Genomic DNA, 270,398 nt, shown 5'->3' on the forward strand with positions numbered 1-270,398 from the left:
TCTGGATGGAAATATTTTATGTTGTACCAATCTCTAAATTCAGTTAAATCCCAATAAAAATCTAAAATTCATAAAGAACCCCGACAAATAAATTATTAAAATGTAAACAATGAAACAGAAAAACTTGCAAGAAATATGAATAGGAAATTTTCTAAGGATATACAAGTGGCCAATGAATGGATTAGAAAAAGCTCAAATTCATTAATAAGGTGTACCAGGATAAATTTACAAGAGGGCTCATTTGCCAAATTATTTAACATTTAAAAAATGAGAAGAAACAAGTATCTATCAATTGTGACATAGTTAAATGTATCAGAGTAAATCATACTAACAGTGGTTGAAAACAATAAGGTAAAGATATATTATTGATTCAGAAAGACTTATGATACAAATTTTAAAAAGAATCAACTTGCAAAGAATACAATATTATGAGTTTTATGTTAAAATAGCACTACAGGGAATTCCCTGGTTGTCCAGGGGTTAGAACTCCGTGCTTTACTGCAGGGGGTACGGGTTTGATCCCTGGTCGGGGATCCAAGATACCTCAAGTCATGTGGCCAAAAAAAAATTTCTAAAAAAAAAAACCAACACTACATACAGTAATGTGTACATGAATACGTGTGTGTGTGTGTGTGTGTGTGTGTATGACTCTAATGAAGATTTGGAGAGCTTTACGTCAGTCTATTAACAGGGAGCAGACAAGCTAGGAGAAGGTAGGTAACAGGCTCCTTCATTTCTTGATTAATATACTTTTGTGTAGTTTAAATGTATTAACAAGAAAGCATTCCGTATTTATCATGTAATTAGGAAAACAAACATTAGTATACATAGTATTGTAGACTCTAAATCCACCCTCTAACTCAGTTCTATTTTAAATATTTTTTCCGGTTTTATTCAATATTTCTATTTTCTTGGGTATACATTTTTTATTTTGCTATGTGTTAAAATAATTTTAATGTCTTCAATATTCCACATTCTGAATGAACAAGAACTAACTCTTCTTCTCTTGCTGAACATTATCTAATCTTATGAAGACACTCATCCATTTCACTTTTTTCACATTTTTGGATTCTTTTCTTGGGATAGAGTTCTTGAAGTTGGGTTACTGGCTTGAAGGATATGAACAGTTTGGCTTTTGGTAGCACCTCATCAATCTGCCAGCTAAGGCACAGACCCCTACAACATATGGACAATCTCTCATGCTACGCTTGCCCACGTTCGTTCCCCAAGGAGCTCTCTAACGTTAATTCTGCACACATTACACACTTTCTTGCTTGCAAGTCTTATTATACTATTTCTCTTTTTAACAACCCTTCATTTTTTCTGAAAAGCACCACCAACAAAGAACACGCAATACACATATATATTCTAAAGCATTAACCTAATGTAAGAAAGAAGATAAAACTCTACCTCTTACTCCCATATATTATTATTTTGGTAGCTGAAAATCAGAGTTAATTTACCCAGTATCGTATAACATCTAGATTTTAATAATATGTATTTCCCATTGAGGACTCAATAAATCTGTATTAATCCGAAGGCAGAAAAATGCGCCTTGTACGATTCTAGTTTTCCTGGCTTGGTCCTCATCCTGCATTGGTCCGCTTCATCGGGGAGTCGAGGTTATCTTTGGAAACTGCAATGAGCCGCTGTCACCGATAGGTGGCGGAAGAGGAGCGCGTCCAAACCCCGCGGCGCGCGAGACCGCTCCCTCTGGCCTGTTTCGGGATGTGGCCTGAGTCCTGCACGTCGCGGGCTCCGAGGTGGCTTCAGAGTTGTCAAGCTGTCACTTTCAAGAATCCTCTTCCTCTGGTGTTTGTGGGAAGAGAGGGGTTCAGCCGTCCCTCGGCAGCTCGCCCTCGTCGTCCCCGGCTCCTCCGTTGGGCACCGGGCACCTGTCGCCCGGCCTCCGCGCCACCGGCTGGCGGACTGAAGGTACGACCCCAGCGCTGGCTGAAGTAAGGGAACAGCGGAGCAGGAGGCAAAGTTGTGCGCGAAACATGGCGTCGCCCTGTGTCGTGGGAAAACACCTGAGGCACCACATCCTTACAGGAAGGCCCCTGGGCAGTGGGGGGACACAATTCCAGGCTTCTGTTTAGAGGGGAGACGGGTTAACCCCCCTGCTTCTCCAAGCATCCTTCACCCACCAGTGAGGGGACCCTCTTCCACCTCAGAAACTGACGGAGGACCACGTCTCCTGTTCCCAGGTAGTGCGTTTCCTCCGGTCTGAAATATTCACTCAGTTATTCCTCAAGGGCGTCCGAGGTGCAGTCGGCGTAGGCCTTCACTGCTGCGGGACCTGCAGACCTGCTGGCTGAGCCGAGGGGCCCTGCGGCTCAGCCCTCAAGGCCCCCCATGTCCAGGCCAGGGACTTAGCCGGTCCTCTTAGACCATGGTCCCCAACCCCCGGGCCATGGACCCATACAGGTCCCTGTCCTGTCAGGAAGGGGCTGCACAGCAGAAGGTGAGCGGTGGGCCAGGGAGGGAAGCTTCATCTGTATTTACAGCCGCTCCCCATCGCCTCCAGGTGGGACCCTCTAGTTGCAGGAAAAGAAGCTCAGGGCACCCACTTATTCTGCATTATGGTGAGTTGTGTATTTATTTCATTATATATCATAATGTAATAATAATAGAAATAATGTGCACGATAAATGTAATGCGCTTGAATCATCCCTGAAACCATCACTCCACCCCACCCCCAGCCCTAGTCTGTGGAAAAATCGTTTTCCATGAAACCAGTCCCTGGTGCCAAAAGGTTGGGGACAGCTGGTCTTAGAGATAGATTCTCCTCTGGGTAAACGTGTGGGTAACAGTTGACTCAAACCCACCGTTTATTAAGGGTTTGTTGTTGTTTAGTTGCTAAGTCGTGTCTGACTCTTTTGCCACCCCTTGGACTGTAGCCGGCCAGGCTCCTCTCTTCGTGGGATTTCCCAGGCAAGAATGCTGGAGTGGGTTGCCCTTTCCTTCTCCCAGGGATCTTCCCAACCCAGAGATCAAACCTGTGTTTTCTGCCTTGCAGGTGGATTCTTTAGCACTGAGCCGCCAGGGAAGCCCTGTTCATCAAGGGACAAATGTTTATTTTTGGAAAAAACAGTCTCAAGTTTTAAGAAGGAAGGCATAATGTCCTAACTTACCCACAGCAGAGTTCAGACTTTGCTTTATTGGTTAATACAGTGTTTCTTCTTGTCCTTTGACATCATCACCCGCCCATTCCTGTCCAGCCCTTTTCAAATTGTGCATCTTTGGGCCAAGTGGGCACAAGAAAGAACTTTGTGTCTGAGCCATTTCCTCCTTAATGAACACACACAACGGTAGATTCTTTTAACTTTGCAATCTCATTTTGTAAGGATTAGATTCTTAGTGTCCTCCTCAGCCTCAGTCTTTGGGAGGATGTTTTAATCTTCCATTTACAAAATTAAACACCAAGATGGGAGGATTGTATTGCTTTGTGTCATCACAACTATCACACAACTGAAACACTGTCCTGCAAGGGCCTCATGTGTTACTGATAATCTGACCTGCCCAATAATCCAGATAAAAGAAGAAAGAAGGGAATGTTTCCTTTCAGACCTAAACAAGCTGGACCTGTGAAGCCCTTGTATCCATTAAAACATCATTTACAGGGAATTCCCTGGAGGTCCAGTGGTTAGGACTCTGTGGTTCCACTGCAGGTGGCACGGATTTGATCCCTGCTCAGGGAGCTAAGAGCCCTGTGCGGGGGTAAAAAAAAAAAGGACCAAACCAACATTTCTGGAGCTGATCATTTGAGTAGCTATAATTGACTGAGGCGAATGGAAACTATGCAGCAGTTAAAAACTTTTGTTTATCACTTTTGCATGAAAAAATTCTAGGACCAGGGTTAATTTGCCTTCACAAAAAAATAGGTCAAGCAAAATTCTTATAAAGCCAGGAAATGAAGCAATGGTTCCAGATCCTCAGGCTGATATTTCCCTGGGAAAAAAATTAAAATACCAATGGCTTCACAGGCCAGGAACAAACATTCTATTGCCCTCTGGGTGCATACGTTCATGCTCAGTAGTGTCTGACTCTTTGCAACACTGTGGACTGTAGCCTGCCAGGCTCCTCCGTCCAAGGGGATTCTCCAGGCAAGAATACTGGAGGAGGTTGTCTACCCTCTGGGTAGACAAATATTATTAAGTACAAAGTTCAACTAGACATTTGGGACACGGTGACCACAGCATTTATTGCAACACTGGGTCCCAGCTACCCTGACCCTACCAGCTGCAGTGCCCAGGAACTCAGGTGCAATTCTGTGGCACTTATAGTGAATTCTGAAAATAACATATGTCCAATAATAATTACCATTAATATTAGGGTATTACTGTGTACTTTTTATAAAGTATTTATGAAGCCAGAGAGCTTATTATTCAACATCATCATCACCCAGGAAACGTGGCACTTGGGTTCCTGCCCCAAAAGAGGACCATTTGGAGCTTGAGTCCCATCTGGAATTTACTTTTCTCATCAAGAGGACAAAATACCACAACTCATTCTCATCTCCCATCACTGACTAGGAGAGAAAAGAGGCAAATGGGAGACAAGAGTGCTCTGATTAAGAAGTGCTGCAAAATTGGGCACATAAAGGAAGAAATCCTTCCCAGATAAAATTCAGCCTAGGCTGATAGTTTGCAAAGCTGATTAGAGAAAGCAAAAACTCTTTAGGAATATAATTGCAAAATATTCTAACTTACAATGCAATGCTAAAACAAAGAATTTTCTGTGATGAGTGACTAGATAGTTTTAACAATTACCAGAATCTAGCCCCCAGGAGAATAACTTCCGACACAGAGGAGGTAGGAACTGGAAAGCCAGAAAACCGTGAAAGCCCAAACAGTTCAATCTTATCATCACACTTAAGAGTTCATCAATTTCATCAATTGGAAATGAAGGAGTGATTCATATCAGAAATTTGCAGTGTCATCTGCAGTTTGTTGTATGCAATGTTGCTGTAGAGAAACCTATACTCGGCTGGCATCCCAGAGTATGCTGGTTCTTAGAGGCACATGATCTGAAGAACCCTTGAGTGGTAGGCAGTGGACGTGTAACTCCTGTGAGGGATCGGCCTCACCGTTGAGACTAGATTCTGGGTCTCAGCTGGGGTGGGTCAGGTGAGGGGGCAGCAGCTCCTGTTTCCTTCTGGGGTGCCACCTGCCTGTTTACGCAGGATGCCTCTCTTCCAGGCCCATTCTAGCGTCCGTTGAGCTTTTTCTTTCTCTGCATGTGTCAAGACTCCAACCATCCTCATCCTTACCTCCTAGGTATGTCCAGCCTACACCTCTTTGCACCCACCTCTCTCTTCTCTGAACCCCTGTCACACCACACAGTTGAGCACCCACTGGATGGCGAATCATTTTATGTGGCCAGTCTTTTTTTTTTTTTTTTTTAATTTATTTGGCTTTCTCAGGTCTTAGCTGCAGCACGCAGGATCCTTGTTGAATCATGTGGGATTTCTTGTCGCGGCCCACGGTCTCTGCAGTTGTCATGGGGGCTCTGAGGCGCGCAAACTTCAGTAGTTGCAGTGCTCTGTCTTCGTTGCTCTGCAGCATTGGGATCTTAGTTCCCTGACCAGGGATCAAACCCATGTTCCCTGCATTGCAAGGTGAATTCTTAACCACTGGACCACCAGGGAAGTCCCTGTGTGGTTAGTCTCGTCTCCCCTTTTGTGTGCATAAGCTGTAGAGGTCACAGTCTTTATATTTCTGTGCTCACACTTCCTAACGCAGTAATGTTTTCAGTGAATACTTAATATTAACAATAGTTAACATTTGTGAAACTCTACTAGGTGTCAGGCACTCTGCTAAGCATACAATGCTGCTGCTGCTGCTGCTAAGTCGCTTCAGTTGTGTCCGACTCTGTGCGACCCCATAGACGGCAGCCCACCAGGCTCCGCCGTCCCTGGGATTCTCCAGGCAAGAATACTGGAGTGGGTTGCCATTTCCTTCTCCAGTGCATGAAAGGGAAAAGTGAAAGTGAAGTCGCTCGGTTGTGTCCAACTCAGTGACACATTGCTTTTTCTTTGACTGAGGTATACTATCAATAACTTACAATATTATATTAGGTTCAGATGTACAACATAGTGATTTAAATACATTGTTTCTTTCAAGATATGAGGAAGGTTCTATTATCCCTATTTTACCAACTTGGAAACCAAGGCTCAAAGAGCTAGTTAACTAACTAACGGAAGATCACACCATCCGTTTGATCCAGAAACTTGAACGGGGGAGTGTTCCCATGTATGAAGCCCTGGTCCTAACACCCTAGGTGTTGCTTCTCTGGTAGGTGGACGACAGGCCGGTGGCATCTCTCAGTGGCTGAGTGTTTCTCCTGTGGCCTCTGCCTGGGCGTGACTCGGGGGTTGAAGGAGGTGGCTCAGATGATCTCATCTGACCGCAGGACCTTTGCAAGGATTGGAGACAAATATGTAAGGTTCTCCCTGGGTGCCTGTTAAACAGGTCCTTTGCAATGCTAATGGCTTTTCTGGAGACAGTGAGCAGCTCTTGGGGGCAGAATGGCCCCTGTGGCCTGATTATGCATTCCTAGCACACAAGCCTCCTTTTAGGCGGTTTGGGACAGATGATTAAACAACTATTCTCTCTCTCCCTCCCCACCCCAATCTGCTGCCTTCTGTCCACCAAGGATACTTACTTTATTTTTATTTTTTTAAATAACTGTCTGGGTTTAAGGATACGTGCGAATATTTTCTTTTCCCAGTTGCAGCAAGAAGTGCCTGGATGTTTCAGATTCTTGGGTCTCTCAGAGATGGTTTGCATCAACAATAATGTCCTCTTAGGATATGGCTGGTTAGAAATATGATCCAGATTAGTGCCTTCCAAATTACAAACGTAAGATAACAATAATACTGAATATTAAATTATCATCATGAAGGGCTAACATTTATCCAGGGCTTTCTCTTGGCATTCAATCAATATGCTAAGTTTTTAATAAGCTTTGTTTCATTTAATCACCAAGACCCCTACCAGATACATATTTATTAATTGTGTGACCTGGAGTAAGTTCTTAAGCCCCCTGAGCTTCAGTGCCTTGGTCTGCCAAATGGTGGTAGCAATAGTACCTGCCTTGTAAGTGTGTAATGATAACCGAATTAAATAATCCACATAAAGGCTTGGTGCCACCCCAAAAACAAAGAAAAGCTCAGTGTGTGCTCTTGTCTCCATTTTACAATCAGGAATCGAGCCCTCCAGAATCTTGCCTAAGCCACGTAACTGAGATCTTAACCTCAAAGTGAAATCCGTTAACCCGTCTGACATACTGCCTTGCTTAGTTAATTGCTGGTTTAATTTTAATTATTTAAACTGTGTCTTTTGTCCTCTCACTGTACTGTGTCTGGTTGGGTAGAGAACAGGGCTACAAAGATGAAGGCCAGTGGATACATCCCCCGCTGGTTATCCTGCAACCCGCAATAGAACGATGGGGGGTGCTGAGGGGCTGTGGATGAATCCATGCATATCCATCATCACTATTAGAATAAAGCCAAGCTCTACTGTTAGTAGCTCCAGTTAGGGTGACCCTGTGCCCTGGTTCTCCCAAGCCAGTCTTAATTTATTACAGTCTTCCTGGTGTAATTATTAACAGTGCCCTCTTCCTTCTAAAAGGTCCGTGTTTAGACAATCAATTATGTGTTCACTTCCTCCACTGTCATATCATCTTTAGCAAATAAAGGGGAGCGTGTTCCTCAGGGGAAGCCTATCAGTATGAATTGTGAGCTACAGTGCTGGCCACCTGCCCATTTACCTGTCAAGCTACCTGCATTTCCACTGCTCCTTTCTGTGTGGTCTTGACATTTCTCAGCCTCTAAGAGTGTACCGTTAAAATCTCAGAGCCCCTGGTTGTCCCGTGTGTCCTAAAGGAGCCCTAATGTGTACCCCACATGCCTGTCTGGTTCCCTTTACTCTAAACTTGTCTTTACAACCCCTGCAATGTCTCATCCTGTAGGGAGCTGCTCTCTGCTTGTTATTATGCTCGGAGGTATGAAAACTGATCATAACTGTGGTGGATGGTGTTGCTTTTGTCTTTGTATTACCCATGTCTTGTTCTCTTGGTAAGATCAAGTTTACTGAAGTTTACTGAACCACCCTCTCCTACTCAGAGTGGGGCTGAACTCTCTTCCCCACCCCAGCCATTGGCACATGGCTAAGGCTTATCTATCAGAGTTACAGCAGTTGGTTTTCAGGGATTACGTGACTCACTTTAAGCCAATGAGGAGCAGTCCTGAAATTTGGGCTGAGGTTGCTAAAAGAGTAGGTGGGAGCTACAGAGGCCATCTGAAAATGAAGCCAACACAGAGGAAAGCAAAGCTGACAAATAGAAAAAAAAGATTTCTGATGACATTATTTTGGCACCTGGCTCATCTGTGCTAACAAGTCTACCCTGATTGTTGTTGTTTAGTTCCTGAATCATGTTTGGCTCTTTTGAGACCTGCCAGTCTCCTCTGTCCATGGGTTTTCCCAGGCAAGAATACCAGGGTGGGTTGTCATTTCCTTCTCCAGGGGATCTTCCCGACCCAGGGATCAAACCCACATCACCTTCATTGGCAAGTGGATTCTTTACCCCTGAGCCATTAGGAAAGCCCTCTAAAGCATGGTTTAATTGGCTCTGTAATCAGGGTAGATTACTAAGTCAATTAAACCCTACTTGATGTCATTTCAAGTCAGATTTCTGTCACTTGCAACCCCCAAAGTCCTGGTAAATGCAACAGGGAAATGTGTTCTTTCTCTCAAAAGGTTTACATTTCAACCATAGACAGGCTTTCACCCAAAGAGGTGAATTTGGGCAATAGGGATTTTAATCTTCAGTGCCAAGCTGAGGTGGCCAGAATATTTTGAAGTGAGGTTAGAAAGAAGAGACAGCCCAATTCTGCCACACCAGGGACTGTCTCATCTGCCTGGCATTGAGATTGGCCCAAAGGAGTGCCTTGGTTGACTTCAAGGGCACAGCCAGTCCTGTGTGATCTCTTCATGTAAGATCACTTCTCATTGAAATCCACTTACAGTGCCTGTCCTCCTAACCAGCAGTAGCCACCCCCACAACAGGCATCAGGAGTATTGCTTTGTGAGAATCAGCTAAGGTGGCAGCTTGTCCTAGAAATGTCACCTCTTATCCTGACTTCAGTTGCTGGCCTCCCCATGTTTAGCTTTCAGGCAGGCAGCTGGACTTGGCAGGAAGAGTCTATTTTTCTGAAAGTTAAAACTGCTCTCCCAGCTGGCGAGGGAAGGGGGCCAGCAAAGAAGATCAGGTCACATACCAGACCAACATCCTTTTCTTTCCTTCTTTCTTTTTCTTTTTTTTTTAAAGAGTGGTGTGGCTGTCCTCCTTTTTTTCTTTGAAAGAAGATCATTTTCTGAAGGCAGAGCGATTGGGCTCCCCAGCAGCCTCTCTCAGAGGGTGGGACCCACTGAAGAATGCAGGGGTGAGAAACCAAACCAAACCTCAGAGGGTGGAAAGAACGCATTTCCCAAGGACACCAGTTACATCCATTAATGGCTCACAAATGAGTTCAGACTCATTTTTTGATCCATGGGATTGTTTTAAATTGAGCTCCAGAAACAGGCCCTGAGAACAGGATTCACGTGTAAGTGATTTATTAAGGAGATGTTCCCAGGGAAGCCAGGAAGCTGGGGATGACAGACAGAGAAGAGGAAGAACCCAAGAAAAGGACCATCTCAGGCCAAGTCCCCTTCTCAGCCTGACCCCCCAGGGGAGCTCTGGGGGGTGAATTACACCTCAGGGTGTGTCCCCACCCCAAGGCAAGGTGGCTGGGCTTTCAGACTCTCTCAGCAGCAGTTGACACTTCCTGTTTATGGACCACCCTGGAGGAAGGGAGAACTCCCAGGCCCTTCTGGCTCTTTACACTTGTGAGCATTTAGGAGCAAAGGCACACAGAAGCCTTGGGCGGGGTGGACAACACACAGATAATGGTGAAAGGATACCAGGTATCTGGCATGGGCTCCAGCAGTGTCTATCAAAGTCATCACAGAAGCTTACAAAATGCAGGTTTTCTAGGCTCATCCTCTGGGGAGGATTAACTGGCTCATGAAGAGACCCTTTCTTTCTTTGAGAACTATGTAGTCCACTCCATTCCCCATCCATCCACCCCTGGGTGCATGCGCGCACACACACACGCACGTGCACGCGCATGCACATGCGCACACACATACACACGCACACACGCACACACACACACACACTGCCACCTTCCACAGCTGAGTTCTGCTGTCTCCGTGACCACAGTCCAGCCAGGGAGATTCTTTCTCCTGAGACTTTGGTCTGGGGACTGATAGGCTCCTGTGACGTCTGGCTGTTGGCCTGGCAGGGGATGGAGTGGACTTAGAGGTGAGTTCCCCATGTGGGCTGCCTGAGCTTGGACACGGACCCAGTGAAGTGGAGAAAATCAATCTACAGAAAGAAAACAGAGGATGTACCAGATTAATAGCTAATAAATATGAGACGCTGGCACTGTTTTCACATGGCTGAGCTCATCTGAGCCTCACCACAACCTTGTGAGATCGGAGCTGTCGTTGTTCTCAGCCAGGGTCGAGACACTCCAGTCTCAAGTGGTTTAGTAGCTTATCCAAGGTCACATGGCTTGAAAGGGTGCAGTCGGGATTCACTCCTCTGGTTTGACCCCTGGCCCACTCGCTGCCCCTGAGGCCGGGAGGGCAGTTGAGCACTCAGAAGCCCAGGAAGAGTTCATGACTCCTGAGAGCAAGTGAAGGCCAGGCAGTGTCTGACTGACAGCTGCCCATGTTCCTGGTGGCGGTCCTCTCTTCAGACACCTGCTCGAAGCATTTGCTGTATCATCTTATTATAAATCCTCTCCCCTCACTTAAAAAAACACTGAACTCGGATTGTGTTTATAGTGGATTTCTACTGCTGGCAACTAAGACTCTGAAGGAGAACACCTGCTCTTGCGGAAATGAGAAAGAGACTGAAATTTGTCCCCCAGGCCTTTTCAACTCCAAAAATTATTTTTCTGGTCCTGTGCCCCAGGTTGGTTGTACAGGAGTTTCATCCAGGTCTGAGTCCAGGGTCAGAACAGGCAAAGGCCAGGTGATGTGATACTAGCAGCTGCACAACCTGTAACATCCCTGTTACAGCCTCATCTCTGGGTCCTCCGAGTCTAAGAGTGCAAATCTCCCTGGCAGAGAAAATTCCCCCACGAGAGAAAAGCGTTTTCAGGTGGAGGGGATACAAGGGAGAATCAAGAAGGAACCCCAAACTCTTAAGAACTGTCAGCGAAATCATGCTGTGTGTTGTGATTAGATTATGTCCAAGTGGCTTGATTAATGCTCTCTATAGACACAAGATGGGGAAAGAATGGAAACAATAACAGACTTTCTTTTCTTGGGCTCCAAAATCACTGCAGATGGTGACTGCAGCCATGAAATTAAAAGACACTTGCTCCTTGGAAGAAAAGCTATGACAAACCTAGACAGCATATTAAAAAGCAGAGACATTACTTTGCTGACAAAGGTCTGTCTTGTCAAAGCTATGGTTTCTCCAGTAGTCATGTATGGGTGTGAGAGTTGGACCATAAAGAAAGCTGAGTGCTGAAAAATTGATGCTTTTGAATTGTGGTGATGGAGAAGACTCTTGAGAGTCCCTTGGACTTCAAAGAGATCAAACCAGTCAATCCTAAAGGAAATCAGTCCTGAATATTCATTACAAGGACGGATGCTGAAGCTGAAACTCCAATACTTTGGCCACCGGATATGAAGAACTGACTCATTGGGAAAGACCTTGATGCTGAGAAATATTGAAGGCAGGAAAAGGGGACGACAGAGGATGAGATGGTTGGATGACATCACCGACCTGATGAACGTGAGTTTGGGCAGTCTCTGGGAGTTGGTGATGGAAGGGAAGCCTGGTGTGCTGCAGTCCATGGGGTCGCAAAGAGTCAGACATGACTGAGCGACTGAACTGAACTGAGTAAACACAAGAAGAGTCAGCCAGAGTGCTCGCTGTCTAACAGGAGAACAATGTCTATAGTGAAAGAGAATATAATGCAAGGCTGATAACTTCATTTATAAGTTGAAGTGAGAAGATCCAGTTTCCTTTAATAGTCATTCTATGGGCTTCCCTGGTGGCTCAGACGATAAAGAATCTGCCTGCAACGTGGGATACTTGAGTTCAATCCCTTGGAGAACGGAATGGCTACACACTCCAGTATTCTTGTGTTTTTTGTTTTTTTTTTTTGCTCCAACTAAATCATTTAGTTTCCCTTGAAAAAATGACTGAAAAAAACATAACTCTGGAAAAACAAGGCTAAACACAGCGTTCTGAGTGTTGCATGACACAACCAACCCTCTACATGACACGGTAATAATGCCCATCAGTGGATATACATATGTCTGAGGTTTAAAATTCCATGCATACAGATTTAATAACTGCAAAGAAAAACAGACACACAAAAAATTAAAAAATAAAAACAGCCAGACAAACACTGCATATACACAATGTCCCTTTTGCATTGTACTTTAGAAGGGGGGCCAGCAGCACCTGGCCCCCACCCAGTAAAGCAAGGGCAGAACTCCACTGACAATGCTGTCACCACTCTCTGCTCAACGTGGTGGTCGTGGCACCACCTCTGTGTCACCACCACCCGCAGCCGAGGTCTCCACCCCTGGCCATGCTCATAGCTGCCCCACTCCAGTATTCTTGTCTGGAGAATCCCATGGACAGAGGAGCCTGGGGGGCTCGAGTCCATGGGGTCGCAAAAGAGTTGAACTGAGCAACAAAACACTTTCACTTTTTGGCCAAGGGAACAAATACAGTTTCCTCTTTGAAGCAAGTATTACAACCTCTATACAGGATTAAGCTAAGTTTTATTGTAAACTACTGAATTGTAAAGAAAATAGTAAATAGTTATAATAAATAGAGATTTAAATTTGAGTAAGATCTTCATTCCTTCTGGTTAGCCACTCTATGATACTCCTTAAATGTAATATATACATACTGTAATATATATATATAGACCTGTATGGTGAATACATAATGCCCTCTGGAATGTAAATAGTCTTTCATCTTCTTTTTTTTTGCTGAGCAAGAGATTTTCAACAGAGCATTTACATTCATTAAGAACTTATGTCAACAAGTATTCAACCCTTGACATCAAAGACAATTGTATCTTATACTTGTAAAATTAAGGTTGAAGAAATCTGTCTAAAATTTCTAATCTCAGAGTTAAACTCACAAAATCAACACCTTAGCAGAAGATACCTTTAAAAAGATCATATGGTTGTAAAACAAAAGAAAAAAAGACCTGGTTTTGTCAATAGTCTTAACCACAGGTGACAAAACTGCAGATATTCCCCCTCTGGTATCATGACAGGGATCCCCAGTCCACCAGCCCAGCCTTGCTCACTGAGCTTCTGGCCGAGACCTCAAAATTCTTTCCAGAGCAGCATCCAGGAAACAAGTATTAAGCTGTTGGTTATGACATCTTATTTACCATCTGTATCAGTCTGTGTTTCTTTGAAAATTACAGGATCTTCTGGCTAATTTATGCTAAAGGAGAGTTATGATAGTTCATAAAATCACTAAGGGGTCTGAAGGTACACAATCTAGCCTGAACTTCTCAAAAGAACTTGGAGCTGTAGGCAGCAGGGTCCTAGAAGCACCATGCCTCTGCCATGATCAGGGAGCTTCTGAGTTTCAACCTGCCCTGCCCCCACTGATTTTAGCAGAATTAAAGCCACTGCCCTGGCCCAAAGGTCTACACTCCCTAAACAAGGCCAACAGCTTGCTTTACCCACTTGCTCCTTCAAGACTCACATTAGGGCACTGGCCTGGCTGACTGTAAGTCATGTGAGGATCTCTAGATGTGGGATACTTGTAGGTTTCCACCCTACAGGACAGGAAGGTGCCTTGCAGGAGGGAAGACAGTCTACAGTTCTGCTTCAGCATCTCATGATGAACCTGTGGCATTAGATACAGGAAGGAAGCATAGTAGAATCAGGAAGAACTCTAAGATATAACAGTTGGGATTGGGTAATGTTTATCCAGCACTGTCCAGGAGAGAAGGTGTCCCAATGAGATAGATGTCTGGTCCTTTGTAGAGGTAAACCTCTAAAGAGAGGTGAGAGAAGCTCTGGGCCATTGTCACCTGTCAGAGCATGGTCAACCATCTTGCTTTCCTCAGGACTGGAGGACTTCCCAGAATGTACAGTTTTCAGTGCTTCACCTGGAAAAGTCTCTGGCAAGCCAGAATGCTTTGGTTATCTTAACTCGGTGATACTAATCATTAGTATCAGTCAACGCACTCACTTGGTTCAGATTTTTTGCCAACAAAAGTCTGTCTAGTCAAGGCTATGGTTTTTCCAGTGGTCATGTATGGATGTGAGAGTTGGATGGTGAAGAAAGCTGAGCGCTGCAGAATTGATGCTTTTGAACTGTGATGTTGGAGAAGACTCTTGAGAGTCCCTTGGACTGAAAGGAGATCCAATCAATCCATCCTAAAGGAGATCAATCCTGGGTGTTCATTGGAAGGACTGATGTTGAAGCTGAAACTCCAATGCTTTGGCCACCTCATGAGAAGAATTGACTCATTGGAAAAGACCCTAATGCTGGGTAGGATTGAGGGCAGGAGAAGGAGACGACAGAGGATTAGATGGTTGGGTGGCATCACTGACTTGATGGACCTGGGTTTGGGTGGACTCTGGGAGTTGGTGATGGACAGGGAGGCCTGGCATGCTGCGATTCATGGGGTCGCGAAGCTGGACACGACTGAGCGACTGAACTGAACTGAACTGACTGGATAATCTACATGTTTCATTTCCATGGCAGTTTTTCTTCCTCTGTACTTGAACATGTTTCTCTCTGATTTGCATCCATCTTTCTGTTGAGGTTTTGCTTAGTTAGTGTGTGTAGTTTCTGGAGACGGGTCTTCCCCTGGGCCTCTCCGGCTCCCGACCTCAGCACCACACGCAGGAACAAGATGGGTCCACCAGAGGTGCTCCCCACTCTCTGAGGCTCTAAGTGGGCAGCTGCTGGTGTCTGGAGCATTGCCTTCCACCAACTCCCTCACATGGCAACGCCCTGTGGTCTAAGTGAGCATCTTTGCTACTTCCTCGTAGGGCCAGCTGTGGCGGAGGGAGGAAGCCTGAGAACTGAGGGCTTCCAAGGGTGAAGGCGCTGATCAGCCAGTTGTGGGGGAGGCCCTCGGAGGCCAGAACAAATTCACCTTCTTGCCAACGACAAGAAGGCTTGTCCTTCCCTGGCTGCGGCATCTCCCCTCAGCCCTGCCTTTTCAGGTCACGCTCTCCGCTCCCTCCTCCCTTCCTCCTTTCACTTCATTCACAAGGTCCCCGTCATTTCCTCCCACAGACTTTGCCCCTGTGAGTCTTTGGCCTGTGTTGCCTTTATTCTCAGTCCTCTCCACCACTTGATACAGCCCATGTTTCAAGGCATCGCTCAACTGCCGTGGATTTCCTCTTCTGCTTCCTCTTCAGATCCGGTTCTCAGACCTCCCGGTTCCCAGATGACTTGATGCTGCTGCTCTAACACTAGTCACATCAGATTTGGAATAGAATTCTTTGTGCATCCGTCTACAGTCTAGGCTGAATTTTAAGGTCTCCAGGGCAAAGCCATGTATTATGCATCTTTGTGTGCCCGGTGCCTAATACAGATTTAAAATCCAAATTAGGGACTTCCCTGGTGGTCTCCAGTGGATAACAGTTCCACTCCCAGTTCCACTCCACAGTTCACCTCCCAATGCAGGGGGTGCAGGTTTGAGCCCTGGTCGAGAAGCAAAGATCCCATGAGCCTCGCAGCCACAAAAAACAAAACATAAAACAAAAGAATATTGTAAAATCCAAATTAGATGAACCTGGTAAGGAAGAGACCCCCAGGCTCCTTGGCAGACCTCCCTCAAGCAGGCTAGATAGATTCCCACAAGTTTAGGACCCAGAAACTTTAGAGAGAGAAGATTCCCTGACCATTTTTTTTTTCTTTGTCTCCCTTTAATCTCTCCCCACTCCAGCCTAAAGATACATAAAAATACACATTACTCCAGTTAGATAAATATCCCTTTGGGAACAACATGTATGAAACTTTTCAAATCTAGTTTTGTAGCATAATTTAAAAATATTGTCCTTGTTATGGTCCTTGATCACACATAAAATACAATGTTTAAAACATTGCTGAAAACCCCAGATATCCCAAGATGTCTTTGTAATGGCTTATGAATGTGGAAAGAGCCTTGACCCATGAAGCAGAACAGCTGAGTATGAATATAGCCTCAAGAACCAAGTGGTTTTTTGCCACTGACAAGACATCTATCCCCTTTGAGTCTCTGCTTCTTCCGTGAATTGAAAGAGTGGGGCAGTGGTTACTGAGATTGCTCCAGCTCTAGGATTCTAGAAGATTCTGACTCTATGGTTTCTTAAGGTAAAAGCAGAGAAGCTGCTCTTGAATCGTGGACTCTTTCACACACACCCCCGACCCCGTCCTGTGACAAGGTTGGGAAGGGTCCACATCCAATGACATTAAGATCAAAGAAGAGTTGAATTTTCTAAAACTAAATATAATAAGGAAGTATCTGCATCTTGAGTCTCCCCAGAGGAAGCCACCACAAAGGTCACACAGATCACTGCTCTAACATTTTTCTGATGCCTAAATCTGCTTGGGCTGATGGAGTCAGAGGGGAAAATGGACCTTGTTCTTGTCCACGTAAAGGCAACTCAGCTCCACTGACGTCACTCAGGCACCACTTGCATAATAAATTATTTTCCAACTTAAAATATCTGGGCCCTTGATCACAGAAGAAAACAAGTCTCTTCCACGAGACCTCACAGTGTTTGTAAATGGCAAGGGCTCTTGGGACAGGCACTGCATAGCTCATTTAACAAGCTCACACCCAGCATCCCTCACAGTTTTTCTTGAATCTGTTTCTTCGGGCGTTGTCTGAGTCTCTGCCTTCTGAAGCTTAAACTCAGTGCACGGGTACTTTCTCTCTTGTGTGCCCAAGTGGTGAGTGCTTCAACTTGGACCCTGGATGTTATCTCCTTAACTGCTCCTTTCTTTCTCTCTTCCAGTAAATCAATCATCAACTCCATTGGTTTAACATCTTCATTACGCATCCCCTCTTCTCCATGGCTGTGGGAGTAGTTAGTGTGGAAGCAAGGTTAAGGAAAGTGGATTTTATCCCGAGAGAAAGTACATGACTAAAGGGGCTTATGTGGTGGCAGTATATGGTCAGACCTGCATTTTCAGAAGTTGATTCTGGCTTTGATGAGCATGTGGATTGGGGTGGGTGGCAAAAGTGGAATAGGAGGACACTGATGAGGGGGTGTCAAGGCAGCTCATGTGACGGGATGATGGTCTGGGCCAGGATGGTGGCTGTGAGGATGGTAAGAGGGAAGGTCTGGGAGGGGACAAGGGGGTAGACTCCCTTGGATCAGCCGTTGGTTTGAATGTGGGCAGGAGGCTTAGGGCACTAGGAGGATCACCTGCGCCTCTGACGGGGGCAATGGCTGGAAGGTGGGGCTGCTCACTGAGACAGGAAATGCTGCAGAGAAGTAGTTTGAGAGCAAGGAAGCGGGATGGGGGGGTTGGGGGGGTGCAGGGGGGAGGGCAGGGATGGGCCGTGTCTGCCAGCAAGAGAGCGGGTAGAATGCAGGCACCGCGTGCTCTTTCATTGTCCAACTCACAATTGTCTGTCTCTCCTCCACAAAAACCAACCTCCAAAAACGTCCTAGCTCTAAAAACTCCTGTGAAATCTGACCTCAGCAGCAGTGGAAAGAACACTGAATTGAGATTGGGGGTGAGGTGCGTTAAGACTTGGCCCGAATCCATCAACCTGCTGTGCAAACTTGGATGTGTCCCCAGACCTCTCTGAGCCTCGGTTTCATTGTCTCTAATGTGAGGCTTTTGAATGTGAGGTTGTCTAGGACAATTCTCTAATAGCTGTCAGATGTTCTAATTCATCATCATTCAGCAATTGCCTTTGCCAAGGCTACATGGGACATCTTTCAAACACAGAATGGTACTGCCAAATTTAAGAAGCACTGAATGTGTAGAGCATAGTGCATAGTTACACTGCAGTTTTTTTTTAATTGTTTAATTTGGTTAATAGAGCTTGTGGTTAAGCACAGAGCCAGGCCACCTGAATTCAAATCTCATCTCAGTTACCTGCTGCTGTGTGAGCCCTGCAAATTATTAAACTTCTCTCTGCCCCCTAGTTTCACCATCTGTGAAATGGGTACAGGATTATGGTGACAGTGATCTGAAATTAATAGCTGTAAAATACTGTACCGGATAATTGCTATTTGGAGTAACTACTCTTTAGCCTTCATTCATTTATCTATAACATGGGATTAGTAAAACTACTGATTAATAAGAATATAGGGGGAATTAAATAAAATAACATAGCCACTTAAAGCATGCAACCCAAAGCCTGTTTCTTGGTAAGTACTCAGTCAGTGCAGGTAGATAGACAGCTGATAGCCATAACTAGAACTCAGATCTCAATCGCTTTCCAGTTTCCAAAAAATAAACAAAACCCTATGTCCCTTTTGGGTATGTTTGTGACAGGAGAGAAATAAATCAAGTGCTGTGCTGTCATTTCCTCCTGGTGTTTAATAAGCTTTTATTTTAAAATAATACCAAGCTTTCCTTAATGGCTTTCTTTAAAAGGAGCACAATGTGCCTTGGCTTAGCAATTTCCATTCTTCACTGAGTAATTGAAGGTCTGTTTCTCCCCAGGACAGTTTTAATGTAGAACTAGAAATGCTGGTGCTCTTTCTCCTGAACATAACACTTAGCTTCCATTTATTGAAAATGAGTTGAAGGAAAAAGGTAGCAGCAAGGATCACATAATTATGCTTTTCTCCATATTCTTTTTAACATGTCGCTCCTAGCAGACTCTGATTCTGCCATGATATTCTGCAACTTATGAAAATTTAATAGCACCAAAAGCCCAGAGAAGAGTAAAAATTGATATTCTACACTTCACACAAATGCACATGTCGCTTGGGAGAATAACACTCCACAGACCATTTACTCCCAGGCATTTGTGAGTGTGTACTTGATAAAAGAACAAATAAAGCTTGAAGAGTCAGGGAAGGGAACCATATGGTGTGAGCCAGGGGTCTGCAGCATTGCCAATCTGACCAGAAAGAATGATAACAAGAGATGGAGGCGAGGCTTCTGTTTCTAGTTTCACCCCCAACTCCAAGTCTCACCATAATGGTAAAGAGTAAACTGGCAAAATTTGTATTTCAATTCACTAGAGATGAGGAAATGCAAAGTTTTCAGCTGCCTCTCATCTTAGACCTGACTGTACTTTCCGCCCTCTCTGGTCCACTGTTCCCCTCATCTGCTGTTGTAAATTACGTACATCGGAAAAGCATTGACTCATGCGGCACAAGCTTGGGAAATGTGTGGACTAATGAGGAGGAAAGAAGATCTGATCCTGATTGCAAAAAGAAAGGGTTGGGGGCGCTTCTTTTTGTATCACATTCTCCACATTCAAGTTCATTGTGGACACAGATGTGCAGGAGCGAAATGGTGAAAGAGAATGACAGAAGGGAGCGTGACCACAGCACCCTAACAGCCTCCCCGAATTTCCCCTCATCTCTAATTTGCCTAGCTGGCAGCTACCTGATTTGATTTATGGTAAGTGACATGAAGAGCAGAAAATTGTGTTGCAATGAGCAGTTGTACCAGTCAAGACCAAACAAAACGGTTAGAATAGCCATCCTAGGTCTCTTGAACAAACGGCTTTTTTGTGCTGGTTGTGTCACTCTAGGGAATTATGTCCAGTTGGCAAGAGTCAATAAAACTTCCATAGGCTTGGTCCTCATCTTGGTGTCTACCTTCCCCCTGCTTCAGAAAATGAAGCTTAGGATGTAGATCAATAGGTGAGGACTCAGGTCCAGTGGCGATTTGTCTGGACCGGCAAAGCCCAGCGTGACCCACAATTGCCAAGTCACTACATTTGGTAGAAAGGTTTAGGTCGTGGTCCCTCACACTAAGAAAGATAACCTGGAAATGGACTCAAGGAATCTTCTAGAAGCTGGACAAGGCAAAGAAACTGTCCTCTCCTAGAGCTCCAAGAAGATATGCAATCTTGTGGACACCTCAATCTTAGTCCTGTTAAAGTCCTTTCAGACTTCAACCTCGAGAACTATAAGAAAACAAATTTGTGTTGTTTTATGCCAAGAAACATGTGGTAGTTTTAGTGAGGCTTCCCAGGTGGCTCAGTGGTAAAGAATCCGCTTGCCAATGCAGGATATGTGGGTTCAATTCCTGTGTTGGGAAGATCCCCTGGAGAACGATATGGCAACCCACTCCAATATTCTTGCCTGGAGAATTCCATGGACAGTGGAGCCTGGTGGGCTACAGTCTATGGGGTCACAAAAAAGTCAAACATGACTTAGGAACTAAACAACAACAATTAGTTATAGCAGCAATAGGAAATTAAACCCAGGACTCCTGATAGAATGTATCCCAGACCACCTCCTTTTGCAGGTAAGGCAAGGGAGACCCAGGGAATTTGCTAACTTTCACAAACTTGTATGGCTAGTGACCAATAGACTGTCATGACATGGAGCAATTCCTCAAAGCTAAACGTAAAGCTCTTTGCTTGTATTAATTCACTCAATCGTCAGCATGACCCTAAGGCAGCAGTTCTTTTTGGCCCCATTTTACAGATGAAGAAACTGAGGCACAGTGAGGTTAAAGTCATGATGCTACTAAGCAGGCTACTAAGAGTCTGCGCCCAGGCAGTGTGGCTCTGGAACATATTCCCTTCACCACCAGGCATAATGCTGGTTGGACAATTAGCAGTCCCATAGTCTACCCACCCCTAGAGTTAGCTTATCTTCATCTCATTTCATCTTGACAACCCCATGGGGTGTGCAGGTTATTTCTATTTTAAGATGAAGGGAACAAGACAGAGGGACTAAAGCACACCTCTGGTTAGTAACGATCATGACCCACCCACCCCCACCCCCCAGCAGTTTTGCCCCAGTGGCACTAGGAGGGACACAAGACAGAGGGCAGAGTTTCTGACTTCAGCAGGCTTATGGATTATCTTGGCTAAATTTGGTAACTTGAATTCACTTTTTCCAGCCCTGACCTTCTAGCAAGACTATTCCTGAGGTTTTGATCAATAACTGCTGTCTGGAGCAATCTGACATCACACACTGAAGAGCTTGAACAGAGTAAGCGATCAATCATAGACACGCTTCCCCTGCCAGGCGCGGCACCCAGGGGTCACAAATTGAGGCTGTTATTATAGCTGATACAGTGCATTTCGTTAGACTGTGTGTTTATTTGGTGTGGCTTGAGGATGGCCTGGTGGAGGTCTGGGGAGGCAGGCTACAGCTGCTCCAGCCATGCCTCAGTGCCACCAATTTCCCACACAAACCACTGCAGGCCCAGGAGAGGAACACACAGCTTCTGCCACCAAGAAGCTGACTCGCTGTTTGGACATGCACCTTAAGACAAACCAGCAAACAAACAAAAGTCCTAACACATAAGGGCCTTCCAGCCATGATGAGCGGAGAGGCACAGCTGTGTGGGGGCTAGCCCCATCAGTGTGGGTGCAGGAAAGCGTCCCAGAAAAATGAGATTTTGAAGCATGAATGGGTGGGTGAGGAGGGAGTGTGGTCTCAAGTGGAGACAGAAGTGTAGGCAATGGGATGGATGAGAAAGTTCAAATGAGCATTTTGAGGATAGTGAATGTAGCAGGTAAAGGAGCATAAAGGATTCATGTGGGCACAGTAAAGTCCTGATGTTGGTTACCACTGAACCGTCATTTAGTCAACAAGTATTTATTGTTCGCAAACTGTGCCAGGCACTAGCCTAGGTGCTAGAGACCCAGGAGCAAATAGATCACGTGCCCTAAAAGGAAAGCACCACTGCCTGATTGGGCCTCCAGTCACCCTGCTCCGTGTCCTGGCAGCCAAGCTCAGATCTTCAATCCCGCCTGCAGAGAGGGATCCCCATTTCAGGCCATTCTTCCTGCAGACAGATACACCTGCCCTCCCCCAGCCTCTGACGTGAGGCAGACACAGGAGCCCTGCGATCTCAGCGCGAATAAATTACCGGCCCATCATCTTCATGCATAAAACATGGCACAGGAGGCCGGAACTGGGCAGCCCAGCGCAGCAGCTGCCTTCGGGCCAGTCGGGAGTTAAAGGAAGGAAAAAAAAAGGCAAGTTACAAGATAAAAGAAGTCAACGGAAGCTTCAGATATAAAAAAAGAAGAAGAGGGCTCAAAAAAAATTTTTTTTTTGGTACGTCTGGCCTTGACTTCCTGTATCACTGTGAGCACTTTTGTTCTCTAGCCATGAGGAGGTGTTAGACCCTCGCTTTGGGACCATGGTGTTACCATCACGACTGCACTGGATCAGAAACAGGCCATGGAGGGACCGGATCCGGAGACGACAGCTCAACCGTGAGTGTCTGGATGCTGCCCACTCCCCTCTCCTCCCTACTATCCCCCTCCACACCTTCCTCAACACACGCATTTGGGCCCCTCCTGCTAATCAGCTCCAAGCATCCCCCTGCATCTACTCCTTCATGTCCTGTGCCTCCTCTCCCAATGGTCTTTTCTTAATTTTCACCCACTCCTCTCTGTTCCTGTGTCCTTCCAATAGCTCTGTCCTAACGAGAAGTAACTAAACACGCTTTGTTTCAAGTAACAAGCGAGGGCCTCTTTTCTATATTTCTTCACCTTGATAGAAAATGCAAATATTAATACCAATCAAGGGGTTGTGTGGGTCGGAATTTTTGTTTTTTACAGTAGGGGGAAAATGCAGAGACTGAATCAAACAGGTATCAGTGGTGTAATTAGAATGCGTGGAACTCAGGGCTCAGCGAGACACTTTTCCTTTAAGGACCCAATCATATGTTTCTTAAATGATCAAACTGATACTAAGATTTCCCTTGAGTTAGAGGAACTCTAACCAAAAGCAAAATTTAATTTAATTCATTGATTTATTATTTATTAAACTATAGTTGACTTACCGTATTGTGTTAGTTTCAGTGGTACAGCTTCAGATTCTTTTCCATCATAGGTTATTACAAGATATTGAATGTAATTCCCTGTGCTATACAGTAGGTCCTTGTTGTTTATTTTATATATAGTGGTATGTATCTATTAATCCCATACTCCTAATTTATCCCTCTCCTTCCCTTCTCCCCTTTAGTAATCATGAATTTGTTTTCCATATCTCTGAGTCTGTTTCTCTTTTGTAAATAAGTTGATTTGTATTATTTTCTTAGATTGCACATATAAGTGATATCATATAATATTTGTCTTTCTTTGTCTGACTTACTTCACTTAGTATGACAATCTCTTATGTCCGTCCATGGACAATGTTTCATTCTTTTTTTATGGCTGAATAATATTGTGTGTGTACCACATCTTTTCCATTCATATGTTGATGGGCATTTAGGTTGCTTCCATGTCTTAGCTGTTGTAAATAGTGCTGCTATTAACATTGGGGTACATGTGTCTTTTCAAATTAAAGTCTTTGTCTTTCTGATATATGCTCAAGAGTGGAATTGCTGGATCATATGGTAACTCTATTTTAGTTTTTTCAAGAAGTCTCTGTACTGTTTTCTGTAGTGACTGTACCAGTTTACATTCCCACCAATAGTGTGGGAGGGTTCCCTTTTCTCCTCTCCAGCATATATTGTTTGTAGACTTTTTGATGGTGGCCATTCTGACTGGTGTGAGGTAATCAAAAGGGAGAGTTTAGTATCGAAGTAATCTGAGAAAGAGAAAGCATTCTAAGGATGTATGTGTCAAAACCACTATCCATCAGTAAGTAACAAATTGGTATATGTCTGTTGCTGGAAAGTTGTATTTAACTCAGATGTCAGCAAATTCAAATGGTTAGAGGGGCCTGGTTGCTAAGGTAAATGAATGAAAGGGCTATTGTCATGGTGATGGGGAATAGCTCATTCTCTTCTTATCTCTGCCGTGGGAAAAACAACAGTGAAACCACGATGATAAATTTTAAATGCCTCTTGGCCTCAGTCTGAGGAGGCAATAGGGCACGGTGGAGATTGTGGTACATGGGAAAGCACTCATCTAGGAGGGCAACCCCATTCAGGGCCATCAGATTACTTGCATGAGGAATGGGGGGGTCTGACAGGTTGTCAGATTTCCCATTTTTTTTTTTTCAAGAAAAGCAAAAGAAAGTACTATTTTCTAAGTGAAAGCTCTCAAGTATAAACATTGGAAGTTAATTCTGTAAATTTCAAATATAGCCAATAGTGTGCTCTAATGTAAAATGTGACAGCAGTGGGCCACCAAGCCCTGGTTTAAGCAGTGGGTGTTGTTCTCATTAAAGGTCCATCACATAGTGTATTTAAGCCTAGTTATATGTTGGCGATCCTTTCTTATGTGTTAAAAGCCCCAGGAAAAGACAGTTAAATTATGATGAATGAGTGGTTTAGGAACACAAATAAAGACTGTCTACTAGCTTAGGAGGGCAAGCTAGGCTGGTTGGATTCCAGATGGCACCTGGATACAAGGAATTGCACCTGCAAAATCTTTTCTTTAATGTAATTGAAGAAGCTAATTTTTTCAGAGTCTTCACCTTATTCATGTGCTTCTTTCAGCTGCACCTACCTTGATTTTATTTATTTATTTAAATTTATTCCTTAATTAGGGGGAACACTTTACAGTGTTGTGTTGGTTTCTGCCATACAACAACGCAATTCGGCCATAATTATACATTTATCACCTCCCTCCTGAGCCTCCCTCCCTCTCGCCATATCACCCTTGCAGGTCATCACAGAGCACGAAACTGGACTCTCTATGTTATATAGCAACTTCTCACCAGCTATCTACTTTACACACGGTAGTGGATATAAGTTGATGCTACTTTCTCTATTCGTCCCACTCTCTCCTTCCCCCACTATATCTGCATCTCCTTGATTTTAAATTCCAGTTTTTGTGGTCCCTTAGATTAGGACATCTTTGCTGTGGGATGTGCCACCGAAAAAGGATGGAGTGTGATCTGCATTGTTACATACTGACCCAGGGGTCAGCCTTCCCTCTAAAAACAAAAACTTGGGAGAACGGCTTTCTTCGTTGTACCAATTTCACTTAAATTATGAAACTAACATCTGGGTACTGTGATACGATGTCTGCATGGATTTAATATGAAACAGTGATGTGTTAATAAATGTTTAATCCAAGCTTGACATTCAGTAGGCTAGTTCTGACTTCTTTGGCCTATGTGTCTGAGGAAGGAGGGATTCTGACCTGCTGTATTAGGGTCAGAGTGAGTTAGAAATAGCAGCAGGATCCAGCTCATGGAACCCTTGAGCATGTTTGAAGGCAGAGAATTAGAGGCCATGGAAAGGGAGAAAGAGTGGAGACAGTGAAGAAGGAAGGAACAATGGAGAAGTCTTCACTGCAAACACTAGCCTGCAAGGCTCATCCTAAACGTTGTTTTTCAGATGCTAGGATCTGTGTTGGATAACTTTTCAGTCCTCTTTCTCTGAGGTCTTTCTCACAAGTTACCATTCCCTCTAACTTGGTGACCCTAGGAGACCCTAGCATTGTTGCCCCTTGGGATTATTCTGTCATTGAGGGGAAAAAAACAGAAAATAACTCTTTTTTTCCTTAAATACAACAAGCGACCTTGAATGGCAATATGAGATACACATGGTACAACTCACCCCTTTCATGCCCGTGCACATTGCTAATCAACCGCAACTTTCTCTATGTCTTTTTTTTTCCCCAAGGAGGCAATGCCCAGTCTTAGAATCTTTTCCAATATAATGCTGCTATTTGTAATCAGTTTGACTTGCCACAACAGTTGAAATGTGAATTTGTTTTTTCTATTGCTTCACAACAAATTATCGCAAGCTTATTGTCTGAAAACAACATACATTTATTATCTCACAGTTTCCATGGGTCAGGAGATTGGTTATGAATTAGTTGGGTCTTTTGCTCAGGGTCTCCCAATGCTGCAGTCAGGGTGTTAGCCAAGATCACAGTCTCTTCTGAGACTCAAGGTCTTCCTCTGAGTTCAGTGGTTGTTTGCAGAATTCAGTTCCCTGTGGCTTTAGGACTGAGGGATGAACAAAGGTCATCTACTCTTCCCTAAAGGCTACCCATTATTCCCTGCCACAGGGCCCTCTCCACAACTTGGCAGTTCTGTTTCCATAAGGCCAACTAGAGAGTGTCTGTTGCTGCCTGTAATCTTGCCTTCAGAGGGATTGCCTGATTAGGCCAGGCCCACCCAGGGCAACTTCCCTTTTGTTTAGTTCAAAATCAACTGATCTGGGACCTTAATTACATGTGTAAATTTTAAAATCTTTGCCATATACCAAAACCTAATTATGGAAGTAAAACCTCATCATATTCACAAGCCTTGCCCACACTCTACATAAGGAAATTATATACAGCATGTACACCAGGGGCAGGAATCATAGGGCCATATTAGAATTCTGCTTACTACAAAACCATTTGTCACCCTTGCAATAGAACTTTGAGTTTGAGCTTCTGGAAAGCTTTGTTTTTCTTTTTTACTTTTTAATGTGAAAAATTTTCAGATGTTCAGGAAAGTAGAGAAAATAATATAATGAATCTCATATACCCATCATATAATTTAACAGTCATTAACATTTTGCCACATTTGCTTCATCTGTTTTCCTGCTGAAATAGTTTAAAATAAATTACAGGCATTGTGACATCTCAACTCTAAATATTTCAGTAAGAGCATCTCTAAAAACTAAGGGCCTTTTTCTACATAACTTCCCTGGTAGCTCAGATGGTAAAGCATCTGCCTACAATGCGGGAGACCTGGGTTCAATCCCTGGGTTGGGAAGATCCTCTGGAGAAGGAAATGGCAACCCACTCCAGTACTCTCGCTTGGAAAATCCCATGGACGGAGGAGCGTGGTACCTTACATACAGTCCATGGGGTCGCAAAGAGTCGGACACGACTGAGTGACTTCACTTTCACTTTTCTATGTAACTGCCTAATAAAATGAATGATGATTCCCTAATATGATTTAATACATAGTTAGTATTCACATCTCCCAGGTAGAATACAATTCTTAATGTGCTCCCCTAAAGCCTGTAACCCTTAGCAAAACTTCTGGCACCTAGCATACTTGAAAATGTTTGAATTCAATCAAACATATATTCATATTAAAGCAGTGACCCCCAAAGACAAATTTTCCCCTAGTCCCTCTCACTTCTTCTTTTCACTTCCAGAGTCTATAATGAGATATTTACATGATTTACAGTCTATGGTTGTGCGGGGTGGAAAATAATGAAACCAGTGTATGAGCTGTAATGTCCTTCTTAGGGATATTTGAATTTTAAAAGAAGCCATCAATTAAATCAATTGTCTAAAGAAAATAATGAAAAGATACCAGCAGAGAAAGACCCAAATATGTGATGGTGGGCAGTTATCTTGAGGAGGTGCTTGTCTGACATCTTGAAAACCTTATCGAGCTGCTTACCTGAGCCCTCCCCAGGTACAAAGGGGTCTAGACAGAGCAAAGCGGGCACCCGGCTTTCTGAATGATGACAGTGTCAGCGCAGGGTCTGGCCATGAGGGGTGGGCACAGATAAGAGTGACCCTGACTTTCCTTGAGTCTGCTCAAGTTGAGGGATGGTGAAAGGAGAGAGAACCTGGAAAGTGTATAAACATTGATAACAGGGAGATCACATCCCACTTCTGCCTCTTAGCTATTGGCCTGTGGGCAAGTCCCTCCCTCCACTTTACTGAATATCCATTTCCTTAAGCGCAAAATGGTTGTTATAATGACACCAACCTTGCAGTGTTATTGGGGAAATTAAAAGACATAAAATATGTCAAGTGCCTAGCACAGTGCTTGACACATGGCAGCGGTAGCTCTTGGGGGGCAGAGAGAGTGGTAGTGGTGACATTTGGGACAGGGTGAAGGGGCTGCCATGGCCACCACCACACTCTGGTCTGGAGGGAGATGCCATGCTGGAGAAGGCAGTCCCCCTCTTCCTCAGCTCCTAACATCATCCCACTTCACCCCCTTATCTGGCCAGCTTGCACCATATGAGGCAGGAGGCAACTCAGTCCTGCCAGGGGAAAACCACTCTGGCTCCTGGGGGTGCAACTAACTCCTGATCTGGGAAGCCAGGGTGTTTTCCACCCACGGTGCATCCCCAGGCAGTTTGTAGTACGAGTAAACGCATCCAGGTGGCACAAGCCAAGGGGAACTTACTGCTTTGCCCCGCGTCTGGGGAGAGCTTCGATGGAGGAAATTACAGGCGACACCCTCTGCGGGCCCAGGGGAAAGAATGGAGACGAGGTCTCTTGTCCCTCAAAGGACAACAGTGACACAGCTGATAGATGTTTGGAAGTCAGGAATGTTGCTGTCCCCAAGATACCACTGGTCACTTCCTTCCCAGTGTGAATGTGATGTGGCTGTCTGGTTGTCTGGTTTGGCTCTTTTCCTGACTCGGTGTGGTGGTTTTCTTGATCGCGATGGGGCATGAAGGGGACCAGTAGGCAACAGTGTGAGTTCCACAGACCTGTCTCTGGACAGTGGTTGGGAGTGCAGGTGTGAGTTTGAAGGAGGGCTTTCTGGATTGGTGGCTTTCCTACACTCGGAGGTAGGAAGAACCCAGGCGGTTATTCTTTATGCAGTGTGGCTTTGGAAGGCAGTCTGGTTCATAGGAAGGTCTTGGAGACTTTTCATCTGTGTCACCAGATGAAACAGAGGCCACAGTTGGTGCTGGGCAGGCCCCAGAGGGGCCAGTGGATGGAGCAGTATGCAGGGCACCTTTGCCAGCCACCTGCCTCCACGCAGGGCCGCCCACTTGGCAGATAACTAGTGCTTGCCAAAGACACAGCGTCGGCTTACAGAGCAGTCTGGCTGACTATCGGCTTTCCTGGCTCACCTGTTATCTGGGGAGGGTCGGCAGACATGCTGTCAGGCTGCAACGACTCTCTCATTTCTCCCCAGGGCTCCTCACCCTCAGGATTTTTCACTATCTTGGGGGAGCCATATGGCTGCAGATTGAGCTTTTCAGCCTGGGTACAGACACCCAAACATCCTAGACCAGAGAAGAAGCCATATTGTTGCCTTTCCTGATTTGCTTGCCCTTGTTCTGACGCCATTAGGCTTGCACCCAAATGTCAAATTCATTGTGGTGCTGTTGCTGATTCAAGGTGGTCTTCTTGGTTCTTTTTTTTTTAAATTTAAATATAGTTGATTTACAAAATTGGGTTAGTTTCTGGTGTCCAGCAGAGTGATTCAGTTACACATGTATGTGTGTGTGTATATATATATGTGTATGGATGTGAGAGTTGGACTATAAAGAAAGCTGAGTGCTGAAGAATTGGTGCTTTTGAACTGTGGTATTGGAGAAGACTCTTGAGAGTCCCTTGGACTGAAAGGAGATCCAACCAGTCAATCCTGAAGGAAATCAGTCCTGAATATTCATTGAAAGGACTGATGCTGAAGCTGAAACTCCAATAGTTTGGCCACCTGATGCAAAGAACTGACTCCTTGGAAAAGACCCTGTTGCTGGGAAAGATTGAAGGCAGGAGGAGAAGGGGACGACAGAGGATGAGATGGTTGGATGGCATCACCAACTTGATGGATATGAGTTTGAGCAAGCTCCAAGAGTTGGTGCTAGACAGGGAGGCCTGGTGTCCTTGACCCCCTGCAGTCCATGGGGTCACAAAGAGTTGGACATGACTGAGCGACTGAACTGAACATATATATATATATCATATTCTTTTCCATTATAGCTTATTATGAGATATTGAATATAGTTCTCTGTGTTATACAGTAGGAACTTGTTTATTTTATACATAGTTTGTATCTGCTGGTCTCAAACTCCTAGTTTATCCCCCTGTGCACCCCCTGCTTTCCCCTTTAGTAACCATAAGTTTGTTTTCTGCCTGAGTCTGTTTCAGTTTTGTACGTTCATTTGCATCATTTTTTTAGATTCCACATATAGTTATTTCATATAATATTTGTCTTTCTCTATTTGACTTACTTCACTTAGTATGTTAATCTCAAGGTCCATCCATGCTGCTGAAAATCTCATTATTTAGTTCTTTTTTGTGGCTAATATTCCATTGTATATATATATATATATATATATATGTACCACATCTCCTTTATCCATTCGTCTGTCAATATACATTTAGGTTTCTCCCATGTCTTGGCTATTGTAGATAGTGCTGCTATGAACGCTGGGGTGCATGTATCTTTTGGAATTAGAGTTTCCTCTGGATACATGTCCAGGAGTGGGATCACTGAATCATGTGGTAGCTCTGTTTTATGTTTTTAAAGGAACCGTCATACTGTTTTCCATGGTGGCTCTGTCCTGTCTTACACCCCATGGGTTCCTTTCTTGATTTCTGTTTCCTTGAAAGCCATAAGCTTAAAGACTTGGGAGGAGGTGAGCAAGGGGTCACCCCAAGTATAAAAAAAGCAAATAAAGAAGCCTTCAAGAACATTTCTATAATCCACAGATCATATCTTATCCTAGGTTTTGGTCTGTGTGCGTGCTATGTATTCAGTCGCTCAGTCGTGTCTGACTCTTTGCGACCCCATTGACTGTAGTTCCCAGCCAGGCTCCTCTGTCCATGGGATTTCCCAGGCAAGAACACTAGAGTGAGTTGCCATTTCCTCCTCCAGGGGATCTTCCCAACCCAGGGATTGAACCAAAGTCTCCTGCATTGGCAGGCAGATTCTTTACCACTGAGCCACCAGGGAAGCCCAGGTTTCAGTCTAGCCACCTCATAAAGTTGCCCATGAACAGCCTCAGCCCAGACAGCAGGTAGGCCAGCCCCCAGGTCCTGAGTTTCTCCCCACTTCCACATCCTGTTTACCAGCTGTTCTGCCAGTTACTGAGAATTTGACTGTATTTTGCTGTAGGGAGCCTAGTATTCATACGGTGTAAGAATTAGTTACATCACTTCAAACATGACATTACCTATTTTCTCATCATCCAGACGATTAGTTATTTCTGTGGGAGCCTTACCCTCGTCCTCCCTGCCTGAACAATTGAGTCTGGAGTGCCAATGCCAAATGCCCCATCCCAGCTTATACTGTCAAGGAGAAAAAAGGACTGGAAACCTGAGAACAGGAGATACTTTGAATAATTCAAGGGGGTTCTGTTGATTAAGAAAGTGCTCTCTTTGTATGTACATTGACCTGGACAGATATTTTAGCTGTCTGCAGCCAAGGATGGACAAAAGAGAGAGTGTGGAGGAAAAGAGGAAGGAGAGGAAGAAGAAACGAATTTGAATACAACTAACCAAAATTAAAAAAATGAAAACAGCAGTGGGATTAGAGGACTCAGAGCTTGGTGGTGGGTCTTAAAGCCTTTAATCATCAGATTGATTGTTGGTGGACACATCTAAAGAGCCCAAAAGTTAATCACTGGAATAACATCTTGGACTCTCGTTGGAAGCAGAAAATTACCAAAATTACAAACTTTCTCATAGCATTAAGCCAGTGTATTAGGTTGGGGTAGAGGAGGTGGGGGAAGAGTCTTAGGGGATAGAAACCATCTTAGCCTAAAAACAAGCCACTGTGTGAGTACCAGTTTTTCTATATGAAGATCCAAGACATTGTTTAACTGCGTAGGAATATGTTTGTGTGTTTGGGTACACACACAAGACCCCAGTTGTAAAGACATGACGACTGTGCACTAGCTCTAAAAAACAAACGTCTTTAGTTTGTTTTGATCTGATACAAAACTATTATGTCTTTGTTGTATAATAACCACAGAATACAAAAACAGATAAGGGGCTTCCCAGGTGGCTCAGTGGTGAAGAATCTGCCTGCCAATGCAGGAGGCGTGGATTTGATTCCTAATCCAGGAAGATTCCACATGCCTCGGGACACAGCTAATGAAGCCCAAGTACCTAGAGCTTGTGCTCTGCAACAAGAGAAACCACTACAGTGAGAAGCCCACGCGCTGCAACGAAGAGTAGCCCCCACTCACTGCAACGAGAGAAAGCCTGGGTGCAGCACCGAAGACCCAGCACAGCCATAAATAGGTAAATCTTTTAAAAAAAGGAAAAAAAAAAACAACCCACGTAAAAGAGCAGGGGAAAGTCATCTAGAATTCCCAGCTCCCTCATCGTACAGCACAGTGCTCCCATTTCTTTTTCTAAAATATGATCAATATATTATTTGCATGGGCTCCGTTCTGCAACTTGCTTGTTTCATTTAACAACATAACTTGAGTACTTTTCTGACAGTCAGTATCCATAAATAATCTTTAGACTGGATCGATACAGCCAAATTCAAATGGAGGCCTGCAGAGTTTGGGCATTTTGAATATATCTAATCTGATTCACTGAAATATACCTTAAAAATTATTATAATTATAAAAGTGGATTGAATTGGATAGGGACTGAACAGTCCACTTAATTTTCACATAACCTGGTTGTCTCTGACTTTCCAGCCCTGCCGTGCTGCCCTGTCTGTACTCAGATGATAATGTGGAGTGTTTAAAAGGTCGGGGTAATCAGGAGTGGGTTTGTGTATCTACTTTCAGAAAACCATCCCTACACACTATATGAAGGGTAAATCTTTTCATCCCCCACCACAAAGAAGGGTGATTTGAACACAAGTCCAACCATTCCTTATCCCATAGCAGGTTGGTACCTGGTTTGCAAGACACTAGGATGCCCTCATGCTTATGGCTGGGTGGATTAGCATGGATCTTCATCATAGAATGTAACGGAAAGAGGCATCTTCAACCAGAGCCTCCCACAAAAAAGAGTTAGGCAAGATCAAGAAAAACAGAGTCTGGGATATTTGCTAACCATCTAAATTGCTGCTGCCCAGAACTTTGTTCCCTGAGGTTTTTGTATGAATAGAGTCAAATTAATCCAATTCTTCAGTGTTTAAGCAAGTGACAAAAAACCATAAAGGACTTACTTGCTAATATTGTGTTAACGGGAGGATAGCAAATACATGCAAGTGAGCCTGCAAATAATCTCAAGAGATTCTCCCCTATGGACCAAGAGGAAGCTTTACTTCTGTCAGGATGGTTTCAAAGGGAGAGAAAAGATGCTTCTTTGAACTGTCAGAAACTATAAAAACAATTCTGTGGGCCTGAAAACACCCTCTAAGTGGTACAGATGATGAAGGAACGTGTTAGATGTATTTTTAAATGTTTTCCAAGATTTCATAAGCACAATTTTTACGTACAGAAAGGTTGAAAGAATTATAGTGGGACTATCCAAATAACTACCACTTAGATTCTACCAAAGAGTCGGACACAACTGAGAAACTTCACTTTCACTTTCACTAGATTCTACTACTAATATTTTACAATATTTATCTTGTACTTATCCATATATCCATCTCTCTATCAATACATCAATAAATCTTATTTCAGTGCTTTCAGGGAATTTCCTGGCTGTCCAATGGTTAGGTTTCCATGCTTTCACTGGTTTGGACCTGTGTTCAACCTGTGGTTGGGAAACTAAGATCCCACAAGCCCTGTGCCGCTGCTGCCAAGTCGCTTCAGTCGTGTCCGACTCTGTGCGACCCCACAGACAGCAACCCACCAGGCTCCTCCGTCCATGGGATTTTCCAGGCAGGAGTACTGGAGTGGGTTGCCATTGCCTTCTCCGATAAGCCCTGTAGCACAGCCAAAAATTAAAAAAAAAAGATGCTTTCAAACTTAGTTACAGACATCCACACACTTCACTCTAAACACTTCCATATATATATATATATATAAATATATATACATATGTATGTATATATATATATATATGCCATTTAATCTTTGTTAATGGTTCTTTTAAAAAAAATAATCAAGTTTTTTGAGGTTTAATTTACATCCATTTTTTAGTATATAGTCTTGGGCTTCCCATGTGGCACTAGTAGTTAAGAACCCACCTGCTAATGCAGGTTAGATGTAAGAGGTGCCAGTTTGATCCCTGGGTCAGGAAGATCCCCTGCAGGAGGGCACAGCAACCCACTCCAATATTCTTGCCTGGAGAATCCCATGGACAGAGGAGCCTGGTGGGCTGCAGTCCATGAGATAGCACAGAGTTTGACATGACTGGAGCAACTTAGCACGCACACACGTGTGAGTCTTGGTAAACATCTATAGTTGTGTAACTACCACAACAACCGAGATATGAAAAGTTCCACCACCTCAAACATTCCCTCATGCTCCTTTGTAGTCAACCCAAGCCTTCATCAACCAGTGGTCTGCTTTCTGTTCTTATAGTTTTATCTTTTTCAGAATGTTTTCTACATGGAATCTATTAGCTGTAGCCTTCTGAGTCTGGCTTCTTTCATTTAGCATAATACATTCAAGATTCATCCGTTTTGTTACATGCACATTTGTGCATCTTCACTGCAGAGTAGGACCTATTATTGGATGTATTTTTATAAGGTATGATCATGTGCAGGTGATAAAATCTCTGATCACCAAAAAGCCTGGGCAAACAGTGATTACCATAGTGGACAACCCCTGAGGTCTCCATGGTCCTTCTGGCTCTGTTCCCATCTTTGGAAGCACTAGGCAAGGTAGGGACAAGGAGCCTCTCTGGAGTCCTGATGTGCTTTGTCTGTGCCCTGGGAGCATTAGTGGGAACTACTCAGGGATACATTATTTACCTTTTAATTATCAGCAACAAATGATTCTGGTTCAGAAGGTATCAACCCTACCTTTTTTCCTGTGACACTGTATGTGATTGCAGAACCTGTACACATGTCAGCGGTTGTTTTTCCTAATGTGAGACCTAAATCCAGGCTGACATAGAGGAGCAGAGGCAAGGGGAGGTGAGAGAACCAGAACGGGAGAGAGGGAAGCCCGTTCTCTGTGGAGGCCCTACTGGTCTTGACAAGCTTGGACACAGTCGGAGAGGAGCCAGGAGTCCTGCTGGGGCTGAAGAGCTCTGACTGGCCCATTCTTTCTCCCTCCATTTTCTTTCCCTAATGCGAGTTAAAATTCTGTGTTCCGCATCTAAAATAATAACATCCCACACACAGAAAGAAAAAAGTGAAAGAACCTGTTGATTTCTTCAGGAAATCATGTAGTTTAGCTTTAGGCTTTTAGTCTAGCTTTTAACTGAGCAACCCACACACCGTTATCATTCTCTCAAAGGATAAGACATCAACTTCCTTCTATCTCCCCCGCAGTTAAAATGAAGTTGCCTGGTTTTAAGATGAGCAGCATAATCTTCAGGAAGAGGCTACATTTTTTTTTTCACCCTTACTCCTAATGTGGTCTCCATTTCTGTATCATCTTGAGAAGGTAATGTGGAGGGCCGACGTGAGTGTCCCCGCCAAGGACATGGGATTTGTTTTCAGGTGTCGCCTCTCATCATCTGGGAGACATCAGTCAGACCACTTACCCTCTCCATGCAGTCAATGTTCTTTCTTTTTCGCCTGAGCCAGAAGTTTGCACTTGATTTTTTGTGCACCCCTTCTTACAGTCTTCCGTGGTAACTGCTTCCAGGATTCTCCTGCCTCAGGTTGTGTTAGGAAATGATGGCCCCTCGGTCCCTAGACACAGCCCAAGTCTCATCTTTCCTCTTCCCACGTCAAACCAAACGTCAAACCAAACTCTCTTCTCCCCATCACTCCTCACTTATCAGCACTTCCTGGCACTGTGCCAGGCACTCTGTACGTCATTCTCTCATTTAATCCTCATCCCAACCCTTCGAGGTGGATCCTTGTATCCACTTAGCAGGTAGGGACTTTGAGGCTCAGAGAAGTTAAAGGACTGCTGAGTGGCAGAACAGAGCCAAGATTCAAAGTCATTTCTGTACAAGTCCAAAGCAGTTTTCATGGCAAGAATCTTTATCTCCAGGACTCAACCCCAAATTAGCTCTCAATCTAGTCATTTTTCCAGCTTCCTGCACTGTCTATTCAGAAAAATCCATCTTACCACGCTTCTCCAAATCTCAAAATGTGGGCCCAGTTTTAATACACACAGCTCTGGGAGTCTCCTGAAGGTGGATTGCAGGGCTGCTGATGTCTGACTGCAGTCAGAGAGGTATCTGTTGTCTGCTGGGAACACTATCTTCCCGTGCTGTGCTAAATGTAGAGGTGACTGAGAAATATACAGAGGGGAAACACCGACCAAATGTTAAAATCTATGAAATACCTACCCTGAGTCCCTGGATTCTTTTCTAGGCCCAACAGGGGTGGTAAGAACCACTTAGAAAGAAACCTGAGACCCCAGCCCCCTTGGGCTCAGAGCTAGTGCTTGTCTTGGCCAGACGGTGCCCCCTGTCTTCTCCAGAAGCACGTGAAAGCCGACCCCCCAGCCTCCCCTCCACAACCGGAAGCTCCGCTGCCTCCGGGGCCCCAGTCCTGTTTAGTGACCCCTTGACCCAGGGAACTTGCCTCTTCCCACCTGTTGAGTGAGTTTCCCATCCTGGTGGTGGCTTCTGCCCACTGTGCCTTCCCAGGTGGCTCTTTGAAGCATAGAACAGAGCAGAGCAAGACCTAAAATCGCACCAGGTTGTGGGGACCAGCACCCAAGGGCCCTTTTCCTCTCTAGCAGAAATTCGGTTCAAGGCCGTTCCCACGCTCACAGAAGAGGACCTTTTCTGTACTTAGAAGGGGCTCCGCTCCTAGTCTGCCATTTGTGACGTGGCCATGCAAGCCTCAGTCTGTTCAGTTCAGTCACTCAGTTGTGTCCAACTCTTTGCAACCCCATGGACAGCAGCACGCCAATCTTCCTTGTCCATCAGCAACTCCCAGAGCTTGCTCAGACTCATGTCCACCGAGTCGGTGATGCCGTCCAACCATCTCATCCTCTGTCATCCCCTTCTCCTCCTGCCCTCAATCTTTCCCAGCATCAGGGTCTTTTCCAATAAGTCAGTTCTTCACATCAGGTGGCCAAAGTGTTGGAGTTTCAGCTTCAGCATCAGCCCTTCCAATGAATATTCAGGACTGATTTCCTTTAGGATGAACTGGTTGGAACTCCTTGCAGTCCAAGGAACTCTCAAGAGTCTTCTCCAACACTGCAGTTCAAAAGCATCAATTCTTCGGTGCTCAGCTTTCTTTATAGTCTTTCTTTATATTCTTTATATTTCTTTATATACCTCTGTTTACTCTCTCTAAAATCGTCAGGGTCTTTCACTTAAGGCGGCTGTAATCTATACTATACCAAGGGTCACCAAGTCAAAGAAATTACTGGGGAGGGGACTTCCTGGTTGTCCAATGGCTAAGACTTCGAGATCCCATTCCTGGGGGCCCAAGTTCAAAGTTCAGTCCCTGGTCAGGGGACTTCATTCCATGTCTCAATTAAGAGTTCACATGCCACAACTGAAACATCCCACACGCCACAATGAAGAAATTGCTGGAGAATTCATCTTCTAAATTCATACAAATGATTTCTTTAAAAGTATACATTGATTTTTTTCTTTTTAAAAGTGGACAGTAAAAAGAGAAATTTACAGCGATTCAAAATAGAATAACAAAATTCATGTCTCCAGAAATTCTGAGGCTTCTTATTTTTCAGGAGAAACAAGAAGGATTTATTAGTGTTGTCATTGTTTGCATATTGATCTTCCAAAGTGCTCTAAAAGATCAATCTCTTCAATCTACCCTTCAGTCCTTTATTTTTATCTGCTAAGCAAAGGTCGACTCTAGCTTATCTTTATGTGAATTTCATAAATATGAACCTGTGAGACTTGAAATAATGGAATTCAGCTCTCCATTCAACTTGTGGTGAAATGCACACCCATACAAATATCTAATAAAAGTGCACTAACAGCCAAATACAAGCAATGGAAGCAACTTCCCTCTCTTCCGCACACAATAGCCCTCGGTTAACCATATAGCACTAGGAAATAAAAAGCCTCTTATGTAGCATTTTATACTTTTGTTTACCTTTAATTTTACCTATACATAGCATTCATTTATAAAATTGTCTTTCTGAACACAGTCCTTTCAAAAATGGCTCACCCATGACTCAGAAAAACCAAGTCTTTGTAACTCTTAATCCCAGACAATTTCTTCAGTTTCTTTCATTCATGAATATGCTTAGAATTTGGCTTCAAAATACCTTGAGATAAAGGACAAAGAAAACATCACTTAGAGTCAGAAAGAAGCTCATCAATACATCCCAGTCTTCCCATTCAAGCCCAAGTTTCAGTCTCCCATTGCTCTGATTCTTGACTTCTTGTAAAATCTACTTCTTACTCTTCTTGAATAAAAGTGACTCACTGGAGGGCCTGTGTTGGGGGAGTGATGGCTCCTTAAAGTCCAAAATCCATGTTTCCAAAGCCATGTTGAAATATTCGTATTCATCACATCATAGGGAGTATATCTTTTTAAACCTTGTGTGCGTTTTCTTTAGACAAACGTGTGGTCTTCTTAATTCCAGCAACTAAGTTTTATTTTAATTATATTCTGAAAAGAGTAAAAGGATAATTTCTTTGTCTTCAGAAATTCAGTTTAAATTCCAAAGACCTTTTACATTTCCCTCCTTTTAAGGCACAAGTATTTCTAGGGTGGAAATGAGGGGGATAGAATGAGCTTTCTTTTTGTTTTCTGTAATTTTTAGAGGCCCTATTACTAACCCTGAAAAATCTCATTGTCAGAATACCCAATGTCCTCCCCCAGCTCTGGCCTCCTAGACCACTGTTGTTCAATAGAAAGTTTCTATATAAACCCAGGGTATTATCTCCAAATAGCAGAAAATTTAAACACCATTGCGCTAGTGGTAAAGAACCTGCCTGCCAATGCAGATGTAAGAGAAGTGAGTTTGATCCCTGGGTCAGGAAGATCCCCTGGAGGAGGGCACAGCAATCCACTCCAGTATTCTTGCCTGGCGAATCTCATGGACAGAGGAGCCTCGTGGGCTATGGTCCATGGGGTCGCAAAGAGTCGGACACAATTGAAGCGACTTACCACGCACGCCATTTTTTTGAATTCTTTGTCTAGAAGAACCAAACCACTAAATAAGTAGAAGCTTTTAAATGATCCATTTCCCCTTTGGCTATATCTTCAATCAGATTCTTAGAACTCCCACCACCCATGTGAGCACCAGAACCTGTGGGTGGGGGCAAGGGACATGAGGTAGAGAGGGCCTACCATGCCAGTTCAGTGGAGAGCCAGACACACACTCCACCCTCCCTGTCCACTCCCTTCCTCCCCCGCCTGTCTTCTCTTTCTTTCTTCGTTCTTCTTCCCTCCATTATGATCACATGTCTCATCACTCACCTAATGATATTTAACTCAGAGTCACAGACTTGGTCTCCAAGGATGTTGTAAACCTAAAAAGTATAACAACTTCATTTTTCAAATATGCAGCTAGAAGCTCAGAAAATAGCTTTCCATGTCCTGGAGGGACATTTTCATGGGTCAAGCCACTCCAGGGCACAGTACTGGAGACCTTCAGTCATTCCTCCTCTCTCTGACTGCTCTGAAAATGAGTCTACTGGACAGTGACACTCACATTTCCCAAATTATACTGTACTTGGATTTTCTCTTTTTCCTGTCTTCAGGTGTCTTTGACAATGAGTGAATAGATCTCTAAAACTTATAAATCTTATTTGGGCTGATCAAAGGTACAGTATTTGTGTTATATTAAAAAGAAATCTATTGCCCTTAAATTATGGATGATTAAACAAACTGTGGTACCTCTATACATGGAGATACTACTCAGCAATAGAAAAAAGGACAGATACATACAACCACATGAATTATTCTCAAATGGATTACATGAAAGAAGTCAGACTCCAAAGGCTATACACTGTATGATTCACATGACATCCTGGGAAAAGCAAAATGATAAGGACAGAAAACAAATCTTTGGTTGCCAAGGGCTGGATAGAGAGACTGCAAAGAGGTCTGAGGGAAAACCTTTTTTATGATGGAACTCTTCTAAATCTTGATTGTGATGTGGGTTATACTATATATGCATTTGTCAAAACTTATAGAGCTATACACTAAAAAGGGTGAATTTTATTCCATGTAATTTGTACCTTAAAAAGTATCTGTGCTGTGCTGTGCCTAGTTGCTCAGTCATGTCCGACTCTTTGTGATCCCACGGACTGTAGCCCACCAGGCTCCTCTGGCCAGGGGGATTCTCTAGGCAAGAATACTGGAGTGGGTTGCCATGCCCTCCTCTAGGTAAAAAATATCTAATCTCATTAAATGTATGGGTTTATTTCTGTACAGTCATAGAGCATTTTAAAAAGTCTAATATGTAGGTTCCCTTGCCACCAACTTTCATTATAAATCATTTATTTGATTCAAAGAATTAAGGAATGCAGGGCTGTTTCATATAGTAAGATAGATTTCCGTCTGGTCCCTTACCAACTCATGCTATAGACAAACTCTCCAGCCAACTGCTGGGACCCTTCAGAGTCTTGCCATATTTGCTACAACCTTTCTCCCATAACTTTCCACCTGATCCCTCTTATCAGGCAGGACTGTGTCCCCTCAGCCTCTCTAACACCAGAGCTTATCCCTCCATCCAGGCCTTTTTCCATATAGTTGTCTGTCCAGGAATGCTTTCCTTTTCCCTCTCTTCTTCATCCTCTTCACCTTCCTTCACCATCAGTAAACACCCAGGAAATGAGCAGTACTCTAGGGACAGGGAAACAAAGGATAAACTTGAGAAGAATCTTATCCCCAAAGAGCTTACAGGTCCAGGAAATACGATTTATGCAACGTGGTTAAAATGCTTTGACAGAATGATTTGTGAATTTTATTTTCTTTTAGCTCTTCAGGGTTATCTAACTTTTCGACATTGAATACTTTCATAAGTAACTAATTTTTGGTAATAAGAAGGAAAAACAGAAATTAAGGGCTTAATAAGTGGTTTGGACCAGAGGTTGTGAGACAACTTGACATTAGGATGTCAAAAATTAGAAACTGTCAGTATGAAGAAAGGAACTGGTGGGAGGAGATGTCCTGTGGAAACCCGTTACAAATGGCAGACACATCCATCTTTATCTATGCTGATGCTTTCATTCACTTTAAGAATCAAGCCAGAATATCAGATTGATTCATTGGATAGCACAGGAGAAATTGACTTTTGGAGAAGCATAATTAATTGCAATGATCAGATCTTCAGTCAGTTCAGTTCAGTCGCTCAGTCGTGTCCAACTCTTTGTGACCCCATGGACTGCAGTACACCAGGCTTATAATACATCGCCTCTGTGTTTCGTTTCAAATTCAACTCAATTCTATTTTCATTCTTTAAGTCAGAATGAACTTTTTGCTTCAGAAAAAAAATGTTCCTTCTGTTTTGCACAATTTTTACTAACACAGAAAAAGACATTTACTTTGGAGGTTTATTACTCAAAAAATAACAAGTCAGCATTACCCACAAGCAAATTTCAATACTAGCTTTTTAATAAGATCTACTGTGATACATGGACTTCCCAGGTGCGCTAGTGGTAAAGAAGCCCCTGCCAATGCAGAAGACTCGAGTTTTATCCCTGGGTCGGGAAGATCCCCTGGAGAAGGGCATGGCAACCCACTCCAGTTTTCTTGCCTGGAGAATCCCATGGGCAGAGGAGCCTGGTGGGCTACACATCCAGGCTCAAAAAGAATTGGACACAACTGAAGAGACTTAGCATGAACATACACACTGTGATACGTATTATTGAAGATCGTTTGTGAAATAAAAAAGTGCAAAGGAGATATTAAAAATGCTGTAATCCACCATCTAGATATAACTACCATTAACAGTTTGAAGTATATCTTCCTAGACTTTTGTTTATGTACATATTTGTATAAAATAATTGGGATAATATTATGTATATAAAATTTTGGTAGTCTGCTTCTTTGAATTAATATAGGACCATAAAGATGTTCCCATGATAATAAAAATTCCTCAAAAACTAGATTTTTCACATAGTAGCTATAATATTTCATCATACAAATATATCAAAACCTACTGACATTGCTTTCTAATTGTTCACTAGAATTACTATCTTTGTATAAATATTATCAACACCCGACGATTTTCATAGAAAAGATTTCTTTAAGTGTGATACTAGGGTATATATCAAAGACTGTAAATATTTTTAAGGCTCTTGATGTTGTTGTCATTTAGTTGCTAAGTTGTGTCTGACTCTTTTTTGACTCCATGGACTGTAGCCAGCCAGGTTCCTCTGTCCAAGGAATTTCCCAGGCAAGAATACTAGAGTGGGTTGCCATTCCTACTCCAGGAGATCTTCCTAACCCAGGGATGGAACCCAAGCCTCTTGTGTCTCTTGGCAGGTGGATTCTTTACCACCAAGCCATCTGGGAAGCCCAACGCTCCTGATACATATTGCCAAATTGACCTCCTTGAAAGTGGTAAGAATTTATCCTGAGAGTGTAACAACTTAACAACTTTAATACCTATTAGAGTATTTGTGTTAAAAATAAACACATTGGTCAAAGGTGGTATAGTTTGGGCATCAAAAAGAATAATGTCTCCTATCAGTTGAAATACATTAAATATACAACAATCTTAAGTTCTTAATGAAACACACAAGCATTTACAACCTCTGAAAGTTTCTAGAACACTAATTTATTATCCTAAAAATAAGTTTGAAAGAAGTAAACTACACATTTGTACTTTCTCCTCTGTATGAACTATACTTCAGTAAGTAAATAGATGATGAGGGAATCACAGCTAATGAATGTAGAAGAAATAACAGAATTTATAATATTTTGAAATTCTCATGAAATAATGGATAGAGACAGTGATCATCAGTGACTGTGTAAACTATTAATGGGAAATTTTGGGGGGTAAATTTTATAATGGAGGAGTCCAACTGACATCACAGGAACCCACCAATTGATCTTAACATCACAGCTAGCGATTATTAGTGCCTGGGGCTTTGATGAAAATAGGATGCATACAGCATCACCTACGAGTAGTCTTACTGAAAAAAAAAAACAACCGAATTGGCATCTAATCAAGATCTCATCTAATCTAGATCTTATAAACTACTAGTTTATTAGGCTACAAGGAATAGATGAACAAATTAAACCACACCGTGAGGAAGCAATCAGCCCAAACTAGAATGTCAAAATTATAGGACAATTTTCAACCAATAGTGTTTGTTGGCTAAAATGCTGGGAGTATAATCAATGCTGGGGGCGATGAAGGAAAGTTCTGTGTAGAAGAATACTTGCTTTAAAAAAACTGAGAAAAAGTAACAGAATAAGAAATTCTTATTGTACAGTGGAAATCCAATATTGTCTAATGAATACTATGTACAAGCTTTTTTTGGGGGGGTAGATTATTCTGTATATTACTGAGTTTGCTTCAGCTAGAATTATTAACGTTTTGTTTCTGATTTTCTGGGAACATATATCAGTTTGCTATTTCAGTGTAAAGCATTAATGAGCTAGTTACATTTGAAATAACAAGGCTAATTCAAATACTTTGGGTAGTGACCACCAGGTGGTGCCACTTTATAGTTTTTCTAAATCCAATATAGAACATTCAGAAATGAATAGAAAGAAGCATGGAGAAGGAAATGTCAACCCACTCTAGTATTCTTGCCTGGGAAGTTCCATGTGCAGAGAAGTGTGGCAGCCTACAGTCCGTGGGGTCACAAAGAGTTGGACATGACTTAGTGACTCATCAACAACAACAAAATGGATCTAATACATTATCCACTCATATAATTTTTCTAGAAAAGCATAGCTCCTTGTTAAGCAATTTTGTATAATGATCAACTTTTAACTTATTGGCAAATCTAAATTTCTGTTACGGGTCCTTGTCACTAAACACAATTGTTATTCAAGGATTGTTCAACTCAATTTTTTTAAAAGAACATTTATATTTCTCTCACATTTGCAATTTTCTCAGGATTTATGTATATTTTACAGCTTTGCTTCCTATTTTACAGCAATGGAATTACATTTCTTTCTTTCCTGTTAGATTTTGAGCTCATTGAGGACAAATACGATTTTATTTCTCTTTGTAATTTTGTGCTTGGCAACTTTTGGTTCCTGGTAGGTGCTCAGCATATGTCCACAGAGAGAAATGACAGAGTCAGGAAGAGAATGAAATGCATTCTTGAGTTTACATGTTGTAAATCTGAGTTCTACCCATCATTATTGTCTTTGTTACCAATATGGGTTATTCTTTCCACTTCTACAAGTAATAGCTTTTCTGGCTAAATCAATTATAATTGCCCTCTACCACATAGTGGTCTGCAGAGAAAAAGCAATAACTAAACACCACCACACGCTTGTGTCTGCACCTTGATTTTTTTTCAGTACCAATAATTCTGTATGCATTCATTGTATTTTTTTAAGGGCAAAAAGAAAGGAGAGGGAGAGAGTTGGCATGTATTACAAAATGACAGAAGGGATAGGAAGTACCCAGTAGGGTGAAACCAGCTATTAAATAAATACCCTCCAGTAATGGAGTCAGTAATGAAGGGAAGGGGAAGGGAATGACTAGGCATGCTTTTCCATCTTCTCTCCATCCCTCTCTCACCATAAATTAAAAAATTTTGGTTTCTAGTAGTAAACATGGTTTTATGTTCATTGGACTCCTATTTTGTGGCTACTTTGACAAGTTTCTGGCACCCATATAAAAGTTCATGAATGACATATATATATATATTCATCTTTTTCTTGGTTTCCCACCCCCACTTTCTATGCCAAAAGCCCTGACAGTCTTTGTTGTTCAATCGCTAAGTCATATTCAACTCTTTGCAACCCCATGAACTGCAGCACACCAGGTTTCCCTGTCCTTCAGTATCTCCTGGAGTTTGCTCAAATTCATGTCCATTGAGTCCATGATGCCATCCAACCGTCTCGTCTTCTGTCACCCGCTTCTCCCCCTGCCCTCAATCTTTCCCAGCATCAGGGTCTTTTCCGATGTTGGCACTTCTCATCAGGTGGCCAAAGTATTAGAGCGTTGGCATCAGTCCTTCCAATGAATATTCAGGACTGATTTCTTTTAGGATTGACTGGTTTAATCTCTTGCAGTCCAAGGGAGTCTCAAGAGTCTTCTCTAGCATCACAGTTCAAAAGCATCAATTCTTTGGCACTCAGCTGTCTTTATGGTCCAACTCTCACATCCATACATGATTCCTTGAAAACCATAGCTTTGACTATACCTCTACCCTAGACTGGAGATTAAATACATTTGACCCATTCAAATATAGTAGTAGAATGTCTGTTTCATGTGAATTTTAAAGAATCAGAATTTAAAAACTGGAGTCAGTAAATACTTTTTATATTATAAGATAGAAAAGCACAACTGAAAGGATATAGTTTGACATTTTAAGGTCAGAGCTCATTTGATGAGTGTTCACAATTACAGAAAGGAAAAGAGTGATGAATCAGTTGAAGGGACTTTATTACCACTAGAAATGGAACTTTTAGTCATGTGTTGCATGCAAAGCTCACTCCATCTCTAGTCACTGAATGTTCCTGGATTCATGACTCTTTAGTCATTCAATGATCGAATGCTTTATTTTCCTTCCTTCACTTTCCTCTTAGGTGTTTCAGCAGCAATTAAGTCATGCTGTGGAATGCTTATTGCAATAGCAAATGTCCTGAAAATTGAACATACAGTTAATTTTACTTTTCATGAATAGAGCTCCTGTGGTTTCCCTTCAAGACTAATGGAGGGTATACATCCCTTCCTTATTCTCAACTTTAAATCACTAAGATTTACCTTCAGGGATCCAGCTTCCACTCAGTCTAAATTTTTCATCATTGTGAATTTATTTCATATGGTTCCATTCCATTGTTGATGCCATATGCCTCAGGAAGTACTGGAGTGAAGAGCTATTTATTATTTATTTTTAAACTGCATTTTCAAGGGAAGGCTTTCAAACTATGATTAACTTCATTTTCTGTAGGTCTATGACAGACCACTTCCTCATCTAGTTCCATCTCCTATATATAAGAGTGCCCTACAAAACCTCCATGGAAAATTAGGGAAATTTATTTCCTGGAGGAATAGGCAGAACAGACACTTCTTTCCCCCGCCCCCCCACAATTACTATAATAATGTTTGACATCAATTAGTAAGCAGGGCTTGAAAAGGAAATGGGAATTTAGTGAAAGCAACTGATTGAATTGTCCTGAAGTTAACACAGAGTAGGGAAGAGCCTATGAATTTCCCCCTGGCTTGTAAATATGACACAATCTTAGAGGGCAGCATGGCCGCTAGAGACCTTTAGAAGACAGAACATGTCTAGTTAGGCTGCACTGATGATGTCGCCCTTCACTTCCCATCCCATGTTATCGGGAAGGTTTTGTTATTTTGTGCTCATTTCAGAAGCTGTTGTGTAAATGGTGTGTATGTCTGTTGCCATGACAACCCAGCAGCAGTTGGCTCAAGCTTCTTAACAGACTACAAATGTGCTCTGGAAGAGATGCTTGTCAGAATTTGCCAGACAGTTTTCCCTCCTGGCTTCACACAAAAGGTTTAGAAGGTTCCTAACTGCATTTAGAAGAGAGACAGGCTGAAATTTAGCATGTGACTTACATGAATAATGACTTTCAAAAGCTCTGATCCCCTGCTGAAGTAACTGTGCTCCAGTCTATCATTTCAGTACATTGAGGGCAACTCTATATAATTAAAGAGAAGGACCAAGTATAAATGCAGCAAAAAATCTTGATGAATACCGGAACTGGGGCTTTTGTTGACTTTTAATGTGATTCATAACTATCTCTACATTTAATCAGAGGTCAGTGTGACTGCCTATGTTCTTATTCCTGTTTTGATTTGTCAAATATGTGTGTAGGTGCTGTACCAAGAGAGAAAAAACAAAAACAAAAGAACCCCAACCGATAACGCAAGCCAAGTGCATGATCCCACAGGCCCCTCTCCACACACTTGCTTTGCCCCATGTTTCTTTCTCCCTTTAAGTGACCAAAAGAATTCAACACAGCATTTTGTGCCAAGTTACACACAATTTTCAATTATTTAGGGATGGATTGACTAAACTTTGGGGTTCTTTGAGTCCTTCATTTTTACTCCTTGCCCTCCCCACTATCCGCCACATCTCTTTCAGAGGGCACATAAAGGAAGTTAAACACAAATTAATTCAACATTTCTCAGCAGCTTTCAAGAGAGTTTTGTTAGGAAGATGGGATCTAGTCAAAAGGCATGTGGGGATTATCTGTGCTTCATGCTCACGCAGTCTTTGGAACCATGAGTTATATCTAGTTGGCTCTGCTTAACAGGTAACTTTTGTTAGTTACCTCATTATTCCACTAAAGGTAGCTCAATTAAAAAAAAAAATAAAGGTAGCTCAGAAAGTCAAATAAATACTGGCTTTAAAAAAATCTTCATATATCTGAAAAAGTGAGTGCTGTTGACAGAGTCAGGTACCAAAGTTTACAGGAAATTTCAAAGTGATCATAGTTTTGTTTGGATCCTAGTTACAACTTGATTCATTGAAAGAAACATTAACTACACTAGGATTCAGTCACAAATATCTGACATGTCTTTAAGGAAACAGTTTAAACCTAATGGATCTTAGTTCCGTTGACTGTAAAATGAGGGAGTAGGCAAACAATAGTTCTCAGGTCCACTTCATGTCCAATGTTCTGTTTCCTTCTGGGAATTCTGGGAAACCTAAGTCCCAAAATGTACTGATTCATTTTAATAAATTAGAGTTTAAAAATATACATATATAGGCATGAAAGTTAAAGTGTTAGTCACTCAGTTGTGTCTGACTCTTTGAGACCCTATGGACTGTAGCCTGCCAGGCTTCTCTGTCTATGAGATTCTCCAGGCAAGAATACTGGAGTGGTTTGCCGTTCCCTTCTCCAGGGAGAAGGGACCTTCTCCCGACCTAGGGATCGAACCCAGGTCTCTCGCATTGCAGGCAGACTCTTTACCATCTGAGCCACCAGGGAAGAAACTATCTATCTACACACAAATATAGATAGATGTGTATATACATGTATCTGTCTATATATATACACCTCAGAGATATTGTGGGTTCAGTTCCAGACCACTACAATAAAGCAAATATCTCAGTAAAGAGTCATACCAGTGTTTTCATTTCCCGGTGCATATAGAAGTAATGTTTACACTATACCGTAATCTAGTAAATGTGCAATAACATTTTGTCTAAAACTATATGTGTACTTTACAAATACTTCATTGCTAAAAAAATGCTAATCATCATCTGAGCCTTTGTTGAGTCATAATCCTTTTGCAATAGTCATATCAAAGATCACTGATCACACATCACCATAACAAATGTAAAAATAACAATGAAAAAGTTTGAAATATTGCAAGAATTACCAAAATGTGACAGAGACACGAACTGAGCAAATCCCATTGGAAAAATGTCAGTGATAGACTTGCTTGGTACAGAGTTGCTATAAACCTTTAATTTGTTTAAAAAAAAGGCTAGTATCTACAAAGTCCAATAAAATAAAGTGTGTCTGTCTTATGATTAGCAATAAGAGAAGCATTTAAAAAATCAACATTGAGGCCCCTTCCAGCCCTCTATCTTAGGCCTGCTCCCCTCAACCCACCTCTGCCTCCATCCTTACCTAGTCCTACTCCACAGTGTTTTAAATAAGAAGCTAATGAAGAAACTGCACATTTCTGGTTTGAATTATTAACTTACTTAAATTCAGGGTGACCATCTGTTTCAAAGAAGGGATTTTAACATGAAGTGAGAGGTTAAACTAGATGAACTCCAAGCACCCTATCAACACTCACTTTCTGATTTGAAATATTGGTGCTAATTGTACAAAAGAACCAGGGCAGAGACCACCTATAGCCTAGGTCACACACTTGTAGTCTGTGGCTGGAACTTAGCCCACAAATGCTTTGTTTTGCCTGCACAAGTGATTTAATTTTTCTAAAGTTTGGTTATCAGCATTTTAAAAAATGAAAATTTTACATTTTAAAACAATCCAGTTTTCAGTTTCTATTTCCAGTGGAAAGTGGCTGCCCTTTCTGGTCAAGGCAGACGCTCCCCACCCTGTTCACCACCATTCCCACCCCACTGTGTCCTCATTCATCCTTCCTGCCCCACCCTGTCAACAAGGGAGCTATAGATGCTTGATTCACTGGTTGCTCAGGGACCACCTGCTGTCTTCAGACCACCATTGAAGAAATACTCTTCCAGGAGAAAAATCATTGAGTTTTCAGAGAATATGACCTGAGTCATATCCAATCCAAAGTTAGAGCTTCCTAGTGGGGAACTGTGCTTATTTAATGATTTTTTTCAAAAAATGAGAGAGAGAAAATGAAAAAGCAATCTGAACATAGATGACAGATATTTGGTAGGTGGGATGCTATTTTTGTATATCCTGATGAACATCTCACTCTGTGCAGAGAGCTGTCTGCCCATGCTCACCTCTGTGAACAAAAGGAGAGAAATCAATCAGAGGTTTCCAGTGACTGACAAGGCAGTGCTTCTTCATCAGACCATCCTCCCTTGATAAGAGAGTAACTGGTGGTTCTGGATCTCTCCCTCTATGGATATAGGGATATCGTGCATTCTGGATTTCTTCTAACAGCTTTATTGAGATATTACTCACATATCACAAAATTCGTCCTTTTAAAATGTGCAATCCAGCGATTCTTTAATATATTCACGAAGTTATAGAGCCATCACCACTAATGGCAGACTATTTTCGTCACCCCAAAAAGAAAGCCACTCCCCATTTCTCCCTCCTTCTTCCCCTCCCTTAGCCTTAGGAAGCCATTGATCTGCTATCTGTCTTTATGGATTTGCATATTCTGGACGTTTCATATAAATGGAATCATACAATATGTGTCTGACTTGTTTCACTTAGCATGACGTTGTCAAGTTCATCTGTGTTTTAGCATGTGTCAAGACTTCCTTTTCATGACCAAATAATATTCTGTCACATAAATAGGCTACCTCGTGTTTATCCATTTTGAAATTGATGGACATTTCAGTTGTTTGCACTTTGGCTATTTTGAAAAATTCTGCTAATGAGTATTTTTGTATAAGTCTTTGTGTGTACATTGTTTTCATTTCTCTTGAAGCAGAACTGATGAATCATATGGTATTTCTATATTTAACTTTTTAAGGAACTACCAAATTGTTTTCCCCAGTGGTTCAGCATTTACACTCCCATCAGCAAGGTAGTATGACAGTTCCAACTTCTCTACATCCTCACATACACTTGTTATTGTCTGTCTTTTTTAGTTTAACTATTCTAGTGGGCGTGAACTAGTATCTCATTGTGGGTTTGATTTGCATTTCTCTAGTGACATGTGGCTTTAAGCATATTTTTGTGTCATCTTTTCATTGGCCATTTGTATATCTTCTTTGGAGAACTATGTAATCAAATTTTTACCCCACTTTAAAAATTAGGTTGTTTATCTTGCTGTTGTCTGCAAGAGTTCTCTATTTATTCTAGAAACAACTTGCTTGTCAAATATGTGATTTGCAAATATTTTCTCCCATTCTGTAGGATCATCTTCTCATTTTCGTAAAAATGTCCTTTGAAGCACAAAAGTTTTTTACTTTGATGAAATCCAATTTAACCACTTTTTCTCTTGTCACTTTTGCTTTCAGTGTCATATCTAAGAAACCATTACCTAATCCCAGGTCACAAAGAATTACTCCTAAGTTTTCTTCTACGAGTTTTATGTTTTTCGGTTAATGTTTAGGTCTGTGGTCTCTCTTGAGTTAGTTTTTTCTATATGGTATGAGATAGGGGCATGCAATTTGGTTTTATAGTTAAGAACTTTTCTCATGTGACTTATGCTTTGACCTGTGCTTTGTTAAGGAAGGCAAAATATGAAAATGCAATGTACTTGTACATCCTATCCTAAGGAAGAAATCTCTGCTCAGATTGTCAATGTGATACAGAATAATACTGTGCAATTAACCTCATGCCTTATAGTGTAACAGAGATCAACCCAAGTTTCCTGATAACATTTTACTTTGTAGAAGAGCGGGGTAAAAATGTGGCTCGATGATTATGTGGTATTTTCTTCAAGAGTTCAGATAAAAGATCCTAAGTCATGGGACAGTGATCCACAGGGCCCTGGGCACCCTGCCTTATTCTCAGAATCACCCAAAGACTCAAAGGCTGGAAAACTGGGAAACTGTTCCTCTGTGTGAGATTCTTTTGACTCCCAAATCCATGTTAGTGCATCTGTGTGTAAACATATATGTGTGTATACATGTGTGTACATGTGCACATATATAAGTGTGGGAAGGTTGTATGTATACACATATCCATGCATGTATATGTATATGTGTGTGCCTCAGTTCCCACCATAAAATAATAAATTGTGTAATCATCATTTCTACTGGCATTTTCATCCAGCCTTGAAAAGTGAAAGACTGTGTCCTCTGAATTTCTCACTTGCTTGGAAACACTGAGTGCCTCCCCCGCCTCAGGGATTATTGCTCTTCTTTATTCTGCTTCGCTCCCAGAAAATAATCATGGAGAATTTATGGAATTCTCCTCTCTGTTAATAATCTTTGTTATCTTCTGCCTAAGATAAACTTTATGGGAGAGCTTGGGAATTTTACTACTGTTTTTAAAGATGATTTCTGCAAGGAAGTCTATTATGCATTCCAAACAATTGATTTACAAACTTTGGAATTCAACTTATGTACAACCGAGGGGCTAGTTGTATGGTTTCTTAGTCTTCTTCTGGTTTCATGGTCTTGAACGAAGGTCAGTGAAAGTTAAAACTGAGGAACGACTTCCTATTAATTCCTGGGCATTTTCATGAACCCTGGAATCGCAGAAGTGAATGTTTCTGGGGAAATGTGGCCTGCAGAGTCATAAAATGAGTTCTAAGAGTTCCCTCTCTTTTAATCAACCAAATTAACACCTCAGGCTGTAGTATCTGGGACTGAGTCACTGGAAGAGGGCAAGTGAATTCAGGGAAACCATTAATCAAGATAAAGATTGATAGGCAAAGAGGCACATGGTAAAGAATGAGGCATTTTGTCTGACCTGCTACAAGAAAGCAGATCTTCTCTTGCCTTTGACATTGACCCTAGTAAGCTGCGTTTGCCCTTGGGGTCCCTGCTGCTGATGACCTGTCTTCCCCCAGGAAGCCATCACACACTCAGCTTTCTACACTAAGCCCCAGCACATTAATCAGAAATTTGTTTTCACTGTTTGTGCTGCTTTCCCTGGGGGGAGGGCCATTCTGAATCAGTATCCTGATTCCATCCTTAACAAGCTACATGAGCTCAAGCACATTATTTAACCTCTCTCCGCTTCCACTTCCCCACAAACCAAGAGGAAGTAGTACCTGCTCCACTTGGAAAGCAGAGCTTCTCCATCCTAGCTGCCTGGTAGAATCACCAGAAGATTGTTGTTCTCAAATGTCAATGCCTGGGCCCACACCAGGTAATTACATCAATGTCTCTGGGGGTGGGGTCTGGGGAAGAATATTTTTTGGAAGCGGCCACAGTAGGGACCACTGTCCTGGAGGAGTCAATTAGACAAGCTTGTGAAAAGTGCCTTGATGCCTATAAATCACTACACAAATCAGAATTTTTATCTTTTACTTCCATTAAACTGACTCTTATGGAATGTGGGCTGTGTATCCTAGAGGACCCTGTTCTAGAGAAGACAAAGGAAACTAAAACCTGATCTTTGCCATTGGGGATTTACCAGACTAACCACTCACCAGATAGTAGAGATGTGTGTTATCTTGTAATTGTGTATTATGAAGGGTAACACAATCAGGTCATGACTGAGGGCTTATGCCTGGCCATTATCATTGTACCTCTCTGCTTATCTGCACGTAAGTAGAGCATCCAGAAGATCCTCAGGACAAAGGCCACGTCTTACCTACCTGGTACCCCAACAGCAGGCACGGTTCCCTACACTGGGAATGAATCAAGTCCTGGTGGGACCTGAAAGGGGAAGAGAGGGAGGGTCACTTCTGCTCGGGAAGATGGGCCAAGGCTTCACAGAGAGACTTGACATTTCCAGTGGGCCTTCAATGGATGGTTAGGACTTTCACAGAGAAGCAGGCATGATGGGCTAGGGGAGGCATGACTGGGGTAAAGGAAGAGCAAAGGTACTGGGGTGCATGATATGTCCAGAGAGTGGCAAGCAGGCCCAGTAACAAGAAGAGAAGGAATGTGGTGTGAGTGACAGGAAGTAGGATCACGAAAGCTCCTGAAGGCCACACAAAGCAGCCGGAACCATGTTCTCTAGTCTGGAGAGCAAGAGTTGCCTGGAAGTTCTGAGCAACTGTGACAGTGTCATCAAGAGTCATGGAGAATGGCAAAGGCCACAGTGGTGAAGGGGGACTGGAAGGCAGGGAGATGAAGGCAGGGAGACCCAGTAGCACATAACGGAGTGGTGGGTCTGAAAGCAGGTGGCAGTAGGGCCAGAGTGTGACAGGGAAGGGGGGCAGGAGGTAGGAGTGGCAGGACTCAGCCAAGAGTAGAGAAGGACATCCGAGGGTGGGACAGGTAGTGAGCAAGCACGAGTCATGGTTTGTATCAAAAAGCAAACCACGTGTCAGTGCCAAGGATGCGAAAATGGATCAGAAGGTCCTCTGGGCTTAGTCCTTCTACAGAAAGGCAAAGTCAAACCTTATGAAAAAAATGAAGTCCTCTGGGATACAGACCATGACTAGGTGCACCATATAAGGTCCAGCTGACCATGCAAACACAGAACACCCTCATCATGCATTTAATAGTTTTTTCTTCATCTTATTGAGAAGGTCAGGATACTGGCCATTTTCCCAAGCAATATTAGGAAGACATTTTAATAAAAAGAGTCCACAGGCAAATCAGAGTAGCAACTTGCATGAAGCTAATCGAATAATTGCCCCTGGACCTTGGCTCGGAGAACCCCACCCAGCGTCTGGTTGAGCAAGAGGCTCACTCGGAACGACATCCCATTCCAGGGCTGCGGGGCCTGGGCAGCAGCACCACACAGCATATGACTTCTGGTTCCTCTAGGCTTTCAGCCACCGCAAAATTTGTTTGCTTTCCCCCAAAGGAGAGTGCTGCCTGGAAGCTGAAAAAGGAGAAGGCTTCCTCTTTCTTAGCCCAGCTTCTTAGATAGCTGTGCTGTGACCACCAGTTCTATCTGACTTCCTCTTCCAAACTCCTCTCCTTCCTGTCAGTAGAATTCTCAGAACTCTCACAGCTTTGTAAGTATTATCAGAAGCTTTTGCAAGGCCAGTGATACAGTCTGTGCTCTATAGAACTGTCTCCACACTCAGTGACTCATCTGCCCTTGGAGTACATGGGGGTGAAATGTACAAGCAGGAATGGAGAGTTCCAGGGCACTCTCACTTGAATTGAGATGCAGGCTTATGAATGCACAACAGGTAGAAGGAGATTGGCATTTATGGGGGCGAGACAGTAGGAGAGGTTTGAAAGGGAGGAGAAGCTTTAAGGCCAATAGACAAATAACGATTTTGCCCTCAAAGAGAAACGAGTAATTTTTTTAGTTCTATCTTCTTTAGGCTATAAACCTCATGAGAACCATGAGGAGCTATGGCACCATCGTAGTTCATTTTTACCCCATGAAGTACCAACTAATACATAATAGGTGCTCAATAAATGTTTATTGAATGAATGAACAAATGGATTAAGGTAGAACAGAGTCATAGGAGCATTGAAAAATAAGCCATTTAAAAATATACGTTAATGTATGAAGAGAGAACTGCATTTATACATATTAACAGAGTTCCTCTCTGGGGAGAAGGATTAGAGATTATTCTAATTGTTTTCCTTTTATAATTTTTTGTGATGGTTTCTATAATTGGCTCTCATGTTTGTTTAATAGAAATGTTTTAAAGTAAAGATTCAAAATTTTAAAGATCTGGAAGGGGAGATACAAAATGTAAAGCAGTTTTGTGTTGGACATGGAATTGTAAAGTTTCCTTTGTTCACTTTCTGAAGTTCTGTTGCTTTTATCATTTGAAATATTTTAAAAAGTGTCTTAGTTCAGGCTGCTATGACAAAATGCTGTAGACTGGGTGGTTTATAAGTGTGCTAAGTTGCTTCAGTCGTGTCCAACCCTGTGCGACCCTATGGACTGTAGCCCACCAGGCTCCTGTGTCCATGGGATTCTCCAGGCAAGGATACTGGAGTGGCTTTCCCTTTCCTTCTCCAGGGGATCTTCCCGGACTGAAATTCATTTCTCACAGTTAGGATGCTGGCAGATTCAGCGCTGGTTTAGTCCACTTCCTGGTTCATAGGTATTGTGTCCTCTTGTGTTCTCAAATGGAAAAAGGGATGAGGGTCTCCCTGGGGTCTCTTTTATAAGGATACTGATCCTGTTCATGACCGAAGCACCTCCCAAAGGCCCCACCTTCTAACACCACCTCTTTGGGGAGTTAGGATTTCGACATGGGATTTTCAGGGGATACAGACATTCAGTTCACACACCAGCTTAGCGAGTCATTCTGGTAGGAGCACCACATTGTATAAGGACTGGGATCCCAGAGTTCACTAACCACAAAGAAAATATCAACTTTAAGAGGAGGAGTAGGTGAAGAACTGAGCTCTATTATGGCATATCTTTTAATTGGTTTAAAAAAAAACACATTAATAGAAATTTTCTTTTTTAAATCCCCCTTAGGGACTTCCCTGGTGGTCTGGTGGTCAAGACCTCACCTTCCAGTGCAGGGGGTGCTGGTTCGATCCCTGGTCAGACAGCTAAGATCCCACATGCCTCATGGCCAAAAAACAAAACACAGAACAGAAGCAATATTGTAACAAATTCAATAAAAACTTTAAGATGGGGAAAAATCCCCCTTGGAAATTTTTAAGTCCCGCATCACATTCACCAGAAGCTAAGTTGGTCCAGCATGCTTTCTTCATCCTCTCTTATCAGAGGCTGTGTTTTCTGACTTTCTGTTCATGGTTAAGGATTTTTTTCATTGATTAAGACGAGACATAGATTTCTTATGCTTCTTTCAAATGGAAAATAGAAGCTTGTTATTTGCGCATATTTTTCAATTGCACAGGCAGGAAAATGAGAGCACAAAATATGATTGTTGCATAAATTCTATGACGAACTATGCAGGTTGGTGACCCTGTGACACTTTACAGATGAATGAGGAGTTCTGTCTAATGGATTGATTTATAATCTGGTCCACAAACACTGTGAGCTAATACTTGCTTTGATTGAGGTGAAACTGGTGAATAGAACCATGTGAAGGAGCAGCCGCAGAAGTAGGCACTCCAGGTTCTATTAGCACCACCAAGTTGAGAAATAAACAGGGAAGTTGTCTTGGTGCAAAGCTGTCAGCAAGGGCTAAGGATGGAAGAGTTCCCAAATGAACACTGTGATATAGGATGTAATGGTATGGATGACAGCAGAGTGAGTGTGTGTGTGTGTGTGTGTGTGTATGTAGGCTGTTTGAATATATTTGGGGAATTAGCTTATTTGTGGAGTATAACAGATTTGAATGGTAATTATACCAATCCGAAGGAGGAAATTAAAATGTGAGAATACTAAAGCACCTTATGAAAGGAACCAGAAAACATTTGTCTTCTTTTTAGACAGAAGATTCTCACACATACACAAACACACACACAATGCCAAACAGAAAGTGGGTGTGGCTTCTCTCCAGAAACAGCCCAGGCAAACTTTAAAAAGGCTTTGCTTAATTTTTGGCCTCCACTGGGTAGGGCGCAGAGCAGAGTAGGCCGTGGATAGCCCCTTGCATAGTGGGAGCTTTCTGATTGGCCGGCTGAGCAGAGATGCAGGCAATTTTCCTGATGCAGATGACTGTCAAACTAATGCTATTTTGTAGACACTCATCTCCCTTCTTGGCAGGAGAAAACCTGGGGTAAGGTGGTGAGGGGAAGGTAGAGAAAAGCCCAGCATGAGTGGTGAGTGGTTAGAATAAAGGAGAAGCTATTATTCCATCCAAACAGAACTGCTATGGAAATGCTGGGCTGGGACAAGAGGCAGGTATTGTGAGATATAAAGAGACTTTTTGCTTACCACTGATTATGTGGTGTTCAGTTACATGACTTTGGTTGTCTAAAGCCTGTCTGTGCTCACGAGCTACTTCATTCTTTCTTTTTCATCTCCATCATTCAACAACCAGATCCTATCAGCCATGCCATTTTAATTCCCACCTTTCTTTTCATGGGGTCTGGATATCACCGTGGTTTTAGCTCTTTGACAGATATATTGCTTTTTTGAGATATTCAGAAACTGTCTAAAGTCACAGGAGGTTGAGACAGTGGACACATCACGACCCTGATTTCCCTTGTCTTGGTTCTACTCAGTTGCTCCTGTTCTCTGTGTGTTGCTCAGAATCCCAAGAAATGCATTACTGTCTACTTAGAATTTATAAAATACAACTGCTGCTGCTTTTATTTGTTCTCTATTCTCACAGTGACCTAGTGGATGAAAGAATAGGGGATAGACCCCTGGTGGTCCAGTGGCTAAGACTCTGTGCTCCCAATGCAGGGGGCCCAGGTTCGATCCCTGGTTAGGGAGCTAGATCCTACATGCTGCAGCTAAAGACCCTGTGTGCCACAACTAAAGACCCTGTGTTGCTGCAACTAAGAATGGTAAAGCCAAATATATATACATACATATAAAGAATAGTGGAAAGAGGCCATAATTGCTCTTAGATCAGATGTATTAGAACATTTTTAACATTAAATGTGAATTCAAAAATACAATTTGAACAAATGAGCATCAAAACTATCTTAAAAATTCTGAGAATGGAGAAAGAATGCCTTCTACTAAAGGTATAAAAAAGTTAGACTTGGAATAAAAAGTAATAGTGCCTTTAAAGGCAATGATAGTAACTATGGTATGTTGATTCTGAAAGACTCAGTTTATGTTGACTAAGAGTGGAGAGAAGAGTTCTGTAAAAATAAATATTGAGATACCTCTTACACAGTGATACGCTCAAAGTCTGAAGTCAAAATATTGATACATTCCATGAATTTTCTTTCTCAATTGTGAAGTGATCAGTATTGTGTGTTTTAGAAATGCATATTCTGGGAAAAATTATTTAGAACATTTTAAAGGTTCAGGTCTACATCAAAGGTCAAGAAGTGACTCACCAGTCTTTCCCCTCTACAGTCTTATCTGCTCAGTGAGAACAATAAATGGCAGAGTTCTGAATGTTCCTGTCTCAACCCCAGAAAAATTCACAGGAGCAGCAATCCATGTGAACTTGTCTTCAGTCCCTTTTGTACTTGAATCTTTGGTAGATTGCAAAAGGCAATGCTAGCTATAAATGCAATTAACCACACACCTCACTTCAGGACACCTGTTTCATCTTTCTTGTATGGGACAGTGCCCAGTCATTTCTTGCTGGGACCTTCGTTCACCCCATGCATACAAAGATGGTTCCTGTGACCACCATCACTACTCCATGTGGTATTCCTGATTGATACTGTGCTGGGTGAAGCTGAGGGCCTAGCTTTTATTCTGGTCAAGAGTTTGGGTGGCAAAAATTGAATGTGGTCCAGAAAGGAGTAAAATGTCATGTGTCAGGAAGATTAGGTTGTCTTTAAAGGACACTATTGCTATTGCAGGTTCTTTCAGGAATTTCAAAACATGATTTTTGTTTTCTATGGAAAATGTTTGAAATTTAAAAACATCCATTTCCTGAGAGCTTTCTGAATGGATGAGGAAATATGGATGACTCACAGAGCATTTTAAAGTAGTGATGCTGGGCAACATGATTATAATGATTAAAGATGAAAATGGAGAATATATGTGCTTTGGCTAAATCCTTTTATAACAGGGAGTTGTTTTTTCTCATAATTTTTATCGATTTAAATTCTACTAACCAGAGGACACACTTTTTGTTCTTATCCATAGAGTTTGTGCTTTGTCATAGTATTCAATATGAATATGTCTCATAAAACTACATTATACGGCTATCAAAACCTTAGGTAATTTTGTATTATATACCATTTACTAAGTTTTCCAATCACATCTCTAATCTAAGAAGAGGGTTGTGGCTAGTGGGCCTAATCCAGCCCACTAGTGTTTTTAAATAAAATTTTTCTTGGAATACAGCCAAGCTCCTATGTTTATGTACTGTCCATGACTGTTTTCACAGTACAGTGGTAGAGTTGAATCGTGGTATCAGAGGATGGTGTGGCTCACAAAGCCAATCTGACCCTTACATCAATGACTTCTGACCTAAATTATTAAAATTTTACATGACTATAAATATGTACGTGGTCTTTGTATGTATATATATAGTATATGCACATGTAGATATCTTTATGTTGTTATATATGCATATATACACATGTATGCATATACACACATAGATGCATAAATATGTATAAAGCATGTATAGATACACATATGTATATTGGGTTTACATGTATATATGTGTATACATGTACATATGCTCAAAATTTTTTCCTTCTGGTTTTACTGAGATATAATTGACATCTAGCACTGTATAAGTTTATGATGTACAGAGTAATGATTTGACTTACATACATCGTGAAATGATTACAAGTTTAGTAAACATTCATCATCTCATATAGATACAAAATTAAAGAAATTAAAAAAAAAAAACATTTTTTCCTCATGATGAGAACTTGAGATTTCCTGCCTTAACTTTCATATATAATGTACAGCAGTGTTAATTGTATTTATCATGGTGTATCTTATACCTAGAAGTTTGTACCTCTTTTTTTAAATTAATTTATTTTTTATTGAAGGATAATTGCTTTACACAATTTTGCTGTTTTCTGTCGAACCTCAGCATGAATCAGCCATAGGTATACATATATCCCCTCCCTTATGAAACTCCTTCCCATCTCCCTCCCCATCCTACCCCTCTAGGTTAATACAGAGCCCCTGTTTGAGTTTCCTGAGCCATACAGCAAATTCCCGTTGGCTATCTATTTTACATATGGTAATGTGAATTTCCGTGTTACTCTTTTCATACATCTCACCCTCCCCTCCTCTCTCCCCATGTCCATAAGTCTGTTCTGTATGTCTGTTTCTCCATTACGTTTGTACCTCTTTACCCCCTTCATCCAATTCCCTCACCCCTCTCCACCCGCACATGCTCAAAATGAATTGAATTCTAGGTGAGCCATCACTAGGGAATATCCTTAATTATATTTGAAAAAATCGAGGTCAGTAGCCCCTTTCCTGAATGTATTGTACTGGTTCTCCTCTACAAAAATGGTAAACAGTGCCCAGTGCAGGTATAGAAAGCATGTTCTTTGTCTCTTTGACTCATGGGTCTGTCTCTGGCGTAAGCACGGCTACGAGGGTGTTTGAGTGCCAGCGTTTCTTTGCTGCTGGCGCAGGAGGCATGCGGTGCCAGGACTTCAGTGCAGCAGGCTCAGCACCAGGTTCCTGGGTGATGCCTGCTGTTCCCCCGCAGAGGGACTCAGAGCACTACAAAGAACAGAGAAGAAAAGAGCACGGGAAGAAAACAAAGGTTGGCTGTATTTAAAGCAAATAATGTAGCCCAACATTTTTGCTAGGTAATTTTAATTTGAGGGGAAAAAGTGTGATATTTATTGTCTAGTCAAAGCCCCTCAAACCGGGTATTCATTCATTTAATTATTCATTTATAAATGGCTCATGGAGCATTTACTCTGTGTCAGGCACCCTGAGTATGAGGAGGCAGCCCTTCCCTTAAGGACCTGACAGTCCAATGCTGGAGAGAGATGCGTGAACATTTATACTGGGGAGCCTTGAGTGAGGCGCTTGTGGGCGGTGCAGGATGCTATGGAACCCACAGGAAGGACACCTAACTAGCCTTGCAGCCTCTGGGAGTCAGGGAAGGGTTTCTAGAGGAAGCAACCACTAATCAAATTAAAGTGAAAGTGAAAGTTAGCTCAGCAAAAAGACACTGGTAAGAACCTTCTCTGCGTGACTAGAGTGGGGAGAAACCATAGTGTTTGGGTTATACAGATGGCTGGGAGGCTGGGCCTGAAGACAGAGGGGTGTGGAGGTGAGGGGTGGTGTGGGGGGTTTCGAAATTCACTTATACTAGAAGTCTGAGCCAGGCAGCCAACCTTCTCTCCCCACCATGCAGGTCACTGTCCCCAAGGATCCCTGATCAGCCTTCATTGGGTCTCCCAGATCAAACAGGAGGGTGGGATAGTCTGATTCATGTCCATGTGCAGCCATACTGGAACCTGAAGCAAGCATGTGTGTGTATATATATGGTTGTGTGTGTACACATATATACATATATAGGTGTGTGTGTGTACTCAGTCGCTTCAGTCCTGTCCTACTCTTTGAGGCACTATGGACTGTAGCCCTCCAGGCTCCTCTGTCCATGGGAGTCTCCAGGCAAGAATACTGAAGTGGGTTGCTAAGCCCTTCTCCAGGGGATCTTCCTGACCCAGTGATTGAACCCACATCTCCTGAATCCGCCTGCAGTGTAGGAGACCCTGGTTCGATTCCTGGGTTTGAAAGATCCTCTGGAGAAGGGATGGCTATCCACTCCAGTATTCTTCAGCTTCCCTGGTGGCTCAGCTGGTAAAAAATCTGCCCACAATGTGGGAGACCTGGGTTCGATCCCTGGGTTGGGAAGATCCCCTGGAGAAGGGAATAGCTACCCATTCCAGTATTCTGGCATGGAGAATTCCATGGACAGAGGAGCCTGGCGTGCTACAGTCCATGGGGTCACAAAGAGTTAGACATGACTGAGGGGCTTTCATTCCTGCATTGCAGGCAGGTTCTTTACCGTTGAGCCACCGGGAAAGCCCATATGTGTATGTGTGTGTGTGTGTGTGTGTGTGTGTGTGTGTGTATGCACCCTTACATATTCTTACCCCAAAATGCTCTATAGGTTGAATCAAGTGGAAGAAGTAATAAAAGTTCTACAGTCAAAAAAAACATGACTACATATAAAGTTCCACAGTGCTCAGTCTGGTCATAGGCTGCTGTCAATCATCATAAACCCCCTTGCCTGGCCAAACTTGGGCTGATTAGCATTCCCATTGCACAATAATACAGATCACTAAACAAGCATCAGCAGATAGCCTGTCTCTATCTACATTTTTGATATTTGCTCATTTGGATTTTTTTTGCCCATAATTTAATCTATACATGAAACTAGAACAATAGGTAAGCTTAGGTAGTGAAAGGTAGTAAGGAGTTTGGACTTTGTCCTGAGGCCATAAAGAATTACTGAAAGATTTTAAGTAAAGGAATAAAGGGGTTGGATTTTTTTGATTTAGAAATCTCAGCCTAGCTGCAGGTTTGAAGGTAGATTTGGGATATTAGATCCACCATAGAAATCCACCAAAAGTATCAGTCAAGGAGATTGTTATTAACTTTATAAAAATAGTCCACAATACAAAATCCCTGTGACTGACAAAATCCCTATATAGTGATTTGTATAGATGTCTGAAGATAAATACTTGATTATGCACAACTTTTCAAAAACACACTCCTGTTTTTTTACAAGTGATCATTTGTTTTGTTGAGATTCTCAAAGAATTACTTGAGCGAGTTGATGAACATATCATAAGTGTATAAATTGCCCAAGAAATAGTTTTAAATACAAAATTCAAGAAAGCAAACAGATTGAGGAAGTTAAGAAAAAAATCAAAGGAGAAAATGAGGAGTTTGGCAGTTTCAGAGTAAAAGCTAATTTGAGTCTGAAAATCTTCCTCTAATGCTGTTTTCTTCACCTGTAGTACCCTCCTACCACCCCCAAATCAAGCTCTGCTCCTGAGAATTTTCTGATTGCTCCAAAGCATTCAATCTTCCATCCCTCTTTGGATCATTTAGTAGTGTACCTAAAAATGGAATGTGCATGAAGATCACCTAGCAGATTTATTAAAACAGAGTTTGAGAGTCAGTACATCTAGGGTGAAGTGAAAGTCACTCAGTCATGTCCAACTCTTTGCGACCCCATGGACTGTACAGTCCATGGAATTCTCCAGGCCAGAATACTGGAGTGGGTAGCTTTTCCCTTCTCCAGGCGATCTTCCCAACCCAGGTCTCCCACTTTGCAGGCAGATTCTTTACCAGCTGAACCACAAGGGAAGCCCGAACGAACATCTAGGATGAGGCCCAAGAATATAGATTTCCAACAAATGCCCAGGTGATGCTGCTGACTGGAGGCCACATTTGAGAACCAGTGCTCTGGGATAGTGCTTATTTCTCTTTAATGTGCATACAAGTCACTGGGGTCTTGTTCAAATGCAACGCCTAAATCAACATCAGTTGTTCTCAACAAGGCATGAGTTTAGTCCCAGAGAACATTTGGCCATGTTTGAAGACATTATTGTTTTTTAAAAATGGTGATGGAGACAGGGGTGTAGATCTAGTGAATACAGCCCCAAAGATGTTTCTAAATATCCAATGATGCAGAGGACAGCCCCCAACAACAAAGAATTATCTAACCCAAAACATCACTGTTGTGAAACCCTAATCTAAACCATACAATTTAGATACCATCTTAGACCATTTTCTATTGTCTCTTGCAATTGTAAGGAATGCAGTTTCTTCAGGGCAAATACCATGACTAATATAAAAATTCTGAGGCTACCCTTAGGGGCAAACACCAGCTCCCACAACACCCCACTGCCAGATGCCTAACACAGTACTTATACAACATGGCGGCACACAGGAAAAGCTTTTTTTAACTAACTGTTCAGGATTATTTAAACTAGTGTTCTCAGCTTGAGTCTGTCTATTAGAATCATCTGGGGGAGAGGGTGGTCCTTAAAGCACAAATGCCCACCACAAAAATTAATTGTTCTGTGCTTTTTAGGAGTTTTATAAGCTCCACAGGGGAGTCCAAAGAGTAGCCAACTTTGAAAACCATGGGAATTCAACCTTGCTAGTGATCCAGCAATTGAAACAATAAGAAGGGACATTTGTAGCCTCTTGAGCATACATATGATTGCAGCTGAAGAATACCTTTTATTCCAAAACCAGTTAGACCTGTAAAATGTCACTAATTTAGTAATCATTTTTTGTGTACCACCTGGAGTTGTGCACTATGCTGTGTGCTAGAGATACAAAGTTTGCAAGTTTGAGGGCTCTGCCTTGCAGGGACCTCACAGTACAATAGCGAAGTGAACTACCTACAATAGAGTAAATGCTAGAACAGAAGCTTGTGCCCCTGCAACGAGTCGTGGTGACACAGGGATGCTTCCCAAGGGAGGGAGTGGCTTGCTCTTCCCTGAGGCACTGAGGGAAAGACTTCCCAGAGAAGGCAACCTCCAGGCTGGATGTTGAAAGTAAGTGGCGTTGTCTGGGAACATCAAGGTATCAGCATGGTTGGACTGCTGATGTTAAAGGAAGCAGGAAAAGTGATGGGGAAGAGGGAAAAGATGTACGGAGTTGGGGGGTCCATGGGGCCACATCATGAAGGACGTCATGCTCAGGATTTGAACTGTAGGGACAAGGGGAGTAGAAGATGGTATTTTAAACAGGAAGTGGTGTTGGGAGGTGAGCCCACTGCAGTCATCCCATCCTTGTAATACCTGGGAGCTGTAACTGGACTGAGCAGAGGGTGCTTGGTGTGTTGTCATCTGTGTGAGCAGAGCCCCATGGGGTTGTGCGATGCTTTGGTCCTGCAACCGTTCCCAGGCTTGCTTAGCTCATCCTCCTTGGGCAGAGTCTAGAGGATGACAAACCGTACAAAGGCGTGGGTTAGGCTTTAGGGATTGCCAGTTGCCCAGACCAGGCCTGGCTGACCAGAGCCCTCTCTCCTCATGGTTGCTTGACTGTCCATGGGCTGCATCCCCTTTGCCCAACCCCCTTTGCCACTGCGGACATAGAGGGGTCCTGCCAAACGGTTCTTCTGAGGAACTGTTCTCCTCTGTCCTCATGGACTCATTTGGACTTCCACTTTGCCTCTTCAGCAGACTCTGCTGCTGGGGTCCCGGCCTTCTCAGCGGCCACAATCAATGCCAGAGAAGGTCTCTGTGCACGTCCAAGCTGAACATCACTTCAGAGGGAAGACCAACAGCGGAGCTGAGAGGCTGGATAAGGCTGGGATCCTGCTCTCCAGCACAGCCCTCGTAATAAAAAGAGGTGATCCAGAGAGGGTGGCCAAAAGCCTGCATATTCACAGAGAGCTTTGGCCTAATTCTCAGCTCTTTTATACAAATCACGAACTTTCTATTAAAACTGAGCTGTTAAATTTATAAAAAATAAAATAAAATAAAACTGAGCTGTTAATTAAAGCACACTTGAAGTAGCATCCTATACGTAAAAAATTCAGCCAAAAAATAATGGTAAGACCCATTGCTGATGAAATTATGGTGAAATTAATTTGCTTATATACTTGGAGGCATTGTACATTTATATAATCCTTCAGAAAAGCAATTTTGCAAAACAATTTAAGAACCATTAAGATACTCATAACCTTTAATGCATTATTGATACAAACAAAACTCTAAATGCCCAAAGATGCTTACTGAAGCATTGTTTGTAACATCAAATAGCTAAAAACAAGCTACTCAATGATAAAACATCTTCTTTTAAATTATAACATATTGACAAAATTAAATGTTATGACCTCTCGCAAAGAATAAGAAGTAAAAGCAACATGTTTTAATAACTAGAATTATATTCAGCTATAATAGACAATCTAACCACAGTGACTCAAATAGAGCTTATTTTTCTCATAAACTGAGAAATCAAGTTTCAGTGTTGGTTCAAAGCCAACATCTCTGTGAGTCCCTTGAGCTTTTCTTCTTGGTCACAAAATGGCTGTCAAAGCTCTAGCCATCATGTCTTTGACCGATATAAGAAGAAGGGGTAAGGGAATTCCGTTTTATGATGAAAGCGAGAACATTCCCAGAACTCCCAACAGGAATTTCCTACGTCTCTTTGGCCAAATTTGATTCACAGGTCACCCCCTAACTGTAAAGGAAAATGAGGAACAGGATGATCACAATTGGTTACCAAACTTGATTCATCACCTGGGACCAGGCACATTGCCATTTAGAGGCAAGATCAGGGTTTTATTAACAAGAAAGAAGGGGGAAATGAGTATTTAGGAACAAATATGAGTATTTAGTGTATGAGTATTTAGGAACAAAATCAAATAATATGAACCTTTTCATGACAGTTGTATAAAACTGTGTGTGTATCCGAGCAAGAGTTGGTCGGGAAGAAAGATGTAAAAGGAAAAGTATATTCATGTATAGGATTATGCATGTTTTTCCTAAATTTTCTGTAACACTGTCAATAAAGCACTTCTAAAAAGAAGCAGTGCTTTGGTGTAGAGTCAAAACACAAAGAAAATGACTCCAAAAATGCAGTGGCCTTGTTTATATATGCTCATCCTTCACCAAAAATTGGTTTCAGCCCTCATGATGATTCCTCATCAGGTGGATATTCTTTTCAAACTGAAAATGATATATTACATGAGTAATCACATCTGCCTTCCAGATCTTCTGTTTGCAGTTGTACTCTATTATCCTCAAACCCTCCATTTGCAAATGTCCTGTTCTCTTTGAGCAAGTAGGTGGTCAAACTCTTAGCATCTGTCTTGTTCTTGCATGTCAGAAGTATGTATGTGAGGCTGCAGATCGGATTTACTGAAGGTGAGGCAAGTTTGGGGGAGTGTTGCAGGCAGAAGCCCACCACTGGTCTCTGGCCAAGGGTTTTAAAGGGAAATTCCTGCTTTGGTTGAGGGTTTGGCTAAGTGGCCTCTAGGATTTCTTCCAACTCAGAGTCCTCATTTATCTGAGCTGAAGCTGCTGTTACTTGTCTAAATAGAAATCCCAGATGGGTAATCTCCCTCAAGTATCTAAGGATGGTTATAAAAATCAACTTGACAATTTCTAGTCTTATTAAAAATTTTGAGACATAGTTTGCCAAGTCTACAGGCAAACAGAAGCAGTTCAGGGGCTCAGGATATGACCTAATAAATATGAAATAGAACTGGGCGGAAACGCACAGTGAGGCCGTTGAGGAAGTTTGCCTCTGTGCCTGGCTCCTCACTCCTAACAGTTGCTCCGTCTTCTCTTGTGGTGGTCCCCTTGGGCTCCCCCTCCCTGCAGCCCTCCACTGGGGGGGACCCCCGCCATCTATTTTATGTGCTTTCTATTTCACATACCCAGCAAAACTTCCTACTTCCTATCCTTTCAGGATCTTTCTTCTTCACGACACCTCGTGGACATGATAACAATGAGTTCTTCATTTCAGGTGCCCTACATGTGTTCAGGTAGTGAACTATCTTCCAGAGATGTGACGGTCTCAGATTCACTCTGCCCACAGATAAAACAAAGAGGTGGGAGGAAGCATTAACAGTTCTTTCCATCTGACTTCCAAGCCTTCCTAGTCCTGAACCTCTGACAGCTATCTGCCATCCGACCTGGCTGTGTTGCAGGCTTTTAAAAATAAAGGCTGTCACCTAGAGCCATTTTGTTTCTTTGGTTCACAGAACATCTAATGTTTGAAACACCGCCTTTGTTGAAAAATTGTGAGGTTTCACATCCAAATTTCAGGCAGCTGTTGAGGAATCAGATCTTGCAACCCTGGCCAGCATTTCTCCTGGCTCAGCTCTCCATAGAGTTGAGTAGAGGCTGCCTTTCTTAGACAGGATAAAGCTCTCTAGGGCACAGTCTCCACCATTTCCCACAAAGGCCGGGGAATTTGCGGTCATGTATCGCCTATTACCTTCCTGCTTCCCTCATTTGCCTGACCTTCCTGGCTCTAGAAGTCATTTGCGTTTGTAACCCTGCTTTAAAGATTGCAGGCAGTGCTCACTTTGAATGGTTATGCAGGACCCTAAAGATGACTGCGTAAGCTGAAATCATGCAAAGTTATCTTAATAATCAATAGGAAAATGAACGTTGTTCCATAAGGTAAAAATGTTTGTCAAAACATTAAAAACTCTCTTACTGCCATTTATAAGGAGGAAAATGAAAACATTGTAAAACTAATATTTATCTAGTAGAATATAATTTAAACATTAGAAATACTGAGAATTGAAGTGTTTTTATTTCTTTGTGAAAAACATCAAAAGTAGTTTAAACTGTGCTTGACTTCTGTATAATGTACAATATGGAGCAAGTATCTTCTGTACCTTGGCAAATTGTCATATTCCTTTCTAAATATGCGTCAGCTTCCAGCATTTTGTCCTTTGTGCTTTCAATGTCATAAAATATATCTGAGAGTTTTTTAATGAGATGTTTTTGCCAGTATCACTTCTGTTAGGGCATCCTCACCCTCTCCTTCGTTTACTCAGTACGTTCTCCTGACTGCACGTCCAGTCTCTCCAGTGTTTCAGTGTCAGTATTTTCACAGTTAGTTATTAGTTCTGTAACTCCCCTTACATTCATTTGGAATTTCATTTACCACGTTATCACTTTTATTTCTCTATTTGTTGGCCAGTTCCCTCTTTCCATTATCCGTTTTAGTAAAAACGTCACATGGTTTTATCACTGAGCAATAAGGAGGCAACAAAACTACACACTTTGCTGTCCGTGCAAACTGACATGACTAGTCACAGACCCTGATGCAGATCTGTCATTTCTGTGATTTGTGGGCTGAAGGCTCTAAGTGAAGTTTGTATCTGTACCATCACTCATGGTTAATATACTGCAGGAGCTGAAATTGGAACCGTGTAGTTGAGAAACTGGTGTTACTTAACTAAATCATGGACATGGAAATTCATGCATATTGAAATCATACAAAGTGAGGACTGCCTGAAATGTCTTTTGCATTTGTGACACAAGTTATGAAAGCTTCATAAGAACTAGGATTTAGAGTGGACTTTAGAGGTTACCCAGGCCATCTGACTTCCAAAGAAAGGGTCTCCTTCTATAGTATCCTACCTTGTGACCACTTGCAGAGCCCTTGAGAGGACAAACCATTAATTCACGCTTAGTGCAACTTCCCCAGATCCCCTGGGGAAGAAAATGGCAACCCACGCCAGTATCCTTGCTTGGGAAATCCCAAGGACAGAGGAGCCTGGTGGGCTACGGTCCATGGGGTCGCAAAGCCGTTCAGGACTTAGCCACTAAATGCAAAAAAAAGTACAACCAGTTTTTGGCAAAAACTTGTTAATACAATATTCTGACCACCAGGTGGAGTGCGTGGTTCCCTGTTTTGCCACCCCTTCCCCTAACCCCCCTCCCCCACCCAGGCCTTGGTGCTAAGGACCAGAGCTTTCACCACAAAGGTGAAAGCTTTTTTTTTTTGTGATGGTGAACAAAAAAAGGAATTGGAACCCTGAGTCCATATGGTGAGCTTTCTCTGTGGAATCCTTCCTTATCTCAGAAATCAAATACAGGCAGAGGGACACGGGAAGGCCTAGAGTGAGATTAGGCTAGTTCATGTACCTCCTCTCTTGACCACTTGTCTCCAGGATGCTATTGTTTTGGTTTTTTTTTCCCTTGATCTTTTGAGCTATAATTTTGTTACGAGTTTGAGTGATGAGGATGCCACTTATTCAGTTTTGGTGAACACATAATCTAAGCAGAAGAACTTTTCATCACTCCAAGTGGCCTAAAACACTTGGATTAAGATTTTGTTATGAATTCCATGGGCCTAAATCCCCAGGTGGGATTCCATGGATAGCCCTCAGACACTGAATAGTTGTCCCATGGGAACCTAACTGGGGGACATGATTGTAACAGCTGTTAAGGTTCCAGGATCCTGGATTTCATCTGTCTTGTGGAAAATTGCGTTGATGCAGTGTGTACCTCCTAGTACACTACCAGGCAAGCTATCCCAGAGGTCACACAACAGAATGGCTCACAGATCAAATTAAAATGCTCAAATCATATGGGTTATTAAGTAAACTTAATATACACAGGGAGAAGCAAGTGGTAGTAGCACAATATATGGTGTAAATGGGGTGGAAGGACCTGAATGGAACCTGAATCCTAGGGTGTGCAAAATTCATCTGTTCTTTCTCTCAGTCTTTCTCTCTCCTACACACATCAGCCTTCACCACTGATGCTTTGGTTTGTGAAAACTGCCACTGAGGTTAGAGCAAAGGGGTCCACAGGCAAAAAATACCTAGAGCTAGTGATATATACTGTCAGAGAAACACAGGAATGGGAACAAGTATCCCCTTCTCGTTAATTAGGTCATTAATTAGCTTACTGAAGAACCGTAAGTTTCATTTGTAGTTCATGGAAAGAGAATGCATAGGCCATGATGGCTGACACCAGTGGTTGGCCAAATGAAGGCCTTATGAACATTGAGTTCGTGTATTTTGTATCCTGAGTATTTGGAAAATTTTTTTGGTAGCACTTCATATGTCTCATGTATATTTATTACTTCATGAATATTAGGATTTTCCTGGCTTATTCATTCGTTTCTATCTACATTTAACAAACTCATGTTCTTCTTACTACCTCTGTTTACTTGGCACATCTTACAAGTTTCATCCATCCTATTTGGTTTTTTTCTTCTACAGCATAGCTTTGTCTTCTCAGCAAAGCAACAGACTCACATTACAAGTCACTCTCAGAATATTCAATTCTTCCATTCTAACATATCATACAGATATGTTATAATAGTCCATCATTATTATAGTAAACAGTATGGAAATAGCATCTTTTAAACCATTCACCCGTATCAACATGAGTCTATTCAGTCCAGTCTTGTCAGAAGCTCCAGAGCTGTGACTCGCTATTGGCTTCTCCAGACCATGAAGCTGCATGAAGCTCTGTATATCCAGATGTCCCGTCTTTTCATCTGCTCTATTGTCTTTGCAGTGTCAGGGTTCCTCTTTTGGTGTTGCATTCTCATTTGTTGATTTATCTTTTGTGCTTCCTTAGCAGAAGCATTGTTTGTGATGTTTGTGTAATTATCCACCTATTAAAGTTGATTTCATCATATCCTCTGACAGGTCCAGAAGACCATTATCTTTTGAGTGCATTGAGACATAGTCTAAAAAAGAGCATAATACAGTCTGACCACAAATATCATTAATTTTTAGATAAAGCAACCCTTTCATTGTGAAAAAATATATAGCAAAAAAAAGACTGAAAATTTTATTTCTGATATAGTGTGTTTTGTGAGGTACTTGGTCTTATTTTATAAATATTTATGTAAGTACAAAAAGAGATATTGACTATTGAACCTATACAGTTAAAGTGAAAGTGAAGTCCCTCCGTCGTGTCCAACTCTATTGTGACCCCATGGACTGTAGCCTACCAGGCTCCTCAGTCCATGGAATTTTTCAGGCAAGAGTAATGGAGTTGGTTGCCATTTCCTTCTCCAGGGGATCTTCCCAACCCAGGGATTGAACCCGGGTCTCCTGCATTGCAGACAAACGCTTTACCGTCTGAGCCTTAACTATATCACAAAAATTAGTTTAAAAAACAGTAAGTATACTTTGCATAGCATTTAACTACTTTTCTAAGTAGTAAGATAAATCAATATATGACATCTTTTATGCAGAATCATTATTCTGAGTTTTCTTGACAACTTATCAGAAGAGCCTTTATAGAAAGTTTTCTGAAACCTGGGGGGTCCATTAGGACAAGTCTCCAAGTGAAAATGTGTTCAGTGTTCAGCTGAGAGATCAAGATGGCTTAAGGGGTAATTCACAATGCAACATTAAACACAATCTAGTCCAGTATTTCAGTCCTAGGTAATTAGTTCTTATTTTGTGATCTTGGGTTAAACTCTACTTCTGGCTCAGAGGTTAAAGCGTCTGCCTCCAATGCGGGAGACCTGGGTTCGATCCCTGGGTCGGGAAGATCCCCTGGAGAAGGAAATGGCAAACCACTCCAGTATTCTTGCCTGGAGAATCCCATGGACGGAGGAGCCTGGTAGGCTACAGTCCACGGGGTCGCAAAGAGTCGGACACGACTGAGCGACTTCCCTTTCCCTTTCCCTTTCCCTTTCTAACTAAAAGGATCCTGAAAATTCCAATTCTGTCCTCGGGTAGAATCTGGTAGGTGTCAGATACCATCTGTTTTTGAGATTCTTTGATGTTTCTTTTAAAACTCAATTTCAGAGTTTGTAGCAAGGGCCTTTGGATGAGTGTAAGGGAAAAACAGGAGCCATCTGTTGATGACAAGACAGTTTAGGTCTGGTTACTTTAGTATATTAATCAACATTATCAATATGGAAAAGGATAGAATGATCCATTTAGGTGTGATGCTGTGAGTAGTGAAGACATTGACATACCTCCAAGACTTTCTGATATATCCCATAATGACATGTGCTATGGGTCTTCCCTGGTGGCTCAGATGGTGAAGAATCCACCTGCAGTGTGGAAGACCTGGGTTTGATCCCTGGGTTGGGAAGATCCCCTGGAGGAGGGCATGGCAACCCATTTCAATATTCTTGCCTGGAGAATCCCCATGGACAGAGGAGCTTGGTGGGCTACAGTCTGTGGGGTCACAAAGACTCAGACACGACTGAGCAACTAATAGCCTACTAGGCTCTTCTGTCCATGGAGATTCTCCAGGCAAGAATATTGGAGTGGGTAGTCTTTCCCTTCTCCGGGGGATCTTCCCAACCCACAGATTGAACCTGGATCACCCACATTGCTGGAGGATTCTTTACCATCTGAGCCACCAGAGAAGCCATGTGTATGCTCTACTTGCCACTAAAGGACAAGGGCACTTGTCCCTGGGGACAAAGTCAGTTTGTTGGCAGTTTGGTATGTCTTTGTTTTGTGAACATTGCTCATCCCAGGCTTTACACCATATGGTCCCTCCACTCCACTTGTAACCCTATTGTTAGCATATTGATGAGACTCAGCCTTACCCCCTTTGCATCTCTTTTTGTGTTTTTAAATGATTGGATCAAATATGTGATTTGAACCTTTTAATTTGTTCTGGGAGCCTTTCTGTTCTGTGACCTCTAGGATAGTTTGTCTGATAATATGTACTTTATACTTCCATTGCATCATCAAGACAATTTCCCATATGATACCACCCATCAGTCACCCCACCTTTCAACCTCTTTCTACCCTCCCAATTTACAGAATACTATGAAGTATGTGTCATTACCTCCATTTGACTGATGGGAAACCGAGACTGGCTGGAATGTCAGTCCTGTAACTATGGTTCTCCGATCACGCTCTTTCCACCACACCACAGCTGTCTCCGTGGCCATGTCAGTCAGCCTTGGTTCCTCCTTGGCCATCCCGGAAACTTCATAAGAAGCCTGTTATAGTTTAAAAAATTCTTCACTCTGAGTGGAAAACTGCTTCTGTATTACTTTTCCCTGTTAATCCTATTTCTGTCCTTAAAGGAATACCCAGAAGCCCTTCAGATACTTAAAGAAGTTCATATCTTCCTCTCAGCCCCACTCCAGACTACAGTCCCCCAGCCACATCTGCTCTCTCTCATCTAATAGTGATGCTCAGGGACTCTTGGTCATCTTTGGTTTATGGGAAAACTTGATGCACAATTCTGAGCGGAATGTTCTAGGTGAGACTAGATAAGCACAGGACACACAGTCAAACTACATCTCTGGGAAAAAAAATTGTCCTTTTGGGCATATATTTCAGTTTGGAGGCAACTATACCGTGTTGTTGGTCTTCACTGGGGTCAACTAATCTTAGCACAAATTCCCAGCTTGTTTCAAAAAATACTAATCCACGAAATACAATTGGGGCACCTGAAAAAAAGTGTTCAGTGCTCAAAGTATCAGAGAAGGCAATGGCACCCCACTCTAGTACTCTTGCCTGGAAAATTCCATGGACGGAGGAGCCTGGTAGGCTGCTGTCCATGGGGTCGCTAGGAGTCGGACACGACTGAGCAACTTCACTTTCCCTTTTCACTTTCATGCGTTGGAAAAGGAAATGGCAACCCACTCCAGTATTCTTGCCTGGAGAATCCCAGGGATGGGGGAGCCTGGTGGGCTGCTGTCTATGGGGTCGCACAGAGTTAGACGTGACTGAAGTGACTTAGCAGCAGCAGCAGCAGCTCAAAGTATGTGGAATTTTAATTCAAAGTAAAGCCAATTTCTTTACTTATGAATCCTCGGAGAGGCATTATGACATAGCAGCTAAGAGTGGTTTAAATCCCAGTTCTGTCAGCTATGTGACCTTGATCAAGTTATTTTACTCTATCCTTCAGTTTCACCATAAAGAGACCAGGAAAATAAAAATAGTACCTACCACAGAGGATTAAATGAATGAATATACCTGAAGCCTTACAACAATGTCCAGCACATAACAAGTGTTAGGAAAGTATGAATTAATATCATGCAATGTACACTATGAATCTTCTGATAGAGAATTCCGTGGAAGAAGGTTGGATAGTGCTTCCCTGTTTTAATCATGTTGAAATATTATCAAGATTTTCCCCATTCTTTGTTCATGCAATTGAAATCTGGACTTAAATACAGGACTTCATCATCTGTTGTTTAGCCACTAAGTCATGTCTGACTCTTTTTGTGACTGCATGGACTGTAGCCCACCAGGCTCCTCTGTCCATGGGATTTCCCAGGCAAGAATACTGGAGTGGATTGCCACTTTCTTCTTCAGAGGCTCTTCCCGACCCAGGGATCGAACCACATCTCCTCCATTGGCAGGCAGATTCTTATATTTTACATGATTTTTAGTACATTATTCCAGTCTTTCTACAGCCTTTGAACATTGATTATATCATCAGTTCTATCAATATTAACTACTACTTGAAATCATGGGAAATAAAACAGAAGTTCCCAGAGTGACTTACCCTCTGCCTCAGCTCAGACGCTTCTCTTTCTAGGACCCAGGAACAGTAATTCAGTTTATGTTAAGCAGAGACCTTGTGGTCCCAGAATCTCCTACTTCTCCTTCCCTAGTCACCTCTAATGGGAAATGTGTGTGTGTGGCAGTGGTGGGGCTGGGGCGACACAAAGTCTTCTTGTCAATGGCCCTTTCATCACCAGCTGGAGAACATGTCAGGGTTGGATGTCCTGAGTAACTGCCTTCCTTTCTCAGGCTTATAATCCACTTGGGTTAGGATTTCCTGGGACAATGTGGTCTCGCTGAGCTATTCAGGGCCAGTCAACAACTTGTTATTGTCAAGAGATTTTGCTCACTTACAGCCTTCTCTTTCACTTTGGTGTTTTATTTTTAATCACTTGGTCTGTGGAGCCCCTGGGCCCACCTCCTGCTTTTCAGAATCTGGTTTACCTACAGCTGCCGTTCTTGGCCGTTTTCTGGCGGTGTCAGAAGAGAGGAAGCTCTTGGATTCCAGTTGGTAACTGACCCCTTTTCTCCCAGCAAAGTTGCCTTCTGTGCTTTTAAACCAGCCTCGCCAAGTTTACTGAAAATTAACTTGTCCATGGAATTGAAGTCCTTGTTGAAAATATTAAGAGGGTGATACCAGCTCAGATAGTGGTGTTTCCTCATGGTTTTAAGTCAATTCCCCACTCTCAGCTGGAAAAAAATTAAGGTCGCTTTGATATGGAATTGCTCACCACAAAGAAAGCTGGTGCCAGTCATGTGTGTCATGGATGGGAAGCCCTTCTAGAGGAGGAGATGCCAAGACCACTGCTTTTTCATTTCATTCAGGTTCAGTCAGTTCAGTCACTCATTCGTGTCTGACTCTTTGTGACCCCATGAACCGCAGCACGCCAGGCCTCCCTGTCCATCACCAACTCCCGGAGTCCACCCAAACCCATGTCCATCGAGTCAGTGATGCCATCCAACCATCTCATCCTCTGTCGTCCCCTTCTCCTCCTGCCCTCAATCTTTCCCAGCATCAGGGTCTTTTCAAATGAGTCAGCTCTTCGCATCGGATAGCCAAAGTATTGGAGTTTCAGCTTCAACATCAGTCCTTCCAATGAACACCCAGGACTGATCTCCTTTAGGATGGACTGGTTGGGTCTCCTTGCAGTCCAAGGGACTCTCGAGTCTTCTCCAACACCACAGTTCAAAAGCATCAGTTCTTCGGTGCTCAACTTTCTTTATAGTCCAATTCTCACATCCATACATGACCACTGGAAAAATCATAGCCTTGACTAGATGGACCTTTGTTGACAAAGTGATGTCTCTGCTTTTTAATATGCTGTCTAGGTTGGTCATAACTTTCCTTCCAAGGAGTAAGCATCTTTTAATTTCACGGCTGCAATCACCATCTGCAGTGATTTTGGAGCCCAGAAAAATAAAGTCAGCCACTGTTTCCACTGTTTCCCCATCTATTTGCCATGAAGTGATGGGACTGGATGCTGTGATTCTAGTTTTCTGAATGTTGAGCTTTAAGCCAACTTTTTGACTCTCCTCTTTCACTTTCATCAAGAGCTTAGTGTCCATTTAATTGATCAACTTAGGTGGCAGAGTGGTTGGCAGGGCTTCCCCAGGTCTCCAAGACTAGTCATAGCAGCTGCGGTGGGATATACAGGACATCAAGAAGAATTTCCGTCAAGCTGTCTCCTTGGGGCACCAGGGTACCAGGGCCAAGGGGAGAGCCAGGATGCCCTCTCTTCCTCTGTTACTACACGGAGTCTCTGAGCTAAGATCTTGGGGCTGATTTTATTTCCTAAGTCAGAGATGATTTCATGTAAATATAACAACAAGTGAAGCCTATGTTTTATTGAGCAGTTATTATGAGGTCAGATAAGTGCCAAGTGTTTAAATGTTTGTCTCATTTAGTCCTCCCAATAACTCTTTAAGATAGAAACTATTATAAAATTATTCCCAAATTTGATAGATTAGAAAGTTGTGAGAAATTTGTCCAATATATCACAGTTTGGACCAGTTGTACATGTAAGGAAACAGGGAGACTTGAACAAAAGGTAGACGTTTGTTTATTTTTTGGTGCTCCAAAATCACTGAGGATGTTGACTACAGCCATGAAATTAAAAGTTGCTTGCTCCTTGGAAGAAAATTTATGACAGACCTAGAGAGCATATTAAAAAGCAGAGACATCACTTTGCTGACAAAGTTCCATATAGTCAAAGCTATGGTTTTTCCAGTAGTCATGTACAAATGTGAGAGTTGGATCATAAAGAAGGCTGAGTGCTGAAGAACTGATACTTTCAAACTGTGTTGCTGAAGAAGATTCTTGAGAGTCCCATTGACAGCAAAGAGATCAAACCAGTCAATCCTAAAGGAAATCAATCCTGAATATCATTGGAAGGCCTGATGCTCCAATACTTTGGCCACCTGATGCAAAGTGTCGACTCGTTGGAAAAGAACATGATGCTGGGAAAGATTGAGGGCAGGAGGAGAAGTGGGTGACAGAGGATGAGATGGTTGTATGACATCATCAACTTAATGGACATGAGTTTGAGCAAACTCTGGGAGACAGTGAAGGACAGGGAAGCCTGGCATGCTGCAGGCAATGGGGTCACAAAGAGTTGGACATGACTTAGTGACTGAACAGCAGTGTAAGTCCCTTAACAGATACATGCTTTGCAAAGATTTTTCTCTCAGCCTGTGGTGTGTCTTTTTATTCTCTTAACAGTGTCTTTTAAAGGGCAGACGTTTTTAATTCTGATAAAATCCAGTTTAACAATTTGCAGAAATACAATCCCCTAAATAATTTTAAATGGAGGTATTTCACACATGTTAAGTCCTTATTATGACCATCTGACAAACTAATGTATGGCATCCATTTTATATGTAGAGAATGATAGGAACATCGACCAACTACTGTTTTTGGATTCTCCAGAAGTCACACAATAAGCAAGTCATTGAGATCAAATGTTCTTTAGTGGATGAAGAAATTTAGACACTAAGAAATTTTTTTGAAATATTTAGTGTGTATGTTATAAGCTTTCTTGATCTCAGAAATGTGTAATTAGCAAAATGCAACACCAAGCAAGAATAAATCTTACTAAGGCAATAGTAACAAGGCAAGTTGAGTCACTTAGAAATGGAACTAAAAAAAAAAAAAAAATCCTTGACTAAATGACTAAATTTGTTCACATGCACCATGTTAGTCACACTAACTACTGAATAATTCATTCTGTGTGAATTCATTCTGCAGAACTAAAAGAATTTGGATCCTGAAGTAGCAACAACTAAACAAAACTATTACTCTTTGTATTTTGTTTACTTATTTTTGAACAAAGCCAATAATTATCAACAGTCCTTTGGAAAATTGGTTTTGTGGAAGAAAACTTTTGGTTTTCATTTTCTGTGTTTTAGAATTATATGAATTTTAACCACAAGTATGTTTTTCCTTTGTTACTAAAAAGGAAAGAGAGGGAGAAAAAAATCTTTTAGAAGTCAGCAATTGTAAAGACATTATTAACCTCTGAAAGGTTGAGACTGAGGCACGTACTCTAATTAGGGTCATTTTTCATCAGTTCATTCCTTGTAAATCAAACAGGTGAAGCCCAGCCCAGGGACCATGTGCCAAGCTCTCTGTTTCACTAATGCCCCTTCTTCTCCATGCTTCTGTAGGCTTAAAGTAAGTAAGTGCCACATACAGAGCAGTTACTAGGTACTGGAAAACCTCCTAAGCATTTTACAAGTATCACCTCATCAAATCCTTGCAACAACCCTCTGAGGTAGTTACTATTGTAAACTCTGTTTTATAGATGACAAAACTGTGGCACAAGAGGTTAAGTGGTTTGCTCAACATTGCACGGCTATAAAGTGGTAGCGACAGGAATTAGACCCCAAGCAATATGGTTCCACAGCCTATGGTGGTGGTTGTTGTTCAGTTCCTCAGTCATGTGTGTCGAACTCTTGGACGGTGGCATACCTGGTTCCTCTGTCTAAGGGGTTCTGCAGGCAAGAATACTGGAGCGGGTTGCCATTTCCTTCTCCAGGGGATCTTCCCAGACTGAAGATCAAACCTGTGTCTCCAGCACTGGCACTTTACCACCGAGCCACCAAGGAAGCCAGAGTCTAGGGTATTTTCCGCTAAAGCCAAATGGACCAGGCTGCAGGTGATGCAAGGCTAAATTGGGATTTGGGGACAGGCCAGGAGACCCTGGGCCTACTCAGTATGGATTCCTTCTACCAGTTCTGCAGCCAGAGCAGGCTCAGTACAGACCCAGCATGGGGCCAAAGACACGGAAATGTTCCACAGAGATGAAGGGAGAGTCCTCCCCTCCATTGTGTTTCATACTTTGTCATTCAACCTTATCTCCTTCCTTCCTAACTTCAGAATTCCTTCTGCCTTAGAGGGGCAGAAGTATGCTGGATAAGCAAGAATTTATGCTGACAGTTTTTATTTTAGAATCCAGTGTGGCTCCATGGGGAAGGGAAACCTGGGAAAATATTTGTTTGGGTTGATAAGTGCCCTTTACTTACTCACGAGGCAACTCTGAGCTCTCAGGACACAGAAAGCAGCTATTGAAAGCTTTATCCAAAGATAAAATTCTTTATAACCCTGTTGGTCTTCATCCAAACTCTGCACCCATTTGTTCAAGTGGAGGAGAGCAAAAGCAGTGGCAAAGAGAAAAGAATTTCAACTATTTGAGACCCACCCCTGTTTTTGTATCTCATACAGAGGTGGAGAAACTATCCCACAGAGAAGCGAAGCAGAGGAATTTGAGATAGAAGCCTGGGACAATGAATGAATGTGCTCATTCAGAGAACCAGAGAAAGGATGTGTGCCCGTTCCTCACTCTGCTAGTGCCCGCCACTGTCACCCTGCTTCTCTGATCTGATACTGACTTACCTCCCTTACCTCCCCTGAGCCCAGCCTCAGCATGCCAAGGCAAGCTTCTGAGGTGCTGGGGGCAGGGAGGCAGGCTAATGGAATAGAGTGAGGCATCAATGGCCCTACCCCGCCCCCCATGAGTCCGTGACATCCTTGCCTGTATCCCTCATGCACCTGTGCACACTGCTCCTTATCCACCCTCTACCCTACAGGTGGGAGGGACCATCTGCCTCCCTAATTCATGAACCATGGTTGCACTTGTGGCTATAACAAGAGTGGGAAATGGAGGAAAACCATAGCTTAGCCATAATCTTACCTTCACACCAGGGAAGTACACAATTCATATATTTTTTTAAAAATCCTTTTTATAAATGCATACATTTGTAAAACATTATATTATTGGATCACATTTAAGATCACTAGGTGTCTGGATTTTGCTCACTCTTGGTGACATGTCAAAGGTGTATGGATGTCCAACTCTGTGACCCCCACCATGGACTGTAGCCCACCAGACTCCTCTATCCTTGGAATTTTTATGGCAAGAATACTGGAGTAGGTTGCCATTTCCTTCTCCAGAGGATGTTCCCGACCCAGGAATCAAACCTGAGTCTCCGGCATCTTCTGTTCATGAAATAGAGAAAACCATATTAAACCTTTACCCCAAAATATGTCAATCTCAATAGAGTACACTTAAGTCTCAAGCAAATGTTTCTGGCATGTGATGTAATGTCAGCTTTGTTCCACCACCATTTCCATCCTGGGGGATTTTCACATCTTGCCCTGAGATGCTCACATGGCTCTGAAATTGTCCCACCAGAAGAAATAATGACCATTTATAGGGAGTTTACATATGTCATAATTCTTATAACATAATTCTTATGATAACCCCCTGAGAAAGGTACTGATATTCACCCTATTTTATGAATGAGAACACTGAAGAATGAGTGTTTAAATAGCCTGCCCAAGGTCACACGATGAAGTAGAATTTAGGATTTGACCCCGGAGCACATGCTCCTAGCTTTCATTCACCATGCAACATTACTGACAACAAATGAATCAGACTTACTCCTAAATAATGAATCTCTGAAGGTAGACTTTCAGACACTGTGTTATGTGGTATGAGAAGATGCTTGGAAGCTGGGGAGGGAAGGGGACATGTTTTCATGGTCATTTGTTGAGCCAATAGGCTTTTATCTTCAGAGAAGATCTTTGGTATAAATGAGACTGACTCTAAATTAATTACTTAAAATGTTATGTATTTATATATTCATGTGAGGTGTGCATGTATTTGTGTGTATGTGTATGAATAAAAGTGGTGGCTTCACTGAATTACATTATTTTAAAATTTAAAAGCATCCTCTTATTGAAAACATGGAAATTCAGGCTCAGAAAAGTTAAGAGATGTGCCTAAAACCATACATACAGGTGGTGACCTTCAGCTTAACAAAAATAGTTCTGGAATTACAATATGTTGGCCTGGTGTTTTTATATATGTGTTATTTATATCTATGTATTCATCTGGAGAGTCTACAAATAGAATGTAGAAGGGAAAAGACTCATTCATACTAGATTTATATTTGGGAAATCAGTTGTTTTAAAGCATTTTTCACCTTAAAGGATTTTCTTATTTATCCTAATGAGATATCAAAACCTCTCTCTGGCTGTTGTAGGGAAGCTTTAACTCTCATAGCTTCATAGGCTGAATGCTGCTTTTTCTTCTTGAGCTCATTTCAAAATAAACAAGCAGCCCTGACTGACCATATGTCAATGGAGTTTTGACTGACATTCAAGCTGGTACCCAGAATCCACTGTTGATTATGCAGCTTTAGATTATAAACAGGGATAGGGACAGAAGATTTGTATGCAGTTGAATAAACACTTCTAACTTTTTTTGAGACGCTGATGACTTTAGTTCTCAATACACGTACATGCTGAATAATTAGGCTTTCAAAAAGGAAGATATTTCTAGAAACCACCAAAAAATCAGAGCAGCCTTTCAGCAAGAACAATAGTTAGCCTCCCACCACTCACTGTTTCCTTTCATCATTAAGATTCCCATCAAAACTAGAAAATATTTATTACATATGATTTCCCTGATTCTTCTTATATTTGAACAATAAAATGTGAATCTGTAGTGCTTTACTTTTGGAGATAAAAATTTGCTATCAATTGCCTCTAATGTTTGAGACAGACCTTGCTCTTAAGTGAGAATTAAAATGGTTTGCCTGATGGTCCAAATTTTTTAAATTAAGTACTTATCTTTATTATGATTAAAAAGAAATACAAAGGGACTTCTCTTGCGACCCAGTGATTGAGACTGAGCTTCCAGTGCAGAAGGTGTGGGTTTGATCTCTGGTGGGGGAACTAAGATCCCACATGCGATGTCGCCAAAAGAAAAGAAATACAAAAAAGGAATACATGTAGACCTTCACTGTGAATTCCTTCATGTAGGAATTCACTGTAGACCTTTTATGATAATCAGAGAAGCTTCTAGCAAAAAAAAAAGAAAACATTGGTAATCCATTCCATGCTTGGTATATTTTTTCTGTACGTGTGGCTATTTTTCCTCACAAAATTGATATCCCACTCTATTTGCAGTGGGTGTTTTTCTTACAATTGTAAGCATTTTCTAGTTAATATATTCCTCTTCAAAAACAAAATTGAAATGGTTGCATGGTATTTCAACATATGGAAGTGCCATAAGGTATGTAACTATTTTCTTATTGTCATACATTTGGTGTTTCACAATTTTTTCCATTGTAAATGATGCCATAATAGTATGTTTGTATATATCCTTTATTTCCTTATTATGTTCTAAATGTAAAATTATCAACAGGGATTAGTATTTTTGAGATTCTTTTAGCATGTTTCCAATTTGCTCTCCAAAAATACTAGACCAATAAATGCTTCCATTGGCATTTCTTTAGCTGTTAATGAGTTTGATGCATGTCTGAGTTTACTGTTCATTTATACTTCTCTTAAACACTGTCCTTATCCAGTTTTTTTACTGTGCTATTCATCTTTTCCTTTTCTAGTTTTTAATTAGAGGATGATTCATCTTTTTCTTTATATGTATTTATTTTATTTAGAAGGGTTTATTAATGGACATTTCCTATTCTTTATTATACTTGGTGTAAATATTTCTAAGTGCTTAAGGTTTAGTTGGGCTATTACAGTTAATAGTTAACAGTTAAATTCTAGTTCCATAGAATTTCAAAATGGATATATATATATATGTACACATATATATATGTACACTCACATTACATATATAATATGTATATATATATATATAACAGCTTTATTGAGATATAATTCACATGCCATACAATTCACCTAATTAAAGTGTACAATTTAATGTTTTTAGTATGTTCAGAGTTGAACAGCCGTCACCACAATCAATTTTAGAGTTATCATCCCCAAAAGAAACCCCATACTGTTAGCAGTCACTATCTATTTTTCCTTCTCCTCCAGTCCCTAGCAACTACCAGTCTACTTTTTATCTCTGTAGACTGGCTTATTCTGGATATTTCATCAATAGAATCATGCAATATATAGTCTTTTGTGATAGGCGTCTTTCACTTAGTATAAGGTTTCGAAAGTACATCCATGCTGTAGCATATTATCAGTTTTCATTCTTTTTCACTGTTGAATATTCTTGCACTACACGAATAACCTGGTGGCTCAGATGGTAAAAAATCTGCCTGCAATGCAGGAGAACCTGGGTTTTATCCCTGGGTCGGGAAGATTCCCTGGAGAAGGGAACGACTACCCACTCCAGTATGCCTGCCTAGAGAATTCCATGGACAGAGGATCCTGGTGGGCTACTGTCCATGGGGTTGCAAAGAGTTGGACACGACTGAGTGACTTTCACTTTCCCGTGAATAACCATGTTATGTTTATTCATTCATCAGTTGGTGTACATTTAAGTTGTTTTCATTTTTTGGCTATTGTTCATAATGCTACTAGGAACATTCACGTACAAGCTTTTGCGTGGACATGTGTTTTTGTTTTCTCTTGAGTATATACCTAGAAATAGAATTGCTGGCTCTTACCATAACATTTGAGGAGCTGCTGAACTGTTTTCCAAAGCTCAGCACCGTTTTACATTCCCACCAGCAATGTGTGAGTTCCAGTTTCTCCACATCCTACTCAACACTTGATATTGTTTATCTTTTTGACATAGCCATCTTAGTGGGTGTGGAGTGGTATCTTACTGTAGTTTGGCTTTTCATTTCCTGATGAATAATGATGTTGAGCATCTTTCCATGTGCTAATTGGCTATTTAAATATCTTATTTGAGGAGATGTCTATTCAGATCAAATGAATGTGTTTTGAGATATCTCCCCTTCTTCCTCCCTCTTCCTTCCCTTCCTTCCCTTCTTTCCTTCTTTTCTTGCTCCTTCTCTTTCTATTACTTATTCTCAAATTTGTGCTTTAAGACAATCAAAAGAGCTGAAAAACGCCTGTGTCCCTCAACAGTTGAGCAAGCCCACTTCCAGCCTGAGTACTGGTCCAGGCTTCATATTAACAGACGTTTCCAATAAAGAGATCCTATCCTTGTCTCCACCTGTAAGATAAAGTCATTACTCAGCATTTCAAAATTCATTAGCAAAACAGTTTTCAAGGTTGAAAGGGCTTTAAAAAAGTATCCAGTCTAACCACCCATGAGTTCCTTCTGTAATATACCAGCCAAGTCACTCACACAGCACTTGACAGGGAATTTGTTACCTCTCAGGCAATTCATTGTTTTGCTGGGCAAACATCTTTGTTCCTGGTAAGTGTTTCATTATATGGAGCTGAAATCTACCTCTCTGAAGCTTCCACCATCTAGTTCTCCCTTGGAGTCATTATTAAACCCCTGAGCCCTATTCAGATACCTGAGAGCCTCTCCCCTGTTAACCCTCCTCTGAGGTTTCTCTTCTTCAAGGTAAATATCCTAAATCCTCCAACTATCCTCAAACATTGTGATGTGTGTATAGAGACTTTACCAGCCTTCTCTGAAAAGTCCAATTCTTTTATTTCCCTGAGAGAGTGTGACTCTCAGCATGGGAGGGGTGAACTAACTAGGGGCAAGGAAGATGGAAATGTTCTAAATTCTACAGTTTATGTGCTCTTTTCCTGTTGTTCCTGTCATATTGAGCAAACTGACTTTTGGTTGACTTTTACGTTGACTTTCATTGGCAAAAAAAATACCTGTGTGTTTTTGTCCTACATGAACTTCTAATGAACTCCGTCTCTGTGTTTCTGCATATATTTGTAGGATTCAAATATAAGATTTTATTTTTACCCTGTTAAACGTCATTTTGCTGAATTTGGTTTCATCAAGTAAAGATAATTAATGATAATAATATTTAAAAGAATAGTATGTCAAAAGCTCTTATGGCCATTTTGCCACTTGAATCTCACAAATAACCCTATGAGGTAGACGCAATTACTCTCATTTTATAGTTGATGAATTTGTGACTTGGCTTGGGTAACTTGTTCAGAGTCACATCCATATTTGCTGTATCTAAAGGCCAAGCTCTTAGGCAGTTCATCATATTGTTTCCTATGCCTTGGGAACCCAGCACTCTCAGGCAGTGGAGTCACTGCTTTTCAGTGTTCTTACCTGCAAATCTGTCAAGTGTGGCTTCTGTAACTCCTTCTAGCTCAGTTTTCAAACCACAGAGCTCTAAAGCTTCCACAGCTCCTTCAGGAGATGAAGGGCACCCTCCCAATTGTCATCTGACCCTTTCATCAGAGCAACTCTCCTTTCATCTGTATTGTATCCAGGGCTTTCTCTTAACGATGCATAAGATGAAAAACAATGCTGCCAAAAATAGAGTTGCAAAATACCCATGCTAAACCATCGATTAAAATTTTGAAAGGGATAGGAGATAGCCACAGTAGGCTGCCGGGGCCCCTGCCAGGTAGGCATCAGCCAGTCAGTCATAACTGGCTCCATCATCCCCACATCCAGCATACCTCACCATCTTGTCCATGGGGATATGCTGAAAGTGTTCGTCAGTGACTTGCTGAATCCAGATGCAACAGGTCACCCTGATCCTTCTGATTTAAGTCACCTTGGCAAATCAAGCAATGATGTCAGGCTGGCTTGTTGTTAGTGAACCCATGTCATTGCTTCTGGCCAGTGTCTACTCTGAATGGAAAGAGTCTGTGCTGAAACTGTGATTAAATATGGTGAATGCTACCCTTGCTGGTGGTCTTTGCTTCTTCTAAGTCTCTATGAATCATTCCTTTAATAATTCATTTTAGTATTTTCTTCAACAACCACAACCACAGCAATGGCGGCAGTAACAACGCAAAACAACAATAATACAGTCATAGGTAGACTTGAGCATGTTCCAGACACTGTTTTAGGGGCTTTACATGGACTATCTCATCTGGTTTTCACACTAGCATGAGTAGGTACTATTATTATCTCCATTTTCTGATGGGGAAACTGGTACTTCAAGAATTTATGCTATTTGCCCAAGATCACAACAGCTCATTGATAATGATGCCAGAATTCAAACATAGGTCATCTGACTGCAGAGTGCAGGCTCCTAACCACCATACAATAACACCAGAGACTCAATTAAAATCTACCTTTTTGTCCCTCCTGACAATCAGCCCAATATTTCCCACCTTGAGAATTTCTACCTTTCTCTCCACACCACCATTCTTTAAAAAAATAGCCACACAAGCTCACCAGTCTCTCTCTGCTCTCTCTCCATACCCAGGGATGGTGTTCATGTGGGCCTTGAAGCTATACCCTGAGAGATGTGTGGTTCCCCACAGATTACTGTTATAACTTTAAGTTAAACACATTCTCAGGCTCCTCCTCAGGAGGGTCCCATTTACCTGTCATGGGAGAAAGGGCAGGGCTTTGTATCTGAGAAGTAGCCCAGTTACTAGCTCTCCTCAGTCTTTGTTCCCGCTTCCTGAAACCTGTCCCTCCATTCTTAGCCCTGTGACAATCCATATGCAGAATTCAGAATCATTTTCAGTTTCCCCTAAATAGTCCTTAGCAGCCAAACAACAACAACAACATAATAATCCTCTCCCCTCCAAAGTTATTATTGGGTGATGTAGACGCTACTGAAGACTTTGTCGGAGAGGAGGAGTAAGGGATTTCCAACACATCCCTCACAAGGTAAACATCCAGATTAGGTGTTTCTGTTTTTCATGGTTCCTTCTGCTTTCACCAACAACAGGGCCTTTTGATTATGCCCCCCTTTTCCCCTGCAGCTTCCATGCTTTGCCTGCCTCAGCTCTCTTCTTTTCCCAAACTTCCTACCTAGGAACTTCAAAGATCTCTTACCTCTCTTATAAAAGGCATTTGAACTCTGAGCCTTAAAACTATGCCCAAACTAATTTATTTTGTTTATCGCATGAATACTTACTGAGCACCTACTCTGTGAAGCAGTTCTGTCTTGCTGTGGTGGAGGAGGCAGATAATAAACATGTAATCAACAGATAATTTCACCTAGTAAGAGTAACAAGTCCTTGAAGAAGATCAGACAGGTCAGTGGGAGAGAAAGAGTGGAGCTGGGAGCTGTCTGGGATTGGTGGGAGGGGACTCTGGGGAAGTCTCTCCAGGAAGGGAAGCCTGAAGTAGGAATGTCCTGAGATGAGTGAGCTCAGAAGGGTGCAAGAACACAAATAGGGGAGGGGCAGTGGCCGGATGCCTGGCTGAGCAAGTAGGAGAGAAAGTGGTAGGAAGTGAAGTTGGAGAGCAGGGCAGGGCCAGTCACAGAGAACCTTGCCAGTGAAACCCATCCTTGCACTGGTCCTGGACCTATCCGTGCACCTTTGACTGCAGCCTGGTGGCTTAGTGGGAGCCTTGACCACTCAAATGTACACTGGGTCTCACCTCCCCCGCCCCCCCACCCCACCCCCAGTGATTCAAAACTGCCCCTCCCATGAAGAATAGTGAATAAAGGTTCTTCACTCAGTAAGTCAAAGAGCTTCCTCTGGTTGTTCTAAAGCGCAACCAGAATGCAGAACCACTGCTTCTGAGGCCAGCGCCTCAGAGTTTAATGTGCACGTGAATCACCTAGGGATCTGTTAACTTGCAAATTCAGATTTGCAAGCTCATAGCAGCTCAATGGGGGAGGGCCAAAGCATCTGCATTTCTCCCAGGTGATCTGATATTCCCAGGTCCCTGGACCACTCAGCATAGCCAGGCCCTAGAATAATGGTCCTCAAATTGTGGTCCATGGACCAGCAGTAACAGTATCACCTGGGAGCACGTGCAAAAATGACATTTCCAGGTGGCCCTACCCCAGACTTATTGAATCAGAGACATTGGGGTGGGGCTCAGAGGTCTGCGGTTCAACAAGCTCTAGGTGATTCTGATGCAAGCTAAAATTTGAGAGCTGTTGCCCTGGAACACCTAGATTCTCTCGCAAGCACTGTATACAACTTGTCTAATGATGGGAAACTGGTTGAAGAGAAAGAAAAGCAATGAGCTGATGTAACTGGCCACCTGCAGAAGCAGCCAGGAGTCAAAGGAACTGTCTCTGAAAGGTGTAGCCCTATTCAGTATTGTTGGCAGGCAACTGATACCTTGATGTAGTTCGGGTTTCTAACCCTGAGCGCTAAGGCAGGTTGGCTGGATAACTCTGTGTTGCTGGAGGCTGTCTTGTGCATCATAGGCTATTTACGGCAGGCCAGGGACTGGGGTGCAGCAAGTGGGACCTCTAGGGCACACAGTTTAAGGAGGCACTTGCTTTCAGGGACCTACAAGTATTGGTCCGTCATTTGCATGACTCTGAGAGTAAGTGCCTCCTTAAATTGTGCATCCTCCTAGGTGCTTCACTTGCCTCACCCCAGTCCTGCTTGTTTTTGCAACATCCTTATCCTCTTCTCATTAAAGGCCGGTAGCAACCTTCCATTCCCCACCTGCTATTTCTGACCATGAAAAATGTCTCCAGACACTAGGGGAGCACCATCACTCCAACTGAGAACCACTGATACAGCCGCAAGCACAAGGATTTGTTACAGACTGAGGTTCTAATCCACAGGTCATCTGGCTGGAGGCTGGGTATAAAAAGTGCTTTTGCTCAGCAAGGAGTGACCTTATCAGGAGCAGACACTGAAAATACCCCAGAGATGCTCCTCCAAGGCGAGAGAGGGCTCACCTTCCTTCTTGGCGCCAGTAGTAGCTCAGAATCCTTAGGCTACTGCTTGATCGCTGAATACAAATCCTTGATATAGGAATGGCAATTGAAGTCAACCTTGGATGCGTGCGGTCAAGGTGTGAAGTATGAAAGTTCACTGCGTGTCACAGGGCTGGAGTCTTGCAGCTGAGACGTGGGGCTTGGGGGACTCTGAGGACCTGGGTTCCAATTCAAGGGCCTGACATTTAATTTCTGAATCACGTACCTTCTCTGAATCCTCAATTATCTTCATCCATAAAAGAAAATAATGAAAATACCTACCTACAGAGCTCCCTTGAGGATTAAATTAGATCTCATATTAGCTCACAGGAAAATAACTAGTATATTCTTTAATTCATGCAGCAAAGTTTTGTCCTAATGGAAGCTTTATGCCAGTTAAAAAAGGGGCCAATTGTATGTGTTTTTAATATTTACTTATTCATTTATTTGGCTGCCTCAGGTCTTTGATGCAGCATGCAGGATCTTTTGTTGCAGTGAGGGGCCAATTAGATGTTGTAAACGAATTTGTAAGTGCAGCAAGTCACCTAGGAAACGTGTACAAGACATGTTGGGAGACCTGTGTTGTAGGGACCACTTGACTTCCTGTCAGCTGTGTGATCCTCATCACTCTCACCAGGCCCCAGTCCCTCGGCAGCAGGATGGAGGGGTTGGAGCAGATGGTCTTCAGAGTTCTCCTCCCTTGCACTGTGATTCTGTGCATGGTGGCAGTAGACAAGGTGTCTTTGTCCTTTACACTGCCCTTGGGCAATATCTTAGTCCCAGGATTCTCCCCACATCCTTCTCTCTTCTCAGTGCCTACTTCCACCCTCCCACACACAGCCTCCTTCCAAATCACTCCCCAGAACACAGTGAAAATGAGCCAATTTCCCGAGCTGCAGTACTCTTCTTTCCCAGCCAGAGTTCTGAGATTGATAATGATGAGACTGGCTTAGGCTTTGCTGGCTTTCCTCAAAGATTGACTAGCTCCCCTGATTCTGTACCACTTCCCAGTGACTCCTTTGGTCAATAACTTGAACCATCTCTAGTGCCGGGAGGGAGGAAAGCACTCACACCTCTCCAGCCAGCTTCTCCCCAGGGTGTTCAGGGTAACAGGTGGTTACAGGGGAGGGTGATGGTCTGGAGTAGCTCCACCCCTGGACTCCCCCAAAGGACTCATCACAGGAAAAGAAGCAGACCTCAGGGAGCTCCTACCATGTGCCAGATACTCTGCCCTTTAATCCTCCTTGAGAGGTAGCTGCAATATCACCTACTGAATTAGATACAAAATCTTTGCATCCCAAATCCAGAGGGAGCCAGGTACAGCACAGTGACTTTATCAAGCTGGTTACTTGAACTTATCTTTCCTGGACTGTGGGATGTGGACTCACCCAACAGTGCTGTACCCTGGATCATGCCTAGTTCTCCATCCTCCTTCCCATTTAGGCAGAAATAAACACAGGGATGAGCCTCTCGTGTAACATGACTTCATCGTACATAATTGAATGAAAACCTCCTGGTTGCATATTTGCACAATGCCAGTGATTACGGTGATTAAATCAATCAAGCCCAATTTCATAATCATCAAATGTATAATTTCCCAACTCGACAGGGCCCCAGCACATGGCATCCCAGCTGTCTGATACAGGAATCAAAAACACAGTATTAAACAAAACATTTGGGGCTAGAATTAGATAATTTGGTAAACTTAATGCCATATTAATAAGTGTGATGACACAATAAAACTCCATGCAGATTTTGTATAATGATAATGAAATATCTGGTTTGTGATTTCCCCAGTGGTGACTTATTTCCGTAGCTCAACTGTGAAAAACACACCCACTCCCCCAAGAAATTGCCCCACTGAGTGCTTTATTCCCAGAAAGAATCGTTCAGTCAAGCATGTGTATACTTTAATTATATCATTATTGTTACGATTAGGAGCTTTGTAAGATGCCTTAGCATGGGTTGTGCAGAAAGCTTGATGGCAGTCTGTCCATCTGACTTTTAAGTGCTGATTGATGCCTCAGGGGTCCCAGGCTGAGATCTTGAGCATCAAGATCTCTTTAAAGCACAGAGAACTTGAGATGGGAAGCATGACTTCACAGGCTCTCTTTCTTCTCCATAGCTAGAGAGAAGAAACTGTACCAGAGCCAAGGGAGGAAAAAGAAAGATTATACATTGCTTATTGTGCCTTTCACCTAATCCCATTCTGTTTCTCTACATGAGGCAATCATTTTGCTTCATGCTGCAGCTGATTGTGTATAAGTTTCCAAGTACTCAGTTTATTCAGTTGTGATAATCAGAGATCCTACAAATTTCTAGAGTTTGAAACTCTTGCAAGACAGAGGAAAATTAATTTATCCGGGATTGTGATGAGTAATTTTGAAGGTTACTGATTAGAGTAGGTAAGGGGCATATGCAGGAAGGGGTTTGGGCAGTGGCCATCAAAGTTTAACTTCTAGGCCTCGGTAGAAGTTACAGTGGTATTTGCCTTATACTATTTCATTAGCTATATATTTGTTTTGAATATTTTTCTTTATGTTTTATTTTACAATAAAGCAGTCTTGAAAAATCACTGACCTGCAGATAATTGGTAAAAGCATTCCCTGTCTTAATTGGACTGAATGACCTAAAGATTTCTCCCTCCAAGGTAGGCAGAATGATGGTTCCCCCCAAAGATGTTCTTGTCCTAACCCACAAAACCTTCCCGCCTCCTCTGCTGAGGTCTCCATAGCCAACCAAGGAAGGGGTTAAATGTTGGAAGACTAGATATTCCTGTCCCAGTGGAATTTGGAGCTCAAATTCTCTACCACCTGGTCTCAAACAGAACAAAGGTATTATGAACCATTCTTCCATTTCCAGACCACTGAATCCTAAAACATCAAACAAATACAGCTATTGGCTTTTCTAATATTGCTCTTGAAGATTAGCAGATATACTTCATTCTCTAAATTGTGAGGTTTTCATAGAACTAATGTGGCCAGAAGAACTGTCACCTTTTTACATCCACCCATCAATAATCTCCTGTTTTAGCTCTAGGTTACCCTTTCTCAAATGCTATTCTTTAAGTAGCCTCAAAACTTAGCACAGTAAACAAACATGAAGTCTCTTTACTCTTACCTCTCTCAGGCAGTGTATGATACCATGAAAATCAAATAAAATGATGGACTATGAAAGAAAAGTATGCATTCTTGAGATCAACTGCCTCCTTTAACAATTAACGACGTAATTAATTAGAGATTGTAGAGTCCTTTAAAAACCACAACTCTGTGTATCTGTCATAAATATTATGACAGACTAGTATATTAAGCACTGTTAAATGATGCTAATATTTTTCCTTTTAGCATCTTTCAAATAGGTCCCTTAGTTTTTATTCCCACAGCCCCTGCCCTAAATCCAGGCCTTATCATCCCTTATAATTAGTGCCCGCTACCTCCAAACTCTCTCCTCGCCAAACCACAATTTATGTCACAGAAAGAACAATCCTAAAATAATTTTTTTATTTGTCTCTCCTGCAAGACCTTCAGTGGCCACATGGAACCTCTAATTATAAGTCCAAAGCAACTTATTTAACCAGCAAAACAGTAGATGGAAAAGAATTCCAGTTGCAAGATATTCTTATTTTCTTTATCTGGTGCTCAAGGTCATTACTGCACTATGCCATCACGTATCACCCTGCCACACCCTTCGTGAACCCTCCACCTCAAAGGCCAGTTCACACAATGAGTTAAGAGCATGGGTTCTGGCACCAGACCTGCACTATGCCATCACGTATCACCCTGCCACACCCTTCGTGAACCCTCCACCTCAAAGGCCAGTTCACACAATGAGTTAAGAGCATGGGTTCTGGCACCAGACTGCCTGGGTGGGCATCCTGCCTCTGCTCCTTGTGGGCTGTAAGACCTAGAGCAAGGAGATTCACCTCTCTGGACCACACTTTCTTCATTTATAGTAGTAGTGTTAGTTGCTCAATTGTGTCCAACTCTTTGCAACTTTATGGGCTGTAACCCGCCAGACTCCACTGTCCATGGAATTCTCCAGGCAAGAAAACTGGAGTGGGTAGCCTTTCCCTTCTCCAGGGATCTTCCCGACCTAGAGATTGAACCCGGTCTCCTGCATTGCAGGCAGATTCTTTACCATATGAGCCATCAGGGAAGCCCTCTTCATTTATAAAACAAGGCTAATAAAAGCACCCACTTTCCTGGATTACTCTGTGGTTTAAATAAATTAACACATAAAGTTCTTAAAATAGCAACTCTGCCGTACAGTAAGCACAAAATATTAAATAGGACTTTTGTTACTTAGTGTTGTAACCTCAGGACCTAGCACACAGATGGGGAAACTGAAGCTTGTAGACTTTAATGACTTGCCCTAGAGCTGCCTGATGAGTCCAAGCTGGAGTTCCAGTCTACACAGTTGGCTTCAGAGCCCACTCTCTTGACAACCACATTATCCTGTATCCACCTCATCCCCTGGCTTCACAGAGCAGGGACTCCTTAAACCTTGCTCCATTTGCTTACTAAAGTATCTTGAACATTCTAACTTTTCACACACAATTCGCCTGGCCTGGAATACTCTCTTCTCCTACAAGTCTCCCCAGTTTCTTATCAGTTCAAAGTGTTCCACAGTGTTCTTCTTCCTCTGAATTTTCATGCTCTTTCACTGCCTGTAAAATTCACTGGCACTGACCACATCCTGTCTTGTTTTGTAACTTGTCTTTTTTATGTGCCTTTTTTCTCCAACAAGACTGTAAATCTATTGAGGATGGACTTTGTTTGCCTTACAGTTCTTTGTGTTCCTGGTGGGGACTAGGATGGCTCCTTGCCCAGAGCAGACTCTCCTTAAATGTTTGCTGATTGATAAATGGGCACAAAAGCAGCTAGAAATGGACAAAGCATCCTCTTATTCTCACCACTACCCCTTTCAAGGCTTTAGCACATCCTGCCCCTCACTCACGACTGTGAAAGGAGGAAGGGCTTGGGAGATGGAGGTTAATAACAGGCATCCTCCATATTCTTCCCTTATGTCTGTCACATCTGGTATCTTGGCGCAGAGGGAGTATCTGCAAATGATCTAAGTGCATCCTTTTCTGATGGTGCAAGAAACCTAGAGAGGCATCTTTTTTTTTCCCCCTCTGAATTTGGAACCATATGAAACTTAGATAGAGAAAATAGGCAGAAGAAAATCAAAATAACACCTGTATTACAGGAAATGCAGACACATTTCCAGTGTAGATAAAGACCAGGTTGGATGGTGTGGCTTATATCTCTTGGCCAAGTGATGAGTTAATCTCCATCCGCCCTCCTCCCCAGAACTGGGCAGACTTACCCGCCTGGTCATAAGCAGCACTGGACAACTGCTAGCCTCCCCCATGGGACACTGCTCTAGGACAGGTTAGTATGTGGAAGAACAGAGGACATACAGGCAGCTGGCTCTAAAGAGGAGACAAAGAGGATGGTTGGACATGCTCAGAGCCATCTTCCACATTCACCAATCATCTCAGTCCCTCCTCCTCCACTGAGAGGCTGAATGACGGAGGATGAGGACAGGGGCATTTCTCTACTGTGTGTTCTTCTATGTGGAAATACAGAATCAAGAGAAGAGAACCTCCCCTGCAATAGCCTCCATCTGTCTTCACGCATCAGGCTTAGCCATTATTTCCTTGGTCAGCCAGAAGTGAGGCCACCCTCTCAGGAAGAATAGTCAGTAGTCTATTAGAGCAATCCATCCTACTTTCATAGGACCAATCCTCCATTCATTTCAGTTCAATCACTCAGTCGTGTCCGACTCTGCGACCCCATGGACTGCAGCATGCTAGACTTCTGTGTCTATCACCAACTCCCGGAGCTTACTCAGACTTATGTCCATCGCATCGGTGAGGCCATCCAACCATCTCATCCTCTGTCGTCCCCTTCTCCTCCCACCTTCAATCTTTCCCAGCATCAGAGTCTTTTCAAATGAGTCAGTTCTTTGCATCAGGTGGCCAAAGTATTGGCATTTCAGCTTCAGCATCAGTCCTTCCAATGAATATTCAGGACTGATTTCCTTTAGGATGGACTGGTTAGATGTCCTTGCAGTCCAAGGGACTCTCAAGAGTCTTCTCCAACACCACAGTTCAAAAGCATCAATTCTTCAGCACTCAGCTTTCTTTATAGTCCAACTCTCACATCCCTACATGACCACTGGAAAAACTATAGCTTTGACTAGATGGACCTTTGTTGGTAAAGTAATGTCTCTGCTTTTTAATATGCTGTCTAGGTTGGTCATAGCTTTTCTTCCAAGGAGCAAGTGTCTTTTAATTTCATGGCTTCAATTACCATCTGCAGTGATTTTGGAGCCCCCCAAAATAAAGTCTATCACTGTTTCCATTGTTTCCACATCTATTTGCCATGAAGTGATGGGACTGGATGCCATGATCTTAGTTTTCTGAATGTTGAGTTAATCCCCCATTACCAACTAGTTTTCCTGAGTGGATACTCCTAGGACCTGTCATGAGCAGCCTAGATTTTGTTCTGAGAACATTCTGGAATGAATCAGAATAGTATATTAGTTAAATTATTTCCAGGGCCACCTGTTAAGGGTTGAATTTTGTCCTCCCTTCTGTCTTGGGTATTCCTTTGGAAAAGGTGTATGGCTTCATTATGTATTCTAATGTATTATCTATAGATTATAAGATAAAGCCAAGCATGTATCTGCTGATACTTTTTAAGTTGACCTGTCTTCATACTTAGAAATGTCTCTTGATAGTAGGCTTCCCTGGTGGCTCAGATGGTAAAGACTCTCCTGCAGGGCAGGATCCCTGCATTGGGAAGATCCCCTGGAGAAGGAAATGGCAACCCACTCTAGTAATCTTGCCTGGAAAATTCCATGGACAGAGAAGCCTGGCAGGCTACAGTCCATGGAGTTGCAAAGAGTCAGGCATGACTGAGCAACTATCACTCAGTTTGTCTTCCCCAAAAGATTGAAGTCCTAACATAGTACCTCAGATGGTAACCGTATTTGGAAATAGGGTTATTATAAGTGTGATTAGTTAAAATGAGGTTATACTGGAGTGGAGTGGGCCTGTAATCCATACCCTTTTAGAAGATACAGAGACACAGGGAGAGAGTTCCATGTGACGACAAAGGCAGAGATTGAAATGATGTGTCTGCAAGCCCGGGAGTGCCAAGGACTGACGGGAGTCCCAAGGACTGACGGGAGTCCCAAGGACTGACGGGGGTCCCCAGAAGCAGGGAAGAAGCATGGAACAGGCTCCCCTCAGAGTCCTGCCAACACCTTGACTTCAGACTTCTAGCCTCCAGAACCAGGAGAGAATCCATTTCTGTGGTTTAAGTGTTTTGCTATAGCAGCCCCAGTAAATTAGCATACCTCCCTGTATCTCCAAATGAAACCTCACTCTTTCTCACTCCAAACTCTATACAGACACATTCTTAATGTAATTCATCAACATCAAAGAAATAATGCTTCATTAAGGCATGGATTACATTTCTCAGGAATGAGAATTCTCAATATCTAAATTCTGAGAAATCTTTACTTTCTTCTTTCCAAAGGTTTATTCTTTTTTCCTAGCTATCAAAATAAGGATTTGACAAACTGGGAAATAACTAAGAAAAAGAGATCTATTTTATTTTACTTTATCTTATGCTTATAAAAGTTGCTTATTTTGGCTTTCAGAAAGAATTTTACTTCCATTTTACATTCAAGTAGCCTTTTTTCTGTGCAAAAAGATCAAATGGATTTTAATATTATATTAATTTTAAGCTTTGTCAGCATCCACCCATCCTTAGTCCATTTTCAATTAAGGTGTATGTGCAAATTCTGTTTTGCTCACTTCAGCATTATTTAGTATATGCATTAATGTGACTACCAGACCACAGTTATTATTTAGGGTTCTATTTCACTGTAGAACCTAGTTTATTTATCCCTCCTCTGCTTGTTGGACATTGAGATATTTTTCCATTTTTGATTATAGTAAATAACATATCTTTGTATGTACGTTTTCTAGTCCTAGAGTATTTCCTTAAGTTTTTTCCCAAAAGATCTCACTGAGTGAAACCATTAACAGTGTTACCTGTTACCAAGATACTTTCACCAAGACTGATACAGTTGACAACACTACCAGCAATGTCCTCTGAGGGAGTTAACCATTTTAAAGTTTCGTTTGGCAAATGTATAATACCAAACATTATGTACTTCTCCATAAACCTTGACAAGATTTTAAAATTGGCATTATAATCAAATAACTCTTGGAGCTAAACTACATTTATTTCCTACCCCAGCACAAGAGTAACTTCTCCCACGTTCTGATACATAACATCCTTAAGGAAATTATTAGCTGTTTTTAAGGAGCTTCACTTTACTTTCACGCCGAAGTTCAGTGTTGCTTAGTTCTACTCTCATAAACTCTAAAACAGTAGGACTTGAGACTGGCTGTTTTCACAGGGAGGAAAAGATAAAGGAATGAATTGATCTTATGTCAGAAAAGATCCCCAGCTAAATCCAACTCAGCTGAAATGTTTGGATCATATGCTGTTTCTATTGAGCTATTGCTTTTTCTATTAAAAGGAGGAGAATTGTGGATTTGATGTTCTTTCTTTCTGTCTTTCGGTAATTTGGGGAAAGAAAGTATAAAGAATAAAACTATGCATGCCAAGACAATTCAGATGGGGAATTTTTCAACAAATGGTGCTGAATAACCACATGCAAAAGAAAGAAGTTGGACTTTTTCCTTACACAATATGCAAAAACTAACTCAATTTGGACCTTAGCCTAAATGTAAGAGCTAAAACTACAGATTTCCCAGCAGAAATTGTAGGAACAAATTTTAATGACATTAAAGAATTTAAATCCTTTAAAGGATTAGGCAATGGTTTCTTATAAAGCACAGGTAAACAAACAAATGAACAAATTTAATTACATCTAAATTTAAAATTTTCTGTATCAAAGGACACCATCAAGAAAATATAACCCACAGAATAGGAGAAAATACTTGCAAATCACACATCTGATAAGGGGCTTGTGTCTAGAATATGTAAAGAGTGCTTACAAAGATAAATAACCCAGTTTTTAAAATAGGCCAAGAATTTGTCTAGACATTTACCCAAAGAATATCTACAAATAGCCAATGAAAAATTGCCTAACATCATTAGTTGTTAGGGAAATGCAAACCAAAACTACAGTGAGATACCACTTTACACCCACTGGGATGTGAAGACAGACAATAGCAAGTATTAAAGAAGATGCAAAGACACTGAAATTGTCACACATTGCAAGTGGGAATATAAAATGGTGTGGTAGCTTTGGAAAACACAGTTCCACACAAAAAGGTGTACAGTCAGTGTTCATGGCTGCAATCTTCTTAATAGCCAAAAGGTAGAATAAACTCAAATGCCTACTAACTAATGAATGTATAAACTAAACGTGGTATATTCATACAATGGCATGTCATTCAACCATTAAAGAGAATGAAGTACTGTTACATGTTTTAACAAGAAGGGACCTTGAAGACATTACACTAAGTGAAAGAAGCAAAGCACAAAAGACTGCATATTATATGATGGTCTTTATGTGAGATGTCCAGAATAGAAAAATCCCGCCATTTCTACAGAAAGCAGCTAAATGGTTGCCTGGGGCTGGGTGAAGTGTAAAAACTTGAATAGGGAATGACTACTTACTGGTACAGGGCTTCTTTTTGAGATATTGAATGTGCTCTAAAATTAGGTTGTGGTAATGGTTGCACAACTCTGAATATACCCAAAACCACTCAACCAAATACTCTAAATGGGTACATTTTATGGTACACAAGACATATCTCAATAAAGCTGCAATTTTTTTTTTAATTTGCCTAATCCCACCACTAGAGATAATGTACTTAACATTTGCCACATCTATAAACTTTGCAGATATCCCTCAATAAGGGTTTAGTGAATGGTGAAGGAGGATGTCAAGTTGTGATTAGACTCTAGGCAAGTTATCTTTTCTCCTCTGCATATTAAGTCTTGTTGTTATTTGTTGTTTAGTTGCTAAGTTATGTCCGACTCTTTTGCAACCCCATGTACTAGAGCCCTCCAGGCTCCTCTGACCATGGAATTTCCCAGGCAAGAATATTGGAGTGGGTTGCCATTTCCTTCACCAAGGGATCTTCTCAATCCAGGGATTGAACCTGTGTCTCCTGTATTGGCAGGCAGATTCTTTACCACTGAGCCACCAGGGAAGTCTAATCTGTTTATTATGTGCATTTGAACCAAAGCCATAGATGGTAATATGGGAGAATTACTAGGTTAAGTCAAGAGCCAGATTGTAATCACTGAATCCCCTTATTTTCACTGCTTGTTCAGTCAAACTCCTTTAGAGGAAACATCTGAATCCACCTGTTTGTTTCTCTTCATCTCATTTCTGCTGCTCTACAAGCAACATCATTTCTCACCAGATTGTTGCAAGAATCCCTTAAACAGTTGACTCTGCCCACACTCTTGCCCTCCTTGACATCCATCCTCTACCCAGCAGCTACCCTTTCTCCTGCTTAAAACCCTTCTCTGTCTCCTCTGATATTTAACTGCAGTTACATTTCCGTAAAGGGACTCACAAGATGATGTACTTCTGTTGACCCTTCCAACCCCAGGACCTTTCCCCTCCCTCCCACCCTACCCCACCCTCTGTCCCAACCACACATCATTTCTTTCTGTTTCTAGTACATAGCGGTCTCTATTGCTCTCTTTTCTAGGACTTTATACTGTGGCTCTCTCCAGCTTAACTATTTCTACCCCTACCTCCCCATCCCCACTCGCAGTTCCCATCAGGAGTCTCTGTTCAGTCTACTCCTCATTCTTTAAGAATCATTTGGGTGTCTTTCTCTGAAAGTCTTTCCTGACCCTCATGGCTCTTGCTAAGAGCTCTCACAGAACCCTGTACTTCCCCATGATAAATAACATTTATTGCATTAAATGGAAATTGACTGTTGACTTACCCCAATCCTCTACTTACCTGCTAAGAGACTTTAGGCAAGCTACTTAACTTCTTCGTGTTTTCATATGAAAACTGGAGACTAAAAAAAAGTACCTACCTTGTTGCCTTGTTATAAGGATTAGATGGGATATTTCTAAATCATTAAGAACATTGCCTGGCACATAATAAATCTAGACTTTAAGCCTCAAAAAAGATGTTTAAAATCTTATTCACTGTTGTATTCTATACATATATCATTGAATGAACAAGTATAGCAATCAATTAACCAAGTAAATATACAGAAAACTCAAAGTTAGTTCAGATTTTCAAGATCAGGGAGAGATAGCAGATACTAAATAAAACAAGCTTCCAGGGAAGGCAAGAGAAGATAGAAGCAAGAACAAAGGTAGCGGTTAAATCACTTGAGAAAGGTTACTCAATGAATAAAACTTGGAGGGCTGGTTAACCATTTGAAAGAAGCTGAATTGAGAATTTACCCACAGTATAAAAGTAATTCCACACGTAACTATGAATGGAAAATGAAAATCTTAATTAAAACAACCAGGTGTAAACAAAACTCAGTATTTGTCTGATTGTGGGGTGTGGTAGATCTCTATAAGCATGACATAGAAAGTAATACTTCTTTTTTCAAAATTTATTTATTTTTAATTGAAGGATAATTGCTTTCCAATATTGTGTTGGTTTCTGCCACACATCAAAATGAATCAGCCATAGGTATACATATGTCCCCTCCCTCTTGAACCTCCCTCCTATCTCCCACCCCATCCCACCCTTCTAGGTTGTCACAGGTTTGAGCTCTCTGGATCACACATCAAATTCCCATTGGCTATCTGTTTTACATATGGACCTTATAAAGGTCCATATGTTCCCATGCTGATATTAAAGTAATATTTATCATTAAATATTTAACAGGAGAAGATGTTCTCTATAAGCTTAGAGCTCTGTAGATGAGTTGTTAGGAATTCAGCCTCCAGAGGCAGACTGCCTCCATCCAAATCCCAATTTTATTGCTTACTGTGATGTAAATTTGGATAGTATACTTAGTTCTTAGAACCTGGGTCACCTCATCTAGAAAATGGAGATTATCGTCATAATAGCAACTATATACAATGTGTTATGAGAATTCAGTGAGATAAGATTCATATATCAAAAATGATATAATGAGATGCCTAACAGAACCTAGTTTTTCTTATAGTTTTACATATATATATATTTAATTGAAGTATAGTTGACTTACAATATATATTAATTTCAGGTGTACAACATAGTGATTCAATATTTTTATAGATTATACTCCATTTAAAGTTATAAAATATTGGCTATATTCTCTGTGCTGTACAATATATCCTTGTAGTGACTGAACGTATTTTAATAAAATAGATGTATATAAAATTATGTCAGCTGGTTACATCTCAGAGATGGGGTTATAGGTATTTCATTTTTCTTCCTTTTAGCTGTACTTTCCAATTTTTCTACAATGAGCATGTACTGCTTTTAAAATAAGAAAAATATTTTTTTAAGTTTCAAAAATTATTATAATGTCTCATTGTAGGAGACTATTTGCAGTCATGCAAGAAATATTCATCATCTATTGTAAGAGGAAAAAGATTTATAAAATAGTATTTACAGAATAATTTACATTGTGTGAAAAATACTTATTTAATGTACAGATGGTCTGTATTTTCTCTGAAACAGGAAATAAGATACAAAGAATGACTTAAACTTTGAGATAGCTATGGGGAATGAAAAGGGGCTGATTAGAGATAAATCTTTTTATTATTTTGTTATTTTTTAAATTGGCATATAATTGCTTTACAATGTTGTGTCAGTTTCTGCTGTACCACATGAATCAGCTATGTGTATAAATTTATCTCCTCCCTCTTGAATAGAGATATATCTTTAAAAAATGTGTGAGCTGAGATGAAGGGCTTACTGTATTAAAAAACTTACAATACTAGTATGAGCTGTTTTGGCCCTCAGTGCTCAGAAGTGCAGGTCAGGAAATAGAGACAGACTAGCCTAAGTCTGATGAGAGGTGACAAAGGAAAATATCATGCATAGGAGAAGGTCTAGAAGGTCATACACCAAAATATCAACTGTGGTTATTTCCAGCTGTTGGGATTATGGTTGTGTTTTAAATTTCCATCTTTAACCTCACTTGTCTATACAGATGTGTTATTTATTCATTGTAGTGGTGGTGGTTTAGTGGCTAAGTGGTGTCCGACTTTTGAGAGTCTGTCCATAGGATTTTCCAGGCAAGAATACTGGAGTTGGTTGCCATTTCCTTCTCCACGGGATCTTCCTGACCCAGGGATCAAACCTGGGTCTCCTGCACTTTAAGCAGATTCTTTACCCACTGAGCTACCGATTAACTTTTGCAAAAAAAAAACCATGAAATAATTTAATTGTGAAAGCAAAAGTAAACCCTCTCTGCGGAACTTATCATCCAGAGGGAATCACTTGTTAACATTTTGGCCAACATCTTTTTCTCTAAGTGCACATACACACACGTGGCAGACTGTCACCTATAACCTGCTCTCCAAATCAGAATATAAACGGTCACAGCTCCTAGTTGTTGTTGTTGTTTTTTTTCAGCTATTTACTTAAGTCCACATATGCCACATTAGGTGGAAACCCCTTAAGTTCTGACCAGCCACCAAACTGTCTAAAAATCTCAGGGACTTTCTCCTTTCAAAGGGCATAAATTTTGCTATCAATGCCAGGAATTGTGGGAATTGGAAGATGTCATCAATCCGATTTATGCTGTTCATTTTGTTGCCATGAGATGTCGCTGCTGAAGACAGGGTCTGCACAGTTCAACAGATGACGCCTCTTACCTGATCACCTGGTAAGGGGTCCCTGATCACCCCAGTACTCACCCGCCCTGCTGGGGTGTCTTGGCTTGTTTTCCATTGCCCAGTCAACACCCTGCCAAGGATAACAATTGTGCCAGGGTGTTTGGGTCTGAAGACACTGAGTAGAGATAGAAAATATTCTTGGAAAAGAAAGAGCCACGTGCTGAGTTCAAACCAAACCCACCCTGTGTATTCTGGTGCTTGTGTTGAATTCAGGTCACCACCCTCTCCTCAAGGTAATTTTATTCCGGGTGGCGGGGGGTGTCTCACTGTACTTCCCCACTGATTCTAATACACAGCATTTTCCCCTGCTGTGACACCACATCAGTTATAGGGTTACTAATTATTTACATATGTGTACGTCTTCTTTCCCAACACCACGAAAGAAGACGTACACATATGTAAATAATTAGTGGTGTTGTGGTGTGGTGTTGGAGAAGACTCTTGAGAGTCCCTTGGACTGCAAGGAGATCCAATCAATCCATCCTAAAAGAGATCAATCCTGGGTGTTCATTGGAAGGTCTGATGTTGAAGCTGAAACTCCAATACTTTGGCCACCTCATGTGAAGGGTTGACTCATTGGAAAAGACCCTAATGCTGGGTAGGATTGGGGGCAGGAGGAGAAGGGGACGACAGAGGATGAGATGGTTGGATGGCATCACTGACTCAACGGACATGGGTTTGGGTAGACTCCGGGAGTTGGTGATGGACAGAGAGGCCTGGCGTGCTGCAATCCATGGGGTCGCAAAGAGTCAGACACGACTGAGTGACTGAACTGAGCTGACGTCTTCTTTCCCAGACCAAAAAAGGCTCTCACAAAGCAGACAGCCAACATTACATTTCTCTGTCCAGTGCCTGCTAGCAAAAGTCAATTGTTAAATTTTCAGAAATGTTGTGAGCTGATTGTTACAAACAGCTGTTATATAAAGTTAAGTTACATAAATGTACAATTGAATATATTGACAACAAACTTAACAATTACCCAAAACTTATCACTTCCTAGTTACCCCCATTTAACTAATGAATACCTGTACACTTGAGGTTTTTGCATCGATTGTACCTGTAGGATTAAAACACAATGTAATGGTGTGCTACTGTGTGTCACTTCTCAGCTTTGTGTTCAGTGATGCCATCCATGTTGGTAACTTGAAATCAGTCACACTAGGAGTATTTCCACTATGAACATCAATAAATACTGCCAATCATCTCCCCCTCACTCCACCCAGAAGCTAATTCTTTAACCTTTACCAGCATGTCACTGATAGTCTGTGTTCCCAGCAGCTAGAATGGCAGGGTGCCCAGTGAATCTTGGGTGGATAGATGGATAGATGGACAGATGAATGGATGGATGATGGGAAAGAAGAATGGACGAGAGGTGAGTTTCAGAGCCTTGGAGACAGAAATAACACCCACGAGAGGATGTTAGCGAGGTGGGGCATTTAATTTTCTGCTCTTTTCCTTGCAGCCTGCCCAGCCAACAACCTCAGTTGTTCTATTTCCTTCTTTGTTGGTTTCTCATGTTGTGTTCTTTCATATTGTGCAAAAGAGTGCAATATAGTGCAGAAAATGTAGTCATCCTATTTCTGAATTCAGTGTTGCTTCACCACATTTCAAAAGAGGCATACGTTTTACATTCTAGCTCCTGCCACTGGAGATAGTGGTGTGGCAATGCACACTGCAGAATACAGGAAACTCCCCATTTACCATTCACTACATATTTACCACTAGATCCAGCGGAAGGTAAGCAGGGGTGGAGTCCTTTGTGGCAAGGTTATTTTTACCACAAGTTCCGTTCACATGTGCCATCTATCCCAGTGAGTACAAAGAAAAGGGAACTAAATATTACTACTGAAGCAGAGTAGTCTGGGTGTTAGGTAGGGGCCAGTGAAAATCTTATCCAGAAAATACAAGAGGAAGGAAGGAAGGAAGGTCTGAACTTTTTCTCACCAAAATTTCATAACATTCCCATGAAATTACCCTTGTACCAGTTTTTAACATTTCTACTAACAGTCTTTTATATAGTTTTATTTTATGGTTTTAAAAGAAGAGAGGAACCAAGAAAAAGAACTACAGAGGCAGAAGCCTGAGGCAAAGTGGTGGAGGAATATTTATTATAAACACCTTGCTCTGGAATTCCTTATTAAACACCATGAAGGGGATCCTTTTATGGAAGTCTTACCTTTGTCAATAAAATCTGAAGATGTCTGCTCCAGTGGTTGACAGATAACATTGTGTAAGACATCTATTTAACTGTAAAATGCATGGATTAGCTAATTAATTTACATGAAAAAAATCGGTCCCTCTGTCATCAGGGCACAGGATCTGCAGTACCTGGAAGGCAACACAGGTTTTTCCAAACGTTCAAAACCAGATCAGGTCTCGTGTGCTTCCACCCTGTATTGGGAAGTGGGGTAAAGTTCGTTCATGGGCAGAGCTTTGTTCCCAGCCATCCTAATACTACATGACCCAGTGACCACCTGCTGCTCTCCCAGGGGTCCTCCCACACGTTGATAGGAACCTTCTAAAATCTCTGATCTCATGAGATCAGAGAACTTCAGGGAATCCTTTACTCATTCATTTAGAAAATGTCTGCGGAACACTGGTTCCTACTAGGCTTGAAATGAAGATACCAAGGTCTTATTGACCTTTGCCCTCTGGGAATCTCCCAGTCTAGCAGAACAGACTAGGTTAAAAATGAATATATGACCTAGATCCTGCAGCTTCTATGCTTGTTGTGTAGAGTTGTACGCTTGTGCTATGTACTACGACACATCAGAGTTTAGCATAGCAAATGAAAGATTTCTGAGAAATCAGCCCCAGTGCAACAAACTCTATTCACCTGACTCTGTCCCCTTTGCCTGTGAGATATCTCCACAGTGGGGCTTTTTTTTTTTTTTACGTGAATATATTTTCATGTTTGTGGAACAGTTCAGTCATCCCTTGAAAACTTCTCTGGCACGGCTTCCCCAGTCTTAACTCACCTGCTCTTTGAAAGTGTTTTGACTTGCTCTAGCAACTCTGCCCATCACGTGTGCCCTGCTGCCTAAGGACCTAGGTCCTTTGTCCTAAATCTTCCCATCAATAACTTGAGGGCAGTCATATTGAACTCTTAATTACCTCATCGAAAAACTCGGAAGAACAAGTGACAGACACTCCTCAGTTCCTTAGGAGAAACATGCCTTCATTGGCATTAGAATTATCATCATAAAGAAAACCACGAGATCCTAGGGAGGTGCAAAAGCTAAAACAGGGCCCAAATTTTCCTGAGGGTGAGGAAAGGATTGTGGGTGAGGAGGGAGGGAGGAAGAAAAGAGAACAAATCTTCCTTTTAAACACACGTTATCAAATCTCTCCCCTCACAGAGTTACCTGGTCCAAACAGGAGCTTAACAGAATTAGTATTACCAGATAATATCTGTAATCAATATTAGTTCATATTTTTGCCAAAAGCTTTTATTAAAGACAGTCCAGTGAAAGAAACACTACCAGGTGCTATTTCAGGAACACCTGGTGCTTGGCTCAGCACCCTGTTCCGTAGGAAGGTCAGGGACAAGTATAGGATTCTGAACATAACCACCGAGCCCTGTGTATGAACCAGGCAGCTGGTTGTGTGTGCAGGTTTTGCCACCAGGTCACATCTAGGTCAAGAAGTAGAACTTCTGCCTCTATTCCCTCTAGCCCACCACACGCAGTCCTTGACTCCTCCTCTTTTCTTTTTTTTTTGGTACTTCGTTAAAACGATGAAATTTTGGATGAAATTTTATGAGAAATTATCTCACCCATCGGCTGAGATTTTAACATTTTCGCAGTGGCTACCCTTCCATGGGGTGGGCTGGTGCTGCAACCCCCTGCCCCCACCGAGGGCAAAGGTGACTTTCCTCCTCGACTCTTGCTAACCTGGTTCTGACCTCTGGGGGCCTTTCTTCCACCTCAAAGTGGTTCAGGAAGCAGCTGCCTGTCACCCCACCACCACTCCAGGTTTTCATGATATTAGTAGATAGGAAGTTGACATTTATACTGTTCTGCCATGTCTACACAGGACAAAGCCTACCCACTCACATCCATTTGCCCCTGACCCATTTTCTCCACATTTGCTTGCTTGTTCGCTGACAGAATGACCAGAAGGCTGGCCCAACCAAACTACTTCACAAAACCTGACTGGAAGGTTATCTGAGGAGCACGGAGACCCTTTCCACCGAGACCCTTCCCCTATACTGAGGCTGAACTTTTAGGGATTTTGGTTTATAGCTCTTGGGCAGCTCAAGATAATGGAAGAAGTCTCTAAAAGTGTGCAGTAGAAGATGACTTTCAGAACCCCCCACTCATGATAGTTTCATGAGGTTTGTGTTTTGGCTTTTGATTGCTGTGTTTTGAAGGGTTGGCTGCTTTCTGCTCACCTCGCACTAAAAGCTGAAGTGCTTTTTTCTTCTTGCTTTCTTTTTCCTCCTCTGGCCTCATCACATCTTGGTCTCCTCCTCTGGTCTACGCCCTTGTTTATAAGTCTAGGTTCACTGATTCAGCTCTGTTTGTGGTCAGAGAGGACGGGTGGCATTTTCAACCTGTTGCCACACCCAATATAGCACTAGGCAAAGAAAAAAAAAAGGTTTTATTTTGAAGAGGTAAGTAAGAGGGATTGACACAATTGTGAAGAGATGAAACAAACCATAGATTGTTTTTTAACACCTCTCAGCTGAAGAGAAATCCAAGAGCAGGAACCAGAGGGAGTAGGATGGAGAGGAGAGAAAAGGGGAACCCATTGCCTCAAAATAAAGGCCCGTTGGTCATAACAAAATTTCTCCATGGGCAACCTGAACTCACAAAGAGGAAATTTTTTTTTTGAAATGTGCATGCTGATTAATAACTACAAATCCCCTTGTGCAGTAATTTGAGAGAAACCGAGAGAGCTGCCCTCACAAGGTAGCTTAGCTCATCCCTTCACTGCTCCAGGTTATGGCCATTGCATTTAGAGTCACAGTGACTTTTTCTTCTGCTCCTCTTCTCCCCTCCTCCTCCCCCTCCTCCTCCCTCACCTCTCCTACCTCTCTTCTTCCTTTTCTTTTATCTTTTCTCTCTCTTTCTTCCCTTCCTTCCTCATCTTCCTCCCTCTCATCCTCCCTCTTCCTCTCTCTCTCCATCTTCTCCTTCTCTTTCAGCTAGCTTTTTCTTTTAGAGGCAAAAGACAAAATTGTAGCCCCATTTTTTCCACTGAAGTTCAGAGCGGCTCAGTGAACTATAAAGTACCAGCATTGGATCACCCCCTTTCTCTACCAGCTCAGTGGTATGTTTTGGGACCACAGTTTTCAGGGAGGGAAGCAGCTGGCACTACCCCACTTCTTTAGAGGGAAAAGCTTTGAAATCACTGTCAAGTTGATAGATTGGGGACACTGGAAAAAGAGTCTGTTGTTGTTACTCTTCAGTCACTAGGTCGTGTCCAATTCTTGGCGACCCCACTGCCTGCAGCACGCCAAGCTTCCCTCTCCTTCACCACCTCCTGGAGTTTGCTCAAACGTATGTCCATCAAGTCGGTGATTCCATCCTCTGTCATCTCTTTCTCCTCCTGCCTTCAGTCTTTCCCAGCATCAGGGTCTTTTCCAGTGAGTCGGCTGTTCGCATTAGGTAGCCAAATTATTGGAGCTTCAGCTTCAGCATCGGTCCTTCCAATGTATATTCAGGATTGATTTCCTTTAGGATGGACTGGTTTGATCTCCTTGCTGTCCAAGGGACTCTCAACAGTCTTCTCCAACACCACAGTTCAAAAACATCAATTCTTCCAACGCAGAGCCTTCTTTATGGTCCAACTCTCGCATCTGCATATGACTACTGGAAAAACCATGGCTTTGATGATACTGACCTTTGTTGGCAAAGTGATGTCTCTGCTTTTTAATACACTGTCTAGGTTTGTCATTGCTTTTCTTCCAAGGAGCAAGCGTCTTTTAATATCATGGCTGCAATCATTTTCTGCCTTGATTTTGGAGCCCAAGAAAATAAAGTCTGTCACTGTTTCCCCATCTATTTGCCGTGAAGTGATGGGACCTGATGCCATGATCGTAGTTTTTTGAATGTTGAGTTTTAAGCCAGCCTTTTCACTTTCCTCTTTCACCTTCATCAAGAGGCTCTTTAGTTCCTCTTCAATTTCTTCCATTAGGATGGTGTCATCTGAATATCTGAGGTTATTCATATTTCTCCCAGCAATCCTGATTCCAGCTTGTGATTCATCCAGCCCAGCATTTCGCATGATGTACTCTGCATATATGTTAAATAAGCAGGGTGACAATATGCAGCCTTGACATACTCCTTTCCCATTTTGGAACCAGTCCATTGCTCCATGTGCAGTTCTGTTACTTCTTGACCTTCATACAGGTTTCTTAGGAGGCAGGTAAGGTGGTCTGGTATTCCCATCTCTTTAAGACTCTTCCACAGTTTGCTGTGACCCACACAATCAAAGGCTTTAGCAGAGTCAATGAAAAAGTGTTAGAAGATGGGAACTTTGTCCCTCTTGAGCAGGACTGCACTCTTATTCAGTAGACAGGAAGCATTGCATTGTCTTTCCTTTTACCAGGCTTTGTTTTCACTGATCCTCTTAATTGTAATTTACACTTCAAAACAAAACACTAAAGGAGCAAGAAGCCTGGTAGAAAACAAAGGAGGAGTAGTGACTTTTTTGTCCATGATTCTCTATTTTCTCCATCCAAATGGTTCAATGCATTTAGGTCTTTCTGGGTGCCTTACAAAGCAGCTTTGAAGCTCATCTAAGGTGAGTCAGGAACCTGGGAATCAGAGTTTCAGTGTGCTGAGGGCTTATCCAGGGCCTACTTCTGCCCTGCAGTGTTCATACAGCACCCAGAGCCAGATTTCTGAACTTCAGGAGGGCTGACATTTCAAATCAAGGAGTGTTTTGGATATCCTCCCACAGAACCTTTAAAAAAAAAAAAAAAATAGGATACAATCTGGAGGTACTTTCCTCCCCAAAGAAAAATATTCTTCCCTTAGTGTCATGCTTTCCTTTTCTTTCCCCTTCCTTCCTTCCTTCCTTAACTGTTGTTTGGGAAAGAACTCTCCCCAGATTGTTTTTCTGTCCTCTGTATAATCAGGGGTCATGGAGACATATCTATTAAAGGGAAGCCACACTGGGAAGAGTTTTCAAACACATTTGGCCAAAATCAGAATACAGCAAGTCCCAAATTTCAGCTCCTTACTTTTGTTGCTATCCTGGAGGAGAAGAAATTCTGAGGCTTAAGAGAAACCAGTCAGGAGATGATGAATGGGTCATAGCCCACAAAAACAGTACATGCAAATGAATGGAGTTCTGGGCCCTCCCTCTGCAGATACCCAGACACCATGCGCTCCAGATTCCATAGCTTTTCTGGGTCCTAGATGCCTGCTGTACTCATGGCAGGACTTGCACCAGCATCTTTAACTGTCTAGTTTTTAACTGTCTAGAAAACCCAAAGTACATTTCAGAAAACTGTATACCTTCATATATCTAAAAGGTGTTATTAGTTTTAAAAGTTACAAATGATGTCATGTATATACAGCCATGTAATTTAGATGATCAGTAACATACTAGACTTTTTATTTTTTTAACACCAAAAACGTTTTGTATTTGTATATAGCTGATTAGACTTTTTAAAAAAGAGTTTCTAGTTTAAGGACATTAGTATCTTAGCTCAGTATATAAGTTAGGCAGGTAGGATAAATCAATATTCTAGAAGGACTCTTTTTTAATTATTATTCATTTATTTATGGCAGTACTGGGTCTTCGTTGCTGCCCCAGGGCTTTTCCTCTCCCCCCAGCCCCTGGCAACTACCATTCTGCTTGCTGTTCTATGAATTTGACTCCTTTAGGTACATTGAATAAGGGGAACCATACAGTACTGGTCTTTTTGTGATTGGCTTATTTCATTAACAAAATGTCCTCAAGGTTCATCCATTTTATAGCCTATAACAGGATTTCCTTCTTTTAAGGCTGGATAATATTCCATTGTATGTATATGCCACATTTTCGTAAGCCATTCATCCATTAATGGACGTTTAGATTACTTTCGTATCTTGGCTATTGTGAATAGTGCTGCAATGAACATGGCAATACAAGCATCAATTCAAGATCTTGCTTTCAAATTTGGAGGGGGGAGCAGTGTATGCCCAGGATTGGGCTTGCTGAATCATATGGTAATTCTGTTTTTTAATTTTTTGAGGGATCCCGATACTGTATTCCATAGTGACTTCACCATCTTCCAATTCAAGCCCATTAATGTAATTTAGGTAATTAATTACAATCCTTGACTAGAAAAGTCATTTGAATGGGAATTGGGGTTGGGGATGTAGTGGAAGGGTTAGACAGAAAGGGAGCGGAGGTGATCTAGAGAAAGACTTCAGCTCCAGCTATCTCCTCTCAGGGTATTTCTCAAGGTGGGAGGGGCACTATTGGCATTTAGAGCTAGACAGTCCTTCCTCTCAGGCCACTATCCCACGCATTGCAGAAAGGTTACCAAGACATTAAATATCAGCCATACCGCTAGTCGTTGTGCATCCCAAAACACTCACTGTTTCCAAACTTGCCCCAAGGATGGTCCCAGCCCTGGTTGAGCTCAGTTAGAGGTTCCTACAGTCCCCAGGCTACATACTGTCTCTGAAAACCCTATGGCAGCCAGCACGAGGGGAAGCCCACTGCTGGTGCTCAAAGGATGTAGAGCAACGGGAACTTTCTTTAGCAACTCTTTAGTGATGGGGATCCAAAATGGTACAGCCACTTTGGAAGACAATTTGGCAGTTTCATACAAAACTTAACATACTTTTACCACAGCACTATGCTATGCTAAGTTGTGTCTGACTCTTTGCACCCCTACAGAGCCTGCCAGGCTCCTCAGTCCATGGGATTCTCCAGGTAAGAGTACTGGAGTCGGTTGCCATTTCCTTCTCTAAGGGATCTTCCTGACCCAGGTATCAAACTCGCGTCTCTTATGTCTCCTGCATAGGCAGACGGGTTCTTTACCACTAGTGCCACCTGGGAGTCCACTTTTACCATACAATAAGTATCCCACTCCTTTTTATGCACTCAAAGGAGTTGAAAATTTATGTCCACACAAAAACCTGCACATAGATATTTATATCAGCTTTGTTCATAATTGCGCAAACTTGGAAGCAACCAAGGTATCCTTCTGTAGGTGAATAGATAAATAAGCTGTGTTACATCAACAATGGAATATTATTCAGTCTTAAGAAAGGAGGGATTCCCTGGTAGCTCAGCTGGTAAAGAATCTGCCTGCAAAGCAGAAGACTCCAGTTTGATTCCTGGGTCAAGAAGATCCACTGCAGAAGGGATAGGCTACCCACTCTAGTATTCTTGGCTTCTCTGGTGGCTCAGCTGATAAAGAATCCACCTGTAATGCTGGAGACCTGAGTTCGATCTCTAGGTTAGGAAAATCCCTTGGAGAAAGAAACAGCTACCTACTCCAGTATTCTGGCCTGGAGAATTTCATGGACTGTATAGTCCATGGAGTTGCAAAGAGTTGGACAAGACTGAGCGACTTTCACTTTCAATAAGAAACAAGCTATCAAGCCATGAAAAGACAAGGAGGAAACTTAAATGCACACTACTATGACAAACATAGACAGTGTATTAAAAAGCAGAGACATCACTTTGCCAACAAAGGTCCATATAGTCAAAGCTATGGTTTTTCCAGTAGTCCTGTACAGATGTGAGAGTTGGACCATAAAGAAGGCTGAGTGCCAAAGAATTGATGCTTTCATATTGTGGTGCTGGAGAAGACCCTTGAGAGTCCCTTAGACAGCAAGGAGATCAAACCAGTCAATCCTAAAGGAAATCAATCCTGAATATTCATTGGAAGGACTGATGCTGAAGCTCCAATACTTTGGCCACTTGATGTGAAGAGCAGACTCATTGGAAAAGACCCTGATGCTGGGAAAGATTGAGGGCAAGATGAGAAGGGGGCATCAGAGATGAGATGGTTGGATGGCATCAGCGACTCAGTGGACATGAGTTTGAACAAACTCAGGGATATAGTGTAGGACAGGGAAGCCTTTTGTGCTGCAGTTCATGGGGTCGCAGAGTCAGACACGACTTAGTGACTGAACAACAACAAATAGGTGAAAGAAGCCAATTTGAAAAGTCTACATTTTGTATGATTCCAGCTATGACATTCTGGAACAGGCAGAACTATGGACACAATAAAAAGATCAATGGTTGCCAGGGGTTGTGGTAGGGAGGGATAAATAGGCAAAGCAAGAGGATTTTTAGGGCAGAAAAACTACTTTGTATGAGACTATAATGGTGGATACATATTATTATATATTTGTCCAAGCCCATAGTGTATACAACACCAAGAATAAACCTTAGGCTCTTGTAAAGCTTGGACTCTGGATGATAATGATGTATCAGTGTAGGTTCATCAGTTGTAACAAACATCCCACTCTCGGGGGGAGGGGGAGATGGGGAGTGTTGGAGGTGGGGTGGGGTTTGATAATGAGCGGGGCTATGTATGGAGGGAAGCAGGGGATTATGGGAAATTGCTATTACTTCCTCTCAGTTTTGCTATGAACCTAAAACTGCTCTAGAAAACAAAGTCTGTTAACATATATGTACGTGTTTTTGAAACCCTACTCAGTAAACAGAATTGCCAGAAATAAACACCTTGGACCAATAACTCCCCCACCATCATCTCTATTTGCGTTTTCCGAGCTTCTGACACCTGAGGGGAGAGGGCTGAGAAACCCCTAGTGAAGTTGCAGTTCACTAAGATTTGTGTTTGAACAGCAGTATAGAATTTAGCACACTTTGGGTGTTTCCATATGGTGATACCAACCACTGGTACTCACGTGACAGCTCAGTGGTTGCTCCTCGTTCTGGGAGGAACTGCGTTCTGAGTTACATTTTCTACTTTCTGCTTTAGTGGTACGTCTGAAGTATCAGACTGAGTCAGTATTATTAAATGGAAGTTTTTTGATCCAAACGATTTACCTATTTATTGACCAAAGGTGAACTGAGTCAATAAGAGTCCACATGTGCATTAAATTTGGTGTAAGTTTTGGAAAGTTTCTAATCCTCAAATGCAAAGGGTTTGTTACAAAAATGAAAAATGCGACTATTACTGAGTGAAAGAAAAGCTCTGTCCCTCCAAACGCCTGCCTGGGTGTAACAGAGAGGCTTGCTGTCCTTCCAGATAAATTGTCACTGAAGCAAAACTGAGAGAGGAGAAATGTGAACCCCTTCTCTTTCAACACTACCCATTGTGTTCAAATTCACAAGTTGCAAAGTTAAACGCCCACCTTCCTCTTTAAGAAAACATGAAAGTTGTCGCTAGAAAATAGAATTCATTGCCCTCGGACTTGAAGTGTTATCTGTGTTCAGCTTCAGCCGGATCTGCAGCCCCCTTCCAAAAAAAAAATAGAGAGAAAATTCTTTCTGGTCAGTGGTGAAAATCACCCCACCTGGAATGCACTCTTTAAAAGGTTCATGAAGCCTGTTTATATGAATGAAGCTGCTTTCTCAAGGGCAGAGGCGGAAGTTGCCCTCTTGGGGCGCTTAGGTAACCTGGGGAAGGGAAACTGCCTCCGGGGCCAGTGTGGCTGCCGGGGCTGCGTGCCGGCTGCACATGCTGACCGCCGTCTCCAAGATGCAGTACCTGGACCCCGAGAAGCTGCTGATGGACGAAGAGGATGATGTTTTTGGTGAAGGTAAACATGTCTTTCTGTCAGGAGCCTTTCTGATCAACTTTGCTTAGCTCTGACACTGTTGGAAACTTTGAACCGACTTGGGTAAGGAACTGGAGGACTTTGACAGCATCCCGGATGGGATGACACCCCAGGAGTGCAGCGCAAAACTGGGGACAAGGGAATTCAGTGGGTCTTCCAAATGCGTTGCTTTGAAGTCATGACGAAGGGTTCAGTTTAGTGTAGAAAATAGTACTGATAGTCCCCCCGTTCCTCTTCTGTGCTCTCTTGTCTAACACCTTAAGGGAAGGAAGTCTGTCTCCCTGCTCAGCACACAGTAGGAGTGGTTGGACTAATGGACCAGGGAATGTTCTCCACGGTGCCATGCTCCTTTGCTCTGCACTACCCGCCGCTCCCTCTGTTCTCTCTCTGCCTTTGGATCTTTCCCTCTCTCACTCTTCCTGGCACCCTGGCACCCCAGCTCTCTCGATTGCCTCTTCCTTTTCCTCTCCTCCCAGGATGGGAGGTGGCAGCCTTACTAGCTTCTGACACCCACTGCACTGCCTGGGTTTCCCCAGTAGACCTGTGTGGTGGAATTTGACATTAAAGGTTGCAAATTGAAATGGCTAACCTTGTAATGTACAGATTCCTTGTTCAAATGCTGCTTATGAGATTGGGCTGCAGGCAAGAGCTTTTCAAGAATTTGGAACTGTCAAAATTAATGGTTATCTGGATTCAGGGACCTCATAAATTCATTTTTATTCATAAGAACCATATCTGGTATTACCCTATCAAATAATTTTTTAAAGGCGCTCTGGTAAAATTTTTTGCAGTTACCCAAGTAGTTCAGGTTTATTGAAGACAAATGAAAGAGTATAGCATAGTAATCTAATCATCTAGGATGCAACCATTATTGATGTCTGTCTTTACATTACTTTGTTGTAGCCTCAGAAATATTTAAAACCATAATTGGTGGTTTTTTTTAATCACAATTTAAGACAGCTTAAAGAATATTTCCCTGAACTTCCTTGCTGTTTGCCACAGTTTTGGACTGTTGCTTTACTCAGGTGACAGGTAGAGCCACTCTGACTTGAGGCTTGCTCTTAGGCTCCATTCCTCAGCTTTCACTTCTACTTACAGATGTTTTCTCTGTGTATACATACTTATATATGTACTCCCTTCAGTAATTAGAACATGTTTACAACTAGGAAGGTAAGCCTAAATGGGACGATTTGGTAGTTATCTACCCAACCTTAAAAACACCAGGCCACAGTTTCTCCTTTGCCTCAAAGGATTTTTTCTTTTACCAATGGCTACAGTGCTAAAGAGCGCCACCTATAGACAGATGCAACCACCGCACTATAAATTACTTTGGCCGCCTGATGGGACAAACTGACTTCATTTGACAAGGCCCTGATGCTGGGAAAGATTGAAAGCAGGAGAAGTGGACGACAGAGGATGAGATGGTTGGATGGAATCACTAACTCAATGGGAATGAGCTTACTCCTGGAGCAAGCTCTGAGAGTTGATGATGGACAGGGAAGCCTGGCATGCTGCTGTCCATGGGGTCACAAAGAGTTGGACACGACTGAGTGACTGAACTGAAATGATAGATTAAGTGGCCCCTCTCTGAAGGGCTTCCCAGGTGGCACAGTGGTAAAGAATCTGCCTACCAATATAGGAGAGGCAAGAGACACAGATTCGATGCCTGAGTTGGGAAGAGCCCCTGGAGTAGGAAATGCCAGCCAATTCTAGTATTCTTGCCTGAAAAATTCCATGAACAGAGGAGCCCGGCGGGCTGTAGTCCATGGAGTCACAAAGAGTCAGACACAACTGAGCATGTGAGCACCCTGAAAATTAAGACCTCAACAAAGCAGGAATTGAGCCTGTAAGGACTTTCTCCTGAGCAGTCATGATTATCAAGGTGATGATTTCAACCTCAACAGGCACAGTAAAGAGTCAAGTTGGGAGTCAGACAAGATTCTGATTCAAATTCTCATTTTGCTTCTTATTACCTATGTGATTTAAACAAGGTAATTGCTAAAGTAAACCTCTGTTTCCTCAGTGGGGAAATGGAACAATAATACCTCTTGGGTTGTACAGATTACCTTCATAACAGATTCATAATATTTGCATGGTGCTTCACAGGTGATACACTTTATACTTTTCCAGACTGATTTTCTCATTTAACTTAATCTCTGCAGATTAGAGAGAATCCTTACAATTCCAGTATCTAGTGTATTTTTATTCAGCTTTTGGAGTCATGGATCATGTTTGCCTATTTATTGAAAGCTTGTCTGGGTAGTTCCTTCATTTTAAGTAAGCTCCCTGCAGGATATTAGTCAACAGCTTCATCTCCAGACCGATACTGCCTGAGCTCTGCCACTTAATTTACTCTGTGATTTTAAGCTGGTTACTCCACCTCTCTGTGTCTCAGTTTACTCACTGTAGAATGGACTACAAACTTCCTAGGGTGGTATATGGATTAAATATTATTAAAATTTAAGAAGGTGCTTAGAACAGTGCCTCAAACATGGTAAGCACTCAATTAACACTAATTCCTACTCTGTATTCATAAAAATGGGTTCCTAGAATAGGTCAGAAAGCGATGTATGAAAGGAATTCTATAGTTTTTTTCTCATGTCTGGTTAACCTAGTGTCTGATTAGCCCTTCAGGTTCCTCTGTCCACGGAATTCCCCAGGCAAGAATACTGGAGTGGGTTGCCATTCCCTTCTCCAAGTATATTCAAAATAAGACTTATCACAGAAAAATTGGTTTATAAACCACTTTTCAGAGGTATGATAGGGTGGAAGCACCACTGGACAAGTGGTTAGGAGCCTGGATTGTAGTCCTGCCCCTGCTGTTTTGCAGATGTAGGAGCTTAGGCAAGTCACTTAACCTTGTTGAGCTCATTTTTCACCTACAGTAAGAGGGTTGATTACATATTCTCTCAGATCTCATTTGAAAAGCTCCAGCATTCTATTACATCATTTTTTCTGCACGGTGGCATCTACCTAGAGGAATTCAAGCTGCCTGGAGGTTTCCTCCATGCTTTTAGCTCACTTAAACATGCCTAAGAAAGCAGAAAGCTTTTGGTCCAAAGAGTTTCCTCTAACATAAAGGAAGGAAGAGGCCTAGGAGCTTGTTACTAAGGCAACTGTATTTCCTGGTAATGGATACACTTTTAAAGAACCCTTTCCCCCTAAAGAAACACAAATTTAGGATTTTGGTCCATTTGGTTGAAAGTATATATAATTCGTTTAGATTTATGGGCCACAGAAAGATCTGGGAAGAAAAAACATGAGTTGTGCTCACAATATGTTTTTAACTGCTTTTCTGAGACCCTGTTTGCTTCAGCTGTTGTTTTCTGTGGTTAGAGAAAATGTTAAAGTTCACGGAATTAAGAAGCATCGATGAGTAACTTTGCTCTTGTTCTACGAGAGAGTTGCATGTGGTTACTGAGAGAGAAGCAGTCACCCACCTACCCACTAGAAACCTCAGTATTTGTTTCACTCTCTCCTTCCCTCTTTCTCTCTCTCTCTTACACACACACACACACACACACACACACACACACACACACACTCACACACAGGTTGGCTTTCCAAACATCATCATGCTATTTAGAAAATTGTTCCTATCAGGTAGACTGTATTCTTTGCTGGGAGAATGATTGATTTGATTACCACGCTATTGAAAAACCAATAATTGGAATTAGAGAGCTCCTTTCTCATTATTGTTTCAAACATATCAAATTAAAGGGCTTTCATCTGTTTTGTCACTGTGCCTTCTTGACAGGCAGTCTGGTATATGTTAGTAGAAAGAACTGGATGGATAATAATAGTAATGATAACTGTAACAATTATGATGGTGATAATAATAATAGAAAAAAAAGTGTCGTGCACAGTGGAGGCCCTTGGCCAGCTTTCAAGAACAGAACAGGACTCATGTGTGGGAAGAAACAGTTCCTCAGGTGGTGGTCTACCAGTAGCTCAGCAGCCAAAATTACTCCTTGGCACAAGTCAAAGTTGCAGTTCTTCTTTCCTTAGAACCACAAGCTTTCCCTGCCTTTGTTTTCACCCCTCTGATGTCAAGTGCAGTGATGAGAATAATAAAATCACCACTAGTTCACAGTCATCTGTGCGAAGTATTTCTCAGACATATATTTCCTGGACACTTACATGCCTGTTAGGATCTTGCTTCTGGAAGGACCACTGGAACCTGCAATGTGTTTGCCAGACCTTCAAATGTTCTGGTACAATGAAGCACAGCATAGAATTACAGTATCTAGGGAGGTTGCTTCAAACTCCCCAAAGGAGAATGCTCCCAGATGGAAATAAACTGGCAGAAGGGAGTCCACTCGACCGATAGCTGCTTGTCGGTCTTAAAGAGATCAAGAGATGCTTGGGGAAAAAAAGGCCACACAGTTTTGAACCAAAGCTCTCTCCGTTCCCCAAGCCAGTTAAGCCAGCAATTTTTTTTTCCCTTTCAAAAGTAACTTCAGCTCATAGAGAGCAAGAAAATTGCAAAAAGTTTGTCAAAAAGAGAATTGTAAGTAGAATAGATGCCCACTTTGTCTTTCTTTGTAAACTGCTTATGAAGCCAAGGTAGATTTTTTTTTTAAATAGGTAAACAGTTATGCAACCTGTTGTAATCTGGCATGTTTTGATATTGTTTACTGAATTACATTTTCCCTTTCCAAAATTGAAAGAAGAAAAGGAAGAAGGAAAGAAAGAAGAGATTAAATTAAGTTTATGTACAAAACCAATAGATTCTGAAAGTTCAGGCTGGTTTAGTCAAACCCTCTGTGGAAAAAGTGTTGAGAAAGAGAACATAAAATGTATGTGCCTTGGCTAAACAGAGTTAGACTTTTTTGTTTGATTATGCCACATTTCATAGTTATAATAATTGTAATTTGGCTATGTTAGTCCTTTTTCAAAAATACTCATATCTAGGGTTCTCAAATGAAACCCAAGTAAGGGATTGAAGAAGGAGCAGGAAGAGGCTGCCATAGTTTCCTGGGTTGAAAAAAGTTGATCACTCTTTGCTTTTGCAGTTTGCTGGATCACTTGGATCAATTTCCATTCTTGGACTCCTGGAGAAATGCTTCAGTTGGAAGTTGTTTTCCCTACTTTATTTGTCACAGAGGCCAAAGCAGACACAGACCTCCCCACAATAATTCATGCCTGTGTGACCTATGCCTTGGATTACTACAAAACATTCCCTTCCCAGAGATGTCTAGGAAGCTTGCTTTGGCTGGTGCCAAAGAGATGGTGTCATTTCAGGGGCACAAACTAAAATAGCACATTGCACTAAAGCTATGCAGGCTGTCTTAGCCAGCAGTCCACCCCTTGATTTATGGCCCCTAGTGACCTCTAGGTGACCTATTTAGATCAGGCCAAAGCCAAAAAGGGGCCCAGTATCACAAATAAAGTATTTAAAATGCTCATTTAATAATTTTATGAGCAGCCAGTAAAGTCTTTTCAGGAACAGTATGAGATAGCCTTGAGACTATCTTCTATAGGACTTGAGTTGATATACAAATATATGCATACCCACTGTTTGTGTGTGGGGAAAAAATTAAAAAAAGAAAAAAGAAATGTGTAGTTGTTAGACCAAAGCAGTAAAATAAATTGGGAAAATTGCCCTTGCTCCTTGATAAGAATTACTTCACTCCTGAAGTCAACATATTTTTTATAAAGAGATGTGATGTGTCCAGTTACCTATGCCTTACGTGTTTTCCTGTGCTTAGCAAGTATCGACTTATTCCACTTCTCATTTATTTTTAGATGGCTAAATCTTGTCTATGAATTGTTTACCAAACAGTGGTGACATTGGATGAAAATGTTTGCAATTCAGTTGGTTTTAGAAGAGATTTTAAAGACGGGAAAGGTATTAGTTGAGTCAAGTTGAAATGACTATTTCAAGTACCTGAAGGACAGGGAAGAAGGAAAAATAATAGTGACTGGTCCTGGCAAGCAAAAATAGAAAGAAGAAAATGAAAATACCCCACTGCAGGGGCTGGTAGGGTATTGAATATGCATGTACTTCCTTGACAGAACGTGCCAGGCTGAATTGGAGTTGGAGGCTGGTTTCTGGGGAGCTGAAATGTGGATGTGCCTGACTGACTAGAAAGGTCATGATTCTGTAGCATGTGTACGATCCATAGTGAAGGGATTTGGCAAGAATCTGAAGTGTTTGATCCCTGTTGATAGACAAACCAGGTCATAAGCTGAAAACCACTTCACTTTGTGCTGTGTAGACAAAGCCTATCTCATCACTTAGCAAGAATTTCCCTTCAAGAAAAACAGAACAATTTACTTGACCACTTTTAGATATTTTTAAGAGAAATATTTTGACATATATGCTGGGATAACAATCACCAAGCAGGTATAATGGCCAGTCTCACTCCAGAAGGCAAATTCATGATAATTTATACCATCATCATTCTTTCACGTGTGGACTCTCCATAGCTTACGCTTTTCATGCCTTGCTAAACAGAGGCTTTAGGCAGAAGACATTTAAGATCAATTATAGATACAAAGTAAAAATTTTAGGTGTTAAACTGTGAAAGTAAGGAAAATGTGAACTTTGGCAGGGTGACTTGTCTATTTTCCCAACTGTTGTTCATTTGCTAAGTTGTATCCGACTCTTTGCAACCCCATGAACTGCAGCATGCCAGGCTTCCCTGTCCATCACCAACTCCCAGAGCTTCCTCAAACTCATGTCCATTGAGTCGCTGATGCCATCCAACCATCTCATCCTCTGTCACCCCCTTCTCCTCATGCCCTCAATCTTTCCCAGCATCAGGGTCTTTTCCAATGAGTCGGCTCTTTGCATCAGGTGGCCAAAGTATTGGAGCTTCAGCTTCAGCATCAGTCCTTCCAATGAATATTCAGGATTGATTTCCTTTAGGATTGACTGGTTTGATCTCCTTATTGTCCAAGGGACTCTCAAGAGTCCTCTCCAGCATCACAATTCGAAAGCCTCAATTCTTTGGCACTCAGCCTTCTTTATGGTCTCACATCTGTACAGGATTACTAGAAAAACCATTTGTTGTTGTTTATTCACTCAGTTGTGTCCAACTCTTTGTGACCCCATGGACTGCAGCACGCCAAGCTTCCCTGTCCTTTACCATCTCCCAGAGCTTGCTCAAACTCATGTCCGTTGAGTCAGTGATGCCATCCAATCATCTAACTTTGATTCACAGACCTTTGTCAGCAAAGTAATATGCTGTCTAGGTTTATCATAGCTATTCTTCCAAGGAGCAAGAGTCTTTTAATTTTGTGGCTGCAGTCACCATCTGCAGTGATTTTGGAGCCCAAGAAAATAAAGTCTGTCACTGTTTCCATTGTTTCCCCATCTATTGCCATGAAGTGAATGGGACTGGATGCCATGATCTTAGTTTCTGAATGTTAAGTTTTAAGCCAGCTTTTTGACTCTCCCCTTTCACTCTCATTAAGAGGTTTTTTATTTCCTCTTCACTTTCTACCATAAGGATGGTGTGTCATCTGCCTATCTGAGGTTGTTGATATTTCTCCCAGCAATCTTGATTCCAGTTTGTGATTCATCCAGCCCTGAATTTCGTATGATGTGCTCTGCATATAAGTTAAATAAACAAGGTGACATATACAACCTTGACATAGTCCTTTCCCAATTTTGAACCAGTTCCAACTGAGGGAGAGAGAAAACACTGGGTCAAGCTTTGTAAAGATTGTCATTAATAGATAACCTGGTAAACAGAGAAAAGATCTGCTGCTGTATTAGGAGGCTTAACCCTGTGAAATAATTATTTCTAAATAAAATAAAGAGAAGAAAGAACAAGTTGCTGCTTTCTGGAAAGTGACGAAGTTGCGGTGCTATCTTTTCACTGCAGATCTTTCCTTCTTAGTCTTTGGATCATTGGCTAAAAGTTTAAATATTTATACTATACAACTCAACTCAAACAGCAACAGGAGAACACCAGCTGGTCTCTTCTGCCTCTTGATGTCATTCTAAACTGTCCATTCAGTGTAAGAAATAATGAGCTGAGAAACAGGAAGAAAATAATTTGACTTTCAGATCACAGATTGAGTCAGCTAGCTGAGCAGTTGAAGATAACTTTTTTCTCTCTAAATTAGCATTCGGGAAACTCTGAGAGAGAGTAAATATGAAAGCATGTTCTATGGTGGGATTTTCTTTGCTATTTATAACAGCACAATGAACTGATAGAATTGTGTTTGAAGAAAAATGTGTCAAAGAATCAAATACACAGATACAATTTGTAGAAGGCACCTTTCACCACTTTGAGATAAATTATATGGACTGAAATATTATGAAAAACAACTTCTTTCCCTTCAACTTCTGGTTTACATGCCGAAGGTTATCAAGAAGAGACATTTCTCAGCCCCCTATTAATCTCCATTAGCATCTCTAAAGACTAAAAAATAAATGATAATTTAGAGTCTTAATATAAAGCAGGATAAAAAGCTTTTTCAGAAAGCATTGCTATTTTGAATGATCTGCACTCTATAATCTGAGTAAAAAACCATATGCTTGCTCTGCACACAGTTTCCACAAAAGGACAGACCCCTTTTCTGACCCCAGAGCTGTATTGAGCACTTCACACACAAAAATTCTAGAGCCACCCATGTTTGTAAATCTTTGATTTTTTTTTACCACTCAGATTTCCAAACTGAGGGAAGGTAGCAGGGCTGAAAGAACCAAATATCTGTACTCAAAAGACCTAAATCAACTTAAGAGCAGTTTGGCTTTAGGCAAGTTACCTAACCCCTCAGACATTTCACTTCCCTTCTTCTACTTGCAGATGATGGTAATTATAGTGATGATGATGATGGGGGATGGTGGTCACCTGCCCCCAAAATCGCTTAATGTTAATGGAGATAATGTCTGAGATCATGGGAAGCCAGTAAGGGCTTACTGGTTAGTTACATTACAAACTTAATGTCAGTTAGTTTTTCACTGTTATTTTCTCAGCTGTCTCAATCTCCCAAGTCTATACAATCTCCCTCTTCTACTCGTGGCTTGTGATCAACAGAGATGCAAGCTGATGAGAGCAGAGCTGTGGAGGCTGCTCACGACACACGCTTCCTTGGGAATAGAGAGGTGCATCTGGCTCAGGAACTAACAAGCCTGACTGCTTGCTATCTGACCTCTACCATGTGACCAAGGCAGGGCTCAGAATAACCTCTTCACACAGAATAAGTACATGATTTCCTATCTTTTTTTGGTGGGGGGTACTAACCAATCTGGTCTCCCTCTAAAAATTCTTAGGGTTTTAAAATAAGCTATGGCAGTTTTCTTGTGGAGAGAGTCCCCTTTGCCTCCGTCAGGAATGCAGGAGGTGAAGAAGCATATCTTCAACATTATCTTTACAATACACAGGCCTTTTCTCCAGGGTAAATATTTACCTGCAGTAAACATACCCCAGTTACTGCCTGCCCATCACCACTTTACAGAGTACGTTTTAAAAAGTAACTTGATAAAGGCTGGGCTTTGTATATTTGTTAAACCATTTCTAATTTAAAGATAACACTTATTGAAACTTGCATTATGTATATGTTAAGAGCATTTTAGGATGGTAATTAAGATTCTAAACAAAGCCTCTACAACATTTCCTCTAGTGGTGTTTTGCTTTGTTTTTACTTCCATTGCTGTTTAAAGATATTTTTCAATGGTAAAACCTCCCGGAGAAAAGCATAGTCATCTATTTGCATATAAATTAAGTGCATGCTCAGTCGTGTCAGATTCTTTGCGACCCCATGGACTGTAGCCAACCAGGCTCCTTCTATGCATAGGATTTTTCAGGCAAGAATACTGGAGTGGCTTGCCATTTCCTCCTCCAGGGGAACTTCCTGACCCAGGAATTGAACTCATGTCTCCTGTGTCTCCTGTACTGGCAGGTGAATTCTTTACCACTGAGCCACCTGGGAAGCCCATGTGTTTACAGGAAGACAAACATTAGTTCAATTGTTTAATATTAATAATTATACTTCATGGGATAGAAAACACATCAATAGGATCTACCCACTGTGAATTAATCACCAAATCTTTATTGAATACCACTCAAAAAGAGTTAGGACAAGGGGACAGGACTGGTCAGGCTGGAAATGGCCCCAGCTGTAGGAGGGCAGACTGAAAAGCGGTCAACCCAGATCCTCCTCACTCCTGGAAAGAGAACCGCTGGTGGCTCAGAAGCATTGTCTTCTGTTTGAGAAAAGGCAACATATCTTGTCATTTATGTTAAGAACTACAGTGCAGAATACAGGAAAAGCCCTGCATGTGTTCCTAACATTAATGATACACCCAAAAGGCGGACGTTTATGCCTTTATAAGCTACTGGGCAACGTTGAAAACTGCACATAGCAAGTCAATAGCTCATTACCCACCCTTGACCTGAGCAGGAGTTGGCAAACCATGGCCTGCAGGCCAGACATAGCCCACTGCCTGTTTCTGCCCAGCCTGCAAGATGGCAATGGTTTTTACAGACGAGCATTTGCAATCAGTTTGATGATCAGAAACATTGACCTTCAACTCCTGTTAAGCAAGATATTATCACAAAGAAAAAGAATTCCATTCTTCTCCTTAGTAGACTGTGTGTGTGTTAGTCACTCAGTCATGACTGACTCTTTGCGACCCCATGGACTGTAGCCCCCAGACTCCTCTGTCCATGGAATTTTCCAGACAAGAATATTGGAGTGGATTGCCATTCCCTTCTCCAGGGGATCATCCTGACCCAGGGATTGAACCTGGGTCTCCTGCATTGCAGGCAGATTCTTTACCATCTGAGCCACCAGGGAAGTGTCTTAGTGGACTGGTATTACCATAAAAAAGTGCCCAATTATTATATTTTGAATTTTGCCCATATAAAATGTGAGATTTTGTTCCTCTCATTATATGTAAGTATACAATTTCCTCATTTTTTTACCTCTTGGCTCCCAAAGCCTAAAATATTTACTTTCTGATTCTTTACGGAAAAAGCCTGCTGACCTCTGGTTTAGGTCATCAGGTTCCGTCATTTTGCCTCTTAAGGTCATTGAGAGTTTCTTAACCAGCTCTCCCACCAGCTCTTCCCCTTTTCATGTCTGCTGAGAGAGTCCTATCATTTTTAAATCCATTTTAAGAGGAGATTTGTTCCCTCTTAAATATTCTTTTTATGAGAACACATGTCCCTCAAATTACATTGCTCTGTAACATCAATTGGTAGAATGATGAAAAATTGATAGTTTAAGACAAAACCAAAGACAGAACATGCTGGGTGGAAGAGGGTAGAGACAGTAGCATCCATCAAGTAAGGAGAGAGACAGAGGAGGACTAAGGCCCTATTCTCCCAGCCCATGGATAAGTTAGGTGAAAGAAGGTAACAGTCAGGAGGTGTCCAGGGCCCCTCCCACTTACACCGCTGCATCACTTCACGGCACTCTCCTCTTCATCTGACTCTTTGGGTTCTTTGTCCCTGAGATCTGAAATCCTTGGACCTCCTTGTTAGAGATGATTGATGCACGAGCGTGACTCGATGCCATCTTCTTGGCTTTTCTACACACATCACCCCAAGTCTCCCAATTCATCAAGGAGTGATAGTACCAGACCCTGGGGCATCATTCAAAGAAACCACAAATTGGAAATATAATCCCCTTTACATTAGGAGATTACACGGGATTAGCAGAACTTTGATCATCCTCAAAACAGTGCTGGCTCTTGCCCGCTGCCCTCTTCTGTAAGGCAGACCTGCCGGTGGCCACACCGCCTGCATGTTAATTCGAGGACAAGGGAGCCTTTTCAAAACAGGCATGAAGGAGAGAGTGAAAAACACCACCCCACACACCCTTGCATATTTGGTAGGGCCACTTGGCTCCTAGTTGCTAAGCATTGAGAGGAGCTGCAATGTCCAGCACTATTAGACATCTCTGAGCAGTTCTAACTTGCTGGAGGGGAAAAATATATTACTACTAAAAAGAGTTCGGGAGCCATTATGCACTGTCCATGAGACTGTAAAATGGGGCAGCCACTATGGAAAGCAGGTGCAATTCCTCAAAAAATTACAAGTAGAGTTAATATATGATCTAGCAATTCCACCTCTGGCCTTGTACCCAAAAGAACTGAAAGCAAGGTCTTGAAGAGATAGTTGTACATCCATGTTCATAGCAGCATTATCCACAATAGTTAAAAGGTAGAACAACAGACATGTCCATCAGCAGATAAATGGGTCAACAAAATATGGTATGTACATACAATGGAATATTATTCAGCCTTTAAAAGGAAGGGAATTCTGGCATGCTTTTACCTGGATGAACCTTGGGGACATTAAGCTTGGTGAAATAAGCTGGTCACAAAAAGACGAATCACTGTATAATCATGAATATGAGGTGTCTAGAGTTGTCGAATTCATAGACAAAAAATGGCATGGTGATTGGCAGGGGGTGGAAAATAAATAAAATTAAAATAAGGGTGGCAGAGGGGGAAGTGAGCAGTTGTTGTTTAATAAGTATAGCTTCAGCTTTACAAGATGAAAAGAGTCCTGGAGATGGGCTACACAGCAATGTGAATGAACTTAACACTACTAAACTATACACTTAAAAATGATCAAGATGGTAAATCTTACATCACATGCATTATATTTATGTATATATATATTTCCACATTAAAAAAAAATTAGGAATAGCTATACCAAAAAACAGGAAAGAACAAGCAGTTCCTGAAAGTCTGCAAAATGGTTGCTTTTTCTTGAGCTATGTAAACTTAACAGCAGGGAACTGAATTCTCATGTGAGATAGAAAGGGTTCCAGGGAGCTGATTCTGGGCATATCTGACACAATCTTAAAAGGACTGTTTTCTCCATAACAGGATGTTTAAGAGTTAGATCTGGGAATTTTTCCTACCAGTGTCTGCCTAGTTGGAAATCAGTTTTAGAATCCCTGAATAAATATTTTGAGATTAGCACTTACTGAAGCTCCTCTAAAAAAGGGTAACATAATTAGCAGAGGCACCCCCATCAGGAGCTTATGAACTATATGGGGATAGAAGATGGATTATTTTTTCATTCATTAAAGACTATCTGTTGATAGTCTACATGGGCTAGATTCAGCTCTACTCAGCTCTTGGGATCAGCAGTGACTATGGCAAAGCCCCAGCCCTGGTGAAGTTCTGCTGGTGGTAGAGGGAGCCAGACAGTAAACAAACAAGTAAAAACACGATGTGTCAGATGGAGAGAAGTGTTATGGAGTAAAAGTAAGTGCAGGATGAGAAGAATAGAGCGTGGTGGTCAGAGAAGGCTATGCTGGCAAATGCCCAGAGGCTTGAAGGGACTGCAAGGCTGACCTGGATATCAGAAGGGGAAGGTTCCAGCAAGAGTCAGAAGGCCAGTGTGGCTGCAGCACAACATGAGCAAGACTGAGAGCAGTAGAAGATTTGATCCAAGAGGTTCTTGGGGGCTGGGTTAGAGGGATGGATCCAGCTCTTGTACAGCCTTACAGGCCATTGTAAGCATTTGGGTTTTAGCTCTGTGGGAGATGGGGAACCACTGGTGAAGGTTGAGCAGAGTGACATAATCTGGTTTGCCTCTCAAAAGCATCATCTGACTACTATCTGGAAAATAAAAATGGCATAAAGGGCAAAAGCAGGGGAGCCAGTTAGGAGAAGATGACAACAGTCCAGAAGAGAATTGGTGGGGGCTTACCAGGCCTGATAGTGATTGAATTCTGGAAGTGGGGGGAAAAGGCCGCAAGGATGACTCCAAGATCTCTTTGTTAAGGTGAGAAAGGCTGCTGGAGAAGTAGGCTTGGGGTGGAGCAGTACTGCCCTGATGGGGAAGCAGGAATCCACTTGGGGGTAGTTGAGCTATGAACAGTGGATGACTTCATGAAGTTCCTCTCCAAGTACCCAGCATGGTGGGCACTAGGAAATATCTGTTGAAATGTTGATGATAAAGCAGCATATACATAAGTGAGAATTATTCATAGATTTATCTCCAGCTTATGGAGATTGGGCTGTATCACCTGCATGGGCTGTTCCATAAAACTAGGAGCTAGAGAATGCAATACAAACTGTGTACAAACACTTAAGGGAAATTAAAGGAAAGATGGGGGGGAGGGTGGGTCATCTGGACATGCTTCTTGCAGGTGAATATTTGGAGGAGAGGGCTTCATATCTTTGGGAGCAGTGTTATGAGATACAGAATGACTGTGGAAATGCATCTGTGAAAGAAATTCCCCTTCTTCACGTGGCCTGCCTGCATTTGGTGCTAGGTTCACCGTGTTAAGATGTGTGCATTTCTTGCCCTTTTTCTCCAAGGCTGTACATCCATAGCATCTCAGCTGAAAGAGACCTCTTTAAAGGTTTTTGTACCTATTCTCCTAATAGGAGACAGGCAAGGGTCAATCCCATTGCTAAACTCCCTGTCTTTCTCCCCTTTCCCCAAGGAGATTATCAGTCTCTGTCAGTCACACATCCATCTAACAGTCAAGAGCCAGCAATCAGCACATTCGCTTGTATTTTAATTCAAGCCCCACAAGCTGTGTTTTCGATCACTTCTCTTTATTCTAATCCTAGAGGAAAATTGTTCCTCCTCCTGTAAGATAGTCTTTCGTATCCTTGAAAACCGTTAAAAGAACATATTCATATGCCAGTAATTCCCCAGATCCTGCAATAGCCAGTCAAATGTTTGTATTCCACCACCAGGCACTTGAGTTGACTAGTATATCTATGCTGACAAAGGGCCAAGTGTATTCTAAGTGCTGAAGAGACCCAAATGTCTGCAAATTAGGATCTGAATCGCAAGGACACATGCCCCACAGCTGTTGAACTTGAATTACTCTTTGAATGTGGCACCCAGGGCTGAGAGGCACTTCTCAGAGAGGCCTGTGTGCAATCGTTCTTCTAAACCCTGCCAGTGCCCAGAGCTTACATCCTCATTCGGACTTTAGCGCCATCTTGGGTACAGGGAGCAGACGAGAGCAGGTGTTCAGATTTATATTCCTCAAGCAGCCCCTTGAGGCTCATTGAGGACAGGTCAGTGAAGGAAGAGACTGAAATGAAGCCTTCCACCCCCCCAGTTCTCATGCCTGCCAGCAGACAGCTGTTCCAGCTGCTTCCTGCTGCCGCTCATGAAAGCATAACTGCGATTCAATGAAAAATAATTTAATAGAGGGTTGCTTGGAGTAGCCCCTTACTTTGGAGATTGGGTGAAACCAAGGCACTTGGATGTGTTGCCATCGCTGTGAAATTTTCACCTTCAGCAGCCTGAGCAAGAATGACCTATTTTGAATGTGACAGCCGATGACACTTCGGTGGTGTGAATAATTTAATAGGTGCGAGAGCTCTGTCAACGCTGTGATATTACAGCACCCCTGCCTGCCTGGCTAATTATGGAGGGTGACGGTGCCCCGTCCCGTTGTCACAGCTCCTGTCCGAAGCTGCCAGGGACGTGGATTGTGTGTGAGCAGAGAAGGAAAGAGGGGAAGTGGGGCCAGGCCTGGTCCCTGCTACCAAAGAAGGCTTTGTGGGTCAAGCAAGCCATGCCGCAGGAGTCAGATTTCCACTTTCTCATCTGCAAAGCAAAACTGTGCAGGGCCCACGGGGTTGGAGCTTGTATCCAGTATCCCTGATCGATCAGGGAGGCGGAGGCTAGGAAAGGGTGATTTAGGAAGGAAAGAGGCACTGGACGCTGAAGCTAGCAGGGAGAGCTAATGGTTTCGAGGCCTCAGAGAGGAGACACCAGCCTTTTAAATATGTAGCTGGACTCTCAGCCCCAGGAGCAGGAATATGAGCTGAGCGGCTGCAGAGGAGAGTGAACAGCTAGGAGGAATCTCAGTCGTGGCTTCAGAACCTTTCCCTTGTGTTCTAAGCCACCTTGATCCTCCCTTCAGCTCTCTTGGGCTTTGCTTAAATGATAGCAACAGCCAGTTAACCTCAGAGACCTGTTTCCGATATGAATCAGACTCCAGAATAATGTCCATGAAGATGGTGAAAATTATCAAACAGCGAAAAGTTTTAAGTAAAATGGTTTCTAGGTCCATAATTCCTCCTAAAATCACCTCCTGAAGTTAACCGTCTCGATTTCATGCATTACAGAGGGACCAGCCTTTAGAAAGATTTGTGCATTGCTGGGGGACAGTAAGGAGAAAAGGAATCGAACAGGATTATGTGTGACAACAGATCTTGCTGTTGAAAATTGAAAGAGAAATGAAAAAAAGGAGTTACCTAAAGAAAAAATATTTAAAAAATGTGAATGACTGGCTAAAAGCAGATTTGAAACTTTTTTTTCAATAGTCAATAGGCTGTTATTAATGTGCCTCACTTAGGGGAGTATTAGAAAATGGATGGCTGGCTCACATGAGAATAATTCCAAGAAGGTTTATTTACAAAGAGATGACTTATGGAGGTCTGAATCAGTAAAATGTCGGGGAACCAGAGAGCAGAATGAAGCCAACACCACCTGGCTCCAAAGAATGGGAGAGGAAGAGGTTTCTAGAACCTGCAAGGAGAGAGAACTATATAGAAAGGCTGCCTGTGGTTGGGGGGAGCAGTCATCTTTTGTAAAAGGGTACGGCCAGCCCAATGTGACCTCTGAAGGAGGAGCCTCAGCATTAACATCCTCACCTCACTCCTTTCCCCTCTTCCAATCTCTTTTGGGGCTCCCCATTGGCCAAACCCTACTGGACCTCACTGGACGTTGATGTGGTCCCTCCATGGGGAGCGCCAGGGCAGACAGCAGAAGTGATACAGGTGGAGAAAGAACAGGAAGGGGCTGCATGGGGCAATCTGCAAGCCACAGGGGGCCCCAGGGACACAATATAAATAAATCACCTTGGAGAACCGTACAGACAAATGTCTTCCTTTATGTTTCCCCTGATACTGGGAGAAAAAGGGAAAAACTTCATTATGAAGTGAAAGTCAATTTAAAACCTTAAGAAAAGCCTACCTGTCGAGTACCTAGCGGAGAAGGAAATGGCAACCCACTCCAGTACTCTTGCCTGGAAAATCCTATGGACAGAGGAACCTGGTAGGCTGCAGTCCATGGGGTCGCTAAGGGTTGGACACGACTGAGCGACTTCACTTTCACTTTTCACTTTCATGCATTGGAGAAGGAAATGGCAACCCACTCCAGTGTTCTTGCCTGGAGAATCCCAGGGACGGCAGAGCCTGGTGGGCTGCCGTCTATGGGGTCGCACAGAGTCAGACACGACTGAAGTGACTTAGCAAGTACCTAGCATTGTGTGTATACGTGCATAGTGATAGTTTCCAGTCACTTCTGCATTCATTCTGCATTATTTTATACTTCGTTTAATATCTTTGTGCAACAGTATTTGTTAAATTAAATTTATGCCATATCCTTCAGCCTTACTGGGTTCAGAGCTATAGGAATTGGTAAAGTTAACATTCTACCAAAATGTTTGTCAGTCTAGAACAGAGGTTCTCAAAATATAGTCTGAGGAGCCCTCAGGTTTCCCAAGACTCTTTCAGGGGGTTCCCCAAGGTCCTTAACAATTTTAAAAAATACAAGAGGATTTAGGTTATGTTATATAAATAAATATGAGTTTTTTAAAAATTGAAGTATAGTTGATATACAATATTATATGTTACAGGTATACAATATGATTCATAATTTTTAAATGTTATGTTTCATTTATAGTTATTAAAAATATTTGCAATATTTCCTGTGTTGTATCCTTGTAGCATATTTTATACCTAACAGTTTATACCTTTTAACCATGTTTCCCTCTCTCCCTCTCCTCTTACCCTCCCCACTGGTAACCACTAGTTTGTTCTCTATATCTGTGAGTCTGCTTCTTTTCCATTATATTCACTAGTTTGTTGTATACTTTAGATTCCACATGTAAGTGATATGCAGTATTTGTCTTTCTCTGTCTGATGTATTTCACTTAGCATAATGCCCTCCAAGTACCTACACATATAAACATGTGTATATATGTATATATAAACTATTAAATGGCTGGTCTAGATTATGTTATTGTGCAATGGGTCTTGAGATAAAAAAAATTGGCAAGTGATTTTTATAAATTACATTATTGCAGAAAATGACCACTCTTTGTAATATAACAGTAACATGTGAGAAATTCAATCTCAAGTTGCTGGACAGAAGGGGGTTGTTTGCTACATGTAGGACCTATTTTATTTCCTGTCAGCCTTGAACATTTTGCTGACTATCTTTTACCCATGCAACTTCCAGGTCACTTGGTGCAGAAGCTAGAAGTGGGGGTGAAGGCGAGGTTTAAGATTGGATCATTTGCCTGAATGCATAGGCCTGATTTAAGACCCCCTGAGGCATCCACTCCTGGGACATACTAAAATGCTAAGGGTGTTGGCCCAACTAGTTTCCCATTGTGCAAGCAGATATGTGTGACAATGGTAAGAAAACAACAGCATGAGATGCCTGTTCCCTTGAGGACCTTATCATCAGAACCAGACACAGGCAAAGGAGAATGAGGTTCTGCTCTCAGCTGTTCAGAGAGCAGCGAGCAAGACTGAGCTGTCATTTATTAGGTTGAAACGTACCTCTATAAGTCCAGCTCTGATGTCAAAAAATATAGGCTTGTTAATGTACTTTTTCCAGGGGATAAGGTGACAGAAGACAGCAGGGACACTATGTGCTCTCGTTCCAAACATAGTTGATAATTATTGATGATTCTCTACACTCTTTAATATAGAAGTTACAATGCTGTAAGTAGTAGTAAGCATAGTTCCTGACATCAAGGAGTTTATAAACTGATGAAGAGATGTGTACCAAATATTTAGGCTGGAAGGAAGGTGTATGATAGGGTCTTATTCAGGGGACACACAAGGGACTTGCAGGAGGATACAGGCAGGATACATTTGACAAGTGAGGCCCCCGAGATCACAAGGGTCAAGATTTGTCCCGAGTTTACAACCCATGTGTTTCAACTCAAAGTCCAACACTTTTTGTAAGGCTGTTTCCCAGGCACCATCATGATAGGAAGAGCCAAGGCTTAGACTGGGTACTGCGGAGAGATGGGGATGCAGCTGAAAGGCTTCTGGAAACACATTGTAGTGCCACGAGGGCCGGGCACCCATTGGGACCTTACCCACACGTGTGTGTCCCAAAGTACGTTCTGAGACAACTGTAGCAGAATTGTCAGCGTGCTTGTTCAAACGACTGAATTAGAATAAAAATCTGCGTTTTAAACTCCATCCCAGACTGGTTCTTATACACTCCATAAACTAGAAAAATGGAAATAAAGGAGAGGAGGAGGAAGGAGCTGGTGGGATGTATGGAGAGAGTAACATGAAAGCATATCATTACCATATGTAAAATAGGTAGCCAATGGGAATTTGCTGTGTGACTCAGGGAACTCAAACCAGGGCTCTGTAACAACTTGGAGGGATGGAGCGGGGAGAGAAGTGGGTGGGAGTTTCAAGAGGGAGGGGACATAGGTATACCTATGGCTGATTCATGTTGATTCATTATCCTTCAATTAAAAATAAATACATTTAATTATAAAAAAAATAAAAGGGAATAGAGGAAGATTGGTTATAGCGACAAGTGAAACGTTAGTAGAGGTGAGCAAGGTGCAGGGTAAAGTAAAGAGTTATAATAGGAGAGAGGAGTTCTAGCATCTTCCTCTTTCACGGCCGCATTCCCAGTCATGATTTGGCCATGCAGTTGGGTGACCAAATGCCCATGGAGGAAGGTCATAAGAGTAGAGAAGGAATTGCAGAATCAGAATGTTAGATATGCTATCCACCCGGATATTAAACACCATAGTTCTGAAGAAAGATTCAGTCTCAGCTGTATCTGGCCACCTCTCTCCAGGACTAGTTAACTAGACGGACAGTAAAAGCCCGAATGCGCCAGCATCGTAGGCAGGAGGAATACATAGAGAAATACAAACGGATAGAGGTCCCGAGGTAAACGCAGATCTCTGGCACCTTGCAATTAGAGCACTCACTTCACTTCATAATGGCAGTGGGTCTTCGGACATGTTCTGAATCCTGTATTAAATATCTGACGCTCTAAATCAGGAAACAATTGGCTGCACTTCAGATGCTCTTCCGCTTTCTTCTAATGAATTGTGCATTTACTAAGATTAATTGGTGGTGCAAAGAACAGAGCCTGGCATGGCCAATTCTGTCCCCTAAACAAAATCTGGCCTTAAAAATGCCCATGAGAGGAAAACAATGAAATTCAGTTTTCAGAAAAGACCCTTTTCAGTGCTGCTGAAGTTCAAACACCCTGTTTTATGGCACCAAAAATAATGACAGTTCCCATAGCACCCATAGTACTTCCTCTTTCATAACACCCACCTCAGTTATTTACAGCTGTCCTTACAACCAGGCTCCTCAAGATGGGTTCCATGACTTTCCTGTTTATCTCTGTGGTTCCTGCCCTTAGCAGAGTGCCTGGCACCTGAGTTGAAATAACAGTTTGTTGAAATAATAGCTATCATTTTTCTCTGCTTCTGCTGCTGCTAAGTCGTTTCAGTCATGTCTGACTCTGTGACCCTCTGGACTGTAGCCCACCAGGCTCCTCTGTCTATGGAGTTTTCCAGGCAAGAATACTGGAGTGGATTGCCATTTCCTTCTCCAGGGGATATTCCTGACCCAAGGATCAAACCCATGGCTCTTATGTCTCCTACATTGGCAAGCGGATTCTTTACCACTAGCACCACTTGGGAAGCCCTCATTTGTCCCTGCTGCTAAGTCATTTCAGTTGTGTCTGACTCTTTGTGACCCCATGGACTACAGCCTGCCAAGCTCCTCTGTCCATGTGATTCTCCAGGCAAGAATACTGGAGTGGGCTGCCGTTTCCTTCTCCATCATTTGTCCCTTGGGCTGTTAAATTAAAATTGATACATGGATGAGGACTAGGGGTGGGGTGGGGGACTTGTGTTAAACTATTGACTGCTTTGGAAAAAGTCATTTCTTTCCATTCGTGTGAAAGCATGACAAAGTCTCACACTAAAGGAGATTTCTATAATTTCCCCACCACCAATGCCTAACAAGCTCTGGGCTTCACTGTTTTCCTGGATGAGGTTCCCAGGGCTACACCAGTGTATCTCTGAATGCTTCAAGTGGTGAAGTTTTCGAGACAGAATTAGAGAGCCCTCACCAGAAATTAAATCAGCCAGAACTTTGATCTTGGGCTTCCAGCCTCCAGAACAGTGAGAAAACACATTTCTGTTGTCTAAGCTGACCCAGTATATGGTATATGTTATGACAGTCCTAGAAGACTAATATAGTGGGGAAACAGAAATCTACTACTCTTCAGGGTGGGTGGAAGACCCTGCTCTTCCCCCTAGATTTTTCCTAGGTAGTCTATTATAATCTAATCTGATTAATGCTAATAATAGACTATTAATGCTAGTGATGCTAATCTATAGTAGCTCTTATTTCTCCCAAGACTTTTCCTGCATAACTGTACTTCTTTCCAGGCTTCTTTCTCTAGAATGAGGTAAATGGAGAAATGTTTGGAACCACTAGACTCTACATAATTAACCATAATAAAAAGTGGCGGTTGCCCAGCATCTCAAGAGATGTTAAGATTTAAGATGTGAACAACAGACTGGTTCCAAATAGGAAAAGGAGTACGTCAAGGCTGTATATTGTCACCCTGCTTATTTAACTTATATGCAGAGTACATCATGAGAAACGCTGGGCTTGAGGAAGCACAAGCTGGAATCAAAATTGCCGGGAGAAATATCAATAACCTCAGATATGAAGATGACACCACCCTTATGGCAGAAAGTGAAGAAGAACTAAAAAGCCTCTTGATGAAAGTGAGAGAGGAGAGTGAAAAAGTTGGCTTAAAGCTCAACATTCAGAAAACTAAGATCATGGCATCTGGTCCCATCACTTCATGGGAAATAGATGGGGAAACAGTGGAAACAGTGTCAGACTTTATTTTGAGGGGCTCCAAAATCACTGCAGATGGGGATTGCAGCCATGAAATTAAAATACGCTTACTCCTTGGAAGGAAAGTTATGACCAACCTAGATAGCATATTAAAAAGCAGAGATATTACTTTGCCAACAAAGGTCCATCTAGTCAAGGCTATGGTTTTTCCAACAGTCATGTATGGATGTGAGAGTTGGACTGTGAAGAAAGCTGAGCGCCAATGAATTGATGCTTTTGAACTGTGGTGTTGGAGAAGACTCTTGAGAGTCCCTTGGACTGCAAGAAGATCCAACCAGTCCATCCTAAAGGAGATCAGCCCTGGGTGTTCATTGGAAAGACCGATGTTGAAGCTGAAACTCCAATACTTTGGCCACCTCATGCGAAGAGTTGACTCATTGGAAAAGACCCTGATGCTGGGAAGGATTGGGGGCAGGAGGAGAAGGGGACGACAGAGGATGAGATGGCTGGATGGCATCACCGACTCGATGGACATGAGTTTGGGTAAACTCCGGGAGTTGATGATGGACAGGGAGGCCTGGCGTGCTGCAGTTCATGGGGTCGCAAAGAGTTGGACACGACTGAGCGACTGAACTGAACTGAAGATGCTATGAAAGTTCTGAAGTGAGAATGCAGGGAAAGAGGCAAGAGATCTGGGAGAAACAGATACAGACTATAGTACTGAAACTGGATCTTAATGAATAGATGTGGCTGTTAGGAAATGGGGCGAAGGCTATGGGCATGGAGATAGGCTAGGGGTGGGGCTGACAAAGGAAATAAAAAGATCAAGGTAAGAGTCCAGGTGTGCTCCAGAAAAGCAGAGTTATTCATCTTTCATTCACTAATTAGTTGTTAAGCTCTTGCTCTGTGCTGGGGATACCACAATATATAAGACAAAAACAGTCTCTGCCCTTATGATCTCACACTGCATGCACCACCTGGGAAGCCCTATGATCTCACAGTTCAGTGAAAAAGAGACCAAAGACAACTAAAAAGGTAAAGAAAATCATTTCAATTTACAACTGGTGGTATAAAAGACACAGCACATTAAAAAAGAAGAATTGAGGGGAAAAATATACTTAAAGATGTGGGTGGTCAGGGAAGACGTCTCTGAGAAGTGATTTGGGACATTCAGGGAACTGAAAGATAACACCCTTGTGACCTTAGTGACCTGAGCTTAGTAAGAGAGAGGCTGGAGACATAAGTAAGGCTGAAAAGGATTGGCTCACCAGGAACTTGTAAGCATTGGCATGGATTTTGTATGTTATTCTATAATAAGTGAGGAATGAAGGCAGAGTTTTAAGCAGGATAGCGACCACAACATAATTTTTATTTTTAAAGATTACTCTTTCTGTATTAATTATCTATTGCTACATAACAAATTGTCACAAATTTGGCTGTTTCAAACAGCACATGCTTATTATTTCACAGTTTCTATGAGTCAGGAGTTCAAGCTTAGCTTCAGGCTGCAGTCAATGTGTTATCTAGGGCTAGGGTCTCATCTGAAGGCTTGACTGTGAGCTACTGAACAGAGGACCTCGGTTCCTTGTCATATGAGCATCTCCAATATAGCAGCTTGCTTTGTCAAAGCCAGAAAGGGACAGATTCAACTAGCAAGATAGACATCAAAATCTTTTATCATCTAATCATGGAAGTGCTATCTCAGCCTATTTGCCATATTCTATTGGTTAGAAGTAAGTCACTAGGCTCACACTCATGGGGAAGGGATTACATGAGGGTATGAATACTAAGGGGTGGGAATCATTAAGGACCATCTGAAAGTTGTCCCACCACAATAAAGAATGGATTCTAGGGAAGGGCAAAGTGGAGTCGAGGAGATAAGCGATACAGGCTAGAGAAGAAGGATCTCAGAGAAGGATGGTGGTAGTGGAGCTGGAGAGAGGTAACCAAGAATGAGAACTATCAGAGACAGAGCAACAGGTTTTCTTGGTGAATTGAGTGTGGGAAGAAAAGGAGAAAGAGGCATCAGTAATGACTTCCTGATTTCTGGCCCTTTAGCAATGGGTTGGATATTGGTGCCATTTATTCTATTTTTAACTAAGATGGTTAAGTATAGGGGAGGACCAGGTTTGGTTTATAAGGAGAAGAATCAAGAATTGGCCAGCAAGAAATTAACAAGAATTTTAAATAGGTACTCAGATATCTGACCTTAGAGGAGAGTTCTGAGTTGGAAATGTAAATCTTGGAATCTTTCTCTCTTTTTTTAATATTTATTTATTTTGGCTGAGTCGGGTCTTAGTTGTGGTTCACAGGATCTTTGTCGAGGCATGCGGGATCTTTCATCACACCACTTGGGCTCAGTAGTTGCAGCATGGGAAAACTGGGAATCTTTAGCACAAGAACATGACTTAAAGCTCTGAATGAATGGATGAGACCCCACTGCAGGGACTTGAATACCCATCTAAGATGTTTATGTGCATTTAGAACTCCATTTAGTCCTCTGTAAAGTGCCTCAACCTACCTTTAGAACCACTTTTCACTTGCCCTAATTCTAATTATCTTTTAAGGGGGGTGGGGGATGGTATCCAGGTTCCATCCTCTCTCTCCTGCTGGTTTTGCTTACTTTGGTGGGAGGAGGGAAGAGTGTATCTTCTGATTTAATCCTACCTGGCCTTGTGGTCTATTTTGCCATTGTCTTAAACAATGTCATTCAGTTCCCACACTTAATTGGGTTATCACCATTTAGGTTGTAAACTGTTTGAGGGGGGCATGAGGAGAGCATTCTTTCTTTTATCCCCTGTCCTTTTCTCAGATCTCCACAAATACTTATTGTATGAATGAATGTGTCAATAGCAGTTTTATTGATGGCCATTGTAGTAGCTATCAAGAGGCCAAGAAATGCTGTAGGAGTTGTGGAGCTGTTTGGACCTTTGTGACTCTCAAATTTATTCAGGCTGGAAAGGACTGGGGGGGGGGGTCATCGAATAGGTGAAAGAGAAAGGAGGTAGAATAAGGAAATATCTGCAAAACCTTGGCTCCACTGTCAAGTATCAACAAAGATACAACAGGGATGAACCCAGGTCCAGGCTGAAGGGAACAAGGATGTATGACAGACAGGATGGTAGGGCCACCATTATCCAAGTTCCAAGTGTCAAAATCCAGCTTTTGCACAAGTATCTAAAGTTTATTCAATTGTCACATTCAAGTCACATTAACTCCCTTGAATCTTGGTTTTCCCATCCATGAAATGGGAGCATTAATACCTACTACAGACTTATCAGTCAGTTCATTCGCTCAGTCATGTCCGACTCTGTGTGACCCCATGGACTGCAGCACGCCAGGCCTCCCTGTCCATCACCAATTCCCAGAGCTTGCTCAAACTCATATCTGTCGAGTCAGTGATGCCATCCAACCATCTCATCCTCTGTCGTTCCCTTCTTCTCCCCCTTCAATCTTTCCCAGCATCAGGGTCTTTCCCAAGGAGTCAGTTCTTCGCATCAGGTGGCCAAGTATTGGAGTTTCACCTTCAGCATCAGTCCTTCCAATGAATATTCAGGACTGATTTCCTTGAGGATGGACTGGTTGGATCTCCTTGCAGTCCAAGGGACTCTCAAGAGTCTTCTCCAACACCACAGTTCAAAAGCATCAATTCTTTAGCACTCAGTTTTCTTTACAGTCCAACTCTCACATCCATACATGACTACTGGGAAAACCATAGCTTTGACTAGATGGACCTTTGTCAGCATAGTAATGTCTCTGCTTTTTAATATGCTGACTTATAGTCAGGAACAAATGATACAGTGCTTGTAAAGTATCTGCTCCAGTGAAAGTCGCTCAATCATGTCTGACTCTTTGTGACCCCATGGACTATTCTCCAGGCCTGAATACTGGAGTGGGTAGCCGTTCCCTTCTTCAGGGGATCTTCCTAACCCAGGGACGGAACCCAGGTCTCCTGCATTGCAAGCGGATTCTTTACCAGCTGAGCCACCAGGGAAGCCCATCTGCTCCAGAGTCTAGGGTATAAGAAGACCAATGAACGGTAGCATTCAGCATCCTAAGGATTATATCAAGTCAACCTAACTCACTAGGGACACATATTGACCGGAATACCAATTATTGAACACATAAGAGGAATAACTTGCCAGGAAAACTGGAATGTTTGTATCATGTGGTCAACACATTTTCTCTTCTGAAGGAAAGTCTCCTTGGGAAAGCTGGGTGCTGTTAGGAACTATTTAGTTAGTTGGAAGAAGGACAGAGGGAGGTGAGGGTGTGGAAAAATCCAGCTGTCATGCAGTGTGCAGCCTGTCAAGGTGCTCACTGCTCAGGCTGCCCTCCATGGCCTAAGGCAGTGACCTGGTGGCCAGGACTTGCTCTTGGTGCCCTTTCTAGGCATCAAGCACACTCTGCTCCTCCTGTTGAATCCTTAGGTCAGCTGTGATGTAGCTGATTAGGCTATGGTTTGGGTGTGAGGATGCAGTCTCCTTATCACCACTGGATAAGGACACAGTGTCCTCAAATGTTCTCTTTTGGTCCCTATCTAAACTCATTGAGTCTCACCCAAGTTGGGAATAGGGATGCACTATTTTATTTAACATACTCTAGGTACACAGTTCATTCAGGATGATGACTTTACAGATAAGGAAATAGAGTTAATAAGGGATTCCCTATTTAAGAAAAGAGGCAGAGACCTTGTCTCTGGGTCCTTGTACACTCCCAGGATTGGACAGTTTCCACTCCAAAGACTCTTTCCATGGAATGTCTTTGCCTGCCAGCTCCACACTTTCCTAAAGAAAACGGATTATATATAGTTCTAATCTGCCAAAACAAAATAAGACAATTCTGTTTTTCCCCATTGTTATGAGATCTCGCTGCTCAAACAAGCTCTAGCCGAGAGCCCACACAAAGCAAACGTCAAGGGGGCTTTCCAACACGACTCTTGCCAGGGGCAACCAACTTCACACACGCGCGCGCGCGCACACGTCACCGATGTCGCCCCAGCGCATTGTTTCGATGCACAGCCTCTCTTCGAAATCCCAGAAGGTTAGCTGAAAGAGCCTTTGCTGGCCTCGGCTGTTCTCCCGTCTCCCTCCAATGCCCTCGGTCCCCTGCGCGAATTCCAGGGATAACTCCAAAGCGGTGACACCAGCCCGTGCCAAGGACCTCGGCGTGGCGGCGATCAGCTGGCCGCCGACAGCAAAGCGCAGCCTTTGGAGCTGGGCTGGAGTAACTGTCAAGCAGCTGGCTCCCCCGCCCCCTCCCCGCCCCGGCGACGCCGCGGGCCCCGCGCCCGCCCCGCCCCCTCGCTCCCCGCCCCCCGCGCGGCCGCCGCCGCGCTCGCTCTGCGCGCAGTCGGCCCCGCAACTTCAGCCCGCGCCGCCCCTGGCTGCCGCGAGCTGAGGCGGGAGGACGGCCGTCGGCGCCGGGGCCCGGACGCGGGGCCCGACTGCGTCCCGCGACTCTTTGTCCCTTTCCCCGAGTGAACGCGCTCAGGCTGTGTGCAGAGCCGAGGTGCGGGCGGCCCCAGGCATTGCATTGGCACGGAGGCTGTTATTCTAAGCCGGAGACCTCAAGTGTCCCCCTGTCATGACAAGGAGCCTGCGTCTTTAGGTATGTGCACCTTTTTATTTGTTCTTTTTTGGCTTCTGATCTTGCTGACAGGCCGGGTGAGGTCTGTGTGGCGAGGGTGTCGTCGGCTTGAATGAGTGTCGCCTGTTAAGGAGCCCTTGGGACCGGGGCGTCCTTGGTTTCCTCCGCCTGGGAGCGTTCGGGTCTCTGATGCCTACAGGATAGAGACGCTAAGTTCCTGGGCAGTAAGGGGGCACAAGTACTTTTGCAAGCAGAACGGAGGGATGCCCAGGAACGTGGAAGGACCGGCCCAGAAGATGGTGAGGGGCCCGCGGCAGTGCCCGGGGACTGGAACGTTGTTTCTGGGGCGAGGACGCGCGTGGCTGGGGATTAGGTGTCCGGGGAGGGGGCTTGGTGCGAGCGCTTCGGGATGCAAGTCCTAAAATACTGGTTGCCGCCGAGCGACTTCCGGCACTGTCAGCGCCCACGGGGAGTGCAGCTTGCATCTGGGATTACAGCCTCTGGGATGCTAACTTGCCCCCAGGCTGCCCGGATTCAGCTTGGCTACGTACCAGCGTCATCCCTCCGAGTCTGGATTCCAAATCGGCAGAGTGGGGTGGGGGAATGAGAACTGGGCGGGGAGCAAGAAGGAGAAATGTGTGGCACTGATGTCGACCAGCGTCTAGAAGAACGAAGGGGTAAGGGGTGTCGATGCACCTGAGGACGGAGGACCGGTGCACGTTTCTGTGGCTTGAGAGACGGTCTAGGAAAAAGCAGCATCGGCACCTCTGTTACCAAGAGACCGTAACCTCCTGTCCCCCTCCCCCAGGGTGGTGGGGAGGCGCATAGAGAGCCTCAGTCTAGGAGGGAGTAGCTGCTGTTGGAAATGAGACCAGAGGAAGCCATCCAGATGTTAAGGTGGAGAAGCGCTGGGCCGGTCGCTCGTGCGAAGTGACAGCTCCCGCGGGAGCAAGAGAGCAAGTGGAAAAGCGAGATAACCGGACGGATTTTTGTTGAGGGGAGGGGCGGGGGTGGTGCGGAGGGGATGTTGGCAGCGTCGAGGGTCCTTATCCTGAAGATACCAACGTGTTGCTCAAAGTGAGTGACAGAGAGGAAACGTCTAAGCTTGGGGGTCGAGGGAAACAACCATGATTGTCTTGGAAACCCGGCTGGATCTGTCTTTCCTCCTCCCTCCTCACTTGCTGTCCACTCAGTGCCAAGTTCTAGGACTGTGACCGATCGTCCCCCACCCCTAAAGAGACTGTGCTTGTGCTCTGTGTGGGACTGGGCATCTCCTCTGAGCCTTTGCCCCTTTGTTATCCGACACGTGATCACTTCTTCCTTTTTGTTTCCTATCAGGTTCTCCTGGCTCTGAGTATGTTCCTCTAGTCCCAGCCACCCCCAGTTTAGTATATTCGTGCTCACTTACTTTCCCTCTTCCTCTTGCTTCTCCAGCCTTTTCAGATCAGCCTCTGATTTTTCCCTCTCACCCCCACTGTCTGCCTCCTTTGTGTCTCCATCAGACTGTTGTAGCTCCTGTTCCAAGCAGGGGATGTCAGCTGTGAACTCTTCAAGAATGAACATCATCAGGCTACTCTCCAGTGGTTAATTAGGAAGCAGCCAGTGGCTAACCTGCTGTAGGAACAAATTGCAGGGGTGTGTCTACTCAGAGGAAGAGCCACTAGAGGAAAGGGTCTCCCTACTCTTCCCTACCCTTCCTAGCCCAGCCCTCAGGGTCAGCCTCTTGTGCCCAGCTCCCCCTGCCGCAGAGATGCTGCCAAATCCTGGCTCTTCCCCGGGAAGCTGATGCATTTGTCTGTCCAAAAATCTGCTGCATCCAAACATCTGAAAACCTGAAGAGTGGAGATCTGTTTAAGTAAAAACGTACTGCATATGTTGCTTTTCCGAAAGGCCCCCAGTGGGTGCTGCTTCTCTCTTCCTCTGCCAGACCAGTGTGAGATTTTGGTTTTGAATATTTTGTCTTCAGTATAAATATAGAGAAATACCAAGCTAGAGTGAGGAAAAACTAAAAGCCTGCACTGGGGACTTGACTTGCCCAAAATTCTGTGTACTCAAACACGAATGCTGGCATTGGCTCTCTCCTTTCTGTTGACTACAAAGTCAGATTATTTCCAGCAGAAAAGGGACACATACATCCCTATTCAAGGGTGACCTGGAGAAACTAAGGGGCCTGGGAAGGAGATAGTTATGTCTGTGGATGTCACCTCAAAATTCTACTCTTTAGTATTGAAGTCCATTGACTTGGGGCCCTCCTGATGACAGTCAGGTGTCCTACCCTAAGCCTGAGGTTGCTGGGTGGATACATCCCTGGTGTGGTAAAACCCCACAGCCCAGCTGTGATACCAACCACGTGCCCAGTTGTGGCTATAACCAAATCCCTTCTCTGCTGTATTTTGGGTTAATTCATGTATTATTGACTCACCCCTCAGCGTCAGGAGACTAAAACAGAGACAGAGGCTGTTCTGGACGGTGAACAGCGCAGCCTGCACTTTTCATATTAAATGGTAAAGTTGAGTGAACAACCGTCCCTTGGGTTGAAGTGTTTGCAAACCAGTGTTTTATTTTACTGCTCACTGCATTCAGTGAGTTGGGGAAAAAAGATAAAAGGCTGTCTTGTTTCTGTTCTGAAAAGAAGTCAGAGGTCTAAACTCAGTTTCTTCCTTTTCTTGGGAGGAAGTGGTGGTAGAAGTGAAAGTCTTGTTTTGTTTATACAGTGGGTTCTCCTCCGGGCAGTGGCAGATATTCGACTTTCCACGTGGGCCTCCTCCGCCCCAGTGGCCATGGGCTGGGCCTCGTGCTTCTGAACGGCTCCCTTACCAAGGTTATTTTCATCTGCCAAGCCCAACTCCACTGAGTTGGAGGAGATAGACAGCTTGTGTTTGTGGCCATTCAACCAGAAAAGAATACCAGCTGAAAACAGACAATGAAGCAAGGGAATTGGGGATGGGGGTGGGGAGAGGAGGTACAGATAGGCCAGCAGCACATAATTGGTTCCCCAAAGGCAAATCTAGACACGGGATGGCTCCGTGAAGCCGTTTTCATGTAAACACCCCATAGTGTGATTATTAGAAAGATCTGTTCAGAAAAGGGGAGCGATTATAACTATACGCCTTTTACTCTGGAGGAAACCCTCCTTGGCTTCATTCCCTTCCACTTTTGAAATCATATCTTTATAGACGGTTTCTCCGCACATTTTCCCCCTGAAAATGAAAACCTCCTCCATTGTGCACATGGAGACCTTCCAGCCGATTCCACGAAACAAAAGCACTCAATGCACAGATCTTGAATGAATTAATACCGAAACACCCACGCGTCCTCCTCCCTCTTCCTTTCTCCTCTCTGAGGCCACCAAGTTCCTCGCTGGGGGAATGGCCAAGGTTTATTGTTATTGCTGGGGTGGGGTGGGTTGTGGGGTTTTTTTGGTTACAGTGTACTTATCCCACTTTAGTTGGAAATATTCCCTAAAAATAATAGATGTTTTTCTCAAATGTGGCCAGTTACCTAGAAAAGATTGTTTTACACATGACCCGATGCTGGGTGCCCTCCCTGGACACCACCGAGAAAAGAAACCACTGCGATTTATTTTCTTGTGCCCATCGTTTACATGACACTGATGAGCACTGCATGGAGGAGATGAATGTTTTCACACGTCCATCACACTAATTAAAAAAGAAAATTAGATTTCTTTTCAACAGTGAGAGCAAATGAGGTGCAATGTCTCTGTGCTGTGTTTCATAAGCTCAAAATGAGCTCTCTGCCAGATGGAGGGTGGCAGTGTCTTAGACAAAGGGAATGTTTTTCACACCATTTAGCATTCAAATATAATAAAGTGATAAGCAAATATAATAAGTATAATAAAGTGATGAATAATCATTTTTATTTCTGAGATGGATTGAAAGTCCAAGTCCTAAATTATAGTGTTCTGTAATTTAAGGGAGCACTGGGATCTGGCCAGAATTAAATTTTTCATGCAATATAAAAGTGTAAGATACTGATTATACCTTCTAGGAAGTGCACAGTCTGGTAGAGAAGGAGGAGGAACCCAGCTGTGTTGGACAGAGTGCTGTCCGCATGTCTTGGTTTGCCCTACTTACATCTGTTGTCTCAGCATAAGCATAAATGTTAATAGCACCCCTTTCACTCAGAAGGATTCTGGTTTGGTCACCCTAGAAAAGGGGCTGTGGGAGGTCAGAGGAAGGAGAGGAAGGCTGTGACTGGAGTAGTCAGGATTTCGTCCATGTGCCTTTGGTAAGATTATAGATAAATAGAAGGGAAAAGAGAAGACTCACCAGATAAGAAGACTAGGAAGATTGTGAGCTCTCTGAGGGCACAGAGGGCCCATTTTGTTCATTCCTGGATCCTCAGGGCTTGCATGCTGCCTAGCAAGTCATAGGCATCCAGTGTGAACTCACTGCCTGTGACCTAGATTTAAGATCAAGATGAAGGTAGAACAGTTCAGGACAGCAAAGCAGCGTGCCTGGCAAAGGTCAGGTGGGCACAATTATGAAATAAGATGATTAATAATGGCAATGGTATTAAAACCAGGCTGGTGATGACCATCCCGAAAAACAACCTGGGTACAGAACAATGCCTTACAACTCTTTCTTGTGTAAGTCACTCGTCTTTGGGGTTTAATGCTATGGCTTTCACCTCTAGCACTGGAAGTGATCTCTTTCTCCTCAAGCAAATTGTTCAGGAAGGAACTGAAGGAACAATGACTCCATTCACTTCAAACTTGTCCCATTCTGTCCTTGTCTTCTAGAAGGACTTTTGGAAGAGAGGCAAGGGCGGAGTTGGGGGGAAGTTACCTTACAAATAACAAAAGCAACACAGATGAACACAAAGAGCACATGGTTTTTCCTTCCCCAGTAGGGAGATAAATCCATAGTGACAGTTTCCTGGAGCAAGCGTTAATTCCCGAGAGATTATTCCCGGTACGGCATTTACTTTCCCTATATGAAGGCCTGGAGAGACTTGGTCTTGGCCTTAACTATGACAATCCACCTTCTAATCAATGTCACACCTGCTGAGATACAGAGGTTCAAGGTCAATTACCCCAAATAAATATTCCAGAATAACTACCAGTAACCCTTGAATGGCTGCTGCTGCTGCTGCTGCTAAGTCGCTTCAGTCGTGTCCGACTCTGTGCGACCCCATAGACGGCAGCCCACCAGGCTCCGCTGTCCCTGGGATTCTCCAGGCAAGAACACTGGAGTGGGTTGCCATTTCCTTCTCCAATGCGTGAAAGTGAAAAGTGAAAGTGAAGTCGCTCAGTCGTGTCCGACTCTTAGCGACCCCATGGACTGTAGCCTACCAGGCTCCTCCGTCCATGGGGTTTTCCAGGCAAGAGTACTGGAGTGGGGTGCCATTGCCTTCTCTGCCTTGAATGGCAATGCCATACTCTTCATTTATAAAGTTATTTAGCAGCATTTTAGCCACTTTTAAATGAACCATATCTTCCAAAATTATAATCCAGTTTAGTTGTCCTGGTGATGGTTCACCATCAGAAATATATGAAGTTTAGAAAAGAGAAAGATAGACATACACAGGGATATAGCACCGAGAATGTGCATTGGGATTCTGTTGCAGACAACAGAATCCATTCAGCAGAAAGAATGTAAAATGACTTACAGGATTGTTGGGTCAGGAGGGCTGGGGAAACACACTGTAGGTCGAACTTTCTGGGACAACTTTGAAAGTCATGTTGTGATGGAGTCACTGCTTGATCAATAATGAAGACACTGCCTGATGATTTAGGAAGCTGCTCTCTCCAGAACGAAGCTGTCACTGCCACAGTCAGGAAACAGCCAGCCAGGAAGCCACCACAGAAAAACCAGGTAGTCCATGAAGGTGATTGCCAGTGGTGACAACAGAAGAGGTGGAAGTACAACATGGTAGGCAAAATAATGTGCCGCCCCCTCAAAGATATCCATGGCCCAATCCCTCCAAACCTGTAAATGAAGATGTTACCTTACATGACAAAAGGACCTTTTGGAAAGATGCTAAAGTCAAGCTCCTTAGGACTATCCTGGATGCTCCACCTGGGCCCAGGCTAATCTCATCAGCCCTTAAAAGCTGTGATCATGTGACTATGGAAGAAGGCCTAGAGAGATGCAGCATTGCTGGCTTTGAAAGTGGGGCAAGAAGCCCCAAGAGAAGAAATGTGGGTGGCTTCTAGAAGCTAGAAAAGCCAGGGAACTGGGTTCTTCCCTAGAGTCTTAAGAAGGGAACACACCTGCGCTAACACCTTGATTTTAGCCCCGTGAGACCCATTTCAGACTTCTGACCTCCTGAACTGTAAGATAATAATTGTGTGTCACCTTATGCCACTGAATTTGTAGTAATTCATTACAGCAGCCATAGGAAGCTTAATACCACAGCCTCCCCTTCAAATCTTGTGGCAAGCACACTTGTGGAGGCCCCCTGTATCATGTGCAGAATCTGAGCTACAGGGGATTCTGGGAAATATAGTTTTCCACTTCCAGGCTTCATTACTGGAAGTCTCCAAGATGGGACTTGGAATGACATGCAGTGCCAATCACAGATAGCCATTGCAGCTGCCATGAGAAGGCATGGGGAGGCTGGAGAGCTACAGTGAATATGAGCTGCGCCCTGAGGGACGGAGGCATGTGGACATGGCAGGACAGAATTGGATGCCTGAGATATTTAGGAAGTTTAACAAGTGTTATTAAGTCATTAAGGCACAAGGGGGAGAGGAGGAGAAAGCATCAGAATAGTTGCCTGTTTTACTGAACTAGAAGTTACTAACTGATCTGTTAGCTATTGCTGGCAGGGTGGTACTAAGGAGAGATTATACATAAGTATCAGTATCAGGGATAATTACTGACATATAGACAGTCTATATGGCAAACTATATTTTCTGAAGATGGCCTCAACAGTATCTCCCACCCTATAGACCCTTCCTGGAGAAGGCGATGGCAACCCACTCCAGTACTCTTGCCTGGAAAACCCCATGGACGGAGGAGCCTGGTAGGCTGCATTCCATGGGGTCGCTAAGAGTCGGACGTGACTGAGTGACTTCACTTTCAGTTTTCACTTTCATGCATTGGAGAAGGAAATGGCAACCCACTCCAGTGTTCTTGCCTGGAGAATCCCAGGGACAGCGGAGCCTGGTGGGCTGCCGTCTATGTGGTCGCACAGAGTCGGACACGACTGAAGCGACTTAGCAGCAGCAGCAAAGGCCCTTCCTACATAGTGACTTTGATACTCTTGCCATTGAGAAGTGAGGTTTTTGTTCCCTCCCCTCAAAATCATGACTCTCTTGAGAATAGAGAATTGACTTCCAAGGCTAGTTCACAAAAGATAACTCAACTTCTTACTGGCTCTTGAAGCTATCAGCCACCATGTAAGCTATCCGACAATCCTGAGGCTGCCATGCTGTGAGGAAGCCCAAACTAACCAACCGCAGGAAAAGGCCTGGGACCACAGGAAGAAAGAAAGATGCCTGGCCAGCCCCCGGCTTCTCTGGTCCCTACTACTCCATGTCCAGCCACCATCTGACTGCAGCAGAGCCCTTTCCAACTCCTGACTCACTGTTGTTATTTTAGTCCATACTACCAGATGCAGAAATAAGATCAATTAAAACCACAATTTTTTGTTATTCCTATCACATTTCTTCACTGTGAGGTAAATAGCATGACAGTTGTCAGTAGTAGAATAACCAGATCTAAAGCCCACCTTTCCTCCTGTTGAATATTGGCCAGAGAAACCCATTCTTAAAATAGGTATTAGAAGCGAACAGTTTGAGGTTGGTTTGTTGGGGGAGGATTTAGGGAAAGGGGAATTGGTAGCCTTGAGACAGAATTTCAAACTGGCTAATTCAACAGGTGAATAAGCAAGACTCCCAGTAACTTCTTTTGAAAGTAGAGTTGTCTCAGTGTGGCCAGTAGAAGTACCGCAAGTCTTTTTTTTAGGGAGTGTTGTCAAATGAGGGACCCACTTAGGAGATGGAGAAAGAGATGAAACATAGCCAGACAAACCCACGATGAAGTACAGCTAGCCCCCCTGGCAAGCCCTTCCTCGCCAGCAGGCTGACTGCTCTTACTACTTCTTTTTTCCACATGCCTCCTTCCTTGATACCTAAAGTTTACTTCTGAGATTCAAGGTGTCCCCTGAAAATAGTACATAATATTAATAATGCATTAGTCTAAATAGCACCTTCTGTTAGTGTGGGTTTTTGCAGTTTTCAACAACTTCCAGCACACCCATTGTCCTATTAAACCAGAGAACCCCATGAGGCAGGCAGGACTAACATTAATGTCCCTGGTTTCACCAATTAGGAAACAAAACAAAAGGATTAACTGGCTTGTGCAAAATCATGGTGCTAGTACGTCTAAGAGGCTGGGTTAGTGCCTAGCCTTTCTTACTCTCATTCAGGGTCTGCCGCTCCAGAAGATCCACTCAATTCGCCTCTGTAGCAAAACAGTGTTAAGCTGGAGAGAGCGAGGGATGATTTGTTCTGCCTGCCCGCACCTTCAGGCACCAAAATATGGCCTGCTTGAAGCCTAATTCATTGAGAGCCTGAAGCACAACTGTTTTCCCTTCTTACCTGACTAATGCTCTCAGTTTGATACCGTATTTTGCAAGTGGAAACCTGCCCCGATAATGACACAAGAAAGGTCAGGAAGTGCTCCCTTTGCAGGCTCCCATGACATCCCTACAAAAGCTTGCCCTTTGAATTTTGTGAAATGGTCTTTGGGCTAAAATAGGACAGAAATGACATGTGCTATTACTTTTTAAAGGGTTATTTATTATTATTTTTTTAGATCCTCAAAGTGTGTTTCTTCACATTAAGATATTTTCCAGATGTAATTTGTTTTGGCTCTGAATGTTGCAGAATGGTTGTTTCGACACTAATGGAAGAAAATAGCCAGAGCCAGAAGAGGCTGAGGGGCTGTGTTAGCTCAGGGAGCTTTCATGTATGTGAATATACAGTGATCAAGCTAGAGGTACTGAAACATTATTGACAGAATGTGTAGTCTTAATTTAAGGAATGAGTATCTCTCCTTTACAGTCCAGCTGGGGGGAAATAGATGCAGGTAGACCATGCACGTGGGGCCTCCCAGGTGGCTCAGTGGTAAAGACTCTACCCGCAATGCAGGAGATGTGGGTTCGATCCCTGGGTCAGGAAGATCCCCTGGAGTAGGAAATAGCAACCCACTTCAGTTCTTGCCTGGAAAATTCCATGGACAGAGGAGTCCAGTGGGCTCTAGTTCCTGAGTGATGGAGCAGACAGCACACAGATCTTCCATGTAGATTCTCTTTTCTCTTTGAGTAAATTATGCAATCCTGAATATAGACACAGGGGAGTCTGAAGTCTTTGTAATTTAAAAAACAACACCTCCCCAAAAAACAAGCCCAATTTCTGAATTATAGATGTGTTCACTTGTATCTCATATTGGATGTTGACATAAAGCCCCTCTTCCATAGCGAAGCATCGAATCTAAATTAAAATGTTTTATGTAATATTGATAATAATAGCTATCATTTAATAGCATTTCCAATATGCCAGGCACATGCATTCGTTCCCTAAATACTCACAATGACCCCAATGTAAAATTATCATCTGTATTAGAGATGAGAGAACTGACATTCAGCAAAATTAGTAAAGGCAGAATCCAGTTTTAAATCTGAGTAGCCTGGTATCAAGTCTGGATTGTAGCTGTGGATGTAAATATACAAAAACCCCAAATTCAGAGTTCCTATGACTGCCAGTTAGTAGCATGTTCCATAAGCCTGAGTTCTCCCATAGAACTGAGCTGGCTTGTGGTTCCCAGATCACTTGGCTTAGTCACTCAGTACTCAGATGGTCCACATGGTTTTCAGGTTGAAATTCTTAGTTGATATCAAGGCATTAATGAGACACCTCAGGATTCTACTGTAATCACCGAGAAGTTTTTTTACACTATCCAGCCAAAAGATTCATCAGTCCAGCTAAGTAGGCATTGTGTTTGCACTGAGAAGTACCTGATCACAAGGAAACAGACATTTTTCTACTGGGTAAACAATCCATTCTGATAAATGACAGTGTCAGTGGTAAGCCTTGCCCCTCTCCGTTACCAACAACTGTCCCTTACAATGCCTCAGAGATCTGAAAATCCCACAAAAGGGGAGGGACATGGAGAAAAAGCAATTTTGTTGTTCTGTCGCTAAGTCACGTCCGACTCTTTGTGACCCCATGGACTGTAGCCCACCAGGCTCCTTTGTCCATGGAATTTTCCAGGCAAGAATATTGGAGTGGGTTGTCATTTCTTTCTTCAGGGGATCTTGCCGACCCAGGGATTGAACCCACGTCTCCTGCTTGGCAGGTGGATTCTTTACCACTGAGCCACCTGGGAAGCCCAACTGGAGAGAAAAAAGGAGTCATTCCTTCTCTTTTAGAAGGACCATTGTCTAATCCATACCCACATGTAAAGTGTCTCTTGATCAATTTTGTCTTAATTACTGAATGTAGGAAAACAAGATCATTGTTAATTCATGCAGTTTAATTTATGCATAGGAGAATTATGCAGGGTAATTACCTGCAGTTGAAGGAAATGAATGGTGTCAGATCTGGTTAATCCATGCATGTTTCACCCTTCTATCCCTCTGTTGTCAGAGAAGACTTAAAGTGGTAACCAGTGTGTGATATGAAAAATTGCATTGGTTTGTTAAACAGAAGTATTTTTTGCCTTTGATTTGCATCACAAATAGAGTTCTCAGATTTGGACTGACTACATTTGAATATAATTTTCAGAACAAAAGCTTTGATTCACTGTCTTAACTCCTGTATAATCTTTTCCAGAAGTGCCCGTTTTTTAAATCAGCACAAGAGAAATTATCTTCACGGGTCCTATGTTAGCCTGAGTAAAATTTCCTTCGTGAAAATAATTCAATGGGAATGATGATTATTTTGTTTATCAAGATTTATAGGGGATTTATAATAATGATTGCTAGTTTCCACATTGTCCAGAACGTCTGAGATCTAGTGTCTTCCAAAAACTAAACCTGAAACAAGCAGCTGGAACAAATTATGGGACAGTGAGTGGACAGAGATGGAAATATGCTCATGACTTTTGCCAAGCAATAGGTTAAAGCAAGCAAGAGCTGTTAAAGCCTCTTTGAATTCATCGATGGTAATCGGGAGAAAAATAAGATTTGGTGTTTGTTGATGTTGTTCAGTCATTAAGTCATGTCCAACTCTTTGCGACCCCATGGACTGCAGCACGCCAGGGTCCCCTGTCCTCCACTGTCTCCCAGAGTTTGCTCAAATTTATGTCTGTTGAGTCAGTGATGCCATCTAACCATCTGACCCTCTGCCGCCCCCTTCGCCTTTTGCCTTCAACCTTTCCCAGGATCAGGGTCTTTTCCAATGAATCGGTTCTTCACATCAGGTGGCCAAAGTACTGAAGCTTCAGCTTCAGCATCGGTCCTTCCAGTGAATAGTCAGGATTGATTTCCTTTAGGATTGACTAGTTTGATCTCCTTGCAGTCCAAGGGACTCTTAAGAGTCTTCTCCAGCACCACAATTCAAAAGCAACAGTTCTTCAGTGCTCAGCCTTTTTTATGGTCCAGCTCTAACATCCATACATGATTGCTGGAAAAATCATAGCTTTGACTAGATTTGGTTAAAGTTTATTAAAAAAAATTATTCTTTGTAACTTTTCAAAAATTTGAGACAAGTTATAATATCATACAATTAAAAAGAGAATAAGTATCAAAAGGAGGAACTCAGAAAAATCAATATTCTAACTTTAAAGAATGAATGTTTATGCTATGATTGAGCAGCAAGTTTTGCTCTGAACTTCCCTGTAGCCAGACAAAAACAAATATATACTAGGTTATCACTAAAGTTACTACTATCAGAAAGATGGACATGGAGCAGTTCCTCGAAGGGCAGATTACCCCAGCAATGAATTGTAAAAGAAATGTCTTATGTGGGAGCTTAGACAAGGTGAAATTGAGCTCGTTAAACCAGAGCACTGCAGTGAAGTTCAGAAGTCAACACTGCACGTTGACCTTCACTCTAATTCTCTTATCCCTCCATCACATTCTCCTAAAGATCCAAAAGGAACAATCAAATTAAACTCCATGAAGAGAAAAAGAAATATGTATTTTTGGCCTTCAGTTGCTCTGTTTGGGGGGACAAAAACGATTCAACTTTTCTAAGGTCAAGTTACATGCCGTGATCAGATTTTTGTCTTCAGACAAAGTTAAGGTTGAGGATGACTGCTCCCTTCCCCACACGCCCTCACAGGGGAGCCCAGCTGAGTCAATTGAGTTGCAACTTCACGATAATCTTATTACAGCACCAGATTTCAGCACTTGAGATCTTGGGTTTTAGCAAGACCAACTCGATTAGCAAAATGAAGCAGAGCATAAAAACATGAAACTTTCATTGTTTAGGTGAAGCCATATGTCTTTTTATCCTTGACCTTGATGATAACGATGACGGTGATGATGATGGTAGTGGTGGTGGTAGTAGCAGACATGTTTTACTGAGTACGTACTCTGTGCATTATACTTTACAGGCTTGATTTCCCTTAATTATCACAATAACTTAATGATGTAAGTGTTTAGAGACTAGGAAACCGAGCAGAGGTCATTGTTCCAAAGAGGATATTCACACCAGTTGTGTGACTGCAGACTGATGGTCTAACCACATACCATAAACTTGAGGTGTCTATGTGTGAACGTATGTGTTTGAGCTTCTGGATCCTGCTGCTTCATTGTTCTTACTTGCTTCTTCTCTCTGTTGCTTACAAAGACACTGACTGCAGCAATCTCTAAGATTCTGTCTCACCTAAGGCCCTGTTTTAATTAGAGCTATGATGGCATGACATCGTCTCTGAGTTGACTCTCAGGAAATATGTAACCTACATATACATGTGTTAAGTTTAAGTGTACTCTCATTTACTAAGACAAATGCTCTCACCTAAACCATTTTCCTTGACTCTGAACGTCCTAACAGAAACATAACTGATAAATTTGATACTGCCCTTCCCTGCTGAGAACATTAATTGTGACACACAGCATGGTGTGAAATCCAGCTCTGGAAGGCAGCAGAAGGGTAGGGGGTGCAATGACTGGCTGTGTCCAGCCACCTGTCCATGCTGTTGCCCCCCCTTTCTCTTCACCCTCAAACCCCAGGCTGAACAGTTGGAGGGCGTCTGCCCTTGGGGCTGAAACACCCGCATTGCCGACTCGGAAACAATAAACCCATACTGCCGAATGATATATTTTTGGTGCAGAGAAAAAAATTTGTCCCTCCTAGGGATCAAAATACATTCTTACATGAATGCATGTCATTTTTTTAAAAGACATTCCCCAGTTCACATTCCAAAATCTGCCCATCCTATTGGATTGTACTCAACACCCACATTTAACGTTAGAGAACGTTTCAATTGCAAAGTCTTGAGATGAGGTTTGAGAAACACAATGTGAATGACATCCTTCAGAAGAGAAGAATTTTCAGAGCAGCTGGTTGTCTGGAGGGCGTCCACTGAAAAGCTCGCAAATCATACTGTAGAAAATCAACTCTTACAGACGCCTGCTTGGTGGTAAAGTATCCTAGGATCTTGTGTTGTATTTAATACCAACTGCGTTTTTTTTATTTAGGGGGAATCAACTTTTTTTTCACCACCTCTGCAGATATTATATAGTCTCTAATTGAAGCCTAGCTCAGCTAATTCCACTTTCAAGAGACTTGAGAATGTACAGTACTTATAAATGAGCTCCTAGGTAAAGTATAAAACTCATGAAATCAGCCTCCCAGTGTTCTCTGGGAGATGCACAGAATGTCATCATCTAGACCTCATTAAACTGGAGACAACTTGGTAATACATCCTCATCACGGCAACAATCAGAATAGCGCCTGCTCTTCACTGTTCTAAGCACTTGAATTCATTAGCGTATTTAATTTTCACAGCAAACTGGAAGTTTGTTTCTTTTCCCACTTTTACAGACGAGGTGACTATGGTCTGGAGAAGTCAGGTGACTCATCAAGACTGCACAATATAAAGTGCGTCTGCCAGGCAGGCTGAATTCTTTGGTCTCCACAGCCCTGACACGGAAGGCCTATATTTTGTCATCACAGTTGGAAAACAGAAGATTAGATGACCATGAGTTCCAGTCCTGATAGGGAGTTACTTTTGAGTCTTCACACAGTGGACAGTTTTTCTTTTAAACCCTAGGATACCCAGAGCCATTCCTTTTTTGCCATTAGAGAACTGATTCAGTTTTGTCCTGTGTTTCTGGTGAAGACTGGCAATGCCTTTTCCAAATATTTTTTTGTATCGGAGTTGGAATCAAGCAACTAAAGAACATTAATAACTCAATTTTTTGTGCATTGAAAGAATAGGAGGTAGATGTGATCAAGATTATGGCATACGGTGTGCAGAGAAAAAAAATGAAACCCTGGGAAGATTTTATGTATCTCTGGCAAGGCTCTACCCAGATCAATTAAATTAAAACCACTGGGGATGAGGCTCAGACAATTACATTATTAAAAAGCTCTCCAGGTAATTCTAATATGCAGCCAGATTTGAGACTCTCGAAACTGTATTATGCTCTTTCTAGAGGTTAGTGATAGTTATATCCATAGGAAGGTGCAGAGGCCAAAATATAGGTTAAATATTTATTTTAATGTGGTAAATGTCTTCAGATAAGCCCAGTAACTCAGTTTCTAACAGTGAACATGACTTTCTGGATTTAGTCATGAATTTGTTACTCCTGAATAGCAAGGGTTACCCACTTATATTTGTTGACTCTAAAACGCTGTTATTATTGTTATACTGTGTTATAATGAGCATCTCATTGTGGCAAATGGTTGAGTGAGTGAATTCATGAGTGCTCGGCCACTTAGTTGTGTCTGACTCTTCACGACCCCCTGGACTGTAGCCTGCCGGGCTTCTTTGCCTATGAAATTTTCCAGGCAAGAATACTGGAATGGGTTGCCATGCCCTCCTCCAGGAGATCCTCCCAATCAAGGGATTGAACCTGAGTCTCCTGCATCTCCTGCACTGGCAGGTGGGTTCTTTACTCACTGGGCCACCTAAGAAGCTTGTGGGGAATGGTTATGGAATAAGAGAATAAAAAAATAAGAGTAACAGTGAAACAAAGGTCAATTGTTCTTGAACCCTCTGAGCACCTGTCAGTGCTAGTTAATGATGTCTGTGAGGTCACAGGGCGTTCTGAGTACTGGTGACCCTCCTCTCCAAGTTGATGGAAAGTCATATTAATAAACAGACAAAAAAGGGAATTCCCTGGTGGTCTGGTGGTTAGGACTTCAAGCTTTCACTGCTGAGGGTTGGGGAACTAAAATCATGCAAGCCTCATGTCATGGCCAAATTTAAAGAATAAGAAGGTGAAGAAAACTGGAGGAGGAATTCTGCTTTCTCAGCTAAAGGAAAGTAGAGATGGGTAGAAACTCTGATTCTAGATCCAGTTCTGCCAACAGTCTTATTAGTACAGTTGTCTACAGATCAGTCTCCTTACCTATGCGATGGAAATCATGATAGTTGTCCTACCTTATTTACATGATTGTTGTCAGAGTATAGATGTCAAAGCATTTGGAAAGGACCAATCTGCAGATTTGAAATGTTATTATGAATCTCCTCACTAGATGATAGTAGAGATTCAGACAGCTGTGTGGCCACCAAAAGATGCACCTTTCTCTTTATTTTTATTCCCCAAAGGGTCACCAGTTCTAAGTTCTTTTAACTTTGGCATCAGTACTAAATTCTTTGGAAGCCCTATATGGTGGAGAAAATGAAAGTGTGAGTCGCTCAGTCATGTCCGACTCTTTGCAACCCATGGACTGTAAGTGCCCACCAGGCTCCTCTGTCAGTGGAATTCTCTAGGCAGGAGTACTGGAGTCGGTTGCCATTCTCTTCTCCTGGGGATCTTCCCGATCCAGGGATGGAACCTGGGTCTCCTGTATTGCAGACAGATTCTTTACCATCTGAGCCACTATATCTACCTCTGTGGTGGAGAAGGCCTCTGTCAATTGACTGGAAAACTGAACTTCCCTATACAGAGATTATTTCATCTTTTCATTTTTGCATGACTAATGCTCCCAGGCTCAGCGCTGCCAGTTTGCTCAGAGCCTGCACTTGTTTCTCAAGTCTTGACATCTCAGACCCCTCTGTGGCCCTGTCCATGGTGAAAGCCTCGGGCTATTCCCACACACTTCTCCTGACCAGCCAGAGCACAGAGGCGAAATCTGAGGCCCCCTGACCCCACAGCTCTGTTCCCTGTTGACCTGCTCCATGGCCAAGAGAGGTGGTCCCAGTTTGGGGTTTCTTTGTTTACACAGATGTTGGTCTGGGAGGAGTGGAAAGTTAGGTGGGTCTGGAACTTATTAAAGCCAGTTAATTTGACCTCCAGTGTGGTCAAATTATAGGCTTCTTGTTTGCTTTGAAGTGGGATTGGATCGACCCACCAAGCAAACAGGCTAAACCAAATCTCCTTCTTCTAGAGAAAATAGACAAATTTCCCTTCTCTCTGAGTTCCTCTTTATCTGCCCTGAGATTCAAGGAGGACAGAGATCATCATGTATTGCATTCATGCTACATCCCCCATTTTTACATTCCCTGTGTTCTGAAGTGTTCCATGAAGGGGCTAAAGGCTAAGAAGTAGTTTCTGACACGATACTTGACTGCTTCACGCTAGATGTGGGCCCTGACGCCCATTCACTATTCGGGATTGCTTTCTTGTATCAGCACTGAAATAGTAGACACATTAAAATGTTCAAATGTGCACATAAACAAAGCAAATGAAATAACATATTCCTAAAAACCCATCACCCAGTGCAATGATTGTCAAGAATTTTCCACACTTGCTTCATCTATCCCTCTTGTTATTGTTGTTAAAACATCTTAAAGCAAATCTAAACCATATGTCATTTCACTCCTACAAACTTCCGTGGGCATCTCAAAAGTGTAGACATATTTCTGCGTGATCCTAATTCCATTTCACACCTAGCAAAATGAGCAATATTTCCTTAGTATGATCTGAAGTCTAATCCATATTAAAATGTCCCAAGTATCTCAAAAATGACTTTTTTCGGTAGGTTTGTCATCACAATCAAGACAAGGTCTACATATTGCATCTAGATGTATAAGGAGGAGAAAGGACAAGATACTCAAGCAAAAAGTCCATTTAATCCTTAAAGTACAGTTTGGTTGCAAAGAAAGAACAAATGCTTATGGATCCCACACTGGACCCATCAACATATGGCAGACTCCCAACAGTATATCTCTTGAGTATATTGTCCTTTCTCCTCCTTTTTTCCTATGAATAAATGATTTGCTCAGCAGAGAGTCTGAAGCCCTGCGAAGATCTTAACCTACTTTATTTCTCCCAGACTGGCCAGAGGGACAGGGTGTATGGAGACAGTGGGTAGGACCCAAGAAAATGAATGAAAACCATTTTCTTGCTAGTGAACTAGAGACAAAATCTAAAACCCAGAGCCAAGAGAAGACCAAGCATTTCAGAGTGAGATTTGAGTCCCAGAAAATAAAAAATAGCCCTTCGAACAATTCTAATGTGACCAGAGGATGGAGTAAATTCAGAGGGAAAGGCCTAGAATAGGGTTGAAACTGGTGAGTCAGGTGATGGAATGGTGTGGTGGGGGAGCAGGTTGTCTTGAGGAAAGTCTTCCAACCTCTCTTTTTCCTGCTTTTGAAAAAGGGATCTGACTCCCCTCTAGGTGGATTGGCGAAGGACGTGAATGGGCAAAGGATTACAGACAGCTAAGAGTGGAGATTAACTTGCTAGCTGAGTGGGAGCTTGGTGTGATTTGTTGGAGTTACATGGGCCTCTGTGAGGGGAAGTATCCTGACAGTGCCTTTGGGCTCAGAATCCAAGTAATACGGCATTTCACATGTGTACAAATAAGCCTGTAATGTATTCTTTTGTCTTTGCTGTTGGGAGTCTGCCATATGTTGATGGGTCCAGTGTGGGATCCATAAGCATTTGTTCTTTCTTTGCAACTAAATTGTACTTGAAGGATTAAAAGGACTTTTTGCTTCATTCCTGTTTTTACAGCTTCAATTCCTCTGGTTGGAGCAAAGAACAGTAAGAAATTATTTTACCCTCTTAATGTATCATAAAAAGGAACGTAATTCTGCTTTGTTAATAATCTAGGCATTTGCACATGGCTATACCTAACTGCTTTGCATTCTGGTTATAAATTATTTGGTTTTGGCAACCAAAAATAACTCAGCAGATGTTGTTCATATGACCACCTTCTTGGTATGCAGGAGCAAGGACCAGTAATGAACCCACTATCCCCTTTATAGCAGTTTAATTTGCTAAAATTACCATACAGAGAACATGTGTGCAGGCCTCTGGGAAACCACACAGCTTTGAAACTGCTGGCATGTGATGGCACTTTCACACACAGCCTTATTCTAGTCGAACCACAGAGTAACTCTCTGACACTGGTTTCTTCTGAATGTTATCATTTGCATCCTCCATTTTTCACCTCTACTTTGTTCAGTAATAATTCACATGACTTCAGACGGAACACCGCAGGTTTAGGGAGACCAAGGTCACATTATCAGAAAAAATTTACCCTAAGGCAGGGAGAATTAACAGTAGAGATAAAGTTCTCCCTATTAATATCAGGTTGGCCAAAAAAGTTGTTTGGGTTTTTCCATAAGATCTTAGGGAACAACTTTTTTGCCAACCCAACACATAATGATTGGAAAGTGCCAACATTCAACTGGCTCATTTCCTTGGTAAAAACATCTTTTTCTTTGTATGTTGCTTTAAAAAAAAAAATAGTGCTCACTTCAGCAGCACGTATACTAAAATTGGAACAAGAGTGAGAAGATTAGCACGGCCCCTGTGCAAGGATCACGTGCAACTTGGTGAAGCATTCTGTATTTTTCTATTACACATAAAATAGATAAGCAATAAGGACTTGCTCTACAACACAGGGAACTATTTTCATTTATCCTGTAATAACATATAATGGATAACAACCTGAAAAAAAGAATATAACTGAATCACTTTGGTGTACATCTGAAACTAACACAATATTGTAAATCACCTGTGCTTCAATTTGAAAAATTAAAACATAAGGTTTAACAAACATTTCTCTGCTTTTATCAGGCTGTAGGGCAGACACAACAGGTCATTGCTTCCTGTTACAGATTCATGCTAAATACCACTCTCCCTTTATCGATTATTAATTTTCATAATAAGTCTGTGTTATGAGAACTTTTTCTATAGAGTTACAGTTATATAAATGGATCACTCCAATGGCTAACAATAAGCTCTTGAAGTTGATCAGAACACACCATCACTTACAGACTTCTAAAAACTGCATGACGCAGGCTGTAATCAAGAGAATATGAATAGAGACTGTGAATAATAATGCATATCTTCCCACGTAAATTCTTTCATCTTCCCTCCTCTGGGTGAGCTATTTTTTTACGTAAAAAAGCCAAGTGAAGGAGCTTCAGGGGCCAAAGCTGAGAAGGTGTCCGGGTGTTCTAACTGTGCATCTCGGCTCCTTCAAAACCCCTACGAGCTGCGCTTTATACCCTCGTGTATTATATTCAAGTCTATAATAAGATGCCTGAATGCTAAGCATTTGAAGCACTGCTTTTAAAAGTGTTGTCATAACAACAGGAATAAAATGATGAATGTAACTTGAGTTTGAAAAGACTGCCTTAGCTTTAAGTCCATTGCTTTACCTAAGCAAGGCTTAACTGTCACCTCCTAGTGCAAACGAAAGCTGTGATCCTATGGCATTACCATAATTGAGTTGAGGCCTTTAGCTGTAAGGTGGCTCAGTGGTAAAGAATCCACCTGCCAATGCAGGAGACACGGGTTCAATCCCTGGGTCGGGAAGATCCCCTGGAGGAGGAAATGGCAACCAACTCCAGTATTCTTGCCTGCAAAAACCCATGGACGGAGGAGCCTGGTGTGCTGCAATCCATGGTATCACAGAGTCAGACACTACTTAGCAACTAAGCATGCATTGCATGCATGCCATCACATAAAATTGTCAGTTAACCCTCCAATAATTCCATTTAATTGCTCTGATGGCCAGAAATAAATTAATTGATCATAAGAAAAATCTATTTGTTTGATTGTGTAGGCCATATCTAAAAAGCCTTAAGATAATTCATCTCCTTTCTCTGAGATGAGCTATATCATGTAGCTTAATTATAAGGTTCACTTCCATATTCTACCTGACTCTCATGCCCATGAACGAATGCGTTTTAGATACACATGCTAGGCAAGGGAGCCATGCATGGTGCATGCTTATGCTTCCCAGCACACTGTTGGGGACATTCTTCTAGAACCAAAGGGCTTTTTCTCTTTAAGATGGGCAAAGACATAGCTCCATTCTAGTGAAAATAATAAAAACTATGAGCTTACAAAAAACAATGGTGATTTAGACATTTCTCTGGTGGTTCAGTGACTAAGACTCCAGGCTTCCTCTGCATAGGGTATAGGTTCAATCCCTGGTCAAGGAAGTTACGCATGCCAAAAAAATAAACAATAAATAGAAAGTAAAACTGCTTTAAAAATAAAGTACAAAAAAATTGTAATTTCAAACTTCTTGAGTCTTCCATTTCTTAAGATAATCAGCTTAAATTAATCCACGTGCAAAATAGACACATTCAGAGGTGGGAAATTTTGCTTCCCTATGCTCTAATGGTAGACAAGTCATTACACATTTCCCCAAACTCATAGGATGTATAAGACCAAGAGTGAATCCTAATGAAAATTATAGACTTTGGATGATGGTGATGTGACAGTGTAAGTTCATTGACTGTAGCGAATGTACCACTTTGGTGGGGGTTGACAGTGAGGGAGACTGTGTATACGTAGGGGCAGGGAGTATATAGGAAATTTCTGTACCTTCTGCTCAGTTTTGCTCTGAGCCTAAAACTGCTTTAAAAAGTAAAGCCAATTTAAAAAAAAAAACCTGTAAAAAATGGTAATTTTAGTAAAGTCAAATAACAGCAGAATAAGTTAGTAACATTTTGATGCTATTTTGAAGTAAAGAAGCAACAATCACCATTAGCTAGAAATGAGTTGCCAAGCTCTAGGGGTAAACAGGCTATGTGCAAGAAAAGCCTAGAGGAGCTGATAACACCAGGCATGGGGCCATTTCCTTCATATTGGAGTGTTGTTTTTGAATCTGATGGTCAAATAATGAGGGTTTGTGGTGGGTGGATTTTTTTCTCAGCAGGATCAGCCAAGCTGTCTATGAGGACAGTGTTTCCAAGAAATTTCCCCTTTTGATGTGCACGGTTTTTACTATTTTGTTGTTGTTTTTTTTAATTAGTAAATTGACTTATTGTTGCTAATAGCTTCAAGCTTCATTTAAGCACAAAATGTTTTTTCCTTTGAACCAGGAAACAGTTGGTCCTGTTTTGATGTCTACTTTGCACCAGATGAGGGTCTCTGAGTGTTTTAGACTTTGCATTTTAAAATGAGTTATGACAACATTAGTCAAAATCCATTCAACCCCTCTTGACATTTAAGCAAGTTTTAGGTCCTGAATCATTTCTCTTCTAATTATCGTGAGGCCAGCTGCTTCTCTCTGCATTTATTTAATCCACCAGAATGGAAGAAGAGATGGAGTTTTCATTTTCCTCAGGCTGAAATGGTGTCAATTATATAGAAGTTCTTACAACTGACTGTTCCAGTGAGTAGACATGCAATTAACGTTTCTTCTTTACTCTTCAAATGGTTCTGCAAGATGCTGAAAATAGCTGCACAGTGCTCTGCTCTCATTGGTTTGAGGGAGGAATAAAAGAGAAAGAGAGAGAGGAGCAGTAATATCAAATTACTTTATTTCTATATATCTTTCGGGTTCCCTGGTGGCTCAGTCAGTAAAGAAACCGCCTGCAGTGCAGGAGACCCAGGTTCAATCCCTGAGTCGGAAAGATCCCCTGGAGAAGGGAATGGCAACCCACTCCAGTATTCTTGCCTGGAGAATTTCATGGGCAGAGGAGCCTGGCAGGCAACAGTCCATGGGATTGCAAAGAGTTGGACACAACCAAGCGACTAATACTATCTCTTTACCTAAAAATGTATGTATGGTATTATAATTAGTGCATTCTGAAAAGAAAGTGAAGTTGCTCAGTCGTGTCCAACTCTTTGCAACCCCATGGACCGTAGCCTACCAGGCTCCTCCGTCCATGGGATTTTCCAGGCAGAATGCTGGAGTGGGTTGCCATTTCCTTCTCCAGGAGATCTTCCCAACCCAGGGATTGAACCCAGGTCTCCCGCATTGTAGGCAGACGCTTTACTGTCTGAGCCACCAGGGAAGCCTTTGATGGATAAAAGTCAGATATATCTTTGAAGGGCTCATTCTGGATATTGATAGTAGAAAAGAAACCATTATTCCACACTAAGATTTTTATATATGTTATCTCATTTTCACCTTGCAACAGCTTTGGTAACTTAGGTCTTATTATCCTCATTTTATTGACAAGAAAAAATTGCAGCTCAGAGAACTTGAGTGAAACCTGGGTTACCTGGTTCTAGAGACAATGCTTTTCTATCCTACCCTGAGCATCAAAGAAGTTGGTACAGACAGATGGTACCTAAGCTCAAGAAGTTTGTAGCTTGTTAAAAGAGACGAAACATTCAGGGAAATAACTATAAAACACTGAGTCCCTGAGTATGTTAATTCCCATCAATAATTGGAAGTTTTGTGAGAAATAGAGTCACAGATGTACAAAACAAACTTATGATTACTAAGGGGGAAAGGGGGGGGAATAAATTGGGAGATTAGAACTGACATATACACACTACTATATATAAAATTATGACCAACCTAGAACCTAGACATAAAAGTTATGACCAACCTAGACAGCATATTAAAAAGCAGAGACATTACTTTGCCAACAAAGGCCCTTCTAGTCAAGGCTGTGGTTTTTCCAGTAGTCATGTACGGATGTGAAATTTGGACTGTAAAGAAGTCTGAGCGCCAAAGAATTGATGCTTTTGAACTATGGTGTTGGAGAAGACTCTTGAGAGTCCCTTGGACTGCAAGGAGATCCAACCAGTCCACCCTAAAGGAGATCAGTCCTGAGTGTTCATTGGAAGGACTGATGTTGAAGCTGAAACTCCAATACTCTGGCCACTTGATGTGAAGAGCTGACTCATTTGAAAAGAACCTGATGCTGGGAAAGATTGAATACAGGAGGAGAAGGGGATGACAGAAGATGAGATGGTTGGATGGCATCACCGACTCAATGGACATGAGTTTGGGTAAACTCCGAGAGTTGGTGATGGACAGGGAGGCCTGGCGTGCTGCTCTCCACGGGATCACAAAGAGTCGGACACGACTGAGCAACTGAACTGAACTGATATATAAAATAGATACCTAATAAGAACCTACTGTATAGCACAGAAAACTGAACTCAATATTTTGAAATGACCTACATGGGAATAGAATCTAAAAAAGAGTGGATATATTACATATACATGTACATATATATGTATAACTGATTCACTTTGCTACATACCTGAAACACAACATTGTAAATCAACTATAAATCAATTCAACTACACTCCAATAAAAAGTAATTTAAAAAATCAGTCAAATAAACACCAAACTTTGAAAACAATAAATAAATAGATAAAATAGAAGTGCAAACAAAAATACTGAAAATTTTGTGGTTCACACGGCAAGATTCCTCTGGTTGAGCTGGTTGATTTGCTCAGAAAATGCTTCAGAAAACAGTTGACTTTTGCATCAAACAGTAGTAATGGATCAAACCCACGGAATAAAATAAGAATCCATGAGTCCATCCCAACAGACCTGACAGTGAATAAAAACAAATAACAGGATTCAAGAAAGCTCTTACAGTACAAAACAATGACTGAGTTCAAAGCATACCATTTTGCCACCATCATAATGATAATTGATTTGGGCAAAAATCATCTATGATTGCTAAAACTTCTAGGTTAAAGAAACAAGATATTTGCATAGCTTCAAAGTACCTCCTTACCAACCACTTACCAGTTACAAAGGCAAAAATAGAAACTTTCCAGGCATCCAACACCTTAACCAAGGGATCGAAGTTGACATCAAAGTTGTTCTGTAAGTTTTTCACATCACTTGTCTCAGTTAATCAGTGTAATATCTTGTGCATGTATTTATCATTTGGTTAGTAAACAGAAGCTGACAACTAAGAAGCAAATATTAGCCTTGCCTTGATTTACTTTAAGACAGAACACTACAAAAATAAAGCCAATGACTTAAATATATCCACTTTTTTTTAAGATTAGTCAACTGTTCTGTAATAGGTACCTTGCAACCATATAATACACAGACACCTATTTTTAGGATTCATCTTAAATAATCATTTAGCATAGCAGGCTATTCACATCTGGCCCACATGCCTCTTTCAGACAGCTGAATTATACTTTTGCTCTTGACCAGTATGTGGGGGAGCATAAACAGGATGGCATTGTTAGGAGTGGGGAGTGGAGGAACACAACCCGGGCATGAAGAGATGAGTCAGAAAGCACAGTGGGGCCAGTGTGCTGCATCTTATGTGGTGCCTACAGGGAGAAGTATCAAAACATGAAAATATTCAACTCTCAGGTGGTGCTTATTAATTGAGCTTTTCCTTTTCAGGTCCTGATTCCTTGGCATTTCCTCTTGCAGAAGGAATGATGAGTTTTTCTGGAAACTGATAGGGATTTTCCAACAGCTTTATTGATGTAAAATTCATGTATCATAAATTTAATTTGTCTTAAGTATATAGGTTGAGTTTCAGGAAATGTATACAGTTGTCCAGCAATCATCCCAGCAGTTTTCTGAACACTTCCACACACACACACCCGCCCAAAGTTGTCTCATGATCCTTTGCCTGTTCCCATCCCTGGCACCAAGCCAACACTCAAGTTAATTGTAGAATTGTCTACTTTTGCCTGCCTGTCACCCCAGCAACCTGCCAGCTGACCTGCTGGCTGTTGCCTTATCACAGATTAGTCTCAGTCTAAAGAGATGGTGTAGCTTTGTAGCTATGCAACTATTGATTTCTAAGTTGACATTCTCCCCCCATGAGAAATGCTTCAGTGAGAACTAAGAAATTCTTACTTTGTTCTGAAATCACAGATGTCTCTTATATTTTCTTTCAATAGTGGGGATCTTCCAGAATTAACTGTTTGTGTTGTATATTGGAGAATTCAGCTAAATGAAAAAAAAGGGAAACAGACCATTAAAACCTTACTTTTCCAGGGTGAAGAGAGGGATGTCCAGCTGTTGTGTGGCTGTTTTTTAAATTTCATAATGCTTGATGTCTTGCAACTCCAGCATGTATGAATGCTAATCTGCTCCTTCGTTTCCCATAGGGAAATCATTCTTGCAAGGATACACTTTGCCTTTGACCATATTTTAAAATCAAAAATAAAAGGCATCTGTAATATAGACTGGGTCTTCCTTGGTGGCTCAGTGGTAAAGAATCTGCTTGCCAATGCAGGAGACGCAGGTTCAACCCCTCAGTGGAGAAGATATCTTGGAGAAGGAAATGACAACCCACTCCAGTATTCTTGCCTGGGAATTCCCATGGACAGAGGAGCTTGGCCAGATATTCTGCAGTCCATGTAGTCACAAAGAGTTGGACACAACGTAGCAGCTAAACAGCAGCACATAATGCAGACTGAATGGATCCCTTTTATCATCCAGAGGAGCACCTGGGTTGTGGGTAGACCCAATGCGTGTTAGCCACTCAGCCACATCCAGTTCTTTGCACCCCCATGGATTGTGGCCCACCAGGCTCCTCTGTCCATGGGATTCTCCAGTGAAGAATACTCAACTAGGTTGTCATTTCCTTCTCCAGGGGATCTTCCCAACCCAGGGGTTGAACCCGGGTATCCTGCACTGTAGGCAGATTCTTTACTGTCTGAGCCACAGGGAAGCTCCTAAGTACCTTCTTAAAGGTAGTTGAAGAGAAAAGCCAAGTATAAACCATAAAACATAGTTCTAAAAAAAAGAATATGGTAGAAAAAGCAGCATACATAATTTAGTATGCACTATGCACAAAATTATTGAGTTGAAGAAAATTACATGCACCAATATTCTGCTGGTGGTTGTCTTTGGGTGGGTAGAAACTATATGGTTCTTTACTCCCCATCCCTGCCCTAACTTCTTTTTACTTCTCTGTATTTTCCTAATGCAGCAGAGTGCTTTTATGCTTGGAAAAACTAAAAATAACCTCATGATTCCTATTTCCTTTCATGAGTCTCAGTACACTTAACTTGATCAATAGTAACATTCCTTCTAGCTGACTAGTTGCTTTGTCCACTTATGGTTAATCAATGCCTCTAACATGTCTACTGTGAACTCATTCATTTGGAGATTCATGCCTGAGAGGTGATGAAAGGAGCTCACCCTGTCTTACCTAACCTTGAGGGTCCCCAAAAGGAATTGTTCACACCTGGGGAGAGAAGCTTGCTAACTCAGGCTAATCAAATTCACAAGAAAGTATAAACCAGAATACCAGTTTATAAAAATGTAAGGGGAAATGGAACTGTCATCTGGACTGAACTTTCAAAGCATTTTTCTTCCATTTTTGCTGTTTCTACTGGAAGCACTGTCAGGAGCTGCGCGTTAGGATCTGCTGCAGAGCCCTGCTCTGTGATGGATGCCCTTCATTGCCCGTGCTCCAAGCAACTCTCCAAGGTTGACCTCTGTCATTCATTCATTTATTCTTAAGAATCAGGTTATCTCTGAGTTCTCCAGGGCACTGGCTACTTCTGAACCCTCTGAACTGTGCTCGTATTGGACCTTTTATTTCTGGTCCAAACAAGGCAAGAAATCCAGTGGGGTTAAGGGGGAAAACTGCTTACCTCGCTTCCTGTTCCCAGAGTCTAGGAAGCCAAGAGGTGAAGGGGGAACCTCTTGATCCCTTGATCTTTTTTATCTGCCTCACACCCCCCCTCCCCAGACCCTGCCATCTCCAGACTCAGTGCTCTTCCCAGATTGCCTGGTGATTTGATAAGCTACCTTCTAATTTAAACAAACTAGGAACTTCAGATCAACTGGTGGCTCATCACACCCATAAGGCCCAGTGTACTTGTATCGCTGTGTCATATCAGAACACGTAAAATCCTGTACTCATTTTATATCAAAAGACTGTTATGTGTTCACTTGATCTTCGCACTGCATAGCCAGGGAGAAGGCAGCGGTTTTCACTGTATGAAAAGTTGGGAAGAGGAACAATTGTGGCTTTCTGGCTTCCGTGCTAGGAGGCTCAGCTCAGAATGGTAGGGTTCATTCAACTCTTAGTCAAGGTGCTTAGGATTCCTCCAGAAGGAGTCGATGCTTCCCAGGGATTATGGAAATTGTGGGGCAGGGGTGGTGTAACAACCTGGGCCTCCTGGGACAAAGCAAAGTAAGGAACAAACCATAGCAGCTTCACTGTTTGCCTAAGGTTGGAGACCTTTCTAGGATTTAATGCACATAAATGAATGTTAGTTCTGCTGTCATTTTCAGAAAGACCAGGTGAGAAGTCAGTAACTTGGGAACTAGAAACATGTCTAGTTTCTAGAGCTAGAAAGCCAGAAAGTTTCAAGTAGCAGCAGCCCAAGAAGAGTCTGTTATTTTATGTGGACTTTCTTGCTTATTAGACATGGTATTTGGTGAGTCTTAGCAATATGCACTGGGTATAGTGCCTCCTACCAGGAGTCCAATCCCATCTCTAGAAGTCCTTCAGATGAAGAAAATAAAGAGGTTGGTCCGTAACTCAAAGCTCATCATGGGAACTTCATTGAGGAATCTGAATTATTCGGGTGTAATCAGAATTTATGAAACCTGATACATTATTTCTCAGAAATCATATTTCTCCTTTGCAGGACTTACAGATATAAACAACTGTATAAGTAGAGCTGTTACCCATCAAAGTTGTCTTATATGTTCTTGTATGTGAGATCTCTCTCCTGTCTAGTCCCAACTATAGACAACTCTAAATGTCTGCAGTTTCAAAAAAGTATTCTGCATCATATCCATCATACATAAATCCATTTCCTTTATAAAAATTCAAACAATATAGAAAAATTAAAATATTTCTGACTACCACTCAATCTCACCTCTCCATGGACTGTCTATGTATACTTTCAGAACTTTTCGATTCATGTACATAATTTTATATTTTGTTTTCAACATTCCTGGTGTCATACTCAAATTTGTTCTGCAATTTGTCCTGGGGGAGGGGGGTCTTTCTGTGTGGGCATATTGTTATAACTGCTCAGGTTATGCCATAATGCACTAATCATTCCTGTAATGATTAATATTTACATCATTTCCACTTTTCTCCTACTACATAGTTGACTGTCATTAACTTCCCAGTATATAACTTTTTGTGAAGTTGAGTGTTTCTACGCAGGAGATAGCAAAGAGTAGATGTGGCATAATGAAGGATAAATATGTTTTACATATTAAATAGAAGATAACCAGTTGTCTTCCAAGCTTTGGGTGTCACTTTACACCACTATTAGCAATGATAATGCAATTCTATTGATATTAATATATCAGTCCTTTCTTTAGGGGAAGGCATTGGTTCAAAGAAGCATCTGCTAGTAAAATGCAAATGACAAGAAACCAGTTTCGAATCCTAAAGCCTGAAAATGAGTACGTAGCTTTAGGGATAGTTTTGCTGGAAGAAAGCAGGTCTGTGAGAGTCTAGGAAGCCAGTGAGCAGCTTGAGGACTTAAGGCTCCAGGAGGTGGGAGTGGTGTCATCAAAAAGATGATAGCAGAGTTACAGAGTATCTAGCCACTGAGGAATAGCTGAGGCTGCTGGAAGACTAGTAGCCAAGTAGTCACCCCCACTTCAGAGTTAGGGGTATGGGCAGGGGGGTGCTTCGTGCACCCTTACCCCTCATCCCTCCAGCTCTTCCTTTTCTCAACCTACTCCTTTTTCTCAAGAGCCTAACTTTGTGCAGAAGCCCTCAAACTTACTTTATGACTCTCCTTAGGCAGTGAGTCAGCCTTTAGGGGAGCTGATGGCAGGATAGGGATCTCAGCCTAAACCAGCTATCAGCCAAATTCTTTTCTGATAGATAATGATCACTTCGCAGACCAGATAGGCAAAACAGAACATTCACAAAACCGCTTACCCCCCTTCCTGTTCCCAGCGGGCATCCATTCAACAAGTAACTGTAATGAAAAGCGTCTGAGGACATCCTGAAGCAATTTACAAACTCAGAATCCAAGACAGACATTTTTGTTCTCAAAAAGTGTGCCTGGAGACACATAGTTTTTTGAGGCAGAAGCCTGGTGTGTCTCCCTTTCCCTGGCAAAGCGATACAGCTATCCTTTTCTTGAAAAGAAGAAGCTTTCTTACCTGGTACTGAAGAAAGGGAAGGGGGAAAACTATTTCACTATCCAGCTCTAATGTTTAATTCATTTAACATTTAAACTTTCCAAAGAGAGGCTTATTTAAGACTCTTTTTAAAAAGTTGGATATTTGAGAAATTGTAGCAAATTATTTTGGTTGAGTTTGAAAATTTCAACCAATTCAGCATCATCCTTTTTTTCTTTTCTTGGCTGAGCATCAGAACCACCTGCCATCCTTTTCAAAATCCCAATACTCAGGTCCATATTAGTTATATCAGAATGCCTAGGACTCCGTGCAACTACTGATCCAGTGGGTAAGAGAAAAAAATCTTTTTTTAAAAAAACGTAATCTCTAGGAAGTAAAGACAATAACACAGTTAAAATATTTCACACACTTTAAGTCTTTTCCCCGTGACCAAAGCTTGCCAGGATGCAACAGACCTATTGAACAGTAATTGACAAAATGAGATATGAAACTGACAAAATTTGCCAAATTGTGACTTTAAGGTATGTTTTATATAACAAAATTACTGAGTACAAAAAGAACATGTTTTCCTGATATTTATTAAGTTTTCTGGAACTTTTTCTTGATATTTATTACATTTTCTTGATATTTGCTATATTTACATGCGATGCAAAGATAGCACAGGCCTGCTTTATGACCCTAAGAAGGTGTTTTTAATGAAAATTGGACAGACTTTTTAGTAAGCAACAAAGAACACTTAGGAGGACCTTATTAAGGATTTATGTAAATCATGGTTATTTTTGAATGTTGGGGGTGGGGAGAAGCAATCAGAAAGAGTCTATTTGCACTACATTTTGTCCTGCCATTCATGCATCAGATATTAATATTATTGAACGTGCGTACTTCTACATCATTGCTTTTAAAATTCCGGAGAATGCTCCCAAATTTCAGCCTCCCTGCCCCCATCCCTAGCTGGAATGGGTGGGATGCCTGTCCCACCCAGATCAAAGAGCAACCTGTTGCTCACTGCAAAGCCTCTCGCCAGTGGCCAGTGTGCATGCAAGAATGCATGCAGCCCAGAGTTGCTTTCTCCTCGGTGGGTGGGGAGGAGGGGGGTTAGGAACCTGCAGTCTCATGGGGAAAGGGCTGTTTGTTCTTTTCTCTCTGGGGAAGCAACTCACTCAGACCTCCGCCTATGACTGAGCTGCTTCCAAGAGCTCTGAGCCAGTCTCAGTGAAATTGGCTTTTCCATCACGTTTAGTGGACCACAGGAGCGTTCTGCTGCTGTTTTTCAGCTTTGCTTGCTTGTTTGCTGGGTTTTTTAAGGGCAACTATTGATGCTGTTGGTGTCTGCCCACTTTGGAAGTCTTTAGCCTGGACAGTGGCTGTGTCTCCTTCCTCCTGCTGGCCCGTCCCCCTCTCTGGACTGAGGTTACCTGCTAAAACAATGGTATGTGCTTTGACTCTTCCTGATATAAAAGGAATAGAATTACTTAACTGTTCTAGGGCAGTCCTTTGGGGAAACTAGTCATGGGCTTCTGTCCAGCTTAAGTTTTGTTTTTTTATTAAATATTTATTTCTCTGTTATTTATTTGGCTGCACTGGGTCTCAATTGGGGCACATGGGATCTTTGATCTTCATTGTGACGTGCGGGATCTTTAGCTTCGGCATTGAGACTCTTAGTTGCATCACGTGAGATCTAGTTCCCGAACCAGGAATCGAACTTGGGCCCCCCGCATTGGGAGCTCTGAGTCTTAGCCAGTGGACCACCAGGGAAGCACCTGAAGTTGTTTTGACGACGCATCTTGGTTAGCAGTGCCAAGTCTTTACAAAAGGCGAGCTGGTGACTGAAATGGGGCCTGTGCTTTCTGCTATATTTTTCCCCTTTACCTTCCTTGCCTCTTCTCATGGGTTCTTATCATAACCTAGATTATCACTACTCTTGTGAGCACTCCCTGTGCGCGTCTTTTTTTCTCACTGCCACAATAGCATGATCTGATCTTTCAAAATATACTTCAGTGTAGAAAAAGGGAGAACAAGTTTAAGTAAGTTCATCTCTCGGGAAACCTAGTGTTTTTCGTCTTGTGACTTCCAAGTGTAGAATTCCACCCTAAGACTGAGCTGTGTTTTGAATGTGACACACAGCCTGCCTGAAACTTGACTTGGCCTATTTGTGTGCTTCTGCTGTTGTTATTGCTGTTCTAAATGGAGGGAAACATTCCAGAGTTTTCATGTATTTGGAAGGTACAGTTGAACTTTGTTTAAAAAAAAAAAAAATCCCTGAAGGAACCCTAAAGTAACTGATAATGGTGTCTAATTTATATTTATGTATGTCTTCGTGTGTTTCTTTACCTAAGAACTGAACCCTTTGGGTTAGAAAGAACACGTCATAGGAAAGAAGTCTTACAAGCATCTAACAGCCTCATGACTTACCTTACCTCATGTCACCTCCTATTATCGCTGACAGGCTTAGCGAGTTTTCTGTTTGAACCTGCCTGTTATTTGCCTTAATCTTTCCATTGTCTTACAGGACTACCAGCCAGACTCCCAGAAATCATGTTGGTAGGATCCCAGTCCTTCTCACCTGGAGGGCCCAATGGGATCATCAGGAGCCAGTCCTTTGCAGGGTTCAGCGGCCTTCAGGAGCGGCGATCCAGGCAAGTCATGTGTGGTTTTCTCCTGGGACACAGCTTGAGAGGGATACGAACCCTGACGCTCTGAACAAGGTCCGCGTCCGTGTGGCCTGGTTAAAACACACACCTGTGCTATTTTAATCTCTTTCATGAAAAAGATGTAATGTTCCCCAAATTTCTGTCATTTAAGAATTCCTCCTGCAAAGAAGATGGCTGAAGATTTAGGACAAGCTAGCAATACGTGTGCATAGCTCTCCCTACCCCCACTCCACCCCCACCCCATGTTTTCCAGATCTTTTGATACCTGTTGCTAAAGTGCCTCCAAACGTTTGAGCCCATTTATCCTCTAACCAGTAACAACAGATTTGCCTTTATCCACACATCTGATACTGAGCATTTTCTAAAAATCTTCCTCGGGCTTTTAGTAGTTGTGGTAGTAGCTCAGTCTCTCAGTCGTGTCCAACTCTTTGCGACCCCATGAATCGCAGCACACCAGGCCTCCCTGTCCATCACCAATTCCTGGAGTCCACCCAAACCCATGTCCATCGAGTCGGTGATGCCATCCAACCATCTCATCCTGTCGTCCCCTTCTCCTCCTGCCCCCAATCCTTCCTAGCATTAGAGTCTTTTCCAATGAGTCAGCTCTTCACATGAGGTGGCCAAAGTATTGGAGTTTCAGCTTCAACATCAGTCCTTCCAATGAACACCCAGGACTGATCTCCTTTAGGATGGATTGATTGGATCTCCTCGCAGTCCAAGGGACTCTCAAGAGTCTTCTCCAACACCACAGTTCAAAAGCATCAATTCTTCGGCACACAGCTTTCTTCACTGTCCAACTCTCACATCCATACATGACCACTGGAAAAACCATAGCCTTGACTAGACGGACTTTTGTTGGCAAAGTAATGTCTCTGCTTTTAAATATGCTATCTAGGTTGACCATAACCTTCCTTCCAAGGAGTAAGCATCTTTTAATGTCATGGCTACAATCACCATCAGCAGTGGTTTTGGAGACCAAAAAAATAAAGTCTGACACTGTTTCCACTGTTTCCCCATCTATTTGCCATGAAGTGATGGGACCAGATGCCATGATCTTAGTTTTCTGAATGTTGAGCTTTAAGCCAACTTTTCACTCTCCCCTTTCACTTTCATCAAGAGGCTCTTTAGTTCTTCTTCACTTTCTGCCATAAGGGTGGTGTCATCTGCATATCTGAGGTTATTGATATTTCTCCCGGCAATCTTGATTCCAGCTTGTGTTTCTTCCAGCCCAGCATTTCTCATGATGTACTCTGCATTTAAGTTAAATAAGCAGGGTGACAATATACAGCCTTGACGTACTCCTTTTCCTATTTGGAACCAGTCTGTTGTTCCATGTCCAGTTCTAACTGTTGCTTCCTGACCTGCATACAGGTTTCTCAAGAGACATTTCTTTTGCATGTAGCTGTCCAGTTTCTCCAGCACCATTTATTAAAGAGACTGTCTTTCCCCCATTGTATATTCTTGACTCCTCTGTCATAAATTAATTGACCATATATGGGAAGGTTTATTTCTTGGCTCTCTATTCATTGATCTGTTTCCACATCAATTCATTGATATCTGTTGTATTCATTGTATTCATTGATCTCTATTCACTGGTCACAGTCTGACCCGTGCCAGACTGTTTTGATTACTATAGCTTTGTAATAAAGTTTGAAATCACCCCATACCCCTTTTTGAAGCACATTTCCATTGTATTTGGGAGGTTTGCATTGTATTTGTATTTGGGGGATTATTTTTGGTGTGAAGTTATGCAGTGGATAAAGACTGCCTCTGCAGACTGACTCTGGGGAGCAGATGTCATTCAGACACAGGCTTGGGAAAGTTAGTCTTCACTTTCCCCAGTACCTCCTCTCATCTAAAACAGAACCTAGGGGAACTCAAGAAAGAAAAGACAGGTAGTGAAATAAGTAACATGGAATCAAGTTGGTCCTCAGGTTTTCTGACATGATAAAGGTCTTGCATTCTTAGGGAGTTTATGTGTTTTGACATACACTGTCCCCTTTGGTCGGAGAAGGCAATGGCAACCCACTCCAGTACTCTTGCCTGGAAAATCCCATGGATGGAGGAGCCTGGTAGGCTGCAGTCCAAGGGGTCGCAAGGAGTCGGACACGACTGAGTGACTTCACTTTCACTTTCCACAGTGATGGCAGAGGAAGGTAACTAAGAATTAACCTGGAAGGTGCACACCTGCCACACCCAGAGGTCATGGCTTTCCACTTGACAGCTGGGTCAGTGAGTAGTCTGGCCTTTTAGCTTCCTAATCAGATCGGTAGTTTGGGGTTAAGTTACCAGGTGTCCATCTTACAACGGTAGGCTGCCTCCCTGCCACTAATGGAGATTTTGAGTTTCATGTTATACTGAAACAAAATTTATTCCATAAAATAAAGCTTAAGGGGATTCCTTGGTGGTCCAATGGTTAGGACTCAGTTCTTTCACTGCCGAGACCTGGGTTCGATACCTCATCAAGGAACTAAGATCCCACAAGTCTCACAGTGCAGTCAATAAATAAATAAATAATAAATAAAACTTAAAAAAAAAATCTGTCCTCAGAGATACTGCAGGTTTGATTCCAGACCACTGCAGTAAATCAAATATCATAATAAAGCGGGTCACATAAATTTTTTGGTTTTCCAGTGCATATAAAGGTTGCATTTATACTACAGTGTAGTCTATTAACTGTATAATAGCATTCTGTCTAAAACAACAATGGACATACCATAATTAAATGCTTTATCGGTAAAAAATGCTAACCATCATCTAACAACACAGGACTGCTGCATATCTTCAATTTGTGAAAAAACACAGTATTTTTGAAGTGCAATAAAATAAGGTGTGCTTGCCTACAGAATTAGCCCTTTGTCATGCTCTGATCCTTTATTTAAGAAGTATTCCTTCACATCTCAGTCCAATTTGCCTTCTTTTTATAATTTTATTTATTTATTGGCGTTTGGCTGTGCTGACTCTTTGTTGGTGTGCTTTCTCTAGTTGCAGCGAGCAGGGGCTGTTCTTTAGTTGCAGTGCTTAGGCTTTTCACTGCAGTGGCTTCTCTTGTTGTGGAGCATGAGCTCTAGGGCATGGAGTATGGGCTTAGTTGCTCCTCAGCATGCGGGATCTTCCTGGATCAGGGATCGAACCCATGTCTCCTGCATTGGCAGAAAGACTCTTTACCAGTGAGCCACCAGGCAAGACCCCCAGTCAAATTCAGTAGACGCTTACACCTGATGTCACATAGTGAACCTATTTTTTTAGCTGGATTATATCCTTCTGCCTGTTCATTTGGAGAAGGCAATGGCACCCCACTCCAGTACTCTTGCCTGGAAAATCCCATGGACGGAGGAGCCTGGTAGGTTGCAGTCCATTGGGTCGCTAAGAGTCAGACATAACTGACCGACTTCACTTTCAGTTTTCACTTTCATGCATTGGAGAAGGAAATGGCAACCCACTCCAGTGTTCTTGCCTGGAGAATCCCAGAGACGGGGGAGCCTGGTGGGCTACCGTCTATGGGGTCGCACAGAGTCGGACACGAGTGAAGTGACTTAGCAGCAGCAGCAGCAGCCTGTTCATTATTTCTACCTAGAAGCGTGTGTCCTTGGCTTCCCATGAGGATTCAGCGATGTGACCTGCTTTCATCCAGAGTGTACATTACCTACAGCCAGGTTTTGACTCTGGGTAGCCACTGCCCAGCCAAACTTCCAGATTTTAGCAGTTAAATCTAATACCACAAAACAAAATGTAGGATGGCTCAGATCTATTAATATGCAAGGGAATGTTACCTACCCCAAAAGACACTAATGCAAACACAAGATGATTAAAAGGCATTTCTTTGATCAGATCACTTTGGCTGCCAGAGACTCAAACTATTTCGGCTTTTCTTTTCTCTTTCCATAGATGTAACTCCTTCATTGAAAATTCCTCCGCTCTCAAGAAGCCTCAGGCCAAACTGAAGAAAATGCACAATTTAGGACACAAAAACAGCAGCCCTCCCAAAGAGCCTCAGCCTAAAAGGGTGGAAGAGGTCTACAGGGCTTTGAAAAATGGACTTGAGTAAGAACATCAAACCTAATGATACACTGAAACCTTTTTCCTTTCTAAAATCCTCAGGAGGGTCAGAGAAGCTTGTGAGATAATTTTAGAATGTCTATTTCTGTAGCATGATTGCACCATAATTGAAGAAACCTTAAATGAGCCCCAAAATAATGAACTCCGTAGGGTCTCCATCATAGCCAAACCCTGAAAGAGACCTGAAAAAGTGATATATTTATATTTAACTCTCCATTGGCTTTCACTTCAACAGTGGTAGACAGGCATGTCTGTTCTAGAGACTGCTGAAGAAGGGTTCTAAAACCTTCCCAAGTATATTATAGCGATGGTTTATCCAGAATAAAACTTCCCTAGTGTGTGGTGAGATGCCTACAGTCAGTGTCTTGTGGAACTTAGATGGGATTCCGTGAGCCCAAACCCAAAGCTGACTCCATAGCACTCACCCCTCCCTCTTCATTGGTTTTGCTTTCCTGCACTGCCAGCCTCATGGGATTCTCCTTTTAGACCATCTGGATAATATCAGAGGCAACTGCTGGAGCTTTTAAAATGTGGAGAGTTTGGAAAAATGCAGTCTCTCCCTCAGCAGCTCTGCACTCCACAGAGTGAGGTTCAGGTTCTTAATCCCCCTGTTTAGGTCAGCATCAGCACTGATTCCACTTAGTGGTCATGGAGTTCACGATCACATCTCTCTTATCTTTACAGTGAGTATCTGGAGGTTCACCAGACAGAGCTGGACAAGCTGACAACTCAGTTAAAAGATATGAGAAGAAACTCTCGCCTGGTAGGTACTAATCATTAAGATGTTAACGCAGTGGGGTTTTGGGGTGGGGGAGGAGACGCTGCTAAGTAACTTATCTTACTGGATGGGCATAGGATGAGGAAGAAGCTTCAAGAAAAGCAGATCCAAGGGGCAGAGTACCGTCTGCTTCCGGATGTGTATTTTAATGCTTTATTCTTAATATGTTCCAGTATTTTCCAGGCATGTTTATGCAGACAAACTTTGTAATCAGGAAAAAATACTTAAAAATAAACTCCCTATACCCCTACTCCCAAGTAGTATAAGGAAATGAAAAGTTGGGATTTTCCTCCGGGGAATAATGATACTCAGGGAAGCCTGGCGTGCTGCAGTTCATGGGGTCACAAAGAGTCAGACACAGCTTAGCCACTGAACACCACCACCACCATATTTTGGGTGTTGGACTTTGGAGCCCAGAACTTTTGTTTTATCTCCATTTTTTAAAAAAGTAATAGGTGAGTGATATCAGAAAGGGGAAGGAAGCTCAAGAGGCCATTGTTAGGAGAAATCAGAGGAGTCCTTGAGCCATTTCAACTACACATGGCATTGTCGGAGATTCTTACAAGTTTCCTCTATTCTGATGAATCCGTGAGGGCTTCTCTGCTTGAAGAGGTGATTTTCTAATGATTTTAAATGATTCTGTTAAGTCCTAAATGATATTACGCCTTAATGTTCCAAGGCATCAGAAAGCCCGGGAAAAGTCTACATACACAAGGTACAGATATACATGAATAGCTGTTATTTTTTTTAAAAGATGTGCTAAAATGTATGTTGTTGTACTGAAAAGCCTGAAATATGCAGGCTTATGGGCTTCCCTAGTGGCTCAGTTGGTGAAGAATCTGCATGCAATGCAGGAGACCCAGGTTCTATCCCTGAGTTGGGAAGATCCCTTGGAAGAGGAAATGGCAGCCCACTCCAGTACTCTTGCCTGGAGAAATCCATGGACAGAGAAGCTGGGTAGAGGTTAAATTCTTCACAGAAAGTTGAGGTTTTATATTCTAATGATATTGAAGGATAAAGTGTTCCCATTTATGTGGAACTCACTGTGGAGTGGCCTTCAGAGATTTTGAATGTCCTTGACAGTCCTCAGCGGCAACAAATGTTCCTCTTTGGAGAACAATGGTGTGTGGATGGAGGAGCTTCCAGCGGGACCAAGTGTTCCATAAACACCCTTCTCGTGGGGGCTGTGGGCTTAGTGTACGGATGCTCCTGTGATATTGTGACCCAGGAATAAACATGCTTTAAAGACAATTTGTGGAAAGCCTGTCACCACTCTCAAGGATTCTTCTTAAATATCAATTTTTATGTGTTTAAACAGGAAGGCAAGTCTTTTTAAACACATATATCACTGCTATTTTTCATGTTAACATTTAATAAAAAATTTTTAAGTGAAGATGAATTTCTGTGCCCCTCACTATGTAAGAGAGGAGAGTTCAAAGCAAGTGAACATTTTACAGCTCCCAGGGGGCAGCGAGGACTGGGCAGGGTTCTGGACACACAGAATATAAATAAATACTAGCTCTTATAAATATTCTTAGTGGTATTTAAAATAACCCAGATTTTTGCTCTTTTAAAGCAAATGTAAAAAGTCCAACAGAACATTTTGGGGCTGATCATTATTTCACTGATAATTCAGAAATGCAGACAAAATCCTTCAATTCATGTCAGTAACGGTTTTGAGGGAAATACGTTTTAACCTGGATACTCTTCTTTTTTTTTTTTTTTTTAATTTTAGGGTGTGCTGTATGACCTAGACAAGGTAAGTTATTGTTCTGTGTTAGGGGTGTTGCTGGGGAAAAAAGCCTTTATCTTTGAGAGGTCAGCGATCTCCTCTTAGGTCCAGTTAAGGTCCTAGAGAAAGAGTTCATGCTTTTATCTAATGAGGATGATGTAAGTACTGTGATCTACAGACTCAATAATGTGTTTAAGGTCACTTTTGTAAAAATGCCACCTGGTTTCAGGGCTTCTCAGTGTGCTGGTAAGTTTAAGAATTCTCCAAGGGTTTAAAGGTCCATACCTGTGTCCTCTCTAAACGGGAACTATCATATTTCATCAAATGGAAGACATCTTTGATTGGAAAGTACATCATTATCTTATGTGCCACTAAGAAAAAGAGTGATTCCAGTTAAACTGTGATACATTTCTTTCTTTTCACTTAAAATGTCTATCTTACATTTAGTGACAAACTCTCTTAGACCTATTTTAAATGTACATATTTTTAAAAGTTATATACAATGCTGTCTCTTTCCATGCCTTTCTGTATATTTGAGACTTTTGATGCTGAATCCTAGTATAATCTGTTTGCAAATATTTTAAAGGGTAATTAAATTTAATATTTATAACTCAAATGGAAGAGGTGACACATAACCAATGATGATTATCTTGAGGCAGGCACAGACAGCAGCAGTTGTAAAATGCACCCCAATTTCAGAAACATTAAAATGGGGGTGAGTTCATCTCTGAACTAATAAAATGTCATTATGAAGGAATTTAAGTATACTCCAATATGATACTGTCCTGCCAGAAATCTGGGAAATTCCATTTGTTTGACCTCCCTTGATGTTAAACATAAGGATTCTAAAAGCTAGCTCAAGTTCATCTTTCAGCATATGTATTCAGTATTTTTTAAAAATACTGTCTAAGTTGATACTAGAGAATCCTTTAAAGTAGTAACAGAGATAGGAGGGAAGGGGAAATAGTTAACAATTTCTGGCATTTTTGAGTATGAGATAATAAAGATAGCCACACAGGGCTTCCCTGGTGGCTCAGTGGTAAAGAATCCACCTGCCAATGTGGGGGACATTAGTTCCATCCCTGGGAGCCCTGGTCCAGAAAGATCCCACATGCAGTGGAGAACTAAGCCTGTGCACCACAGATATTGAGCATGTGCTCTAAAGCCTGGGAACTGCAGCTACTGAAGTCTGAGCATCCTAGAGCCCATGCTCTGCAACGAGAAGCCACTGCAATGAGAAGCCCATGCACCACAACTAGAGAGTAGCCCCCACTTATTGCAACTAGGGGGAAGTCCAGACAGCAGCAAACACCCAGCACAGCCACAAATAAATAAATACAATTGTAAAATAAAAATCTTTAATAAATAGCTACACAGGTCTAATCAGTGAAACTGTGAATGTCTGTACTTTTTCAAACTTCTTCTTTTAATTCCAGCAAATTAAAACCATCGAAAGATACATGAGACGCCTGGAGTTTCACATCAGTAAGGTAATTGACATCCCTCTTGTCTTTGCCTGTTTTTCAGTTCTCAGTCACTAATCAGTATACCTTTGGCCTGAATGTAGCATCTAGTCCATGGAAAATTTCTTATCCAATTGATTCCTAGCCTGATTAGCAGTTAAATCCTCCAATAGGCAGTAAAGTTGGAGGGAAAAAATAAGAATGGAGAGCCTGATGACCTAGCACATTTTTTACTCTGCTTCAGTTCAGCAGATATTTAGTAAGTGTTTCCTATGCAGCATGCCCAGTGACCAGTGTAGAATACAGCCTCAGTGTGGTCTGGTTAGAGATAAGATTGCACCAGACTGACCCTACAAAAATCTTCACACTTGCCTAACTTTACACTTGGGTCCCACATACAACAAGGTTCCGTATCCTTCCCTGATAAAGAAGGAACCCCCCTAATCTTCTTTATCAAGGCCTTTAAAATACTTGACCACTGCTGTAGTAGAGCTCCCTCAATCTTTCTCACGTTTACTTAAGTTTCTTCCACTCTTCACATGGCTTGCTTTCCAAGTTCCTTTTCATCCTCATTGCTTCCTCTGTGTCCTCCAGTTTGTCAGGGTCCCTGATAACCAGCCCTGAACAAATAGTTGACTTATGGTCCTACCACCCTAGCATGGAGTAGGACTATCCCCCGTCATTCTGGATACTATCAGCAATATTGGCATAACCTAGAAACAATTTCCTTTTGAGGGCAGCTGAATCACACTATCAGCAATTCCTGTTCTCATCTGTATCCATCAGAGGTACCCACTCATCTTCCAAGTGTGGAGACTGGAGGTTTTACCTGTTCTCTCTACTAGGAGTCAGAAGTCTCAGGTTTACTTCCATCTCTGCCACATACTCACTGGGCTGTATCATCTAGGTGGACCTTGACTTCCCACTTTGTGTAGTGAGCCTGGAGTTGCACGTAGTCAATCTAGATGATCCTAAGAATCCTTTCCAGTTTAGAATTCTATGATGATATATATGTCTGTAAACATGTGTATATGATACTGCCTTTGTACATTCCTACTTTGAAAGATATTTATTACCTTGGTAAATCTGAAATTGCTCCTATTTCTGTTCAACTCAATAAGTAAAACAATGACATCCGTTAGAAGATATTTATGTGGCAGGCGAGCTTTGAAATTACTCTGTTTAGTTGGGAAAAATAGCAAGAAAAGAGAATTAGTATTAGGAAAAAGCATATTTATCCATCTTATATCCATCATTGTAAGATATAACAATCTTAGTGGTTATTAAAGGTTAGTAACCCCCATCTGTGGCATCGTATGCATGGATTCCTAACAAATCCTAACAGTTATATTTTATTGACTCCGTTTATTTGATGAGAGCCACTTCTAACTTATAGGACTTCCCTATAGCTCAAATGGTAAAGAATCTGCCTGCAATGCAGGGGACCAGGGTTTGATCCCTGGGTTGGGAAGATCCTCTGGAGGAGGTTATGGCAATCCACTCCAGTATTCTTTCCTGGAGAATCCCATGGACAGAGGAGCCTGGCAGGCTACAATCTGTGGGGTCGCAAAGAGTCAGACACGACTGAGCAACTAACACACACACACACACACACACACACACACTGCTAACTTATAGGTAAGATAAATTCTTGCCTACAGCTGGGCCAGTTTCTGCTTAGGTGAGTGCAACCACCTAAATCCACCAACCCCAAAGATAACTAAACCCCTGCTTAGTTATCCTTTATGTGAAAGGTAACTCCATTTGGCTGGGATAGACTAATATTTAAATGAAAATAAATATGTATCACTGAATCACTTTGCTGTACACCTGAAACTAACATTGTTAATCAATGATACTCCAATATAAAATAAAAATTAAAAATAAATAAAAATAAAGTAAAAAATATATGAAAACAAGAATAAACTATTCTTTAAATGCAAAGTAGTATACTAATCATTGGGGCTATACCAGTGGTCCAGTGAGCAGTTTCCTTATTGAGAGAATTACAGTCTCAGCAACTTTCGTAAAGAGGCTGAAGGGCCAGTCCCCCAGGAGGCACACAGGTGAGGCAGCCAGGCCTGCATTAGAAGAGGTATCAGCTCCTGTGTTTCTAAGTCTCCAGGGGACCAGCCACATCAGACAATCTGCACCGTTTATTTAAATTTTCAAACTCCTTGCCAATCCCTAACGTACTAAATCAGCATCTTAGAGTGAGGCCTGGGCATCGACATTTTAACAAGCTTACCAAGTGAGTCTTAGTTTGAATGTATAGAAACCACCCTCAATGCCAGTTACCAGCCAAAGGATCTTATCAGCAGATATGCCACCATCCCTTGAGTCCTATACCTCCCTCTTATTCAGGGACAAATCCACCAGCCCCAAAGATGAAAGACTGTTGTTCCTTCCAGAGTTTTGACTATCCCTCTCAGAAAAGTGGAGTGAATTGTCAAATAGCAACAAAGAATCCTTTAACCAAGAGAATCATCTTCAGTCTCTTAACATTCGTGTACTCAGCTAAGCATCACTGACATCTGTATAGAGAGAGCAACTATGGAAAATTATACCATTAACAGGTAGTAGTAGTAATGCTTTTTGGTGATCAGCCAAAAGTTTGCCTTCAGGACAAAAGGGGAATCTTAAACCCTGAAATCCATCATATTCATCTCCACCTTCTTCTGAATCCATAGCTATAGCCTCCTTTTAGAGAGAGCAAAGTTTGTGCTGAAATGAAAAATTCAAGTAGTCCTAGGTAGATAACTATCTCCCAGAAAATAGAATATCTAGTGATATCATGCTTTTTAAACTGTCTGAAAATTCCTATAGTTAACTGAGGTTGGTGTATTGATAACTGAAAATATTACAAGAGACTGTAGAGATACATATCAGGAATAACTTTAGGTTTTCTCAGCGTAGGCACTATTGACATTTGGGGATAATTCTTTGTCGTAGGGGGCTGTCCTCTGTGATGTTTAGCAGCATCCCTGGCCTCTACCCACTAGATGCTAGCAGCACCTCTCAGCTATGACATTGGAAAATGTCTCCAGATGTTGCCACATGTCCCTTGAATATCACAATCACCCTGGATTGATTGAGAATCACTGCCTGAGAAGTATTAAGTGACCGTCAGGCTTATCTAATGAGTATGATCAATAACCACTTGCAAAGAGTATATGATTATTTAAAAGCCTAGGCATAGAGGTGTCACAGAGAAATGTTCATTTCCATTCCTCCCATTTATGTTTTTAATTGTGGTGTAATTTACATGCCAAAAATGTCACAGTTCTTACGTTCAGTTTGATGAGTTTTGACAATCATGCTTCACTCTAATTTTAAGAATAACTTACCATTGTTTTCTGTCTTTTGTTGAGCCACATCTTTACAAAAATCATTTTCGATAAATAGTCTCAAGTTCTTTTTAAAAAGAATTCTAAATCTGGATGTGTGAATGTCACCTGGTGACACTCTCTCTTAAAATAAAGTGATAATAGCCCAGTATATGCAAGGTCTTCACATCAGTGTGATACTGTACACACTCTTCCAGTGTTTGTTCCTTGTGTAAAAGACTCCTGTCCTCATTATCTAAACCTTATCTCATGCAGTCCACCAACGTTAAGTTCATTTTTATTCCATGCCATTTGAAAAGAAAGCCCAGAGTAAAACTGGTTTGAAATAGAAAATGGATCTTAGTGGCTGAAACAAAAATGATGGGTCTGTCTAGAAAGGATGGCACTTCTACAAGTGTCTCCTTTTGAGTTCAGAAACATAAAATATCTTGACCTCTTAGCAATGGCCAGTGTCACTTCCTTCAAGTGTGATAAATATTGACCGTATTCTTGTTTTGTTTTGATTCTGGCAGGTAGATGAACTCTATGAAGGTTATTGTATCCAAAGACGCCTCCAAGATGGTGCCAGTAAAATGAAGCAAGCTTTTGCAACGTCCCCTGCCAGCAAAGCTGCCCGCGAGAGCCTGTCAGAGATCAACCGGAGCTACAAAGAGTACACAGAGGTATGTGCCAGCCTGCTCGGCTGCTAAACTCCACCTGGCCTGACCTGAATTGAATTGTCAAGAACCATAGGGCTTCCCAGGTGGTGCTAGTGGTAAAGAACCCACCTGCCAATGCAGGAGATGTAAGAGACACATGTTCCATCCCTGGGTTGGGAAGATCGCATGGAGGAGGGCATGACAACCCGCTCCAGTATTCTTGCCCGGAGAATCCCATGGACAGAGGAGCCTGGCAGGCTGCAGTCCAGAGGGTCGCAAAGAGTCGGACACACAAACATCCCAAGAACCAGGTACCCTGCAAGCTCATTCTACTCTTTAGGGAGAGAAGTTTTGCTATTTGCCTGTCTTGCATTTTCTTGAGGCCATCGGTGCAGTTTTTTAAAATGTCTCTTGGGTGGTATTGTTCATGGTATTTTGATTCAGCACCTTCTGTAAACTCCAGAGCACGTGACTTTCTTGGTCTGTGAGCTTCACCTGTCAGGCACGCCCCTCCTGGTGTCGTTGTAATAGGCTTGTTCACGGACATGCAAATCCATAGGATTTTAAATGCTGTGAAGCTGTTCACAAGACAAGTGTTCTACTTCTTTATGTGCACATTCTATGCACAAGTAGACTACAAAGGCATGTTAAAAATGTCAGCAGTGAATGAACCACAAATGTGCTGGTTCTGGTCATTGAAACGCACTTCCAGATTCTCTAGTGTACAATCCATTCTAGCTTTATCCAGGCAAACTGAACAGACCTTGTGGTTAAGATGGCTGCCCTGAATGTTGGGTTCACTAACCTCCTGCCTATGATTATTTTATTGTAAGAAATTTCCATTCTGTCTTAAAGGAGGCAAGAAAAACAGTCATGAACAGAAGCACGCTTTCTTGCTTTCTGACTGTCTCTGGGGCCCAAACATATGACACAGAGAGGTCTTCGCTTCTCCAGGGGTCACCTGATAGCACTGTCTGAGATGAAATAACTGAATTATTAAAACCTTCTCACTGTCCCATGCGTCTTTGTTCAGAGATCCAATGTCATGAATGAAGTCATCGGCCTGATGAGGGTCTACTGGACAGTTCCCAGATCTGAGCATCTGTCTCAGCCCTGGGAAGGGAGGGACATCTTAGATGACTTGCCGCAGGATCATTTCCTGTGTAACCCTCCAGCCCCACCTCTTGTCTGAACCAACTTTGTCTTTTTTCATGGCCTAAAGCAGGGCTTCTTCACCTAAGTTCCCCTTTCGGGAGAATGCTTTTTGAATGCATGAAATAAAGCCCATAGGAATTCAAAGGAAACAAATGATATTGAAATATAGTTAATTCAGTATTGTCAGCACAGTGATCAAAATATTTTTAAAACCAAATATGTGGTGCAGTACAAGACTGCTGCTTTATGAACACATCAAACTATAAGATTTAGCAATGGCTCCAATAACTATTGAAATTTCCAAGTACTGAAATGATTTCCCAAGGTGCCTGCAACAATTGATGTGACATAAACATAGACTTTTACTAGATCCCAGTCATACGGCTGTGGCTTGTTTTCTCCATTCATGATATACAGACATACTAGATTTCAGTTAGAAGTTAGTGGAAACAGCAAGATGACTTTTTGTTTTTTCCTTATCCAAGTTGATGGAGCACAGGCTAAGAATCTCTGGCTTAGAAGCAGCCCTAGTTCAGGAGACCTCATTTCCACACATCTCTGATGTCAAAAGAGCAGTTGCCAGTGACAGCGGCCATTCTCAGTACACACGCCGAAGACAGAGCAGCAGCCTGTGCCTGTCCTAAAACTTTTGTAGGATGTTTCAGAAACACCCACCCATGGAACCCTGCTCAATGTTATGGGACAGCCTGGATGGGAAGGGAGTTTGGGGGAGAATGGATACTTGTATGTGTATGGCTGAGTCCCTTTGCTGTCTACCTGAAACTATCACCATTGTTGTTAATTGGTTATACCCCAATATAAAGTAAAAAGCTTTAAAAAAAAAAAAAAGAAAGAAAGAACTACCTCTGGTCAGGTGCCAAGACACGACATCATATTTGCTCACAAATTCAAAGTTGTTGTGTAATTTCAGCAAGAGGAGAAGGAAGGCCAGGACATCAGTAGCTTCCTATCTCGCTTGACATCAGGTGGATTTGTGTCTTCACATAACCACAAAAACCAGGGATTTTATCACAAAGAGGGTTTAGGAATCGATGGCTCTGGGAGCCTTTTGCAGTGGCAGCAGTGTTCATCCAGGGCTGCCCGGGGGAGACGGAAGACAGTTCTGACTGTGGGTGTGCTTGACTGTTAAACTAGCTGTCCGCTGCCCCCACCAAGTTTCCTAAAGACTCTGGTCACAGTCCTGACATGTAGGATAACATCGTTGATATATTTCTAGAAACAGTAATGCATTCCTTCCCTGAGACACCCAGTGCTCAGAGAAAGAATACTGGTTTACAAAACTGAGACTTTGTTTTCAAAACTTTCCAGCTGCACTGAGTTCAACCTCAGGAAGTCTTCCCCAGCTTCCCTGAGCTATTTGAGGTACTGACGTTTAAGAGTCAGAACCCCTAGCTTGCAAGTCAGTCCTGAAGCCCTCTGCAAACAAAATCCAAATGGAAACAACCCCTCAGCCAGGATGGGAGGGGAGTTTAGGAGAGAATGAATACATGTGTATGTATGGCTGAATCCCTTCACTGGCCACCTGAAAGTCTCACAACATTGTTAATTGGCTGTACCCCAATGCAAAATAAAAAGTTTTAAAAAAGGATAGCATATGGAAGCAGCCCTTGTCCATGCTCACTGATCTGCCCAGGCCACAGGCCCGAGCCCCCAAACTGTGATGGGGGAGGAGCCTACAGATGCTGCCCCAGAGTGTCTGTGTGGGTGTTTGTGTGCGCATGCGTGCGCGCAGGAGGCTGGCACAGGGCCTTCTGCTTAGAACAGCAGAGGTCACAGCTGTGTGCTGTGCTTAGTCACTCTGTCGTGTCCGAGTCTTTGCGACCCCATGGACTATAGCCCACCAGACTCCTCTGTCCGTGGGATTCTCCAGGCAAGAATACTGGAGTGAGTTGCCATTTTGTTCTCCCAGGGATCTTCCCAACCCAGGGATCAAACCCAGGTCTCCTGCACTGCAGGCAGATTCTTTACCGTCTGAGCCACTAGGGAAGCCCAAGAATACTGGAGTGGGTAGTCTATCCCTTCTCCAGAAGATCTTCCTGACCCAGGAATCAAACCAGGGTCTCCTGCATTGCAGGTGGATTCTTTACAGTTAAGCTACCATCCAAAGCTTAAACTGGCCACTGCAGGAGGGCCTCCGTGGGGGCAGCCCCCAGCCACAGCGCTTTTCCTCTTGATTTCTAACTGTAGCTGCTCTGTTGTTTAGGTCCTCAGACACTGAGGAAGTAGGCTGGGTGGTTAGATATCTAACCACAGGCAGAGATGGTGTCGCTCCTTTGCCTCCACTGTTCCCTCAACATTAGAGCAAGGAGAGGACGCTTGTCAAACCCAAGAATCATTCTGGGGGCCTCCTGGCACGGCAGCAGGAACCCTGCCTCACTCGCTTGGAGTACAGTTGAACTTCTCAGCTCTTTTGACTCCAAATTATTGTAAAGAAAATTTTCAAACCTACAGAAAACTAAAGACTAGTATGTTGACCATCATATTACTTTATTTAGACTTACCAGTTGCTAATGTTTTGCCATATTTGCTTTCCTTCTCTTGTATATGCTCCGTTTTTTCCCCTTTTTACTAAGTCACTCGATAGTAAGTGGTAAGTAATGTGGCATTTCACCCCATAAATATTTTAGCATGGATCCTTTAATGAGAACCTACGTAACACATGTATTCTTTGCATAACCACACACCATTAACACAACTAAGAATATTAATTACCAGTCATTCCATAGAATGATCTAACATCCTGTGCATTTTCAGATTTCTCTTATTTGGTCCAATATTGTCTTTTATAACTCTTTTACTTTATTTACTTTCAAATCAGGGTGGAATCAGAGTTAACACATTACATTTGGTTGTTATGTCTCTTTAATCTCTTTTAACTAGAATTTCTGTCCCATAGTACTACTGCCTTTTTATATAATCCAGGCCAGTTCTTTTAGAATCTCCCACATTCCGGATTTATCTGACTGTTTATGATATAAATTAACTTGGTCTCCTGTGTTCTAAATTTCCCATACACTAGAAGGCTCATTTAGGCTTAGGTAAAACATTTTGTCAAGATTGCTCCATGAGCAGGGTGGTGTAACTCATTGCAAACAGGTAAATGCCTCCGGTTTGAGCAGTGGTTGTGCACTGCTGTGAGAACATGGTGTGCTTTGAGAGAAGCTTAGTTCTAACGCTGGTCCCCTGTGCTCTTTCTAGAACATGTGCACCATTGAAGCGGAGCTGGAGAAGCAGCTGGGGGAGTTCTCCATCAAGATGAAAGGTATCCTCCTCCCTGTTTAGAGAAGCAGGCGTCAGCTCTGCAGAGCTGCTCCAAGTGTTACATCACATACTCTAATGTCCTTGCAAAGATACTAGGCCACCCTCTCTCAGCCCTCCCCACTTAATTTATTGATGCTCCAGAGCCTTCTCATCCTGAGCCTTGCCTACACACTTCAATATTTACTATAACAAGATCTCAAACATACACACACATGGAGAGAATATTACAAAGAACCCCCATAGACCCCTCACCTCGATTTAATAATTGGCAAGGTTTTGCCGCCTTTGCTTCATCTGCTTCCTTGTCTTTGTTTTTCCTTTGATGAAATGAAACTTATATGTGGGAGTCTCCCCCTGTAGACTGCAATATGCCTCTCTTAAAGAACAGGGACATCTTGGGACCTCTCTGGTAATCCAATGGTTGGGACTCTGTGCACTCAGCACCGAGGGCCCAGGTTCAATGCCTGTTCAGGGAACTAAGATCCCACAAGCTGTGTGGTGCTGTCAGGGGAAAAAATATTAGGGCATCTTACATCACCACATGCCAAGTATTATCACTTCTAATAAAATGAACATGCCTTTGTTATGAATCCATTCCATTGGCAAATGGCCCAGTCATCTTAAAAATGAGTTGTATAGTTGGTTTGTTCAAATCAAGATCCATACTAGGTCCACACATTATCATTGGTCATCAAGTATCTCTTTTTAGATTCCTTTTTATCTAAAACAGACACCACACTGTTTTGTTTTGTTTTTTTTCTTATCATTGACTTACTATGTTGAAGCCACTGTTGTACAGAATATCCCACGTTCTAGACTTGTCTTTTGGCTTCTTGGTGTCATTAAGTTTGTTCCTTTATGCTCTGCTGCTGCTACTGCTGCTGCTAAGTCCCTTCAGTCGTGTCCGACTCTGTGCGACACCATAGACGGCAGCCCGCCAGGCTCCCCCGTCCCTGGGATTCTCCAGGCAAGAACACTGGAGTGGGTTGCCATTTCCTTCTCCAATGCATGAAAGTGAAAAGTGAAAGGGGAAAGTGAAAGGGAAAAGTGAAAGGGAAAAGTGAAAGTGAAGTTGCTCAGTCGTGTCCAACTCTTCGTGACCCCATGGACTGCAGCCTACCAGGCTCCTCCGTCCATGGGATTTTCCAGGCAAGAGTAGTGGAGTGGGGTGCCATTGCCTTCTCCGCCTTTATGCTCTACTTTCCTGTAAATGACCCACCAAGTTCTTTGTTTTTAAATGCTTTTTAGTGTTAATGCTCCCAGAGGACTGTGCGTTTTCCCATCACCTTTCTGGTATTGACTCCAGAAAGTTCTACCCTAGAAGCAGTGTCAGTTTGCACCGCATCTTCAAAACAAAAAGAAGCTCTAGTGTTAGAAAACAGAGCATCCCTCAGGTGTCAGGCTAACAGCCCAGCGACCAGCAGGGCTCTCAAACAGCAGGTCCTTCTTCCTTCTGAGTCTGGGCCATTCGCCCACTCACCGCGGGGAAAACAGCTGGTGTCTGTGCCTTTCCTTTGCTGAGGTGTCTTAGCAGCTGCACCTCTGGGTTGCTAGTGGGGATTTAATCACCCTCTTGCGTACTTTTTACCATCAAGGGAGTAGGAAAGGGGCGCTTTTTTAAAAAAGCGTTCAACAGGAGAGCTTCATTTTCCAATGAGTCACCTATCTCAGGAGAGAGATTTTTCTGTCAAGTTCGATGCCTGTAGAGCTTCTCTGTATGAGTATACCTGCCAGCCCACACAACCTTGACCCTCAGCTGCCCACACAGCTTTGTTCTTCTCTCCAGCAAATCCTATTGCCAATCAGTCTGTTATTCAGTATGAAGTCTCAACACTTACTTCACTGCTGAGGTGCGGCATTGGTGCTTTTTCAGATTTTTGGTCCATCCTCTCCATTTTGAATCCTCACCTGAATCAGTGATTCTAAAACCACTCGGGACCTGCTCCCCTCTCAGCATGTCAGGGCGGGGCCTGGATTGTGTGTGTTTTTCATCCTCAGGATGATTCCATCAGCAGCCTGCTTCTGGAAAACCACTGTCCTGGGTCAGCATTTCACAGAAAACACTTCTCTCTCCTTCCTCCAACTCTCTCAGCACCAGCCATGCAGGCTAGCACAGTCCAGGGTCTCACAGCTGAGAGAAATTCCCGTCACGCCCATCTTCTCACTGTTAACACAGGCAATACCGTATTTCCCCTGTTTCTGACACTCACTGTTATCAAATGCACCAGTTTGGGGTGGGATGGTAGTTTCCCCATTTCTGCCATGGGGCACGGAGTTAAGTGACTTGACCCCAAAGTCACACAGTACTTTTTTTTTTTTTGGCTGCAGTGCGTGGCATGTGGGATCTTAGTTCCCCAACCAGGGATCAAACTCATGCTCCCTGGAACAGAAGCGCAAAGCCTTAACCACTGGACCATCAGGGAAGTCCCTGAGGTGGAAAGTTCTAACAACGTTGAACAGATATGATAAACGATTGCTCAAAGAATGTTCTCTTTTATATGGGATGGTCATCCTCCACCCAGCACACAGGCATCCCAGGAGAGGTGTGGGAGAAAAGGGAGCCCCACCCACCAGATCTGAACCTCAGGCCTGGTGGTCAGTGAGGACGTTGTAGGGACCCTGCCATCCCCGGGGGCCTGGCTGCCCAGATGAAGAACAAATCTGCATTACAATGAGTTATCGTGATGGACGGACTGAACTTTCTGCTGGCTCCTGCTCTTCCATCACTACCCTTGACTTTGTTCTCTCCTACCCAATGGGCTTCCCTGGCTTCTATCTGGGTTCAGGGAGCACTCAAACCTGCAAGCTCACTTCTGCTTTCCTAATCTAACATGAAAACTTGAACTATTTCTATGAAGCCTTTCAAGGGCAGTATTGCCATGAAAATCTTCCTTTCTCTTGATAAAAGGAAGCCAGCCACTCACGCTGCCAAGAAATCTTGCATCTTTGCGGTTAGCTACTTTATCCATAATTAATTCTGGTGAGAAAAAATTACCGCTCCCAAAATACATAGTGACGTAAACTGAGGATCTTTCATAATATTCTCAGACCTGGTAACTCAGCTTCTTCCTGCCACACCCTTCCCCACTTCCCTTTTCACCCCACCCCAACACAAGACAACAAAATCATTCTGTGGGACTTTTGGCGGGGGTGGGGTAGGTGATGGTGGTAAAAGCAACTGATCAAGTGTTCGCTGAACTCCTGCTGTTGGCCAGCTGCATCTTGGTAAACAGTCCCTGGCCTTGACTTCCACACAACCTACGGGAGAAAATGGATGCATGAGCCAGTCCAGTCTAATTCAGTGGAATAAACGACCTGCCCAACCAATAATGTGGCCAATTGCTTAGAAGCCTGGGGGGAGGGGTGAGAAGGCGGACAGAATCAGGGAAGAGAAAGGCTTCCCGGATGTAACTTTTGCGTTAGAATGAGAGGACCTTGCGCTTCCCAGGTCGCCGCACTAGTGGTAAAGAACCTGCCTTCCGATTCAGGAGGCATAGGAGACTCAGGTTTGATTCCTCAGTCAGGAAGATTCCCCTGGAGGAGGCTATGGCAACCCACTTCAGTATTCTTGCCTGGAGAATCCTATAGACAGAGAAGCCTGGCAGGTGACAGTCTGTAGGGTCGCACAGAGTTGGACATGGCTGAGCGACTGAGCAAGCGGGAAAGGACCTTTGGAGGAGAGTTGTGGGGCTTCTTGGTGCCAGATTTTAAAGAGGCTCCAGTGCCAGGCTAAAGAGGGAGGGTGCAGAGCCATCCACCAACATGCACATGAAAAGATCTGGTCCGTTACCGAAAACAACTTCTTCTCCCAGTTATTACCTACTTCAAATTAAGTTCCAGGCAGTGTGTATGTCCAAAAGTCTGTCCTGGCCCTTGCAGCTTTCAGGACAGGTCTAGCCCAGGAGAGGGGACATCTACAAGGGAGCCAGTAAATCTGTATTATTTATGTCTCAGCATAAATCCATCAGGCCTATAATGGGAGCTCCCAGCTATTCAGCTGTTTGGCTGTTTTCCTTGGAGTAGAAAGTGTGGCTTCCTTAGCTTCAGCATGGCTCCCCCCAGTGCTAAACTTTGTTAAAATTGTCATGAATTTCCAACCGGTCTTTTCTCTGTGTACATGCTGCCAGCCAACATATGTGATCCTTTTTATCTTTGGAAAAGAAGATCCTCGTAGAACTAGAAATAAAGGGAGGTGTTCTTCTGGCAGAATGGCCCTTGAGCAAAGGAAGAACAGGGTGGGCGACTGCTCACTGTAGTATCTGGGGCTTCTGAAGGAGGCCGTGGGAGAGCTGTTTCATCAGTCAGTCGCGTTGACAGTAAAGCAATTACAAGAGGCAGGAAGACGCACCGTGGAGATAAAAGGCCCCTCAGCCTCCCACCTCCCATGTCCGTCCCTGGTGCTGACCCCCATGGTAGGTTTTGGAGTGGCCATCATCAGCCCCCCATCCCCCATGTCCGTCCCTGGCGCTGACCCCCGTGGTAGGTTTTGGAGTGGCCATCATCAGCCCCCCGTCTCCCACGTCCATCCCTGGTGCTGATCCCCGTGATGGGTTTTGGAGTGGCCATCATCAGCCCCCCACCCTCCATGTCCATCCCTGGTGCTGACCCCCGTGGTGGGTTTTGGAGTGGCCATCATGAAAGCTCTGTAGGCAGTGCCGCAGTCATCCCCAGACCACTGAGGGACATGAAGCTTTCCCCAGCTGAAAGTCCAAACAGGCCTCAGACCAGAGGCTGAAAGAAACCTGGCCAGGTGGAAAGGATACTCACTAGGCAGTAAATGTCACTATTTCAGTTAAGCCGTCAGTGCCGTAATGGCTTACATAAGCAGATAGGACTTGAAGAAGCATAGCATAGCCCCAGGCCTGTTTTCACCTACCTGCTGCCAGATGCCACGTCATGGTGATAATCACAGTATCAGTGTGATGCAACTACAAGCAATTCCAAAAATATTTCACTTTAATAACATGAGCTGAGAAGCTCAAAAACATCTGTACCAAGTAGCTTTCTCCTATTTGGGTAAGTTCTTCCAATACAAAATTTCTGGTGATTTTGAAAGGAAAAAAAGAAAGCCTTCAAAGGATTTTCACCTTTACTCTCCTTTATCCAGCAGGGATAGCAGATCAGTTTTTTAGGGGTTTTTTGTTTTGTTTTCTTTTTTAACCAAGCCTCCACTGTAATTGCACAGGTAGGTAAACAGGCAGTAGATGAATTCTGAATAGTCTGTACAGGTTTTTAGAGTGTTCTTAGGATTTTATTAGAATCGGCATATCCAACCAATTTGGATTTATAAAAACAAGTTGATTGTGCTTTGCTTCAGAAGTACTAAAAATAAAAGACTAATCCTCCAGAAAGCTATTAGCAAAAATTGGCTACTTTAGTTCTGCTCTTATTTCAGTAAATCTTTTTAAGAGGCTTGTTAATGTTCTACTTGTTAGTAGAAACTGGTCCTCAATGGAGTGCTTCTGTGGGTGGAGAGGTGTGAGGGACCGATGAGTTGCTGCCATCTACTGACAGAGAGTGGTAACAGCAGGTGCTTTTTGACACCTCCATGGACCTTCTCTATCTTAACCCTGGCATCGCCCATGGAACTGGTGGAAAGCAGATTCATCTGTCTCACAGTCTCACAACTTAACGGGGCTCTTCATAGAAGAAACAGCCTTATCTGCCTGGCAAGCACCTCTCCCATCATCCCAGCAAGGAATGTCCTCTCTCGCTGTGATAGATGGAATTCCCAACAGTAGCTGTGCCCACAGATGGTCCCCAGAAGATAGTAATGAGTTTTCACAAAGGCCCGACACTTTGAGTTTTATAAATGTGCCAGTGAGGGTTTGTAAAGAGGGGAAATCGACTCTGTGTCTCTGATCCCAACTGCTTGCTTACAGGTCTGGCTGGCTTTGCTCGCCTCTGTCCTGGAGATCAATATGAAGTAAGTATGGTGTCAGTCTGGGTGTTGGATTTGAGAGACAAGAGTCAGTTGTCATTATTTTGCTGCTTCAATTGTCTTTTTATTTGCTGTTTTTTTTATTTTGAAAAAGAAATTTGGGCCCATAAGAAAGTTTAGAGGTTAGTATAAGACCTCTCATATATGGGTCATCTAGACACTAATTTATAACATTATGCCACATTTGCTTTATTATTATTAATGTTGTTGTTATTTTGCTGAACCATTGTAGATTAACGCACAGATGTCATGACCCTTCCCCCGTAAATTATTTTCCTGAATACAGGAAGACATTCTCTCATATAAACGTTGTCCAGTTCTTGACATGAGCAGACTTAGCATTGATTCCTTAGCTCGTGTCGTTAGATTTGAGATCTACAGTCATGTTTTTCCATGTCCCAATATTGTACTCGAGAGCAGCTTTTTTCCTGACCCAAGATCCAAACCAGGATTATGACTTCTTGTAAGTATCAGGATTGAAGAATAGTGAAATCTAGATCTTTCTTTATAAAAAGTATACTCCATAAAGTAAAAAAAAGCTTTTTATCTTTTTCCTCTTCAAAAGGAAATCCCCATAATTGTTTCATCTAACCGTCACCTCCAGGACCTTCTCTGATCGTTCATCTCGGTGGGAGGTTGGGGGATTGTATCTTCCTCTAACCGAGCTGTCTGACCGAGGGGAGTCTGCACACCCTCTCCCCAGAGTGTGTCAGGTTTCAAAATCCTTGTCCAGCTCCATCTCCCTTTCCCAGAAGGAGGTTGTCTTATTTCTTGCCTCTGGCCGCTGAATAGATTTTAGCTGTTGGTTCCTTGTCTCTCTGAAGGGGCTGGGGAGTGTGCAGAATTAATCCAGTGGTTGTTCTGCTGAAGCAGAGCTAAGGAGAGAAAGAGCTGGTTGACCTGAGTGAGCTCAAGGGCTTGATACAATAACCTTTTTTTAAAGGAAGCCCTTCGCACCCAGTCCTAGAGAAGCAGAACTTACTCCCTTTTGAAAGTCTTTCCCCACTGGTCCTCTGCTCCACCCACCCCCACCCCGAGAATTGGGAAGAAGCGACAGTCAGGATGTGGCGCGAGGATGCTGGAGGGAAAGGCGGGTGAGGGCAGTGGAACCTGAGGACCCTTTGGTGTCTTCTCCGCAGATTTTCATGAAGTATGGCCGACAGAGGTGGAAACTGAAAGGCAGGATAGAGGTAAACGGCAAACAGAGCTGGGATGGAGAAGAAACGGTGTTCCTGCCGCTGATCGTCGGGTTCATTTCCATCAAGGTACGGTATCGGCACTGCTGCTGCCACAGCTGAATGGTCTGTCATGGAGACCTGTCCCCGAGACCTCTGCCTGCTGCCCGTCCACCCCCCAGACCGCTGTCTGTGCCACAAGCACATCACTGGACCCACCCTCGTGTCAGAGCGAGCAGTGTAAATGTGAGATGGGCTTGGGAAACACCCACCTCCAGCTTCAGAGATGACTCTGAAATGCCTGCCCCGGCCAAGGAAAACAAAGGAGAGAGGGTGCCTTCGTCCAGCGCTGTCCTACAGGCCTTTCTCCCTTCCCTCTCTCACCAGGTCACAGAACTCAAAGGGCTGGCAACTCACCTCCTGGTTGGCAGCGTGACCTGTGAGACCAAAGAGCTGTTTGCAGCCCGACCTCAGGTGGTGGCTGTGGACATCAATGACCTTGGCACCATCAAACTCAACCTGGAAATCACCTGGTAGTAAGTTGCCCTTTTTTATATCATCTCAGTAAAAATATGTGTCACAGGCTCATGCTATTCCCGGTGTGGCACGTGGACCATCAGAATCACCAAGGAGCTTGGCATGAACGCTGACTCTCAGGCCCCACCACAGGGCCAGGAATCTCTTTTACAGGGTTGCTAGGTGTTCACACATGTTAATATCATATCACTACTCTCCTCTTTGACTTTCTATTTTTAAACATTTTATTCTGCCTCCGTCCCTCATTCTCAACCCTTGAACGTATATAAAGAAATGTAACTCTCAAGTCAACTAATGTGAAGGAAAGAAGCAGTACAGTGTGAGATATTTTGTCTGCAGTAAGATCCTGATGCTTGCTGTGGTGTCTTAATTGTTTAACCCTCTTTATCTCAGACATCATACACTGCTTTGGAAAGCTTTGGATATCTTTAGTCTCTCCACACTCTAAATGCTGAAATAGAATATTTCCGAAGGGCAAGAGAAATCTTTTGTCAAAGTAAGGAACTTAAAAGTAGTTTTCTGCTAAGAGGGGTCAGGGGTGGCCGGGAGGCTCAAGAGGAAGGGGACATATGTATGCTTAATGGCTGATACACATTGTTGTATGGCCAAAACCAACACAACATTGTAAAGCAATTATCCTCCAGATAAAAAGTGGTTTTCTGAAGTCATCCCATGAGAAAGGTCTTGATAAGTTATGAAACACTGGTTGCTCACAACAGTTGATCTTATGCCCCTGTTACCAAGTAACGAGGGCCTGTCGAATATTAACATCCGGGCCCCTTTACGATATAGAGGGTCAGGCATGGAAGCAGCAAAGACGTGTAGGCTTGTCACCAGAACAGTGTCCACACGATTTGCCCAGCCCGTGTCTCCTCATAATTTGTAACGACTGACATCTCAAATGCAAGCTCCTGCTGGATGAACCCATAGGGGGATGGCAAATGGCATCATTGTGAACAGACTGTTGTCCTCTCAATCACACAGAAGGCTCTGGGTGAACTGAAATGAACAGGAGTGTTTTCTGCAGAACCAAACAGTAATCTATTACTCTCCCATGTCATTAAAGGGTCTGTCCTTGCAAAGCTCCAGGAATTTTTACAGACTTCTTCAATATCTTGTGTTGTGCTAAGTCACTTCATTCATGTCCAGCTCTTTGCAACCCTGTGGACTGTAACCCCCCAGGCTCCTCTATCCCTGGGATTCTCCAGGCAAGAATACTGGAGTGGGTTGATGTGCCCTCCTCCAGGGGATCTTCCTGACCCAGAGATCAAACCCACATCTCCTGTGGCACCTGCATCACAGGCAGATTCTTTATGTTTATGTCTCTAATATGAATGAAGAAGCAGATTTAACTGGTATCCAGGTGTGCACATAAATTGTGCTTAAAGCTGTGATGATAATCTGTGGTCCCTTGGGTGAGTCTAGACTTCTCTTTCTGCTCCACTTTTTAAAAATCATGGTTTGTTTGATGACAGACCAATTTGGCCAAAACCAGCCCAGCTCTCCAGCTTCCCTGGTGGCTCAGTGGTAAAGAGTCTGCCTGTCAACACAGGAGACACGGGTTCTATCCCTGGGTTGGGAAAATTCCTGGAGAAGGGAATGGCAGCCTACTCCAGTATTCTTGCCTGGACAGAGGAGCCTCGCCGACTACAGTCCAAGGGGTCACAGAGTCAGACGTGACTTAGTGACTGAACAACAAACAAGCCCAGTTCCCACTGGCTCGAGTTTACGTTAGTATAATGAGGTGCTTTCTTGGCCTGCAGTCCGGTGATGATGGGTGATTTTAACAAGCATGCGTTCATGGGGTCCTGTTGTTTTGCAGTCCGTTTGACGTGGAGGACATGACCCCATCCTCGGGCACTGGGAACAAGGTGGCCGCCCTCCAGAGAAGAATGTCCATGTACAGCCAGGGTACCCCGGAAACGCCCACCTTCAAAGATCACTCCTTCTTCGTAAGTTCTGTGTGCTTTCTGGAGGAGAGATGATGAACCTGAGGCAGTGCTTTCATCCAGCCTCTGAAATGCTTAACGTACAGTGTTAGGGAGTCTATAATTCCTAATGCAGTCATCCCTCTGTCTCCTCGGGGGTTTGTTCTGGGAACTCCCCTTTGATAGCAAAATCCGAGGATGCTCCAATCAGTCCTTTATATGAAATGGCAGTGTTTGCACATAACCTTCACATCCTCCGGCTAGATCATCTCCAGATTACCTATGATACTTAATGTAATGCAAATGACACATAAATAGTTGTAAATACAGTGTAAGTACTAGTTGACAGCAAATTGGCAAATTGAAGTTTTCCTTTTTGGAACTTTCTGGAATTTCTTTTCCATGGATGCATAACCCTTGGATACAGAAGGGAGGGCCGACTGTGATATCCTCTTCAAGTTCACCCTAACCCAGTGGTGACTAAGAAAAGCACGTGCCTAGATGCCCGTGGCCACTGGCGCCCAGGTGGCCAACCCGCTCTGTCCCTGCTCTGCTCTCCCCCCACTTACCTGTTACTTCGATCAACGCATGTCAACTTTTCCATCCGTTCTTTGAGATCAGCCTTTTAAAGAAGTAGATGTAAATAAGGGCCCCTCGTTTTCATCAGAAACGCTTGCTTAAGAGCTGACAGAAACCTAGTAACCTGCTGCTTTCCACTAACTCCCCGTCTTGCTTTGACTTCTGAAGAGATGGTTGCATCCTTCACCAGACAAGCCAAGGCTGTCTGTCTTGAGTGCCTTGCAAGACTCTTTCTTTGCCAAGCTGCACCGCAGCCGCTCTTTCAGTGACCTGCCCTCCCTCAGGCTGAGACCCAAGGCCGTGCTAGAGTTTTATGTGAGTGTGGGTGGCCTGCCCGGGTGTGACGTGCTTGCCTTTGGGGGCTGGTGGCATGTATGCTTTGGCATGCCTCTTGTTTTATCTTCACTCTCATGCTCACTGGCTAACGGTTACAGGTCTCCTGTCCCCAGGGTGGGAAATTTGGGCTTGCATGCACCTTGGTGAAAGAGGCCGTTTGTCCTTCCCTTCCCATGATCACTGCTTTTGTGCTGTGACTTTTCTCCACTGTGGCAAAGATATCCATGGTAACAAGATTGTCATTTAAAAAAACACAGTTACACATGAAGTCATGAAGTTACCCATGAAGGTTCTCATTCACAAATTAAGCTAATGTATCACTAATGTCGATCTTTACAGTTGTAGCCTTCAAAAACTGGCATTTGAGGAAGTCAGAAAGATTTAAACCGATATTCCGAGAGCTCTTTTTATTGAAAGAGGTTCTTAGCCTTAGTGCATTTTATACTGTCATAGTAAAAGAGACTCTTTAATTTTCAGTCAAAGATGTAATAAGTTACCTACATGATATGTGTTGCCCTTTATGTCACAGGAGAATACACATTCACATATGTACATACATACATGGAATGTTCTGACCGTTACAGACATGTAAAGTAATCTTTGAATGTCCAGAAAGGAAAGGGTTAAAAGTCTTCTGGTTAATAATAATAATAATAATTTCTTATTCATTGAATTAAAAAAAAAAACACACAGGTAAAATGGATGAGGCTAAACTCCGATAAAGTTTCCAAGCGAAGTGGGAAGACGGTATGGGAAAGATAAAGCAGGCACCAGCTGATAGAGTAACTACCAACGCCGAGTGTATATTCGTGCTCATACAGTGCAAGCCGGAGGGCTGGGGAGGGAGTTGGCAGCGATTTTAGTCCCATCATTTAAACAAGAGCAAGATTAGAAAAAAAATGTGATGGCTTCCTATAGCCTTCTGAACTGTGTTCATAAAGCCTTTTGAAGTTGAACACAGACTCCTCAGAGCAGCCAGTTCCCTTCTGGCCCAGTTCTCCAGGCCCACCTCTCATCTCTCCAGGCTTCGTTCTCTGCCCAACGCCCCCCTTCCCCATGCACCCTCCCTTTCAGGATCTCCCACAGACTGTTATTCCTTCTAGAACCCACTTCCTCCCCCTCCTTCCTTTCTTCTCTGTCTTCTAGGGCTGAGTTCCAGGTTGTCTCTCTCCCAGGCCGCAGCCACCTGCTTGCTCCAGCCCACACATCACTTGTCAGTTACAACATGCTGGCCCTCGTGTGCCTGTTTGTAGGCTCGGCCCCTTGGCAGCCGGTACAAGCCCCTTCAGCAGGCAGCTCAGTCTAACCCGACCTTTGCTGCTGAAGTCCAAGCAAATATGGGCTTGGGAATGTGAGGCTGCTGAGAAATGGCTGAAGTGGAGTTTGGAATTTAAATAAGAATCGAGATCACCCAACCCCCACCCCCTTACTTAGCCAGGGCCTCTGCCTCTCTCTGAGCTGCTGGGAATGTGTGTTCTGAAGGCGAGTTGAGGCTGGGATGGACAGCTCAGAGGACCGGGGATTCTGTGAGATGCTCAGGGGACCCCACGGAGGAAGGGCCGGGAGCGGGACTCAGCCTTCCGCCATCTCTCCCCAGAAGCTTCCTCTTTCATCTCTCCCTGGAGGCATACAGCCTGTTTGGGGGGGATGAGAGGGGGGTACAGATAGAGGAGGAAGGAAACTGAAGTAAAGGAGCTGGAGGTAGTAGGGGGAGCAGCGGCAACCCCCCCTCCACGGTCCCTGCAGCTCCCTCCACCCCCTCCCCACCCCGCCCCGCCCCCCGGACTCTGGGGAGCACTTTTCAGTCATCACTAATCCAGGAAAACATTCTCCATTTTAGACACAAAGAAATGGAGCCTGCAGAGGTCACTTGAGGGTCCCAGTGACACATCCTGAGGTTCCAACCAGACGAGAGTGGAGAGTTTGGGTTGAAACTGCAGGTGTTGTGACCAAGGACACTGCTGGAGGAGAACAGGGAACCTCTTTCTCTCTGCTCCCCACTTCACTTGCTGCAACATTTTTGTTTCCTGGGTGTATTCCTAGCACTGTCGTGATCAATTGTTGTTGTTGGTTTTAGATCTTTTTATTTTTTGGCAACACCACATGGCATGTGGGATCTTAGTTCCCCGACTAGGGATTGAACCTGTGCCCCTTGCTGTGGAAGCACAAAGTCCTAACCACTGCACCACCAGGAAAGTCCCTCATTGTTTTATATGAAATTAAACTAGGTACTTATATTTACTTAAACAATCAAATCTGGACTCCAAGAGAAAGTATTCAATTTGAAGGAGTCGATCTCAAATAACTAGAAAACTTTTCCCACTGAACAGTGTTTGGCACTTCAACACTATGCAGACCGCAGTGTCAGGAAAGATGACTTGGAGATTGTTAATGCCTGCATAAATGAATTATCTTGGTTACCTGGGTATTTCTGACCTCTGTCTTCTGAGTTCTGCTTCATGGATCACAGAGCTGGGGCTATCCGGCAGAGCACCTGGGGCTTCCAGACACCCTGGGAGCTCTGGGGTTTGCAGCCCTGGAACACAGTTATTTAGTTCATCAGTCTTTTTCTCCTCTTTTTATAGAAGCTCTGCAAACATATTTCTGGCCTTGAATTATTTGTGGCATGGTTACTGAATTAATAAAACATTTTCCAGGGCTTGGGATTTGTGGGTAGAGATTTTCAAAAAATAATTTATGAGAACTGAAGCAGAACAAAGCATCACATCTTTTGAATGAAATAGCATGAATGCTGCAAAGCCCTTTAAGATCGATGCCAAAAAAAAAACCCAGTGGTGTTCTTAACTATGGCTGCCAGATATTGTGAGATCCTGGGATTCAGAAAACGAGCACCGTTGCCCTGCCTCCAACTTTTTCGTTTCAAAAATGTCAAACCTGAGACGGGTACAGTGAACTTTTACGTAGGTTCAACAATGGAAGTAGAGTTTTTAAAGGCTCGTTTTGTTTTGCCATGCCTGTAGACACACACACACAATCAAATACAGTGTTAATATCGTGAAAGGTCTGTTTCTTATTTTAATTGTCTTACATTTTGTCTGAAAATGAACAAGGCCAAATGCATCCCTTGTTTCCAAAATCATAATGATTTGCCTTTTATCCACAGTCAAATCTACCTGATGACATCTTTGAAAACGGGAAGGCAGCCGAGGAGAAAATGCCAATGTCCCTCAGCTTCAGCGACCTGCCCAATGGGGACTGCACCCTCACCCCTGGCCCAGCTGACTCTCTCCCTGGCGCGTGTGCGGCAAATCCAGAAATCACCATCACCTCCGCAGAGCTGCCCCCAGGCAGTCAGTCCTCCCAGAACGAGGGCTTGGAGGACCCCAGCTCGGCCTCTTGCAGCAGCTCCTCGAGAGAAGGCTCAGAGCCCCGGCCCCACCCCGAGGGAGAGACCCAGGGGCCGGGGAAGCCCGAGGGCTGCCGAGCGGCCAGGGGTGCCGGGCCGGAGCGCCTGTTCCTGCAGAAGGGAGTTTCAGAGGCCCTTCTGCAAGAGGCCCTTCTGCAAGAGGCCTCTGAACTCAAGCCCGTGGAGCTGGACACTTTTGAAGGAAACATCACGAAGCAGCTGGTCAAGAGGCTCACCTCGGCAGAGGTGCCGGCGGCCACAGAGAGGCTGCTCTCTGAGGGCTCGGTCAGTGCAGAGTCGGAAGGCTGTAGGTCTTTCCTGGATGGAAGCCTAGAGGACGCCTTTAATGGGCTTTTCCTTGCGTTAGAACCACACAAAGAGCAGTATAAAGAGTTTCAGGATCTGAACCAAGAAGTCATGCACCTGGATGATATTCTAAAAGTAAGTACCTTTTCAGGGAAGTTGGGTTAGTTTCAGAGACAGTCTCTTAAGCCAACATTCTATTTAAAATAGCCTATCTTTTTTTTTTTATCCTGCCCTATCACAGGATCAGTAGATAATCATTATGCAAATGACATTGATTTTTTAATACTAGTTGTTGTTTAGTTGCTGAGTTGTGTCTGACCATTTGTGACCCCAAGGACTGTAGCCCACCAGGCTCCTCTGTCCATGGGATTCCCCAGGCAAGAATACTGGAGTGGGTTGCCATTTCCTTCTCCGGGGGATCTTCCCAACCCAGGGATTGAACCTGGGTCTCCTGCATTGCAGGCGGATTCTTTACCAACTGAACTACCAGGGACGCCCCTAAACCACCACCAAATGGCATTTATTTTTTTAATACTAGTTGTTGTTTAGTTGCTAAGTCATATCCGACAGTTTTTGCAACCCCATGGATTGTAACTCCTCAGGCTTCTCTGTCCATGGGATTTCCCAGGCAAGAATACTGGAGTGAGTTACCATTTAATACTAGTAGCATATATTAATTTTTATTTTCCTGACAACAGATCAATTTTAGGAGAATGACTGGGAGTTTTAACAGCTCTAGAGAATATCTAGACTCCCTCAGCCCCAGAGTTCATCATTCAGATCCCAAATGTGAAACGAATGGTGGCCTTTTGAGCATCATATCTCATTGAGATGTTCCTGGAGAGGGTCCCTCTTGGAGTTTCCAGGAAGCAGGAAGGCCCTTCCCTGGTTGAAGACAGAATTGGGCAGCCAGGATGTGAGGACCACGGGCATCTCTCCCAGCCCAGGCCACCACCTCCTGGAGGATTCCCTTCTCAGCAGTTGGCTGAAATCAGTGAATTAGAATCCCAGATTAATCACCCACAAATAATCTAGAAGCCAGAGGACCCTGACTCCACTAGAGATATCTTCCTCTCTCCTGTTCCCAGTCAGACCACTCAGGATAGACATGGGAAGAGAGGATTCAGAAAGGTGATTTCCTCTCGGTCAGGAGAGCCTCATAATGAGGTCATTGTTGCTACCCCAGAATGTATCTGCCTCCACTTGGTAGATAAAATTTAATACAGATTAAATTTTTAAAAACATGGCACAAGAAGACAGAACTGAAACTTCTGTCCTGAAACCCACTGCCACTGCTTGTATTCTTTGCTTTGCCTCTCTGATGTCTAGTGCCATAAAGAAGAGAACTTGGATCCTTTCCCTTGAAAGAGCAGTTCTTTGGGGACCTGTTCTATAAGATTAGCTTGAAAATACAGTGCCAGAGGCAAGCGGAGACTCGTCAACCCACAAAAAGCTGTTGCATCCCTCGATATGATGGTTTGAAAATGTGGCCTTCCCCGTGGCATCTGGAACTACCTTCCCAAGGCTATTCTGACAGTTGCAGTCATGCTGACCTGGCTCTGGAGGGCATGTCTGCCCAGGGCGGAGGAGAATTCAGGCTCTGATTCTCCACGTCCTCTATTGCTCATGACAGATTGATTCTGCTGTAGGTATAGCCTCTTAGCAGCAGGGAAGGGCACTCTGAATCTGCTTCCCATCAAACATAACTCCAGAGCATCAGCTCAGGGCTCATGGATAGAGGCTGCTTGTCTAGTATCCCAGTGAAAACTTCTTTGATCCCTTCAACAAGTGCTGATCTGCACAGTTGACCAGCTTTGCTTAGTGGGCAGAAAGGGGTTAAATGTGAAGAGCCAAGACACAGTCCACCTAAAATAAATGCCTCAAAGAAAGCTAGTGGTGATGGCAGCCCCCATTTCCAGGCATCTAGGGTGCTCAGTCCATCAGGAAACACTGAGCAAGTCATCCATTAGTCTTCTAAAAACCTGGTGGCTGTCAGTTTCTTTCAAGATTTTTATTTCAATCTGCTCTTGTTCCAAAACTGTCCTAAATTTCTTAACTGCCCCCTTTCTTTCTTTTGATTGTATTTAAACACATCCATACTGTGCACGATCAGGTTCTGCAGTCTAGCTTAGGAAAGAAGACCCTAGAAGTGGGTTGAGTTGGGAATGGCTCCTCCTCTCTCTCTGAGATGGAAAATGACATTAGAGTCGAGGTCTGGGGCAAGTGGCTTTGTCTCCAGCCAGGATTAAAGCATCTGCTGGCAAAGCTTTCTCTTTTTTTCCTCCTTCACATTCCTAGGATGCTAAACACCTTGAGGATCAGAAACTAAATGGTGCTGCCTTTTGGACGGAGATCACTGAGGGCGAATGAAACAGCTCTGATTTAAAAGACTCAGACTCCTGCCAGGCCCTTCTGACCCTGTGTAACGAAGTCAGCAGGGAGTGCCATCTAACTGGATGGAGGACATTTAGCTCCTCTTACTTGCAGGATTTGTCCCGTTCAATCCCTCCCAACATCCTTTTGACTATTTGGAAGAACTTCTCCCCACCTCTGTGCCCAAAGCGACGGGCATTACGCTGTTTGTAATGTTTCTGTTTACTGTCCAGAAATACAGAATTCTCCAGGCCATAGAATGGGTTTGCTCACATAATTCCAGGGCCCAGGCAGGGAAGAGATGGAAGTTGTTCCTTCAAAGACAAAATTGTAAAGGAAGCACAGCTACTCCTTCTCATGCTCATGCCATTTTTCTCCTCAATGCTCAAAGGAAAATTACATGCTGTGAATGTAAAATTAGTATTTAAATCTACTTAGAGAGTGTGCATTAGTGAATCTGAGTCATTTTCTGTTTCTGGGATTTGTTTTGTGAATCTTTTAGGACAGGTGACTTGGTTAGCTCGCCCTGTCTCAGGGCCCAGACCGCATTGCCACTTGGAGTTAAGAGATTGGTTAGTAGTTGGCATTGACCCTTTAGATTTGTCTGCCAGTTGAATTTTATTTGGGGTTGAGCACTATGAAGAGAGAGAATAGCCATTCTGTTTCCCAAGACTTTCTAACTAATGTAATATTTTTAAAACTTTTTATTATAAATATTTCAAACAGGAATAGAAAGAATCAAATGATGGATCCCAATGTGGCCATCAGCACGCTTCCACGATGCTCAGTTCATGGCCAAACTTGTCTTCCTCTACCTGCTTCCTTCCCTCCAGATTGTTTTGGAACAAATCCCAGATACTGTGTCACTTTATCCATGGTTGTACTTTTTTATAAGAAGATTTTTAAATGAATTTTTTAATGCCAACAAAAAAATAAAAATAAAAGCTTGAAAAAAAAAGAAGTGTCACATCTCCCATTGGGTGTCTTTGTTGTGTTCCTCCTTCCGAATATGTTGATATTCTCCTTGGTACCTTCTGCCTTTGCAGTGCAAGCCAGCAGTAAGCCGAAGCAGGTCTTCCAGTTTAAGTCTTACAGTTGAAAGTGCTTTAGAAAGCTTTGATTTCCTGAACACCTCTGATTTTGACGAGGAGGAGGAGGAGGAGGATGGTGATGAGGTTTGTAATGTTGGAGGAGGTGCTGACTCAGTATTTTCAGACACTGAGACTGAGAAGAATAGGTAAGTCTTGAAGTCAGCATCTGCTTCTATATCTACTGTCATTGCTGGTACAGCAGTTCTTTATTGCTATCAGATAGGACCTGATGCACATCTTTAGGAAGATAATGAATTGATTTACAGATCCTTTTCACTGTCCTGTACAATTTTTAAATATGGTTTACCTCTTTTGATGTTGTTTAAGAAAAATAAAATTTTCTTTTTTATAAATGAAAGGGAAATTTTTGTACAAGTATGTGTACACTTATGTATAAGTATGAATGTGTACATATCCATCTTGTAGGTTTCAGTGTCTACAGCTTGGCCCCAGTGTAATGAATTTCAAATTAACTCCACATACTGTGTTTCTGGAGAACTCTTACTGGATGATCAGTCTTGACCTGGTTCTCCTTGATTTGCATCTTATTCCTAATTTCTTCATTTTGTTAGACTTTGCTTTTCTAACCCCTTATCTCTCTATTCCTTTTGGTTATTGGGTCTTTGCAGTTAATGAAACTCATCAGTGCCTGTTTCAAAGCCAGGGTTGAAACCCATGGCACATATTTTCCTTAGAATGTAGGAAGGGATGACTAACAACTGCTATTTGCCAGTGGATCTGCAGGCCTCTGGGAGGAGAATGTGGCCTTCTCTAGGATGGAGATGAATCAGGGCAGTGGGAAGGGAGGATAAAGATGAAATATTATCACTTTCCTCACTGGGCTTTGTTGTACCAAACCACATGCTTAGAGCTAGAGCCTGGGGTCCATTCTGTAAGCACAGTGAACATAGCTCCATCAATTTGCTGTGGGGGAAAAAGAAGGCACAAACACTTTCCCAAAGGAAAGGGTGGATTTCTACCCATCTTTTCTTTTGATATGTTATATGCACAGATTTTCAAATTACAACAAGCTATGACTGTTCAACCTTCACAAACCTCTCTGAGTGGTGTTAATATTTTGAAGTTTTGTTATTCCTGGAGGGTTTCTTCTGCCAAAACGAAACCAGGAAAAGAAAAAGGGAGAAATAGAATTTATCCCTTGAGCAAACTGGGAGTATAACAGAGAATTTATGAAATGAATGTCATGTTTAAGTTATCTTTCTGCTTTCTGCACTGAGATTTTCTAACTTAATTGCGTTTGTGAAATGCTTCTTAAGTCAAACCTCCTCTTGTATACTTGTTAGCTTAAGCTATTACATAATAGATCAAGGTTTTTCTCTTAATATAAGCGTTTTAAGAACAAAAATATCATAACCTTTGTAAATTCTACAGAACATTCCTATTAAATATGTCTAATTTGAGTCTTACTGTGTATTATCAGATGTTTAGGGTAAATGTGTGTGTGTGTGTTTTAAATGTGGGTTGACTACCAGGCCACAGTCTGAATGTTTTCCTCTTGGAAACCCAGTGTGAATCAGAGTAAAGCATTCAATGCCTTTAAACTCTGGTGCATGATCTTTTTAAATTGTGGAGACAGAGGAGCATGAAACTAGAACCCAAAAATCACTTAGCTGCGTGAACTAGGATGCTCTGGTTAACATCTCTGCTGGTCATTCCTTCCATGTGTGAAATGAGACTCTTCCCTCCCTCTCTCCCCCTGCACAGGTTCATTATAAGAATAAAATTAGATAATAAATGCAACACACTTATCTTTAAATGTAAATGCCCATCATGATACAACTTTAGATATTTCAGCAGTGTTTACACAAAGCTTGCAAGGCAGAAGAAAGTGATGCAAATGCCCCTTTTTGCGAACATCATGTTTCTTCCCAGTGGCTTTGCTTTCTCTTTTTCTTCAAATGGCAGTTGATTCAAGGCCAGAAAAAGCCTTGACTGATTATTTTAATGGTATTGCTCTTGGGAAAGCACAAATACAGAGGACAGTTTTATCCCAGAAATTTGGCAAATCAACCTCATCAACAGAGCACAAAAATGCCCCCAAATGAGGTCACATTTCAGAAGACTTCTTGGTGAGATGACTTTACAAATAGTTCATTGTGCTTGAGAAGCAAACAGAGAAATCTGGAAGCAATCCATTGTAGGATCTTTTTAATATTAGGCAAATTGGTGACCAGGCTTAGTGATAAAGTAGTATTTGAAGGGTATCTCGATTTTTGAGGTAGGTAAATGCAAGACTTTCCAGTGGGTTCTGTCGGGGCCTGACACAAGCCATGCTGAGTTTTGACCTGTGGTCTCTGTGCAGAAAGAAACAGCTAACATTTCGCTCCCCTTCCTGCTTCAACAGTTACAGATCGGTTCACCCAGAAGCCAGGGGGCATCTCAGCGAAGCCCTGACTGAGGACACGGGAGTTGGGACTAGTGTGGCAGGAAGCCCTCTCCCGCTGACCACGGGGAATGAAAGCCTGGACCTTACCATCATCAGGCACCTCCAGTACTGCACCCAGCTCGTCCAGGTAGGACTGGCGACTGAACTGGGTTTTTAGAGCCCAGGTGGTTGATGCACCAAGAATGTGTGCTTCCTTTTTTTCAGTTTTCCCAGGAAAAGGAGGATTCAGGAATGTGAGAATCATCATCTACGGCCACACCTCCCTGAACTTGCCCTATTTCATCTGCTTTGATTTGAACTCAAAAACTAAATTGCATGGCCATCTTCCTTCAACCCTGGGTTTTTCATCTTAAAATCTAGATCTCCAGGGACTTCCCTGGTGGTCCTGTGGTTAAGACTATACACTTCTACTGCAGAGGGCGTGAATTCCATCCTGGACGTGGAACTAAGATCCCACATGCTGCACAGCATGGCCAAAAAAATAAAATAAATTTTTAGAAATTAAAAAAAAAGTCTAGATCTTCAGACCTTAACAGGTAGTAAGTGACATGTAGTGAGCTCTCGCTTTCAAATTATTTGATAATAGGTGAGAGTAATGTGATTTTTTTATTTTAATTCTTTGGTTACACTTCACAGCATCTGGGATCTTAGTTCTCTGACCAGGGATGGAACTCACGCCCCCTGCGGTGGAAGCGAGGCATATTAACCACTGAACCACCAAGGAAGTCCTGTGATTTTTTAAAAAAAGGAATTTGCATTCTGCCATCTACGAATGGACTTTGAAAGCCAGTATTACTGAATTTATGTTAACATAAACCCGATACATTAGTTAGCTTTCCATCACCTAGATGGCTAAAGGCAAAATGCTACAGAATATAACCACAGTTTCCCAGATTGCGAATGAGTACTAATTAGCAATGAGAAAGAATATTTTACTGGCATTATCCTCACCAGTTCATTTTCATTCTGGGACACCCTGGGGCTCATTTTTCTTCTCATTTCAGGCTGGCTTACCACTGAAGATTTTGCCACAGTTGTTCTTCAGTCACTCAGTCGTGTCCAACTCTTTGCTGCCCCATGGAGCTCGCCAGGCTTCCCTATCCTTCACTATCTCCCTGAGTTTGCTCAAACTCATGTCCATTGAATTAGTGATGCCATCCAACCTTCTCATCCTCTGTCGCCCCCTTCTTCTCTTGCCCTCAGTCTTTCCCAGCATCAGGGTCTTTTCCAGTGAGTCGGCTCTTTGCATCAGGTGGCCAAAGTGTTAGAGCTTCAGCTTCAGCATCAGTTCTTCCAATGAATATTCAGGGTTCATTTCCTTTAGGACTGACTGGTTGGATCTCCTTGCAGTCCAAGGGACTCTGAAGAGTCCTTTCCAGCACCACAATTTGAAAGCATCATTTCTTTGGTGCTCAGCCTTCTTCATGATCCCTCTCTCACATCCGTACACCACTACTGGAAAAACCATAGCTTTGGCTAGATGGACATTTGTCGGCAAAGTGACGTCTCTGCTTTTTAATACACTGTCTAGTTTGTCGTAGCTTTTCTTCCAAGGAACAATTGTTTTTTAATTTCATGGCTGCAGTCACCGTCTGCAGTGGAACAACTATTCTGACATTCTTTTGTTGCAGGGAGGGTTTCAGCTGTCCTGAACAAAGCACTTTCCTCCAAGCATCTGCATGAATGCTTCCTCCTCTCCCAGTGGTTGGTCTTTTCCCAGTCTTGTTCTTCTCTCGCCTGCCTCAATGTGTGGGAATCAGGAACAGAAAGTGAAAGCAAATGTATAATGGTTTTAAGGGGCTGGGCCAGGCAGGAAGAGCACAAAAAGAGGAGAAATCATGCTTTTAAGAGTCTGTGTTCCACTGGAAGCCTGAGGCAGGGTGGGGAGGAAGGACCCAGGGAGGCTGGGAGTGGGTTAACATTGCTTTTTCAATAACACACTCATGATGAGATGTAGAAGAATCTGCTTCTCCATGAATAGAGACCCTCAAAGCCGCCTCAGACACTCACATTCTGTGGGAAGCTGGTAGGCAGTTATGACTCGTGCACTAGGTTGGCCAGTATCCCAGTGGATCTCTTATTGAGTGTTTAATTTACAAGCCAGGTACTGACAACCAGTCTGGCAGACAGTGCAAATTTTTTCTGACCAAAATTAACAAGGATTGTTGTTGACTTACAGCTATTCTCTGTTCACCAAGCACTGGAATGAGATGGTGTTCACAGCCCTTTGTCCTTGGTGAGCCTGAGACTCTGCTGAGCAAACTTCCTGCTCACCTTTCAGGCGTAAAGTCATTACTTCGTGAGACATGGGAGAATTTTCTTCCATGAAGGGACGGATGTGTTCTCTCAAAGACTAATTGGCATGCAAGAGTCAGTGCAGTGGTTCTCTCTACAGTAAGGCCATGGTTGTAACAAATTCAATTCTTCTGTGGGGAACAACAACACTAGAAAAAACAAGAGGGAGTTGTCCCACCTAGTCCATTTCTACGTGGTACATGGGACACTGCCCAATTCATGAATTGTTTCATAAATCCAATTAGATCTTTACATTTAAAAAGAGAAAAGAAAAACAAAAGAGATAGACATAAAGACGTAGAATAAAGTAGAAATCAAGGTAGAAACCCGATTTCTAATTCACAAATGGTTGGATGGCATCACTGATTCAAAGGACCTGAGTTTGAGCAAGCTCTGGGAGATGCTGAAAGCCAGGGAAGCCTGGCATGTTGCAGTCCATGGGGTTGAATAGAGTTGGACATGGCTGAGCAACTGAACGACAACCACCCAAATCAGTAAGCTTGCTTATTCATTCGGTATATAATTGCAAAGAGATAAAAATGGGTATTCCATAAGAATTATAATAGCTATAATTATCTTTAAAATAGAGCAGTTCTTTTCTACTCAATTTTTTTTTACATGAAAGGCATTTGTATATAATTGCTGCACTTGACTTTTGAATTGGAAAAATTCATTTTGCTTTAGAGCCCAAATGCTTGACACCATACAGGATGTTGGTACAGGTCTGCATCCTGAAGCCATGCCTGCCAAGTGGAGGGAACAGAGAAACAGAAAGGACTAGAACCTTCAGACAGTGACTGATTTCTGTCCTTTCTCCTCTCAGATCTTTATTCTCATGACCTGCACACAAATGAAATCACTTGCCATTAATGTGTTCTTTGACAGGTTACTTAACCTCTCTGTACCTCAGTTTCCTCATCAGTTAACTGGAAAATCAAAAGTACCCACTTCTGGCTACCCACGGCTGGGTTGTTGTGCAAAATAACATGAGCTACTTCATGTATAAGGCCCAGACCAATGCCTGGTACATAGTAAGCACTCATTAATGAGATAACTTTCATTGTAATTATGATTATTATACAACATGCTTTTAATTTTCAGCTTGAAAACAATGATGTGAATCAAGGCCATGAAAAATAACTACACTTGTAAAACAAACCTTTTTTCTGCTTCCACACCAGTGGCAGCCTAAATATGCTCTTCAAGTTTCAAAGAGGCCTTATGGATTGACAGTACATACAGGAAGGCAACTTTATAATAACTTTGCAGCCCTACTACTGAGAAAACTCTAGAATTTGCCCAGGAGTGAAAAAAGTTGAAAGCAACAAAAACATGTCTGATTTCATCAGATGTAACTGGCCTGGAATAAGAAACACTATACTGGAACAGAAACGTGTATGAGTTTAACATCCCCTCTTCATTCAGAAGGATGAGGCTGAGCTCTATTGACAATACTTGACCCAGTGGTTTTGTTTGTTTTATCAGCAAATTGTTCTTTCAAGCAAAACCCCATTTGTGGCCAGCAACCTCTTAGAGAAGCTTTCCAGGCAAATCCAGGTGATGGAGAAGCTCTCGGCCGTCAGCGATGAGAACATTGGAAACATCAGTTCTGTCATTGAAGGTGAGCCCCGCAGTGACACCGCCAGGTTCTTACAAACAGTAACACCATGAGCCTTCCCCCCACCCCACCCCGCCCCATTCCCCACCTGCATCTATTCATGGCTTTGTTAGGATGGCAGATAAGCACTCTTGGGCTGTAGAATAGAGGAAGGTTGCCACATGAGTGTGGTCATAATTAACATCATGCCTCAGCCTTCGGAGTCAAAGCAGCAGATGCCTAGCTTTTCCTAGAGGGGCCTCCACCTCCAGGAGGCAGACTCTAGTGTATACACAGAACCCCCTCCTCCTCTGCTGGTGTGGTTCCCGCTGGGGACAGGTGATCAGGATTGCCCTTGTGCAGTGGTGCTGGCCAAGACAATCCCCATAGCCGTTGACGGTCAAAGGCAAGATGCTTCCAAACCTACTGTGAAAGGCAGAAATACGGGGAGTCAAAGGCCTTCAAGAGAATCCCTGGTTCAAAGTTTTAAATAGAAAACTCGACACAGGAGAGATGCCTTTGAACTTGTGTGGTCTGGCTACAGGACTCTTTCCTAGAGACAAGAATTTGTGTCTTTTTTCCCCTGTCAGATAGTGGAGATAGTGGGAAACTAGGATCTTCTGGATTATCTCCAGTTAAGCTTGAAATTCTCTGTAGGTTCTTTCTATACGTTTCTGCCTCCTGCTTCCGGTCCTCCCAGGAGCAGGTGACCTTGGCAGGTGTCTGAGAGGTGTGAAAAGCGGCGGGAGTTCAGGCTCCTGTCCGCTCCTCCCCCCACCCCTAGGCTTGATCAGAGCCTCTGGAGTGAAATGCTGCCCGTGGCACATGGCTCTTCAGTCATTTCAGTCAGGAGCCACCTGGAGGGGTGAAAAGCTCCTCCAGTCACCCTCTGCTCTGTTCCCCTGCTGCAGAAGATCTCCTGGGGTTTGAGTCTCTGATCCTGTGCAGTTTTATTTGCTAAGTTGCAGGAGTTGAGGGGATTGGACCTTCTCCCAGGGGTAGACCTGCTGGTTTTCTATCACGGAAAGCAAACAGTTTGCTTTTGCCACATTTTCTTCAGTGCCCAGGCTAGATGAGCGCCTCATCTCCACTTCTCTGCCCTCAGGACCACCTGCCAACAACAGGGGAATCCTGTAGTTCTGATGAAAAACTAGTCTTAAAAAAAAAGAGAGAGAGAAAGAAAGGCCCCTGGTGATGCCTGCCCCACCCTACCCAGGTCCATCTCTGCATCTGTTTCACTGAGTCGTGGGATGTGGGTTGCTCTTCTATTCCAGCCATACCGGAATTTCACAAAAAGCTGTCTTTGCTGTCCTTCTGGACCAAGTGTTGCACCCCAGTTGGGGTCTACCACAGCTCCGCGGACAGAGTGATTAAGCAGCTAGAAGCCAGCTTTGCCAGGACCGTCAACAGAGACTACCCCGGGCTTGCAGACCCAGGTACAGGGCAGCAAGAGCGAGAGAAATATTTCCATCTTTTGGGTTGAAAGTAGTAAATGCTGGTGTGGTTCCCTCGACACTCTCTCCACCCACTCTGCCGCAGCTAGCCCAGAAAAGAGGCTTCCCCTCCAGAGAAACATCATCTACTCAGAAAAATCAAAGGAAGGAAAGACAGGGAACATGTTTTTATTCCAAATATCAGCAGTGACTTTGAAAAGGACCATATGTCTGTATTGCTGTTGAAGTATGTATCCTTTTCTCATTAAAAAGTCACCAATATGGGTGTGTCAAATGGTATTACCACTTGGGAAAAACTACTTGACAGTTTCTATAGAAACTGAATATGTATACTCCTACCCTATAATCCAGCAATTCCACTCCTAAATATGTCAAGAGAAATACGAGCTTATCCTCGTTTTTTTAAGAGGACATGTATAAGAAGGTTCATAGCAGCTTTAGTCACAGGAACCCAAAATGGAAACAATTCAAATGCCCATCAACAGGAGAAAGGATAAATGGTAACATAGTCACACAATAGGGTATTACACAGCAGTTTTCAAAAAGACCAAATTTACTGCTGCAAGCAATAATTTGGATGAATCTCACATAATTTTTTAACAAAAGGAACTAGATTCAAAAAGTATATACTATATAGTTTTATTTATATGAAGTTCAAGAATAGATAAAGCTAATGTATTAATAGAAGTTTGACTTTTATTGATAATTGATAGAAGTTTGATTCCCTATGGTTGGGGTAGACTGGGAGGGGGCATAGGAGAACCTAATGGCATCGCAGCGATTTCTGTATCTTGATCCAAATGATAGTTACACGGGTATGTAGATATGCTGTACACTGAATTCACTTTACAGAGTTCACGCCATCGTGCACCTCAGTAGAAAGATAGATGAATGAGGGATGAATGAATGATTGATTGTGTTTCTTAAAAGCTGCTTCGTTTCTTCCCCTTCCAAATAGTGTTTCACACCCTGGTGTCCCAAATCCTGGACCGAGCTGAGCCCCTACTTCCCGCCAGCCTGTCCTCCGAAGTCATCACTGTTTTCCAGTATTACAGTTACTTTACGAGCCACGGCGTGAGTGACCTTGAGAGTTACCTGAACCAGCTGGCCAAGCAAGGTGGGACATGTTCTTTGCTCACACTGTGTGGGGGATGATCTTTGGTCTCTTCAATCATAGTTTTTAGTGATGATAGCTTTTTCTTCCCCCAAGTCAACAGCTGGGCTAAGATTTGTCTTTTAGATGGCTCCTAGACTTTTAACATGAGTGAGACAATGAAACAAAGGTTTGCTGAGCACACCCTTTTCGCTCAACAGGGGTGTACCATTAACAGGAAGCTGGTAAATGATTTAAGGCCCTGCTAAAGTTTTTGTCTATCATTAATGTATTTGCCATTTGTAGGATCGAGCCTACAGGCAATGCTATTTTATAGTGCCTTTTTGGTGGCGCTTTCATAATCCTAAGCATAAATAAGGTTCCGAAGAAGCCAATGGGGTGACACATTGGGAACGGAAAGGAGGGAGAGACGAAAAAGCAAATCTAAGGCTTCATCTTCAGGGACTGAAGAAAACAGACACCAGCGCAGGCGAGCGGCAGTGAAGCTTGTCATTGCCTTCTCATGAGGCACTCCAGTTATGAGACACAGAACCAGTATCTGCCTTGAGTGAAAGCCTCTTCAGGAGTGGAGCCAGGCTGTGAGGGGCTGGTTTCTGGTTCCCAAGTTTGTGCTGTTTCTCCACCCACGCTTGACAATGGGCGGCAGGAGGGTGAGGCAAGAGGAGCCAGGTGTGTTCTTGGGAGTAGACAGGTTGGCACAGTGCTAGTGGCGGAAATGCTTCTGACCCTGACCCGGGTTTGGGCTCAGTCCTTCTCTTTAAACCCCGAGACACCGTGTTCAGCACGGTAATTGGCATCACAGGAAGAAGAAAATCTTCCTCCACCGTCACTAATCGGAAACATCGCCTTTCTCATATGCAAGTTTTTCGTATACCCTTGGGTCTTTTATTAAGTACATCCTTGAATCTTACTTGTATCTGTAATGAGCATGCTGCTTTACCATCAGAAAGTGACTTCTGTTTTCTTCTCTCTCTCCAGTTTTGGTGGTTCAGACTTTGCAGTCACTGAGAGCCGAGAAACTGCTCCAGGCCATGAGTGACCTTGCCCCCGGCAGCCTCCCGGCCCCGCAGGAGGAAGTACTCAGGACTCTGGCTCTGCTCCTAACCGGGGAAGACAGTGGAGCTAGTGAGGCGGTGATGCTTTACCTGACAGCTGCCTCCAGAAGCGAGCATTTCAGGGAAAAGGTAGGGCATGAAATGATGGACGGCAAGGCATACGCCTGTTTAATTTTATGCCATTTACTGTTAATATTGTGTCGTCTCTTCCTTTGTTAAAAATAATTTTCTTCCTCCTGTTTTTTAAAATTAAAAAAAAAAATTGTGTGGCACACGGCCCTTCTCTAGTTGCAGTGCAGCGGACTTCTTTAGTTGTGGAGTACTGGCTCTGCGAGCGCCCAGGCTCAAGAGTTGCAGCTCAGGGGCTTCTCTAGTTGCCCTGCTGCATGTGGGATCTTAGTTCCCCAAGCAGGGATTGAACCCACATCCCCTGCATTGGAAGGCAAATTCTTAACCACTGGAGCACCAGGGAAGTCCCTTTTTTTCATATTACTGATATACACTCTGTAAAATGATTTAAACTATAAAAATATACTGAAAATAGTTAAGGTCTTGTAAGTCTAGCCCCCAGAGAAAACTATGAATCACTTAGTGTACATTCCTTCAGATCTTTTCTATGTAAATGCTAACATATATAATAATTTTTTCTTTAATGAGATCACACTATCTTATTGTGCAAATGATTTCTTAAATGTAATATATCATGGTTATTTTCTTTCCATGTCAGAACATATTGATCTACTTTATCCTGTTTGATACATTAGTGACATCTCAGTATATAAATAACCTGTTATTTTTGTATTACATATTGATGAGCATTTGTGTAGTTTCCAACTCTGAAAAATATTATGATGAACATACATATGCGTGCTCACACACACATGTTTTATGAATAGTTTGCAGTTAAGTCATCAAACTATTGGGTCAAAGCGCTAGAATACTTTTTATTTTAAAAGCCATCTCTACTGTTGCTAGGGAGGAGACAGTTTACCTCTCTCGGCTTCAATTCAACAGTCATCCAAGTGTAATAAGCATATGCAATTCAAGTACTTTGGGGCCTAGTACAAGCAGGCCCTTTACAACCTGAGAGCCCTTTACAACCTGAACAGTCATTCTAAAACCCACCTCCCGTTGACTTTCAGATCAGTTAAAGAAAATAAAAGTTGGCCCTTCTTGTCCTTGGGGGGATCCACTGTTGAACTCGGAGAAGAGTTTGCTTAACTTTTCTAAGGCATTATCTAATTATCTAAGTTAGTGTGTGGTGGGATGTACTCCTGGGAAGATATTCCATTCTAATACATTTTGGCCTGAGAACATGAACTTCATATTGTTCTTTCCTACAAAGCTCCAGTCTTTTAGGAGAATTTGCTCAAAATGGTCTTCTGTGGGCCAAATACCCTCACCCGCACTGAAAGAGCAAGACATAAGAGGCCATGTATTATGCGATGCCAGTCATAGAATAGAAGGCATGAATGAATTGAATAAAAAGATCATGCTCTTTTAATCAACATGAATTTTAATGGATTTTTTTTCCCCTCTGAGGGTAGTGCAAAATGTCTCATTTTACCTGTAGCTTATCTCAGGAAGTAAAAATTATACATACATCTGGAAAAAAAAAAGGGAAAGTTAGTCACACAGTCATGTCTGACTCTTTGCGATCCCATGGACTGTAGCCAGCCTGGCTCCTTTGTCCATGGAGTTCTCCAGGCAAGAAAACTGGTGTTGGTTGCCATTCCCTTCACCAGGAGATCTTCTTGACCCAGGGATTGAACCTGGGTCTCCTGCATTGCAAGCAGATTCATTACCAACTGAGCCACTAGGGAAGCCTGAAAGCACAAACATCTGAAAGTACAAACAAATCAAAATGTCTTCATGGCGTCCTTCCTTCTCTTTCAGGCCCTGCTCTATTACTGTGAAGCCCTAACAAAGACTGACCTCCGGCTCCAGAAGGCAGCTTGCCTGGCCTTGAAAAGCCTGAAGGTAAGGCCCAGCCTTGGAGCCCCTGGCAGGTCAGCTTCAAGCTGACTTTGGCTTTGAGATTAAGCCAGGTACATAGACAGCTTTCTTTCCATATTTGGAAGTACCTGTTTTAGCAGCCTTTCTCCTCTCCTTTACCCTGTGTATTAGTTTGGGAGTCCTTTTTATCTTCAAATAGTACCTAAATGTGACTTGGTTTTGTTAAAGTCAATACTTTTTGGAAAACAATTCCCTTTTTCAGTAGCTCACAGGAATCAATTTGCCTCGGGGCCACTATTAGAAAAGTGTCTCTCACGCCAAAAAAGAGATGACATCCTGATTTCATCAATTTTTCTTGTGTACAGAAATATGGCAGAGATAAATAAAATTGGCGAAGAAGTACTAAAATCCAATGTGCCAATAAACTTCCAAATCCTTCCCTGGAAACTCTTTTACTAAGCAGCTCGTCCATCTTCATTGTGTCAGAGGGCTGAGAGTTGCCAGTGTTTTAAGGAGCTTGCCTTTTAGTAGTCAAGATTTAATGTCTGACTGACCTTAATCACAAAATATAAGATTAATCATCCTTGAGAAAAGAATGAAAAGGCCACACCTTGAGATCTGCTAAAATCTTGAATGTGTGCGAGGACCTACAGACCTAATGGGACATGAAGAAAGGGATTAACACCTCAAAAGAAAAAGTTAATGACCTGTGAAGAAAAACAGTTCTGGGAAAATTTGCCTTCCTTGTTACTTGGTCAAAAAATTACCTTGAGGTGGCCAAAAAAAGGCCCACAGTGGTTGCTGTGTATTTGGGTGCTGTCCTGATAGTGACAGGTCAGCGATGATGGCTGTGACACAGAGTTAATGTAAACTAAGACATAAGGATACGTGATGGGCACCAGTTTTTGTGGATTTAAGCGCTGTGAAGGTTTAAAAGCTACAGTTTTAAACTCCAGCATGTCCACAGTCTGGGAGCAGCAATTCCTCCCCATTACTCTTTCCTCCTAGGATAGGTTCCTTGGTGCTAAAGCAAAGACCTCTTTCTAAACCATCCCCAGCCCCCCAGCTCTTGCAAGGGGCTCCGAATAACATGATGTAAAAAACAGCACAGACTCAACCAGTTAACTCTCGTTAACGTGTCAAGAGAAAAAAAATATTTTTTAAAATGAATGGCAGCAAACAGACATCCGGCATATTTCGTTCCTAGTACCGTACTGGAAACAAGCTTGAGAGGTCAAGGTTCTCAAATGCAATTGTAGTTCCCCCGTCTGTCTCACTGGGCTACACGAACCCATAGAAACACCCATGCTTGCTTCCGTCTGTTGTCAACTCTTCAAAATCACTGGAAGAGCATTTTATTCACAGCAGGCTCTCTTTTATCTTCCGGCCTTCAACACTGGCGCTCATGGACACACTCTGCTGGGCTCTCTTCTCCTCTGTGTCCTCCCTTCCATGGTCATGTCTATGCTCATAACTCCTCCTGTTTCTAGTCCTGTCATCCCTTCCATCTCTGATCCAGCTTGCTCTTAGGTATCTCCCCTAGGAAGTCACCTCAGACTCCACCCACCTCACCCCTACTTCTTGTCTCTGGTATATGAGTGGACTGTACAACTACTTTGCAGGAGCTCTGGCCAGAAACCTAGGAGCCATCAGTGACCTGCCCTTGCCCTCAGCCTGCACCTCCAGCCAGCCTCCTCATCCTGCACATCCCACTTCCGTGGTAGCCAGAATCTCTCTCCTCTTTATACGCATTCTGTGCACCTGGATTCCAGCCACGTTCCCACCAGTCTCTCTGCCTCCCTTCAGTCCATCCTCTCCTCTGTGGTTAGAAAGCTCAGAATTAAAAAACAAGTCCTACTGAAACCACTTACATGAGTTTCCATGATCTTAGAATGATATCCAAAACCTTTAATATGGAACCTTTAATATGGCTTATAAGCCTCCCCTTGATTTGGGCCCTGTATTTCCTTCTCCACACCCCCAAATGCTACACACACACACACACACACACACACACACACACACACCTCTACCACATGCCCAAACTTGACCAACTCCTCTAAGATAGCACTTCCTCTAGGAAGACTTCCCTAATCAGACCACTGTGCATCTCCCAGTCGGTGTTCGGCCCCAGCACCCAGCACCCTGACTCAGCCTGTCATTCATCATAATAATTAGTTTACTTATTTCACCATCTGTCTTTCCACCAGACTGTAAACTCTTAAGGGTCAGGACCATGTCATGTTCATGGCTGAGTCTCCCAGGCCCTGTGAACCGCCTGGTTCACAGAGTGCTCAGTAAATGTTTGTGGAAGAAACAAATAGACGAATTCCCATCCTTGACCTTTATTCGTCTCTTCTATTTTAATATATAAACTAAAATTAGGAATTCTTAAATTAGAGCTGTTTTGAGATACAGTAGAAAGAAGCAGGAGAAGTAGATTCTATTCTGGAAAAGCAGGCTAGTCACTTTCCTTCTCTCGCCCTGGAGTCCCCTATGAGATGAGGAACTTCGCTGCTCATCAGAGTTCCCACAAGTGCACATCCTGGGCTCCATCCAGGAGGTTCTAATCTGATGTGTCTGAGTAGCATCAGGAGTCTGTACTTTTGTAAGAGCTCCCAGAGTGATCCTGATACTCAACTGGGTTTGGGAAGACCTGGGTAGTTTAAAGTCCCCACCAGCTGTGAAAATGCTGAGTCTCATGTAGTCCCACACCTCAATGTCAGAACACTGTTGTAACTCCTTTCTCCTTGTAGGCTACTGAAAGCATTAAAATGCTCGTGACATTGTGTCAGTCTGATACTGAAGAAATCAGAAATGTGGCCTCAGAAACTCTCTTATCTCTTGGTGAGTTGTTTTTCTTTTTTTTTTAACATGATTGTTTATTTCTGACACTCGCAAAGGTAATGGTAAGGAGAATTTTCATGTGCCTTGTTTGAGCAATTTTTCTCCTATAGGCTATTTGCTCAACCACTTACACACACACACACACACACACACACACACACACACACCCCACACACAGAGTATGAGGAACTAATCAATTAATACCAACTGGTGTTAATTTATTATTCTGAGTGATGAATAAAAACGTTAAGTTCAAACTGGTATTTATTTTTGGTGTTCTGTACCCAGGAGAAGCTGGGCGGCTGGCATATGAACAGTTGGACAAATTTCCCCGAGACTGTGTAAAAGTTGGAGGTCGTCTTGCAAGTGAAGTTGCCACGGCCTTTTAATTACAAGCTGATTCTGCCTAACAGTTGTCTTAATAAATGGCCCTGTTAATCAAGTTGGTGCTGTGACTTAGCTGGAAGCTGTTGAGGTTGTCTGGAAATTTAAAATGTTATGGAAGGAATCCAAAGTCCAGTTTCACAGTGCTTATCTACTTTTCCTTTGGCCAATAGAATAGGGCTATGTATATTTCAGGAGATTACATCATTGATTACATCTGACAAAACTTAGTGAAAGAGTCTGTCTTATCTAGTATGTATGGAATTTTAAAACAGCCATCTTTGTACTTTTTTGAAAGTTCTTCTATAAGCTTGAAATAGTCACATGATACTTTGATAAATATCATATGCCTTGCAGTTTTTCCTCTGTCGTGTTCTCAGGGTTGAGTGGCCCTTTAGTTACCTAATTTTACCTTAAATGTGAAGCAAAAGAATAAAAGGATTTCTTCAAATACAAGTTTGCCTGCAGAACCTGGTAAAAGAACACATTATAAGATTTTTTTTTTCATTTTTTCAAGCCTCCACTGTTTCTTCTGTTTCTCTATCGTGAAAAATCCAAAGGCATGTTTCCATTATGTAAAAAAAAGATGGATTAAAAAAAAAAAGATGGGTAGATCACTAAAAGTTACCTTATTAAGATTATACCATACTCATTTTTAAGAAGATATTCAAAACTAAGCTTTTTTTTTTTAAATAAGAGCCAATTTTTAAATGATACTTTTTATAATAGAAGTATTTTGCAGATAAGGCAGATTAAAACCAGAAGTTTTCAGAAAGCTGTGATTTTAATTCAGAAAGTTATGATGCTCCTTGAAGAAGAACAACATAGAATTTGGAGGAATCCTAATGGGGTGAAAGGAGCTTCCCTGGAGGCTTATGGTCAAGAATGTGCCTATCAAGGCAGGAGATGAATGTTCAATCCCTGGGTTGGGAAGATCCCCTGGAGAAGGGAATGGCAACCCATTCTACTATTCTTGCCTGGGAAACCCCATGGTCAGAGGAGCCTGGCAGGCTACAGTCCATGGGGTCGAAAAAGAGTCAGACACGACTTGGTGACTAAACGACAACAGTGGGGTGAAAGCAGAAGATCAATAACAGTGGTCTTTGCTTCTATAGAAAGTACCATAAGGTAAGGAAGAAGAATGCCCTGAATGATGGTTACTGCCCTAGAGAAATCATTCATCACTGGATAAGAACCTTTGGCCAAATAGTTAAAACAGCTCCTGTCATTGCTTTCATATCAGGGTAGTAAGTCCTTTAAATAAAGTACAAGTCCTTTCAGTAGCTCTTATTAAATAACTTTTCTTCCTCTTAAGAGTATATAAGGTGGGATATGCCAAGATATCAAAATAATATGTGTGAGTGTAATTTAAACTGTGGAATATCTACTATTCTCTGAATGTGCTTGTATAATCATTTAGATGTTATTCGACATATTTACATTTTAGCAAGACCTTTAAAAACAATTCTTATTTCGTTTAAAGTGTAAATTGTTTATCAGGCTTCCTGGTAGATAAGTTCTTTCAGCTGTGAAGTTATAATGTATATATAAATTTGTAAATTTATAAATATTATATATATGCATATCTTCCCTTTTAAAGGTACATTGTACAGCCTACAGTTAGTATGTATAGTCTGTAGTCCCTGTCAAATGGTTGAAGTGATTTTTTTTTTATAGAAAATCAAATCACAAATGTCACAGAGTTGTTTTGTTGTTTGGATTTTTTATTTTTTTGAGTATTGCATGAATAATTAATTCTATACCTTTTGTATTCACTTCTGCGTTTTATTTTTGGTTGAAAGGGGTGCTTTTAGTTTTGTGGCATTTGTATTCGTCACTCTTTCAATCATGTAAGTTAAAATAAAAATTATTTTTGAATTACTAGCTTCGTGTTCAGAGTCTACTGTATTTTTTTCACATGTTCTTGTTGATTTGGCATTTACACAACACACTACACTTCATTCTCAACTTGAATTTATTCTTATCTTGAAATTCCTTCATCCATACGTGAGAATGATATTTACTTCTCAGATTTGCTGTAATGCTAATTGGAGGAAAAACAGAGCTACATTTCATCTGACTCCTTCATCTGGAACATATTCCTGTGCCGCCGCATTTTGTCTAAGTTACTATTGGTATTTTTAAAATTTATTTATCTATTTTTTGGCTGTGCTGGTCTTGTTGCTGCCAGACATAAAAATTCCTGCCCTCACAGGACTCATATCCTGGAAAGAGTAGACAATAAGACAGAGTAAAGGAGGGAATTCCCTGGCAGCCCAGTGGTTAGGACTCCGTGATTCCACTGCCAGGAGCCCAGGAACTAAGATCCCACAAGCCATGCAGTGTGGCCAAAAAAAAAAAAACAAAAAGAATGTAATTACCATGGCATCTGGTCCCATCATTTCATGGCAAATAGATGGGGAAACAGTGGAAACAGTAGCTGACTTTATTTTTCTGGGCTCCAAAATCACTGCAGATGGTGATCGCAGCCATGAAATTAAAAGACACTTACTCCTTGGAAGGAAAGTTATGACCAACCTACACAGCATATTAAAAAGCAGAGACATTACTTTGCCAACAAATGTCCATCTAGTCAAGGCTATGGTTTTTCCAGTGGTCATGTATGGATGTGAAAGCTGTACTATAAAGAAAGCTGAGTGCCAAAGAATTGATGCTTTTGAACTGTGGTGTTGGAGAAGACTCTTGAGAATCCCTTGGACTGCAAGGAGATCCAACCAGTCCATCCTAAAGGAGATCAGTCCTGGGTGTTCATTGGAAGGACGATGTTGAAGCTGAAACTCCAATACTTTGGCCACCTGATGCGAAGAGCTGAATCATTTGAAAAGATCCTGATGCTGGGAAAGATTGAGGGCAGGAGGAGAAGGGGAAGACAGAGGATGAGATGGCTGGATGGCATCACTGACTCGATGGACATGGGTTTGGGTGGACTCCAGGAGTTGGTGATGGACAGGGAGGCCTGGCGTGCTGCAGTTCATGGGGTCGCAAAGAGTCGGACACGACTGAGCGACTGAACTGAACTGAAGGCTGGGGATGGGAAATGGGGTAGGGCAAAGATCACAAGTTTCAAAGAGAGTGGTCAGGGAAGGCCTAAGAGAAAATGACTTTTGAGGATGATCTGAGGAACTGACAGATGAGTCATGAGGATATGTGGATACCTCTGGGAAGAACATTCCAGGCAGATGCAACAGTAAACGCGAAGGCCTTAAAAAGGGACCATGCTTGATGTTTTAGATTTTCTAGTAGCCACATGAAGTAACAAGAACAGGGGAAGCTAATTCTAATAATATGTTTTATTTAACCTAATATATCGAAAATCTTTCAACTTGTAATCAATATAAAAATTATTAATAAAATATTTTACATTCGTCTTCTCATACTTTGAAATAGAGTATATATTTTACTATTACAGCACATCACAATTCAGATGGGTCACATTTCAGGTGCTCCGTAGCCACATGTGGCTGCCTCTGCTGCTAAGTCGCTTCAGTCGTGTCCGACTCTGTGCGACCCCATAGACGGCAGCCCACCAGGCTCCGCCGTCCCTGGGATTCTCCAGGCAAGAATATTGGAGTGGGTTGCCATTTCCTTCTCCAGTGCATGAAAGGGAAAAGTGAAAGTGAAGTCGCTCAGTCATGTCCAACTCTTAGCGACTCCATGGACTGCAGACTACCAGGCTCCTCTGTCCCTGGGATTTTCCAGGCAAGAGTACTGGAGCAGGATGCCATTGCCTTCTCCCATATGTGGCTAGTGGCTACCGTATTGGATAATGCAGGCTCTATGCTTCCTCAGTTGTCCCAGTCGTAGCCTTTATAGAATATACACACATATACATATGCTCATGCACATGCATGCACACACATGGATACAGGACCCAACCATGGGTTACATGTTTAATTGTCATGCCTCTTCAGGTTCTTTTTTTTAAATTGATTTACACTGTTGTGTAGCTTCTGAATCAGAGCAAAGTGACTCATATAGATATAAAAATATTCTTTTTTAAATTCTTTCCCATTATGGTTTATTACAAGATATTGTAGTTCCCAGTACTATATAGTAGGACTTTGTTGTTTATCTATTTCATTTATTTATAATAGTTTTTGCTAATCTGCTAATCCCAAATGCCTAACTTATCCCTCCTCAACTCTCCCTTTGATAACCATAAATTAGTTTATTTTCTATGTCTGTGAGCCTGCTTCTCTTTTGTAAATAAGTTCATTTGTATCATATTTTAGATTCCACATATAAGTGCTATCATACAATATTTGTCTTTCTCTGTAAGACTTACTGTACTTAGTATGATAATCTCTTTGTCCATTCACGTTGTTGCAAATGGCATTATTTCACTTTTTATAGCTGAGTAGTATTCCATTATATATATGTAACTCATCTTCTTTATCCATTCATTTGTAGATGAATATTGAGGTTGATTTCATGTCTTGGTTATTGCAAATAGTGCCGCTATGAATATTGGGGTGTATGTATCTTTTCAAATTTGAGTTTTCTCCAGATATATGGCTAGGAGGGAGATTGCTGGATCCTACGGTGACTCTCCTCTTTAGGTTCTTTTAATCTAGAACAGTTGTGCCCCCACCCTTTAAACGTCACACCTTGCTATATTTGAAGAATACCGACAAGTACATTTTGTAGAATGTCCCAAATCTGAACAGGCATCCAAATTTCTACCTTGAAAGTACAGCCAGTAGGATTTGTTGATAAGTTGGAACTGAGATATGAAACAGACAAAAGCCAAGGGTGGATCCAAAATTTTCAGTCTGAACAACTGGAAAGATGGAATGCCATCTTCCAAGACAGGGAAACTGGGAAGCAGCAGGTTTGGAGAGAAAGACCAAGAATTCTGCTTTGAGAGTATGTTAAGTCGGGGAAGCCTCTTAGGCATGGAAATGGAGATACCATCTTGGTGATTGAAAGCACTTGTGTTTAGAGTACAGGTGAGAAATCCAGTTAAAAATAAAAAATTGGGAGTCTTCAGCATGTGAATGGTATTTAAAGCCAAGAGACTGGTTTATTTCATCTAGGAAGTATAGATAATAAACAAGAAGAGGTACAAGGACTGAGCCTCGGGCCACTCCAATATTCAGAGGTCATAAAGAAGAGGGGGAGACAGCAAAGGAAAAGGAAGATGGCCAGTGGGGAAAAGTTAAAGAAATATGACAGAAACCAAGTGAGAAAAGTGTTCCAAGGAGCAATGAGTGACAAATGCTGAGGACTGAGAATTGAATTCAGCAGAATGAAGGTCCCCAGTGACCCTGATGAGCAATTTCAGTGGAGCCATAGGGCTGAAATCCAATTTGGAGTCATTTAAGAGAAGTTCAAAGAATATTTCAAATGGCAAGTATGGCAGCTCTTTGAAGAGTTTTTGTATAAAGAGCAGAAAAATGAATAACCAGGGGAAGGGGCTGTATGAGATCAAGAGAGTTGTTTTAATTTTTTTAATGAGAAAAGGTACAGCATGCTTGTTGATGATGCAAAGGTCCCAGTTGAGATGGAAAAATTAAGAGGCAAAAGAAGGATTGTAAGTAATCTCCTTGAATGGAGTAAGGAGGACTGGTTGAAACCTGCATAAATGGAGGGAGCGTAACAGGAGGAAAGGCAGAGGATGTGGGCACACACAGATCAGAGGGTGGATATGACAGGGGGACTAATGTACGTTCCCTTTTTCTTTTGGCTGCCCTGGGCTTTTGTTGCTGCATGAAGTCTTTCTCTAGTTGTGGTGTGCAGGCTTCTCATTGTTGCGACTCCCGGTCACGGGCTCAGTAGTTGTGGCACGTGGGCTTAGCTGCCGCACGGCATGTGGAATCTTCCCGGACCAGGGATGGAACCTGTGTCCCCTGCATTGGCAGGCAGATTCTTAACCACCGGACGACCAGGGAAGTCTTGGAAGTTCTTTTTTGACTGCTCCTACTTTCTCAGCAAAATGGGATCAACATAGAAAATCTATGATGTAGAGAAAAACTCTATGTAACAAATAAGCAAAATTGGCATAATATCTATGAAAGATGAGTGGAAAGTTTGACACATTGGAACAGTCAAAGCAGAATGAGCAAGTTCCTAGTAGACATCGCCTAAACAAGGCACAAAGACAGGAACTCACTGAGTGTGTGTTAGGGGAAACCAGTTTAGTTTAAGGTGAGATTCTGTGCACCAGAGAAGTGAATGTAAGCTTGGTTTAGCTGAAGTGCAGAAGGCCTCAATGCCAGGCTGAAGAAAGTTCGGCATACATGGCTCCCTCCCCCACCCCGGGCTTGTGTATTCCATCCCATGGTGTTGCTAAGTGATGAGTTCCAGAGTTCTTGACTGTTCACTTCTGTTACTGCCAGGGATGTGACTGAAGCACCCTTGGCCTTTTCACACAATGGCAAAGACTCAGGCTTATTATGTGCAGTTTTGGACTCAGGTTCTTCAGTATTTCGTGGGGCTATATCACCGCCTCCAGAAATGCTGGAGTGTCGTTAAGGGCTTCTGCACTAAGAAGGAGGAAGAATACATCCCTCCAGCTGAGAGTATTTTTCATAAAGAAAAAATTCTGGCACTTGGCAATATTTTGACAGATAAATCTCTAGCCCTTGAACAGAGAGCTCAAGCTGCCTATAGAATCGGACTGTTGGCCTTTACAGGTACTGATTTAATCAGCGGTACTGATGGAAGTGTTCCACAACCTTTCTGCCTGTTCTAACACTGTCAGTGAGTGAGTCTCCTAACCCTCATCTTAAGAGTCCAATAACATTTCCTTTGCCTAAATTATTGGTCTTTCATCTTTGTACCACCAGATGACTACTAATTACTTTCTCCTCAAGGATCTCATGTTTTAAAAGAATGTGTCCATAAGATATATGACTAATTAGGTAGTTTCTAATTTTTATTCATTAAAATTATATATATATACACACATATACACTGAAATTGCCTAACAAAATTTTTAATATAAAAAAATCAAAGACTATACTGAATTGATTTGTCAACCCTTTTACAGGGAAAAACTCCTTGATATTTTATATTTTATCTTGCAAAAACTGCATTATACAGGCAATAGTGTAGAAAAATCAGTAAGAACTTTAGGCTCTTAAAACAACTATTAATACCAAGAAAGCCAATAGGTGCATTAGTGAAAAACAACTATTAATGTACACTTGGCTAGAAAATTAAGTGGTAAGGGTTGAAATTATATTTAAGGGCCCTTGTGGCTCAGATGGTAAAGAATCTCCCTGCGATGCAGGAGACCTGGGTTCTATCCTTGGGTTGGGAAGATCTCCTAGAGAAGGGAATGGCAACCCACTTGTTTTCTTGCCTGAAGAATTCCATGGACAGAGGAGCCTGGTGTACAGTCCGTGGGGTAGCAAAGAGTCGGACACAACGGAGCAACTAACACAAACCATTTAAAGACACACTGTTCTGTCAAATCCAAACTTGCTTCACTTTTTTTTTTCCTAATAACTGTCAGGATGTGTAAAAAAAGTTTTTATAGACAGCCCTCAAAAACACGTCTCCTAATTAGAAGCTGTTGTTGGTAGCTGTTAGTGTCATTGGTAGATTATTTTTTAAATGGAAAAATGAATTATTTTGATGCCGTTTGATAGACTACTTCTACAGAATGGTGTCCATGAGAGAAAACATTTACTGTTTACAAGGATCAATGGGCCCTAAGGTGCCAGAATGATTAAGAACCACTAGCACAGGACCAGAGAGAAGACAGAAACTCAGGAGAATGCCCATGTGCAGGAGGATAAATCATAACCACCAATGAGGCGGGCTCAGTTCACTATAGAGCTGTGGTCATCATTGGGGGTAAGAGTTAGCTAACGATAAACGGATGAGAATCCTTTAATTTCATGTGGGGAACAACGAAAAGGGCTCACGCCAGCTTTTCGCTAACATTTGACATCAAAGAGAAAATTCTTAAGACCATGAAACTGGTAGTACAAATAAGAGAAATCCAAGCCAGGTCAAAACTCCAGTGGCTAGAATCCAGACAACCGTACCTGCCGCTCCTCACTATCTAAATTGTCTTCATCAGTGCCTTCTTACCTATGACCTTCTCAGAGTTCAAGATTTGAACTAGGAAGATCTGGGGTTCAGGTATAGGATGGGAGTAGAGTCAAGGACCAGGTTGGCCCCAGATCTGCAAGAGTTGGGCTAAGAAAAGCGTTAAGAACAGGACAATGATGGACAACTCGGGAAAAACCTCTCTTGCCAGTTAGACCCTGACCTTGCAGCTCAGCCTGTTGGTTTTTCCTCTGTTTGCTCTAATGTTCTGGTACTTTCTTCAAGCACTGAAGACAGAGAGTCAGGAATGAAACCATGAGGGAGATCTGCAAGGTGAACACAGCCAGGCTTTCTTCATCTTGCAATACTGACAGGTGCCTGATGAAGGAACCAGGGAGGAGCTTTGAGCAGGCAGGGACCTCCCAGTGCTCTTCACGTAACCCCACACTGATCAACGTACACTTTCACAATTTCAGAGCAGCACATGGAGTTTGGAGTGGCGGGGGAGAGGAAAACTGAGTGTGAACACAGGAGTGCTCATGTCACTAGCTACTAGACCTATCAAATACTTCTGGAAATGCAAATGCTTTGTTTTACAGGAGGACCCACTGCTGGCAATTTTGCAGCTGAGTACATGAAAGAAGTAGCTCGCTTGTTGCAAAATTACGAGATGGCACCAAAAATAAAGATCCTGCTGCTCCAGAGTATCGCATCTTGGTGTTACTTAAACCCTGTCAACCAGAGAAGAGCCAAACATTGGCAGTTTATTCCTATTCTCGTTGATCTTTTTGATAACACACTTGAGTCTACTATGAAAAGTGAAAGAAACAGCAGCCTCCTGGTTAAATTTTGGGGTTGCTATGTTCTCTCTGTCATGACATGCAATAACTTGCCTTGTATGCAGGAGCTTAAAGACTGCAGTTCTCTGAAATATCACTTGCAAATATTGGCCAGTGAGAACTGGTCTGGATGGCCCGAGAATTTTGCAGAGGTGCTATATTTCCTCATTGGTTTTCACAGGCATTAATTTCTCTAAATCCAGCTACGATGCCACTGTCTGCACCCCACTGTATTATCCTGGAAAACTGAAATAAATAACAAGAGCTGGTAAGATTATTCTTCAGCGTTTTCTTTTAGGTGGTTGAAAAACTCTATATTCATTTTCAACATTATTGTGATTGACCAAACTTATGAAAAGCACCCCTGTTGAAATAACCTTATAAAAATTAAGTTTATAAAATGAGAATTCACTGGAAGACACATTACCTATGTAACTGTTAGAAGCAGTGGTGTTTGGGGGAGTTATTGATGACATTTAGCTAAGGTACTCAGAAATGCCAAATCCAAACCCAACTCACAGCCACAACGGATGCTACAGTGGATGTAGATGGATGCTGTTGCCCCACCCATATGCATCCTTGCATTGTCTCAGTGCCAGCGTTCCAGGTGCCACATCCTTGGCTGAGGCTGTGTTTGGCTTTCAGACATGATCTTACTGCACATCAGGCTGACCAGGAGTTCGGGGGAACTCACACTTGATGGGAGCAGTGCTCACCTCCAATGGCCCAGCTCTGGACAGATGGAGTATTATGTGTACAGATACCCAAAGAACAGCCTAAAGCTCTTGGATTTTTCACCGTCCAAATTTTGTTAGAATATACGTAAAAGAAAACTTGCACTTGCATACTGTCCAGCCTCATCAAAAGCTTTGTCACAAAAAATATCTACGAAAAAGCACTTAAAGGATTTGTAGCTTTTTGTGTCTCTAACTACCCTAATATTTGCCTCTAGCTTAAATTGGAGCCATCAAGAGATTGAACTGAATACTTTCGTCTTTCAGACATGCCTTGACTAAACTTAGTGTCATGCTTTCACTTTCCGCTGAGGGGCCTGGAGAAAGTGTAGGTCGGTGATCTTTATTACAGGAATGTTGTTAGGGATGCTCTTCCCACCATGTGGATTCATGAGGCTCCCTGGGGAAATTGTCTCAAAACTTAAAACATGAAAAGCTGTGCTCTGCTGAGCCACTGTACCTTTTCAACCTTTGTGGACTTTGTGAAGTGTGTAACTCAGTTTCTCAAACTAGAACTGTTTATAGATTAGGGTTGGAAATCAGAAGCCCCATTTAGAAACTGTGTCACAGAAATACATACTCCTTTTCCTATTTGGAACCAGTCTGTTGCTCCATGTCCAGTTCTAACTGTTGCTTCCTGGCCTGCATACAGATTTCTCAAGAGGCAGGTCAGATGGTCTGGTATTCCCATCTCTTTCAGAATTTTCCAGTTTATTGTGATCCACAGTCAAAGGCTTTGGCATAGTCAATAAAGCAGAAATAGATGTTTTTCTGGAACTCTCCTGCTTTTTCGATGATCCAGCGGATATTGGCAATTTGATCTCTGGTTCCTCTGCCTTTTCTAAAACCAGCTTGAACATCTGGAAGTTCACGGTTCACGTATTGCTGAAGCCTGGCTTGGAGAATTTTGAGCATTCCTTTACTAGCGTGTGAGATGAGTGCGATTGTGCGATAGTTTGAGCATTCTTTGGCATTGCTTTTCTTTGGGATTGGAATGAAAACTGACCTTTTCCAGTCCTGTGGCCACTGCTGAGTTTTCCAAATTTGCTGGCATATCGAGTGCAGCACTTTCACAGCATCATCTTTCAGGATTTGAATTAGCTCAACTGGAATACCATCACCTCCACTAGCTTTGTTCATAGTGATGCTTTCTAAGGCCCACTTGACTTCACGTTCCAGGATGTCTGGCTCTAGGTGAGTGATCACACCATCGTGATTATCTTGGTCGTGAAGATCTTTTTTGTACTGTTCTTCTGTGTATTATTGCCACCTCTTCTTAATATCTTCTGCTTCTGTTAGGTCCATACCATTTCTGTCCTTTATTGAGCCTATCTTTGCATGAAATGTTCCTTTGGTATCTCTAATTTTCTTGAAGAGATCTCTAGTCTTTCCCAATCTGTTGTTTCCCTCTATTTCTTTGCACTGATCACTGAGGAAGGCTTTCTTATCTCTCCTTGCTATTCTTTGGAACTCTGCATTCAGATGGGAATATCTTTCCTTTTTTTCTTTGCTTTTCGCTTCTCTTCCCATCTAGCTCTAAGGCCCCCCTCAGACAGCCATTTTGCTTTTCGGCATTTCTTTTCCATGGGGATGGTCTTGATCCCTGTCTCCTGTACAGTGTCACGAACCTCTGTCCATAGTTCACCAGGCACTCTATCAGATCTAGTCCCTTAAATCTATTTGTCACTTCTACTGTATACTCATAAGGGATTTGATCTAGGTCATACCTGAATGGACTAGTGGTTTTCCCTACTTTCTTCAATTTGTCTTAATTTGGCAATAAGCAGTATCTCACTGCAGTTTAATTTGCACTTCCCTAATGACTAATAATGCCATCTTTCCACATGCTTGTTTGCTATCTGTACATATGCTCTCCAAGTGTCCAAAGCTTTCCTGCATTTAAAAAAAAAGGTTGTCTATCTAGCTAATGAGTTTTAAGTTCTTTATAGATAGAAATCCTTTGTTGGGTATGTTTTACAAGTATTTTCTCCCAGTCTGTGGCTTGTCTTTTCATTCTCTTAAGTCTTTCAAAGGGAATTTTATTTTTATGCAATCTGATTTATGGTATAATTAGTGATGTGTCCTTTTGTCCATTTGGAAAATCTTTACCAAATCTGAGGTCACTAAAATTTTCTATTTTCTTCTAAATTAATAGTTTTAGCTCTGACATTAAACTTTAAAATCCTTAATTCCCTCCTCTTTTGCTCCCTGCTACCAAATCCTAGCAATCCATCTTTGACATTTTCCAGAAATACTTTCTATTTGCCAAGTCACCCTATTCTACTTAGCTCTCCTCTTTACCATTCTAACCTCCTCTGATTTCCCTCTCCCTCTAATCAAGAATCTCCGTCTTTTTAAAAATTATTTTTATTGTGGTAAAACAATGTAAAATTTATCTATTCTTCCTCAATCCTATCTTTGGGCTAATAGACCAAATCTGAAATATACAGAGCAGCACTATAATACAGCAGCACTGACCTCACATGGCTCTTTAAATATAAATTAAAATTGACTGAACTGTTACTTCCTCATTCATACAGCCACATTTGGTACTCAAGGTTCAGTTCAGTCGCTCATTCGTGTCCGACTCTTTGCGACCCCATGAACTGCAGCACGCCAGGCCTCCCTGTCCATCACCAACTCCCGGAGTTCACCCAAACTCCTGTCCACTGAGTCGGTGATGCCATCCAACCATCTCATCCTTTGTCATCCCCTTCTCCTCCTGCCCTCAATCTTTCCTATCATCAGGGTCTTTTCAAATGAGTCAGCCCTTCGCATCAGGTGGCCCAAGTATTGGAGTTTCAGCTTCAACATCAGTCTTTCCAATACCTGGGTATTATACTGGACAACTCAGTTCCAGCACCCCAGAAAACTTTTTGGACAATGCTGCTACAGGTTAGTAACTTTCCATTATTTAAAAGTTTTAGTCCTCACAAAAACAGAGGTGGACTTTACCTCAATATTAGAGATAAGAAAATTGGAGTTCTACAAGAATAACATGCCTAAAGTAATCCTTAAGAGCTTGACATTGCTCTTTATTGTCAATTTACACGAAGTTGCTTGTACGCTGTCCACAGAACTTACTCAATCCCAATGCTGTATACTTCTCAATTTCCCTTTTGTTCTTTTCTTCCTTCAAAACAGTACATCCTTCATTTCACCCTCTTACTTCAATATGCATACTTTGTCTACACCAGTAATGTGAAATGTGTGAACAGAAAGTTTCAGAACCCTTAGCTATAACTGCGTCTCTTCATCTGCTCCACCCTCTGCTTCTCTAGAGGACCACCACCACCACCACCCCAACATTTTAAGCTTCCAAGAAAAGTATGATCCTACCAGCCAATTGAGGCTTCTCATGGCTAATCAGATTCTCCTGGGGAACTTTCGGATCTCTAGATGTTCACACTCCTACTTGGTCCTATTACCGGGGCTTGGGGTCTGGAAATCAAATTTCCCTCCAGTTGAGCTTGAGGTGCAACCAGGTTTATGAGGGAAAACCTCAGCTATCTCAGTCTAAAGAGGGAGAAGTCATTTTCCCTTGTTTTCCTCCAAGCTGGTTAGCAGAACACTCTGGAGAAGGCAATGGCGGCCCACTCCAGCACTCTTGCCTGGAAAATCCCATGGATGGAGGAGCCTGGTAGGCTGCAGCACATGGGGTCGCTAGGAGTCAGAAACAACTGAGCGACTTCACTTTCACTTTTCACTTCCAAGCATTGGAGATGGCAACCCACTCCAGTGTTCTTGCCTGGAGAATCCCAGGGATGGCGGAGACTGGTGGGCTGCCGTCTATGGGGTCGCACAGAGTCGGACACGACTGAAGCAACTTAGCAGCAGCAGCAGCAGAACAGAAAGGAAACGAAACAAAAAGCACAGAAATAGACAAATTTTCTACACAGACTCTTTATACTTCATTCTTCCAAGATACACACAAAACTCAACAGAATGAAGTTTATTTATCATATACACAAGTCATGTCTGACAACTGAGAAAATGCTATTTACACAAAACACCACAGATTAAAAATACATAGTATTTGTATTTTAATACAATAATAGGGTTCCAGGATACAAACAAGCAAGTCTGGTAACAAGTTTTCATTATAAAGTTATTTGTTCTGCTACAAAGAACTACAGTGGAGGTAAACTTTGGCAGTTACTGAATTTCATATACTCCGTTTTACGTCTGTAGAGGAAGAGACAACTTCTTCAGCACATGTACCACCAATTTCTGAGTCTTCTACTTCACTCAGAATCCTCAGCAGTTGCCTGTTCAGGATCAAATTCCTGACTATACGATGATTCAAGGTTATCCAGAGGTTCATGACTCAGCCTCTTTTAAAGAATAAACCAATAATTTATTTTAAAAACTTTACAATCCAAGTCCATTATTACTATGCTGATATAAGGAACCCTCAATGTTGTAATGAGGTTTCATTTCATGTCTCTACTAAATTCACTTACAAGCAGTAAAGTGTTATATCGAAGTGCTAACCATATTAGATCCTATTTCTGCAAAGTCAGTGTTTACAAATTTGCTTATTTTTAAGTACTGAGATGCTTTCAGAATACAATTCAGACCAGTACTTCTCAAACTACAGTAAAGGACCAGTTTCCTAATTTTTCATCTGCTTTAGACCAATACTCCCACAGCAGTTAAGAGAGCTACTACAGAAAACTTTATTCTGTCATGGTGCTAAAATGTAAGGCAGAAATTTAGTACAAGAAAAGTTTTGATTTGAAAAACTTCCTTCCTAACCACAAGATGATTTTTTGCAGACATGAATAAATTTAAGACCTAGTTTTTAAGACTAGTAAAGTTAAGAGACATCAGGTTAATACTTATAAACACATTAGTTACTTCCAAATTTTAAAAAAAGTCAGATAAGATGACCAAAGTTATTCAGTACACCAATTATTAATACCAGTTTTATAAGTGCCAGTCATGTCTTATTGGCATTATAGTTAAATAAAAACTGTGTATGTCTGCATGTATATATATGTATGTATAACCGATTCACTCCGCTGTATAACTGATTCACTCTGCTGTATACCTGAAACTAACACAACACTATTAATCAACCATACTCCAATAAAAATTTTTTTAAAAAGGCCTGTCTGAAAATTTGACACCTGTGAAATATAATAAATTCCCTATATTTTTCAGATATAATTCCTTTTTATATCTCTACAAGGAAACAGGTGTTCTTTTGTTTCATAATAATAAACAATAGCATCTAACAGTTATTGGGTTCTCACTATATACAGGCAGTTCTCTCAATTTTCTCCCTATTATGACTCATTATTCTCACAGGAAGCCTATAAAGTAGGCACTATTACTCCCATTTTATAGATGAGGAAAATGGAGCCCTGACAGGATAAACAACCTGCTTAACTCTAACTTAATGGCACTCGGCAGGGAGCTAGGACTCAAATCAGGAGAGCTGATCCTAGAGCCCAAACACTTTCTGATCACACTACCTGACTCTGAGTCAGGTGAAGGTTAAGACACCTACCTCTATCATCTCTGCCATATACTGGACATGTTCCGCTACTTCTGCCAGTTCCTGATTCTCCTCCTTCAGGCGGGCAATTTCATTGTCCTTTTGTTCAATCTCTTTATGAAGCTATGTGACATAAACCAAAATACTTCAATATCTCACAGATTTGTAACGCTGTAAACCAAATCATATGCCTCCATATGCCTCCAAGTATACAACTGACAGACACATTTAGGACAAAGTTCCTAACAAAGGAGCTGTCCTTGGCGCTCAACACAATAGGCTTCTTTCTGTGTAACAGTTCTGCCTAATTAAACCTTTATTAGGCCAACATTAAATCTGATTTATATTGCTCTAGTAAAATATCTTACACAGCAGAAGTAAAATGATCCCGGAATGTTTAAAAATGTCACAAATTATATTCAGTACATACTTTCTCATTTTCCTTAAGTGCCTCATAGAGAGCCTTCCTCCGTTTTTCTGCCACTTCTTTCCAATATTGAGGGGATGGATTTTCTAAAATAAACCAATGTTTTACAGTGTAACTTTGGAAATCATTACTGTTTATATATACTGCTGTAAAAACCCAGTAACTTTTTGTCTATTAAAAAAAAAAATTAGTCTTACTCAGTACTTAGTAATACCATTTTTAAAAAGATTAAAGTTAGAAAGCCAAATCAGTTTTTTCTCTTATTTTCCCCAACGTTTTTAAGATTTTCAATCTTTCAAAACAATTCCAACACAAGTACAATACACATATAACTTTCATCTTGATTGTTAAAGGTTGTTTGCTGCATTTGCTATGTGTCTTCATATTTTTTTTTGTTTAACAGTGACATTTGTGAAAAGTCCAGATCAGTTATTTTTACATTACCCTTAAATTTGGATTTGTCCATTTTCATTATTAGGTTCAAGCTATACATGTTGGCAAGGACACTGTGTAAATATGTTATATCCTTCCCAGTGTACCACTGAAGAAACACATACTAATTTGTCACAATCCTAGTTTGTCACAATCCTAGAGATGTTATATTCAATCGCTTAAGATGATTTCTCCCTTGTAAAGACACTTTTTTTCTTCAGTAACAAGTAAATGATCTATGGAGTAAAATTTTTGAGTCTGTGGTGTTAATATTCAGTTCCCTAACAACCTTTCATCCATCTTTAGTTCCACCAATATTTCTTAAATCTACTGTTTCTATGGTGGATGAAAAAGTAGGGATTTTCCATTTATGTAGCTCCTTCAACATTCAGTAGTTGGCGTTATTCTGTCAAAGAACATCCCCTACCCCAATTCAGAAGAAAATTACCAGTATGGATTCATGTACTCTTTTTAATTCAGTGTATTATAATCCATTTTTGTCATCATTCATTTTGATGCTCAAACTTTTCCTAATTTAGCCAAGGGGATCCCTTAAAGCAGTCTCCTTATCCGTTTAACCCCTGCATCAGTTGTTGATTTTCTAACACGAGAGATTTCTTGTGCTTTCTAACACAAGAGATTATAAGCTCACTCTATAGTGAGCTTGCCCCAGTCCTGGAAGCAGCCATTTCTCCAGGGAGCTTTAGTGGAGAATAATGTTTACAAACCAAGAACTGGATGTGATTGTGCTTCTTGTTATTTAGGTGCTATTGTTTCTGGGCTCTTTCACTGGCAGAGTTAGATTCTTTAAAAAAAAAAAAACACATCAGTTCATACCAACACTCCCAATTCCGGTTCCACAACAGAGTTCTTCCTTTCCTTCCCCATTACATATTGTATCTCCCTTCACTATACCATGAACCCAACCATATCAACATATTACCCATTTGCTCAATCCTAAAATATACTCAAATTTCCGCCATAACTGCTACTATAGCAATACCACTAACAGCAAAAATTAAATTCAAGATTTCTTTGTAGTTCTTTTAGTCCTCACAGTATATCCCACTGAGGGTGTATAGTCAAGAGTTCTGTGTTCAAGTTATATGGATTAATTTTTTTCTATGTGGTTATGATAGCAATACGATGTATAGTTGAGTTGTTTATTTCCATATTTAACTTTAGCTATTACTTCCTATCAATCTTCATTAATTTTAGCCAAATCAGATGAATGTCACAAATCCTGTTGTTTATTTTACATTATTACTAGAACTTCTTTATTTGTATGTAATCAACCTTTCTTAATTTTGCCTAAAAAACCCACTATCTACTTATTTTTCCCCCACTGTCATTCAGGCAACTCAAAATGAGCCCAGATCACTTTAATCTTGGGTAAGACCATTAACTTCTCCAGGTTTCAAGTTTTTTCCTCCGTAATAATATCCAATGACTCACTACTAGAATAGAAGTAATCACCTTCCATAATACTTATAAAACCTCACTAGCTTCCTTTTCTGAGTTCCACTGCCATTCCATTAACATCAGTCGTTATCATAGGCACATGCTTCTCAACTTATCTTCACTCCTCCTATTGTTCCCTTATATCATTCTCCTGGTATCTTTTCTTCAAGTTCCTCTCCGCAAATTCATCCTCTAGACACTTTTCTTCTGAAGAGACTATTTCTAAGTCTTACATGTCCAATATCAAAGCTGCCAGATTATTCAGTATCCTTTCCTTTAATATTTCACCCATATATGGATCTTACCAAACCATAGGACCTGTCTAAATTTACATTTTATATATTTCCAACCATAAGAAATTTTAAATTATCAAAAACATTAAAGCAAAATATTTTAATATTTTAAAAAGCTGTGGGCAGAATTCATAACAACAAATAATAGTTACCCTTAGTATAATTTAAATTTTTAAGATAAAAGCTGCATATATACATATTTTTTGGTACCTGTAATCATAAGATCAAATGCTTCTTGGCTGACTCCTCCAAGAGTTTTATTTTTACTATGTTCTGGGTCAGTAACAACTCCAGAGCTGGAAGTCTTAGATATTAACTGGTCATTCCAATGTTTCTGTTTGGACAAGCCTTTAACCAACTATAATGAAAATATGTACATCAGTCATTTTGTTTAATGAACAAGAAAGCTGAATAGCTTTGTCTCTTTTGAATTAAAACTATAGCATTCATCTCTCTTTTTGATATCTTTGGCTCTTTTAAGAAATTATAAATTCAAAACTCTACAAAAATGTATAGTCATATTTTAGCAATTTTATTTACAGCAATTATTTTAGATTAGACTTGGGTCGGTCTAAGGCTTAGCTGAATTCATTTCATTACTTAAATAATTCACTACCGTGGGAAGGCATGATTTTCAACCCATAGAAGTCTAGAAACCCTCATCCATGATTTCATCATCTATATACAAGGGTAAATGATTGAATCTAACATTTTATTCTTAAAAAAAAAAAGAGAAAGAAATCAAACATTATGCCTATAGGTAAACTCATAATTTATTATCCCAGTTCTACTACAGATATTCATACCAACTTTCAACTTCCTAAACTGAAATTAAAACAAAAACCACTTCTGTGGGGAATATGCAATTGTCATCCTTAAATTATTTCCAAGTTTCAATGATTTAGGTATTTCTGACCAAGTAAGTCTTTGAAATGTTTTTAATGTAAGTGCAGTATCATCTGTACCCCATTCTAGCTCAACAATACACACCTCATTTTCTCTTCCAACTAGAGATCCAGCCGTAGAAGGCTGAATCATCTTCAGAGTTCTTCTTGGAACAGGACTACTCTGAAAGTCAACATAATAAATTACCTGATTACTAAGTTACTATATGGACTGTTACTATCTTATTCCTACTATAATTTACAAAAAACAAAACAACCCAAAGGATGCTAATGTTTGATATGGTATATAATTTTATAAAATTACACATGGTTTGATCAACTAGCAAACTTATTATTACCCTAAAATTCTAATAAAGTTTGAAGAAACTCTAAAAATAAATCATATTACTCAAACTTGACACAAACAAGTCACTCTTCAGTCCCTCTTCGCTCTTCTCCCATTTCAATATGTTCTTGCTACAGTCAGTCATTTGTTTAGTTAAAACAAAAATATGATATTTTTAAGTTCTAATACTTCATATATGATGAAATTCCAGCATACCAGAAACATCTGTATTCTGTCTTATAAAAAAAGATCTTCCACACAGAAACTAGAAATGTACCAAATACCATTACATTTATGGCAGACACCCACAAAGGGGGTAAATTGGAGGAAAGGGTTAATTATTTACACTGCAAAATATTTCTCTCCCCTAATCAAAAGGATTCCTCTCAGGCTTTCTTTAAATTGTGAATATCCCCTAACATATTTATATGAATTCACCAAAAGAATATAATTTTAAGAACATTACACATGTAAGAAGACCTGCTTCTCCCCCTCAACCTTTACCTGAGTACAGAAGCAGTTTGCTTCAAGACCATTCATTAGCAGACAGCAAAAATGTCAATGCTTGAGGCATACTGGAACTCCAAATTGCCCAAGCTATTGTTTCGGGAAAAAAATTGCCTTCCTTGTAATATGTAAATACCTTCCTTTATATTTCCTGATCAAAAAGATCTCTCTACTACATTTGCAAAAAATCATTAGTTATACTGCCACCATGGGATAGCAAACAACAGTGAATACTCAAACAAAGTTAGTAAGAACATGACACCAAAGCAGCGTGAGAAAGTTACCGATTCCACACTGCACTTCACAGGACTAGAGCTCACCTTTCCCACGGTAAAGTTTCTACTGCTGATTATTATCTCACTATTGAACTGAAGAACAAATGCTGGCTACTGTGAGAACAAATGTTACACCAACATTTCAGATACAATTTAGATTAGTCAACAGTCTCCAGACAAACAGAAGAAAATACAACTTTGAAACCTTTTAATAATAGGAGATGTTAATTTATTTAAATGCTTGCTACTAAGATAAATGACTGAAATACTAAATGACCATTTCCAAGATTTAACTTTCACAACTGTAAGCTTTATAGCATCCAGCCACCCAAATGTAATTGTTGATGCTAAATAACTCACCCAACATCACAGTTTTGGAGGCAGAACCAAGCAGAATCCAGGTCCTTTTATATCCCAGATAGTTGTACTATAGCTACTAAACATTAGACTTCTCTTTAAATGTTAGACTCTGCTGGAATTATATAAATTATTTGTCTGGGATTTGATTCAAAATAATTCAGTGGAAGAAAGAGGGAGTGAATAGAGATGGAGATGAAATAAGACTTGCCATATACTGATAGTCGGACATGACTGAGCGACTGAACTGAACTGATATACTGATAATTGCTGAAAATGGGGGAAGTAAATTGAGATCATATTACTATTTTTTAATATTTTCTTAATAAAAAGGTTAAAAACACACACATACAAAGCACAATTGGAAGATGTTATGACCCTTTATGGCAGATGATGGAATCAAATTCACATATTATCAGTACAAACTATTATTCAAGAAAAATAATGTAAGGAAGATACTAAGGTAAGGTAATAATGCAAAATGTCTCTGTGATCAAAGATCTAATCTGAATATACACACAAAGGATTTTAATAAAACCATCTCATGAAATGTAGTAAGAGTAAAAACAAAGGAATAAAAGTCTTGTATACAGAAAACCCTAAGGAATTTACTAAAGAAAAACTATTACAACTAATAAACAAGTTCAGCAAGGTTGAAAGAAACAAGATCAAGATACAAAAGTCAACTGCATTTCTATATAGCAGCAATGACCACACCAAAAATTTAATTAGGAAACGATTCCAGCTACAATAGCATTAAAAAAAACAAAGTACTTAGACCTAAATAAATGGAAAAACATCCTATGTACCTGGATCACGAAACTTAATATTCAACCATAATTCATTTTTAAACTGTCCTCTATTGTTACTTGCCCCTCAGACTCATAATTTAGTTAAGTCAAGGTTCACAGAAATTATAGCCAAGTTAAATTTGACCAAATTATGTCAAAAAACATCTACCTGTCTGCTTTCTACAACAGCTGAAAGTGATTGCATCACATACCTTTACATTCTCTTGGAGTCCTTGTTTCTGCTTCATACTGTGACTCATTACAAACCTGATGAAAAACAGAAGACTAGCAATTCAAAGACAGAATAATCTGCACCAGAAAGTGACATTTAGTTTTTTGTTCAAAGTACAATTGTAAAAATTAAAATTAAAAAATCATAACGATAAAAAAGATGTAATCTTTTCTCACTGTGCCCAAACTCAGCCCTGTCAATGACAAGTGACTAAAGCTAATGACTCTTAATATTTCTACTTTATACATACACACACACACACACACACACACACACAATAATTCTGGCTGGTAAAATTTTGTTACATATGAGAAAATATGTATTCTAAGCAAATTTACAAAACATGATGGTGTTCTGGATTAAATGCAGGGCTCTCAAAGATCTGAAAAATGGTCAGTGGGAAAAGTAAAACACAGACATTCGGGTATGATCAGGTCAAGAACAGCATCCTAACTTTGCTGTTTCAAAGACAGATTTAAGCTATAATAAACTTGGCTCTGGTAACCAGCAATAACTTAATACTGACTTAATATCTAATCAAATAAGATTACGCATTTCCATGTGAAGGTAATGTTTAACCATTAACTGAGGCGCTGATGGATGCAAAGAAAAGGTAGACAAAGAAAGGGCTATGCAATCTTATTAACCAGAACACTGGGCTCCACTCACTCCAAACCCAAATTTGAACTCAGCCATCTCTCTTCTCTCATCTTCTCTCATACAGATCTCACTGATTTCTGTAGCTATGTCTTTCTTTACTCAGTGCAGGGACTTCTAAACTTTGACTATGACCCATCCCATATGAATACACTTTATGCTGTGTGCTAGCACACACAAACGCAATCAAAAAAGCTTAGGAAAGAAGTCCAATGGTGTTACGCATCCTATTTTCTAGTTTGTTTAATGTTAAGCAAATGCTGGTCGGGCTGAGCCAGGGCAGTGGCTTTCAAACTGCGGGTCGCAGCCTGGGATTCCAAAATCACTTAGTGGGTGTTTAAAACATCCAAGTGTATGGCATAGGAGGAATAAATACTGCTTCCTGAAGGTTCTAATTTCGCTGAGGAATGAGTCCTAAATTGCGATGTAAAAAATGTGATTTAGTACATGTCATGATTTAAACAGTTGAAAGCCACGGGTCAAACCTAACTCTTCACTTGCTCATTGCACTCCCGCCGACATCCTTACTTTTTCTTACCTAGTTATTTTAAACAACTAGATTGAAAACTCTGGCACAGGACTGAGTCCAAGGAAATATTTATAAACTGATGAAACCAAGTGTCACCACGTTCATTTTTTCTTTAAATGAGCAGACGCAGGATTCAGGGATCTTCTCCCATAAGCCCAGTTAGCGGACCATCATGGAGGCTCAGTGGTTAAGAAACAGCCTGTCAATGCAGGAGACGAGGGTTCGATCCCTGGGTCGGGAAGATCCCCTTGGAGAAGGAAATGGCAACGCACTCCAGTATTCTTGCCTGGGAAATCTCATGGACAGAGGAGCCTGGCAGGCTACAGTCGTGAAGTCGGACGTGACTTAGCGACTAGACAACAACAATGGATTTCCACTAGTTAATTCCTGGTCATGAGGACGGATGATGTTCCTCTTGACCAGGTACACCCACGCTGATGCCCTCACACCAACCAGCTGCACAGACACCGCCCCGCCACCCCGCCAGTTTGTCCTCGGGACAGAGACCCAGAAGCCAAACAAGAGGCACAAGGTTCAGCGCGCCGGGGCTCTCCCACCCATGGGCGCGCCTCCGGGACGGGGCCCGCCAGCCAATAGTGAACGCGGACGGGAAAGCGCGCCAAAACCGACCTAACTAATGGGACCGGGTGCAGTCTCACCTCTCCCCCGCTCCCATCCCCACCCCGCGACCGTTTAACTGCCTCTTCACCCCGACCCCGACAGTGGCCAGGCAGTCGTCAGAGAAATACGCGACTTCTGGCCGGCGGCGACCCAAAGAGGCCTCATCTGGCAACCCTGCGGACCCCCTACAGCCACCCCTCTCACACTTACCGGATGGAAGCGTGCAGTCCTCGTAGCGAACTCAGGAAGTTGTGACCGCTGCTCCTCGCGCGGGGTTCACAGCCAACCCACGTTTGGACCGGCAGCCGCTGGAGTGCGAGCGCGCGCTACTGTGAAAACACGGGAACTCTTCCCGCCGGCCCTGGACGAACACGTAACCGTCTGACGCTGGACGTAGGGCGGAACTATCGGAATCCGACGAATCGCCTTTCGCCTCCGCCAGCTTCGGCTCCGCCCCTTCCTGCGCCTGCGTACTGGGCGTGGTGTGTATTTGGGCCCGGATGGTTTCTGGGGCCCGGATTCTGTCCTGTGGTCCCACTTTCCGTTGAAAATGAATGCTTTTTTTTTTTGCCCCCGCTAGATGTAAACACCGAGAGAACAAAGTATTGTATGTGTTGTACGGCTTATTTTTCTGAAAATTCTTGTTCCGCGGCCCCCTTACTGTATTAAGCTTTTATATTTTGGCTTATTTACGTTGACTAAATTGTGGTGCCCTAGTTCCCTTGTGGCTCAGTTGGTAAAGAATCCGCCCGCAATGCGGGAGAACTGGGTTCCATCACTGGGTTGGGAAGATCCCCTGGAGAATGGAAAGGCTACCCACGCCAGTATTCTGGCCTAGAGAATCTCATGTACTGTATAGTCCGTGGGGTCGCAAAGAGTCGGACACGACTCAGCGACTTTGACTTCCCTTCACTTCGGTAGTACTAGAAGGCCTAATCCTGCCACAAGCCCGTTAACTGAGCGCCTGGAGGTACCAGTACTGTTCTAGGCGCCGGAATACAGCTGCCATTGCAGTTTGAAGGAGCCGGAAAACCTTAATAGTTTTTGTTGTTTAGTTGCTCAATTGTGTCTGAATCTTTACAACCCCATGGACCGTAGGCCCCCATGCTCCTCTATCCTTGAGTTTTTGCAGGCAAGAATACTGGAGTGGGTTGCCATTTCCTCCTCCAGGGGGTCTTCCCGACCCAGGAATCGAACTCCAGTCTCCTGCGTTGTAGGCGGCTTCTTTACCCCTGAGCCACTGCGAAGCCCGAATAATAATTACTTCTAGCTTTTATTATTATTATTATTTTTATTATTATTATTTTTTAATAAATTTATTTATTTTAGTTGGGGGCTAATTACTTTACAATATTGTAATAGTTTTTGCCATACATTGACATGAATCAGCCATGAGTTTACATGTGTTCCCCTTCCTGGACCCCCCACCCACCTCCCTCCCCATCCCATCCCTCTGGGTCATCCCATTGTCCCGGCCCTGAGCCCTTGTCTCATGTATCGAACATGGAATGGTGTTCTGTTTCACCATAATAATTATTATTATTATTGCTTTTAGTCATTTTACAAATTTCTCAACTTTGTGGGCATAGTACACTTTGGATGACCAGAGTCTTGTTAAATCTTTTGTTTATACCTACCGTAGCTCTCAATGTTAATACAAGTCTGTTCTCCCGTTTCTTAACTTTTCGTGGAATTATCATTCTCAGAAGGAAGGAAATAGCTGATAACTATGCACAGCACCACCTTTCTGAAAGCAATGCTTTCTCAACTGCAGACACCCTGCAGACACTGCGTGCCCATCCCCTGCCACCTGCCACATTGTATTTTTTTTCGACAGAGCTCAAAATGTACAAAGCATCATCTTATGATTCTAGTTATCTATGGGGTGAAATGTAACATAAAATCTAAATTCTAAATAAAGAACCCATTCATTGGAAAACTATCAGTAGATGACTGAGTTTCCAGAGTAAGAATTCTGATGACCGCTGTGTAATTTGACTTTGAAACACCAGCCAGTCAAAACAGTAAATCTCACTTCTAGTTTCTTCATTCAGCCACGATTAAAATGGCATCACTGATGGAAAGAGCCCAAATAGTAAGTATATATTTTAAAATATATAAAAAATTATATTCAGGTAGTCTGTAACATGTATTGTATGTAACAAAATACATAATGCTACTTCTTTCCAGAACTAAAAGGCTGGGAAAGAAAAATGTCTTCCATATGAAAATGATGAGAGGTAGAATTTAGAGGTTACCATAGTTGAAAATCTACAGAAGCAATAAAAGAATTGATTTCCTAAGCATCTTATGAAGCCCCTTTCCACAAATGTTATCTGTAGTTGCTAAAAGGATTGGTTAGTTTTGGGATGATGTGAAGAAACTTTTACTATATACATTTTAGTGTTGCTTGCGTTCTCTTAATTTAAAGGAGATGATGCGTCCTTTAGCAAATATTGTGAAGCCCCCAGAGTCTGAAAAAACTGGATCACCAGCTTATGTTAGATCCCTCCTGCTTTGCCTGCTAAATGATCAACTAATTAATGTGACAGATTAATTCAGATCTCTACCAGTGCTATTCAGTCGGATGGCCACTAGCCACGTGATGGCTATTGAACATCTGAAATGAACCATAATGTAAAACACACACCAGATTTCAAAGATTTAATGTGAAAAGAATGTAAAATACCTCCATAATTTTTTGTATTGAAATAATATTGAATAATAATACTGAAATAATACTTTGGCTATATGGGGTTTAGTACAAATATTGTTAAAAACAATTTCACCTTTTGTTTTTTTAATATGGCTACCAGAAAAATTGGAATTACATAAGTGGTTCACATTTTGTTTCCATGGGACCTGACTGCTCTACACTATCCTAATGTACATGATCCTACTAAATCCTCTTAGTTGCCCAGTGAGGCAGTTGTTTCCTACTTCCTTTTTTACGAAACTGAGAAGCTAAATCACAAGTCCAAGATCTCACACAACTAGGCTGTGGTAGGTTGAGACCTCAGATCTTGGACTTGTGATTTAGCTTCTCAGTTTTGTAAAAAAGGAAGTAGGAAACAACTGTTAGTGAATGATTTAAGCTGGTATTTTCTGATTTATTAAAGGAGAAGGAATGAAAATAAATAAATAAACAAAACAGGCCAGTCCCTGGGAGGGACTGCCTGGATGCTGAAGAGAAATACAGAAAGAACCCTTCACTTGTGGGAGGCTAGAGCCACCTTATCTGCGACCAAGTGACTGTGGTTCAGCAAATAACAAATCAGAAACAGAACTTGGGCTCAGGAAAAGCTTCAAGTGGTCTGAGAAAAGTCAACAAACTTATCATAGGAGAGCCTGAAACCAGGGACAGGCATCCTTAAAGCCAAATACTGTTTAATCCTATCCTAACATTTCTATCTTTGAAACATTCCTTTTTCAAAAAATATTTATTTATTTGGCTGCACGAGGTCTTAGCTGCTGCATGTGGGAACTTCCATCTTCCTTGCAGCACATGGGATCTTTAATTGTGACATGTGAACTCTTGGTTGCAACATGTAGGATCTAGTTCCCCAACCGGAGACTGAACCCAGGTCCTCTGCGTTGGGAGCACAGAGTCTTAGCCACTAGACCACCAGGTAAGTCCCAAAACATTTTACACGTGCCATTTCACTTTCATCAGCACAAAAACCTGTGAACACAATTATTTTTTTCTATATGCCACAGACAAACTGTGAAGAGGAGGGCTGGTGTCCAAATGTGTGCCAGGTATCGATTTATTTCCTCTTGGCCCCAAATTCACTGTCAAGCTCTGGAGGGAAGATTTTCCCACAAGTTACGCCAGTACAGCATCACAGTGACTACTGTCACTTCCCTCCTCTCCAGTGAGGTCTGGATCTCAGAGAGGAGGAAATTCCTTAGACACTCTATTTCAGCATCCAAGAAAGCGAAGACAGCTCTCAAGAGTACACTATAAGAAGCAGCCACTGATCCTCCAGCAAAAACACAGCATCCAAGGCAGACCCCACCGCCCAGCTGAGATCTCGACCTTGTTGGAGCAGGCATGCCAGTGACAGGGATGTCCCTGGGGTGCTGTACCCCAGGGGTACAGCAAGTTCCAGGGAACTTGCTGGAAATCTTCCTTCTGGTACTTGCCTGAAATCCGTTCTCTAGGGTGCCAGAGAAAGCTGTTCCCTGGGAGGTATCTCCCCAGAGACCAGAGGGGAATTCTACAATGATATTGCCCAAGGCAAGGGGACAGTGAGGAGTGATGTCAGGGAAGCTGCTGGCAGCCCAACGCCTCTGCAGGGTAGCATCACCAGCTCTATCGTGTGGTAAACAGGAAACTTGGAAACATAGCTCACCCAGCAAAGTCTCCTTGTACACATGAATCTGCAGAACAGCAGCTGTTCTGACTGTTACCACTCCAGTGACTTTGGGGTGTGTTGATGCCAGCACACCTGTACATCCACACAGAAAGAGCCTTAATCTCCTTCAGAACTTGCTTCTGACTAAATCCTTACCTCTAATGAGTAGGATGAACACCTTGTTTGGAATCAGATGGTCTTTTCTATCTCCCTTGGGTAGAGTTTATTATTTTATCCCCAAGAGACTAGATATAACTTGTTCAGAGGCTGTCAGGAAATTGGAAGCCCTTCATCTTAGTCTCAGGTTATCTCATTTAGGCACTGGGCTGTGGGCAGGGAAATTACATGGAACTCTCGAGGCTTCAGTAAGTGCCCAGAAGGGCCATCATCCCAGGTGAAGCTGCCATCTGAGAAAACTGCCGATGAACGCTGAAGACTCTGCTCTTAAATCTGCTAATATGAGAATGTTGAGAGTTCAGAACTTCTTTTCTCGATCAACAAGGTTATATTTAGAAACAAAGACTCACTGACTTTTTCCTGGAAATTTCTTTAAAGATAATGCACTATCTATTGTTACCTCCAAATTGAATGTGATTTGGAAATCTACTGCCAGTTTAAGGAAATCCTGGGGGTAGAAATATGAGAAACACTGTAAGGATGCCATCAGCAAAATCCAAAGTATAGGAAATGCTCCAGGACAAATAACCTGGTTTCTTCAACAACTAAGTGGCAAGATGAGAAGAAGAAAAAAAGCAAAAGAATGGATTTGTAGAGTACAAAGAAACATAATAATAAAGACAATATATGGATCTTGTGTGAACTAATGAAATATTTAAAAAAGTAAGGGAAATCTGAATGCAAATTGAACATTTTATGATGTTTAGGTATTAGGTATAATAACAATATTGTGGGGTTTTTTTCTTTTAAACTTTTTATTTTGTATTGGGGTATAGTCGATTAACAGTGTTGTGATAGTTTCAGGTGAACAGCGAAGGGACTCAGCCATGCATATATACATTTATCCATTCTCCTGCAAACTCCTCTTCCATCCAGGCTGCCACATAACATTTAGCAGAGTACCACGTGTTACATAATAGGTCCTTGTTGGTTATCCATTTTAAAACTTGTGTGTTTTTTTTTTTTAGCTGCACTGCATGGCATCTTAGTTCCCCAACCAGGGATCGAACCTGTGACCCTTGCAGTGGAAGCTTGGATTCGTAACCACTGGACCTCCATACAAGTCCCAGTATTGTGACTTTTACTATAATGGCTTTATCTATATGCTGTTTATAGATATTTACAGATATTTTCTTTGGAATAATCATTGTGGGAAGGAAGAGTAAAGGTACAAATCAGGCTTTCTCAACTGGGCACTATTGACATTTTGACTCAGATAACTCTTTGTTGTGGGAGGCTGCCCTCCACATTGTTTGCTGTTTAACAGCATCCCTGGACTCTACCCTTTAGCTGCCGGGAGCACTCCCCGGTTATGATGATCAAAAATGTCAACAGACATTGCCAAATATCCCCTGTGGGACAAAATACCCCCAGGTGAGAATCTTTGGTGTAAGACAAGATTGGCCTACAAATGTGTAACTGTTAACATCAGTGTATATGAATACATGAGGGCTCGTTATTCTGTTTCCTCTACTCTTACATACATTTGAAACTTTTAACAATGATTTAAAATATTAACTTAAAATGGATAAAAGAATAGATATACTGCAAGGTGTTTGGCTATAAAAACCTTGGCAACCACAAATATTTGCACCAATTAATTTTTGGAGACAAAAGACAAATTACAAGCTGAGAGAAAAATATATGTAATGTATTTCACAGATAAAGGGCTAATTTCTCTAACTTACAGAGTTCTAAAACATTGTGAGAGAAAAAAGCCACCAACTCAATAGAAAAAATGGACAAAAGGCGGAAGGAGTCAGTACCCAAAGAAAGATTATACAAATGGTGCTTGAATATGTGAAACAAAACTCTACTCAAAGTAAGAGATATGCAAATTAAAACACTGAGAAACTATTTCTCACCTATCAGATTAGCAAATATTTCAAAGCTTGACAAAAGTCCTTGTGGTAGGCAGAATTGTAAAATGCCTCCATGTATGATGTTTGACCTCTGTAGAGTTATCCCTTGAATAGGTTATATTATATAGCAAAGGCAACTGGATTTTTTTTTAAATAAATTTATTTATTTTAGTTGGGGTCTAATTACTTTACAATATTGTAGTAGTTTATTTAAGGTTCCAAATCAGTTGTCTTTATATTAATCAAAAGGGGAGTGATCCTGGTTAACCTTGCCTTAACCAGGAGGATGCCCTTCAGCAGAGGCTCAGACTTTTCTTGAGGGTGGAGACATTCTCTTGCTGTCCTTTAAGAAGCAAGCCACCATGAATTTTACAGCCCCAAAGAAACGAATTCTGCCAACAACCTGAATGAGCTTGGAGGCAGATTCTTCCTCATCTTAGTTTCAGAATGTTAGCACCTTCTTCACAGTAATTTACCAAACAGCATTCAGGGCTTCCCTGGTGACTCAGATGGTAAAGAATCCACCTGCAATGAGAGAGACCTGGGTTCAATCCCTGGGTTGGGAAAATCCCATGGCAACCCACTGCAGTATTCTTGCCTGGAGAATCCCCATGGACAGAGGAGCCTGGCGGGCTACAGTCCTTGGGGTCGTAAACAATCGGACACAACTGAATGACCGTGCATGGCACAGCATGTTCATGGCATATACCATCCTCCCAGGAGGCTCCGTGGTAAAGAATCTGCCTGCAATGCCGGAGTTGTGGGTTCGATGCCTGGGTCAGGAATATCCCCTGGGAGAGGAAATATAAACCACTCCAGTATCCAGTAGTCTTGCCTGGAAAATTCCAGGGACAGAGGAACCTGACGGGCTACAGTTCAAGGGGTTGCAAAAGAGTCAGACACAACTTAGCGACTAAGAAACCACAATTCATAGCATGGTTTCAGGAAGAATTTTTTACTACCCGCTAGATGGCAATGTTCCCTAGCCTAATTGATAGCAGAACTTGAATTGGAAAGACTCCTTCATCTAACAATCTATATATGCTACATTTTATCACCTATTGAGCAAACTAGATTTTCATTCATGTCTGTGCAAAATGATGTTCTTCAGAACTTTAATAACAGAAAATAGATCCTGTTTTCCCACACATGGGCTATATTAAATTCAGAATCACTGGGTTGGTAGGGACTTCCAGAAGTCTGCTAGTCCCTTTGCTGCTGCTGCTGCTGCTGCTAAGTAGCTTCAGTCGTGTCCGACTCTGTGCGACCACATATACGGCAGCCCACCAGGCTCCCCCGTCCCTGAGATTCTCCAGGCAAGAACACTGGAGTGGGTTGCCATTTCCTTCTCCAATGCATGAAAGTGAAAAGTGAAAGTGAAGTCGCTCAGTCGTGTCTGACTCTTAGCGACCCCATGGACTGCAGCCTACCAGGCTCCTTTGTCCATGGGATTTTCCAGGCAAGAGTACTGGAGTGGGGTGCCATTGCCTTCTCCCTTTACCTATCATCAAACAGAACAACCCTCCTCCTCTGTTATCTTTTCTTTGCCTGGGAAACAGGACATTTCTCAAAGTTCTGTTTCAACATTTAGCATAAAGTGAAGTGGTTCATTCATTTCTTCATTCATTCTACATAAGGCAAACAATTTCCAAGCAATTACCACATGGCTGGTAATTTGCTAGGTATTAGGGATAGGATGGTGCCCAAAGATACAGTCTGCTGCTCTCCATGAGATTTTATTATCAATTGCCCTGGCAGTTGGCCCTCCTGAAAAAATGGAAAAGTTGATGTGGCTCCTAGTAGCGTGCTTGCTCTGCTCCTCTTAGCTCACGCGGAAGAAAGATCTTAAAACTATAAGAAATGGAGGCCCACTAAGGGAAAACAGACGAGCACATCATTACAAGGAAATGTGAGAAATGAAAAGGAGCAAGTAGAGGGTGCTGTGAAGCCCACGGGAGGAGGAAAGAGCCCAGCCAGTCTTAGTAGTCAGGAACAGCTTCCCAGATGAAGGGGCATCCTAAACTAACACGTGAGGGATAAGTAGACTGAGGGGGGCGGGTAGATGGAATGGGGGAGGGGGAAGAGCCATGCAGGTTGCAGTAGTTGGAGGAGGAAGAAGAGCATCTTACCAACTCTGTGTTCTGTGACACCCAAGCAAGGTGGAATGAGGAGGGTGGGTGGGAGGCTCAAGAGGGAGGAAATATATGTATACTGTATACTTAGAGCTGAGTCACGTTGTTGTACAGCAGAAACCAATACAACATTGAAAAGCAATTATCCACTCCAGTACTCTTGCCTGGGAAACCTCATGGACGGAGGAGCCTGGTAGGCTGCAGCCATGGGGTTGCAAAGAGTCAGACACGACTGAGCGACTTCACTTTCACTTTTCACTTTAATGCACTGGAGAAGGAAATGGCAACCCACTGGAATATTCTTGCCTGGAGAATCCCAGAGATGAAGGAGCCTGTTGGGCTGCCGTCTATGGGGTCGCACAGAGTCGGACACGACTCAAGCGAGTTACCAGCAAGTAAAAACAAAACAAAAAGAAGAGCATATTATTTGAATCTGTATCCCCAGCATACAACACAACGTCTAGCACACAGGGGACTTTTGTTAAACACGACCCTCTGATGTTGTCACACAGGATGACTTTGGACAGATCATGCCACTTCTTTGAGCCCAGCTGTCCTCACTCTGAAGGTGAATCAAGATCACTTAAGGAGATTGGGGAGAGGGAAATAAGAGTGCTCAAGATCTAAGTCCGCAGATAACTTAAGAGACGGGGAGACAAGAGTTGCAAGGAAGGCTGGCAATCAGCAGCACCAAAAGCAGGAACAACCGGGCGAGCGTGGTATCTTGGAGGCAAACATTTTAAGAACTTAGCATTGGTCCACGGTCAGAAGTCAAGTAATTTAAGGAATAGTCCAAAGTGACCATTAATTTATTGATAGGAAGCTGCCATTGGACTTGGTAGGAGAAGACTCTGTGGCCCGGTGGGTGCGGCAGCCACACTGCGGTGGGTTGAGGTGAATCCCTGGAGCCGGCAAGTACAGAAAACTCGAAAGAAATCTGGCAGTGAAAGTAGGAAAAGGATTGCCCTTCTTTCGATGCTGCTGGAAAGGAGACGGGGAGGTCACAGATAGTGAAGGAGAAGAGTGAGGCTGTGGGGCAACTGTGGCATTCAGGAAGGCAGGAGAGCTCGGGAGGGAAAACCTCATGGAGAGATGTTATCGGTAGACTTTTTGATGATGGTGGTCATTCTGATCGGTGTAAGGTGACATAGTATAGTTTTGATTTGCATTTAGAGTGGCTCATTTTTAACACGTTATTTCCAGGAATCATGAAATGAAGCAAATAATTAAATGACCAAAAAGTCAACGCAGATGGTGAAAATTTTCTCATATTGAACTTTGTACATGCGTGCGTGCTAAGTTGCGTCAGTCACGTCTGACTCTCTGCGACCTCATGGACTGTAACCAGCCAGGTTCCCCTGTCTGTGGGATTTCCCAAGCAAGAATACTGGAGTGGGTTGCCATTTCCTACTCCAGGGGATCTTCCCGACCCAGAGATCGAATCACGTCTCTTGTGTCTCCTGCATCAGCAGGCAGATTCTTGACCACTGAGCCACCTGGGATGGCTCAGACCAACTAAGCAACTTTGTTTTCTAAACAAAGCAGACCAACTAAGCTACTTTGTTTTCTAAATAGCTACAGTCTGCACACCCCTCATTGCTTGCACCTGGGTGACTGCTCCTTCCCCTCCCCCTTGGTAGGCCACCAAGACATTCTGCCCTTGTAGCAGAAGGAAAGCCTGAGGAAGCTTAGCAAGGTGGTAGGAGCAAGCTATCTTCGAGATTAGGGGAAGTTGAAGCGTGTAATGATTGTAGCGGAAGTGCATTTGTTAAGGCTCTCACAGGTTGCAAGGAAAAGGCACAGAAGGGGGTGAAATTACATTGCATGGAGGCGTAGGATCCAGAAGAGCATAGGAGACCACCTCAGCAGCTGGGTCCCTTAGAAAACTGAGAGGAACAACAGGCCTCAGAATTGGATGGATAATCTGAGTTCATGTAAGCATCTGTCCTCACTAGGAGAGCGTCTGATTGGCTGGGTCTGCTGGTATTCACTGTACCCAGCACCCCTACTGGGAGGAGTTCCACTGTGCCCTCTCTGAGGAGGAGGAACCTCTGCCTTTACCCTGGCTATCTTTGATGCCTGCCCAGGGAGCAGCATTGGCTTCTGCCAAATGGCACAAACCACAAACATTTTACGTGGAAAATGCTTTGCTTGGGACTGCTTTCCTCAGAAAGGTTGAAGGGCTTGCCAAGAGTACAAAGTGCAATAGAATGCTTTTCAGCACAGGAGAAATAGTTTGAATTAGCTGCCGTGGAGAGTGAGAAAGAACAGAGAGGAAATACAGGATGAAGGTCCCAGAGGAGGCTGAAGACCACAGGTTCCTCTTGCTAAAGTTAGAGTCATTTTTTTTTATTATGACTTCAGGAGGGAAGGGAAGGCAGATGGCTACTGTTCTCTAAACCAAGGGCTGGGAAACTTCTTCCATAAAGAGCCACATAGTGAACACTTTAGGCTTTCTGTCTTGCATGCTGCTTATTTTTACAACCCTTTAAAAAATATGAAAACCATTCATAGCACTCAAGAAGGTCAAAAATAGACCATGGGCCCAAATCGGCCTGAGGACCATATTTTGGTAACCTTTGCTCTAGATAGTTGACACGATCTTAAACCGAAGAGAAGTCACATGCAATCTGTTAGAGAGAATGCAGTTACTTCCTATCGCGCCAAGGCTATTTTCTTGCAAGAGGCTTGACAAGTCATTTTGAAATGGGTATGTGGAAGAATCATTTTCTTCCTACTTGTGTGAAATAAAAGTCATACTCTTATTGCAAGACAAGAGAAATTTAAACCAAAAAATCTCTGCCCTATGGCATCCTCTCACCCCTCACTGTACATTGTATATGTGCATTATCCATCACCAGACCCCACTGGCAGGACTACCTGGTCATCTGTGGAGAGCAACATTCTCCCAGCATCAGCAAGATACTCCTTAGAAGACAGCATCCCTTCTTGAGCTTGTAAGAAGTTGCATGACCCACCACGATGCGGCTTAGATCTGGATTATGTAAACTGTCAATAATAATGTCATTTGATGTAACACCCTCTGTCTCAAAAAAACTTACATAACTGTGCCTTGACTTCTAACAGGCGAAGCACTTCTCAGAGCTTTCTGAGATGCTCTTCCCGTGTTATAAATCCTCAACTTTAGCTCAAGTAAAATTTCCCATTTCTTTCTTAGACTGACTGATTAATTTTTCTTCTATATGCTGTTGCTGCTGCTAAGTCGCTTCAGTCATGTCCGACTCTGTGCGACCCCATAGACGGCAGCACACCAGGCTCCCCCATCCCTGGGATTCTCCAGGCAAGAATACTGGAGTGGGTTGCCATTTCCTTCTCCAATGCATGAAAGGGAAGAGTGAAAGTGAAGTCGCTCAGTCGTGTCCGACTCCTAGGGACCCCATGGGTCTGCAGCCTACAAGGCTTCTCTGTCCATGGGATTTTCCAGGCAAGAGTACTGGAGTGGGGTGCCATTGCCTTCTCTATATGAGTTAGAAAGAAAAGGGACAAATGGGCAAGCAAAGTACAACTAAGGAGGCTTATTTTCGGGAAGAGCTAAGGCAGGTGCCCCTCAGATGGGAGGAGAATTAGAGGAAGTTACATGATGTCTTATTTGTGTCCTAGATTTTGCTCAATGCATCTTTTCCTCTTTGGGGAATTTATGGATTAGGTAAGAAACAGGTTTTTGGAAAATGGACTGAAAAACAATTCAATGCAAAGAAGCAAATATATCCCATGATTTAAGACTCCTAAAGTGTTTAAGAAAATTAGAAACACAAGCTCCAATCTAGATAGTGAATAATCTCAGTGAGAATGGAGAGAAGAGAGCATCTGAAGGACCAGTGTGGATACAGAGTTTCCCTAGGAATTCAGAATTTTTAAAGATTTATACAAAAGGTGAAAGACTACATTCTTCAAAATGAATGCAACATCAGCAAAAGCCTACACAAACAGTGTTTGAAAAAACTAAAACCAAGAACAAATCAAAAGTTATATTCGCCCCCTTAAGAAGCTGAAGGTTTTGGTTAGAAGTAGTGGTGGGTTGAGTGCGGTAGTAATTAGGCTGGGTCAGGGCCAGCCGCGTATTTGGGGGACCCAGAGCACAATGAAAACGCGAGTCCCCTTGTTAAAAAATTATGAGCAATTTAAGATGGCAACAGCAGAGTAGTAAACCAAGCACAGGACTCTTCCGTGTGACCACTCAGGTGCGCATTGAGGAAGCCGGCCCTGGGCTGATGACACAAGACTGATCAAACCCCGCCTCAGCCCAGCCATCCCTGCTTTAAGGTTCTCAAGGGAGCTATGCAAGATACAGTGTAGAAAATACTGCACCAGGCAGCGTGCTCAATTGTGTCCGACCCTTTGCCACCTCATGGACAATAGCCTGCCAGGCTCCTCTGTCCATGGGACTTCCCAGGCAAGAATACTGGAGTGGGGTTGCCATTGCCTCTTGCAGGGGATCTTCCTGTCACAGGGATCGAATCTTCATCTCCTATGTCACCTGCATTGCAGGCGGATTCTTTATCACTATGCCACCAGGAAAGCACACTACACCAGATACTCCTTCATTTTTCAGCAGTTCCTGTAACTGCCTTCACAGGGCTCTCTGGTAAACTCAGCAGCAGGACACATTTGAGGCTCTAGACAGAAATCTCTCTGCCAAACGGGAACTGAGAATGCCTGAGAGTTTATGTAAACAGAAGAGAGGAAAAGAGCAAATGACTGAAGGCACCAGCTAAGTTAGAGAGAAAAGCCAGCTCAAAAGACCCCTTCCTGTGGCCAAAGCATCCAGTTCACTATTTACAATTCCAGTCAGATCAGTAGCATCTCCTCTGCTGCTGCTGCTGCTGCTGCTAAGTCGCTTCAGTCGTGTCCGACTCTGTGCGACCCCATAGAGGGCAGCCCACCAGGCTCCGCCGTCCCTGGGATTCTCCAGGCAAGAACACTGGAGTGGGTTGCCATTTCCTTCCCCAATGCATGAAGGGGAAAAGTGAAAGTGAAGTCGCTCAGTCGCGTCCGACTCTTAGCGACCCCATGGACTGTAGCCTACCAGGCTCCTCCATCCATGGGATTTTCCAGGCTAGGAGGGTATCAAAATTGGAGGTGAAAAAAGGACTTTTCTTCAGTCCCTTTACCCCATCCTGAGGGAAAGGGCTTTTAGAAGTATATTTGAATTGAAAGAGGAACAGGAAAAGGACTGTTCTTTGTTGCTTTTGTCAGGGGAGTGTGTAATTTCCTCGGTTCTGTCACTGCGGTCAAGATTTTAAACAGCAGTGTTACAACTCCATTACAGCTCAGTTTTATTAGGAAAAACAAAGGATAATACACCCTCGAGGCATGAGGGTGGACCAACCCCAAAGGAAAGGCCTCAATCCTTCTAGGCTTCCTCTTGTTATACATTTGTCTCCTCCCTCCTGAGCCTGCCCTGTGCAAATTGGGCTAGCCAAGTGTGTTTGTTGCACCTGAAGTTCTCATTCCGGTTCCCGGGTTTCCATTTTTTTTTTTTTTTCCATTTTCGCGGGCTTTTTCCTTTCCTTGTCTTTTAGCCACTGCCATTTTGGACTCCTTTTTTCCTATTCTAATTACCTAACACTTTGATAAAGTAAGCATAAATGCTAAGAGATAACAATATGCAAGGAAAAGAGCCAATTGTTTTTCTTCATCTTTTCTGTAAAGCAAGGTTTAGTAATCTGCAAAGTTTTAAAAAAGAAAAAGCAATGGAAACTCAATAAAAATGTGTAAGAGCATCAGATAATAATGCAGATGTTTTAAATGAACGTAAGTGTCTGGAGCTAGGCAAAGTGCAGTCCAGGGTTACTGCAGGAATTGGTCCTTCTGCTCTGGGTCGCTGTAATTGCTCTTTGAGAAATTATAGGACACGTGAGGAGAAACAAAAAAAACTGGGGAAAAAAGATCGCCGATTTTGATAAAAAGAGGAAAAAATTTAATTCTCAAAACAGGAACTGGTAATGTCAAACCCAAGTTCATGTGCCGGATGCATAGTGAGATCAAAACAGACCAAGATGTCAGAGTTTGGGGCAGAGAAAGGCTACCTGGCAGTACTCTTCATTCCAGGGGGAAAAGGGAAGTAAGCAGTTACAGGGGAAATTGACTTTGGATTGGCTCATTGGTTACCAGGGAAACTAGCAGAGAGGCATGCCCCTCACTGCCCCTTTGTTAAGCTATCAAGGTAGAGATGTTCTGATCTCAACATAAGAAGTCACTAGCTGCAGCCAGGACAAGTATGTAGAACAGTCAGTTGTGAGTAGAGTGTAGATGAGGCAGGCACTGGTTGACAGGTAATGTAGGGAGAGAACAGAACAGCCATCTTGAGTGGCCTGATCATACACATGAGAACTCTCCAAGTTCTACCAGCCGGACAGTGAAGACACAACAGCAAATCGTCAGAGAGACCTGGCATTTTAGATCTAATTCAGGTATTTTGGAAACTTTAGACACACATTTTTGAAAGTATCTGTGAACTGGATTTAATTTCCCTATAGAGAAGGAAGAGAAATGGTGATGGGATAATGATATTAGAGATCAATAGGAATGAAATTATTACATAAATTGATGTACAAAATAAGTTGAAGAACTCTGAGACTAGCATAACAGGAATTCTAGCCTGTGGTAAATGTGTATGAACTGTAAAAAATATGAATCTTCCTGTAATCCAAGAAATATCAGTGGTGGTGATATAAGTATAAAAGTGCCCAACCTGCCTTCTTTCAGATTAAAAATGTTAAAGTTCACCCCCAGGTAAAATCCAGGGGGAAAAGTCATCTAAGTTTACCATTAAAGTGTTCACCAAAAATAGAGGAGCGTCTTAGCTTTTCTCTTCAATTGAAGTCAAGGTGCTGTGTACACGTTGTGTGAAATTAGTATGTGGAGTTCAATGTTGCTTTTCTTTTTTTGGTTGCATTGGGTCTTCGTTGCTGCGCGCCGGCTTTCTCTAGTTGTGACTAGCAGGGCCTACTCTTGTTGTGGGGCACAGGCTTCTCTTGTGGTGGAGCACAGGCTCTAGGCAAGTGGGCTTCAGTAGTTGCAGTGCATGGCTCTTGGGTTCATGGGCTTCAGTAGTTGCAGCACACAGGCTTAGAAATTGTGGTGCAGGGGCTTACCTGCTCCGAGGCATGTGGGATCTTCCTGGACAAGGAATTGAGCCCCTGTCCCCTGCATTGGCTGGCAGATTCTTAACCACTGCACCACCAGGGAAGTTCCCAGTGTTGCTTTTCTTGCTCAGTGAATTTAATGAAATTGAATAGTCTTGCGTGATTTATTTTTTCTGCATTCCCATGCCTACTGAAGGCATGCCTCTAGTATTGGCTATTATAGTATTTCAAAAAGTGTTTGAGACATTTCTTTAACTATGTACAACCCAAAATGATGTTTTGAACAGCCATCAACTACTGCATTCCTTAATTCTTTCTGCTATTTGTCACAATTGTTATTTAAAGATCCAAATATGTATTGCATGAAGACGTGCCCTTTTTCTCTTAGTTTAAATAAACACCAAGGTACCTGGAAAAAAATTCAAGTGGAAAAATTCAGTAAGTCTCAATATGATCTGCATTCCATTAGGTATGACTATGAACATTGAATTGTAACTTTTCAGTTGTAATTTTATGTTCATAATATATTTGAATACCTACCAATATTTTTGAAAGAAATCTTTCAAACATACATATACCTATCCACAGATTTCTTATGCTCTTTTTATTTTAAAAAATTTCAACTGTACATGAAGATGGAAAGACTAGCACTATGAAAGTCTGTATACGCTTTACCTAGATTCAACACCCATGTTTTTTATCTCTCTGCCTATAGTATTTTTTTTTAACTGAACAATTTGCAGTGCTTCGTGACACTTTTGTTCCTTTTTCTTCCCTTTCCTCCTGAGCTTTTTTCTTTTTTTAATTTTTATTTATTTCGCTGCACCGGGTCTTAGCTTCTGCACACGATCCCTTTGATCTTCCTTGCGGCATGCAGGATCTTTAATTGCGACATGTGGGATCTAGTTCCTTGATGAGGGATCGAACCTGGCCCCCTGCGTTGGGAGCCTGGAGTCTTAGCCACTAGACCACCAGGGAAATCCCTCCTCCTGGGCTTTTAATTGTCACTGCTCAAGACCTTTCACCAACTCCGCCTTCTGTTTGCCCCTTGAAGCAGGCATTCTAAATGGCTCCAGCTCCATCTTTATCTCCAGTTAAGCACTAAAACATTTTGTCCCTTATCAAAGGACTAACTACCAGGTATCAGTAAGAAGATGGAAAGAAGCTGCTTTGTGTGGGAGAACTCAAGAGAATGTTTTGGCCTTTGGGTATTGGCTAAAAAACCATATGCCGAAGCCATTCCGAGGACAGAATGTAGGTAAAAAGAAAAACTGATTATGCATGTTAGAGACTCAGGGAAAAGATTTGATGGTGAATGAGGCAGAATATTATCTTTCTCAATTATAACATTGTAGATGTCATTTATTCATGATCAAGTCCTATCTCCCCGATCTCCACACATAAGAGTGGACAATTGCAAACCCCATTAACACAGTACACAGTGTAATCCCAAATACACAGTGTAGCTTGATCTCAGCTCCTAGTGCTTCACAAAGCTAATCAGTCTGTTTTGCTTGAAAGGACTGTATCTAATCCTTTAAGCATTAGAGCTGCTGCTGCTGCTAAGTTGCTTCAGCCATGTCCGACTCTGTGCAACCCCATAGATGGCAGCCCACCAGGCTCGGCCATCCCTGGGATTCTCCAGGCAAGAACACTGGAGTGGGTTGCCATTTCCTTCTCCAGTGCATGAGAGTGAAAAGTGAAAGTGAAGTCGCTCAGTCGTGTCTGACTCTTCACGACCCCTTGGACTGCAGCCCACCAGGTTCCTCTGTCCATGGGGTTTTCCAGACAAGAGTACTGGAGTAGGGTGCCATTGCCTTCTCCAAGCATTAGAGAATGGGGTGCTAATCCAGAAGCAAAAGAGAAAAGCAAGTCCAACTCTCTCTGCTACCTGAATGGTAGGTAGGTAAATCTTCCATTCAGGAGTCCATTGCTATTAACACCTGTGTTGAGAATTAAGCCTAAGCGGAGGTGAAGTGGACCTTGAGATTAGGAGAGGAAAAAGAATCAGTATAGTGTTGATACACCAGATAAGGAACAAGGAAAGAGACAAGCTGAGTCCTTCAGTAAGTTTATGTGTGTGTTTTCCTGCAGTAAGAAAATTGGATATTTAAATCAACAAAGTGCAGAAGATAAATTAATGTGTAAGATGGGCATTAATTAACAATATATTTGTTTATTATTGGAAAAAAGTTTTTAAAAAAGAAACTAAAGCAAGACAGTTTTCTTTTGTTTACCAAATATGGTAAAACTGTAGCAGTTCCAGATTTAACACAAGTAAAACAGATGATGTTATTAGGAAGTCACAAATGCACTGGTTTTAGATTTTGTTGGCTTTTAAAAATAAAACAGTTGCCCTTATTTTTCATTCTACATTACATATTAAATTCCATCAAAAATCTAGTTAAAGGATACCAATCAGAATTTTTTAATAATCAAATAATCTTGACGGGGCTTCTTTCTTAAGAATTTACTAAAATAATTAAGGAAAGAGGAAAGAGTAGTTTAAAAGATAAACCCTGTGACTGTAATCTACTTTTAATTCAATTAGAGACTAAATTAATTACTAATCTTTTATGCCTGATTTATTATGAAATGGTAGCCCAGTTGTAACAGCTTTTTCTGATTTTATATCAAAAGACTAACACAGGTGAAATCTGGGGGAGAAGTTTGTCCCTCCTTCATGAATAGGTCATATGTCTAGTTCCATTATCAAAGTGAAAAGCCATCTTCTTACCAATCTCCCAAGCAAGAAAAATCTCCCTTGTATGTCACTAGAAGTCCAAAGTGCCTACATTCATCCCAATCCCCATCTGACAATACAGGAAATATATACTGTAATGAAAAATAGTTGGGAGATGAAAAGTGACAGAGAGAGAGAGGTCATTAAGTTGTGTTGATTCAATCATTTAATAGCCAGGAATAAAATAATTTTTTTGATTTGATCAAAAGTAGTGGAGAAACTATATTTAAAGATATAAAGATAAATACTAAAAAGAGCAGAAAGAGGGAAGAAGTGTTAATATACTAATTTCATCAGTGCTGATAGTATGGGGTCAGTTGGTCCTGTCTAAAGAACAGAAGATTAAGTGTATTATATAAATGTATACTTATAAACGTACCACTAAATTGGAGTTTGGGACTAACATATATACACTACTATATATAAAGTAGATAATCAACAAGGACCTACTAATAGTACAGGGAACTATATTCAATATTTTGTAATAAACTATAAGGGAAAATAATCTGAAAAAGAGCATATATATATATATATATACATACATATATATATGAATCACTTTGCTGTACATCTGAAACTAACATAATATTGTAAATCCACTATAATTGTATTCTAAGATAACCACTAGAACAAAAATGCAAATATGTGTTTCCTTATAAGAAAAAACACCCACCTGCATTATACCTGCACCCACATCCATACCCACAGAAGAAAATGCGGTCCAATTAGTGAAAGATTTAAACAGTAACAAAACAAAACACCCCAAATGAACCAAAAAAAACCACAACAGTTTAGAAAACATTACACAAAATGTGATGGAGAATTAAGACCAAACATATATGTGTATGGGCTTGCCTACCCAACAGGCCTCTTGCCCTTTTTTTTTTCTGGTGCCCACCCTGCTTCTGTTGTAGGTATGTACCCAGCCCTATGGGATGAGCCACTACTGGTAAGCCAAGCACGGGTACTCTGTGTCCTTTTGTCAGCACCCGTTACACCTAAGAGTAGCCAGGAGTTTACTGAAGAAAAACATACAACCTGAAAGTTTCAAGTTCTGTTTTAATCAGGGACCTTCCTGAAGACTAGTGCTCAGGGGACAGCCTCTCAGGTAGCTCTGATCAATGTTCAAGAGAAGTAAAGAAGGAGCCAGGGTACACAGGGCTTTTTGTTGGGAGACAAACACAACCCCCCAAAAAAAAAAACCCCCCATGTAGTCAAACAGCAAAAGATGACTTGCTAATCACAAAAAAACAGGCATTTGAAGTTCATGATTTTAGTGCTGTTCTATGTGTAGGAAGATGCAAAAGTCTGGGCTCATTGACATTATTCCTTAATGTGTGTCTTAACTATCTAGGGCTAGTGTCCTATTCTTCTCCATCATGCACTCTCCTCAGGGTAGATAGATAGTTGTTTGTTTGTTTGTTTGTTTTTGTATGCACAGGTATATGACCCATTTGTATGGGCAATGAGATTTAAGGGGATATCTACTGCAGGGCTACTGGGAAATATCATTTTTTCCCCTGATAAGAGCAGCCCCAGGAGGATAAAGGCTTGTACCCTGTCCTTTGTTTTCTGCCTTCGAATGTGCTTGTGATGTTAGGAGCTGTGGGAACCATCTTGTGCTCATGAATCAACAAGAATAAGAGGGAAGGAGCCTGAGATCTGATGACATTGCTGAATGAAGGCCAGCTACTGAGTTGCAGAGTGACTCATATCTTTCCTTGCAACTCTTATTTCTTTCTTCAGGCCTATAATACAAAGAGGCCATGATTAATCTTGCTTAGCAAAATATTCCTCTCCAAAGCTTTTAACCATGTAATGCCTTTGCCGACCATTTAGATATTTCACTTGCAGCACTGAAGAGTTGACTTTGTACTAAAAATCTCCCTAGCAGAGAGTCTTCCCAGTTTCGGATTACATAAATGACCTTTAGCTTGTGGCATAGAATTCCAGAACACTGGAATTGGCAATGCAATAACAGAAAATGATCCAGGAAGGAACTTCTTGAGGTCACACACATGGGTTACATAAGCTGCTCCAAGCAGCTCTTCTTTATTCTTCTAAATGCTCAAGCTCCTGTTAGTCACTGGTTATTACTACTGCTTGGTATCTTTTACTGATTTCTTATTGACGTCCACTAAATTCGTAATCTCTCTAACAGACTTGCTTTCCTCAAGCTCCCTCTCCACTCAAGGGAGTGGCTATTCATTGACTTCCTAGTAACCCTCAAGCTCCTACAATTATCCTAATTCTTATTTCCCGTAATTCTTCACAGTTATCTTCCCTCCTAGCTCCCTGGATGTCTAATCCACATTCCTTTCTGAAATAAATTCATCCACAGTGCTCACACCCTGTCGATGCAACCCTAGAGGACTTCACTTCTGCACAGGCTCCTTTCTCTGGTTTTCCTGCTTCACTGGTTCCTTTCCCCTTTTATCTTGAACTGTGTGACAGGTCTCTGTGGGTGATCAATCCCCACTCCCCCCTCACTGTTCCTCCCTAGGGCAATCTAACCCTTAAACTTGGGACATGTGCCCTGGGGTTCTTTTCTCTCTTGTCCACGCTCTCACCCACTGCATACTTGGCAGTCTGGTTTCTTTCCCCACAGCTACACTGAAACTTTTCCCTTAAAGATCAACAATGACCTCTTTTCAGCTAAATCCATGATTCTTTTCTGGTTCCTCATTCTCTTGACCTCTGTATTGCATTTTTAGAAAACAATTACTCCTACCCTCAAATGCTCACTTCCTTGGCTTCCGTTCTATTTGCTAGCAGTTCCTTCTCTTTTTCTGTCTGGAGATAGTGAAGGACAGGGAAGCCTGGTGTGCTGCAGTCTGTGGGGGTGGCAGAGTTGGACACGACTGAGCAACTGAACAACAACCTTCTCTTTTTATTGCCTTTCGTTCCTCCTGCCATCCCTTCACTGGATAGTCCCTTTCCCCAGTCCCTGACTCCCTAAATTCTTTATTCTTTCAAGGTCACATCAGCTTCCCTATAGCCTTCACTGTTGAGGCAGTCTGAGCACGGGATTGGAAAAGAATTTCCAGATACAGAGCATTTCAGAAGGGAGTGAGTTGATGAAGAACAAAGAGCAGAGATTAAGTGGGCACTGCGAGCACAGCGAGCTGACAACTCGCTGGGAGAGTCGACAGTTTTCGTGGGTTGATGGCCAATTTTTAGTCTCAAGACAAAGCAAATTCCTGCTGGAAGGCTGGCGTTAGTTGATTGGTTGGGACGTTATAGCGTTGGGAGCCAAGAAGCTTGTTAAGTTATTCTCAGGTGCTTTTGGCAAGTTTACAAAGGGGCTCAGTCAGCTTCAGAGGTGACCTTGGTTCTGGGCTCCACTTCTGAGGCCTTGGTGCAAGGCCTTGCATCTGTGGCCTTGGGGCAGGACTCAACAAGCACCTCTGTGCTAACAAAGATCTGTGCTACTTTCTCATGTGAATTGTAGTCCTCCACTGTGTTGTGTTCAGTTAGTTCAGTTGTGTCCAACTCTTTGCAACCCTATGGACTGTCGCCCTCTAGGCTTCTCTGTGGGTTTCTCCAGGCAAGAATACTGGAATGGGTTGCCATGCCCTCCTCCAGGGAACCTTCCTGACCCAGGGACTGAACCCAAATCTCCTGCATCGCAGGCAGATTCTTTATCGCTGAGCCACCAGGGAAGCCCAAAGGCCCCCACTGCTTACTGCTTATTTACTCTTGGATATTTCACTGGTACTTCAATTTGAACATATCTCTTGGCTCAAACTGGCGCCCCTTCCCATTTTCCTGCTTCTGGTCATGTCACCATCATTTTCTTAGTCTCCACTGTTTGCTAGAAACAACAGGAATTTAAGGTGGCTAAAACAGTGGTAATTAATTTTCTTAACTGCTCTGGAGGCTAGGAGTCCGAAATTAAGGTTTTGACAGGTTTGTTTCTCTTGAGGCCTCTCTCCTTGGCTGGCAGACAGCTGCCTTCTTGTTGTGTCTTCATATGGCCTTCTCTGTACCCACATACATCCCTGTGTCTCTCCCTTTTTAGGACACCAGTCCTATTGGATTAGGGCTTACCACAATGACCTCATTTAACCTTAAAAACATCTTTAAAGGCTTTACCTCCAAATGTAGTCACATTCTGAAGTGTGCTGGGAGTTAGGACTTCCATATATGAATTTGGAAGGAACATAATTTAATTCATTATAGTCACCCAGGCCATAAAACTTTGTTGTCCTCTTGATTTATCTCCATTATCTTTTATCCAGACATTTAGTCTTCTAGACTTTTCCTATTAAATGTCTAAATCTATTTCTTTACCACCATTCTCAGTGCCATTCCCCAGATCCTAATTAATCTACATTTCCTTGCCTTGTTTTTACCCTTATAATGACTCACTTTATCTTTTCTTTTGGTATTTTTATCAAAGCCATTCATGTGTGTAAGAAATATAAATGCTACTAATAAAAAGAAACAGTCCCCTGCCCTAATCCCAGGCCCATCACCCAGGTGTAGCCTCCATGTTGAGCCAAAGACTGTGCTAAGAGTGCATTTTTTCCTTAAGATCCACTGTTTTTAGAGACCAGAAGCAAGATGGTTTGTGACACATACGTGTTCCAAAAACCAGGATAGAATTTTTTACTGAATAGTGGTATATTCTTGGCATACGTTCGGTATATATTCATCATATATGTTTCTTAAAGGTCCATATGTGATTTTAAAAAAGCAGGGGAAAGGAGCCACTGTTAACAGTCCCTGGGCCATCTGAAATAAAGTGCTCTTAACAGCCATACAAATACATTCTCTTCTCTGTCACAGCAAAAATCTGCCATATTTTAGTTCACTTCATATTTGGACATTTCCTAATTATTTGTATAGCTTCTAATGATTATTTTTTCTTTTTTAGGAGGTACACTAGTTTCCTAGGGCTGCCATAACAAATTACCACAAACTAGATGGTGTAAAACAGCATACATTTATTCCCTCACAGTTCTGGAAGTCTGAAATCAAGGTGTTGGGAAGGGCATGCTTTCTCTGATCTCTAGGGAAGAAGCCTTTCTTTTTTTCTTCCTTTGAAGGTGACCTATTTTCCCTCATCTCTGAGTGCTTTCTGCATCTTCTCTTTTCCTTAGTACATGTAATGTTATCTTGCTTATCTTTCAGTATACCTTTTCAGTCCGAAGATTCATGGCTATCATAGCTTTGGCACATTTTCTTCAATGATTTCTATGGCAACTTCTATGGTTGCACTTTCTGTAAGCTTTCTTTCTGAAACTCCCATTGGTTAGATCTTGGACCAATATTGGACCTCTAGTTGTTTATTTTTCACTTTATTTTTTATTTGTTTGTTTGTTTTTTTCTAGTGATATTTCTTTCTAGAAAACTTTTCAGTTCGGCAAGCATATTTTTAATTTCCAAGTCATTGTTCTTGACTTTCTTGTTTTCCATTGGTTCCTTATTTATAGCACCCTGTTTTTTACATTAGGTATTCATTATCGTCTAGAATACCTCTGAGAATATTAATTGGAAGTTTGAAAAACAATCTTTTCCTGTTACCTAAATTGTGTCTTGTGAGGTCAGCTTTTATTTTTGCTTAGTCTGTTTTTTTTCCCGCCTAGTTTATGCAGCTAATTTCCCTGGTGTATCCAGTGATGTGGGGGTGCTTTTTTTTTAAATATTTGAAAAAGAGGAAATAGGCTGACTTTTTTTCTCTGCTGTTATATATCAGGCTGTTAGTTAATTGCCCAGAAAACAGAAGAGATTAACAGGAAGTTCTGTGTTCATGAGCACAGCTTGCTAACCAGTTACAAGTAAAGGACAGGGAGGGAGCCAGAGAGAGGAGGGCTTATTTGGTGTCTGCTACTCACCTTAGCATTGCTGCTGCTGCTGCTAAGTTGCTTCAATCGTGTCCGACTCTGTGCGACCCCATAGATGGCAGCCCATCAGGCTCCCCCATCCCTGGGATTCTCCAGGCATGAACACTGGAGTGGGTTGCCATTTCCTTCTCCAATGCATGAAAGTGATAAGTGAAAGTGAAGTCTCTCAGCTGTGTCCGACTCTTAGCGACCCCATGGACTGCAGCCTACCTGGCTCCTCCGTCCATGGGATTTTCCAGGCAAGAGTACTGGAGTGTTAGTTCATCAGTATTTACAGATATTTCTGTTTATTGCCCTGTTCTCATTTCTCTTAGCTTTTACGGCTTTATTCACTTAAAAAATTCTTTATTGGTCTTTCAAACTGTGTTTTGTAAGGGAGGGGAGACAAAATGTGCTCAGGGTGCTATTTTGAACCAGAGCATCTATCTACTGGGGCTTCCTTGATAGCTCAGTTGGTAAAGAATCTGCCTGCAATGCAGGAGACCCCAGTTCGATTCCTGGGTTGGGAAGATCACCTGGAGAAGGGACAGGCTACCCACTCCAGTATTCTTGGGCTTCCCTTGTGGCTCAGCTGGTACAGAATCCGCCTGCAATGCAGGAGACCTGGGTTTGATCCCTGGGTTGGGAAGATCCCCTGGAAAAGGGATAGGCTACCCACCCCAGTATTCTGGCCTGGAGAATTCCATGGTCTGTATAGTCCATGGGGTTGCAAAGAGTCAGACA

At 42.3% G+C, this 270,398-nt stretch overlaps 3 protein-coding genes, 1 long non-coding RNA gene and 1 other non-coding gene across 24 annotated transcripts; 4 read left to right on the top strand and 1 right to left on the bottom strand.

Moving 5' to 3' along the window:
* Positions 1 to 1,726: 1,726 nt before the first annotated feature.
* LOC145518235 (uncharacterized) lies at positions 1,727 to 21,203 on the top strand. The gene is made up of 3 exons (XR_014062772.1): positions 1,727 to 1,935; positions 2,528 to 2,585; positions 21,112 to 21,203. It is a non-coding gene; the product is annotated as an uncharacterized LOC145518235 (long non-coding RNA).
* Positions 21,204 to 22,288: 1,085 nt separating this feature from the next.
* RIPOR2 (RHO family interacting cell polarization regulator 2) lies at positions 22,289 to 222,991 on the top strand. Of its 20 annotated transcripts, XM_081522148.1 has the most exons (23): positions 113,860 to 113,980; positions 173,198 to 173,324; positions 177,228 to 177,383; positions 178,083 to 178,161; positions 179,912 to 179,935; positions 181,345 to 181,398; positions 185,231 to 185,380; positions 189,731 to 189,794; positions 195,676 to 195,719; positions 196,874 to 196,999; positions 197,297 to 197,445; positions 199,269 to 199,398; positions 200,122 to 200,268; positions 203,414 to 204,097; positions 207,382 to 207,572; positions 209,792 to 209,960; positions 213,614 to 213,749; positions 215,000 to 215,161; positions 216,138 to 216,296; positions 217,272 to 217,477; positions 219,245 to 219,328; positions 222,061 to 222,151; positions 222,440 to 222,991. In XM_081522148.1, the coding sequence occupies exons 1-23, from the start codon at positions 113,899 to 113,901 to the stop codon at positions 222,538 to 222,540; spliced, it is 3,315 nt and encodes a 1,104-aa protein (XP_081378274.1). In that variant the 5' UTR covers positions 113,860 to 113,898; the 3' UTR covers positions 222,541 to 222,991. The 20 variants fall into 20 exon arrangements, 17 of the variants coding, with proteins under 17 accessions (XP_081378280.1, XP_081378283.1, XP_081378281.1 ...); XM_081522154.1 differs by lacking the exons at positions 113,860 to 113,980; positions 200,122 to 200,268 and adding an exon at positions 22,289 to 22,441 and having other exon boundaries at positions 173,198 to 173,328; XM_081522152.1 differs by lacking the exon at positions 200,122 to 200,268 and having other exon boundaries at positions 173,198 to 173,328.
* Positions 160,163 to 160,269, top strand: LOC145519267 (U6 spliceosomal RNA). Its single transcript, XR_014063682.1, has one exon. It is a non-coding gene; the product is annotated as a U6 spliceosomal RNA (small nuclear RNA).
* A 5,886-nt stretch (positions 222,992 to 228,877) lies between the features above and the next one.
* On the top strand, positions 228,878 to 231,668 carry ARMH2 (armadillo like helical domain containing 2). Its single transcript, XM_081522174.1, has 2 exons — positions 228,878 to 229,191; positions 231,157 to 231,668. The coding sequence occupies exons 1-2, from the start codon at positions 228,930 to 228,932 to the stop codon at positions 231,582 to 231,584; spliced, it is 690 nt and encodes a 229-aa protein (XP_081378300.1). The 5' UTR covers positions 228,878 to 228,929; the 3' UTR covers positions 231,585 to 231,668.
* A 4,349-nt stretch (positions 231,669 to 236,017) lies between these two features.
* GMNN (geminin DNA replication inhibitor) lies at positions 236,018 to 245,654 on the bottom strand. The gene is made up of 7 exons (XM_081522175.1): positions 245,484 to 245,654; positions 243,619 to 243,673; positions 241,237 to 241,314; positions 240,457 to 240,604; positions 238,064 to 238,146; positions 237,646 to 237,756; positions 236,018 to 236,464 (listed from the first exon to the last, which is right to left on the bottom strand). The coding sequence occupies exons 1-7, from the start codon at positions 245,498 to 245,500 to the stop codon at positions 236,375 to 236,377; spliced, it is 582 nt and encodes a 193-aa protein (XP_081378301.1). The 5' UTR covers positions 245,501 to 245,654; the 3' UTR covers positions 236,018 to 236,374.
* Positions 245,655 to 270,398: the final 24,744 nt, after the last annotated feature.

Source organism: Giraffa tippelskirchi, chromosome 8 (assembly GCF_054371585.1).
Source record: "Giraffa tippelskirchi isolate mGirTip1 chromosome 8, T2T-mGirTip1v1.2.pri, whole genome shotgun sequence".
Classification (NCBI taxonomy): domain Eukaryota; kingdom Metazoa; phylum Chordata; class Mammalia; order Artiodactyla; family Giraffidae; genus Giraffa; species Giraffa tippelskirchi.

Bases quoted from the DNA above. Each gene is read 5' to 3' on its own strand.
- RIPOR2 (XM_081522148.1), top strand. From the start codon at position 113,899: ATGCTGACCGCCGTCTCCAAGATGCAGTACCTGGACCCCGAGAAGCTG. The intron at 199,399-200,121 runs GTAAGTTCTGTG...TGACTTCTGAAG, and splicing joins TCAAAGATCACTCCTTCTTC to AGATGGTTGCATCCTTCACC. The intron at 219,329-222,060 runs GTAAGGCCCAGC...TTCTCCTTGTAG, and splicing joins TGGCCTTGAAAAGCCTGAAG to GCTACTGAAAGCATTAAAAT.
- ARMH2 (XM_081522174.1), top strand. From the start codon at position 228,930: ATGGCAAAGACTCAGGCTTATTATGTGCAGTTTTGGACTCAGGTTCTT. The intron at 229,192-231,156 runs GTACTGATTTAA...TTTGTTTTACAG, and splicing joins CGGACTGTTGGCCTTTACAG to GAGGACCCACTGCTGGCAAT.
- GMNN (XM_081522175.1), bottom strand. The intron at 240,605-241,236 runs GTGTGTATTGTT...TTTTCATTATAG, and splicing joins TAGTTGGAAGAGAAAATGAG to TTGGTTAAAGGCTTGTCCAA. The intron at 237,757-238,063 runs GTATGTACTGAA...TATGTCACATAG, and splicing joins CACTTAAGGAAAATGAGAAA to CTTCATAAAGAGATTGAACA.